The following is a 288,358-nucleotide window of genomic DNA, read 5'->3' as shown; positions in this document are numbered from 1 at the left end:
TCTCAACTACTTACTGATGAGATCAAAGTAGAACCCTCCAACGAAGTAGAACATCCTTTTGCCTCTTGTCTTGGCCAATTAGGTAGATCTTAAACCCCTTTTTTCTGGATTTGGCTACTGATTAAAAAAAAAACTTCTGGTTTTCAGAAACTTTGGCCTGGCATAATCCATCCACTCTTTCCCTGTTCAGTACAGTCATTTTTACCCTATCTATAACAATTGTAACCATTCTGACAATATTAATCATGGAAATATTAAGCTTATTTATATGTTTATAATAAAATGATAGTTTTTGTATTTCCCAACTTGCTACATTTTTTAAACTTCTTTTCATTTAGGAATTAAGATTATCAGTGTTGAAAAAATGTCATGACTGTTGGCAATCTGAATACATTGCAAATTTGCTTACAGTACACTACGAAGATACGTTAAAAATAATATGCCCTACAATAACGCCTAATAGGTGAATTCGACTTCCAAGAGTAGAAAGGAGTTCTGAACATTTCCTACTATTCTTAAAAGATTTAAAACCATGGCCTTGGTGGATTACTTAAAGAAAATAAAATGTTCCTTTATTAAATTTAATTGAACATTATCCAAAAACTCACTTTTCCAAGGAGAGCAATCTGAGATTTTCTCATTGACAGTTAAACAATGCTTTACCACATAACTAGAGTGGAGAAAATAATAAATTATGCCATATGTTCTTATCTAGATCATGCCCCCAAAGGCCTAGAGAATGGGCATGGTTTTATAAATCTAAACAAATTAAATAAATGTTTTGCACTTGTAACTCTGTTACCTTTTAGCAAAAAAAAAATATGAATTACTGCCAGGGGAGCCACAGAATTAAAGGGATCCTGTAAACAAAAGAACAGAAGACTGTCTGCATCTTCACACCAAATTAACAGAACACCAGACAAGTTAAAACAGATTATTCAGTTTATCAAAACAGACAGCTAACTCACTGTAGGTTAAATGCATGGACTATATATGAAAATATTTATAAATGTAATCTTATTTTGATTATTAATGGAAAAAGACAAAAAAACTTCTTCAATTTCTCAAGAAATTGAATATATTTTTAAGAGCAAGATGTAAAAAGTCTTGAATATTCCCTTCTAAACTTATTTCAGATTCTGTTTGTGCCTACAAACCCCAGTACCCATGTTACTTCTCCTTATAATCATCTGACTATACACCAGCACGTGTATCTGAGCCTTGGCTATGTGTCCCACACCTTTGGAGAATTATAATTATGTTCTTCCCAAGCTCCACCAGTTTTGTTTTGTTTTTAATTTTGTCACGTACAGAATCAGTCAAGTTTTCTAATTTATATACCATGAAAAACCAATACAATATTAGGAGCACAGATTTTTGTTTTGCCTATTTACTTGTTAATCTTGTTCTTTTTTTTCTACTTCCTCTGATGAATTTGTATACTATAGATTATAACTCTTAGGAGAGTTATAATCCCCAAATCCCCAAATCAGGACCAGTATTCTATTGAGACTCAATTATGTTTCTTTCTTACTTGAATCATATATGGTCAAGTGGTATGATTTATTTCTGGCCACCCATTACAAGTTATTTATGGAATCCCATCCCCTCTTTTACTAATCATGGACCTTGAAGGAAGTTTACTTCCAGAGCTAGTGGCATTAATGTGCACTTAACTCTTTTTACTTTTCAGGTCACTTAATTAACTCTTTTAAATGTTCATAATTTTTACCCAAATTACTTCATAGCCCAAAGAAAACATCTCAGGAAAGAAACAGAAATTTTCACCTTAAAGGTAACTAATAATTTGCTTTTGGATCCTTACCAGTTCTAGGATTTCATTTAAACCACATTTTTAAATCACTCAGCAATAAAGTCATATTCAATAAGAAGAAGCTCAAACCCATGTTAACAGGATCAAACCAAAGATTAGCACACTCCCAATCAGGCCTTTTTAATGATGAGGTACTCTACTCATTAAAATTTCAGTCATTCAATTCATTCAACAAATTTTGAAAGCAGATATTACACCAAGCCTGTGGGCTAGTTGCTTTTGTACATTATCTACAATTCTCAATTCTCTCCTTTTAGTGGTATAATATCATGTATAGCAATACACAACATCCCAAAAGGAAAGAAAGACTCTGTTGTCTGATACCGAAATAGAAGCAGTTAGAGAGGAGGGAAATAAGAACAAGAAGCCAAATTCTCTCATCTCTCCATAAATTCTTAAAATGTTCTCTCCCTCTTAAAAACAACACCACCACCACAATATTCAGGCCAGCAATGTAAGTGTGGAAGAACTGTAACTCAATCTTTTTTGGAAAGGTACCGTACCTGTGTCCTCTTTCCTCTACCAGAACATCTCAATGGATCATGACAGCACACCTGTGCTGTAAATGGGTTCCAGGTATGGTAAGACTTTGACCTTCTCATTCCTTGAAGTAGCGGGCTATGGCCTGGTATAGGATGCCCACAGTTAGTTGCCTCTACAAATATCATAAATTTTTATGAATGCCATGACTTGCAAAAGGTTTAGAAGCACCACTATATCCAACTGTCTCCATCTTCCTGGGCCAGCGAAAACAGACTGACTCTGATCACGTGTTCTTCAAAATCATTTTCTAATGGCATAAGCTTCATTCTCTGTGTCCTCTGAGGCTTTACTTCGTAATTCTAAAGCTAAAAGTTAACCCTTCTGTCATCTGCTTCTATGAGGCAATGATTGTTGCTGACTGAATGGGAAAAGGCCCTGAATAAACTACCAGGACCAAGTACAGGTTAGTTGGCATATCACAGTAATATCTTCCTATCTTTATGCAGTGTCTTCATCAAGAATCAATAATGGTTGAAAATTAACTGAAATATTTTCAAATTAGCTTCAGCAGAAAAAAGGGGGGTCGCCCTTCTAATCTATCATTCACGAATATAGGAATCAGACAGAATAAATAAGATTTATGGAAAAGACCTACCCAAGGACAAGAGGAATAATTGAGCCTTTGTGGGACTAGAACCAAGGTCACCCTCTCCATCTCTCTGTACCACTTGCTCTTCTTTCTAGATTTCAGATTCATTCTTCCTTCACTCTTCTCTTGTCCACAAGATTATTTTCCTAATTAATTTACTCTTGCATACTTCAAAAAGACAATTTTACACCTCTTCTCTCCTGATATCTCTAACACCCCTTTCACACATATCATTCTCAACTAAAAACCTTCCTCACACTCACTGAAAAGAAGTAATCAGAAAAGCACTTATACATTCCCCCTACCATCATACCGACCAAATGACCTGTGTCTGTCCCTATACACTCTGACTTCATTCTTGTTACAATCAATGAATTGCTCCCTGTCTGTGGTGAACCCCTTTACTGGTGAACTAGATCACTTCCTCTTACCTGAGCAAGAACATCAGTCCTGTAATTATCCCCTCTCTCTTGTGCCATTTTCCACTCCACAAGATCATTCCCATAGTCATACATACATTCAAGTTATATTTTAAATTATCTTCATTTAAAAAAAACTCCCTTCATCTATAATCCCCTTATAGCTTGTACTCTATTTCTCCATTCTTTTCTCAAAATTCGTTGTGACATTTGTCTTTACTTCCCTGTTTCTTATGCTCTCTTGAGCTTACCTCTACATCTTTTTGTCTGCACTAATCCAGTAAAACTGCCCTAGTCAATCAATCTTCTGAACTCTAGATACATATCCAAGTGTCTATTCAATGTACTGACTTACATGTCTAATAGGCATCCTATATTTAACATACCCAAAACCAAACTCTTGATTCTGCTGCCACTTTAACCCCAAACTAACTTGCTTCTCCCCAAGTGTCATCATTTCTATAAATGACACCACATTCACCTAAGTGGATTCATCTGGTAAATCTGTTCTTATCTAATACCCCACATCCAAACCAACAGCAAATCCTCTCAGCTCTACTTTCAAAATATATCTTGAATCTAACCATCATCCACCACTACTACCTTACTCCTTGTCCAGTATAACACTTTAATTGGCTTCCCTGTCTCCACTTTTTGTCACCCAGAATGATCTTCTGACAACATATATCACTCTCCCTCTCAAAACTCGTTAAAAGGTTTAACAGTGACACTTGAAAAAGTTCTGTAGTCCTTACCTTGGATCTCCAATCCCAAAGGATGTGTCTCATAACTACATCTCCAGTCTCATCTCCTACCATCATCTACCTTGCTCACTGTATTCCAGCCAAACTGGTCTCTTGCTTTTGAGCTTTCATGCTTGCTGTTTTCTTTGCTGGATCATTATTCTCCAAGCAATCTACATAATTTGCTCCTCACATCATTCAAGTCTCTTATCAAATGTCACCAGTTCAGAGTTAGTCCCTGACTACCCTGTTTAAGATAATACCTGTTTGCTATCTATCATTTTGCCCTGCTTTATTTTTCTTCTTAACACTAATTTCTTAACATTATGTATGCAATTATTTTAATAATCTATACATCCCAATAAATGTAAGCATAAGAGCATGCTTTATTGAGTGAAGGATTCCTCTCACCTAAGAGATAGTAAGTAGGTGGACAATCATTACTTATCCATTGAAAAATTCACACAAAATAGCCAACCTAATATTACCCAGTTCAAATACTGAACACAGTTTCATGAAGTCTCCATGTTTTCATGAAGTCTCCATGTCCCAATTCCATATTTCCAGGGCAAAGAAGTAACTGGCCAAATTTATCCTGGTCCCATCAGTTATACATCCCATTAGCCACGGTGAAAGGGTGGCAGCCAATACAGGCTCCACTGTACACACAGTTAGGGCTATGGGAGCATAATTTAAGAAAAAGGGATATGAATAGGCAGGAAAATTAAATAACTTGTCTTCACTTTCATCTATTCAACAAATATTTACTAAGTACTGAAAGTGTGCCAAGAATTCTAGAAAGTAGGATAGAGCAGAAACTTGCAAACAAGAACCTTTTCTCTTATAAATCTTACATTTAGTGAAGGGAGTTCCAAGTATATATGACTCTAACCTATGGTCCATGAATAAAAGAATCAGATAGAGCAAATAAAATTGTTATACTTCATGCTACAAATATTTAAATGTATTAATTATAATAGGAATATTTAGAAATTACCATACCACTCCTTCATGAAGTGAATATTGAATCATTTTCACACTGGCCTTGACTATAATTTCATAGATACATTCTTATTATTGTTTCCTACATATTACTTATTTATAATTTATAAATATGAATATTTATTTCAAAAAGAATACAACTTTTAAAATATGTGGTATACATGCATTTGACTCTCATAACCACTACCACAATATAACCACTACTACATTTATTCACTGTTTGATCTTCAGCACGTTGCTCAGCCCCTCAACTTTATTTTCTTATCTATAAAATGAACAGGTTGGATTATATGTTCAGAAAGCCTTTTTATGAGCTTTACAGATTTTCAATTTAATAAGAAAACTTATGGAGACAGACCACTCCATTCTATGAAATGTGCACACATTGTCCACCATTCTCATTTTATTAGAAGACCTCACTGACTCAAAATGCTTTGAATGGTTAATACTGCACTGTTTAGAGGGCATAAAATTAGGGACAGCAAAGTGGATAACTACACAGAAGTGTTTTCTAAATAGTTCAATTATGACCAATTAAAATTTTGAGCATTCTAGAAATTCAAGGTGTCAAAATCCCTCTAAACTTGCAGACATAAACTGATGTACCATGGGTTAAATTCATCCCTCACATGTGATTTTGTGTTTTGTTTTGGTCAGCTCAGTTTGTTGACCTTGGATTTGAATGCTTTAGGACTTACACTCTCTAGTTCACTAAAGTCCATAACTCCCCATTATTCTACACTGGTCATTCACAAACTTGAGCATAAACCACAATCACCTGTAGAGCTTGTTAAAACACATATTGCTCTTGAGAAAGAAGAAAAAAGCTGGAGGCATCACACTCCCTGATTGCAAACTACACTACAACACTACAGTAATCAAAACAGTATGGTACTGGCACAAAAACAGACACACAGATCAATGGAACAGAATAGAGAGCCCAGAAATAAGCCCATACTTATATGGGCAATTAACTTATGACAAAGGAGGCAAGGATATACAATAGGGAAAAGACAGTCTCTTCAGAAAATGGTCGTGGGAAAACTGAACAGCTACAGGCAAAAGAATAAAACTGGACTACTCTCTCACACTACATACAAAACTAAATTCAAAATGGATTAAAGGTTTAAATGTAAAACCTGAAACCATATAACTTCCAGAAGAAAACATAGCTAATATGCTCTTTGACATTGGTCTCAGCAATATTTTTTTGGATATGTCTCCTCAGGCAAGGAAAACAAAAGCAAAAATAAACAAATGGGACTACATCAAACTGAGAAGCTTCTGCACAGTGAAGGAAACTATCAATAAAATGAAAAAGCCACCTACTGAATGGAAGAATATAAACAATATATCCGATAAGGGGTTAATATCCAAAATATACAAAGAACTCACACAACTCAATATCAAACAAACAAAACAAACAACCCAAATAAAATATGGGGAAAGGATCAGAATAGACATTTTTCCAATGAAGACATACAGATGTCCAATAGGTACATGAAAAGATGCTCAACATCACTAATCATCAGGGAAATGCAAATCAAAACCACGATGGTATATCACCTCACACCTGTCAGAATGGCCATCATCAAAAAGACAACAAATAACAAGTGTTGACAAGGATGTGGAGAAAAGGTAACCCTCGTGTACTGTTGGCAAGAATGTAAACTGGTTTAGCCAGTATGGAAAACAGAAGGTGGTTCCTCAAAAAAAAAAAAATATATATATATATAGAACTACCATATGATTCAGCAATTCCACTCCTGGGTATTAATCCAAAGAAAACAGAAACACTAATTCAAAAAGGTATGTGCACCCCATGTTCACAGCAACATTCTTTTAAATAGCCAATATATGGAAGCAACCTAAGTACCCATCAATAGATGAATGAATAAAGATGTGGTGTACACACACACACACACACACACACACAGAATATTACTACACACGCCAGAATATTACTCAGCTGTAAAAAAGAATGAAATCTTGCTATTTGCAACAACATGGGTGGACCTAGAGGGTATTATGCTAAGTGAAATAGGTCAGACAGAGAAAGACAAATACTGTATGATTTCACTTATATGTGGAATCTATAAAACAAAAAATATAACAAAACAGAAACAGAGTCATAGATAGAGAGAATAGACAGGTGGTTACTAGTGGGGATGGCCCTGGCGGGGGAGAAAAGAAATAGGTGAGGGAAATTAAGAGATACAAACTTTCAGCTGCAAAATAAATGAGCGCAGGGTATGAAATGTCTGGGGAATACAGTCAATAATTATACCTTTGTATGGTGAGAGATCATAACTAAACTCATGTGGTAATCATTTTGAAATGTACAGAAACACTGAATCACTATGCTGTGTAACAGAAACTAACATAGTGTTGTAGGTCAATTATATTTCAGAAACAAACAAACATCAGATTAGTGGTTACCAGAGGTGGGGGGGTGAGGGCAGGGGGAACTGGATGAAGGCAGTCAAAAGGTACAAACTTCCAGTTATAAGTATTATAAGTACTAGGGATATGATGTACAACATGATTAATATAATTAATACTGCTGTATGTTATATATGAAAGTTGTTTTAAGAGTAAATCCTAAGAGTTCTCATCACAAGGAAAAAACACTTTTTTTTCAATTTCTTTAATGTTGTATCTATTATATGAGGTGATAGATATTCACTAAACTTACTGTGGTAATCATTTCATGATATATGTAAATCAAATCATTATGCTGTATACATTAAACTTCTACAGTAGTGTACATCAATTATATCTCAATAAAACTGGAAAAAATAGATAGATAAAAAAATTTTTTTAAAAAAGATTGTTTGACCAGGACTTTTATGTGACTGCCTTATTTTTTTTGTTTCTATTTTTTGTTGTTTGTTTGTTTGTTTTTCATGGTACGCGGGCCTCTCACTGCTGTGGCCTCTCCCGTTGCTGAGCACAGGCTCCGGACGTGCAGGCTCAGCGGCCATGGCTCACGGGCCCAGCCACTCCGCAGCATGTAGGATATTCCCGGACCGGGGCACGAACCCACGTCCCCTGCAGCGGCAGGCGGACTCTCAACCACTGCACCACCAGGGAAGCCCATGTGACTGTCTTATTAAGACCACACAACTAAACCATATACCAAAAGTCTGGTGTGAGGATTCTCCCAAAAGGAACAGATATTCTCATAGTCTTACAGAAATACTATATATTGGGGTACAAAAAATTGTGGTTATCACTTTTATCTTTAGACCCTGATAGTGAGTTCATCCTCATTAATGATGGCATAGGCAGTATCATAATCTTCCATGTTATTTCTCACTATAATTATATATATATGTATAAAGCTAAATACAATATATATAATTGTACACATATATGTTTATCATTGTAGTGGACAGATGTTTATATATATATATATATAGTGTGTATATATATATATATATATACACACATATATAATCATCTATCCACTAGAGTGATTCCCACAGTAGACATTATTTTTTCTTATTTCTTTCCCTTATCCTCCTTAATTTGCCCAAAGAATCTGTACTGATTCCTCTTTTCCCAAAATCTACCTGTTCTTCAAAACTCTGAAATGCACTACTTCCTGACTTGGACTCTGGGAGAATCTTACCTGCAGTGGTGACACAGAGCTGTATTGCAGATATGACATGAGAGAATAACTGCTATCAAGATCTATTAGTCTGGATCGTAATATCATTTCACAAAAGAAAAGGTATTTGACAGATAAAGCAAACTATGTTGCCAGAGAATTAATTACTGTGGGCATAAGACCTGTAACTTTTTTGTTTATGCTCTCTGTACAAAACTTGTCTGTTTATTCAAAGAAAATGATGTGTGAAAATGTCGAAATAATATTAAGTGTCCAAATTTTAGGCTAATCATGATAATTATTGATAAATATCTAAATTCCATACAGGTTAAATGGATCTTTGCTTCAGAAGTTTAAGTCTTTTACAGTGCATCATGTAATTGATTTATTGTTAAATCATTAGAGAGGATCAGCATCACATTTCAGGGATTTAAATGTTTTAAGATCTTTACCTAAAGAAGCTAGCAAATTGCATTTTTATTTCTTAATCTTAGTTACTTAATAAATAATTTGGTTGATTTTGTTTGCTTTCTTTTGTTTTATCCATCACATCCCTCAGTCTTACGGCATAGACTCAGGGACCTAGCCAAGAGCTGGTGCCCCATGTGTGAAATCTGAGATGTAAAGGGAAGGGAACATCTCCGTAGTCCCTGCCTTTAACTCTGAGAGCATGAAGTGGAAGTGACTTGTGAAGACACACATTCCTCAAGGGAACTTTGCCCTTTCTGTTGCTTTTATCTAGAGCATATTCACCCTTCCCTGTTTCTTTCTGGTTAACCTCTATACATTCTTTTTCTCTCAGTTCAGTCATCATAGCCCCTAATTAGGTCAACTTTCCAATTATATCCTTTCACACCACTAAGCTCCCTTTATTGCACTTATCCCAGTTGTATATTACACTTTCATTATTAAATAATAATTTAGTTTATTTAATTAATGCCTCCCTCACCACAGAGGGTGAGCTTCCTACAGGCAATAGTGTGTTTTTGCCCAGAAATAGTGTGTTTTTGTTCACCAACATATTCCTGATAGTAATAACATGCCTGACATCTAATAGGTACAAATTCTATATACATATACCTATGTATGTGTGCATGTGTTAAATGGATGAATGTATGAAAATATCTTTCCTCTCTGTCTACCATTTGAACTGAAATTTCCAAAATTATAATCATTAATTATTATACAAATGAAATATGGACTTTGTCCATTTATTCCCAAATAAAATTAGAAATATTATCTAGAAGCTTTTTCCTAATAATATAGGCAACTTATCCTAAAGATATGGGTAGCTCATTAAATTTTAATTGAATAACAGGTAAAAGAGTACAGCAGTGCCCATCAAAGCATATTCAATTATGGCCTGAGCTGAGACCTCAGGACAGCAAGCATGGGCAATGAAAGGAAAAGCTGACCATCTAATTTGGTAGAGAGAGCTCTGAAATAACTGAGAGGACTCCTCACCATATAGTCTTGTTTAAGCCCTACTCTACTAGATGTTTGTTCAGATTTTTATTCTTGTTGCTAGCAAGATGCTAAGTATTAAAGACTAATATAATAACTTAAAAATGAAAATGAATGTGACAGGACTTTTGATCCCCATTATAAAATTCTTAGTAATTTATAATATTTGATTAGAATCCTCTGCAATTTTTAACTCCATTTCAACAAATGACAGAATACCCTGGCCTTGAGAAGTGTTGTAAGGACTGCCGGATCTCACCTTGTGGTCTGCATAAGAATGGACATTGTATTGAAGGAGAAAAACCATATGATCACCTCAATAGATGCAGAGAAAGCTTTCGACAAAATTCAACACCCATTTATGATAAAAACTCTCCAGAAAGTAGGCATAGAGGGAACTTTCCTCAACTTAATAAAGGCCATATATGACAAACCCACAGCCAACATCATCCTCAATGGTGAAAAACTGAAACCATTTCCACTAAGATCAGGAATAAGACATGGTTGCCCACTCTCACAACACTTATTCAACATAGTTTTGGAAGTTTTAGCCACAGCAATCTGAGAAGAAAAAGAAATAAAAGGAATCCAAATCAGAAAAGAAGAAGTAAAGCTGTCACTGTTTGCAAATGACATGATACTATATATAGAGAATCCTAAAGATGCTACCAGAAAACTACTAGAGCTAATCAATGAATTTGGTAAAGTAGCAGGATACAAAATTAATGCACAGAAATCTCTGGCATTCTTATACACTAATGATGAAAAATCTGAAAGGGAATTTAAGAAAACACTCCCATTTACCACTGCAACAAAAAGAATAAAATATCTAGGAATAAACCTACCTAAGGAGACAAAAGACCTGTATGCAGAAAATTATAAGACACTGATGAAAGAAATTAAAGATGATACAAATAGATGGAGAGATATACCATGTTCTTGGATTGGAAGAAACAACATTGTGAAAATGACTCTACTACCCAAAGCAATCTATAGATTCAATGCAATCCCTATCAAACTACCACTAGCATTTTTCACAAAACTAGAACAAAAAATTTCACAATTTGTATGGAGACACAAAAGATCCCAAAAAGCCAAAGCAATCTTCAGAACGAAAAATGGAGCTGGAGGAATCAGGCTCCCTGACTTCAGACTATACTACAAAGCTACAGTAATCAAGACAGTATGGTACTGGCACAAAAACAGAAATACAGATCAATGGAACAGGATAGAAAGCCCAGCGATAAACCCACACACATATGGTCACCTTATCTTTGATAAAGGAGGCAAGAATATACAGTGGAGAAAAGACAGCCTCTTCAATAAGTGGTGCTGGGAAAACTGGACAGGTACATGTAAAAGTATGAAATTAGAACACTCCCTAACACCATACACAAAAATAAACTCAAAATGGATTAAAGACCTAAATGTAAGGCCAGAAACTATAAAACTCTTAGAGGAAAACATAGGCAGAACGCTCTATGACATACACAGCAAGAACCTTTTTGACCCACCTCCTAGAGAAATGGAAATAAAAACAAAAATAAACAAATGGAACCTAATGAAACTTCAAAGCTTTTGCACAGCAAAGGAAACCATAAACAAGACCAAAAGACAACCCTCAGAATGGGAGAAAATATTTGCAAATGAAGTAACCGACAAAGGATTAATCTCCAAAATTTACAAGCAGCTCATGCAGCTCAATAACAAGAAAACAAACAACCCAATCCAAAAATGGGCAGAAGACCTAAATAGACATTTCTCCAAAGAAGATATACAGACTGCCAACAAACACATGAAAGAATGCTCAACATCATTAATCATTAGAGAAATGCAAATCAAAACTACAATGAGATATCATCTCACACCAGTCAGAATGGCCATCATCAAAAAATCTAGAAACAATAAATGCTGGAGAGGGTGTGGAGAAAAGGGAACACTCTTGCACTGCTGGTGGGAATGTGAATTGGTTCAGCCACTATGGAGAACAGTATGGAGGTTCCTTAAAAAGCTACAAATAGAACTACCATATGACCCAGCAATCCCACTACTGGGCATATACCCTGAGAAAACCGAAATTCAAAAAGAGTCATGTACCAAAATGTTCATTGCAGCTCTATTTACAATAGCCTGGAGATGGAAACAACCTAAGTGCCCATCATCGGATGAATGGATAAAGAAGATGTGGCACATATATACAATGGAATATTACTCAGCCATAAAAAGAAACGAAATTGAGCTATTTGTAATGAGGTGGATAGACCTAGAGTCTGTCATACAGAGTGAAGTAAGTCAGAAAGAAAAAGACAAATACCGTATGCTAACACATATATATGGAATTTAAGAAAAAAAAAATGTCATGAAGAACCTAGGGGTAAGGCAGGAATAAAGACACAGACCTCCTAGAGAACGGACTTGAGGTTATGGGGAGGGGGAAGGGTGAGCTGTGACAGGGCGAGAGAGAGTCATGGACATATACACACTAACAAACGTAGTAAGGTAGATAGCTAGTGGGAAGCAGCCGCATGGCACAGGGATATTGGCTTGGTGCTTTGTGACAGCCTGGAGGGGTGGGATAGGGAGGGTGGGAGGGAGGGAGACGCAAGAGGGAAGAGATATGGGAACATATGTATATGTATAACTGATTCACTTTGTTATAAAGCAGAAACTAACACACCATTGTAAAGCAATTATACCCCAATAAAGATGTTAAAAAAAAAAAAAAGACAGGTATTTTTAAGCTTTAAACATATATCACCAAACCAAATTCTAACATGTTATATTAAAATCACCAGCAGTGTAGGAAATGGTACTAAAGTTGAGCTCCCCAAACCCTTAAAGGATAGTAAGGAATTCTCTTTGAAAATCACTGGAAATATATATCTCCACCCATTCTTAGCAACACTGACTACAAACATTTTTATATTTGTCAATTTTACCAATGAAACTTTTTAATCTCATTTCATATTACACTTCTTTATTTGTGAGCTTGAGCATTTTTCACATATAAAGATAATATAAATATCTTCTTTGTTATCATTTTTTTAACCGCTATTTCTTGTTTTCTAAGAAGTGAAGCCCACTGGGTCTCTGCTCAATAAGAATGGGAGGGAAATTCCACATACAACTCTCCCTGTACTAAAATAAGATGGGAAGAGTGTATGAGTGAACCACTCTAAGCCAATGATGAATGGGACCTGGTCACACAAAAGCAGAGTACCATCCAGCATCATTTTGTACCAGCCTCCTACATCTTCCCTGTTGTCTTCAAAGAGAGTTCCTAACTCTTCACTGAGGTCTTGTGGAGCCCAACTTTTGTATCATCTGCCTAGTGCCTCTCTAGCTGACTCATCCTAGACTACCACATGAGTCCTGCAAAGAACTACATTTTCTGGTTCTCGCCCTCCAAATGTGAGCTCATTTCCCTGGATTTAGTCTCCAGCTTACCCGATTTACAGTAGCCATCTAATCCCTCCATCAATACCCTGTACACCTGATTGGAATTACATGTCAGGTCATTCTTTCCTTTCCTAGCTTACCTCCCCAACACTGTCCTATTGTCACCTAAAAATGACTGGAGTGAGATAAACATTTTTCCATTAGACATATAGTCCTCTCCAAGACATCTAATAATCTGAGAGACAATTCTAGAAAGATGAGATAACCAATAATAAGACTACTTAAGGCCATGTTAAAATGAAGAAATCGGGGATATTTATCTTGAAATGTTAACTGGAATCAGTGTGCGTAAAAGACACTGAAAGACATAGGAACTAAAGACAAGAAAACCTGTTAGAAGGTTGTTTCTCATTCTAAAAGAAAGACAATGAGTCAGGACCAAAACAGTGGCAGGGACCATGGAGAAGAGGGAAAAGGAAAGGGATTTCACATGTAGATTAACAAACATACTGAGAAATTGGCACAGAGGGAGGAGGTAGAGGTAGGAGTGATGGAACCAAAGGAAGAGCGAAACCAAGGATGATTCTGAGGTTTCTAAGGGACCTAGGTTAACATTTATCCTGTCAATTTATATACTTCATATGCATCCAAGCCAATTATTTTTACTCTGTGTAAAGGTTATTTCATGTACTAGAAAACCTTTCAAAAAATGTCTGACTCAGGTGATATTAGACATCAGAACATCTAATAAAACTTGGAAAATACTGAGAACATGTTACAATTTCGAGGACACCAATCATTTCAATCTTCTAATTAGAAACATGGCTTAGAGTGTCTTATTTTAAATGGATCCCATTTATTACTATATCCTTTAAATGAATCCTGTTTTAGTCCTGACATTTTAGCAAGAAGCTGAATGGAAAGTTAGTTAATTGGTTCATTCTGCAATGGGAGCATAGATACCAATTAGAATATAGGCTCTGAAAGTTTAAGGCTGGCTACACTGCAGGTGGAAAAGGGACCTCCAAGGTATTTTCTAGCTTACCTCTTATAATAATCACATGTAAACTAGCTATGTCTCAAAACCATAGTTTCTGGCATGAATTAATTTATTTGTATTTCTTCTGTATTAAATTGTTAATTTGTATTAAGTAAATCTTAACTGTATTAAGTAAAAGTTACCTAATTGGTCAGTATTCCTTCGTTTCCCTCCTTCCATCCCTCCCTCCTTCCCTCCTTCCCTCTCTCCCTCTTTCTTTCTTTCTTTCCTTTCTTCCTTCCTTCCTTCCTTTTGGCTGACACATACAAGAGTCAATAAATAATACTGGTGGAAGAGCGTAGAAAGGCAATACTGCACAGCAGATTCTGTATTCCAACCATCCTGGATTCAAACCCGAGCTGTGCTGCTTCTCAGCATCCTGACCATGAATAAATTACTTATTTCTCTCAGATTCATTATTTTCTAAAATAGAGATAATGATAATATTATAATAACATCTGCTTTGAAGGGTAGTTGTAAAATTTACATAAGAAAACGAATGTAAAATGCCAATATGCCTAGCATATAGTATACAGTCCATAATGATTAGCTATTATAATTATAAATCGTAATTTGCACTGACATTAACTATGAAGGTAAAACTCACGAGAACTTGAAAATAAAAAATGCAAAACTGTCAAAAAGATACTAGCATCGTTTTGAAGAAGTCTCTTTTTTCTTAGCCACCTCATCTTTACGGTTGATTAATTGTAAAAAGGCCCCAATTTGCCACCTTTTCCTACATCCATAGCCTTTATCCCATGACTTTGCAGCTCCTTCCTTCTGAAGGTATAGAGTTTGGCCACGAGAGTAAAGCAGAAGTGACAGAGTGCCAGCTCCAAGCCTGGGCCTCAATAACTTTGCATACTTCCTCATGCTGTTTCTTGGAAAGGAACCAGTCCCGCCTGGTGCACTGTAGGATGAGAAATCATCTGGATCAGAGAGCAGATGGCCAGCTGAGATAATTAGACAAGCCAGTCCCCAGCTGATCTGCAGCTGACCACTGATGGGGTTCAGGGTAGGCTGCCCCAAGATGTGCCATTCTGGCATTCAGATTATATGGAGCTGAAAACAAGCAAGGCCCAAAAGACTCAGGAAGAACCCCTGAACTTCCCCTAACTGACTAAAAGAATGGAAGATGGAAGGCCTGTTCCAAGGAGTTATTACCACAGATAACTGTGGTAAAGTATGAAACAGGTGTGGTAGACAGGGAGGAACCTAGCAAGGCCCCTTTGATCAAAGTCTTCTCTGGGTCCCATTGTCTGTAGATGACCCAGCAAACATTTGTTTACCAAACATTAACTTTTTTCAACTTCCTGTGAATTTCCTCACTTCCCTTTGAAGTCTCAGGCCCCTAACTCCTTTTCCTTAGTCCAAAATGACATATATACCTCATCTTTCCTTACTGTCTTGGGAATCCTTCATGTTTATGTGAATTCCCCATAGGTACCTAATAAATTTTATTTTCTCGTTAATCTGCCTTATGTCATTTTAATTATTTGACCAGCCAAAAGAACTACAAGGTGAAGGGGTGTGAATGGGGGAAATATTCCCTTCTCCCACACCACAGACACAGTAGAGAGTGGCCCAGTCAGGCCCAGATGAGCAGAAACACCAAACCATGAACTTATAAGCGAAAATAAATGTTTGTGTTGTATATCACTGAGGATTTTATTTGTTTGGTATAAGGCATTTTTGTGGCAATAGATTATTGGTCATTCTCTGTGTATATAAGAAACTGAACGCACCTTTGATGAAAGAAGTGGGGAAAAATGTCTGCTTTGTGAATAAAGACTTAAAAATCATCACAGGAAAAGGAAAAGGCAAAACATCGTAGTTTAGTTACCATTTGAGCACTTACTGCCAGACAGTGTGCTAAATAATATATGTACATATAAATATATAATATATATCCATAAAACATACATAATTTCATTTAATTCTTATGAGAACCTTTTGAAGAAACCGATCAGAAGGAACCAAAGCTGAAGGAGTTTAAGTAACTTAGCCAAGCTCTCACTGTGGTTTCTGCTCAGGTTTGTCTGACTCCAAAAATGTACTTCAGTTCTTCTGTGATACTCTCTTCCAGTATAGATTTGTTCGTAACTCACAAGGCCTCTGCATTTGTTGACTGGTACCGGTCCGTGGCCTGTTAGGAACCAGGCCGCATAGCTGAAGGTGAGCGGCGGGCGAGCGAGCCATCACTCACATTACCGCCTGAGCCCCACCTCCTGTCAGCATTATGGTGAGTTGTATAATTATTTCATTATATATTACAATGTAATAATAATAGAAATAAAGCGCACAATAAATGTAATGCACTTGAATCATCCCCAAACCACACCCCCGCCCCCTGGTCCATGGAAAAACTGTCTTCCACGAAAACTGGTCCCTGGTACCAAAAGGGCTGGGGACCGCTGGACTAGGGCTTGATTAATACAGTTTTATCAATGACTTATACATGCAATTTCCAAGGTGATCGTGAATTATTACCCTAAACTTTTTGGCTCTATTTACTAGAACTGAAGGACCAAAATCAATAATCCAGACAAGTGCAAATAAGGAAAAACACTTTCTAGTAAATACATCCTTTTTTTATAGTTAGCAAAGTAATAAATTCTAAAGAATTTCAAAGCACATATACAATCTGAGGAAAACTGAGAACTAATCTAATCAGTAGATTTATAGGGACTGGGACAAACCAAGTGAAGGAATACTTAATTGTTCTGCCTTCAGAGCCTTCAGAGAGCAACTTCTCTTTTCTAAAGGCCTGAATATAAATACATAAGATAATTTTCTGGAAATCATTAGAAGAGAAGCAGACAATGTAAACAGTTGAAAAAAGAGAATACACTCCCCTTTGGAAGAGATGATCTTGCAATTTTATAACATGGGAATATTAGTGTATAGTGATTCTGAAAGAATTTGGGTATCCAACTGAAAGAAAAATTGTCATCAGCTTTACTGAATGAAATGTCCTCGCACTGTTTACTCACCAAAGGAAAGGAAAACTCTGTTTTATGTTCTAGAAGCTGCCAGTCATGCAGCACTGAACAGGAGCCATCATATGAGTCACTTTACTTTCAGCTATAATCTCTTTTCACAGTGACAGATGAATCACAGAAATCAATCTCAACTCTGATTCCGAAAAATCTTCTGTGGGGATTTTTATTTGAAAAGAGTAAAGATGGGCAACCTAAAATTTCACATTAGGAGGCAGACAAAATGAGTGTGAGCCTAAGCTGGTGCAGGTGGGCATGGAAAAGGTTTCAGAGCTCTGTTTGGCATGTTGGAGACAGTGCAGGCTCTGGGATAGAACAGATGAGTCCACATCCTGTCCCATGGCCTACTGGCTGATTGAGTAGCTAAATTAGTCAACCTCTGCCAGACTTAGTTTCCTCATTCAACAAAAAGAGAAGACAATAACATCTACATAGCAAGACTGTGATGAGTGTTGAAGAGCATATTTAGGCTTTTTTCCCCACATTCTACTAAAAGCACTGATCAGGAATCAAATAAGCACTAATCAATCCCACCATCATTTTACACTATATTACTTAGTGCTATAAAAATTTTTTTGCCATTTTCTGCATGAATGTTTATTCCTTCTCCCTAATTAAATGGCTATTTCCAAAAAGCATTGCTTTCTGTTTCTTTAATGTACTGTTCAGTTCTGAATACTTTGAAGACCCTATCTCTGCCCACAGAAGGAACTCAATAAGTGTGGTGTCTAATTATCGAGCTACATGTTACAAAGAAAACAGTGAGATGTTGCTGATCATGTTTTTATACGGATTCAGAAGGCACTATAGGAATCATACCAAAAACAAAAAAAACAAAACATGTACCAATGCTATTTCTGCTCATTAGTAAAGTTTTATATTATCTCCGTGGTTCTTTCTCCTGAACCCGTGCTTTATGGATGGTCCCAAGGCATACAATTTGTTTCCCAGTCATTAGTAAGAATTAGTGAGGTAATACTGAGTACCTCAATGGAACTTTTGCTGAATACTCTTGTCTGTCTACTTATTAGACAAAATTACTGTCAGGTTAAGAAACCTCTTACTGGTTGCTGAGATCCCGTTGCTACTCATTAGAAAATTCTGGAGCCTGGAGCAATACAAAAGGAAGGTGTTTATTAAAGTTCACTTTTTATGCTGAACAAAAGTTCCGTTATTAGCACACATTGAGGCATTTCAGTTTATACTAAATTAGATGCCTTTTAAAAAAACACCCATATTTAATGGCATTAAATGAAAGCAGTGGTTGTGGTTGAAGGGATCCTTGCTCTGTTATAAAACCTCTGATGAATGATTTTGTCTTGCTATAAATAAAATGCAATGTAAACATGCCCCCAACTTTGGCTTTGGTTTCTTTTATTCCATTTTTTCAGTCTCAGCACAGTAGTGTGTGTGTGTGTGTGTGTGTGTGTGTGTGTGTGTGTGTGTGTGTGTTGTGAGCACACAACTTTCAAATGATTCCAGATACGTTACATATTTTTAGTTTAAAAATCCACTAATTAGCAGCCTTTTTATACCTAAGATGTTCTTATAACGTGAAAAGAAGAGTGAAAACATGAGGAAAACAGTTATACTGAGTAAAACATTTTTAAGCCCTTCCTCTCCAGATGCACAGCAAACTTTTCATTTTAATATACAGGCATTAAAGATAAGACAAGCATATCATTAGAGAGTTATTTGCCAAGCCCTAGGAATTGTTTTTATTTTAATACTTTGACAATATTTATCTGCATTTCTTAAAATACAGAGATCTCAGTTTATTAATATAGTGCCATCTTCTGGTAAGTATTATGAAAGGCAGTTGGTTTCACACCAGAATAGTAATATTGAAATCATTTAAAGAATTTAATGAAAAATTGATCCATTGTAACAAATGTCTAGAATTGCATTCTATAGGGCTTTCTTAACATTTTAGTGTTACATTAATTTGCTACTAGTTAACCTTGACTTTTAACCTTTCCAAGATGTTTAAAGTTATTGCCAAATTGCTACAACATGGCATAAATTCAATTAATCCAAACTGTAAGATGAAGTTACATATGTATATTTTTATATATAATATATAACTTTATAAATTTATTTTATATGTAATATAAGATACATGTCTATATAAAAAACAAAATTTTCTTGGATAATCATAAAAAATAGAGTGTATTCTACTATACAATGGAATATAATAATATATATACACACATACATACATTCGCACACACACACATTTATATAAGTCTACACATATAAGACCCAAAACATAGGAACTGGCCAGCATTAATAGAAAAGCAACACATGAAAAATGGACTGCTTTTCTAAATATCTCACCAAAAATTAAAATGCAAACATAAAACTGAACAAAATTTCTTAGCATGTATGAAAGAAAAAGGGCCAATAACTCTAAAATATAATCATAATTATCAATGACAAATGCTAACCTCCTTAATATGTTAATAATTCTAATGAACCAATTAAAAGAAGGCAGTGACCACATAGAAAAATGAGATTAATAAAATTTTGTAAGTGAGGAAATAAAAACTTAACAAAGAATAAGTTTAATAAATAAACCAAAAAATATTTTTACCCTCATATACAATGAACTGTAAGCTAAAAAATAAAACATCAGTTTTTAACTACAATTTGAGGAAAAACTGTAAATTCATCACTTTAGGAGTATAAATGTGTACCATACTTCTGAAGTTATTTGGCAACATCCGCCGAAAGTTCATTTTAATGTATATAGCCTCAGATAATAACCAAATGTGGGAGAAATATGTAAAAAAGAAAATTTAAAAATTTTAGTTTTGGGAATTCCCTGGTGGTCTAGTCCTTAGGACTCTGTGCTTCCACCGCAGGGGGCATGGGCTTGATCCCTGGTCAGGGAACTAAGGTCCCACATGCTGCATGGAATGGCCAAAACAAAAACAAAAACAAACAAAAAAAATTTTAGTTTTGTTTGGTTTGTTTGTGTTATACATAGGGAATATTTGGAAACAATCTAGATATCTTAAGATAGAGGATTATTTATATTCACTGCAGTGGCTTTACATGATAGAAAGATACTATTGACAGAATGATGTTCACAATATATTATTTGAAAAAAGAAAATAAAATGAACACATAATATGTACATTATGATCCATGAAAAATGATCAGTGGAGTATATCAGTTACTCACAGGTCATCTCTGGGCATTGAAATTACAGATAAATTTATCTTTATACTAATCTCTATTTTCTATATTCTACATAGTAACTTATTTAGAACAAAAGAACTTTTTAAAATGACAACTGTCGTAATTCTTTAATTTTCAAGCACATAGAAAATGACATAAATCGGTAAATAATTATTAAGAGCCTGTATTCTGTGGAGTTACGCAAAGTATAACGTACAGTACGCACAGTACAACAGGAATTAAGATTACAAATCAATAACATAGCAGGGTAGAAAAGTGCTATCTGAGTGAATATATCAGTCAGGACATTTTGGCTTTCAGACTTTAAGAAACTGAAACCTTGTTGAATGTGCTTAAGTAAAAACAAACAACAACAAAAAAAAACCATGGGGTGGGGTGGGAGGCAAATTATTTGCTTACACAACTGGGATGAGCAAAAGTCAGGCTGGCCTTAAAGATGACTGAAAAGAAGGACTTCAAAGCAGATAGATCTGGCCTCTGCTTCTGTTCATGTGCCATCCTCATTATTTCATGTCAGCTTCTCCATATGGTGGTAGCAGGGAATGGTCCTGAGCAGCTTAGGGCTCATACCCATGTAATTCCATTTAGAGGACTGTAGTTAAAAAAACTTTTGACTGGTTGAGCTTGTGTTATATCCATACCCTATAGCCCAGGGTGTAGGTTAACATGATTGACACTCCCCATTGCTAAAAAATAATACTTGACACTTGTTAAAATGGTAAGGAAGACTTCATTCAGGACTATTGTGATAGATATCGAGAATATCACAATAGAGAAGAGAGATCAGCCTCAACTCTGAATACAGAAAAGACAACTGGAGATTTATAGTCAATAATCAGAGTGAGGGGTCACTGGATGGAAATTACAAAGAGGAGACATCAAGGGTAGGGGAATTCTTGCTAAACCCACTTAACAGGATTCTTGCTGAAGGCAGACCATGGTGATCAGATATCAAGGGTGCAAGGATTCTTAATAAGGAGACTTAACAGGATATTCTTGCTACAACTGAACTAGGCAGGTTGCAGACAGGGCCCAAGGACAAGGCCAAAAAGTGGGCTCTGAAGACCTTGACTAAAGTTTGGTCAAGGACAGAGTCTTTGTTACCATTAAAATCTGATTTTTGAAGGAGGAAGCAGGGTATGGGAACAGAGTTCTATTCAAAACAAAGAAAAAGAATTTAAATATCATGGTGCAACTCACTGGATGCTTGTAAGAAATTACTTGTGGGAAAGAATGCTTCCAGCTTAAAGACAGTTAAAGAAAAGATGAGTGTAAATTTGATACTGACAATTAATCAGCATTTTATAGGCAGAGATGAGAATAGGAAGGAAGCTACTGCTAAGTTGTGAACAAAGACAAGAAAGTAAGAAAGGAGAGATGAACCTGTATAAGTTCAACAGTTTGGCTGGAGTGTAGGATTCATGTAGAGAATTAATAGAAGATAGTCTATAAAAGTCTGTTAAATCTAGATTGTGGAGTATCTTGAAATTCCAGGAAAAGAGTCTGAAGTCAATCTGACTTCTCATATCAGAGTACTTCTACCTCCAAGAAAATGTGGTAGAGCCAGGCATGCTTGGAGCCATAGGACTAACATGGCAAATCTTCCTGGACATCAAAATTACCTCAAGATTTGGAATGAAATATTAGGCAATTTAATCAGGAAGTATTTTTAATTACATTAAAACAAATACTGATAGTAATGTGGTTAAGAATGAAAATTAACTTGCATTTTAAAGCTACAAGATAAGATTTGAGGAGGACTGATAAATTATTTGCCCCCAGGATCTTCCAGTCCCCTCCTATCTTCCATTTGGGTGGAAATTCTTCAGAACTTTGCTGCAATTCAAGTATGTGTGAGCATGAAAGTGGAATAAAGAAAAAATGGTATTATATAAAGATTAATATAGTAGCAATATATAGAATGAGTAAAGGGGGGTAAGAATAAAGAAATGGAAGCTAGTGAGAAAAATATTCTTATAATTCAGGCATAAGGTACAAGAATACATATCTGAGTGTTGGCAATGGGAATGGAAAAAAAGGGATGATTCAAGAAACACTGTAAAGGAATAATAAAAATGTACCATGTTTTTAAATAAAATTCTAATCACTTTAATAAAAATAATTTTAATACTATGTTGTTAAATCAAACTGACACTAGGTCATACCTTCATGAACAATGCCTGTTTAAGTCCACTGGGTTATTTGGCCCAATGCACCTTTTTCTCACCTCTTTTTGCTTATTTGCCACAATACAGGAGAGAATAGGGCAGACGGTAAGACGATAACACCCATGAACTGTCACAGACATTGGTCTCATCCCACTGCAAGTCTTACATGGCAAGAGAAGCCACATTTAACTAATGAGCAATTCTTCATTCCCTCCAGTTTCAACAAGATTTCACTTTCCCTTTGGGATGCTAAAAAAAAAAAAAAAAAGAAGCTGATTATAAGAGGTGATCAAAAATCTGAACTCTTGGGTAGAGTTCTCGTGCCGTGCCTGAAGAAAGACAATATAAAGTTTAAAGAAGGGACAAGAAAAGGTAGGTAAAATCAAGAATATGTGGAAATTTTCATATGCGGAAGTGGGATTCATGAATCAAAAAAGTAAATTTGAAAGGGAACACAACTGAATTCTATAAAAGAATGAGAACGATAGAGATAATAGATTCTGGAACAAAATAGCACCTCCTATGTACTAAGAAATTGTATTTGCTATAATCCATTCTATTTTGAGAATAAAACTGGTTATTATTATTCTGATATTTCAAATCAAGAAACTCAGGCTCAAAGAATTTGAGGATTATCCCATAATGAGTGAATGAAATAGTGCCAGGTGATATAAAAGAAAGTTATCACTCTATACCCTAGTGGATGAAGACAAGAAGTATTAGAGGCTAAAAATAAAATTAAATGTAAGTAAATAAAAATTCAAGGAGAACTCAGATTCATGAATGATAGCTGTGCCATGAATAGTACGTATATGTTATGCAGGTTTTTGGAGTAGAAGGCTAACCTTCTGAGATTGTGGCACAGAAAATAATTGCGAAGGCTTTATAACACCACTGTCTTGGCTCTCTCAGAAACAGAATTCTGAATGTGCTATAGCCTCAAAGTTGTTAATGTGTGACAGATATTTATCAAGTATCAAGCTTAGGATATCTTAATTCTATCAACATTCCTAATAAGACATTACTATGAATAATCAAACACCTGTGTTCTCAAAGATTGTTCTTCTTTTATACCTACTTGCTTTTCTTTGTCCTAGAGACCTAGAACTATACTGTAATGCTATCCACAGGATCCATGCCGTGAGACTCTATCATAAATGAAGCCTTGGCACAATGAGATCCTTTTGGTATTTCCAGTAATAAATCTCCTTGGATAGGGTCAAAAACACATCCACTTTATACTGAATTCTGCATTCTCCACAGTAGTGCTGTGAGGCTCTGGCCTTACATCATAAATGTGAAGGTAAACCCTCAAAAAAATGTTGATTTGGATGGAAAACCTAAGAATTATCTTTAATATGACCATGTAATGCTATGCAGAATTCCGAGTAGCTATTGTACAACAGTATTCCACTGTCTCATGAGATCTATGTACCAAATGATAGCTGCCAACCAAGTTGAATCCAAAGCCAATTTCTAATTCATGACTTCATAGGGAGCTGTGACATATGTTCATTTAAAAATCTGCTACATAACAGCACGTTCTGTACCACTCTTCTGTAATGTCAGTACAATACTGCCAAGCATGAGAGTGAAGCATGAGTGTCGACACTTAATTATGAATATTAAATTCAGTCTCCCATTTCAGATCTATATCAGATGTCACCACCTTCAAGAATTCATAAATGAGCAACTCTCTTCCTCCAGTCAATGTAATATGAACTATAGGATGAGAAATATGTTAAACCACTCTTCTCTGGTTACACACCTGTAAAAAATTCTTTTGCATCCCAGAAGCTCTGGATCACAGAAATGTCTCAAATACTTCATCCATCACCATAATGTAGGTACCTCTAGGGTGTGATTTCAATAGTCAAAGGTGAAATGGAGCATAAGAGATCATCACTTCCTACTAACTGATGATTTAAATTGTTATGCCTGGTAAGCTTGAGCATTTTTCAAAATGAGAATTGTGGTGGCCAATTTTTAGGAGCAGCACAGTCTAAATTACAGCTATATATCTATATATGCGTGACTCTGCAAAATGGAAAAATATGAAAGGGTATGCTGGTGTTAACAGGGATATTTAAGGTCATCTTTTTGTTATTACCCTTGTTTATTTGCAGAAACAAAAAAAAATAAGGCTTTATATTCAGCCTTCTTTGACCACTTAAATTGTGTGCTGAAAGGTTAAAAGTTATATCAAAAGTTAAAGTTTTGCGATCAATTGTGTCTTAAACTCTAACCTTAGAGCTCAGCTGGCTGCAAACATTTTACTTCTTCTCTAGAGACTTAGTGTTCATGGCATTCATGCTGTGAAATCATATTATAGCTGAGGCATTTGTACAACTTTCTGTAATAAATGGCTTCAGACAATGGCCCCTGATCTAGGGCAGATTTCCTAACAGAGAATTCTATAGCGGTTTATGGTACAGTGAGGGCCAAGATAATCGAACAAACGTGCTCCTCTTTCAAGAGAAAGTTAAACATTTTAGTCCCTAAATCAAATGTCATCTGCTTTTACCAGTCATGATTACATTTAATAACCAGTAGGCTATGAAACATTTTAAGAAATGTATGTATCATACAGTGATGACGTATATTGCCAATTCATTACTCCTCTTTTATTGCCATTTTATCATTCCTGACTAATTGCATGTTCTGACAGTTTCTATGAAATTTGTGATACTGAATAATAATTACTGACTATTCATCCAGCAGTGGTGGGAAACAGAGCCAGGGGAAAATGTGTCCCAGATGATATATCAGCAAATGCTATTTAGACTTTAAAATTTCATGTTAATTTGGGTTTCAGCAGTAATTAGGGAATTTATGCCTTAAAAATTTTTACTTTCATTGACATCCTTAATACTTTTCAGTGGTTAATTTTTTTTTAAGTTCCTTATTGATCATTTAAACAGAGTTAGCTTATCAGTATAATAAATTTATAAGCTTTGGTTTTTTAAGGGAAATTTCTACCAATAAAGAATGCCTTGGGATTTGTTTTATCATAAAAGTTTTATTAGCAGTTAGTTCCTTCTTCAAAACAATTCAATCTTATTTCCTAGATTAATTTTCCATTTGAGTGTGATATATATATATATATATATATATAAAGGGAGAGTCTTCATGTAGACAAACATCAAAACCAAACTGTAACCTGCAAATGCCATACCAGCAACTTGTCCATCGTTAGTGACGTATCTCAACAGAGTTGCAATTCAATCACAAGCGACCACTTCAGTGGTTACACTTGAAATCCCAACGAAGTCTGGTTTTACCTATGGCTGCTCAGTGAAACTGCAAATACAATCCAGTAAGCTTTTACATGCATTCTAGCACTTTAACTCAGTCATGCAAAGAACCCAAAGGCATCTGACCTGCGAAGCTGCCTGAAAATATGGAACTGTCTTTCTGAAGAGTTTTTCTCTGAAATAACTCAAGTATGGCTTTGGTTTTATTATAGATTTCACTTGGAGGCAGTGAAGAAAATAACATGCTTCACAGGCTGTCCTTGCTAATCTAGCACACCTAGTCTGAGACTAAGGATAGAGTGGACACTTAGGAAATACTTGTTAAATAAAAGAGCATTTGCATAGTAAAATCGAGTTTCAGTGATAGAGAAGTATCTGTATAACTCAAAACTCTGCAATGTCTACATAAATAGATATTTTCTTACCTTAGACCATCACAAAATTAAACAAGATGGAAAACTGACGGCATAAAATAATTGATGTGCTCATAACTGGTTGATCTATTTAGCAAATAAATAATAAGAATCTGTGATGTGTTAGGTACAAGGGATACTAAAGAAGCAAAACTAGCCCCTGATATCAATGGTTGCCCAGGTTTATAAGAATACTAACATTCTAAATGTTACCTGGAAGACAATTTCACTTAATATGTCATAATAACATTTCAATTTCTGCTGTTAGACAATTGGAGAATATGAATCTAGAGAGTGGCCTGTGTTACCTTTAGTATACCAGAAAGACATAAATAATAAACAATAAGATTTAAATGGGGCAAGAAAAGAGAAATGCAGGCAAACCACTCTATTTTGTTATAAATATAGCTATTCATGCTCAGGCACATTAAATGCAGAGTGAAAATGACAGACAATGTCAGACTCTAGTATAAACAGCTAGGAATGGGAATTAGAGCATGAAAGGTCTCTGAGCCTCAGTTTCCTCATCTGTAAAGTGAAAGTGGTGTTTCTATGTGATTTCTCAATACATTCTCAGATATGCATGTATTGAAAACTGTTAAGGACAGGGTAAAGTGATTTCATACCCCTAAATATCCAGAGCTACAGAGATACCATGAAGAGAAGAAAAAAAAAAAAAAAACTCTGAAAACCGGACAATAAAATCTCTCATTGATTTACTGCCACACATGTCCCATCATAAGTAAGATTATATTTGTTTTACAAACTATATGTTTGACACTTTTACTATATAGGATGACATTATATCATATGTCATTTCCTTCCCAAGAATCATAAACTTGGTTTTGATTTTTCTGTTTATCTGAATATGGGCTAGAAAATCACCCCACTAATCACAGCCAGAGTCTTTCTTAACATTTAGATGGTGGAGAAATATCACCAAATCAGCACATACTATGCACAAAACTGCCTACAGAGAAATTTCCTGCAGTCTAGTAAATGTGGAACAATCATTTGAGCAGTAGTCCCCAAATGGAGAGGGAAATGAACAGTGTTATTTCTGAACCAACAGGAATTTTTTTCTTTTTAAAGCGTCCTTTCACTCAGAATGATACCTTTATAATCAGAAAGGGGTTGTGGGTGGAGCATTTGTAATTTGGAAGAACACATCATCATGTGCGAATCTTCCCTCTTCTGCTCACCCACAGAAGGATCAACACAAGCACCCAGGAATTTTTGAAAAAATTCTCACTGGCAGGAGAACGGAAAGCCATAGGTTAAATCAATGTGGGGTGGTGTTGGAGGAGTTTTCTGAAGCATGAGTACTTTTCCCAGATTCCATTTAGCCCCACCCTGATAGGATTCATAGTCTCAAAACAGAAGTGGAAATAAGGTGTGTGTAAGTTCAAAGACTGCAATCACCTAGTACATTCCAATCTCCCTATCTGTATCCCTCCCCCTCCCCAGGTAAAACTAAGTAAGAATTTTCAGGAAATATGGAGTCCATATTTTGAGAAAACTACAGATTCACTTTTATTTACCAATGTTTTAATCTCATTTTTCATCTTCATCTACATGAAAAATTGGCATCTCTTAGGCAGAATGATATTTTAAAATACACAGATGCTGCAAATAAAACATCTCGTGGCTGTTCAACAGAAGCATAAGGCCACTGAAATATATTAATTTTTCAGTACACGTGTAAATGTGGCTAAGCAAAAATCTGGCAGAAGGACAAATACTCTCACAAAGAAAATACAACACAGTAAAACATAAACACAATTAAACGAACCAAATTATACCCCATCAATAGATGAGAGAGGCGTGCCATTGACTATGTCTGCATGGTAACTATACAGTCAATTTTCTGGATTGTTAGACAAAATATGCACAAAAGCGTTTGGATGATTAACTGTGTATATTCGAATCCTATTAATTTAGCCAACATTTATTGAACACCTATCATATTTCATGCGCTAAGATAACCACTGGAATTACAAAGATGAAAAGAGGCATGGTCCACATACTTAAAAACCTGACATCTTAAGTCTTTTCTTTACTGCATAGGTTTAGGTGTATTATAGAGCAGCTTATATTTCTTGAACATCAACAAAAGTCTGATACAACATGATGTGTCAATGTTCTGCAATGTTCTTGCCTTACATGAGCATGTAAAGGTGATATTCACTTCATGCTCTATGATATTTTAGCAATATATAGACAGTAAAAATATTTCATTTAAAAATGTCTTGTTCTTTCATTCAACAAATATTTATCAAGGGCTTATTCTGTGCCACATTCTATGTTAGTAACTGGAGACAGAGCAATGAAATATCAGCATACTCCTTGTTTTTCAGAACCATAATTGTATATTTATTCTTTTCCCAATAACAAAGCTCCTAGAGCCTTCCATCTGGACAGATTCTTTGTTTTCCTGCTGTTAGAGTTTGCCCTCCTCCTGAGAACATCTAAACTTCTTCATCTCCACTCAACTTATTTGGCTTGATTTCTATTTCCTTGCATATCTAATCTGACACACTAATATATGCTAATGAACCAATAAAATATCTGCCCCCTTCTGTGTGACATTTGTGCATTCGTGCAATGTCCTTCTAGAGACCATGTATTTAAAACCAAAGTGACTCTAATTGTAGGCATTTCAAACTCTGAGATACACAGTTTGAAGAAATGATTGTACTGAATTCAAAAGTAGTTACCTATATACCTATGCAGGGATTATACCATAGCCGCTTGGTGTTAAATGCTGTGAAAAGTATTTTGGTATTTACCTGCATTGCCCATCTCACAGTGAGGTGCTCCCAATACGACACTCACACCTTCTGTTTTGGAGACTCAGGCACAGATCTTTGATTGATGAATGTAATCACTTCATTACAGGAGTTTTTTTTTCCATCCTTCATGCTGTTGTGTCCTGCTAATCATGTACTAAAATGAGCACAGGACATCCATCCTCAAGAGTCTGTTTTAACAGTCTCTAGTTCAAACACACTTTATCAATCAAGTCTGCAGTCAGGGTAAACCAGTAATCGAAAATTCTTTCTACTACCTGTGATGAATTTCAGTGTTCTAAATGCAGTTCATTTCAAGGCCACTCCTTAAGGAAAAATTAACATTTATGTACAAGGAACTGTGCTACTTCTCTACATTTGCCATTTCATGTAGTCCTCTTTACAGTTATATGAGGTAGATTATGTATCTCCATTTCACAGATGAGGAAATTGGGATTAAAAGAGGCTAAATCTACTAGTGAGTGTAACAGCTAAGACTGGAGCAAGCAGAACAGATTTCAATGGTGCCAGAAATACACCCTGACCAAAAATACATCTGCCACTACCTACCACCGTGATTGAAAGTTTACCTTTAGTAAATGGTTCTTTGGAGTTCTGAAGTTATTTTTTTTGACTTGATTTTTTTGCTTCATTTTAGAAGCTTATTAAATACGTGTGTATCCCTAAAAGGAATAATGTCTAAAGATTTTCACCTAAGTATTATTGGGCATTCAGATGTATCTACAGGAAGACTCTGTCTTATGAATCCTATGCCTTATATCTTTTTTTTTTTTTTTTGCTGTACGCGGGCCTCTCACTGCTGTGGCCTCTCCCGTTGCGGAGCGCAGGCTCCGGACGCGCAGGCTCAGCGGCCATGGCTCACGGGCCCAGCCGCTCTGCGGCATGCAGGATCCTCCCGGACCGGGGCACGAACCCGTGTCCCCTGCATCGGCAGGCGGACTCTCAACCACTGCGCCACCAGGGAAGCCCCTATGCCTTATATCTTAATTACACTAAAACTAAGATGTCATTAACTGGACAATGCATCAATTTTCTGTGTACTACTAAAAATATGCCAATTAATCATGACAGTGATGATTTTTTTATCATGTCGACTTAAAGTCACATCTCAACTTCGGAGATGTTAAAATGTGAAAAATACACTTATGCTTGACAAAATAACGTAGACCCTTTGAACATGAAGAAAGTAAAATAAGATTGAATTTAACTTTACCTGCTTCAACATTTTAATGAAGATTACTGAAATTGCTGGTTATTTCCTTCAACTGGTTTGGGAGACCATAATTTAAATAGTTTTGTGTTATTGCAGAGTTAGACTATGCACAATCATTATATTCAGGGGAATATAGTTACAAGTTTAATTAAGAAAATACTAATTTAATATCTATTACTTAATATTACTTTGCTCTCTACTATGTAAAGGCAAAACAGAAGAGACTCAATATTCTGTGCTTCTTGGAATTTTCACTGAGGCCAAGATGAGGAACTGTTTGAGTTTCAGTAGGTAAATATACCATGACTGCATCCTAATTTCATTTATAAAGTGCTTCTGAGAACATTTCTGTATTCAGCTCAGACACAACCATCATTGCCAACCTTGTTCCAAGAATACCCCATCACTGCTTGTATAACTTTAAGTATCCTCTATATGTCCTCTCCTATAATTGTAGCCTTTACTATATCAACTATGTGAGAAAATTTTCAAATTACTTAGCTGAGAAATTTATTTCCTGTTTTAAAATATTATCCATTTATCATTAACAATTAAGTAAACAGCAGAGTAGATAGTAATAGAAATATCATAAACCTCAGAGCTGTAGTTGAATTTGGACCACCTTTTTCAGACTTGATTTCTTTAGTTGTAAAACATAAGAATTAAAAGAGATAACATAAGTGTCTGGTACTAGGTACCAATAATATTAGTTTCCCACATATACATGCTTTGTAAAGAGTAAGTTGTGTTGATTTCTTTAAGGAGTCCCTATGACGTGACATTTTGGTGCACCAGCAGTGAGTATGAGAGGACACAATAATGGTGGCTGAGATTGAAAAGAAAATAAATACACCTAAATTCTGTGGGATGCCTAAGCTATATTTTATATTTCTCAAATTGGTGTAAAAGCTACTTATTAATATATACAATCTACTTCAAAAGACTCCTACTTAATGCTCACATTTTTAAAAAATTTGTTCATTTTTCCCTCCCATTTTTCTTCCCCCACTGTTCTTACTTTTACTTTTACTTCCTAACTCTGCTCCAAAGTCCCTATTACTGAATAGTTGTGGGTTTATTGACTAGTGCCTAGAAGAAGCCTTTCCAATTACTTTGTCCCACCTAAATCTTTGGATGAAAATCAAATATGCAGAAAACAGACTCCAATGGCCATTTAGTTCTTATCCCCATAATGGGAAAAACTAGAAGGTGTTTTTCTTAAAACTGTCACTCACCTAAGCTTTTCTATTCATATTTAACATAGCTACCTTGGATTCAATGGGTTGCAAAATTCTAGACAAGTTTCAGTGCCTGTTTAAAATTAATTTAGATGAACAAAAATTCTTATTTGTTATTTTCTGGTCCCTGAATTAATTTTTCAAAGAGTTATCACTTGAAGTCTTCTATAGTAATCAGGATCTTAGGTACAAGTTGGCAGCTGTTTAGCGACAATCCTCAAGCAGCAATTTGATGAGGATCCCTCCCCCCTCATCATACTGGAAATGTATCTGCAAATATTCAATCTCAATTTCACACTGAATTTTTATTATGATTTCTTATTTTGGTTTTAGACTACTTCTTATAATTTGGTAAATAAATATCCACACTTTATTTTTCCATATTTTAACTGCTATTTCATGCATCTCCCTACTTTGTACTTAGAATATAGAAAAAAAATCAGTACTGATTAGTGAAAATTCATAGTTATGAAAAAATTTAAAAGAAGCAACATCTGTACTTTTTGTTTTGCTTTCAGTATTTCAAAACAGGCAGAACTTTAATAATTAGTTTTAGGAAACAAGTTTTAACAAGTAGACAAAAAACTGAAACACCTCAAATTCATTTTTCTGATATGTAATGATTAGCAAAATCCCTACAACTGTTTTTGCATGATTCATTTCTCAGCACAGCACATCTACTTTTAGAAAGAACAGTGAAAGTCTTCTTTATATTAGTTCTTTTCAGAATTCTCGCATAACAAGGTTTTACTATACAGTCACCTAGCTCCATGGTTCCTGCTCTACTTTGTTCGTATTATATTTATATTCTCAGCAAGGAGTGCTACTATTTCCTAAAATATATAATAAAGTGTTATCAGCTGGCAGTCAAGTTAGTTATATACTTGAAGCTATTATATTTGAAGCAACTTGGCAATTAATACCAAATTACATCGACAGGTTGTATTAAATATATTACTCAACATAAACCCTTCTGGCTCAATTAATTGTTGTATAACAGAACTTTTAACTTTAAGGATTCCCATATTGAGAAGCCAACAATATTTTGTTTCAAATGAATAATTTTTTTCCTTTTAAGCAAGTAACAACATTTCCTATGGTTAGATTTACAATAGCACTCTTAGATAAGCTCTTACCTTTCCAATATTCTAATCTCAGCAGAGATCTCACACACTAATGGGCAGGATCGGCAGGTTGGTGAGGACCCCATCTCTACACCCCTAGTTCCTGAGCACTACCTAAAACACTACAGTGGGGAAAACTGATCTCACAGAAGTATTTTCAAGGCAAAACAAAGTACTTTAGAAGCACTGACTCTTGTCCAACCACCTATTTTACAAATGAGGAAACTGAAGACCCTCCCTCTTGTCCACAGAGACTTCTGTCCTGTTGGCTTCTCTTAACCTAAGGAAAAACATTTTTTGAAATCAGATCTTTTTATGTACAATAAATATTTCTTTTCTCAGAGAAAAAAATGTTCAACTTTCACACTGGGAACTTATAATAGCTTGAAAAATTTTAAGGATTTTTGATCCAGTTTAAAATTAAGATTATTTTACTACTTATGAAAATGACCATTTCCAGCCAATAATAAAAGGAATTCCTAATGTACGCCAGGTATTTCATTAGACATTGAGGACCTAGAGATGAATAAATATGGTTCTCTCATATGAAAGATCTTGGAGTCTAGTGGAGGAGGCAAAATGACAACGTAATCCACTATACTAATGTCATAATAAACGTGTAATGTGCCAAAAAGCACAGAAGGCAGAAAGAATAGCTGTCAAACAATTTAGAGTAACTTTTATAGCTGAATATTCTTCCTTCTAACGCTGCTTGCTTTTTAAATAAATACCATGTAAATCCCAGTATTTTTAAATTGATGGCTTTGCAACTATGCTATATGGAATTTCATCAAACAATGTATTATATCCATAATATATAACACATTGATCCCCAGTATTCCCTTATTTAATAAATCCATCATTACATTAAAGAAGAGCAGCTTTTTTAAATAACTTTTCTTTAATAAATTTGTGATGTTGATTACTTTTCAAACATTTTGTTCTCAAGTATTCACATATCATTAGTATTTACTGGGTCATGAATTTAAATCAGTCAGTAAATCATATGACTCAACTTTGTGAAAACTTTCTAGACTTCTGAATGATACCCATCCCAGGGTGGAAAAGCTTCACTCCAAACTACGTAGGGCTTTGAAACTAAAAAAGAAGTTGAATAGGCTTTCATAACTTCGTTTCTATTAAAAGTGTGATTAGGCAACTCTCAGGTAAGCTCCTTCTCCAAGGAGGAGGGCTATGATAAATACTTAAGACTTTCAGTTGTGATTCCCAAAGGGCTACACTGTAGTGTAAAGGCAAACTGGAATTAGAACAGAACTCAAAAACTCTGAAATGGTTTAAATCCATGTATGGATAAAGGTGGTTTCTTTGCTAACAAAAGGAAATTAAATTATCTCTGGAAAAAGAAAACATCATCTATGCCTCTATAACTTTTCCTACAAATTTGTGGTATTCATCAAATGACAAAAAAAGCAACATCAAAAGCCAGATTATAGAAAAAGATCCACAGGTAGTCCATTTATATACTATAGTAATCAAATAGGAACTTTACAATAACTTTGATTAATGTGTCCAAGAAAACAAATAAGATGAAAAATTTTACTAAGAAAATGAAATCCATTAAAAATAATCAAGTGGAAACTCTAGAAAATGAAACATACAATAAATTCAACTATGAATTTAATAGATATGCTTAATGAATGATTAGATGCTGCAGAAAAGAAAATTATTAACTAGGAATCAGAGGAGCAGAAAAATAAAGTCGGAAAAAGAATTAAAAATATAGAGAAGAGAATGAGAGTCATATGGGAACACTGAAAATATCTAACATGTATGAAATTGGAGTCCAAGAAGCAATGGAAAGAAAGAATATTTGGAGAGATACTGGACAGGGATTCCAAGATGGATAAAAACTAGCTGCAAACTTCAAACATAAAAGATATCAAAAAGCTTTGAGATCAAAAAGCATAGGCACCTGAGCTATACAACTGCTAAAAAAGAAAAACTGAAAAGAAGATAGAGGGGCAAAAAGGACACATAACCTTCAAATGAGTGACAGACAATAAGACTGACAGCTCACTGAGCAGACATTATGCAAGTCAGAAGACAATGAAACGACAGCTTTAAAGTACTGAAAAAAATAAATGCCAACCTAGACTCCTTTGGCCAGTGAAAACATCCTTAAAAGGATGGTGAGATGAAGAAATTTTCAGATAAACAACATATGAGAAAAGTCATTTCAAGGACAATTATAATAAAAGATATAATAAAGTTGTTCTTCAGGAAGTAGAACTTCACAAAGTAGCACTTCACAAAATAGAAGCACAGTAATGCAAAAGGATGGATAAGTTTTGAAAGTATAGACCTGAGAGTAAATCTAAATGAATAGACTGTTCTAAATAAGAATGTCTTGTGGAGTTTGAAGTGTGTGTGTGTACACATATGTGTATTTGTATACATACATATATGCACACACACATACATAAATGTATGTGTATTTGTACATGTTTATATATATATCATTAAAATATATGACAATAGCACAAAGTTTAGGAGATAGACAAATGAACTTAAAAAGTGTAAAGTCTTTGTAAAGTCCAGGAATTGATAAAAATATTAATAAAAAGCAGACTGTTGAAACCTCTAGGGATATCACTTAAAGAATAATAAATATATGTATATAATTAAAAATCTAATAGAATAAAGAAAATACTTCAAAAATCTAATAGAATAAAGAAAACACAATTATTCTAAAAGAAAAAAGAGTGGAGGGGGAAAAAATAAACAAAACCAAATAGAAAAACAGAAAAAATAAAGTAAGATAACAGATTTAAATTCCACATGTAACATTACTTGTATGTATTATATGAAATTTAAATTGAATAAATACTCCAAAGTTTTAAAAAATTGTCAGACTGAATAGAAAAGCAAAATCAAACTATAAAAACTATGCTTACAATGGATATGCATTAAATATGAAAAGACATAGAAGTTTGAAAGAAAAAGGATGAAAAAACATGCCATGGAAAACTAGACATAAAGAGAAATATCTCATAATAATTGTATTAGGGTTCTCCAGAGAAACAGAACCAACAGGAGATATAGATATAGACATAGACATAGATATAGATATATAGATATAGACATAGACATAGATATAGATATAGACATACAGAAAGAGACTTATTATAAGGAACTGGTTCATGCAATTATGGAGGAGGATAAATCCCAAGTCCTCAAGGCAATTAGGCAGAAGGAGTTCTCTATTACTCTGGGAAAAGTCAGCCTTTCTGTTCTATTGAGACCTTCAACTAACTGAGTGAGGTCCACCCACACTGAAGACAGCAATCTGCTTTACTCAGTTTACCAATTCAAATATTAACCTCATCCAAAAACATTCTCACAGACACACCCAGAATAATATTTGACCAAATAACTGGGCATCCATGGCCCAGTCAGGTTGATATGTAAAATTAATCATCAAAACAATGAACAAATAAATTCAATTGAAAGATATAACGATTCTAAATTTGTATGGACTTAGTAGTATAGCACCAAAAGAGATGAAGCAAAGTCTTAAAGAACTGAAAGGAAAAACAGACAAATTCCAAAAACACTGAAAAACTTTAACATAAATTCTTTTGTAACCAGTAGAAAAGAAAGCCAAATGACCAAGAGAAAACTACAATTGACAAAAGACATAATTAACAGATATGGAACACTGTCCCTAACAATAAAACAATACATTCTATTTCCACCTACTCAGAAATATTTATATAGAAGGCCATATATGGGCCATAAAACAAGGCTCTTCAAATTTCTAATGATGAAATTGGTATCTCTGATTATAGTGGAATTAGTCAGAAATCATTAATATATATAATAAAAATTACCTAATTTTGGATAGTGAGGTAGCACATATCCAAACACCCATACAACCAGAGAATTAGTCAGAATGGAAATTGGAAAGTATTTTAAACATGGGAAATACATAAAGCAGTGCTTAGAAGGAATTATGCAGCCTTACTTCTAAGTGCTAGAAAAGAAGAAAGGCTGAATAGTAATACTTTATTAGCTTACATCAAGAATCAAGGAAAGGAGGACCTTCAAGATGGTGGAAGAGTAAGACGTGGAGATCACCTTCCTCTCCACAAATACATCAGAAATACATCTACACGTGGAACAACTCCTACAGAACACCTACTGAACGCTGGCAGAAGACCTCAGACCTCCCAAAAGCCAAGAAACCCCCCACGTACCTGGGTAGGGCAAAAGAAAAAAGAAAAAACAGAGACAAAAAAAGTAGGGATGGGACCTGCACGTCTGGGAGGGAGCTGTGAAGGAGGAAAAGTTTCCACACGCTAGGAAGCCCCTTCACTGGTGGAGACAGGGGGTGACAGGGGGGAAGCTTCGGAGCCACGGAAGACAGCGCAGCAACAGGGGTGCCGAGGGCAAAGTGGAGAGACTCCCGCACAGAGGATCAGTGCCGACCAGCACTCACCAGCCTGAGAGGCTTGTCTGCTCACCTGCCAGGCCAGCGGGGTCTGGGAGCTGAGGCTCAGGCTTCCAAGGTCAGATCCTAGGGAGAGCGACAGCCTCTTCAATAAGTGGTGCTGGGAAAACTGAACAGCTACATGTAAAAGAATGAAATTAGAACACTCCCTAACACCATACACAAAAATAAACTCAAAATGGATTAAAGATCTAAATGTAAGGCCAGACACTATAAAACTCTTAGAGGAAAACATAGGCAGAACACTCTATGGCATAAATCACAGCAAGATCCTTTTTTGACCCACCTCCTGGAGAAATGGAAACAAAAATAAACAAATGGGTCCTAATGAAACTTAAAAGCTTTTGCATAGCAAAAGAAACCATAAACAAGACGAAAAGGCAACCCTCAGAATGGGAGAAAATATTTGCAAATGAAGCAACTGACAAAGGATTAATCTCCAAAATATACAAGCAGCTCATGCAGCTCAATATCAAAAAAACAAACAACCTAATCCAAAAATGGGCAGAAGACCTAAATAGACATTTCTCCAAGAAGATATACAGATTGCCAACAAACACATGAAAAGATGCTCAGCATCACTAATCATTAGAGAAATGCAAATCAAAACTACAATGAGGTATCATCTCACACCAGTCAGAATGGGCATCATCAAAAAATCTACAAACAATAAATGCTGGAGAGGGTGTGGAAAAAAGGGAACCCTCCTGCACTGTTGGTGGGAATATAAATTGATACAGCCACTATGGAGAACAGTGTGGAGGTTCCTTAAAAAACTAAAAATAGAAGTACCATATGACCCAGCAATCCCACTACTGGGCATATACCCTAAGAAAACCATAATTCAAAAGGAGTCATGTTCCACAGTATTCACTGCAGCACTATTTACAATAGCCAGGACATGGAAGCAACCTAAGTGTCCATCTACAGATGAATGGATAAAGAAGATGTGACACATATATACAATGGAATATTACTTAGCCATATAAAGAAACAAAACTGAATTATTTGTAGTGAGGTGGATGGACCTAGAGTCTGTCATACAGAGTGAAGTAAGTCAGAAAGAGAAAGACAAATACCGTATGCTAACACATATATATGGAATCTTAAAAAAAAAAACAATGGTTCTGAAAACCTAGGGGCAGGACAGGAATACAGATGCAGACATAGAGAATGGACTTGAGGACATGGGGAGGGGGAAGGGTAAGCTGGGACAAAGTGAGAGTGGCATTGACATATATACAGTACCAAATGTAAAACAGACAGCTAGTGGGAAGCAGCCTCATAGCACAGGGAGATCAGCTCAGTGCTTTGAGACCACCCAGAGGGGTGGGATAGGGAAGGTGGGAGGGAGACACAAAAGGGAGGGGATATGGGGATATATGTATACATATAGCTGGTTCACTTTGTTATACAGCAGAAACTAACACAACAATGTAAAGCAATTATACTCTAATAAAGAAATTTTAAAAAAAAGAATCAAGGAAAGGAACGACATAGTAAAACTCACCAATAAAAAATAAATACAACTAAAAACAGAAATCAGTGATATGGAAAATAAACATACAATAGAGAAAATCAAAATTATTAAAACCGTGTTCTTTAAAAAGAGTAATAAAATGATGAGCCTCAGGCAACACTACTCAAGGGGAAAAAAAACAAGGAAGATATAGAATAACGTCACAAAGGAAAAAGGGCAGCATTACATATCCCACAAACATTAAAAAAATAGTAAAAACTACTTTATGTCAATAAATTTAAAAATTTAGAGGAACTGACTAGACAATTTGTTTAAAAACTCAACTTCCAAAATATCAATAGCCCTTTCACTGTTAAAGTAGATTAATCCATAATTTTATAGTTTAAAAAAAAAAAAGGTCTAGGTGGAATATAACATCGAACAAGGGTGTTCACAATCACCACATCTACTCAACATGGCACTGGATGGTCCAGTCAGTGGAAAAAAACAACAAACAGTAAATATACTTCTCAATTCAATATTTTGTTTGTTTGGATTTTTATGTACAAAATCATGCCATTTGGTAATAACAACAGATTTCTCTTTTTCCTTTCTAATATTTGTAACTTATGGCATCTTCCACTAGCTTCCAGTACCATGTAGGACCCACTTCTAACCTTAAGCCTAGTTAAAGAGTCTTCTACAGGACTACCCAGAAAACAGTATGTGTCTCCTGAGGTTAGAGGTAGAACAGTTGACTGGAAAGTCTAAAAGGCAGAGACAGCAGATAGCTGGGCCAAAGGAGCAAAATGAGCAAAGCAGAGGTTGCTGCCATGTTAGGCATCACCTACGCCTCTAGAGTTTGCACCTGGTAAAGAAGGCAGGAGCTCTTCCTGTGGATCAACAGAGGAACATGTGAGAGAAAGGTAGACTGAAGCCATTGGAAATTTTCTTACAGTGAAAATAATGATAATGAATACTACAATATGTTTACCATGGGATTAGTGGACGGATATATGGAGGGATAGATAGGCAGGTAGGCAGGCAGGCAGGCAAATACATAGGTATATAGATATGATTCCCTCTCAGCAGCTCTATGACGTTACTTCTATTTATTATCATCCCACTTTCAGATGAGAAAACTGAAGCAAGAGATGTTAAGTAACCTGTCCAAGGTCACACAGCTAGCAAGTAGTAGAACCAGGATTTGAACTCAGGCAGCCAAGTTCAATGTTTCTTTAGCACCACACTGCACAACATAAACAGAAAAAGTCCAGGTAAAGTACATCCCCAGAAAACCAGGAGATGGTAGGAGGAAAGGTAGGAGCCAGAGAAAATTATACCCCTACATCACAGAAACCTATGAAAGTGCACAGGAGAAAGAGAGCGTAAACACCTACCAGCTCAGAAACAGAAAGTTAACTTGGCAGTATCAAATGAGTACATTTATTTGACCCCCCTTTTACCCCTCTGTCTTTCCCCAGTTTGACCCTGGAGGAGTTTGGAACTTACAGTTCCGGGAATAAAATACTACCTTCTTTAACTTTCTCTTATTCACTCAAAACACTTTAAAACAGAATCACAATTTTAAAAACAGCTTAATTCATATTTTTCAGATGATTCTCTTATTCTGACTTCTCTCTAAGAAGAATTCACACCATTTCTTTTAGTTCATTATAATTTGCAAGTTTCTAGTCTCTGGGGGTGTGTGTCCTTAGCTATAAAAAGGATCAAATGTTTCTATTTGGAAATATAGGATAAATAAGAAGAGACCTTGGATTAGTTGTTCTGTTTTTCTCCTAACAGTTCTTTTCTTGCCAAACCAATTAAGTAAACAAGCTGTAGTTTCTACTCTAAAAATAAAAAACTCATTTACAGTTGCCCAAATATGTTTTCCATTTCTTACATAAAAGGAAATACTCAAAGGATTTAATTATAACAAGACTTTGACATTTGTGGCATAAATACGATAGGTTGCTTAATGTTTATGTACTTTCTTTAAACACAGAAACAAATTAAAGGATCTAGCAAGCCAGCTTGAATGCTGTACTGCAGCTGACAAGCTGGAAATTTGCGACAATATAATTGTTGCAACTGGCTGACAACTCCTGGACAAAAATGTTGTCTTTCCTTATATGATTTTTTAGTGCAGTGGAGAAATACTGGAAAAATTAATATAGTCTTATGGAAGTAATAACTCTTAAAGGGAAAGAAAGATTAATAGCAGCCTATGTTGTGAAACGGCAAGAACCTACAAATGAGGGCCTAAAATACTGCTTTCAAAGGAATGATACTGAAGGCCCTCGACAGCTGCTTTCACATTAGCCTAGAGATTTTAAAGTCCAATTGAGGCAGATGCTAAGCAGACAAAGTCTGGAAGGATCCTGTTGAGAAATGATCACAATGGGATAGTTACTAAGAATAAGAGCAAGAACATTAACCAACAAGGATTTTCCAAAGAAAGAATTTTCCAAATCCTAATGGAACATCAGCCAAAGTATCATATTTACCTGCTAACTCTAAATCTAATCTAACTATTTAATCTAAGGTTTCTCATAGAATATTTTTTAAAAGCATTTCCCACTTTCTCCTGCTCCTGAAGACAGTTCTACAAGGGGCTAACCAATCCTATTTAAAATCCAAATAGTGCCTCTAAAATAAAAAGCTTCATAGATTTACTCTATTGATGGATTCACAAAATAGTAACAGAGCAACAAAACTCATTCATCCACCAATATTATGCTCTTTTGCACTCTCTCTTGCCTTTATATACTATCATGAACAGTTACTTCAGCTTAGAATTAGAACACTCTTAGTTCGAGCTGAGTCTCAGTTTAGATGTTCCTTCCTCTAGGAATCTTTTCATGACTCTTCCAAATACTAGAAACTTATGGGAGAATCCTTAACTCTCCCCAAAATATAGGAATTGTGCAACTTGTGCAAAGCCTATCAGAAGAATCTAAATGTTTAATGTTCGTAATATGTTTCCATAGTATCCTATATTTCTCCTCTCATAGTACATACTTAGCATGCACTGTATTGAATTCACTTATTTTATTCCTTTGCTAATCTTATAAACGCTATGAAAGAAGAAGACCTGCATTTACTGTTCACTGTTACATCCCCAAAGCTCAGTGCAAAGCCTGACACACAATGAGAACACTGTAAAGATATAGATGGAAATGATAGATAAGCTCAAATACATCATGAACAAAAACTCTCATAGTGAAGTTCTGACTCAGGACAAATACTTGAATTTTGGAGAGCACTATAAAAACAAGAGTAAGCCAACAAAAGTACCAGAAATCAGGGAGGTGTAGCATATCTAAACTGAATACTTAGAGGATTCCACTAAAAAATGTGAGAAATAACAGCAAAACATACAAAGACCATTCACTAGCAAGTAAATACATAAGCAAGATGAAAGTTGTACCAGTTGTCGGGCTTCTCTGGTGGCGCAGTGGTTGAGAGTCCGCCTGCCGATGCAGGGGACACGGGTTCGTGCCCCGGTCCGGGAAGATCCCACATGCCGCGGAGTGGCTGGGCCCGTGAGCCATGGCTGCTGAGCCTGCGCGTCCGGAGCCTGTGCTCCGCAACAGGAGAGGCCACAATAGTGAGAGGCCCGCGTACAGCAAAAAAAAAAAAAAAAAAAAAAAAAAAGTTGTACCAGTTGTCCCAATTAAAAAAAAATTAATAAATCCATCTCTTTTGTGAAGAAAGTCATAAAGCAGAAATACAAGAACTCAGAACAAAGATGGTGAGATAGCAGAGGAAATAATGTGTGAGCTGTTAGAACTTGGGAAAGAAGTTAGAAGGAATATAAACAATCCCAGAAATGAAGACAGATTTTGAAGGAACACAAAGAACAGAAACTGATGAAAACATAGTAAGTGACAGAGTAAGTACAAATTTGTGTCAAACGTGAAGAAATGGAGTTAAAGAAAGTTGAGAAGAGTCAGAGAGACTATATTTTAAAAGACAAGCAAAACAAGCTGATACATGCATAACTGGAGTCTCCAAAGGAAAAAAAAGACAAAAATCTATAATATTTAAATATTCCATTCCAGAAAATTTTCATTTTCTGAAACTGGAAGAGCACGTCATAGCTAGCTAAAAGTGAGTCAGAATGACCAACACTAAGCTATATCCCAGTCAAGTTATTAAACCTTAACAATACAGAAACATGTAGGAGAAAGGGGGGAAAAAAAAGAACACGGCAGGCTTCAAATTTCTCTGCAGCAGCAGATAATAACAGAATAGAGTGGAGCAACATCCAAAAGATCATCAGAGAAAGAAAGAAAAGCACAGTGTTTATTATCCAGACAAATGTAACATACAATAATTCTAGAAGTATTGTTTCCATGAACTTTCTTTAGGATCTACTTAGAAAACTGTTAGAGAAATCGCTGAAAAAAAACAAAGTCAGTTAGACTGAAATCATCTAATTATAGAACTTAGACTAAAATAAAAATGGAGATTAAAGTGGTTTGACCACACAATTTCTATTTTCACTGCTCTTTATTTCCTCCTGCATCTTTGAGTTTCCATCTGGAAAAGTTTTTCTGCTGCCTGAATAAAACCCTTTAGCATTTTATTTGGTGTCATGTTACTGATGACAAATGTTCAGTTTTTGTTCATCCAAAAATTTATTAACTTCACTTTCATTCTCAGTGAAATTTTTTCACTCAGTAAAGGATTTCCGGTTGGCATTTTAAAGTTGCTATTCCATTACCTTTAAGATCACATTTTTTTTCCTAGCAAGAAATCACCTGCCAGTGATTATTGCTGCTTTCAAGATAATCTTTTTTTTTTTTAATTCATCTGCACTTGACATTTTCTTACATCTTTTTTTTTTTTTTTTTTTGCGGTACGCAGGCCTCTCACTGTTGTGGCCTCTCCCATTGAGGAGCACAGGCTCCGGACGCGCAGGCCCAGCGGCCACGGCTCACGGGCCCAGCCGCTCTGTGGCATGTGGGATCTTCCCAGACCGGGGCACGAACCCATGTCCCCTGCATCGGCAGGTGGACTCTCAACCACTGCGCCACCAGGGAAGCCCACATCTTTTTTAATATTATGTTCTTTCTCTCAACAATCCTACTTAAATTAGAATGCCTCACTTGTGTACCTCACACTCGCTTACTTATTTTCAGTCTTGACCTGTCCATGCTCATTCTGGGTATTTTCTTCTGACCCATATATTAGTTCACAAATGCTGTCATCATCTACATCTAATAAACTGAGAAATCTTTACCAATTATTTCTAAATTTGGTTATTATATTTGTTGGTCCTAAAATTTCTATTTTTTATGGTGTCTAGTTCCCTATCAAATTTTTAAGTTCATATTTTATCTCCTTTAACACAGTAAACTTGTTATTTGGGGGTCTCTGATGGCTCCATTATCTGGAGCCCCACAAGTCTTTTCCATTGCTTATTTCTGCTGCGTTTCTTTCACTCAATCTCTTCTCCTTATGCACCATGATAACTTGAATATTTTTTATTATGTTACCACTGTATTTGCAAAATTGATTATATAAATAATTTTATTTGAGGCTTAAACTGATGTCATCTTTTACCAGAGGTGATTTATCTTTAGTTTCCACTAGGGGCAGTATAAACATGGGATTATCTTTACCCACTCCTAGAAACTGAAATGTTCCAGAGTTGACATCAATCTCTATGACGGCCTTTCTATATCCATTTCACCCTTCCTCCTAGGCTGTGGCCCTCTGAGAACCCTCTTCAAGGATATTGGCATTCACCAGAGCCTAATCTCCTTCACAGGCTTTGGACTCCAATTTCTGCTCCCACAGAAATCTGGAATAAATTTAGAGTGGATTCTTTTCTGACACACTGCACGAGTAACAATTATAAGCAAAAATTTAACTGTAAAAAAATAAAGAAACTATAGAAGTACTGGAGGAAACTATGGTGAATTCACATATAAACTTGGGTAGGGAAAGGATGTTCAAACCATGATTCAAAATCCAGAGTTCTCCAAAAAATTTCACAGCTTGTATGGAAACACAAAAGACACTGAATAGCCAAAGCAATCTTGGGAAAGAAAAACGGAGTTGGAGGAATTAGGCTCCCTGACTTCAGACTATACTACAAAGCTACAGTAATCAAGACAGTATGGTACTGGCACAAAAACAGAAATATAGATCAATGGAACAGGATAGAAAGCCCAGAGATAAACCCACACACATATGGTCACCTTATCTTTGATAAAGGAAGCAAGAATATACAGTGGAGAAAACAGAGCCTCTTCAATAAGTGGTGCTGGGAAAACTGGACAGGTACATGTAAAAGTATGAAATTAGAACACTCCCTAACACCATACACAAAAATAAACTCAAAATGGATTAAAGACCTAAATGTAAAGCCAGACACTATCAAACTCTTAGAGGAAAACATAGGCAGAACACCCTATGACATAAATCACAGCAAGATCCTTTTTGACCCACCTCCTAGAGAAATGGAAATAAAAACAAAAATAAACAAATGGGACCTAATGAAACTTAAAAGCTTTTGCATAGCAAAGGAAACCATAAACAAGACGAAAAGACAACCCTCAGAATGGGAGAAAATATTTACAAAGGAAGCAACTGACAAAGGATTAATCTCCAAAATATACAAGCAGCTCATGCAGCTCAATATCAAAAAAACAAACAACCCAATCCAAAAATGGGCAGAAGATCTAAATAGACATTTCTCCAAAGAAGATATACAGATTGCCAACAACCACATGAAACAATGCTCAACATCATTAATCATTAGAGAAATGCAAATCAGAACTACAATGAGATATCATCTCACACCGGTCAGAATGGCCATCATCAAAAAAATCTACAAACAATAAATGCTGGAGAGGGTGTGGAGAAAAGGGAACCCTCTTGCACTGTTGGTGGGAATGTAAATTGATACAGCCACTATGGAGAACAGTATGGAGGTTCCTTAAAAAACTAAAAACAGAACTACCATATGAACCAGCAATCCAACTACTAGGCATATACCCTGAGAAAACCATAATTCAAAAAGAGTCATGTACCACAATGTTCATTGCAGCTCTATTTACAATAGCCAGGACATGGAAGCAACCTAAGTGTCCATCGACAGATGAATGGATAAAGAAGATGTGGTACATATATACAATGGAATATTACTCAGCCATAAAAAGAAACGAAATTGAGTTATTTGTAGTGAGGTGGATGGACCTAGAGTCTGTCATACAGAGTGAAGTAAGTCAGAAAGAGAAAGACAAATACCGTATGCTAACACATATATATGGAATCTAAAAAAAGAAAAAAAAATTGTCATGAAGAACCTAGGGGCAAGATGGGAATAAAGATGCAGACCTACTAGAGAATGGACCTGAGGATACGGGGAGGGGAAAGGGTAAGCTGGGACAAAGTGAGAGAGTGGCATGGACATATATACACTACCAAATGTAAAAACAGATAGCTAGTGGGAAGCAGCCGCATAGCACAGGGAGATCAGCTCAGTGCTTTGTGACCACCTAGAGGAGTGGGAGGGAGGGAGACGCAAGAGGGAAGAGATATGGGGACATATGTATATGTATAACTGATTCACTTTGTTATAAAGCAGAAACTAACACACCATTTTAAAGCAATTATATTCCAATAAAGATGTTAAGAAAAAAAAATTCCAGAGTTCTCAAAGAAAAGATTGATAACTTTCACTACCAAAAAAAAAGAAAAATGTGCATGTCAAGAAATGTCATAAGTGAACTCAAAAGGTAACCCAGGAAAAATATTTGTGATTCTAATACAGATGAAGAACAACTCTTGCTAGAATATGTAAGTTGCTAAAACTAAATTACAAAAATAAAGATGGGCAAAGGTTATGAAAGGAAAAGGAAACGCAAGTAGCTGTTAAACACATAAACAGATGCTCAAACTTATCTATAATGAAAAAAAAAACTTACTTTGAGATGCCACTTGATCTTATCATATTTGCAAAAACTGAAAATTTGAGAAAACAGACTATGAGGAAACAGGCATCCTTATATATTGCTGATTGTAATATGTATTGGTGCAATTCTTATGAACAAAAATTTGGCAATAACTATCAAAATTACAGAGAACTTTGACACCACAATCCAACATATAACATACTTTTCAGAAGTAAAAAAATGATATAGATGTACATACTTATTCTTTGCAGCATACTGTCTTATAGCAAAAGCTTACCTTTGTAATATCAAAATATGCATCAACATGAGACATATCAAATAAATGATGGTATGAGGACTTAAATAATTGTTTTTATTTTCATAGATATACCACAAGCCTAACATCTGTAATGTATATTATTATATATAAAATTTAAATGATTATTAATAATACACACTGAAATGAAAAGCACAGTAGCATAAATTAACACAAACCCTATAAAGTAAGAAATGAAATAAAGTAAACAAAGATTTGTGTTCCAAAATGCAACTGGATAAGCATTCCAATTGACTATGTAGATTTCTGTAAGGACAGGAATTACACGCGCTTTGTCAAGAAAAGAGGAGAATGAGAAGGTTATTCTACTGGAATACATCATCCGACAATGTGTTTTAGAATATATGAGTGGTATATTTTATAAGCCTTTCAATAACAGAAAATAACTCTTGGTTGCCTTCAGAACTGAATGACAAATTGACTGGAAATAAAATTCTTAGATCAAAATCTTTTTCCTTCAAACTTCCACTGAAAGGGCCTTTGTCACACCTTACTATAGACTAGGTTATACGCACGCACAAATACATCTTGCATTTTACCTTTTGTTTTAATATCATATATGTAATTATTTCACTAGTAAATTTTTCCCCACCATCCTATAAACTCCATGATAAGAGCAACTGTGATTATTTTATTTGCCTCTTATTCACCTAGGTTTGTGTCTAATATAGAATAAGTGTAAGATAAATATATTTTAAACGAATAAATGAGCAAATGAGTAATGCAAAGAAATATAGAAAGCCCCTACCTGTATTGCTTCATTTTCTTCCAGCTCAAATTTACCATTTGAGCAAAGGCATCTAAGGAAAGGCAAATTGTGCTCTGTAGTAAATAAGCTGTGTATTCTAAGTTCATGTTTAAAGGATTTTTTTAATCCTCTTTTGAATTTGGTAAAAATATGTCTATGCGTGAGACTTTATTTATAGTCTGTACCATAGAACCTTTTTCAGTTGAAATCATTTGGATTCAAAATTTAAATACCCCTATTAAAATGTAATTATGTCAGTCAATGATGCAAGATCTTGGGCAAAAATGTGAACACAATAATAGCTAACACAGAGTATTTCCCTTGTACCAGATACTCTTCCAGGGGATTCATGCATAATAACCAATTTATCCCAAATTTACTCTATGAAGGTGGATTAATTATACAGATGAAGCATCTGAGATAACAAGATAAGAAAGTTGTCCAAAGGAAAGAACCATTTGGGAGTGAAGAGATTCTTCTTGATGCTTAAGATAAACATCATCTACATGTATGTAGAATATGTGTGCATATGCACAGAACAAACATGTAGAAAAAAGTTAGCAGAGGTTACTTCCAGGGGGCACTGGAGGGATAAGGATCTACAGTGGGAGGGGGATTGATGTTTTACCATGAACACCTTTGTACTGACTGAAAGGTTACTATGTGCATATGTTACACTTTCAGTTTAAAAATAAAAAGAGGGAAAATACTAGCTATCCTGAATTTGAGTTATTTATGCTCCACTTGGCAAGGGATGTCAAATGAAGGGAGGAAAGCTAAGGCCCAAACTGTCAATATCATAGTCTTGCTCACAGTCTGTCCTGTTTAACAGAGAGTATTTAGGGTACTTTATAAACATAAAAAATATGCAGTTTATATATGTTATAAATATACCTTTGGGAAAAAATATATTACAAATATAGTTTGTTCCCCTTTATTTGAATTGTTTTATGTATTAATCCATTTCAAAAGGCCATTGTTAAATATATGTAATATATCAGTATATCTATGCATTAGTCGCTATTTTTTTTTTTTTTTTTTTTTTTTTTTTTTTGCGGTACGCGGGCCTCTCACTGTTGTGGCCTCTCCCGTTGCGGAGCACAGGCTCGGGACACACAGGCTCAGTGGCCATGGCTCACGGGCCCAGCCGCTCCGTGGCATGTGGGATCTTCCCGGACCGGGGCACAAACCGGTGTCCCCTGCATCGGCAGGTGGACTCTCAACCACTGCGCCACCAGGGAAGCCCAGTCGCTTTATTTATTAATAGAATAATTTAACTAGCTACATGTACTGAGATGCTGAAGCATTTCTTTGAAAACAGCACTGGCTTTTTGATCCCCATAATTCCAGTCTTGTAATCATTCAACATCAAATGAGTAGCAAATCTCATCAATTTCAAAGCTATGCTGAGGTGGTATGATGAGATATCAGTCTAAGATATTGTTTCAGTTGTCAGGAAAAACACTTGTAAGGAGAACTAGTCTATTTGTCTGTTTCAAAATGAGCTTTTTTCAAAAAGGCTGTAATCTAAAAGACGCGAAACAAATGACAGAAGACAAGACTGATAGTAGGATGAGCCACAACTGTTATTTTGCCTTCAGCTCAATCAGACTCACCAAAGAAATAATAATTCAGACACAGGATAGGATGGGGTGGGATTGGCAGTGCTTTCTTCACTTTTGAGATAAATACATGCAAGCAAAGACCTTGAACCTTAAGGAAAGCACTTAATCTCTATTTAGAAATATATTTTAAGTAAATATCTATTTGATGTAAAAAGGATCACATCACTTGGAGAGAAATGTCAGCAATAATGGCTGACACGTAATAACACATTCCAACCAACCTTGCACTCTACATTCATTATCCCACTTAATGTCCCATTTTCTGTAGGTTCAAAATGATGAAACAAGTGCCACAAGGGTAAGTGACTTATTCAAAATAAAACACCCTAGAAACAGAGGAGGAGAAACTCAAATACAGGACTGTCAATTCTAAGTCCAAAGTTGAGCACACACAGCACGTATTCACCAAATATTTATTTCACTCCTTTCTGCCAGGTGCTCTACTAAGACCTTGGGATTCAATTCTCTGAAGGAGTTTACCTGTTAGTGGGAGAGATTAATGGTATCAAGTTAACATTTTTTAAAGTTACATTTTGTGATAAACTATATGATGGAAATGAAGAGTGAGCTGTGGTTAAGACTGAGGTGAGGTCTTTCAGTGGAGGGTCAGGGAAGGGTCTCAGAGGTTGTGGCATTGAGCGGAGCACCAAAGACCAGAAGAAGCTGCTTATGTAGGGCAGGAGAAAGGACATTAGAAACAGAAGAAAAATCAAATTCCAGGGTTCTTAGAAAAAACTTCACCTGTCTGTGGAACAGAAAGGAGGCCAGTGTTCTGGACTGTGCAACCAGAGGGAGAAGTCTACAGAGAAGGGAACAGGGCCAGATTATTTAAGACTTTGTAGATCATGAAAGGAGTTTGAATTTTATTCTTAATAGAACAGGAATTCACTTAAGGAGTTTAAACCAAAAAATAACTCTTATCTAATTTTAATTTAAATTTTTAAATGTAAAATTTGCTTGGCAAATGACTAGATAGTGGTACTATTTACTTAAAGTGATTGTATAACTTATACTTGAACAAGGATAGTTTTGAGAATGAAAGGAGGCCTTACTAATAATTACACCATGACAACAGATCTAAACTAGGACTGTTCCAGGTGTATTAGTTGGCTTTTGCTACATAGCATTCTACCCATTGGATTTAAGCAACGTTTTTTTAGCTCATGATTCTATAGTCCGTTAGGAGCATTCTGTGGTCTGGGTCTGCTTAGCTTAATCCCTCTGGACTCAGGGAGAATGAAGAAGGGCAGTTGGTGGCCAAATGATCTAACATGGCCTCTGGATCACTCTAGACTCACATATCTGGCTGTTTTCCATCAGGGGTATGGGTGCAAATGTGCCACTGGTCTCTACTTATCCACCAGGCTGGCACACCCACATGGTGGCAACAGGGTTCTACAAGCCACAAAGTTGAAGCTACAAGGCCCCTTGAGGTCTAGGCTCATAACTCATATGACTTGTAACCTTATCATTTGTACTACATTCAGTGTATCAAAGGTCACAAGGCAAACGCCAGATTTAAGGGATGGGGAACCAGATTCCACATTTTGGTGAGAGTTACTGTAAAGTGCTGTGGCCATTTTGAACATTTGTCAGCTCTTAAGTTGATAGTTTCAGAGGTTGTGTAAGCTGGATATTCTGTGTTAGAATAATCCTTTAAACCCTCCATAAACCATCCATATACTCAGAATGAAGTAGGCATCTTTAAAGCAGATGCTTAAATCAGATATATTCACTGAGAATACTGGTCAAACATAGAAGATATTTGCCCATTCACGGTTCTATGCCTCCTGGGTCACTCAAGCTGCCTCTGAGGCAAAATACTCTCACAGCCCAAGGATTCTTACCCTTGAGGGGACATGTTGCTGGCATCTGAAAAATTAATGACCACAACTGGACAATTAACTGTCTATAGCTTTGCCAAATTAAGGAAATTCAAAGCACTCACGGTAAAACTCAGAGCGATAGGAAGGATGTGCAGGTCTCATAACCTCACGTGTTCTTAGCTTTAGTCCTCTTCTGGTGTACTCATTCCCTCCTGCCTCGGTGCAAGATCTCCACTAGTCCACACTGCAACCAGACCCCCACCCCCTCCTACATCAAGTGAACTCCCAGTGGACCAAGATTTTACATAAGTCTTTATTTTAAAAAGCTTCCCAGAGTATCTTGATGAGCTGCCAGGTTTGGGAACCACTGATGTTATCAACAAGTTTATAGCTGAACCTAGATTCTCACTTAATCTTGCTCCAAATGATATCTGTGTTTTCTTGGAACTAAAGAAATCATAACTTAGAAAATCACTATTTTCTAAGAAGAGACAAAATATTATTTCGATTTCTTTGAAATAATTTACTAGAAAATTTTGCATCACTAAATAAAGAAATCCTTCTTAAGGGCACTATATCTCAAATTTCAGACACCTGGTTCCTGTAAATTAGAACACTTTCTTAGGGATATGGCTGGCAGATGCTACTTTTATGAGTGAATTTTCAAGACTGGTACATTATTCTCCTGAAAAAATTTCTGAAATGCATAAAAATGAACAACAGCAACTACAGAGCACATAGAAAATTCTGCTCAATCACACCTAAACTAATGGAGAGCAAAGAGCAAGGTTTGTTATTTCTTCCCTTTGTGTACACCAAACATTGTTAAAGTAATGATAGTAATAATGGCTATAATCATTGAGTCCTACACTACAGCCTCCACAATGCTTTTCACTAAGCACTGTACTTGCATTAGTCTATTTAATCTTCACAAAATCATGAGGTAGGAGTATTATCACTCTTTTAAAGATAAAGAATCCAGAACGTAAGAATGTTAAGTAACTTGTCCAAGTCACACAGCTGGTGATAGAGCTGGGATGGAACCAAGGTCATCATATGCCAAAGCCCAAAAATTCAGCCATTACTACAACCTGCCATAGAGTAAGACAAAGGGGTAGAGCAAAGGCAGAGACGGTAATAAGAAAGCTGAAAACATGGTCATGATTTCTCAACATATGCTGAGTAATAACTACAAATTTGACTTCCAAACTTGAGAGTCTCCCAATCCACAATTTAGGTAAATATATAACTACTCCCAGGGGAAAATGAACAGAGCATTATGTTCTATTACTATGTTCATCTTCTAGTCCTTTGCTCTTAAGAGAACATTACTAAACTAAAATGTGGGGTTTTTTTCTTTTTTAGGGGGAGTATTGTTTGTTTTTGTTTCTATATCACATTCATAATTGTCAGTGAGATGAAAGTTTATTTTGTGCTTAATCAATAAAAAATAATAGCATTCAAGGGCTGCCCACCAAGAGAACAAAAGTCACTGGTGGAAATTAAGTGGTAAGTCCAACTGAATGGGTCCCATACAAAGGGGCAAATAGGAAGCAATGCAAGTCCTCTCCCATATACCATTATATGTATCTTCCTACAAGAAAAAGGACATTTCGGGCTTCCCTGGTGGCGCAGTGGTTGGGAGTCTGCCTGCTAATGCAGGGGACACGGGTCCGAGCCCTGGTCTGGGAGGATCCCACATGCCGTGGAGCAACTGGGCCCGTGAGCCACAACTGCTGAGCCTGCATGTCTGGAGCCTGTGCTCTGCAGCAAGAGAGGCCGCGATAGTGAGAGGCCCGCGCACTGTGATGAAGAGTGGCCCCCGCTTGCCGCAACTAGAGAAAGCCCTCACACAGAAACGAAGAGCCAACACAGCAAAAAAATTAATTAATTAATTTAAAAAAAAAAAAAGAAAAAGGGCATTTCACCAATTTGCCAAGTAGGTCAGGAATTTCCACAACTACTAAAGTAAAAGTTAGCCATATATGGATTATTCCTAGGAATAATTTTGCTTGAAAGGGATTTATGTCTCAACTAGTAGCAAATAGTCAGTGCAGATCATTTGAACATAGTTTGCACTGTAAATTTTTGCTGAAAAGGCTTTCCAAATGATTAGTGAAGACTTTTAAATATATCATACATTCATATATATCTTTAATTCTTTTTTCTTGTTATTATTTATCTTCTAAGTGAGAATTTGTCTTTCTAAATTTGCACAGCAAATACTTTGTTTTATTAGATATATTCCAAAAAGACACTGTTTCCAGTAAATGGAATATTTAGTATTATATTTATCTATCATGTATCTTTGTTTTCTCCTGAATGTTATACAGTTTCTCTATTATTATTGTGTAATATTTTGATTGAATTACATTATTAAGAACTACCTAAATTCATTTTACAGTTTAACAAATCAAATTTAAATGTTTTGTAGATATCATAAAATTCCCCTATGAGTCAGTGCTGCATGTTGGGTTCAATTATTGAACTGTAGCTAGATGTGTCAAGAGAAGAGAACCATATATTTTCCGAGAGTATGCTCTCAATTTTATAACCCCTCCAATCTCCTTCTATTTTCAAGACCAAAGGAGAGGTGTGAAGGGAGGTGCAAGAGCATTTGACCCAAATATTAGGTGAGAGAGAGAGAGACCCGTGCCTATGTCTTAGCAAAGTAAGGAAGGGTGACATTTTACCATAAACAAAGAACTCCTGAAATTCATCACTGCTGCGAAATCTGAGAGTGAGATGGCAGGGCCAGAGGTGATAGGAAAACTACACGGGTCTTAACAAAACTTATAAGAGGACATTATCTTTCTTTCCAAATGCTCAGTTTAAATTAGTTCCCCATAATTGGTGTAGAAAATAAAGAGAAATATATCTTTACCCTTCAAACAGCTTGATAAAATCTTACATCTGTAGCTAACCAGAGTGTGCAGGTATGTCAGGAACCCCACTTAAAAGAAGTAAATAAGAAGCGTATCTACACAGCCCATCTAAACAAAATCCTAAAAATTTGCTCTGTGGAGCTGAATGGCTAAGATGAGCTGTTATATTAATCAAATTACATAAGAAATGGCCAAATGTCTATTTTGTGCTGTGTGGAGACAGACACTAGCAATCCAAGCTAGGGAGTTTTAATGAGGAGACTTAATTAAGACACACATCTTCAGAAACATGAGTCTCAGCGAAAAATCACTGCCAAACTCAGTGCTAATTAGCAAAGATTGGGAATTCAGAAAATCTGGCTGTTAGAAAAAAGTATGCTAAAGAGTAACTATAGAGTACTGCCCACAGAGTATATTGTTGGGGTTTTGATCCTGTGACAGAAACTTGTAGATCTGGACAGCAACAGGTCTTTGAATGATGCCCAGCCAGTCTTCCCCACTAAGAGCAGAGTTCTTCCAAAAACATCCTGACACCTGGGAACCTCAAAACCAGAGACCAAGGACTCATTACATTCTTTGGCTATCCTTTCAATTTTTGAATAGCTCAATTTAATTGTAAGTATTGTCTTCAACTGAGCCAAATCTGTCTCTTTGAGGTTTTCATTTATTAATTCTGGCTCTGTGAAATTATCCAGATGAAGTCTAACCCCACTTCTCCATACCTCTATCTGTTATGTTTTCTCTTTTGTATCACAACAGGATTCCCTGTTGTTTCTACCGTCCCTCATGTAACCCTGCTTCAGACCTTACCACCATCTGGGTCAGTATCTTCTGAAAAAGATCCAGTTGCTGTTTTTCTTAAAGCTGTGGTGCCTCAAAATGTAATCTATTCAGTGTGTCTCCAGTCCTCTGGACTCTAGAATTTTGTAATTGCTACCTAAGTTTGTATTAACATTTTGGCAGTTACAACACACTGTTGGCTGATTTTGAACTTGTAATCAACTAAAACACCTGTCTTTTACTTATGAACAGCTATTGAGCCAGGTTCCTCTATATTTTGTACTCCACCAGTTGATTTTTAAGTCCAAATTTGTTTCATTCTTATTGAACAAATGATCAATGTCCACTTGTAGAAAAATTAGAAAATGCAGCAAGATAACAAAGATAAGCAAGAATATAAATTAAGTATAAATCATCCCTTTATTCCAAACATTTGAAGACAATTGCTATCTACATTTTGGTAAATACTTTCCCAACTGCCTTTTCTATGCATACATATGCTGATTGTTGGATATTTATGTGAATTTTTGTCTACACACACAAAATATAATTACATATACTCTTATGATCTACCCTTTTTCTAAGTTGCACTTTGTAAATACCTTTAAAATTTTAAGATACATATTTATTCATCTATATTTTCCTTTGAAATATCTTAACAATACTCCAGTTTTAGATGTAACATTGTTCCAGGTACTATGGCTGCGTAACAAACCACTTCAAACTGTAGTGACTTAAAACAACATTTATTTTGCTCACAAATCTGCAATTTGGAAGCGCTCAACAACTTGTCTGCTCTAGTTAGAATCAGCTGTAGTGGCTGAAAGGCTGGAGGCTGGAATCATCTGAAGTCTCATTCACTTATATGACTAGTAGACGCTGGCTGTCAGCAACAATCTTAACTGGGGCTTTCTGCTAGGACACCTAAAGATGACCTTGCCATGCAGTCTGGGCTTCCTTACAAGCTGGGTTTCAAGGAAGAAAAGCCCCAAAGGAGAGAGAATCAGGTGGAAAGTCATATTGCCTTTAAAAGTCATCCAATTTCACTTTCATCATATGTTATTCAGTGAGGGAGCCACAAAGTCCTGCCTAGGTTCAGGGGAGGGGAAAATGTAAATGGGGGAGTGACAAAGTTAAGGAAGAGCACGTGGGACTGGAAATACTGTTATGGCTATCTTTGGAAATCACTATCGCCACAGCCATAATTCATTTCACCTACTTAATACTGTTTAAAATGTCCACCATTATAAAAAATGCTTCAACACAATTCTCAAATAGACATTTGTATTTACACAATTATTTCTGTAGGATATTCTGAGAACAGTGATTACAAAGTTTAGGCACATTTTTAAGGCTTTTGATAGATATTGGCAAATTGCCATTCAGGAACATGAATGGCAATTGAGACCCCAATCATCAGTGTACGAATGGAAAAGCCCATTTCTTAACTCTAGCTTAAACACTGCATATTACCAGACTTCTTAGTATTAGCCAGTGCTATAGTATTGTTATTTAAATTTGAGTTTGTTTGATTACTAGTACATTTGAACATTTTATACGTCTACTGATTATTTGTATTTCTTCTTAGAAATTGCTTTTTTCTTGGCCTTTGATCACTTTCCTTTTGATCTCTCTTTGAAGTATTTTTTAGAGAATTTTATGTATTAACATTAAACCTTGTCAAATATATTGCAATGCTTTTCCTGATTTCTTATTTGCCTATTATACTCTATGTAAAGTTCTGATGTTTTCCTGTTTTCAAAAGAATATTCATTTCTTAATAATGGTTTATTTGAGGTCTTCTTCAAGACACACACACAAAAATTCACCTATATTTTCTTCTAATACCTTTTTTAAGACTTAATTTTTATATAAAATCCTTAATAAATCTGAAATTTGGGTGTATGGGAAGAAGTAGAAAACTACATTTTTTTTGTAAATATCTCTTTTCTTGAAAACCATTTAAAAATTAATCATTTCTCCTATTCTTTACTTATTTATTATTTACCATACACCAAATACATAAACATACTAGTTCCTAGTTTTTTTATTTTCTTTATGATTCCATTTATCTGTCTATTCCAACTTGTCTATCAAGCTATTCTACCTATTTATCAATGTATTCTTATGATGCTATTCTAGATACTGCTGCTTTATGGGCAATGATATGTAAACTTTTTTATTTCTTAAAGCCATTTGAGAATCTGATGGATTGTTTGGATTCTATACCTAGAAAAATGCACGTATGGGCATACACAAAACTGCTTTCATTCAGTTTCCTATGATTATGCATCTCTGAGACCCATATAAGGGGACTTCATCTTTGCATATATCTCATGAATTTAACTCTGAGTATTTTATTCTTTAGACTGTTATTGTGAATGAGTTCTTTTTTCCATTTCATTTTGTTATATTTGTTTGTTGATAGCATATAGGAAAGCTGTGGATTTTGTTAAACAATTTTTTTTGTCCAGCCACCTTTTTGAATTCTTTCAAATCTAACTGTTTTCATTTTAAATCCTTTGTGTGTTCTATATAGACAATCAAACCATCTGCACTGAATATAATTGGGTCTTCTCTTTCCCAGCATTTAAATATGTTAGAATATTTAAAACATATATCTTAGCTAGAATATCTAAAACAAGGCTTAATAATAATGGAGATAAAATACTTCTATTTTTATTCATTTTTTGATGCATGAGTTAATGAGAATGCAACTAAAGTTTCACCTGGTTACATGTGCAAGATAAAAATTTTTCATTGTGTTCAATTTCCTTCTGTTTTTCATAAGTTTTTCTTCTATTCCCAGTTTGTTAAACATAAATGCCTCTCAAAGTTTTTATTTAGATATAATTCACTTACCAAAAAATTCATCCTTTTAAAGTGTACAATTTAGTGGGTTTTAGCACAGCCACAAAATTATGCAACCATTACCATTATCTAATTCCAAAACATTTTGTCACTCCAAAAGGAAATCATTCCTTAGTAGTCACTCCCCATTTCCACTTACCCCAGGCCCTGGTAACCACTAACCTATCTTCCATCTCTATGAATCTGCCTATTCTGGACATCTCATATAAATACCTTCTTAGTGAATTCAGCCCATTATTTCAAGTCTAATGATATTTCTGAATTCTGATTCTACTCCAGATCATATTAGCTATTAATTCTTTAATGCTAGATGAATGTTGATCAATTTCATAAGTATGCCTCTGCATCTTAAGTCATTAAAAAATGTCACAGAAATGTGCCAATTATTTGTGCAATTTCTATGTAGGCATCTCCTGTTACATTGGTATAACAAGCTAAAAATTTACTCATCTTTAGAATCATCTTGTCTGCATGCCTGTATTTTGCCTAAAAAACTGTTAAGTGATTAGCTAAAAATACAACATATTGTTTCTGCTGTAGCAGCCAAACCCTGCCAAATGCTGAAATTAGAGTTTTGGAGGCAAAGTTTACTCTAAGTCACTACATATTAGTTCTAATCAATGCACCTTGTTCTGTATGTGAATAAACTATCTCTTTCATAACAAAGGCCAAACTCTTTTCTAGTATTAACTACAAACCTAATGACCCACAGTTTTTAAAACAAAACTTAAAAAAAAATATCAAATTGTTACAGTTTTTCCCTACTCTAAATTCTGTAAGTTTTCCCTTTTCCATAATACCTAAAAATCATAGACAATGGGCCAATTGCTAAATATCCACTTTAGTGTCTGCTTTGTAAACACCACAGCCTCGATGGATAAATGGTGAAAGGGAAAACAGTATAATTCACATCAATCTGCCAAGTTGCTAGTGGCTCTTGACCCACAGTTTATGAAACCTTCCATATTGAATTTTATTATATTCAGAATATCATTCCTCCCTCACACATTTGATCACTATAAATTATTACGAAAGATGAAGAGTCATGGACTCTGACATGCATGGCATGAGCATAGGAAAGGGCCAAGGAATGGTCCCATGTAGCACTTCGGCTCTTCAGGCCCCCTACCCTCAGATGGGGCCCAATGTCTGCTTCTGGGGCAGGGCTGGACCTGCCACCAGTCCCGGAGCGGGTATGGAGGCTCCTCTGTCCACTCAAGCTCCTCTCACAGCCCAGTCCTTCAGGCCCCCAGTGCTGTCAGCTGCAACCTGGCATTTGGACAGAACTGGCTTCCCACCAGGGTGGGGCCTTAGACTCAGAAGTTATCCATCCTCTGGAATCGGTCTCTTTCTAATTCCTTCTTGTAAAAGAGCTTGACCTCCCAGCTCACCAGGCCTTTGGTCTTACGTGGATGTGTGTATACATACATGTGTACCATAGAACCAAAACAAAAATGGAATCACTTTTGTTGGGGACAAAATGGAGTTGGCTAATGCAGGCACATTAACGAAAAAAAATGAAGCTTAACCTTACCTAACATTAGCTACAGGAATTTACAGTTCTCAGAAATTAGCAGAGGACGCCAGCCAATCCGCAGATGCCAAATCTGTTCACACCATCTTTGGCACTCCTTGTTCCTGACTCAGCTACTCTGAGCCAAATAAGGAAGAAGGCCACCAGGCTTCAGCTGAAAAAGACAAATTCCGCATTTACCCCTTTAGTCCTTACTAGTCCCTTGTGTTATTTCACTTTCTTCTTTTTTTCTTTTTCATTTTCTTTGTAATATCAATGCCTTTGTTACTGGTTTCTAAGAATTCATTTATGACTAAGGATGTTAACTATTTGTCATGCAATGCAAATGAAATGCTGTGTTTTATTGCCATCAATTTACTACGGTGGGGCTTCTCTGGTGGCGCAGTGGTTGAGAGTCCGCCTGCCGATGCAGGGGACACGGGTTTGTGCCCCGGTCCGGGAAGATCCCACATGCCGCGGAGCGGCTGGGCCCCTGAGCCATGGCCACTGGGCGTGCGCGTCCGGAGCCTGTGCTCCGCAACGGGAGAGGCCGCAACAGTGAGAGGCCCGCGTACCACAAAAAAAAAAAAAAAAAAAGTACTACGGTGTTCTGTATTTTGGTTATGTATTAAAATATAATCATGTAGTGTTTAAAAACAAACAAACAAAACACCTTTAGTCAATAACTAGCAGGGAACTTATTGCTCCCGCAGCCTTGAGTTTCCCGGTTTTGCAGGTCGTAAGCCTTGCAAACAAACTCATCTTTCTGCTTTGTTTTACTGTGTGTTTTTGACAATACATACCTGTGTGCATATAGGGGCCAGAACAGAGGTCCAAACTCACTGACGCAGTCCAGGACCCAAAAAAGAAATGACAGAAAACCTTCCTCCAAAAACGGCGTAATTGCAAGGGTGTCGGCGAGAGACCTTTCCGCGCGCGCTGTATCGTCGCGGCGAATAGAAGACACACACCCTAAACTTTCGCGAGAAGTAGGAAGTATCGCGCCGGCGCAATGCAGTAGCTCCTGCTGGCTTTGGCAGATTCGCTGGCGGGTATGTGACAGAGGCAGTCAGTGTGGAGGCCACTGCACCCCCGGGGACTCGCCATTAGGAGCAGCACCTTAGCCAACACCTCGGAGATCGAAGCCGACATGGCTCGGACTAAAAGAACAAGACCACAGCAAGCACACTGCTTAAGGCTCGCTCTGGTAAGCTTCGCGGAGAACTCATTACTCGAACAGGTGGTGGTGCTGGTGAGCCGGAAGGTTTTGTTGTAGCCAAGACAGGTGGTGCTCGAATTGGGTTTGTGGGCTTTCTAACTATGAGGAAGTCAGCCCAGCTCAGTAACTTGGCAGGGGTATATTCTGAGGTGGCAGCCTGAATTCACTACTCTAACCACTGTGCCCCGTGTCATCAGATACAGAGGGGCCAAGATCCAGCTCCTGGATCTGCCAGGTATCATTGAGGGTGCCAAGGATGGGAGAGGCAGAGGCCATCAAGTCGTTGCAGTGGCCCAAACATGTAACTTGATCCTGGTTGTTCTGGATGTCCTGAACTGTTGAGACATAAGAAGATAATTGAAAACGAGCTGGAAGGCTTTGGCATTCACTTGAGCAACAAACCCTCTAATACCTGTTTTTAGAAGAAGATAAGGGACGCATTCATCTGAAAGCCTCTTGCCCTCAGGGTGAGCTGGATGCTGAAACTGTGAAGAGCTTTCTGGCTGAGTACGAAATTCATAATGCCGATGTGACCGTCGCGATGCCACAGCTAGTGACTTCATTGAAGTGGTGGAAGGAAACAGAATTTATATCCCCTGATATCTATGTGTTAGTTAAATAAGATTGATCAGCTCTACACTGAGAAATTGCATATCGTCTATAAGATGCCTCATTGCACCCATCTCTGCCCATCACTGCTGGAATTTTGATGACTTGTTGGAAAATATCTGGGAGTATCTGAAACTAGTGAGGACTTAGACCAGATGCAAAGGCCAGTTCCCAGATTACACATCCCCAGTGGTGTTCTGCCTTACCCCAGAACCACAGTGGAGGATTTCTGCTGAAAATTCACGAAAATCTTATCAAAGAATTTAAATACGTTCCAGCCTGTGGTTTCTCTGTGAAACACAAAAAAATGGTTAAAGCCATATGTTGGGGGATGAGGATGTCATTCAGACACGGAAAATTTCCCCTTTCTCCATCTGCTAGGCCAACCCCTGCAGCTTTCCAAATGACCAAGCATCCTACCCCAAACCCCTTCTGGCTTTGGATCAAGATTCAGGAGGGAGATGGAGGCACCCAAACTGGCACTGCACTTATCTTCATGTCACCTTGTACTTTGAACTGCATAAAGGACCAGGTAGGAAAAAAAAATGAGCACATTCATTAGGATTTGTTTATTTATTTATTTATTTATTCTTTATCTATTTGGGAATTCGTAATTAAGGTGGTCATAGGATCATAAACATTTTTGAAATCTTGTTCAGGGCATGAGTATGCAAATATGTAAATAAGGACACCTTTACCTGAGGTGAGGCTAATGAATGTTTAATGAATGCTTGAGTGACATAACCTTTCAGTGACAGTGCTCGCTATGCTTTTCATGCTTGCATATAGGACACATCAGTAATTATTTAAACTTTTATCTTTCATCATTTAATTAATGGAAATAAAGACAAACCTGAATATATTCTATTATTGAAGAAAATGACAAAATATTATAACTACCGAAGAGAAAAAAAATTTGTGAAAGCTCATTTTAGACCAATTTTGTTGTATTTTAAAATATCTGTATTTACAGAAATACATTAAGATAAATATAAGCTTTATAGTAACCCAAATATTTCCTCTTCATTTATGAGTATGATCAATAGGAGCTGCTACAAAACAGAAGAAAAGGTAAATCCTTAAAATATTCAGTTCTAGAATGTGTCCATGACCTTTTGTGCCTTGTGCCACGTGATGAATTATTCATAGAACATTGATAACAGTGTGACATACAGTCTTATACACAGGGGATCAAATCATTGAGCTGGGAGAGGAAGATTGTAATTCTTCTTTTGGCTCTGCCATTAAACTGTTTGACCCTGGCCAGTTTATTCATTCATTCATTCGTTCATTTATTCAACTCAACAAAATTTTAGGGAACTTCTCCCAAGTGCTTTGCACTCTACCAAGCAATGGGATATAGCAATTACCAAAATGTCCCCAGCTTCATAAAGCTTACAGTACAGTCATTTAACCTCCATTCAAGTCATTTACTTTCTAGTCGAGACACATAATTTTTTTGGTGTCAAGTGTTCTTATTTATGAAATGAAAGAATTGGGTATTTGTAATACCCTATCAAAGACTCCTGAGTCTTCATCAATAAAACATGCTTTCAGCCATGTTCTCCATAATAATTGTAGGTTGTCCTCAGTTATGCATACCATGTTGCAAAATTCTTATGTGACCACTAGCAACTGTTCCTTGAGCCAATTGACACTTGCTGTATGGTACATCAAATACTACCACGATATTCACTGAACAACCCACGTGTCCATCCCATAATCATGACCTCTTTAAGTTCCACTCCTAACTCAGAGCATTCCAACCAGTGTGAAGGGGCTATGGGAGTGTGAGATGATAGCAATTCCCTCCAGCTATAGAGGAGTATGATAAGGATGTGGTAGGCTAGAGCACCTGGCTTGTGGGCTTCTAAGGCAAACAACCCGATCTACTGCCTTTTATGTATTGTATATGTATATCATTTTCTAGGTATACCATGATGTAAAAGAAATTGGGAATTATTACTGTAACCAATCAAGTTATAAAGTAAAAATGCAAATATTACAATGTAGGTAAAGAAAAAAGTAAATTATAAGAGCAGAAGAAAATTAGGAAATAGTCACTGTCAAGCTCTAAAAAGTCTTTTAGAGCACCAAAACTAATTTAATATTATCTGTATAAAATTGGAACCAACAGATTTTAGGCTATTTCAGAGAATATAATACTGTACAGGAATATGACATCGAATATAAAGTAAAGGAGTAAGCAGCGTCTTTGGTCAAAAGTCTCAAGGTATAAATTAGTCATTTCAGTTTATGAGTCTGTGTCCCCTTCCCCTTTATTTAATATGTTTATAAATAATCATTCTCTAAAGGGGCTATAAATAACCTCTATGTTTGTAAAGTTAAATAATATATACTACCAAATCTAAATTCCTGTGATTATGTCCCTGGAACCCTAAGGGATAATTATTTTTAAAGCTTTCTTATTCTGACTTAAATATAAGTAAATAAATTAGATCAAAGCCCTGATTTCTATAAGAACTCCTGTTGGTTCTTACAGAAATACCATCCCTCAAGGTTCTCAAATCTGTCAACCTCCCCATTCACACAGCCACTGCCTTAAGTCTAGCTTTCATGTCTATCAATCATCCAGTCCCCCTCCCCATTGTTTCCAGAATGCTTCTCTGTCCTCTGCAAGGTGTTTTGAAGAATCCACTTCATCTATAGAATTGGTTTCCACAGAAGGAGGAATACACAACCTACTATAATCTCAAACTGTTTCAGGAGGGATTTGTATGTTTTTCAAGTGGATTTTCTTTAAAGGTAAATAACACTGGTCAGCTGAGTAAAGTCAGAGTTCCCTGATATGGCACCCAAGGTCCTTGTTGATATGCCTTCAGCATTTCTCTTTAGTCTTGTCTCCTACCGTCCGTATTGCAAATAATTCTAAACTGTCTACGGTTTCCCCCAAATATTGGTGCATCAAATACTGGTGTATTTAAACATGCCTTTCTTTTACCTTTAATACCCTCCATCTCCACTTCTCCCATCCTTCAATTACACTTCTCTGATCTTCACAGATAAAGTTTATCACTCCTCACTCCGTCCATGTTTTAACATCTGCTGCTCTTACAACACAGAGATAAAAGTATGCTTATGTCCATCTTATCTGCTAGATAGGATCTTTTTTGAGTATAGACATTGTGGATTGTATCTTATTCAACCAGCATAAGGCCAAGCATATTAAGTACACAATGAATATTTATTAACTTCAAGGAAAACCTTTCCCATAAAGTTTGTCATGATATTCTCTGAAGCTTTAGAAGTCAAATTATAATTGAGGGTCCTTTAAAGATAATGTGATATCAACCGTGAAAAAATATTTTCAACTCCTTACAAAATTTATAACGTATAAATTCAGTGTAGTGAAGAAGAGATTTGAGGTTATAATGCCTATATTCAAAATTCCTTATTCATGTCAGCAATGACTATGAAGCAGGCAGTGTGCTAGGTACTGAGATTGAAAGATGAATAAGAAAGGGTCACTAGAATCTTCAGTTCAAAAATATATCTGATTATCTATATTCATGAAGCCTACTCAGACTTTTCTCAAATACTCATGAAAATAAAGGGAAAAAATAATGGCTTGACATCATCAATTACTAAGATTAATAACAATCAATACCAGTTTCTGGAAGGAAATGAATGTGAACTGGTAATTTTCAAGGTTTTAGTTAATATTATACCGTGCCTTTGTTTCATAGTATACACTCAACCTGCAGTAACATAGCATATGACTCAAGATTCTGAGAAATATTATTTTAGATCCAAATTCTATACCTAGCCATAACAGGGAAGCCATGTCCAAAGGGAATTCCTGGCAGTGCTAGCTTATATCATCTTTTTAAAAAGAAAACAGTGTAAGAGAGACTCTTGTTCCCAATATTTTCCAGGAAAAACAAGTGTCAGTATTTCTTCGGAATGCGCTAACATGGGTCATATGCCAATTTCAGAATCAGTCACTGTGGCCAAGAGAATAAATGAGGTAATTGGCCAGACTTAGGTTATATCTGTGTGCCTGGAGGGAGAGCAGTAAGGGCCAGAGGTCATCCACACCTAAACCACACAGATTGAGAGTGGGCTCAAGTCAATGGTATAAAAAGAAAGAGAAAAAGTTGCTGAAAATCGAAACAACGCAAGCCCCTTCTAGAATAAGAAGAGAGAAAACCTCCAAGTCAGTATTAATCTATGTTCTCCTTTCAGCACTATTCCTCCCTAAGAATGTGCAAACTATTGTAGTACCAGGTACAGTAGATAGTTATAATAGTTATAAAAACAGGTTTAACTTCACAGACGCCATGGAAAAGCCTAGGAAACTCCCAGGGATCCATGAACCACATTTTGAGAGCCACTGCTATGGATAACGCTTCTCAAATTTTGATGTCTATATTAATCTCTTGCGAATTCTGATGAACTGTAGATTGTGATTTAGTTGGTCTGGGATGAGGCCTAAGACTCTTCATTTCTAACAAGCTTCCAGGCAATATTAATATGCTGCTGGTCCACGAATCACTCTGAGTAGCAAAACTTAAACAGTAAGGACATAATTCACATGAAATCCAGACAGAGAATTCATGATTGGTTTACCGTGTTGTTTTTTTCTCTATATATATCTTTCTCTTTCTCTACACTACCATCCACAATGTCAGTTTTGTTCTAAGACTGATTTCACCCTTAATCATGGGATGTCTTGTAAGAAGCATTTGAGCTTTATCCTTCCTCATTTATGTCCACCTGGTGAGAGCACTTCCCACCCTCAATGAACCAAAGACTTGAGCTCATGTTCCTGACCTCTTAAAGCAGTTCCTGCAGCCAGAGGAAATGCCATGTGTGATTGGTTCAGAGCTGGGATACATGAGTCCTTCACTGTTTTGGGAGGAGATGATTTATCCTAATTAAGTGAAAAGTGAAATGGTGAGGTATAACATTGAGCCAACAAATTCTACTTCAATTTAGCATAAAAAAATAAAGGAATGAATTGTATGATGTAAACATTAGGGAAAATGAAAAATAAATATGGAAATTACAATACCAAAAAAGAAGGAATAGGAAGGATGAAGAAATGAGTGTTGAAGAAATAGATAATAATTAATTCCTATTAATAAAGTGTTGGAAAATGAAGAAGCAATGATTAATATAATGGAATTGGGACCTTTTTAATATTTAAGAAAAATGGGGTATAAAAATACTCCAGTTAAAAAATCAGGAAAAGAGGGGAAAGCACAGAAAATAAAAAATAAAAAGAGATGAGTGAGATTTATCTATTATAAACACAGACTTTCACATTACATTAACATATTTTGCATAGCAGAAACTTTGTAAATGAAGCAACACAAAGAGGGAACATGAAAAGAATAAAATGAAAATGTATGGCCAGTGTCACTGTCATAAACATATGTATGTAAACATATACCTATAGTCATGAACATGTATATATGTAAGTATATATAGTCATAAAAATGTATATGTGTACAATGTTTCAGAAATGAAACATAAACACAAAGTAATGAGTGGGTTGAAGCTGCAGTGATGCTGGGTATACAAGCTAAAGCAGAAGATGAGAGTAGGAAACATAATTCCTGTGGGATATGGGAAAATTGAAATTTTCCACAATATATCTAGTAGCTAGAGTTAACAGAAAGGAAGATGAGAGGAAAGACTGCTGGAACTTGAGTCTGGACCTTTAAAAAAGGTCCAGAAAAGTTTGTGATTTTTTTTACAAAGAGCCAAATAGTAAATATCTTAGGCTTTGTGGGTCTCTGTCACAAATTCTTTCTTCTGTTTTTGAACAACCCTTTAAAAACATAAAAATCATCCTTAGTTCAAAGACCATGCAAAACAGCCTGAAATTGGCCTGCCATCAGTAGTTTCTGACCCTGCTTTATAAGAAGCTGTCAGCCCAGAAGAGGTGAGAGGATGGAGAAGCAGCCATGTGACCAGATACTAAGCCAAGTTGCCCCCATCCTGGAAGATGAATCTGCACTAACTCCAGTGTCTCTTGTCACATCACTTCTAGTTTCCCATACAGCATCCCCACTCCCCTTCTTTCTTACTAAGATGTCCCCAATTTTCCTCAGCTAAAAAATATCCAATTAAAATAACTTGCCTTCTAAAATATAATATTAAACAAAAAATAAAATAAAATTACTTGCCTTCTCAGACTCCCTTGGAGGTAAAATAGTCACATACATATCACCGGCCAAGAAGATATATGCAAAGGGCTTAGTGGAATTTTCAGCAATTTTTAGACAGGTATAAGTATAGCAGACATGCTCCACTGACCTTCGCTCTTCTCACTTCCCTTTCATCCTCAATATCAAAAATGCATGTAGGTACAAGAGCTCTCTGGAGTCTATGAGGATGAAAATCACATGGTACAATGGGGAAACTGAGGACTGGAGGAAGCTTGGACATATATGATATCAGGGATAGCCTACATCCAGAATTTCTCTTTTGTGAGAATAAAAAAGATCTTTATTTGACGAAACCATTGCAGTTGGCATGATCCATTGACCTTTTCTCTTTCCACTGATTCTGTTACAAAAGCCAAAAGCAATAATAACTGATGCATCATTGCAATGCAGGTAGAGTGGGTTGAAACATTGTTATGAGACATTAGTAGGCTCTGGTCTGAAGCAAAGATCCAGGCAAAAGTAATAACAGTTTTCTGAATCCTCCAAAAGGAAAAGTGCAATTAAAAGAGGGGGAAGGGGATGAGAGGGACATATAGGTAGGGAAAGGGAGGAAAGGAGAGAAAAGGTTCAAAATGCAATAAAACTAGTCAGCATACAAAACTTAGAATGCTCATGAAGAAAGCCAGCCATCAGAATAAAAATCAGAACATGGATTTACTATATATTTTATTAGAAAAATCAGATAATAACTTTAAAACTAACAGTGTTTAGCTATTCACAGACATAAATGAAGACATAATATCCTTGGAGAAATGTCTATTTAGGTCTTCTGCCCATTTTTGGATTGGGTTGTTTGTTTTTTTGATATTGAGCTGCATGAGCCGCTTGAAAATTTTGGAGATTAATCCTTTGTCAGTTGTTTCCTTTGCAAATATTTTCTCCCATTCTGAGGGTTGTCTTTTCCTCTTGTTTATGGTTTCCTTTGCTGTGCAAAAGCTTTTAAGTTTCATTAGGTCCCATTTGTTTATTTTTGGTTTTATTTCCATTTCTCTAGGAGGTGGGTCAAAAAGGATCTTGCTGTGATTTATGCCATAGAGTGGTGTTCTGCCTATGTTTTCCCCTAAGAGATTTATAGTGTCTGGCCTTACATATAGGTCTTTAATCCATTTTGAGTTTATTTTTGTGTATGGTGTTAGGGAGTATTCTAATTTCATTCTTTTACATGTAGCTGTTCAGTTTTCCCAGCACAACTTATTGAAGAGGCAGTCTTTTCTCCATTGTATATTTTTGCCTCCTTTATCAAAAATAGGTGACCATATGATCATGGGTTTATCTCTGTGCTTTCTATCCTGTTCCACTGATCTATATTACATGAATTATCTTTTTTTTTTTACATGAATTATCTTTTATGAGTAAGTTTCATGCTCTGACCCAGCAATTTCCACTTTGAGAAGCTTTTCCTAAAGAAATAATTAGATGTATATGCCAAGATTTATATGTAATGATTTTCATAGAAATTAATTAGAACAAAGATATTGTTAGTAACCTAAATATTAAACAAATGGGAAATGGTTAAATCAATCATGATTTATGTATAAAATGAAACACCATGCAGTTATTTTAAATGATGTTGAAGAATAATATTGGAAAACAGGGTACTTTATTTTATAATGTATTATTAAATGGTAAAATTTGCACAATGGGATTATTTAGCTATGTTTTTTTGTTTTTTTGTTTTTTTGTTTTTTTGCGGTACGCGGGCCTCTCACTGTTGTGGCTTCTCCCGTTGCGGAGCACAGGCTCCGGACGCGCAGGCTCAGCGGCCATGGCTCACGGGCCCAGCCGCTCTGCGGCATGTGGGATCCTCCCGGACCAGGGCACGAACCCGTGTCCCCTGCATCGGCAGGCGGACTCTCAACCACTGTGCCACCAGGGAAGCCCAGCTATGTTTTAAATATATATATATATACACACACATATATATGAATATTTACCTCATCTCACTTATATTTTAAAATTATATGCAACTTACATACATGCATATATAATGAAAAATATATCCCTAAAATTAACAACTGTATCTGGGTGGTGATTATTTGTGTCTTTTATTCTTTTATTTTTATTTTTTTCTGTATGTTTCCAATTTTCCTTGTGACTGCTTTATTTTTATAATGTTAATATCCATTGAATAATCAGTCCTAGACACTGATAGAACTAAAAAAGGTATTTAGTGAGTACATTGATTCGATTTGATTTGAAAATTAAGGTTCTAAGATCCCAAGAATCATAAATCAAAGTTATAGCCTATGCTGGAATGAATGCTAGAATGAATGACTCTGGGAATCCATAGGGTCAACTTTAAGTGTTCGTGAAAGCTGCAATCTAAGAATAACCTGGAGTCCTCAAGTAGCTTAAGATACTAGTACACTAGATCAAGCAGGCGCTTCTTTGACAAGTTCATTATGAGGTGATCACAGTGACTGCTAATGCCTGAAAATCCATAATTAGAGAATGTGGCTCTTCCTTCACATCCTGAATGACTGAGGGAAAAGCTCAGAGGTGAGTGAGTGGATGTGAGAATCCAACCAGCAGATGGCTCTGGTGGTGTTCAGCAGGTGCTCATTTACATATTTTGGCCATAACCTCCCTCGTCTTTCCTCCAGCATGGCAAGATGCTCTGGCTTGAATGCACATTTAGACCAAAAGCTGTGTGATCTAGTGAAATGTACTAAATATAGAGTCTTAGGTTTGACTTGTGATCCTGGCACTTATGCTAAGTATATGCACAGTCTTAAACATGTCCCTTAAACTTTGGGAGTGACTTTTATCTCAACCAAATTTCCTGCTTTTAATATTCGTACAGAGATTGAAGGGAACTAATGGAAAATTCTGCTTGTGAGGGCTTGAGTTTCACCATAAGTCACTGATATTTTAAAAGCCCAAATTTGGGGAAGAAACAGAATGGTGCAGTGGGCAAAGCCACAAAAATTGGAGGTCAGGAGATTTTGGTCCTCTCCCTGTCAATAGTCATAGTATGACCTTCAACACATATAATTTCATCCCTCCTCAGTTTATCAATGTGCAAAATGTGGATAAGAAAAATGCGAAAAAGAAGATAGGAGTTAAGCTACACTGTCTTTAAGATCTTATTAAAGTATAAAAGGCTTTGATCATGTTCCATGCAGTGAGTGATCTGATAGCTTTTTTTGAGAAAAGTAAAGTTATTCTGAAATTTTAAATGACTACCATATGTTATTTGGAATATATTACATCATTGAAATAAAGGGTATGGATAAAAGAACATCACTGAAACAAAATGATATATAATGAGACATAGTATTGAAGAAATACTTTGCCAACACATTTTATCTGTGAATAGAAAATAATTGGTATATCCCTTAGGTATATGTTATTTTTCTTTTCTAATACTAGTTAAATATTAGAGTTCCTTCTTACATATAATATTTTTCTAAATTATTAGTATCATATGTACATGAATATCATAATATTATATTAGTATCATACATAATCTATTATTAGTACCATAAACTTTTGTCATTATGATCCTTTCAGATAGCAGAAATATTGCCTAATTCAATTCAGTCTTTAGAGTACCAATAAAACTTTTGAAATAGTAGATTTAAATAAATATTAAAACTTAAAGAAACTGTTTAGACTAGTTTAAAACATGTTTTGTGGAAAGTGACTAGCTTTTTTTCTATTCATTGCTATTTATTTAATACCTTCCAAGTGTAGTCATAAGCTGTGTATTATAAAATCAAATTAATTATGAAAAAATTCTCCTTGGCAAAGTACTAAAATCTTCTAGACATTTGATATTGTAGTAAAATGTGTTAATATCACATTAAATAAACTAAAGTTTAAAAAAATTAAATGCAAAGTTCATTCATTTATTGAACAAGGTTTAATCAAGTGATATGTGTGCAGCCCTGCAGTAAGCATTAAAGTCTTTAGATAACATTAAGTAAATATTTGAAAGGAAAATCATTATAATCTCAGTTTCTTTGTATTGTTCTTTAGTCTTTGTGATATGCTGATCTTTGTACTTATAATAGCATCCTCTTATCCCTTGAGAATTTTCAGTTATTTGGAACTTTAGAAAAATGTAGAAAAATTTCATGTGTAAAGACCAGCTTAAATGAACAGTATTAGAGATCACAAAGAATCCCACCAACCTAATTATTTTTATTCTAGGTTGGAGAAAAATAAACAGGTTTCAGATACAATACAGGTGAATCATTTTGAGCATGAATTATGACATGTAAAAAGATAATACCTTTCATGTTGAATTTTCTTATATTTTAGAGAGATGACAATGAATCATATTCAAAGGTGACAAACCTTTTGCTATAGATTTTTTATTTGCTGATAGAAATGCATTTCAATCCCAGAAAGAAAATATGATGAGATTCTGAAATCGGAGCAAGTTATCAAGTTTTCAAGTAAGCATAATACAATACAATAAAAATAATTTCAGGAAAAGACATGCTCAAAAATCTTGTGAACAATTCACCTCTTTTGCAGTAGTTGCTTCAAATACAAAGAAAATCAAGAGCTTCCCTGTTACTGAGCCTGAAATATTTTTTGAAGAACTGAAAAGTGTCTAAACTTTCCTGAAACCCACTCTCCAGACAGAAATTGAATTAGTTTTTGACATTGAGAAAGGCCAAAGCTGTCAGAAGTGGAAGCATTTTTAAATAGTGATGTAAAAGTCTTAACTTTTAAGATAAATAGACTTAACATGTTTATGCATAAGTGCATGAAAGAAATCATTTGATTATTACAGAAATGGAAAATGTTTGCCATTAGCTCTTAAAAGACTAGGATGGAACTAATGCATAAATAATTACATCAGAGGTTACAAATTACATTCCAGTGGTCACCCACTATTCAGTTAAGAGGACTAAATGGCCACTTCTGAGCACCTTTTACTCTTGTTGGCATTTCATATTTTCTCACTTATTTTTTTCCTCCTGGTTTTTAAATTAATCCTAACAAGTAGCAAGTTTTAAAACTTACTTCTTTCTCTAATGGAAAAACTTGCAACAGAATTATTTAAAATAATTATAGTAATAATAAAAATTTGCATGGCATCATGTAATTGAAAAACAATTTTACACTGATCATTTAAAGTTCAGATATCCTTTTAAAGACCTTATTGATATACTACAAGCCATTTTGTTTCTTAAAGATAGGTTGCTATGCATGTAGAACTTGAAATTGTTTCTGTGGCAGTAAGGATTAAGTTGTTCAAATTTGTCACTGAATCTTCCACCTTTCATTCCTATTCAGAGAGTAAAATTGAACAGCTAAATAAGTCTATCAACAAGAAAATTAAGATTTAAAATAAATAAATATATACATCTCAAAATTAGGTAGGGGTACTTCATGAAAGTAAACATTTTTATAATCATTCTCAAGAACAAAAGAGACAGAGTACCAGAGAGAGAGACTGAGAGAGAGAGACAGAGGAATCCATTTTTTTTTCGCTTTAGAAATAAATTTCATTTTTGTCCCATGGAAACAGAAGAGTAATATGGAACATTTCGCTTTAACAGACCTAACATCTTAAAAAGAAAGGCAAAATATGACAAGTGTTTTAACAAGAGTGAAAAAGAACTCTGTTTAATTTGGAGCTACACAGTGAATCACGATGCAAGAACTTACAACTGGAGAAAAGGACAGATAGGGTCAATGTTTTCTCAATAAATATCTTCTCAAGAGCTTTTAGAAATAATGCTCTCCTCTATAGATTGCATGTTGTACATCAGCATTATCTTCTTAATGTCACATGGCAAATACCACAAGGAAAGTTTAGGAACTAGACAAGAGAAAATAGAATGAAGAAAAATCTTCTAAAGTCATATGACAAATATATGGGGGAAATAAACCCAAGATATAGATGCCAAAACTTTAAACTTCCTCTTTGTTGCTTGATAGATTAGACCATGTTACCTCTCAGGATATGCTGAGTTGAGCAATTCTTATTCACAGCACTAGAAGCCAATGGGGAAACACTGATTCTGTTTCAAGCCTGAATGGGTGTGAACCGACAGGTAGTCTGATGAAGGTAGTCATATGATTTCTTTATAAGAAAATGTTTGACAGGCTGTCAAAACTCTTTTGAAGAAAGAAATAGTGGATAGAGTTGCTCTAAGGAATACTTGTCAATTCAGTTATCTTATTCCTACATCATATTTTGGTTCTAGGTGAGTAATCTCTGTGGGTCTCATGCTGAAAATCAAGTTAAAGTACCGTGAGTCAGATTGATTTTGAAGCATTTAGTTAATGTCATCAGAGCAGTGGTGACATTCATGCCAAAATTTTATCACAGAGTAAGCTTGTTTTTAACCAAGGTTTAAAACAAACATTGATAATATACAGATATAATTCTATGGCTTAATCAAATAATCCAATACCAACACTATAGTTCAGTGGCTTGTAGATCTTCAAAAGTTAGAATCTGAAGGGAAAAGCGGTCCAGGAATAGGGAAAAAAAAGTAATTCTCTGAAAGCAGACTAAAACCTGCAATCTGTCATCTGGGTAATGAAATCAAGAAACAGATGTATAGTAGACATGTTGAGTGGAACATGATTTTTTTTTAAACTCAACTGTGTCATCCACTAAAATATTTTTATGACTTGGCATTTCCTTTTTTTTCCCTCCATATAAAGTTTCTGCTTTACTAGTCCGCTTTTTTGATGTCTACGTTTACTGCTTACCAGCCTTCACTGCTAGTCTCTTTGCCTGAACTCCTCTGTCTCTTCTGACTGCAGAAATCTTACCTACTTTTTAACTCTCAGTTCAAATACTCAAATCCCATATCTTCCAAGAAAACACCCTGATTTCCTAGCAAGAGTTATACTTTTTTTGCACATATAGATCTTGGGTTGACTCTCTAGTTGACTCATCACATTTTGCCATAAATTATAGTTAATTTTATACATCCGTCTCTTTCCTACTTATAGTCCTAAAAGTACAGGAGCTATATTTGTCACTTTGTATCCCATTTCTATTTGAAAGGTTTGTGGAATTTAAATGAATTAATAAGCAGATTAGGAAATCAATGTTACACTTAAATATCTTTTATAAAACAATGAAAAAAACCTCAGAAGGTCTTTACAGACTTGATTTCCCATTTTATGTAAATGGGGAAAAATATCCTCTGGGGTCTTCTGCCACATTTCTACTTTGCCATTTGAGCACCCAACTATTATTCTAGGGCAGTAACATATCTCTGAAAAATTCTGCTTAGACTTACCTGCATATTTGTCTCCTGGTGCTTGACCACAACTTCCTGTGTTCATTCCCAAAAGCACCACACATTTTCTTCTCATCTGGTATTTTAACAGCAGTCTCTTGACAAAACATCACACTGACTGCACTCTGAATGCTGAACATTAAAGTTGGAGGCATGAGATGTTGACAATAACTATTCTATACTTTATATATGTGTGGAGTTTCAGATGCTAGACTAAAATGAGAAATGTTTCTTTGCTGTGCAATAACTGCAGGGTATTCCACAATAACATTCTGAATTTTCCTATGTGGTGAAAAGGAAAAGGATCTTTATGTTTACTGATTTAAAAGTATTATGTTGGAGTTATAGTCTGACATGAACTCAGATCTCACCAGAGGCTCTCAGCAGTTAAGGTCTCCTAACTAAGCCTTGTAATGTTAATATTTTATGAAGACACAGGCTTAAATGATCAATATAAGAACTGCCTCTGCCAGAAAATTGTGTCTTTCTGCTCTGGCAATCCCACAGAAGTCAGCTATTTGTTTTTAGATTCTAATACCTATAGGCATTCAGGGAAGAGTTACTCGGGACTGAAACTCATCTGTGTGAGACAAGAATAAAGGAAGTTGGGGTGTGGGGAGCAAACAGCCTCAGCTTCAGAATCATTCCTCTCCTTTCTAATTACTCTGGCTCTGTATCTCTGTTTTCAAGTCATATTGCCCTTGCTCCTTCAATTGGTGAAGATTTCTGATTCATCAATGTTTTGACCAACCTATCTCCTACTGCTGCTTCAATTTCTCCAGATCTCTTTGTTGCCAATTACTTACACGAATCTTAGAAGTCCTGCTCTACTTTGTCTCTTTTATCTGCTTACCTGGCATTGGTTACTTCTCTTACCTGGACATACTATATTTGTCTGTGTTTGGCTTCATTCACTGCAGTTCTTTTGGGGCTTCTCTACCCACTGCCTGAAGGAGGCAGTCACGAATAATAGTTTTCACCTTCTCAACTTTTCCCAAATACCAGTTGTCACTCAGCTTGTTAAAAGCATTTAATTTAAAATTTTTATTGTGAGAAATGGATGAGGGAGAAGAATGGTATATCAGTTTTCCAGGGCTGCATAACAAATTACCACAAACTGAGAGACCTCATAAAACAAATTTATTATCTCACAGTTCTGGAGGCTAGGTGTTTCCCTGCTGGTCTCATGGTTAGGATTTGGTGCTTTCACTGCCATGGTCCAGGTTCAATCCCTGGCCTGAGAATTGAGATCCTGCAAGACACAAGGTGAGGCCAAAATTCTAAAAAAATTTTAAAAAATAGACTTTCCAAACCAAGGTGTTGACAGGAGGTGTTGGTTCCTACTGGAGACTCTGAGAGAGATACTCTGTTCCACGTTTCTCTCCTAGCTTCTGGTGGTTCCTGGAAATCCTTACTTTTCCTTGTCCTGTAGATGCATCACTCCATCATCACATAGTGTTCTCCCTGTGCTTCTCTGTCTCTATGTCTCCTCTCTTCTTCTGATAAGGACACTATTTATATTGGATTAGGAGGCCACCTTACTCTAGTATGACTGCATCTTAATTAACTAATTATATCTGCAATAACCCTCTATCCAAATAAAGTCACATTATGAGGTATGGGGATTAGGACTTCAACATATTTTTTTGGGGAACAACATTAAATCCGTAGCAAATTTGTTAGCAGAAATTTATTCAAAACTATTAGAATTTATGAGTTGAGATAAATACACCCGTGCTCCTGCGGTTATGGTTTCTCTGCTTTTGTTTTTCATCAAAGAAAACTTCTCGGTCTTAATGTCCTGTGAATATTAATGGAATTTAGTTATTTTGTTTATTTTGTTGGCTATAACTACAAATAGTTTCACGTTTGTATCATAAACGGGCTTACATCTTATTCAATAAATGTTTACATTTCTATTCATAATAAGATACTGTTTTAGGAGCAACAGGGGTTTATAGAAAACATGTAAGGACAACTCATTCCTTCAGGGAACTTTTAATTTAGAATAAGACTACCTAAATTGTAAGGTACTTATCGTACTAAACTGCTAAAAAAGGTAAAAATGAAACATTATAGATTCCAATAGAGGCAAAAATGATGTCAGCTGAAGGAATGAGGAAAGGCTTCCCCAAAAATATAATTTTAAATTTAGTTCTTAAAGGATAAGTAAAGAGAAGAGTAGTGAACACTGGATTAGGTGGAAGGTTGTATATTTTGTCTCCCGAAATTCTGAAATTCTATGATTCCATCATCTCACAGATGTGAAAATAAATCGATGACAGACAACATTCCAGGCAGAAGAAAATCAAATTGTGACTAATTAAAGGAGGACAAGGAGAGTACACCTTGGTGGTGTTGGATTAAGGCTAAGGGAACAAACTGGGGATGAGATTGGTCACACACACCATGTACCACCCGGTATTGTTTCCAAGAGCAACAGCCCAACCTTCTGTTCTTAGGACCAATCTTTGTCAGAAATAGGAGATATATGGACTTTTCCCACCTGCCCAAACAACTAATCACACATTTTTTTAATCCCCCATAACAATCAGAATGTATTGGAATAAGACATAGTACATCATTCAAAGCTAAAACTCTGAAATTTATCTTTAAAGGTTATATTTTAGGATGGAATGTTATACTTTTTCTGGCAATAAGATCTAGAGTTTTCCCTATGAATATACTTTTACCATAATGAATACTGAGATATAGGAAATCTTGTCAACATTTGCAAAAGTTAAACAATAATTCTAAAAATAAAAATGCAGCAAATTTAATGTTCTCCATTCATGGTCAACATGCCTCCCCATCTTAGGTGCCCTGGGTACTCCTCACTTCCCACCCCCTCCATCCTGTCAATCCCATTATCATGGGCTTTGCCTTTATTCCCAAGGAGACACAAAGGACTATAAGTGTAGACCGGAGATAATATCTTGAAACTGTGCAGACTAGGGTGACTTCTACACTTCCCTTACATTAAGCCAGTCCTGGTGAGCATTTATATCAACCAAGGAGAGCCAAGAATTCTCCAAACACAGAGAAAACTTCTCAGTCTTAATGTCTTATGAATATTAATGGGATTTAGTTGTTTTGTTTATTTTGTTGTCTATAACTACAAATAGTTTCACATTTGTAACATAAACAGGCTTACATCTTATTCAATAAATGTTTACATTTCTATTCATTAACAAACCTCATTCCTCTCTGGACCAAAAAATTAGCCATTTTAGGAGCCATACCTGCTTATCTTCTTGGCAAATGTCTTTATCCAGATGCACTGAGAGAATTAGGACACATTTGGAAACAAATTCATACCAAATAGTGAAAAATTTGATAATATTTTAAAATATGAATCTCTTTTTACATAGACAGATACCTTAATAATTCTGCCAGCATTTGGAACTAAAATTGCATTCCCAAAAATAACTTTATTCATCCTTAAAAACATCTTACACATAATTGCTCTGTACAGAATGTTTCTTCCATGCCTGCTTTTTTCACTTTTAAAAGAATACCGACTTTCAGAATTTAATTGGCTACTAAGCTGCTATGTCACAGATAATACATCCACATGTAATTTTTAAATATCATACAAAGAAATATTCAGGGCAAATATTTATAATGTTAAATGCTCAGTGAAAATGTAATAAAAAATAATTTGGGGTTTGTATTGGAAAAAATATCATGTGCCCTATACTGTCCACCTTCATTTAGAAAGTCAAAACAAAATATCCCTAAAGGTACTTAAAAAGGTATGTAATAAAAACTCATTGTTTATGAAATAGTTCATTAGTAAGGTGAGTGCATTTTTTTTGCTAGAATTTATCAGCAAACCGGTATTTACATGTCTGTGTATGTGTACAGAATCTTTTATCTGCCAAGGTAAGGATCACTACCCCTGAATGTAGAGCATTCACCATGACAAATTATCAATGAAAACAAACAAGCCATTGTTCACTTTTATGGAAAGGTGTTGGGTGGAAATGAAATTAATTGAATTAAATATTATCTGATTGTTGGATGATCATGCTGAACTAATTAGTGTAACACTAAATAGAAGGAAAGGAGAATTGGGCATGAAGCCAAGATATCTCATTTTAAACAGACTCTTCTGCTCCCTTTTAAAGCATGTGAAGGAAATGACAATCTCCAAATAAATGTCTTACCCACCCCATAAATGAAACACTAACAGTGAAGAGGGTATAAAAGTATCACAAGCGTCAGTGAGGTTGTAGATCATTTAGCACTTCTATTTAAGTAACCATTTTTTCCCTCATTTTAGGGACATTTTTTTGTAGCAGTTAAGAGAGTAATACCTTGACACATAATAATTTTGTAATTATTGTTTTAACCTGCTACAGTCTTTCATCAAGGCAACTGTTATCAATGGAATTTGCTCAGTGTAGCAAGGTAGAGCCCAAGCAGGGGATAGGAGGAAGACAGTCATTTTCTTCAGGTCTTGGTTCTAAAGCAGACAGTTATGGCAGCAGGAATATAAGCCCTCATGTACTGTGCACTCTAACTCCTCATTTTTAGCTGTTGGAACAGATCATAAATGTGTTGGGCAGACTTCACAGAGGGCTGGGCTTAGCAGGAGGAAACACAGATCTACATTGATAGAGCATTCTAGGAGTAAATGTTGCTTAGGCTCATCTTTTCTACAACCCATATAGAGCCAGGAACTGGTACCCAAGTTCGTAACAGTATTGGTTGGTGCCAAAGGGTTGGTGGGTTTCTAAGAACCCTGGACTTATATCTGAGGCTGACCCTCTCCTATATTTGTATCCAATGAGGTAGAACTTTAGTTGTTTCATCCGTTAATGGTGAAATATTTGGACCTTCATTTCTTGCTCTGATCTTTTTTCTTTTTTCCTCTTCTACATCATTTCATCTCTGTCCAGCTCTATTCTTGATTTATTTACCCTGCTCCTATATGTATTATCCTGGAAGTTATATAGAAGATTTGGCTTTCTGGTTTGATATTAATCCCATTACTCTCCAGCTCCCTTTACCTTTGGCCATACCAGGGAATGAATAGGAATCAGAATGAAGGAAAGGTTGCAGGCAGGCAAATGTTATTAAATAAAACATCTGGGGCTTCCCTGGTGGCGCAGTGGTTGAGAGTCCACCTGCCGATGCAGGGGACACGGGTTCGTGTCCCGGTCCGGGAAGATCCCACATGCCGTGGAGCGGCTGGGCCCGCGAGCCATGGCCACTGGAGCCTGCGCGTCCAGAGCCTGTGCTCCGCAACGGGAGGGGCCACAACAGTGAGAGGCCCGCGTACCGCAGAAAAAAAACAAAACAAACAAACAAAAAGAAAACATCTGGCAGGGCAATAAACAGGGGAAAAGGATGTGAAGTTAAAAGGGTGAACTATCAGAGACAAATTAAAATGTGGTGAATGTAATATTAGGATTTACTCTTGAAGACAGTTAAAAAGGAAAAAGGGTGTTGGTGACCATTATGTAAAGTGCCAACTGTGTGTTGCAGAGGTCAGACAGCTTAAGAGGACCTGTACTTGGGCTTCCCTGGTGGCGCAGTGGTTGATAGTCCGCCTGCCGATGCAGGGGACACAGGTTCGTGCCCCTGTCCAGGAAGATCCCACATGCCGCGGAGCGGCTGGGCCCGTGAGCCATGGCCGCTGAGCCTGTGCGTCCGGAGCCTGTGCTCCGCAACGGGAGAGGCCACAACAGTGAGAGGCCTGCGTACCAAAAAAAAAAAAACAGAAAAAGAGGACCTGTTCTCTTGGAATGCCCTTGTTCACCCCACCCCCATCTGCCTGAACAACTCCTGCTTGTTACTCAATTCCTTCCACTTGTTATGTTTGATAACATTTGACACCATCTGTAATGAATGTGTTTTATTTATTTGTGAACATGATTACTCTCTTTCCTAATAGAGTATATGCTATGTCATGTTAGGAACTTCTCTTTCTCGTTTACAATTTATAACCAGCACTAAGCACAGTGCCTGACACAAGACTGATACTTAATAATTTTGATAAATACTTGCATGCTAGCATACATGAATGAATGAATGAATTCAAGAACCAATTCAAGCGTCATATCCTTTGTAAAGTTTTTGCTATGCACCTTAGTAACTTCTTATAATGATGGCACCTTCTATATACAGTTGTATTGTGTTCTACTTTAATAAATTCATGTGTTCAGTTTTTGTTTTTGTTTTTGTTTTGCGGTACGCGGGCCTCTCACTGCCGTGGCCTCTCCCGTTGCGTAGCACAGGCTCCGGACGCGCAAGCTCAGTGGCCATGGCTCACGGGCCCAGCCGCTCCGCGGCATGTGGGATCTTCCCGGACCGGGGAACGAACCCGTGTCCCCTGCGTCGGCAGGCGGACTCTCAACCACTGCGCCACCAGGGAAGCCCCATGTGTTCACTTTTGATTCTAACAGAATGAGTCCCTTAAAAGTTGGGTCATGTATTATTTCTCTTTGGAACTCCCACTTAGCCTAGAATTTTGTGAATAGATGAACAGTTTTGAGAAAATATTATTGGGTACCCAGAACCATTTTGACCACATGAGAAAATCTAAATTTCCCAAGTTATCAAATATGGAAAATATACTTCTTTATAATTCACATAGCAGAGAGTTGTATATTATTTGCTTATGAAAATGTCATAATTTAATTACATATATTCTCTTTACCTATAAATTCCATACTCTATTTTAACCACTTCCTTAGCTAAAATATTAGCTGTCAGTATAGGAAAATACAAGGCTATGAAACATTTCTGAAGTATTCTTTTTAAAAATTGGTAACTGGCTTCATAACTTCTTCACTTTCTTGAGCTTATCAGCTGCTATGATGCCTGAAAATAACTGTGAGTTTCTCTATAATGCTTAATAAAAACTCCAGGAGTACCAGAGACTTCTTGACAACACATATTAATTTAAAGGAAAAGTCATTTTCCACCATTTTGCAAATTTCCCAGTTAATAAAATGCTCAAAACTTAGGCAAATTAGAAGGAGATACGTAGGCTACAAAAGTGTAGACATGATCTTTTTTTTAACAATAGAAATAGAGGACTTTGATTAAGGAAAATTGTTAATACTTTTCTCCATTATGGATATTAATTTTGGTCTTTGCCTAAACGTGTACTTAGATAAAAATTTAAATAAAAAGTATGAGATGTTTGTGCTTTAGGTTATTTAAAAGAAGGCAACCAACTATCCCAGTTTTCCTGAGACTGAATTGCTTCCTGGGAAACAGGACTTTCACTGCTAAAATCAGACAAACCAAATGGTTGTTCACCCTAGACTGGTATAGCATTATTTTTCCTTTTCTAACTTAAACTTAAACTCTTAAAAGAGTTTCTAGAATTTTACAAGAATGCATCTCTAAGGCATTGTTAAAGAAAGGAAGGTAACTCATTTTGGTGTGAAAGGTTGACACTTTATGTTTTATTTTTATCCCAGGGTGGTGATTATTATTTATTTATAATAGTTGTAAGGGTACATGGCACTTACAAACACATAAAAGACAAAGCTCCTGTGAGATTTCCCATCTAACTCAATATACAACACACTATATAAGAGCAAAGGGAGAGGTAGAAAAGCGTTAGAAAAAAATCAATACTGGAAGGCTTAGTGGGAGAAATGTGTTCTAAACTTTCAAGGAGACATGTCAAGGAATAAAAGGAAGTTTGTTCAAGTAGGACTAATCTAGTTTCAAACCTTTTGAGAATTATACATGCATAACTAACAGGAAAATGGATTTCTATATCTTTTTTCTCCTTACATCTTCCTAGTGAGTATTTTTAAAATCATTTTCCAGTGACCCTTTTTAACCTCATTTAATGTTTTCTGCCTTAAACTGTTTTCCCTGTGAGTTGTATAGCCACAGCAGCTTCTTGTAGTTAATAATTGTCAGATATATCCTTTTTTTTCCCCTTACTTTCAAATTTCCACTGTCACTACGTTTTAGATGTGCCTTTTAAATTAACGTATAGCCGGAAATGTGTGATCTAATCATAAAATTTCCATCTTTTAATTGTTAAGTTTTTTTACTTTTTCCTGTACTGTTTCTTAGTATATTATTTCTGCCGCCTTACTCTGTGATTTTATGTTCTTTCTTCCTTCTTGACTGTTTTAAGTTAGAACGATCAAGTGTATTTATTCCATTTTTCTCCTCTAAATTATTGGAAGTTATACATTATTTTTCTGTTATTTTATGGGTTCCCCTTAAATTTCTAGTATGTTGAGCCTAACCTGACAAAGTCTAAAATTAATCACTATCTTTGTACCACTCACTCATAATATAAGTAACTTATAACCCTCTTTCACATAATTCATGTCCAATAGTTTAGTTATGTTTTATTTTTGAACCATACACTATTAGTCATTATCTTTATAGTAATTTTAATTTAGGTTTACCACAAATTTATCAATATCCATTCCTATCATCCATTTATGAGTCCTGCTCCTACCTTGTGGGTGTAATTTTCTTCTTCCCAAAATAAATCATTGAATGGTAATTTAAGTGATGGAGGGTCTCCAGCAATTAAAAAATAAACTAACAAACAAAAAGTTCTCTCTAACTGAAAATCTCTTCCTCCTCCTGCCCGTGCCCCTGGCAACTCTTGAAAAATTATTTAGCAGGGTATAGAACTCTAGTATGATAGTTATTTTCTCTAAGCAATTTTGAAGATATTATTCTTCTTTATTTTCTGGACTTTGTTGCTGCAGTCCAAATATTATTTCTGTGTGGTGAATCTGTCCCTCTCCAACTGCCCCCACCATTTCTTTCCTAGTAATCTTATTTCACCTGGTTGTCTTTAAGATTTTTCTTGTTGCCTCTGGTGTCCAGTGGTTTCAACTAGATATGATTAGTATAACTTTACTTTTATTTAGCCTGGTTGGAAATTATTTTGCTTCTGGACTGCAAAGATTCTTATTTTTCCTCAATCTGGAAAAAACTTTCACCATTATCATTTCAAATATTACTCCTCTCCTATTCTACTTCAATAACTCATATAAATATATATGTTGGATTTTCTCTTCAATCTTCTCTGTGTCTTAGTCTCTCTTTCATATGTTTAATCTTCATATCTCTCTGGGCTACATTCTGAGAAATTTCACCAGGTAACCAAGTCAACATTCTTATTTAATCTACTTTTCGACCTGCTCATTGATTGTTTTTATTTCAAGAATCATAAAAAAAATTTAATTTCTAGAAGTTTTAAGTGATGATTTTTCAAATCAGCTTGCTCTCTTTTTCATAGTCTTTAATTCTTTTCTTATGGTTTCTATTGGTATACAGTTTTAACTATATTAAATATACTTTTTATTTTCTGTTTCAAATTATTTCATTATTCTCTTATATATTTTAAATGTTTCTTATATTTGCTGTATCTCAGGTGGATCATTTCCTTGTGAATTTTTTGATATTTAATTGTTATCTTCCAAAGCAACTATTTATTTCAAAGGTCTTTTGTGCAGCATAGATTATGGAAATATCTCTTCAGAGTAATTTTACACTTACTTTTTCCAGTGTGCCATAAGTAGCCCCAGGAACAATTTTTTAAACATCTTTATTGATCCTATAAAATTTACTAAAGTTTATAATTCAATGGCCTTATTATATTCACAGAGTTCTGCAACTACCACCACAATCTAAGATTAGAAAAGTTTATCATCCCAAAAAGAAAGGGTGTATCCATTAGAAATTGCTTCTCAACCCATCCCCTTCCCCAAGAAACCACTAATATACTTTCTATCTCTGTGGATTTGTCTAGTCTAGATTTTAATACAGTATGTAGTCTTTTGGCTTTCTTCATTGAGCATAATGTTTTAAAAGTTCATCTATCTATGTTGTAATATGTATCAATTCTTTATTCCTTTTTATTTCCAAATAATATTCCATAGTATAGATATACTTATATATTCTTTCATCATGTTGTTTATTCTTTCATCAGTTGATGGACATTTGGGTGGTTTTTACTTTTTGACTTTTATGAATAGTGCTGTTATGAATATTCATATACAACTTTTTGTATGGAGGTATGTTTACATTTCTCTTTGAGTATATACCCAGGAGTGGAATTACTACACCATATGGTAGCTCTGTGTTTAGCATTTTAAGGAACTGCCTATTTTCTACATTGTTTGCAGCATTTTACATTCCTACCAGCAGTGTGAGGGTCCTAATTTTTCCACTCCTTATCAACATTTGTTTTTATTGTAGCCATTCTACTGAGTGTGAAATGGTATCTCATTATAGTTTTGATTTGCATTTCCTTAATAGCTAATGATGTTGAGCTTCTTTTTATGGGCTTATTGGAATTTTGCATATCTTTTCTGGAGATATGTCTATTCAAATCCTTTCCACACTTTTAAATTGTGTTATTTGTATTTTTATTATTGAGTTATGTGTTTGTATTTCTGGTTACTGGTTTCTTATCATATGAGATATTGACAAATGTTTTCTCTCATTCAGTGAGTTATCCTTTCACTTTTTTGATGGTCTCAGGATTAAATAAGGTAGTCTGAGCAACGATATTAGTAATTAGAATAAGTTAGTAGCCACTCATGAAATTACGATGTTAATTTTATTATTATTCAGTTATACATTGGATTATGTGTGTATGATTTACCTTGAGAGTTACTTAAATACTTAATATTTCTTATTCCATAGGAAAAAAATGCATTCTGAGTTCCAAATAACTAATTTACAAGTGGCTTTTGAAATAAAAAGGAAGTGGTGTCTGTCATTCTATATTATACATAGGGCTCTATTTGCTTTAAGGCAAAAGCAGTTAGGCAAATATAAAGGCAGGTTATGTTGTAGTGAAGCATGCAATTTCTAAATGTTTTCCTGCTCTCATTGTGATGATACATTCATGGAAATGCATGATTTGAATAAATGATTTTTAAAATCTCAGAAGAAAGGTTTCAGAGAAATTCTTTAACTATTTTATTGCAAAAATAATTAGCTATGGGAAACTCTCCAACTCCAATTATTAATGCACAGAAATGATGCAACAAACCACAATAATCTTGAGAACATTTATCTTTAATTCTTGAGACGGACCATTCTGCTTCCATTTCTAATGAAGGGGCAATAAGATAAACACGTATTTCTAATATTTTTATTTTAAAGCTCTGATTTTATTCACACTGATGATAATGTTATTTTAAATGTTTATGAAATATATTTTTAAACTAAAATTTTAAACATTTAAACTTTTTCTTGTCAAAATATTTTTCTTTCTGGAACGCTTTTCCTGTTTTGTGTGTTGTCAAATACATTTTGAGAAGCAATAAATCAGTATTTTAACACCAAAACTTATTCTTCCAAATAAATATTGCAATAAAACATTTATTACAAATCAGAGGTTTTCTTACAAAACATGAGTGATTTCACATAGTCCCAAAATATCTTCTAGCCATACAGCTTTGATTACCTTCGTCTTACCTGGTGAGAGGGCTAACACGCTGGATATCTGTATTAATTATCTATGGGGTTTATTCAGGAAAGAAGACAAGCAAAAATCAAGGTATACAATGTTCTTAGTTTGTATGAATTTGTAGATATGTCTTACTCCATCAATTAGAACAGGTGCTAAGCCATACATCTCATAACTGTATGTACCACATTGTATAAACATAATTTTTCTTAGCTTCAACACAAACATTTTACAGAACATAAAACTTTGTTTTATATAACATGCTGAAATTATTTTATATATTTTTGAACTTGTGTTTTGGTTGAAAATTGATCCAATTTAAGCATACTTCCAACTTATTAAAATAGATATTTGGTTTTGCATAATTCTGTAGGTTTGATGTTGTAGGATGAAGCTTTAAGCATGCTGTTTCAAGAAGATGAACAGCTGATATAGTCTGCCTTAGCTGTGTGAGCTTATTTCATAAAGACTTGTTTTGCTATGTCGCATTTCCCAATAGATTTTAATCTTTTTATCATCATTTAATCTTTTAAAATTTTTACAAGTGATGTTTTCATTATTATGTTAATTACCTTCTAAATAACATATTTTTTCCCCCTGTAGAAATAATCTACTCATTTTCACATTTAGGTGAAAGTGTAAGATTTTTGTTTTAAGCATACCTGTTTTTGCAGCTCATTCACTTTTATATCATCCATTACTTAAAAGTTTCCTTTGAGTTGTTTTATGTCAAATGACAGTAGTATCACAAAATAAATATCAGGGTTTTTAATTAAAAATATGTAAGATTCAATAGTCTCTCAATTAGTTATTGAAAAATAAAAAATGCCATTCTCCCCAAAATGACGAGAAGAAAAACCTCACTGAATTTATCTCAGAAGTTTTCTGTTAAGGTAAAAGGAAAACGTATCACTGCCTGCATTCCTTCCATTACAGTGAAAATTTAATTTCTGACTCATCCCCATAGGGATTTTGAAAATGTTGACAATTTCCTAAACTCCAATAATTAAAAATTAGTCCTAAAAAAATCTTAAGTGTTTGTGATAAATTAGCAGAACTGCAAGAATAATGTCAAGCACAAATACAATATATAAGTTTTTGTCACTTGCTAAATTTTCTGGGAAGATTCTCATTGGTATTATAGTTTACCTATCAGTTTTTCTGTTATATGTGTTCACAGAAAGATTTTGAAATCAATGTGAGGTAATGATTGAACATAAGAATTGAGAGTAAATATGACTCTGTTTTCACTTTAAAATATCTTCATTCTTCAGATGATTTACTTTAAATTTTACACAAGCTCTGCATATGAACAACAGATTGTGAGGGCATACTCTTCTTAGTGTAGATTTTGCTGTGTTTTCACAATCTAAGATTCCAGTTATCAAGTAATAAAATAGCTAGCCTCTCTGGTTGCAGAGATAGCTTTATGCTGTAAATCAGTGCACTAGCTTCTTGTAAACTGCTATGAAGCCAGACAGCCTGGAACAATTCAACACCAAGAGAGCTGTCAATTTTCTCTATTTATCTTAATAAAGTGTTAACTTCAAAATATTTAAGTGCTTGCAGTTTTATTCCAAAATAAAAATGCTCAGATCCAGTTATGGAAACTTAATTAAACCACTTTTCATTTTTCAGTGTCTTTCTTAGGTTCTGCTATTTAACTACTACTGTAAAAAAAGGGTTCTCTAGAACTGATGACAATAACTGGTAAAATAAATTTCTGAGCATAAACACAAAAATGATTTTACTATACTTCCAAAGATTTTATCAATAATAACAACCTTGAATTTTTCTATCGTGTAATAAAACTGCGGTATTACTACAGAGTTAGACATTGGTATAGAACAAGAACTGAACTTGGTTATAAAGCACTGGGACTCGAGTGAGATTTTTCTGGGTTGTAAAGAATTAATAAACAGAAACTTTAATTTTAAAAAGTCAGGAGACCAGAAGAGGGAGCTCTCACACGGAGCCGCAATAGATAGTGAGGCTCAACAAGAACAAGATAGATTCCTCCTCCTTCAGCAAGGACTCAGCCAATGAGAACTGTCGCAAGTCAGCCAGTGAAAAGCCATGGACTCTTTGTTTACCATAGCCCTCCCAACTTCCTTTTCCCCTTCTTCTCTTCTCATTCCAGGAGGTAATTTTGCAACCCTCCCTCAAAAATGGGAAGACTGGATGCTATCTTCCTTGATGATTGCATTTCAAAGAGATGCCTTCCAGTTTCCTTGAGAGAGACATACTTGGGTCATAACGCTGGTAAGAGTCTTATTTAGCTTCTAAAAGATTTACATACTTTTCAAAGTAACAAAGAAAGAACTTACAATTACGGTTTTCCAAAGTAAGTTTTCTAAGAAAAGGGGTGAGGGAAGTCTCTTAAGTCTCTTATTTTTAATTTATTTTTGCACTTACAGTAGAAGTAAGAAATTGGAAATGGAAAGGGGAAAAGCAAAGAGAAAGTCTCTGCCATGTATCATCAGACTTAAGATGCAGAAAATATAAGTGGCTAAAGAGAGAAATCAAGGATATTTGGTTTTAAACTACTTATTAATAAGTAACATCAAGGCAGACAGTTTTCATTACGAAAGAAAATATATATCATAATGTAAAAAATTTTAAATTTTAAGAAATATTTACCATTTATATCTAATGTAAGTTTAGCCTAATAAAATGATGCTTACATATGTGAAAAAAAAATAGAAGAAAACTTTCTTTACTTGTGTCCAGGCTCCAGTATTCATTGTTCCAAGAAGGTAACTGGAAGGTAAGCTAAAAAGAATTTCACTGGGAAGATCTGTACAAGCTTTACACAAACCCATTTCCTGCAACATACTCTGAGAAAAGAAGAATGCATGGAAGAATAAGAATGAGAAACATTTCATTTGCATCCCTGTGTAGGAGGTTCACAAACTACATTTTCATATTAAAGTCTCTGTGAAGTCCAGCTTTTGAGGAATCCTTTTAATTTGTTTTTTTTTTTGGAAATAACATAGACTATCCAAATTAGAACAATCTAATTTTTTTTTCAGAGCTTGCTATAGCAAAAGAGTCATCTACTATCACTTGTCTGCTGCCTTTAGATAAACAAAAATTTAAAACAGTACAAAATATTTGAGTCACACTTCTCCTACTCGAGGACTTCCTAGAATTGCTTTATTTCTTTCTCACATTGAAAAATGCTGTAGCAAAGGTTAAAACCAATCTGACAAGTGGCTTAAAATGAGTTGATCTTTTATTTTATTGGATATCTTGGTTTGGTGGCTTGAATGCCATAGAAATCTTTCTGTTGTTTTAAATCCAGGAAATTTACATGAAAATGTCATAGTATTAACAAGTCAGAGCCAATTTTAATTAGAATACAATGTCCACCTTCAATTTATTGAATCAAAATTTTTTATCTCAGGAATTTTTCTTCATTTATATTTTTAACTCTATTTTCTGTTCAAATCGCTTTATTCTCCTCTACACGGACCCCAGGTATGTGTATAATAGGTCTACGTTGGCAAACTTCTACATCTATCTCTTTCTAATTGTTTAAATGTTTTTTTCTTTTCTATTACATTTAATTCAATATGCTGAAATTTGTCCTTCTTTTAGGTAGATTTGTTTTCAATTGTGTGGATGATTCAACTGTTGCATCACTTATTGTGGTTTTATTTTTGTCTCCACTTCTTTTGTTGTATTATTATTTCTCCTCTGATTCCTATATTTCTGTCTTGAAATCTTCACACATGGAGGGTTTTAAACAATTAAAATTCTTTTTTTAATTTAAAAAGCTATTTGATTCTATAGGAAAATACTTAACCAAAGTTTTTATCTACTCCATGTTAAAATATTTTGTAGGCCATCTTAGTTTTCAGCGTTTTATATTCTTTTATGACTTTTTTCCTTACATGTCCCTTTTACATTTCTGCATACCTTTGAATGTGAGAAGTTCTTTCTGGCCCCAGTTGTTTACAGAATTTAATGTGGGAAGAGACCGGAAGATTACTTTAGGCTAACATGATGAAGGGTGTGGTAAACTTCTTTGCTGCAAAAATGGAATATATATATAGGGTTTTTTTCCTTCAACTCCAATTCCCTTGCCAATCCATGAGGGCTAAGACACTCAGGAAGGCTTCTTCAGCCCATGCATTTGGTCTTGATGTCTAACGCAAGAGTTAATTTTCCACTGAGTGGTACCAAGCACTATGGAAACCTGCTACTCTGACAGATTTGCTCATGATCAGAAGTAGTTGCTAATCTTTCCAAACTTTCTCTCTTAATGTAATCGTTCTCAACATTTCATCTCCAATGTCCAATGCAGTTGGTATCCTTTATTAGTGTGCTTTAAAGTTGGGGGTTTTTAGTGCTAATATAATCTAAAATAAATTACTATTTCTACTTCTCCTTTTCTTTGTTAGAAGTGGGCAGAGATTTTCTTCCTACTCCAGATTAAAAGTGTCTTTGTTGTGCATTTTTTAAGAATAAATCTTTCATTTTTTTAATTTTATCTATAATTGTTCATTGATTCATAGTCCATCACTCTAGAACCAATGTGAGCAATTTATACTTCCCTAGAAAATTATCGATTTATCTATTTCAATTAGCCTTTGAATTTTATTGGTGTAAGTTTTTACAGAGCATTATTTTATACACATCTAATAATCTACATCTATGATAGGTAACGTTATTATTTCTGATATTTTTGTAACATCTTGACTCACTCTGAAGATGTTAACTCTGTGCCTTTTAAAGTCTTCTGTTTGGTGTCTAAAATATTGAGATTAATTTCTTCAAAAATTGGGTTTGGTGACATGTTAATAAAGCATATTTTCCTCAAACTTTTGGTGATGTTTTTGCTAGTTCCTTATAATTTTGTTTGCTAATTTCTGTTTGCCTGGCTGTGGATGTATGTTCTGATACCAGAGCAGGCCTCAGGAGACCGTGGGCATAAAGTGCTGGTAAACTCTGCTTGAAATTTCTGTCTAATTATGTCTGGTTTCCGTGATGCAGGCACTGACCCTCGCCACTTTGCTCTGAGGGCAAATGCAGCTGATGCCCAGAGAAGGAGAGGGCTCCATCCAGCTATTCCGCATGCATTCACTCAAATAATCGCTTCTCTGGGGGACTCCCCAACTGTTCTAATGTGTTGCTCTGGACTTGAATCATCCTTTGGTAAACATTTCACATCTGCCCCTCAGTCCTCCTCCTAATGTCTTTTGAGCTGTAGTTTGCATGAGCCTCTTTTCTCTGTTTTATACACTTAACTAATTCTTCAAATTACATGGCTAATTAATAAAAGGTATTCTAGTTTTCCATCACCACTTTATATTTATCATTTTGTAAAATATATATGGCCATTTAAGGGTGATTTGGCTTGGAGAGGGTGCTTATATTTAGTCAGCCATCTTCATCCGATGTCCTTGTTCAGCACTTCCTGTGATTACTGATCTGAAGCCTGATTTTTTTCTCTGATCTGGGTTGAACTTTTCTAAGAAAGTTATATAGTATCTGTGTGGATTTATTTCTTCTAGAAATTTGGCGGTTTGTTTGTTCTGGTGATATTTTTGGTGAGGGAATTTGTCACTTGCAGAATGTTTTTTCCTTATGTGTTTAAGAGATGAGTCAGCTTGGGCTTCCCTGGTAGTGCAGTGGTTGAGAGTCCGCCTGCCGATGCAGGGGACACGGGTTTGTGCCCCAGTCCGGGAAGATCCCACATGCCACATGCCGCGGAGCGGCTGGGCCCATGAGCCATGGCCGCTGAGCCTGCATGTCCGGAGCCTGTGCTCCGCAGCGGGAGAGGCCGCAACGGGAGAGGCCACAACAGTGAGAGGCCCACGTACCGCAAAAAAAAAAAAAAAAGAAAAAGAGATGAGTCAGCTTACAAAGCCCATAATGGGAGAAGGTTTACATAGTATAGCCAAGCTCAGTTTTTGACTCATGGAGAGTTAAAAACTTGTACTAATTATTTCGTTGCAAATGAAAAACAAAACAAAACAAAATTCATGTCAAGATGTCATAAGCAAAAATGGATTAGCTCTTACTACTGAAAAGTCTAAGAGTAGATGATCAGTTATCAACAGATCTGGAGATCAAACATTGTCATTTGGACTGATAACATATAGTCACCTATTTGCTTTAAAACTAACACAAGATAGTAAAAGACTAGTGAACAAATGGTTAGGAAAGCACTCTCTGGTAAGGTGACTTTTCAGCAGACACCTGAAGGAAGAGAGCGAGTTTCATGGATATTTGGAGAAGAGAATTTCAGTGTGTTTAGGATGTTTCAAACCCAGCAGAGGGTCAGTACATTTTAGCAGAGAGACAGAAGAATATTTGAATGTAAAGGTGGAGGTGGTGAGAGGCCAGATTATATTTTTCTGAGTGTGATGAAAAACCATTGAAAGATATTGCAAGGGGAAGTGACATTTTCTGAATATATTTTTTAAAGAATCACTCTGGATCTTATGTGGGTAATTGGATGTAAGAGGATAAGAATGATAGTTAGAAAGCTGTTGCTTTGTAACAATGAAAGATAATTGGCTTGATGGAGGTGGTGGCAAGTGCCTGGATTCAGGATAGGACATGATCTGAAGACAGAGGCAAAGGACTTACAGATTGGTTGTGGAGTGTTAGAAGAATAATTAAGGGCATCCTCAAGGTGGTTTAGCCTGAGTAATGAATTGCGTGAAGATGGTGTTGTTCACTGAGTTAGGGAATATTAAAAAGGAGCAATTTGGAGTTTCATAACATCCTGAGTTCTCTCTTGGGCCTGTTATGGTTTGAAAGTTGGAGATATCTTCTAGACATCTGAATGGAGATATCTAGCATGCATCTGAAAATATAAGTCTGGAATTCATGGGAAATAAGAATTTTGGAAATATAGCTCTTAGAGGCTGTTTTTTTAAAAATCCTCCCATCTCGTCTCAGATTTTGCTAAGTGAAGATTATTAGTGATGTTAGATGTCTTGTACCTATGAATTCCCTTCTGCTTGCCTGAAAGAAACCTTCTTTCAACTTCCAGTCATGTAAAACTGAAACGAGCTCATATAACTAGAAATTCAGAGGCATGTGAATTTCAGAATTAATTGATTCAAGGGCTTAAGGCTATCAAGTTTGCAGAATTTTTTTTTTTAATCTGACATTCTGCTCAGTTACCACAGACTGGCTTCATCTTAAATCTGGTTCCTTTCTGGTCATGGAATGGCATCCAGGAGTAATTAGTCTACATGTTTCCTCACTTTGTATCAGGAAGATGGGAGGCTGATTTGTCATATTGTCACTACAGAGAGAGGAAAAATATCTCTCCCAGAAGTACCCATCAAATATCTTTTCATCTCTCCTTGGCTTGCATTGGGTCACATGCTCATTCCTGAATCTGTAATTGTGGCAAAGAGGATAGGATTTTTCTGAGGGAGGAATGAATGGTTTGATATAAAGGCTAATGGGCAGAGATAGAAAGAAAAGAATGTTTAATATAAGGAAAAGTTAAGGAGGAGATTTATCAAGATTAATGTTATTAGTATTTGTAAGTTTAATATGAATAGAATTGATTATCAGATTACTTGGAGTACATAAAAAATTCTTCATGGTCAGATATAAATGACAAGGCAAAAAGAATAAATTTCCCTTTCACCATTTCCTTACATTCTAATAGACTTACAAGACTCTGTTAAACAAACATGCCTCTAGACTTTGGACTCGTTTATACCACCTTAATATGAAAATAATTAGGAATGGTCAAGTGTTTGTTTTTCTCCATCTGTTCTATTCCTTTGACTGTGCCAGACTTTGACACTGCACTCTGGGTTGAATATACCCTAATTAAACTGAAGTTCTTCAAATGTGATTACATGGTAATCATTTGTATTCCACTCTAATCATAGGAAAGATACTTTGGACTAATGTTTTACTATTGAGGACTAGATAAAAGTAGGGCCAGGGCTTCCCTGGTGGCACAGTGGTTGAGAGTCCGCCTGCCGATGCAGCGGACGCGGGTTCGTGCCCTGGTCTGGGAAGATCCCACATGCCGCGGAGCGGCTGGGCCCGTGAGCCATGGCCGCTGAGCCTGCGCGTCCGGAGCCTGTGCTCCGCAACGGGAGAGGCCACAACAGTGAGAGGCCCGCATATCGCAAAAAAAAAAAAAAAGTAGGGCCAACACAAATGATATTTTATTCTCTAATTAATACGGTAGCTATAATCTATCATTGTAGGGAGAAAAGAAAAACTGTCATTTAGCTATAGAAATTCTCGTTGTTGTACACAAGTGAAAAATGGATAAGATACCCTCAATTTTCATCAAGGGGGCTCTATGATGTTGAATTTTCCATTTCCTGAAAAAAAATGTATGAAGGTAATGAATAAATGCAGATTTTATTTAAACTAATAGAAGAAAGATCTGACAAAGGTACAAAATGTCTTTTTGTGTTAAAAATGCATTTTGAACCTAAAGCACATGGTTCTCAATTATTCCAAATAACCATGATGAATTTAAAAAAACATGCAACCTCCTAATCAATTTTCCATTATTCAAAACTATTCATTATAAAGGTTTTAAAAATGTGCCCATTTTTGATCACTCAAAAAAGATGGGAACAAAAGAGAAAAATATCAGATTACATACTGCTACCTGCTACCACACTCTCCAACTTTCAGAACTGGACCAGAGTCTTTCTAAAACGAGCCATCAACACAATTTTTTAGTCTAAGATTAAATAGATATAAAGTTCTATATGTGAGTAGTATTGCAGTATTTTCCAGGACATATCCACATGGTATAAAGCATAGGGCATTCAGAAAATGGGGACTCTAAACTCAAGTCATACAGTGTTAAGAAGTTACATTCGTCTACAGTGTTAAGAAGTTGAAAGTTCCCCTTTGACTAATCTATTCTTCATGTCTGTTCATTTCCAGCAGGTCTTTCCCTCTTATTTTTCTTTATCTCTCTTCTATGTGTGCTGCCTCAATTATACTTGTATCAATCTGAACATAGACCAAGTTCCTTACTTCCTGTGATCTCAATAACTTTACCTTATTAAAGATTTTTTTTTTGAATGGGTGAATGAAGGACAGCACAGGCATCAAAAAATGACATCTCTTCAGGGAATCATGCATACCCTCTGGCTTTTTGCTGGTTCCTTCTCAATTTCTCCCTCTTCCCCACCTCTACAGAGAAACTTGAAGAACCAACCATTTTCTTAGGCAACGTGGTTCTTCCCACACGTTGGCACCTGGGGATCTTGGGGGGTTTTTGGTTTGTTTGTTTCTTTGTTTTGCTTTTTCTATAAACGGTTTTGTCAGAGAATCTTATTCTGAATTAACTCATGTTGATGTTGTGAATGCAGGCTTTTTTCATCTCAATATATATCTTTGGTGTAACTTAACTGAAGATTATCTCTGTTGAGACAGCCTGTCTCAATCAACCCTGTGCCTCTTAGACACTATGAGTTACTTACGTGCCTCATGGCATCGTCCAGCAGAGAATATCCCACTCTTCTTCATGATAAAATCATGGCCCTTCTTGCTTAGTGCAGCCTTGCTTCACACATGTGTATCCCTGTAATGTTAACTGGGCTTTTAGGCTGTTATTTTCTGTTTCCAGCCATTCACTTTTTCCTTAGTGTGTGGTTTGTCCCTTAGTATTCCTCTCAGACAGGGCTTTTCACTGAATTTCGTTCGAAGAAAACTGGAAGTCATATGTGAATTTTTAAAAATACTACTAAAATACATGTTATTGGGCAATCTCTTCAATAGACATTGATTTTTTTCCCCCAATTTGTGATACTCAATATTATGTCTAAAAAGATCTCTGTTGTTTTCCTAATATGCACTGTGATTACATACCTATTACATATTTAAATTTATACTTGAAATATAAATTTGTTTGAGATATCTTGGTTCAACTGTATAACAATATAAAAATTTGATGCTTTAGAAATAGGATTTTATACATTTATTGAGATGTTCAATAGGATTGGACAGAAATGCTATTGAATTATGAGGAAATGAATGCTAAACAATGTAGCCTAGATATTACTGTTGGGAAATCTCAGGAATAAGTAGAACATGATATTATCAAGCTGTTGGGATGCAACATGATAACAAATGCTTGCAGGAAGATAGTTGATTGCAATAGGAATGGGTTAATGGCCCCACAATTAATGAAATGCAAAGGAAATAAAATTGAAGTGTTGGGTGTCTAGAAAATTCAGTTCAAAATTTCAACATTAAAAAGTAAATATTAAAAAGCAGTTTAAAAATGCTAATAAGAGATAAAAAGTACCAGAAATTTGTAGATTAATTTCTTTCATTTTGGTCAATTACTGAGAATAACAGCACTGAATCCTTATATTTATGCTTTTCTCAATTAAAAAAATTCTTTTAGTGCTCATTATTCATTAGTGAGAATCTCATTTTAACTTTTCTTAAAAATTGAAAATTTTTACATTGTAGATTTTATACCAAAACTTTCTTCTCCGCATGTTTAAAAATTATAATTTGTAATAGCTATTACATTAATTATTAGTCTTGGAGTAGCTTTTTATGCTGCTTCAATGGATGTAGAAAAACAATAATGGATTGTTTTGGCATTATATGAGTTCAGTAACCTTGTCTAGTTGATTCAGTTTCTTTTTTTTCTCCTTTTATTGTCTTAAATTATGCTGTATTTCATGTTCAATTTTCTTCATTGGTAGGACAAACTAATTGCTAATGTCAGGGAAAGAAGTATAGGATCTGGAGCCAGATGCATCCCCAGCTCTGCCACTAATTGGGAGGTTGTGAAGAAGAAACAAGACTGGAAGTTACTTGGATATGTAGGGAACATCTGGGTTCTAGAGTAATTGAGAACAATCACAACAAATAAAGCAGTTATGTACACTTCTGTTAGATATCTGCATCACAGTGGGATATGGACATTTACAGGCTAAATAGGAAAGAAAAAAGAAAACTTTGAAAGGTTCAGTTGATGGAGGATAAGAGAAAAACTAAGAACATGTGGTAGTGTTACCAAACTCAAACTTGGCTGCTCATTGCTCAAGAATCCAATACTGAGAGGCAAATATTGGGTAAAAGGAAAGATAGCATTATTGAGGAAGCTAGCAGTCCTGGGGAGAAGGTGGACTTATGGCCAAAGAACCAACTCCCAACTCCCTAGGTTTTGCTTGGAGATTATACAGGGTAAAGAGGAAAAGGGCTACATGCTGAGGAGAGGGTTTGGGGGCACATGATCAGTACATGGACATTCTTCCAATTGGTTGGTGGTGAGGTAACTGGGCATCAACATCATCAACCTTCTGGTTCCAACTGGTTTGGGGGTCTACATGCTTGTGGGCAGCATACAGTTAACATCTTCCACCTGGTGGGCGTTTCACTATCTGCAAGACAGCTCAAAGGATATGGCTCAGAATGTTTTCTATAGCCTTTAAGGAGGAGCCAAAGGTCCTTAACTTTGTTTAATGGCTAAACCATCATTATTTTGTCTTATTTGACTATTTTCCTTTGTTTCTGCATTTTCTCATTTCTCTGATTGAATTTATTGTTTGGCTAAAGGTTTTCTACAGACAAGAAGCAGGTGAAGGACATTGGTGGTGGGGGGTGGGGGGGTGGGTCCTGTCCCTGGAAGGCCTCATAGGGTCCTGCTCAGTTACAGTAGCAAAATGAAAATACTTTTTAAAAAGATGAGTAAGAAAGACTAAAAAGTATCCTTTTGGCTTAGCAACAAAGAGGTCTTCAGTTATCTTGGAAAGGCAATTTCAGTGTTAATAGGGTAGAATTGGGGGTGAAATGGAATGATGGAAGCTAGAGGTGAGGAAAGAGAAAATTTTTTCCTGAACATTCATTTATTCAACAAATATTTAGCACCTACAGAACTGCTCAAGTTTTATGCATACAATAGTAAACAATTCTCCTTGCCCTTAGTAAGCTTAGGCTGTGGAAGAATGTGTTTAAATGCCAACGGCAAATGTAAAAAATTAATAAACAGAAACCTCAATTAAATAGAGTTGGGAAACCAGAAGAGGGAGCTCTCACACCCTGCTGACCTCAACAGGAAGAAGAAAGACTTCTTTCCCGGCAAAGACTCAGCCAATGAAAAGCCATGGACTCTTTGTTTACTAAAACCCTCACAACTCCCTTTCCCCCTCTGTATCAGCTTTCTTCTTCCCTTGCCAGTCTGGGTCTTGCATGTCTCCCCCTGGCTGCAGACCCTGAGTTGCCATGCTCTGCTGATCCCAAATAAACCCATCTTTGCTGAAGAATTATCCGGTAGTTTCTTTGTTTCAGATCAACACAAAGAATAAGAAGGAAAAGTTGAAAATAGGTTGAGAGAAGATATGTAATTTATGACAGGTGAAATGAACATGGCAAGGATCCAGGGCCAAGGTGGAGGGCTTCACTTAGGCAAGAACAGTTTTTATGAGCTGGTAGAGACCAGGGTAGGAACAAGGAGAGGATCTAAGCCTTACTTAGGAAAGTTTTCCTCTAATGGCCAGCTGCTGAGCTCAGACTGTTACCACAACTGGTGATATATGAATCAGGGGAGGGAGAGAAAGGGAAGATGGACTAACACCAAGTGCTTCCTGCTGAAAAAAATACTTTCTTTAAATATAGTTAGCTATTTCTTCCTGCAAATATATATGTACGGCAGATATTTTAGTCCAAATAGGCTTGGAAATATTTATGTAATTCTTCATTATAGTTTTGGACTGAGGTGGTTTCGCTTAAATCAAATGACTGGAGGCATAAATCAGAAATTAGCAGAGGATTCACATTTAACAATGTCTCATTAATTATAGCACAAAATCATAGCCCTATAAACAAAGTGGTTAATCAAATGTGTCTGAAAAGTAGCATTACTCATTGGTGGAATTATTTCACTGTAAAAGTTGCATTTGAGCGCTTCCTTTTAGGGGGAGAGAAATGGAAGCTAAAATAAGGGCCCTGCCCACAGGAACTTCCAGCCTACCAAACGGAATCTTAAAACCCGCTCTGGTTTTGGAAAGGCTTTTCATTGGCTACAGGATTTAGGAACCACAGAGCATAGCGTTCCCGTCTCCCACCGCCCCGCACACCCCTCCCCCACACGGTTTGCACAAAATAGGCGGGGCGGGGCTAAGGGGAGCGGAGGAAATTCGGGGAGCGGGAGAAGTACAGCCGCCTCACGCTTCCCCAGGTACCGCACCCTCTAGGTGTTCCGTGAAACTTCCAGGGCATTTTAGGCCTGGAAACCGTCTCGCAACTCGTCCTTCCAAGCGCCCAGGAGCAAGGGGCAGATTACCCCCGCCTACCGACTGTGTACGCATGCGTAGGACTGGGTTGCTAGCGTGCGTGTGACGTCACGGGCGCGCCAGTCTGAACTCTTCCGGGTTTCTGTTTAGAGCGCTGGTCAATTTCCAAGTACGTTTGGAGTTCGTTGCTTGGGTACAAGGTGAGTCGGGACCTGAACCAGTATTATGAAGAGGCTGATTTAGTTTAGATAAAAATTTGGAGAAGTTATTGCAGAGAAACTGTTCGTACTTGTCTTTCTTGTGAGCTTGCTGTGTTGACCATCTTGCTTGGCGTTTTGTGAGCAGCTGACTTGAGTTAATGCAGGACCCCCGCCCTCTAGACGGCCAGCTGGCTTGGAGAAGCTTGGTGGGCACACACTAAAATTAAATATCGACACTAGTTCGTGTCCCAGGCAAGAAGTTTGAGAAAAAAGATTGAATCTGCAATGCACAAGTTAACATCAGTTCAATAGTCGTTTCTTTCGATTGCATAGGGGCTGGAGGGGGGGAGGCAACTGATATATTTTGGAGTAATAAGCTTTTCGTGCACAATTTGCTCACACAATATTAAAACTGCCAAAGGGATTAAAAAACAAACCCAAAACTTTTCAACCTCCCTTCCCTTCCCCATAGTTTGTACATTTTAAAGCACAGTGGTAAAGGCAATTGCTAGTGCAGTGTGTACAGATCCTAAAACTGGCTTTTAGAAGTAGTTCTTTAGATATAAAACTAAATAAAAAAGGGTTAAGTTTCAATGCCTTAGGAGGATGCGTGTATTGATCCCTGTAATAAAATTATAGCATAATCCATCCTTCCTCCCTCTCCCCCAACAGTGATGACTAACTTAAAGGAAAGGAAAAGCAAAACTAAATCAAAGAAGCTTAAAGCAAATTATTGACTACATTTTGGATAAAACACTGGGCTTTGTGTTTTCAGCAGTAAGCTATCAACTTCCCTAACTGAATTTGCTTTCCACGGCACTGTGAAGCAGATCTGATATGCCACTTGAATTAATAAAAGAAGTCAAAGGACTGCCTGAAGTTGATCTGCTAAGTAAATTACACAAAGTAGATTTCAGATACCTACAGCCAGGTTGTGATTATAGCAGGAAATATATCGAGGTAAGAATTTTCGTAACTCAGAATAGTTGTCTTTTGTTTTCAGCAGTTGGATTGTCAAGTGCCTAGGTGTGGTTTTTCTTTGAATTTCTCTTGCTTGTGGGTAACTGAGCTTCTTGGATCCACAAGTCAATGTTGTTCATCAAATTAGGGATATTATTGGCTAATGTTTCTTGGATTTTTTTTTTTTTAGTATATTATTACTCATTTCTCCTTCTGGATGTCGGTTACATGTATGTTTGTATGTTGGACTGTTTGATACTGTACTTCTGGTCTCTGAGGTAGTTTGTTTTTCTTCAGTACTATTTTGTTTTTGTTTTCTTTTTTGGCTGAGGGATTTTCAGATTGTGGAATTTCTATTGTTCTGTCTTTAAGTTTACTGAACTTTTTTTGGGGTTATATCCAATATTGTATGCATATTTAGTGAATTTTTAATTTTAGTTATTGTATATTTAAGTTTTGGACAAAGTTAAGAATGCTGGGAAGGAGGTAAGGGACTTACTGATAAAATGGGTCTGATAGTAAAAGAAGGAGAAATAATGCCACACTTCAGTTTTGCCCTTCTAATCAATATTCTCCATGTAGACATTTATCTTTTATTCCTTTGTTTATTTTCCATTTTCCTTATATTTTGTTTCATATGAAATAGAGTATTACGTATTACAGTTGGTCTTCTCTACTTCATTGAATTTAAATTCCTAATCAAATGCTTGTTAGTATTTGTAAACTCATTTTGCATTTGGTTGATTCGGATGATGTTTCTTGCATACTTGTATTTATTAATAAAGTGCTGTGATTAGATTCCTTTTCTTTGTGACAAGTCATTAATACTAATTATTACTGAGCTGTATCTAACTTTATCATTCTTCTCTTATTTTGTGTGTTTGATATAGAAGCATTTAAATGAAATATTTTTTAAATTCTAGTACTTTTATTAGTGTTACTAAAATAAACCCTTTTATATATAAGTAAAATGTCAGTTTGAATTCTTAAATTCCTTTGTCTAACCTGCACGTGTCTGTAGATATCTCAAGAAACATATTTATGTTTCTTGAATTTTATTAAATACATTTTACTGTGAAATTCATTGTTTTTACTATACAGTTCTGTGAGTTTTGAGAGATATATAAAAACGTATAACTACAACCATAATCAAGCTATAGAACAGATGATCACCCTCCCCCAAAAAATTTTAGAGTCAGCTGCTACCCTAATTTCAATCCCTGGCAACCACTTTTGACCAGTTTTCTGAGAGTATACAGTATTCTAGCCTTTCAAGAATGCCATGTAAATTGAATCATACAGTATGTAGCCTTTTATTTTTTTAATTGAAATATAGTTGATGTACAGTATTATATGTTACAGGTATCAGTAGGTAGCCTTTCGATTCTGGCTTCTTTCACTCAAGACATTTGAGATTCTTCAGGTTGTTGAGTTTATCAATAGTATTACTTTTTTTTTTTTTTTTTGGCGGTATGCAGGCCTCTCACTGTTATGGCCTCTCCCGTTGCGAAGCACAGGCTCCAGACGCACAGGCTCAGTGGCCATGGCTCACGGGCCCAGCCGCTCCGTGGCATGTGGGATCTTCCCGGACCGGGGCACGAACCCGTGTCCCCTGCATCGGCAGGTGGACTCTCAACCACTGCGCCACCAGGGAAGCCCAATAGTATTACTTTTTATTGGTTGCTAGAATTCCATCACAGTCTGTTTATCCATTCCCCAGTATAGCAGTACTTGGATTCTTTCCAGTATTTTGTAATGATGAATAAAGCAAATTAAAAAATTTATTCTAATTTTTACTTGTATCTTGGTATTATAATCTCTTTTGGCTTTTCTGTGTAACTGTTTTTCTCTCGTTTCAGGGAAAACTCTCACTTATCTCTTCTTTAACTTATGGTGGAAACAGAAGAGCTGTTTTGAAGATTGGACTACAAGGTATATAAGAAGACCATTTCTGCTTAACTTTTTGCTTGTAATCTGGAAATGGGTAACTTTGTGTATGTATACATACACACATAAGCACAAAAATCATTTCTAGTGTAAGAATCTATGGAATGAAAAGTTATTCTTTTCCTCTCTAAATTTTTTTCTCCGAAGTCTATCCTCTCCCCATTCTCCCATTGCTTCTGTTATACTTCAGATTCCTTTAACGTCCTATCTAGACTATTACAATAACCAACTCATCCCCCTACTTCTAGTTTCACTAATGTGACCCAAACAGCTTAGCAAATTTTAAGAAAATGCTACTTTCAGCATGTTATTTCTTACCCAAGTGTAGTTACATGAGGGAGAATTCTTCTTCCTAGTAACCCTTAAATAATCCTGGTAAGAGTTTAGAATACTTGGGGACCAAAGTAAATCTCATCTGAAGTCTGAAATTAGTTGAATGAATAAAGAATGGTCTACAGCAGTGAATGGGAAACAAACTTTGAACCACATTTCTACAACTATTGAAAACCAGATATATATCAGACACTGTTCTAAGTACAGGGAATATAGCAGTGACCGAAACAACATTCTTGCATTCATGGAGTTTACATTGTAGGGGAATAAATAAATTCAACAAATAATTATATAAAGTAATAATTGATAGAAATGTGGTTTGTAGACAAATAGAGCAGGATAAGGTGGTATGCCTGATGTATTATCCTTTTATATATTCCTAGGTATGATTTGCTAATATTTTGTTAAATTTATGAAAAATATGATAGGAATCTGTCTTTTCCTGTAGTGATTGGTAATTTATGTTTCTAAGGGAATTTATCAGGTCATCTTGGTTGTCAGATATATTGGCATAAAGTCATTCATAATATACTTTTTATATGCTTTTAATGTTGGTAGGATCTGTAGTGGTGTCCCATTTCACTGATTTGATAATTTGAGACTATTTTCTCTCTCTCTCTCACTTTTTTTTCTGATCATTCTGGCTAGAGATTTATTTTACTGATCTTTAAAATCGGCCTTTCTTTTCATTAATTTTTCTCTATTTTCCAGTTTTCAGTAACATTTCTTGTCTGTTAATCTGCTGTTAACTCCAATCAGTGTACTGTTAGCTTCTAATATTATATTTTTCAACTCTGGAAGTTCATCTTGAGTTTTTTCATATCTGCCAGTTCTCCTCATCTATTTTCTTCTACTTCCTTGAACATGTACTTTTAATAACTGTTCCAAAATCTCCTCTGGCAATCCTGTCATCACTGTCATTTCTGAGTTTTTTTCTATTGATTCCCTGCCCCCCCCCCCCCAATCCTTACGTGTTTTTCCTTTCTGTATGGTTGGCAGTTTTTTAACTGGATCCTGGACATTTAGAATTTTATATTATCAAATATTGGATTTATTTGTAATCCTTTAAATATTATTTGTCTTTGTTTTGGAATACTGTAAATTCTCTTGGAATCAGTTTGGTTAGCTTTGGTAGGATGGATCTAGAGCAGCCTTTATTTGGGGGCTAATTTGCCCTTATCACTAAGGAAGTGCCCTTCTGACAAGTTTACTATGTGTTTTGTGTATGAGGATTCCACTCTGGCTGGTTGGAACCAGAACAGTTCACAGCCCTGTGTGAGTCTCAGAATTGTTCTGCCTGTTTCTTTCAAGTGGTTCTAATCCCTTTCCTACCATGCTTTTGTAGATCAGTACTCAACCAAAGACCAGAAGGCACCCATCTCCAGAGCGCTCTTATCTATCTATGCTGCTGTCTTCCTTTCAGCACCATGTCATGCAGATTCTAGCTGCCTTGCTGTCCTCAAATCTGAACTCTTCTGAATTCAGTGAGGCTGTTGGGCTTTCTTTGGATTTTTACCTCCATTTTCTGCTGCCTGGAAACTCTTTCCAGGAAGTAAGCCGGGGCTATTGCTTTGTTTTCCATCTCAAAGAGATCACTTACCTGCACTTACTGTTGTCCAGTGTCTGAAAACTGTTGTTTTATATATATTTTCTTACTTCTCTAGTTGCTTTAAGGCTGGAGAGCAAATCCCGTCCCTGTTACTCTGTCATGGCCAGAAATAGACATTTGATAGGTCATTTAAGATATTAAAGAAGTAAGTTATATCTTGATTAGAAGCCATTGTGTTTTTGTTTTTAAGGAACATTAGTGTTTCAGTTTATGTATATACTTGTTTTGAGGAGTTGGATGAAAGAGGTAGGTGAAAGGAGGCAATAGACAGATGTAGTTGTTTCATTGCTGGTGATAAAGTAGCAGATTCAGGAGTTTTAAGTAACACTGCAAATTTTAGAAAGATCTTTCATGTACTTCATAGATACATGAAAGTCTGATATAAAGGCAGTTTCTTCGAGTAGTTGAATGTTTGAAAGCTTATATTAATGCGACCTCCCTCCGATGACATAGTAATTGAATCTTAGTATTTGGACTTGCTTCAGTGGTTCTAGGAGGTGGCCTCTGAAGAATGAAGATTATGGAGATTCTTTATCAAAGCCTAGAATATACAAATGAGATTACTGTAAAATGTTTGTTTCTTCTTTTCCTAGTAATTTTCATTGTCAAAATCACAAATAGCTTGGTTTTTACACACACATGCTCGTTTATTCTTCAATATGCGGGTGCTGGGGGAGAAGAACACACTTCCCTAGATTAAAACTTCATGTTCTAATACTTATAGATTACCAGAAGATCAGTAAAAATGAAGTATTTGGGGAGTGATATGTTATACACTATAAAAATTGAATAATTGTAACTTATTCAGTTCTTTTGATCATAACCATGTGAAAATAAATTGAAAGTGGTCATTATATGATGTTAATGTAGTATTTACAGAAATTTGTAAAACATATTTTAGGTGCAACTAGTTATAATTTTGGTTTTAACACCTAGTAGCATTCTATACATTATTTTTATGATACTTAAGTTGTTAAGAGTAAACTACAAGTGAATTTTAAACGTTTTAATTACTCTTCTTCATAATTATATTTTGAATTATCTATAGTTTTTAGAATTTAGTTGTCATCAATTTTCTTGTCTAGAACACCTTTATATCTAAAGTGTTTTTCTGTGTGTCTGTGTTTCTCCACAGAACAAGAAAATTCAAATTCGGATATCAACACCCTCAGTGTATTATTTTTTGGAAAATTAGCAAAGGACTGTGCTAAAGTTTTCTATGAAGGGGTAAAGTATTTTTATATTACTTTATCTTTTTTGCAGTAGGCTTAGAATTATTGAAGATGCTGTATTTATCCCATAGGCCATATTTTAGTGATTCATTATATATTTGTAGGTATATAAAAAATTATACTTAAAAAAGCAACATCTTTAAAATTGAACACTTGTAAGAGGTTAGTAAAACTTATCATTGACATAAAAAGGGACAATTTTTCCTCTCACTTAAGTTTAATTTTTAGTGTTCAATAGAATAGCTTAAAGATATATACATTTTCTCTTCACTTAATTAAAAAATAATTCTCACTAACTAAAAAATAATGAGCTATAACTCTGTATTTTTATAATATTTTCTATAATTGTTATAAAAAGAAATGCCTGCTAAATCCCCAACAAGATAATACCAAACCAAACACAACAGCATATTAAAAGGAGTAAACACAATGACCAAGGGGGATTTATCCCAGAAATGATGTTTGGTTCAACATAAGAAAATCAGTCATTGTAATATATCACAGTAATAGAGCAAAGGGAAAAAAACACAAACGATCATCTTAATTGATGCAGGAAAGGCATTTGAAAAATTCTACACACTTTCATAATCAAAACACTCAGAAAACTAGGAATAGAAGGGAACTTCTCAACATAGTAAAGATCAGTTATGAAAAACCTACAGCTAACATCATAGTCAGTGGTGAAAGACTGAAAGCATTCCTCCCAAGGTTAGGAACAGGACAAGGATGCTTGCTTTCACCACTGTTATTCAACGTTGTACTGGAACTTCTAGCCAGAGCAACTAAATAAGAAAGAAATAAAAGACATCTAAATTGTAAAAGAAGAAGTAAAACTATCTCTCTTCTCAGATGACATGATCTGATATATAGAAAATCTTAAAGAATCCAAAAGAAAGCTACTAGGGCTAATACATGAATTTAGCAATGTTGCAGGTTACAAGATCAGCACAGTAAAATCAGTAGCACCATCCAGTAGAACTGTTTGCGGTGATGGAAATGTTCTATATCTGTGCTGTCAATATGATAGCCACTAGTCATATTTGGCCAATGAGCCCTTAAAATATGGCTAGTACAGCTGAGGAACTAAATTTTAAACTTTGTATAATATCATTTTAATTAAATTTAAATAGCCACATATGGCTAGTTGATACTGTATTGGACAGCACATCTCCAGAAATTAACCACTGTTTGGTGTATAATCTTACAGATTTTTTCTGCATGCGTATTAAAATGATTTAAAATTAACTTTCTGTAAGAATCTCATAACATCTTTGATGTTAATTGGAGATCCTCTAGATATTTGCAAAACCAGTTTTGGTAATTAAACAATATTGAAGCATATAGCTGTAAAACATTGTTGAGTCATTGATAAGTCTCCAAAGAAGTTGCTCAGAGTTAGACAGTACTTCTATAATGATGTTGCAGGAATATTAGATATATGGTTTCAATCCTTTTTGATTTATGGTTGTTACTAACAAGTAAATGACGTGGGAAAAAACAATGGTTTCTGCAAAATGGCAGTCAGATGAGATTGTCTGTACTCTGTCTCTTTTTTCATTTAGGTTCAGTAAACATTTATTAAGTGCTGACATTTTGCTTGACTCCGTGCTAGGCTCTGGAGAAACCAAAATGAGTAAGACACAGTGCTTGACCTTATGGAGTCCACTATCTCTAGCCTAATGGAAAATCATTTAATGGTGGTAACTATAATAGAACTGGAATAGCAGCCTCAATAGGCTGAATCTGCCTGGAGGATTTGGGGAGAAACATCAAAGAGTAGGCACTTAGTTTTTTAGTGGAATATTTTATTTGTTAGTCTTTAAACTTTTTATTATGAAAAATTTCTAACATATATATAAGTGGTAAGAATTGTATAACGACTGTCCATATTCCAAATATCTAACTTCAGTTATCAGCATTCAGGCTCTTATTTCATCTGTTTCATCTTTTCATTTTACTGCCACAGATTATTTTGAGGCAAATATCAGGAATTATATAATTTAAATCCTAAAAATTTCAGTATGTAAAAGAGAAAGCATCCTAAAATTATATGTGTATGTGTATATGTATATATACAAATGAATACATACCATAGTACAATTATACTACTGAAATATTAACATGAGCTTTTATAAACCATGAAATATCATCAATGTATTCATGTATGTATACACACATATCTATGTATATCTATGTGTCTTACTATCTATTTGAATAAACACAATTTCATCATTATGCCTAAATAATTTAACAGTAATTCCTCTATATAATCAAATATCAAGTCAGTGTTCCAATTTCCCTGATTATCTCATAAGTTATTTTTAAATTTATTTTCTTCTACCAGGAGGAGACTTTAGGTAGGGAACTCAGTGAGGAGACCTTAGCAGTAATTCAGAAGCTATTGTGGATGTATAAAGACCAAAACTAAAGCATTTGTTGAATTGACCCAGAATTGATTAGTTGTATATGTGTGTGTGTTTGTAGTTTGGAGAACTGACCTAAGAAAACTGTACAATTTATGTCAGAGAACGTTTTGCCTGTGTTCTCTCCTAGGAGTTTTTTGCTAAGTTTCTGTAAGGAGGTGGCAAATCAGTTAATTTTTTCTTAATTTATAATTTGAAAAAAGAAAAGAATTAGTGCAGTGATTTTTTTTCTCAGTGAAAAGCTGTTATTAAGTCAGTGGTATATCTTAAAATCTTACTTCACAATTTGAAGAAATCAAATAGGAGTTGCCATGCAATTCATGAAATCAAATAGTTGCCATGCAATTCATGTCCAGAAATTCCTAGGACAGTTCATTAGACTGTTTCTCTTCAGAATGATAACTAGACTAATTTTCGATGCAATTTTAAAAACTTTGAATGCGATATAGTTTTAATATGGTTGGTACGGCACTGTGAAGTTCTAGAGGCAAGTATACTAAAAAAGTACTATCTGACAGTCTTATCAAGAAAGGGGACTAGGAAATAAAGTATATAAAGCATGTGTACACACACACACACACACACACACGCACACACACGCACACACACACAAAATCATACCTGCTTGAGGCCGTTTAGGTAGGGTAGGATCCAGTATCTCTACATAGCTATTTTGATGAGGCACTTTTGTGGGTGGCTCCAGTAAAGGCCTGTTATTGTTCCTTATTATTCTTCTTCTTGCTCTTAAAGGCATGACTTTATTTCAGCTTTGTTAAAATAATTAATGTTTATGATGACAGTTCTGAATTATTAAGAATTCAGTGTTTAATAAGTCCCTAAATCATGCTTTTTTTTTTTTTTTGGTATGCGGGCCTCTCACTGTTGTGGCCTCTCCCGTTGCGGAGCACAGGCTCTGGACGCACAGGCTCAGTGGCCACGGCTCACGGGCCCAGCCGCTCCGCAGCATGTGGGATCTTCCCGGACCAGGGCACGAACCCGTGTCCCCTGCATCGGCAGGCGGACTCTCAACCACTGCGCCACCAGGGAAGCCCCCATGCCATTTTTTAAGGAAGATATTCCTCAGAAATGATGAGAGTGAGAGGGAGGGAGAGAGAGGAATGAAAGTGAGAATGCTAAGTAGATGTTTAACAGGGAAAGATACACTTATTTAGAAAAATAACTTACATATTTTTCCCTTGATCTAGAAAACAATTTCTCTATTATAATACTTTGATGAGATAGGGGAAAATGAAAAAAATCAGTTTAATGACTAATTTGCGTGTGGATACTAAGTTATAACAGATATTTTCTCTGGCTGCCCATCCTTCAAAACAAACCAATAAAACCCCAAATCAGTGTATTAACAGCTTTCTCATTCTTCAGGCTGTTAGGTATGCATAGGCAAGTTTTGCGATAGTACATTGAATTAGTAATATTTAGTTTTCATGGGTTATAGAATATTTGAAATATACATGAAATGTAGTTTCATGTTATTTAAGATGAACTCTTTCCTTTCTGTAAAGAAGTCCACTTTTAACAGTTTTAGAGATTTCAAGGACCTGGGCCAGGAAATAATAGCCTACTTCCTTTCAATTTGCTAAGATCATTAAAGTTACCTTTCTTTTCTTCGCTCCTGATATTTTTTTTAATAAGTACGACGTTACACTCTGTGCTTCAGTTTCCTTCAGGGGAGAAAAGTTGATTTTAATGCATGATCAGGAAGAGGTTTTAGCATCCTGTTTTAAGAGTCAACTGACAATAAAACTAAAGCCTGCTTCATTTTTATGAAAGGGCCTATAGTTTATAGATGAAGATGAGACCCTAGGGTGCTCGGGTCTCCAGTGAATCCCCAACAGGGTGTAGGTAGCCAAAAAGCGTTCTTCAATCAACTAAAAGTGTATGTAAATGTATTTATGTATTTTTTTTCCCCTCTGAGGAGGCCGTCTGTAACTCTTACCTCATTCTCAAAGAGATCCATGAACATATGATCATCAAGAACTGCTTTTTAAAGGCCCAATTTCATGATTCTATCGCAGTATATAGTTGAGTTAATATGGAACTCCACAGAAATAATAATGATCTGATATTAGAATTTCGTATCTTACAAAAATCTTCCTGTATTATTTTTAGAAAAGTTTTATGTTCATGAGAGTCAAGTGCTGATATGAATGTAATGTTTTAATCTTCTTAAAGAATTTTTTGAAACATTTTACAAAGACAATACAAAAGAATCTTTGGAGGAAATGTTCTAGGTAGAGTTGCTATTAGAGAGGTTTGTGTGTATTACATTTATTATGCATATATTAATTTTTTTTTTACCTTAGTGCATGGATCTCTGTTTATCTTATACTTCCTTCCTCCTCATTAGTCCTGGGTATCTCTGACTGTGTATCTGTGTGTGCATATGAATGTGTGTGTTTGTTTTTGGAGGGGTTCATAATTAAAGAGCTCTTCTGGCTGGCATGTTTGGATGTTTTGAAGTGAAATGATATAAAGAGATCGTAAATTCTAATTTCTAGTGATGTAAGGAGATTAAAGAACTTACTTTTCTGTTCCTTTTTCTGTCCTTTATTTTACATAGTTCAATAGCAAAGGCCATACTTAAGAGGCTGTTAGAGTTTGCTTAAGTTTAGGCAACAAAACACATTTGTTTATTTTTCAAACATCTATTAAAGCTAGCTTCTAATGCTTAATCAGGTTTTTGGAATCTTTTACTAAAATATGGTACTAATCTTTTATATATTATATTACTAATCTTTTATTGAGAATATCGTATTATATTTGTATGGAACTTTACAGATTGCAAAGTGCTTCCATATACGTTTATCGTTTGAGCCATTAGTAACCCTCTGTCCTGATGGTCAGTAGTACAGTTATTCTAAAGCTAACCTTGTAGTAAGTACAGAAGCTGCTCTGTCTCCACGACTGTATTTTTGTCCTGCCTTAAGGAGATATTGTGGACTTGAATTAGGTCTTGGAAATGTTTGCCTTAGAAGATTTTGTTCTTCTTATGTGGCCATGGTTTTAAAAGCATTTAAGCAGCATGGAAGGGCATAACCAGAAAAGCAAAAGCTGCCCCACTCCCTCTGAACCCACTCTCATTACCTACTCCCATTATTAGATAAAACCACTGCTATGTCTTTTTCTTTTTTTGGTATCCTTCCAGCTTTTATATATGTGTGTATATATGTATACTTACATATGTATGTATGTATCTTTATATACATATAAACATATATGTACATTTTCTACCAAATGACATCATACAATCCATGTTTTGTAAATTGCTTTATTTCACAACGTATCTTGGACGTCTTAGAGAAGTGTTTTAAAAATAAATACATGGTATTGAATATTAGGGATCTGTTTGCTTATATTTTTAATATGTTTTTATCTTTATCCTTCCTTAACATTCTTGTATTTATTAAATTCTTACCTGAAAAATAATATAAAAGGTTTATAATATAATGAGTTAGCAAAACATGTACATTTATCTATAAAACATGTATGATATATTAGATATTGTTTTTCCTAACTGATATGAAAGGTGTCTTCTGCTTTTGAAATATATTTTAAATAGGTATTCATTAAAATAGAATAGAACCATACAACTAATTAGTACTTGTCAGATAATAGGATGTTGGTAATGGTAAGTCAAGGTTTCTCCTTTTAAAATATAATGGTGTGAAGACTGAGGTCACAATTTAGTTTAAATTCTTTCTGCATTTAAAATCACGAATGTTGATCATTTGGGAGGTCTAATTAGTCTATTTATTTTAGAGTTTATAGTATTAAGGTTAAAGATTGTTGCAAATCAAAGGTAAAACTTTTTGCATAAAAGAATGAATTTTTATTGTGAGGTGGATGGACCTAGAGACTGTCATACAAAGTGAAGTAAGTCAGAAAGAGAAAAACAAATACCGTATGCTAACACATATATATGGAATCTAAATTAAAAAAAAATTAAAATAAATAAAAGTAAAAAAAGAAAGAGAAAAAAGGTCCGAAGAACCTAGGGGCAAGACGGGAATAAACATGCAGACCGACTAGAGAATGGACTTGAGGATACGGGGAGTGGGAAGGGTAAGCTGGGACAAAGTGAGAGAGTGGCATGGACATATATACACTACCAAATGGAAAACAGCTAGTGGGAAGCAACCGCATAGCACAGGGAGATCAGCTGGGTGCTTTGTGACCACGTAGAGGGGTGGGATAGGGAGGGTGGGAGGGAGGGAGATGCAAGAGGGAAGAGATATGGGAACATATGTATATGTATAACTGATTCACTTTGTTATAAAACAGAAACTAACACACTATTGTAAAGCAATTATACTCTAATAAAGATGTTAAAAAAATTTTTTTAAATAAAAAATAAATGTGGACATACACAGGGTAAAAAAAAAAAAAGAATGAATTTTTATAGCTCGATTCTTACACCTTTCTTCTTTGTCGCTTATTTCCTTAAGATTAGCTCTGTATTTGAATACAGCAATCCTAAAACATCTTTGCTTTGCTAGATTAATGGTACATTTTGTGGGAATACAAATGGTCTAATTGAAATTCCCTCCATCTGAGGCATTTTTTTCAGTTTTAACTTTCATTTAAAGAAAGTTTTAACATTAATATGTAGATACAAAATAGGAAAGACTTTTCCAAAGTATTTTAAAAGTTTAAAAAAAGGTCTTATTACAAAACTGTCAAAGTTACAGACATTTGTTAATACGTTTTTTCCCATTCCTATAAGATTTAGTTCTGAAAGAGGAGATAGAGTAGTACCTACCATAGAAGTCAGGAGATCTGGGTTCTTGTCTTAGTCTACAACTAATTAGCTGTGTGTGACCTTAAACTGCTCATTTATTCTCTCTGGCCCTTATTTTCTTATCTGAAAGATGAAGGTGTTTGATTATGCGATCTCTAAGGTCCTTCACAATTCTAAAATGCTAAGATTCTATGAAGTAAGTTTTGTAGTAGTTGTATAGTTTATGTTAAGATTTAATGAAGGTATATTTTATGTAATGTCTGTGTGTTTGTGTGTGTATATTCATATATTTAGGTATTCATTGAGTTGTCTAAACACTTGTTGAATGTTTTTTGTCTGCTCCATGTCAGAGACATTTTAACTGAATAAGACAGTTATGGACCTTGCTTTCATGGAATAGTTTTCAATGGAGAAGAGTGGAATTAAACAACTATTATGTAATTAATTATTTTATCCAGATATGATATGTACTAAGAAGATTGAGTAGCAGAATGAGAAAAATAGCCGAAAGAATGAACATAGGGGTATGGGGAGAGTAGATAAGTAAGAGAGAACAGCATATACAGAGGCCCTGAGTGAGGATCCTGGAATGCTAAGGAATTATAGTAAGGCAGAGTTCCAGAGTGAGTCACACGAAATGCGGCTGGTGAGCTGGGTGGGCATCAGATCATAAAATGATTTGTAGACCATTTAAAGATTTTGGTTTTTATGCCAATTATGTCCTTGGTGTTACATGATCCAATAAGTGCTAATACACATGAAATACATTTATTATGCTAAAGAAACATTTTCTGTCAGTCACTGCACTATCAATGACATCAGGTCCCTGGTTTTTCCCTGTACCCTTTCACTCTTTAACAGTGTTTTAAGATGTGATAACCTAACAGTATTTGCAAGGTCAGTATAGTAAAAATTACTTAATGCCTGTTAAAGTCAGATAAGTTTTTCTTTTTGGATTATCAACTGTTTCATATTTTCTTTGCCCTTTTCCTGCTCAGTGATGACTTGAGAATTTTTAGTATGTTATCCATTAAAAATAAGCAAATTAATACACTGGTTTTGTGTATTTTTGTTACCTATTGGTTTGCTTCCTATTTCACCACTGATTGTGTTCCTCATTGGGAGATATTAGCATGTAAAAACCATGGTTGTTTATATGCAAGTAAGTTGTCTGATTTTTTTTCCTTCAATTGTTCATTTTTAAAGAACGCTTACGTTAAAAAGACCCGTATTGATTTCACTCATTTTCTCTGCAACTCGTTTGCGGTAGAAATATTCCTGTTGGCTACACTGAAAATTGTCTAATGATGAGGGCTTAATCTATCTAAGGCACTGTGACAAAAGGGAAATGACTGCTTTGCTGATATCTGAGTATGCCGAGTTATTTCAAAGATTTCATTTCAAATGTGTTTTCACTTTTATAACTTTGATGCAAAGATAGCAATTAAAACCTTATCATTTTTAGCAGCAGGGTTATGCTTCTCAAGCTGGTTTTCTAATACTGTTTTCAGCAGACTGAGATAGGCACCTACTCTGATATATCAGAATACTTTAGTCTCACCACTGAACTGTGTAATTCCCATTCTTGTTTGAATGGCTTCAGTATGCTGTGCTCTTCTCAGAAACTTAGAACAGTGTGTGTTAAATCTCATTTTCAACTCAATCTAATGAGTGTTTATACAAGCTAAAACAGCCTATTATATATTTATGTTTCTAATCCTCTGTGTATTTGAATTAATTTGAAAGTCATTATGATTAATAAATTGATGGGACATGAATCCTAAGCCATTTATTTTTTTCTCTTTTGTTTAGATCTGTATTTCAGTTTCTACCAGTGTTGATTAATTTATTCAACAAATATTTGTTGACCACTGATTATGAACAGAAGCCTCCACTAGTCACTTGTGTGGGATATTCAGATGGATAAGACATTCTTAGTCCCAAGGATCTTACAGAGTTTTCAGGGCAGTAAAAACATTAAGAAAGTTTATAAATAACACACAAGAAAAATATTAAAATGCGGCATAGGAGAGTTCAGAGGAAGGAAGAATTATTTTTCCTTCTTCCTTCTTTGGGGTACAAGCTAAGATAAACCTCCCAGGGAAGAACCATTTACAGCCCAGATTTTAAAAGATAGGTACTCAGAAAATGCAAAAAATATATGTGGAAAAACATTGGGTATATAAGAGAATCTGATTTATTTTGTATTGAATGGAAGTATATGGAGATAAAGCAGGCAAAGTAACTTGGGATGAGATCACTGAGGGCCTTCAGTGCAATTTATATGTGTAAATTAAATATAAATTCATGTTTATAAATATAAATTTGGGAGGGATAAATTGGGAGTTTGGGATGGAAATATACACACTACTATATATAAAATAGATAACTAATAAGGACCTACTATATAGCACAGGGAACTCTACTCAGTACTCTGTAATGGCATATATGGGGAAAGAATCTAAAAAAGAGTGGATACATGTATATGTATAACTGATTCACTTTGCTGTACACCTGAAACTAACGCTGTAACTAACATTGTAAATCAACCATACTCCAATAAAAATTAAAAGTAAAATTAAATTAAAAAAATAAAACAAACTTAATAAATTGAACATTTATTTTTTTTAGGTTTAATTTGTAGCTTAAAATTTTTTTAATAACTATTTTTTTGAAGTTTTGAATTTTATTTTTTTTTTATACAGCAGGTTCTTATTAGTTATGTATTTTATACATATTAGTGTCTATATGTCAATCCCAATCTCCGAATTCATCACACCACCACTGCCCCCCGCTGCCACTTTCCCCCCTTGGTGTCCATACGTTTGTTCTCTACATCTGTGTCTCTATTTCTGCCCTACAAACTGGTTCATCTGTACCATTTTTCTAGGTTCCACATATATGTGTTAATATACGATATTTGTTTTTCTCTTTCTGACTTACTTCACTCCGTAGGACAGTCTCTAGATCCATCCACATCTCTACAAATGACCCAATTTCCTTTTTATGGCTAATATTCCATTGTATATATGTACCACATCTTCTTTATCCATTCGTCTGTCAACGGGCATGTAGGTTCTTTAAAAGTATTTTTGGTTCTTATTTCCATTTTGTCGATTGTATGCTAGAGGAAAAGTTGTAACCTTTTACTGAGTTTTGTTGCTAATGTTAGAATAGACTTTTGAAAAATTTTTGTTATGAATACTGATATCTTGCTTTTAATGATTTATTCTCTTTATTTAAAAATGTTTTCTCCATCATAAAAGAAATACTTTTATTCTTTAAGTTTGGTTTATACAGAAAAATTGAAAAATATGCATTTCTTCCCCTAACACTTTCATTTAGTGTATATCTTTCCATATATTTATGTTTAAGACATTTTAAAGTAAAATAAAAAATAAAATGAGATATGTTATTTTTTGTATTTTGAAGAGAATTTAGAACTGACCAATGATTTCCCTACTTCTGTTTATTCTCCTGTGTTAGCTTGATTAAACAACTTTACATCTTTGACTGAAATCTTAAGTTTTCATTTAAATCAGAATATACTGTTCAAAGGTAAATTGGAAAAACTGCATATTTTTCAGTTATAATAGTAATTTATTCCAGAAGCACTCTTGCTCTTTATTTTATTCCCCTTTAAAACTGCCTAAACCATGGTACAAACATAGAAAATCTTCAGTGGGAAGGAAAATTTTCTCCCACTTAACTGTGAAGCATTGTGTTTAATTAGCATTAACAGCACAGACACAATTATGTTTGCAGTCTCACCTGAAGAAAATAAAATGCAGAAATTTGCAGAGCTAAAATATCTGGATAGGGCCAGAGATTTTAGAAAGGCCATTTATGATCCTTCCTTTGATTCACAGATAGTTTATGGAGGGCCTACTTTGTGCCAAGCCCTGTAAATACAAAGCAGAATAAGACATGACCCTTGTCTTCAAGGTGCTTACAGCCTAATTAATGGACCTAAATAGAGACTCCTGGGGGTTGACACCACACTCATATGTGCAAAATAAAAATCAGTAATGCAGAAGAGTTCCATTTGGTAGAAATTAAGATTATTGAAGGAAGCTGCCTAAGGCCCAGGAATTTCTGTTTATCTTAAGGTTTTAGTGTTAAAATTAGAGGAGTAAGATAATAATATGTGTGTGTGTGTTTGTGTGTACACGCGTGTGTGCGTGTGTGTGTGTGTGTGTGTATATAAAATACAGCAAGACAAGACTCACTAAGTGTGGATGTTCCAGTATTTGGAAAATAAGAAAAGAGATTTAACTAAAGAATGAGAGAGGCAGGAATAAATGGAGATTGGCTTCTTCTTACTATTATAAACCTTCGTGGAAAGAAAGTATCTTTGTTCTTATTAGTATGTAAATGGAAATGTCCTATTTATGTCTCATACCCTGGATCTTTATGCTCATGTTAGTTTTATAACAATATGGAGTTTTTGCAATAATGACATGTCTTTCTCAATGTAGTCTCTCAGAGATTTAGTTTCATTTAATTTCCATTCTTAATACTGTTGGCTCATTACTGTCTCTTCGTTGTGTTTATTCATGCACACTTATTCACATAAATTGAGATGAACATTGATGTTTGAAGCCCTAATAGATAAATAAAAATTTCTAAGTGATTTAGGTAGTGTTTTCCTGGTCCATTAAGAGGAGCACTGTACTTATCTATGGCTACATTGCTGATACCCTTTTGTAGGAGGTGGTAGTCTCAATCTTATATTCAGAAAGCATTAAACAAGTTTAGGCTAACCAGCTTTTCATTTTATAGAAATGATTCCTGTTTTTACATAGTAATAAAAATAATCTATATGGCATTCAGAATTATGGTATTTTGATGATTTTTAAATTATTTTTTTCTATATAGGACACCATTGCAGTGGCCGGATTTGTTATTTTGTCAGCATCTTCATCTACAAGCAGAGATGGTAAACTTCGCTTATTTTTGAAAGCATCTGAGGACTTCAAATCAACTGTTTATGTAAGTATGCAACTTTTTAGTCTCTAATTGTAGTTTTAATGAGCTAAAGTAATGGAATAGAAGTAGTATTTCTGTGTATCTGCAGATAAACTATTTAGTGTGACTGAATTATTGTAATTAAATATTTTAAGTTTAAAAATAAAAATCCTTTTCTTGGCTTTATATTTAGAATGATTCCAGGTAGCAGAGAAGGATCCCTTAAAGATAGTTATTTGTTACTGAAATTCTTAAAGCTTCGCAGACACTCTAAACCTGATCAATATATTCTTTGCAGTTATACTGTCATCCTCTTTTGATGGTCTGCTTGATTTTATCTTAAATTGATCAGGTGCCCCTTTTTAGGTAAAACTGATTTCCTCCTATTTCATTCTTTATGAAGGTCTTCATCCTCTCCGTCTCACTTCACCACCCCCCGCCCCCTCCCCACACAAACACACATACACTTTCGGAGACTGCCTGTTTGGTCAAGGCTGTCAGGTGGAGAAGTAGAGTTGGGTCAAGCTATGTGCCTGCAGACCAACATCTGCCTGTTTTGTTTTATTTTTTTGTCTGAACAGGGCATTTTATGGGCCAGGTGTGGTTCTGTGATATTAAAATTGGTGAATTAAACTGAAGCTTAGCTTAGACAACTTTGTACCTGCGACTCTTAATTTGTAAGCTATAACTTTATGCCATTCTGTGAACTGGAATATTATAAAGTGTGTAGTTTTACTACAATTAAAGGTCTGTAATCACATTGGACATGTTTGTATACAAATAAGTCCTCTCTTTTTTTTTCAGGTTTATGTTAAATCCGTAAGAGATTTTTCTACAGAATCAATGTCTTTGGTAAGATGGTATTAATTTTAATTTAGAAATGTACACCCCACACACACATACATATATGTATTTGACCCACTTTATAGACTGATTTTGAAATAGTATCAATACAGTGGGAAAACATAATCTCTACTTTTTTGATATATAATGATATTACATTTGAGTTATATATTTCCCTGGTAATTAATACCTGGTTCATCTGTTGTCTGGAATATTTGCTGATATTTTGCAGAAGTTACGTACACAAGAAAATTAAAATGGAAAAGATGTTTTATTGTGTGAAGACACTGGGATTTTTACTCCTTTTAAATCTTAGGCAAATTCATTTCTTTTGCTTTTCATCAGCTTATATTTAAACAGATTGTTATGTGCTGAATTGTGATTTGACAAATTATGTAATTTTAAGTAAAGAATTTTATTATACTTCTGATATATTTTGCTTTTTCTTTTAAATCATATTTTAAATATTTTATAAAATTTTGTCATCTCATAGCAATGGGAAGGTTCCCATTTTTAAAGGTGAGCTACTTGTAGCTGAGTGAAACTGGAAAGAAGGTAATATGTTGATAAAGTTTAGTTATGGCAAATGGGCTCCTTAGTTGCACAGGCGGGTTCCTTAGTTGTGGCACATGGGCTCCTTAGTTGCGACCCATGGGCTCCTTAAAATAAATTTTATGTTCTACCTTTAGTTTCTATTGGACAGAGTTCAAGGACTTTGCTTCTAGTTGACAGTGACTACGGGATACAGGTTTTAAATTCTGAATACTACCATAATTGTATAACTTAAATTTGTTATTTAGGGTAACTGTAACCAATAAAAGTATTGATGTACTTTTTAAAAAATATGAATTAACTCTGATATTAGTGTTTTTCAAAATTGTTATAGATAGGTCAGCTTCAAATATTTGATACATCCATGCACTTGTGGTAAGGCAGAAGTAAATGAGAGAGCCTCTGAACTTGGCAAAAATGGTTTTTCAGGAAGCTCAGGTATTCTGAACTATTAGAATATAACGTAGCTGCTCTGCACACACATACTGGCTTATTTACATTGAGAGCCAAATTACAATCAAGATGTTGATTGCTGGTTGTGAATTAACAAGTACATTACTTGGAAAACCATAATGGTTAGGGTCATTGAGCTGTGCTGGCCTTCCCATTCATCTCCACATTAGGGAGATATTTGTTAAGATAATATATTGGATCCAGTTAGTTTGTCAGCTGAGTACCTATTGTCTCTATTCTGTCCCATATGCTGACCATTGTTTTTCTTTCATTCCTTTTTTTTAATATCATGGTTTGATGAGATTTCTAAGCAAGCCCTGCCCTTGTGTTTGACCTGAGGGATCAGCTTCCTTGAAAAAAACAATTCATTTTGATTTGATTTTTAAAATTTTAACTCTTAGTGTGATAGGTAACCTTATTTCCAGCTGGGAGTGAAGTGGGTGGGTGATGGGGCCAGATGTCTGAACCCTTTTCAGGATTGTTTGACTAACATCAGACGTTCTTGTGAAATCACTTCCCCTTTTCTTTCCAAACTTCTGTATAGTTATTTCAGAAAAATTTTTTTCTTTTATTACCATGTTTAATGTCTTTATATCATTTATAATCAAAATCTGGCTTTATTTAGGCCTTATTAAAATCTTCATAGCAGTATAGGAAAAAAAATAAATATATGCCACAAGTTTTGAAGTGATATTAGTTAAGGTTAAAAACCAGAACAAAAGTCTCTTAAACTGCATTTTTTAGAGCTGTGTACAAATTACACCATTTATAATCAAAGTTATTTATATGAAAAACTAGATGGTTTATATAGCAACCTTTATAAGCTGTGCATTTCTCCTTTTTTCAGGCTACAGTCTCTTTTTAGACACTTAGAAGGAAAAAATGCAGATCAGTTTGCTAACTTACAAATTTGATCATAACATGATTCTAAAATCTTAATACTTATATTCACTGTCTTTCTTTAGGTTCCAGCCACACATTATGTATATACACCCCTGAATCAACTTAAGAGTGGCATGATTGTCAATGTCTATGGTGTTGTGAAGTTCTTTAAGCCTCCATATCTGAGCAAAGGAACGGGTAGGTATTATTAAAATTGGTCAAGATTTTAATGGACTGGAACTGTTTTATTGGTTCAGGAACACAGCTCCTTCAGTACTCTAAGTCTTAGAAACTTAATTGTGATTTATAATTGTCAAACAATACTGATGCAAATTTTTTGGCCATTTTTACTTATAAAATAAGTATAGTCTATAAGTTGTAGAGAATAAATGAAGAAAAGAATGCTAAGCAGCAACATGACAGCATATGAAAGTATAAAATAGCCTATGAAAGTATAGAATAAGCTAGAAAAGGTAAATATATAGACACGTACAGAATATGTAATGCTGTTATGTAAATCATTTTAATTCTTGCATAGAAGTTAAAAGACAAATGTATAAAAAAGAGCTACCTGTAAACATGTGTTAGTGGTTACAACATAAAAAGATGTAAATTGTGACTAGGTAACATAAAGTATGTGTTGGGGGAGGGGACTAAAAGTGTAGAGCTTTTGTATATGATAGAAATTTATTTTTTATCAGTTTAAGATAGTTATAACTGTAAGGTGTTTTATGTAAATTTTGTGGTAACCAAAAAGAAAATACTTATGGAAGATACGCAAAAGAAAATGAGAAAGGAATCAGAGTAGGTCACGACAAAAAAAATCAGTGAAACACAAAGGAAGACCATAAGAGAGAAAACAAGGGACAAAAGAGCTACAAGACAGACAGAAAAGAACAAAATGGCAAGAGTAAGTTCTTCCCTATCAGTAGTTACTTTAAATGTAAAAGGATTAAACATCCCAGTCAAAAGGCATAGTACTTGGGTTGTTTTTAAAGATAATTAAGGAGATATAACCTATTCTATATAAAAATGTAAGCTTTTAAACAGACTAACATGTAAAAGAATGAATCAAAAAAACGTGGATTTCAGCTTTCTGAGAGTTAATGTAGTTAACAGACAGGCACTTTCACCTTGGTTTAATTTAGTTCAACGAAATTTAACATTTATTGCTCTGTTTAGTCTAATTTGAAACAGCAACATTTGTAAGAGGCATCATTATTTTATGTATCATTAAGAAAAGCTATGCTTCACTGTCAATTGTAAGATATAACCATATTGTAAAGATGTTAAAAATGTGAAACAGTGGTGGTGTTGATGAAATATTGTCTTTATCGACTGTATGCCTGCCAGCTGCTGTGGCTCATGCTGGGAACACAAAGATGTTCTCAGTGAGTTAATATTTTTAAAAGATTTAATTTATTAAATTATACATATGCAAATTTTATTGTGGCATGAGCTCTAAGTTTACTCTTTGGTGGGGTGGATGGGGGGGAAAAGTCTCATTTTCATGCGGTCAGCATTTTTTTTTAGTGTGTTTTAAAATTTTATTTTGAGCATTATTTGATTTTTTTTACATTATGAAATATATCAAACATACAGAAAATAATTAAATGACCCCTATATTATATTTACTGGGCAGATTTTACCATATTTGCTTCAGTTTTTTTATTTATTTATTTTTAACTTTTGTTGGAGTATAGTTGACAGAATATTTTGATAATGTGTAAAGACTTAGTTTATGTGCAAGTGGCTATGTGAAGACTGTTGAATCTAGAGATGAGAAGTTTGAAATAGGTGGTAGCTAAGTCTGAAGACCGCAAAAGGATGTTTTATTGAAAACCCTGATTTCTGTTGTTTCAGTAGGAGGGGAAGAATTAAACGTTAAGGTTGAAGCAGAGAAATTTTGTTTGAATTTCTCAAATATTTTCATTCAACTTTACTGTTTTGCAGTCTGCTTTCCACACCCCATCATGCCATTCAACATACATATGCATACTTTCACCTTAGTAGTTTCTTCTCATCATCGAATTTTTTTCCCCTGAATTTTACATTGCCCATTCTGTGAATTCCCTGTAGAGTGTAATCACTGCAGTCTTCTTCCAGTTGCCAGTGTTATCTGGCTAGCTTTAATAGGCCTGCCAAATTTAGGAATAAGCTACAATACTGGTAATAATGTTCATCTAACTTGGTAGAAGATATAATTTTAAAACTTTTTGCACTTGGTATGGTTCAAATGCTTATCATTGAAAGTTTTTAGTAAATTAATCAGCAAATACATTATTTTCAAAAATATCATGAAATGAAAGTATTACAGAATAAAATTATAGCTGTTTTTAAAACAGCTATGATGACTCAATTTTAGTTTGTTATTAGATAGCATAATCATTTTCTTCTGACAATGTTATTAAATCGTGTATATAATGAAAGCATTGGGAAACTGTAGTATTTATTATATATTCTATGTATCCTGTATCTCTTAGATATATTTATAGTTAGATCCAGTCCTTTAATAAAAACATTCATGAGTAGTAATAAGCCAACTTTTATTTTAAAGATAATGTGTTTCTCTGTTTCTTCTGAGATACTAAATTAAAATGAATGTCATCAATTTTTTCTGAATATATTCATTAAAACTCTAAAATTTGTCTGAAGATACAGCAAAATATCTTTACTACTACCAAGATGGTAACATTTTAAAACTATCTGTCTTATAATTTTAGTTACACTTACATTTTTTTCTGTTGATAGAATTTATCCTTCAACATGCTGCAGGAGAGTCAGACAAATAGCACTGATTTTCGTGTTCAGGAAAGAATCAACTTCATTAGTATTACCACTGAGAAGTACTAAAATAAATGTACAGGAGTAATCCACAGCTGAGCCTTTTTTGTACTATATAAAGCAACATTATTTCACAAATACAGGGCCACAACCTAAATATTACATCTTAATGTACATAATAGTTATGTGTAGGAAAATTACCTTTATGCAACTCAAATTTAGATAGATGGAAAAAAGTTGATTCTCTTATATATCATTAGCTAGAATTTTTCATTAAAATTCATTTTATAAATGTTAAATTCAATGCAGTAGAAGCAATTTGGCGCAATTTAGCATCCTTCTTGACTAAAATTTTTCTTGACTTTCCTCTCATCCTCTGTAATAATGATTATACATGACCTGTAGCATACTGCTATCTTATTTCTGTAGCAAATGCTTTATTTCCCAAGCTTTATCTTCAGTCTTCGAGGAGTTGTAGCTTTTATTCTTACAGAAGTCTGTCAGTCCTGTTTTTAAAAGGACTATCGATGCTCACATTCTTATTCATCTGTGATAAGATTCATCATGAAAACTGAGAATTTCTCAAGGATTATGGAAACAGCATATATTAAAAGATCATCGTATCATCAAAATTGATTTTGATCATGACTCAGCAGGGGTACATAATGTGGCCTCTTTCATATAGGAAGACAAGGTTATTGCCACATTCTTGGGATTTTGAGATTTTATAGAAGTTTATCTTCTCTGAAAGCAGTTACTTCTCTGAAAGCAGTTACTTCTCTGAAAGCAGTTACTTCTGCTTCTCTCGCACCGTTACTTTTGCTTTGAAGAGCTGGGTAGGTAGAGCTACGTGTGCAGTGTTTTGCCCTGCACAGATCACATTGGGCATTTTTCTTAGATAACATGTATAAAGGAGTTTAATTTTAGCTTTGTCTCAGATTTTAAGGAGTATCTTAATTTTTTGTTTGAAACTTGAGACACCTTTACTCTGTTCTTATTGTCTGTTCTTGCTAAATAAGGTAAGTAGAGGCAGGCCATAAAATATATCCATCCAGACTTGTTAATAGTATGTGGTCCTGCTTGCTTGGTTAATATCATAATGCCTGCTCACTCTGAGCAAATGCGAAGAGTAGAGAGAACACTGTTTGTGCTTATTCTTCCTAATATTTGAGTCCAGAGGAAGGGAGAGAATAGTCAGAGTATTCATAGCATCAGTTTTTACTGTTCACTTCTTTTTTTATTTTCTTCTCTGTCCAACTTTGAGACCCTAGAGGTCTCAGCCTTTTCATGCCACATAATGTGGCACATCACCTGTGGCTCCCTAGCTTTCCTCAGGAATGCTCTATGTTGCTAAACTATTTTCACACCTCCTCCCATCAAAAATTCTCAATATTAGAAAAGCAGCTTGGTTAAACTGAACAGTTTTGGATGTTACAGTGTTTCTACAAGCAGACTTATGCTATTCAGTTTCTTAGAAAAAGGACACCTGTTTTAGCTACTTACTGAGCATTATAATCAAATTACTAAAATTGTATCCAAAACATTGGATTTCTAAGAGCTCCTATCTGTTTCACTTACTTTTAGTTCTTAGAATAGAGTGATAGGATATAGAGCCCTAGGATTTTTTCTTTTCCTGTTCTGTTAAACATTCCAGCTAACTCTGGATTGCTAATTTTGGCTCTGTAAAAATACTATTTTCACTTATGCGAATGACTTGCCATTTATGCATTAATGTTATGTAGCATAATCGTTTGAATATTTTTGTTTTGCCTGAGTAATATTGGTTGCCTATTAATGATTATGTAGTTAGTGTCTTTTAATTTCTTAAAGTATAATAATTAACTCCCACATATTCCACAGTAACATGGTTGAAAAAGAATTTATTAATTACTGAATGATTAATGACTCATTGGTACTCCATAAGATCCAGGAGCCTTTCTGATTCATCAAAGGGAGATTAAAACTTCTAGTACAACATAAAATTGTATGTAATATTTACTTATATTTTTTATTTTTTAAAATTGATAACGCATCTTTAGAATTTTTAACCCTTTTGTAGTCCTACACCTTTATGAAAATGTGATGACAGTTATAGAGCCTGTCCTAGAAAAATTCACATGCATGCTTAAACACTTAAATATACAATATCAAAGTTCATTCCCTGCTGCCTCTGAGCCTCAGATTGCAAAATCCTGATCTGTGGTATGTTCATACTCACTTATTTGACTATTCAGTTAATGTCAAAACTACAACATACATTTTGGCTTAATGTATGGCATTTAAAACAAAATAAATGAATGCACAGTTTTGCTTTTCAGTTTGCTCATTTGTTCATTTATTCAACAAACATTTATTGAGAACTTTCTGTGTGCCAGGTGTTATATTTTATAGACATGAGACATTCAAAGATTTATGTGATTGTTTCCACCCTCAAGAAATTAAAGTCTGTAGTTAAGCAGATAACCATTATAAATCAATGATTATAATTATTCATGGTTTCACTTTGGTTTTAGTCTTTCCCCAATTTGTAAAACTCTACTTGTCCATTTTATTGTTGACTATGTAAAGCAGAATCTTCGTTGTAAAATGTACCATGCTTTTTGAATATGTGTTTTAAAGTTGAATGATGGATTTACCTTTTATACAAGATGCAGGTTGTGGGCAGGCACAGAGTTTTCCATTTCCCAAGGGCTAAAAAATGATAATATCTAGTTGAGTGAGGTAAGAATCTTCAAGTGCTTGGCTCTCTTGCTTTCAGGAATGGAGGGCATCCAGGGCACAGCTAGTCATCACTTATCTCTTTAAGGATTTGGAAAGGTGAGCTAAGCCTCTCTTCAGCACTGTTTTCCAGCTATTCTGTCCGTGCCAGTAGGAAGTAGGTTTCCACTTGGAGAAAGAAGGTGAAGAAAGATCTTTCTTCCCCTGTCACTGAACCTTTGTGTGGCTTGCTTTCTTATATTCAAGAATGACTTCTTTGATGAAGCTTGAGGCTTCTATTTGGCTTCCTGTCCATATCCTAAGAATCTGTCTCTCATGACCTTTTCCTCTAAAAATTATTAGCCTGTTTATTTAGGATGTTACCCTTATTTTTCATGAGTTTTTTAATTTGAATTATTTTCATGAATCATAAAATCAGTACTGTTTTCCCATTTTTTCTTGAAACTCGTGTTATATTCTTTTATTCATTAAATTAAAAAATGTGTTTGCTAGCCTTGTGTAGCACTGTACTGTACTTAGTTGTTTTCTATAGACTCATAGGTTGTTGTCCATAGATAAAATAACTCTCAGAGAGTTTACAAGTGAGGGAGACCCAAATGTAATCAGCTAGCTAATAGAAGGCACAGTCTTATGCTGTGACTAAAGGAATAAGCAAAGTGCTTTCCGAGTGGGAATGGAGAGATTAATGCTAACAGGGGAAAAGCTTCTAAGAGATGTAACATTTTAGCTGAACTTTAAAGGGTAAATTGGATTTTGATAGATGAGGAAGAAGAGGCCAACATTCCAGAGTTTGAAAATAGCAACAAAAGTTGTCAGATTTATAATGAAAATGTGAACTAGTGCTGTAGCAGTTGACTTAAATATAATTTTAAGCAATAGAATGTCAGCAATATATTGATGCATAATTTTATGCTCTTGTAGCAGTCTTTTTTTAGGGATCGTTATTAAGGACCTATGATACTTTTATGGTGTACATTTTGTTTATATTCTTGAAGAATTTTTTTTTTAATTCTATGTTTTATGGTTTCCATATGTGGTAAACCTGGCTTGTTCAGATTGTATTGGTTATATATGCAGTCAGCTTTATTTATATGCTATAGCTGTCATGTAGTTGGCAATTTGTCTTTGAAAGATTATGTGTTCAGAATTATTACAAATATATCTCAAGTGGCTATCAGTGGAATGCTTTGTTACATTACTTCTCAGGTCAAATGGATTCTGGTAATATTCAGGTTCACAAAAATTACTTTCGAGTTACAAGTTACTTTGATTTCCATTTGCATTGTTAGGATTTTCTTCTACTTCAGTGTATTAATTTCCCTCCCAACTTTACATATCATCAATTAAGAAAATCCAAGTATATTCTCTTCCTTATTTTTCAGTTTGTTTGTTCGTCCTTTTGCAGTGGTTTCTGGCAGCTTCTTATATATAAATGATAATCTCTTTTTTGTCATTATGTTACAGATGCTTTTCGCAGCATTTTAGTTTTGTGCTGGCAGTTTTTGAAATTTAAATCTTTAAAATGCTTGTGGAGTCATAATTTGTTTGTTTGGAAAGGCTTACCTATTAGAAGATCTGAAAACTATTATCCTATATTTCCTTAAAATTATTATTATATATTTTTTAAAACTGCATGTATTGCCTGGAATTTTGTTTTTTATGTAGTGTGCAGTGATCTCACTTTTTGTTGGTAACTGCCTTGTTTCAAAATCATTTATTAAATAATGTCATGTTTAAATCATGTATAATTTTTATACCGCTATATAAGGATCCGTGGAGCAACACCTAACAGAGAGCCTGAGGTGAATTTTCTTCTCCCAATATGTGACCTGCAATAGGTCTCCTCAAAAACAAGGAGGGCTATTTAGATGTTGCCCAATTTTTGATCATTAGGCAGAGTATTTGCTACAATCTCTACATGAATATTTGAGGATGTTTGGGTTGGTAGGATTCTTTATCCTCAATTCTGATTTACTGTGTAATAATATAGTTTGCTTGTTAATCTCAGTCTTTTTGTTTCTTCATTCATAATTTTAATATACTTTTAAGCCTTACAGAAATATATTGGGTGCATTTGCCATATACATACTGGTATCAGGATTTAAAAATATTTGAAATCAGATTAGGATTTATATGAAACTCTACCATAAGTTGTGATTTTTTTTTCCCTACAGGTAGAATAAATGGTGTCAGGTTCTTAAAGGGGGTGTGTGTGTGTGTGTGTGTGTGTGTGTGTGTGTGTGTAATATATCCCTAGTGCATTTTGTAAGATAAATGTTAAACGTACGTATTATTAATAATTTATCAGTACTTAATAGAATGAATATAAAATTCATAAAATAACATTTAATTCACTAGAGGAACTAGTTACTTGTCCTAGTGCTTGGATTTTAATGAAGAAGTATAATGAGTTTTAGCTTATAAAGGAATATGTTAGAAGTTAAAGTAGTTTGCCTCTCATTTGAACTTTTATTATTATCACTTTAAATTATTCTCCTTATTTATACATTAATCATAGTATTTTTATTTCTACAAGTGTCAGTTTTCTTTTGGAAGTATAATATGCTGTATATTTGAGATACTTATATAGCTTTTAAATTTTCCTTTAAATGAAGCTGAAGTGTAGTAGACTTAAATAAAATTATGTTATAGTAAGTTCATGTTTATATATTTATTGTGAAATTGTTTGAAAGCTCGAATGCATATAAATGCTAAGCATTGCTATATCTAGTCCAGTATATTGAAGTTCTGCTGAATATGTTATTAATTGTCCTATTTCCACAATAGATTTGATCTTTGAATAATTGAACCTGTTGCTACTTTAAAACCACATAAGGCTCTAAAGTCATGAAGAAGACTCTCTCTTTCCACTGAGAGACTAATTTCACTCCCATCTCCAGCTAGTGAAATTTTTTAATACAAAATTAAGAATAAAAAGAGTTTAGAGGTATTATAATACCTCTGTTTGTGAACCACAGAGGTTGACCCTTTTGTTCTGTAAAATTTGTATTGCCTGCATTCTTCAGGGGCATGGCCATCTAAATAATAACATTGCAGCTCTTATTTACTAAATTCTATGATGTCTTTCATATGATTATCGTTTCTGCTTTACAAAATACCCTAAGTGTGGTGTTGCATGCCTCTATTTTATAGACGTGGAAACTTGGAAGTGGCACTGGTCATGCTTTCTCCTGTTCCAAAAGGCTTTTAAACAAATCACATATTTTGCCAGTTACCAGCTCGCAGTATCATACACTGTTCAGGAATGCCACTTCTTTGTGGGCATTCCTGGCTGTTGCTCATCAATGTGAAGCTTGAAGCCCAATTTTATGAGTCTTAGAATCAGCAAAACAAATATCAGGTGGCTTAGTTGGGGAATATTCCTAGGATAATAATCTAATTGGTAGCTGTACTAGTAACTTCCTCTTTGAAATTTGAGGAGAGTTTGGTTGTGATTAAGAATAGGTTAGAATAGTTTTAGTAGTACCTAAGAGCCCAAAGAAAAGCATGAACAAGCAAGATAAATAATATCTATAAATTACATGGCACTTAAACATGTATTTAGTGCCTTAAAGCAGCTGTTTAACCAGATACTGATAGTCCCTTTTTTTAAAAACAGCTTTACTGAGATTTAATTCACATCTAATTTACTCATTTAAAGGATACAGTTCAGTAGCTTTAGTATATTCATGGGGTTGTGCATCTACCACCACAGTCAATTGTAGAACATTTTCATGTCCTCCGGAAGAAACTCTGCATCTCTTAGCTCCCAAATTCCCCGTATTCCTCCCAGCCCTAGGCAACGATTGATCTACTTTCTGTCTATAGATTGCTTATTCTAGACTATTCATATTAATGGAATCATAATATCTGATAGTTTGTGACTCATTTCTTTCACTTAGCACGCTCTCAAGGTTCATCCATGTTGTGGTATGTATCAGTACTTCATTTCTCTTTGTTACTGAAAAGTATCCCATTGCATGGATGGACCACATTTTATTTATCCATCTGTCACTTGATGGACATTTAGGTTCTTTCAAATAATGCTGCTGTGTACATTCATATATATGTTTTTGTGTGGACATCATGTTTTCATTTCTCTTAGGTATATACCTAAGAGTGGAATTGACAGTCTTTTTGAGTATTTTTTTTCTTGTAGGCCGTTTTTCTTATCAGAAATAATTGTTGAGTTGCTTTGAATATCATGATCTTTTATCTTCTATACTAAGTTCATCTTGAAATTTCTTAAATTGGTCGTGTAAATATTACTGCATTTGATGCTGGACTGTTTACATACTAGTACCATTACTTTGAAAAATTGAGTTCTTGAAAGACTAAGTATTAAATAAAGACATTGTAGTGTACTTTAGTTTCTTTTCCTATTTCAGAGTATTATGCTATTAGTCCTTTATTTCCAGTATCCTTTTTGTATGTCCACCATTAATCTAGTTTAAGAGTTGGATTTTTCCTTAAGGCACTGGATAGTGTAAAATTTAGGCTTTGCATGACAGGTAGTCTCTGTCACAACTACTCAGTTGTGCCTTATAGCATGAAAACAGCCACAGACAATGTGGAAATGAATGTGTAGCAATAAAACTTGATTTTACAGAAGTCAGCTGGCCCACAGGCCATAGTTTGCTGACCTCTGATCTCATTCATGGTTATGGTTTTTGTCACATTTTAAGAAGGATTCAGACGGTACAGCACATGTGTTTATATTTGCTCCCAAGTTACAATTAAAATGATGATTTAAAAAGATACAATTTTTAATGTCAAACCAAATGGATGAGGAGATCATAGTTAACAAAAGATATCAGCAAGACTTCATATGCTGACATTTGTATGATTGATGGTAACTGATTCAACCACGAAGAGTGAATTTCATTTTTATGGCCATGAGCAAACAACACCATACAAAAAGATCTCCATTCTGTTTGCAGTCAGTCCTCATTGCCATCCCCAGTCCTAGGCAACCGTTAACTTGCTTTCTATCTCTGTACCTTTCTGGACACTTCATATAGATAGGCTCACTTTGCTTCTGGTTTCTTTCACTTAGCATAATGATTTTGAGGTTCCATGTTATAGCATGTATCAATAGTTTATTCCTTTTTATTGATGAATATCAATATACTTTTATAGTTATTTTAAAAATTAATCTTACTGTTTTGTCTCCCTTATTTTAAACACAAACTCTGTGAAGATAAAGACCATTGCTAGTCTTAGTTGAAATTCTTACACCTAGGTGTACCATCTATGACCTATGGTTGCTCAATGCATAGAGTAAAACATAAGAGGAAAACTCCCTCAGGTGTAATTTCAGAATAACATTTATGAACTCATAAATATATCTGTCTACCTATCGCATCTGTGTGTGCATGTATATATATCTATATATTAGAACTTACATCTATCATAATATTTACGCTTCTCTTTCCTGCCTCCCATGATCTTTTTCAACATTATAAAAACATGAGTGGAAATTATGTTAACCTCACACCAGCATAATAAAGAGAGTGCTGTTATGTGTGTATTGTATAGCAAGTATCCTTGTAAACAAGTAAGATTGTAGCATATAGTATTGCCTTAGTTCAGTGATTTGCCTTCATGGCTTTTACTTTAGTATTTCAATAATAAAATTTTATACAAGTGGAAAACTGTTGATGAAGTACTGATTGGTTTAAAAACAACAACACTCTACAACATAAGCTTAAGAGAAATTTTTAGTTGTTTTACCATAGACAACTTACTCTGCTTCTCTTGCTTAATTTGTTTATCTGAAAATGGAGATAATGATGGTCATGGTCTCTCATGGAATTTGCTGTAACAATTGAAGTAACATATGCAACTGTACCTGTAATATGGTAACAGCCAGTTGCAGTAGCTATTAATAGATATGTGAATTCTTTGTAAGGTAAATATTATTTTAATTTTCAAATCTTGAATTGCATATGTAGAAAACATAGTTAGAAAATCAATGATAGATTGCCTCAGTGAAGAACAGCACTTGTTGTAATAATATACAATAGAATAGATTTCAACTTACTTTCAATAAATAAATGCCGAATTACCTCAAAAAAATAAATAAATACAAACAACAGCGCCCTAGTAGATAAAAAGGTGGTGAAGCAACTTTCATGGAGGAATTTTTTTGTGGATTATATAATTTTTTTGTGGATTATATAAATATATAAGCATGCGTGCATGCATGCTTCTTTGATTAAAGACCTTACTTAGATGAACTACCAGCTTTCCCTTATAATAAAACTCCAAGGCAATTTACACTTAATCATACTGAGGAAATTAGGTGAATTGCTGAAGATCGCAGAATGTAGGGCTTAATTTATCATTTGTTACCTTTTCTAGATTTACATCAAGTTAAATGAAGTATTACCTAAGTGTTAAAGTAGTTAAAATACTTCGTCAACAGCTTAAACATGAAGTCTTACTGAAGCTTTAAAGTCAATTCTTTTTTTTTTTTTTTTTTTTGCGGCACGCGGGCCTCTCACTGTTGTGGCCTCTCCCGTTGCGGAGCACAGGCTCCAGAGGCGCAGGCTCAGCGGCCATGGCTCATGGGCGCAGCCGCTCCGCGGCATGTGGGATCCTCCCGAACCGGGACACGAACCCGTGTCCCCTGCATCGGCAGGCGGACTGTCAACCACTGCGCCACCAGGGAAGCCCTAAAGTCAATTCTTTATCAAAGTTTAACTATGTATTTTTAGAGGTTGTTATTTAGATAAACTAAGAAAGAATACTGATTTATTAAATGTCTCTCTACGCTCCCTACCTTCCCTGCTGATACAGGCTATCAAGAAAGTAGACTTAAATTACCTCTTAGCTCTGTAACTTTATTATTAAAATATTAATTTGTAAGTTGACTCTAACGTCACAAGATGATTTTTCTTTCATTTGGGAATGAGTAAAAAATGAGGCATGGGGAAAATAAATATTTTTATCATTTTATGTAGTCATTATTGAAGGATTATTTACTTACTTGGTGAAACACTTTATGTCTTTGAAGAAGTTAAATAAAACTTACTCTAGCAGTTTGCCTTGTTAGTATTTGTTAAAATGAGTAGCTTGGTTTCCAGTTATGTCATGAATCTAATGGTAATTTGTGAAAGAACCTGAAAGCTATTTAATATTTCATTTATATTACTTCTTTATTGTCCTTGAGAGCAAATTATTGGACAGATTTTTTTAAATGCCACTTGTTTCTTGAATCTGAATTTTTGTTTCCTTCTTTTATAACTATATACATATCTAAACCCAAAAATATGTATATAAAATTTTATTTTGAAGCGCCTCATTATTTTATAGATAACCTTAGGAGACTCTGAGAATTTCCTCATGTTTAGTTATGCTATTCTGGAGAGCTTGCCTTGTAGCAGGTAGATGCTATTTTGAAGAATATTGCTACAGTAAGTCTGTCTGGGCCTGCAGCTCAGTAATTGAATTGATTGTGTGTGTGGGCATGCCTGTAAAGAAAATACTTAAGGTTAGATTTAATATACTAAGAAGTAAACTTAGGTGAGGTCATTTTAAATTCTGTTTTTTCAATCCTTGATGTTAAGAAAGTAGTTTTTTTACTTGATAGTTCTCTATATATACATCTGTGTATCTGTACATATATTTACATATAAGCATTTTTTAACAACTCAGAAATATCCATAGATAATGTGGTAGCACTAAAAGTCTTTGCTAAGAGTAGTGAAATATTTTAAGAATGCTGTTTTAATTGTTTGTAATTTGGTATGGGGAGAACAATATATGAGCAGGAAAAATAATTCCACATTATAACAGTAGTCCAAAATTAAGCTGTGGAAATAGAGCAATAAAACAAATCTGAGAAATAATGTAATACAGGGGGCTTTTATAATTTTTCAGTTTATCTTTCCAGTGTGCAGTATTTGTGAGTGCAATTTATGTACCCTTTCCCTTAGTCACTGCACCAGATGTTTATAAATACACTGCTGTAATTACTTGAATAAGGCAAAACATTTTAATTTATTGATGTGGAGTCCTAAGCTTTGTTGTGGATACTTTTGAAATGCTTTTTGGAAGAGTTAACATAACACAGAATTACAGTGGGTAGGGATATATTAATGTTACCCCACCTTCCCATCTCCCCTTCCCTGAATGAAAACACACAAAAAATTCTCTTTGGTTAAAAAATGAAAAGAATTAAGAAAAAAAGTAGGAGTTTGAAATAGAGAAACAGTGAAAAGTAGCTTATGCATTGGAGTATTTCTTATAATTATTTTATACTTTTAATTCTTTAGTTTTAGGGATATGAAATATTTTGCTTTATTTGGAAAACAGTATCAGGACTTCATAGGATTTGTGTATATGCTTGGATGTTATTACTAGTTGAAAAACAGTGAGTTTGATTTTTAGAGTGGAATGATAAACTGAATACATATTCTTTGCTTTGCAGAAATGTCATGATAAGAAAGCTCGTATTTTATGCTAAATATTTGAAAGATTTATTGTCATTTATATGTATTATATAAGTTAGATTTAAGCAAAATATTAATGGGAACATGTAACAGCCATAAAATAAGAACTTAGAAATACAAATGAATTTCTATCAACACTAGAAATAGTTTTGATCTTTTAATCATAAACAGAATGTATACACCCCAATCTCTACCACCACCTTAGCAGCTATCCATCAGTTTTTAGCTGAATCATCAGGCTTCTGATTTCCAGTATACGTGATACTTTTGAAAAACTGGTATCATCACACACAATTACCTTATATAACTGAAAAGAAGATTCATGTAGAGTTATAGATAGGAGAACACTCCAAGCTGAGAAAAGAACAAAGATCAAAACTAGGGTTTATTGATTTATTTATTATCCTTCATAGTACTGTCAATTGGTTTGGTATCAGGAAGCATCAAAATGGGATTTTACTCTTATGATTACTTTTTTCTCTCTCTCTTGTAAGTAATAACAAAGAGGGAGATAAGAAGGCAAGAAAGAGAAAGTCTAGAACAGTGGATTGCCAGGAGATAGGGTAGATAATGGGGAGACAGGAACTGCTGAAGAGAATGTCCCAAGACAACAGTGAACTGTAGTCCTGAAGAGCTGTCTGCCTCTTCATCAAGTGAGGCTGTAAGTTCTCTAGTTTTCTCAGTAATACTTCATTTAAAATAACTTGAGGATCTAATCTACATCAGCTTTTAGCAAAGCATTTTCAGTGGGAGAACTACCAATTCTGTGAAACATTCCATGAAAAAGTGGGAAATTTTGCATACTGTGTCTGGCTCTTGAGAGTCACGGTGCATTATTAACATGTTATCACCTCTGAAAAGATTTAATAAAGGAATCTGTTTAACTTTACTTTTAACATAATTTTACTTGGAATTACTTGAACATGGAACCCTTTTTAATGTACTCTGATTCTTGTCTGCTGAAACTATTGTCTATAGAATCAAGCTTAGAGATTATCGACCTAGATTAAAGTTGATAGAGCTTCACTTTCAAGCAATTCATTTTCCATTTTTTTTTTTAACCTTTATTTATTGTGAACAGGCAAGGGGTAGGACCAATTCTTACTTCTTCGCAATTTTGATTATCGTAGAATTGCAAGGGACTGTCTCTGTAGTGATCTATATAAAATGTAGTACTTTATGAATTTTCACTTTCAGAAAGTATAATATTGTTGATGTCCTAAATCAGTGCTGCTTAAGCTTTTTATATTCCTAAAAATTATCAGGATCTCAAGGAGCGTATATTTTTATGGATCACAGTTATAGATATTTAAACATACTGGAAATTGAAAGTGAAAAACTAACATTTAATGACATTTAATAATTCATTTAAACCAAAAATAGTCTATTGTAAAACATAAGTAACTAATGAAAAATGTATTTTCCTAAACTATGAAGTGTGGTATTGTTTCACATTTTTGATGATATTTTTATCTTTAAAAAATAATGAAAGTAGCAGGATTCTCTTATCCCTTCAGTCTGTTACAACATGTTATTTCAGTTGAGATACATAAAAATTTCTAGCTTCACACAGCTATGTAGTTGGAAAAGGGAAGAGGACTTTTATAAAAGTCTTCAGGTAATTTTGGATATTCTTTGATAACCTTCTTAAAGGTTGGTTACAGTGAGGAATCTGAAACCATAGCAGTGAACGTCATATTCTATTGAATTAAAATCCATTGATCCATCTTGCAGTTTGAATGGATCTTTAAATCATCCATGATTTGTAGTGCATAGGTCATTTAAAAAAAAACATTTCCTGATGTATGCAGATCTTCTATATGTTGACCCATTTCATTGTACAGTATCATACAGTACCAAAATATAACAGTTATTTCTGTCACCAGTCAATTTTATCAGAAAAGTCTTTGACGCAAGAGGGAGGAGATCTGGGGATGTATGTATATGTATAGCTGATTCACTTTGTTATACAGCAGAAACTAACACCATTGTAAAGCAACTATACTCCAATAAAGATGTTAAAAATAAAATTAAATTAAATTTTAAAAAGTCTTTGAATATTGAGAAACCATCAATATCATGGTAGAAGGTGGAACTTTTCCAATGTTGTAATTTTAGCCTAAAAACTTTGGTTTTATCATTGGCAAAAAAATGCCAGTTTTCTTTGAACTGAAAGATTAATTCCATTCATTTTTGTAAAAACATCTGACAAATACCAGAGCTTGAATAACTAAAATTTTTCCGTCAGTCATCCTTTTAAATAAAAATGCTGTACCATGAAAAGAATGTGGATAGTGTAACTCATAAACAATCACACAAGTGTTTTTCCTTAAGATGACCATCATACTTTGGTAAGCAGTTGAAATATTTTGCTTCCCATTTCACCACGTAAAATATTAAAAAGACATGTACTCAAGGATCAAATATAAGAAATTTTTAATGCTTCATCAAGAATGGCCTTATTCTTTAGTAAAACTTTTGTGGTTTTTCTTCTAATGTTAGTGTGTGTTGGTGAAGGATACAGTGACCACTACTACAGTTTGAGGCTACTGCCTTGATTCTTGCCAAGACACCAGCAGTTTTACTCACCATTGCTTCTATACCATCAGTCCGAAGGTCAACACAATTGAAAAGGCAAATAACATCTTAATATTACTATGAAAATAGGTTTGAATTTATGGACCCCATAAACATATCTTGGAGCCCCCCAGTGGTTTGCAGAGCAAACTTTGAGAACTGTTACCCTACAGGAACTTGAACATTTCTTCAAGCTGACACAGTGAGCTTCTTTATCCTAATTTTTTTTTTTTTTTTTTTTTTTTTGCGGTACACGGGCCTCTCACTGTTGTGGCCTCTCCCATTGCGGAGCACAGGCTCCGGATGCGCAGGCTCAGCGGCCATGGCTCACGGGCCCAGCCGCTCCGCGGCATGTGGGATCTTCCCGGACCTGTGTCCCCTGCATCGGCAGGCGGACTCTCAACCACTGCGCCAACAGGGAAGCCCTATCCTAATTTTTAAGTGAGGTATTAGATCTTCTTGGCCCTTGATTACCATTTTGATCCTTAAAATTGTTCTATATTATCTTGTAATTTTTGAATAGGTGGTTAGTGCTATATTCCACCTTATAGCTTTTTCAGAAACTCTTTGTGTTCCAAATGAAATTTCTCTTGAGGACCAGATGCTCTTGTTAACTACAAGATATTTCTCTGTGGAAGGTTGATAGCACCATATCTAAAAACAACTCATTGAGATTCCAGTGGAAATTAAAATTGGAATTCCTTTGCAATCCCTTACATCTATACTTTTGATTTTATGTTCTGACTGTGATCCGTTTGGCACTGTATCTTGGCAAAGTATCTTCATGTACTTCGTTAAGACAGATTCTAAAATCATGTCTGTGTTCATTAGAAAAAAATGTTATGATTAATTATCAGTAATAGAAATGCTGCTGTTGCTACTGCTGCTGCTACTACCACCACTGGCCACCTCTTACACATAGCATTTAACCATGTTCTAGGTGCTATTTTAAATACTTTACATGTAATTACTTATTTAATTTTAACAATCATATGAGGTGAATAGTATTATTTTCCCCGTTTTTTAGGTAAGGAATTTGAGGCATAAAGAGGCTAAATGATTTTCAGTATCTGCAGTAGGCTTCAGAGAGGGAGAATTTTTGCAAGTACTGTATATTTGCTGTAGGTAATGACATGCATTAATTTAGTAAAGATGGTTGATCAGCTACTATGTGTTATAGATGCTGTGAACTGTGAAGACGTAATACTAAATCTGGAAGCCTATTTCTGTGTTTTCTGATTAAAGAGTGTCTACTTTCCTTCTGTCATTCTTCAGAAATCTTCTATATACAATCACTGTTCTGAAAATTATTTACTATGTACACATATATCTTTGTTACACAATAAATATATGTAATTTATTTCATGACACATTGGGTGTTTTCCTACAGTTAAGTTATTATTTAAATTAGAAACTTTCTTAAGCAACTTCTTATCTAATTTGACAATGAACAAATGTTCTACACTCCATCTGTAAAACGCCGTTACTGATGCTTTTGTCATCCTAAGCTTTCACAACTAGGAATTGGTGACTGGGAGTTGCCTAGCCCTGATGCTCTGGCTCATTTCTGCTCCCACTAGTGGAACTGTATTCTCAAAAGAATTGCATTCTTACAATTTGGTTCCCAAATCTCTTTCTACTCCTTTTACTTGTTATTCTAATTAAGTAATTTCATTAAATCTGATATAACCAACTGAATATGAATGTGAAAAGATTTTTTTTTGGAAAACTTAAGTTGAATGCTTTGTAAAGATAATAAACCAGTGGTGGGATGGATTTGGCTGTGGGCCATAGTTTGCCAGCTCCTGATTTATAGTACTGTGCTCTCTCCTTTGTCCTCTTACACTCACAATTCAGTTAACTCCTCTTTAAGTAGCCTTAAACATACATCTTCTTTTACTGCTTTTGTCTTTCCACTAGGATTTAACTCTTGTTCAGCTACCTCAGGAGATACTCTTTTTTGTCTCCTTTTCTTCTTTTCTTCTTTCAGCTTATGAGTCAAAAAATAATTATTACAAAGAATGTACAAATGCATATAAACCTCATAAGAATGAATTATTGTAGAATCTTTCTATGATGTTCGTGGGGTTTCTGTGATGCCTCTGGAGTAAATTATAGTTGAAGTTTCATTATAATGATATGTTATTCTTCAGTAACGAACTCTCCTTTAGTATGTTTCAAGATAAATGCATGAAATAGTAAATAATATAGAGTTAAGATTCAGTATAATTTTACCTACTTAGGAAAACTCTCAACCTCCATCACAGTTTTAAGCGTAATATTTTACTTTCTTTGGGATTGTTGTTGATGTTTAAAAAAGCGTGCAACATGCAGACAGTGTGGTGTTCTGGTTAAATGAAGAAACAGGAGTCAGATATGCTGAGTTATATGTGACCTATAAGACATTCACACTTGGATACCTTGCCTGGACTTTTTAAGAAACTAAGTTCTCTCGTTTGTAAACTGTTACATACAACTATCTAAGAATTCAGGGAGATAATGCATATAAATTGCTTAGCACACTACCTGTCATACAGTAAGCCCTCAGTAATTGCTGACTGCTAAATAATGTAGTTTCCCCCTAGTTATAGGCCTGGGAATAAGATACCTTGCTAACATAAGTACTGTATTTTTGTTTTGTTTTCTGTCTGAGAAGTAAAGTGGATTATTCCATTTCTGTAAATTAATTTAGAATATTGACATTTTGTACATTATTAATTATTATTTGATAACCCCAAACTGTATTTAGGACTGTAAATACCTTTTACCAAAATATATTCTTTAACATTAAACATAATTTCAGACTCTGATTAAACTTCAGTCATGGTATGAAATTTAATTTAAGGTCTCATGTGTTTCATTAGATTAGTGATCTCTTTGCCCTTGTGTTTAGTCTGTCATGATATTATATGAAACTTAAAACCTTCAGAGCATTTGTATTTTATTCAAAGTACATTCATCATTATCCATGATATCTAACGTGCTGCTATACCTGTCTTTGCATTCAGCTTCTGATCCATCTAATTTTCTTCTCCGTGACTATTGGCAAAAAAAATTTCAGTTCTGAATTCTTAAGGCTGAAGAAGAAACTTCAAAGATAGTTTTCAAACCTGGTTTATATCTTCTTGAAAGGTGTTATAACACATTGAGCAGTGCAGTGCAATAGGGATGATTAATTTCACTCTTGCATCATTCCTCTAGGCAAGTTTCTCATTTTCTCATTTTAAAAATTAATTTACTCTTTTTTAAGCATAGGTAGGAATAATGATGAAATAATTTATAGGATAATGAAATAGCAAAATATTTTGAGATAAAGGAAAATAGATGACTAAGATTCCGTAATGTATCTTAGATTTATAAAAGGGTGCAGTAGAGCCGTATGATCATTACAAGAAGAATGTGTCTTATTCTATTAAAAAATAAGTAAAATTTATCTTTAATCTTTGGAAGACTTCTAAGAAAGAAAAATGTCCTGAAATAACACTCCTTACAAATAGTTAAAACTACTGAAAATGGAAACTCCAAAACTAAAATTGGGTCCAGTAGATCCTGTATATCAAGAGACGAGGATGTAATATCTTTTTACTCTTTTTGAAGATGCTTATTAAGGTTTTGTTCTTAAAGTTTTTTTATGTTCTCTGAATTATTGTCCCCTCCTCACAGAATCAGTTTTCTCTTTCTCCTCTTGCCCTCCATTCCTCTCCCCTCTCCTTTCCTCTCTCCCCACTTCCCCCATTCCTTCCCCCTTTCTCTCCACTCATCTCTTCTCCACCACTCCCTCCCCTCCCCAGTGTCCTTCCTTCTTTCTTTCCTTCCTTCCTTCCTTCCTTCCTTCCTTCCTTCCTTCCCTCCTTCCTTCCTTCCTTCCTTCCTTCCTTCCTTCCTTCCTTCCTTCCTTCCTTCCTTCCTTCCTTCTATCCGTTATTGTTCTGTGTCTGGTAATGGCTTACTGTTTACAAATTTACAAATGTAGCTATGGTTTATTTTAGGTTGTAGACATTTGTTTGCTTTGTATATAATGAGTTTGTTTTTTCAACTTGATCTCTTTTTTTGAATTGGAAATCTCACAGAGACAAATAGTACTTACATAGGGCACATTGATTGAAAGTGTCAGTCTAAGGTGGGTGGGAAGAGAGCCTTCTGACTGTAGACCCCCTAATGTGATAATGCAGATGGATTTATTCTGGGTGCTAACACCCTCATTAGTAGCCTTACCACTTCCTGGTCTAGCAGTGAAACTTCCTTGGAAAGCAGCCTGTGTTGCAGGAAGGGGTTGGTGTTAAACACTGAGATACCCTACCTGCCTACCTGGAGTTATTTTCAAGGGGAGTGAGGGTTAGGATGGGTGCTCATTGAAACAGTTGTCCTATGTGTAAACTTTTCATGAGCCCTGATTTTGGCTCTATTTTTCACTGTCACCCTTAATCCCAATGGCTGCCATCTTTGCTGTAGCTACTTTGGAGTATCTTCCGGATGCATCCTCCTCTGTCCATTTGATCCCTTAACCATTTACTTTCCCAACTTCCCGAAATATGTTGATATCGTCTCTCCCTCTCCTTCACTCCCCTCTCCTCTCCCTTCACTGTTCTGGGTTTATCCTTTTCTATGGCTATACTGCCTTGAGTATATTACTGAGAAGGAAGGAAGCCAAGGCACACTCTCAGTGTGCAATTTTCTGAAACTACAGTTTTTGCTGCCACCAGTGATTGAAGTTACTTGTTTTCATAGCAACCCAACTATCACTAAATTTGCTGGGGGTTTTTTGCCAGCTTAAATTATATAAAATTGCTCTCGTTCTAATGTGTAACCTTTTATAGGTAACCAGCAAATCATCATTTTCCCTTTTGAGTTGTTCTCATATAGTTTTCTATGAGTTGTTTGTTCATTTGACTTTCATATTTACTGTAAAATCTGGGTTTTATAACCAGTTTTCATAGTATCTTTATGCAGTATATTGACTCTTCATCACATTTGCTGCAAATATCTTCTAGTTTTTTGTTTTCACTCTAAATTTAATTATGTTTATTTTAGAAATTATATTATTTGAATATGTTTATCTGCTTCATGGTTTCTAAACTTTGAGGTAATAAAGTTATTACACCTCCAGACAATTTATAAGTACGGTTTTTATTTTTGTTTCATTAAACTTTCTAAAATGAATTTTTGTGGAACACTTTTGCAAAATAATTTGGCAGTGCATTTTGAGAGACAAGAAAATTTCTTTATGTTTTGATCCTATTCTTAGAAGACTTGATTAAAGGGTAGAATAATGTTTGGTGTTTTGAACTCAGTATTATTTTGTCAAATGCTTTGAAATACGAAAAGTCAGGTGAAATATTTTTGTGTTTTCCAGATTATTGCTCAGTTGTAACAATTGTGGACCAGACACATGTAAAGTTAACCTGCCTGTTCTTTAGTGGAAATTATGAAGCCCTTCCAATGATTTATAAAAATGGAGATATTGTTCGCTTTCACAGGCTGAAGGTATAATTCATACTGTTTAGAACTTATATTTGTTTGAAGACAACGCTGTATTGCTCACTAAAACTAGTTACACTAATTATGTGGTTGCTTTGTTAGAACATGACGTCAGGCATTTCAAGCGGCAAGAAGAAATGTAAATAGTATCAGACTTCAAATGATTTATATTAGGAAACCTCTTCATTTGAGCAAACTACCTGACATCCTTCCACAGAAATGCGTTAGCTGCCGCAATTCCGACTAGTTGCATTCCGTTAGAAAACATTTAATAAAAAGGTAGAGCTATTAAATAGTATGTAATTTTTAAAAAATCAGCTTTTTAACCCTTTAATATTTTCAGTCTTTTAGGTTTTAAACATTTCAGTCCCTTCATAGTTTGCTTTTGTTACATGGGTTTTCACGCAACCCCTTCACTATCTTGGTTGTCTTTTCTTCTATTGCTTCAGTTTATCTGTGGTCCTCATGGTCACTGATGCTCATATATGAGTGCAATAGTCCAGATGTCTTCTAGTCTTAAGATATGGTGGGAAACAACTCTCTTGCTCTATTAATGCCTTTTCCCTGAGAATAGAAGAATATTGGAGAACATTTGCTTAAAGATAAAGAGAACTAGAAATATTACTATTGTAGCACTATATTACAGGCTTATCCAAACTTCAAAAAAATAGCTTATTTCTCACACACTGCTGTTTCCTGTAGTACAGTTGACCCTGAACAGCACAGTTCTGAACTGCTTGGGTCCACTGATGTGCAGATTCTTTTCAGTAGTAAACAGTGCAGTACTACAGGGTCCCACGGTTAGTTGAATCCATAGATGCTGAACTGAGGATAGAGGGCCGACTGTTAAGTTATAAGGGGATTTTCAACTGCACAAATGGTCGGTGCCCCTAACGCCCGTGTTCAGGGGCCAACTGTATTTGTAATTCTTGCTATTGTTTAACTGAAGTAAAATATACATCTCTCTTTTCACAGTATTAGCATGCTCATGTTACTAACACTCTAGAAACGTCCTTTGTACCCCTACCTGGGGTTGTCATTCACACTCCCCCCTGCCAAGAGTAAATAATCTCACAACTTGTAACAACATATATAGTTTCTTATGTATTTGTTCTTTATATAAAGGAAATACACTATAGTTTTTTGGGGGGGTTTTGTTTTTGTTTTTTTTTTAGTTTCTGGCTTATGCTTGTATGAGTCAACTGTACTATTACATATAGTTTTACTTTGTTCATTTTCACTGCTAAATGGTATTTTCTGTCCAGCCAGTGTTTGAATACACCAGAATTTATATATTTATTCTGTTGGTCGTTTAGGTAGTTTTCAGTTTGAGGTTATTATGCTGCTATAAACAGGCTAGTACATACCTTTTACTGAATATATATAATTATATGTAATATAATGTATACATTTATATGTAATTATAATATATATTACATATTATATATTGTATAATGCATAGATATGTATGCATTTCTGTTGATTGTATACCAAGGAGTGTGGTTCGTGAGTTCAGGGTTGTGCATATATTAGCCTTTAGTTTTCCAAAGTGTTTTTTACCAACTTACACTCCCATTAGAGATATAAGAGAATTCCAAATCTCTTCAGAGAACCAGTTTTTAGCTTTGATTTTCTCTATTGTATGTTTCTATTTCTCTTACCTTGATTATGTTTTCTTTCCACTTTCCTTGGATTTCCTTGGATTTCTTTGTGCAGCTTCTTGAGATAGAAGCCTAAATTTCTGATTTTTAACCTTTCTTCTTTTGTAAAATATTCACTTATTTCTGTAAATTTTTCTCTATGTATTGAATACTACTTTAGTTATATCCAACAAGTTTTAGCACATCACAGCTTAAGTATCCTTCAGTTCAATATATTTTCTAATTTCCAATAAATATATAAATACATTTATTAATATCAGACAGTATTACAGGAGACTAAAGGAGGTATTTCATAAGTTCAAAAGGGTTGCTTTATGAAGAAGATATAACAGTCATAAATGCATGTGCATCTAATAACTGAGCCTTGAAATTCAGAAAGCCAATGTTTTTAAGACATATCCCAGCTGTCTCAGTCAGACTGATGAGCCCTTAGCCTCAGCTGCATTTTACTCACTTCAAACTCTTATATTTTAAGTGTTCTAGTTTTCCCTATAATATTCATAAATAACTGTTACTTATTATCCTTTTATGAATTATACCTTAATAAAAAAACTAATAAATGTTTTGTTAGTAAAACTGCAAGCCTGATAGTATTAGGGAGGCTGCCACCTAGCTCTTTAAAAAATAAAAATAATCTTGTATAGTGTTTTACGGTTTACATGGTGCTTGTGGATTTTGATATAGCCCAGTAGATTTTATAATTTCATATGCTAATTAAATGAAATATTTAAAGAATTATGTCCTCTATTAACTATGCTGGCAGGATTTTATAATCTCACAAGTGTTTCCAGTTCCTAGGTTCTGGATCAGTAAACCTGTTTTGTTTGTTTCTGTTTTGTTTTCTACTTTGCCACTTTCTTAGATCCAAGTATATAAAAAGGAGACTCAGGGTATCACCAGCTCTGGCTTTGCGTCTGTAACATTTGAGGGAACTTTGGGAGCTCCTATCATACCTCGTACTTCAAGCAAGTGTTTTAACTTCACCGCTGAGGACCACAAAATGGTAGAAGCGTTACGTGTTTGGGCATCTACTCATATTTCACCTTCTTCAACATTAGTGAAATTGTGTGATGTCCAGCCAATGCAGTATTTTGACCTGACTTGTCAGCTCTTGGGCAAAGCAGAAGTGGATGGAGCATCATTTCTTCTAAAGGTAGATTTTTTTAAAATTTATTTATGTATTTATTTTATCAGTTTAATCATTTTTTTACATCTTTATTGGAGTATAATTGCTTTACAATGGTGTGTTAGTTTCTGCTTTATAAAAAAATATGGAACGCTTCACGAATTTGCGTGTCCTCCTTACACAGGGGCCATGCTAATCTTCTCTGTATCGTTCCAATTTTAGTATGTGTGCTGCCAAAGCGAGCACAGGTAGATATTTTTAAATACTGGAAATTGTTTTGTAAGTTACCATGACCTATAAGCCTGTAAAGAGCTTATATTTTCAGCATTCTGGTGGAATAAATATGCATACTGTGTACTAAGAACTTAAAATCTAACCATTTTTAATGAGCCTGTAATTTCTATGCAACTTTACTCTTGAACTTCTCTTCTTTATCCTGTATTTCTAGAGAAAAATAGTATTACCAGATCTACATTTTAAATATAGTGTTGTTTATATTGTGTTTATATATTTCTTATTAGTACTAGCAAAATGAGTTGTTTTCTATTACTATTTTTAAGTTGCAGCTCAAAAAATGCATATTTCTGTTTCCCTATCAAGATGTAGCCTTCCTTCTCACTCCTTTGCCTTCTTCTTGGCCCATTGATGTTGGGTTCTCTTCCCATGTTATTTCACTGTCTGCTTCATAGGTAGATGATGGATGGTTTTGAAGTGTTTATTTTTCTTGTTATATTTTATTTTGTTCTTAAATCTGTAGAAAAAAAAAGTGACATAAGACCCATCTAATCTTTGTTTACACCTATCCCAATTTATTCATGAATAGCTTCTGGAGAGGACAGTTTTCTGATACCATCCTCACCTACCTAGCCTAGGCAGGATGCATTTAAACAAACACTGCTTCAGCCCTGCTTCTCTGGTTCTTTAGCTTCTGACTCTTTGGAACGATGGAACAGGAAATGGAGTACAGTGGCCCTTGGACAAATACTGGGGTTTAGCATTATTATCAGTTATACCTTGCCCATATTAAAGAATAGTGAAGATAGAAATTATTGAATAAAATACAAAGTTTTTGAAGTTGAAAATAGCACATATTTATATACACACGAAATACTCTGAAAAAGTAAATGCATGCTATAAAAAAACATAAATAAGTTAAGTGTGACAAAATTGAAGCTAAAGCAACATAAAATCATCCAAACAAAATGAGGAGGTCAGCCAGTCATACTTTATGCCCAAAGTGACATATTTAACAAATGAGTGTTTGCTAATCACTGAACACTTCCAATGTCAACAAATCAGCTGTGCAGAGAAGTATTCTCCACCTTTTGGCTGCTGTATTGAGCGTAAATTCTTAAATTCTGAGATAAAACCTGCCACCTTTTAGCTGACGTAGCTGAATCTACATTTTCCTTCTAAAGCAAGAAAACATGCCTGCATCCCATTTTTATAGATAGCCTTTTTGGATAAATAAAAACAGCTTTCATGTAGATATTATTTTAAAATACAGCATTCAGAAGTGAATGTAAGAAATTACATTAGTAAGACTTTCTTGAGGACAGTTTAAAAGAAATCTCAAAAGTCTCTCTATGCTATTCATCTCAAACTCTATTTTCATAAATTTATTTTATAGTAATAATTTAAAATGTGGAAAAATGCCTTTAAAGGAATATTTATCCTTATATTTCTTGCAGTAACAAAAATCAGAAAAAACTCGCATACTAGCAATAGAGAATTTTGTGAATTATTTATGTGTTGTGGAATACTGTGTGGCTATAAAATGACATTGTAGACATACTTATTGATATAGAAATTCACAATATTCTCTTTAGTGATTAATGTGCTTTCATTTATATACTAAAAATGTATTATATGCATAGCAAAAAATATATTGAGAGGACTATATAGCAATATTTTGCTCATTTTATCTATGGGAAGTCAAATTTTAAGTGATTTTTTTTCTGAAATTGGTTTTCCTATCCCAAACTATGAATAATTTTTTAAAATTTTGTTTTGAAAACAGAAGGAGCCAGACCTTACTCCAAATGAGTTCTGGTCAGCATGGAATATAGTGTAGTTATTTCCTGTCTCAACTGAGATATGATGCTAATATTGGTCTCTTTATTAGTAACTACAATACATTCATTTTAATTATTCTAGCAGATATGATTCCCCCACATACTGTTGTTTCTAAAAGAAGTTAATTTTAATTATAGGTTATTAAGACTATAATGTTGATAAGAAGAGATTAAAGGCTATGGTTGGGGGTATACTCAAAGATAAACTTTAGAACCTTAAATGTCTTCATGAACAAAGAAAGAAAAAAAAGTATAGCATATCAGAATAATCTTTCAAGTCAAGAAATTGAAAAATTAACAAACAATTATAGAAAGTTTGAGGTAGTATTTTAATAAGTTATTTAATTTTGGGATAGGTAATTTTAACATTGCCCAGAAATTTAAAAGATGTTTTAAAGTGATATATAGTAAAAAAATTTCTCTCCTTGACTTCCTCTCTTGTCCCCGTGCTGCTATAATAATAAAAATAACATTAACATTTCAAATTGGCAAAGGATTGTTAAATGGTGATTGTTATCTATTTGGAAAAAAGAATTAGATCTGTATAAAATATGCAGATACCTAACAGATTGAGTTTTGATACAAGATTACAAAAGTTCCTGAATTTCAACACAAGGTCTGACTTATACTCTACTCTCTCAACCCCTCCTTCAGAAGACTCACGGATTGGTCTGTAAAGCCATTTTAAAGTCTCAAAAACATGTACACAAAATGAAAGAACAAATTCCAAGTGAAGAAAAATGCGACATAATGTTACTACTCCCAAAGTGATTGTCCTGGTTCTTTGAATAATTTAGGAAACAGAGTGAGTGACACAAACTCATGATTGTTTATTTACAACTTAGCACTGTCACCAACATTATTCAGTACTTTCTCTGTAATCTGACCCTGGCAGATACCTGTGCAGATATGCGGTGTTTTCCATAAAATAGGCAGAAGACCTAAATAGACATTTCTCCAAAGAAGACTTACAGATAGCCAACAGGCACATGAAAAGATGCTCAACATCACTAATTATTAAAGAAATGCAAATTAAAACTACAGTGAGGTACTGCCTCAGACTGGTCAGAATGGCCATCATTAAAAAGTCTACAAATAACAAGTGCTAGAGAGGGTGTGGAGAAAGGGGAACCTCCTACATTGTTGTTAAGAATGTAAATTGGTGCAGCCCCTATGGAGAACAGTATGGAGGTTCCTTAAAAAACTGAAAATAGAGTTCACATGATCCAGCAATCCTATTCCTGGGCATATATCTGGAAAAGACAAAAACTCTAATTTGAAAAGATACATCCAATTTTCATAGCAGCACTATTTATAATAGCCAAGACATGGAAGCAACCTAAATGTCTATTAATGGATAAAGAATATGTGGTGTATATATACAGTGGAATATTACTCAGCCATAAAAAAAGAATGAAATAATGCCATTTGCAGCAACATGGATGGCCCTTGAAATTATAGTAATAGTGAAGTAAGTCAGAGAAAGGCAAACATCATATGATATCACTTATATGTGGAATCTAAGCAAATGATACAAATGAAGTTATTTACAAAACAGAAATAGATTCACAGATATGGAAAACAAATTTACGGTTACCAAAAGGGAAAGGATGGGGGTAAGGATAAATTAGGAGTTTGGGATTAACAGATACACACGACTGTATATAAAATAGATAAGCAACAAGGACCTATGTATAGCACAGGGAACTATATTCAATATCTTGTGATAACCTATAAAGGAAAATAACCTGAAAAAGATATATGTGTGTGTGTCTATGTGTGTGTATAACTGAATCACTTTGCTGTACACCTGAAACTAACACAACATTGTAAATCAACTATACTTCAATTAAAAAAAATAACAGTTAAAAAGAAAAGGAAATGTGGTGTTTTCTATTTAAGTAGACTGTTCACTCTTACCAGCCAAACTTCTGACATGCAGAGGCATTCTCACCTCTCTCCAAATGTCTTTTGTCCAGCCCTTCTATAGCATAGCATAGCCTCAAGCTCATCTCTTCCAACCCTAGCACAGCACAGGCTAGCTCAGGTCTTAAGGATGGGATAGTGCATACTCGTCCTGGGCCCCTGTTCCCATCCTTACCTCAAGGTGACTTAAATAGCAATCCAACCTACCTTTCCCTTTCCATCACCCATGATTGTAATTCACTTGTGTTCATAACATCTAACATAAACAAAATATTCATATCTGTGCTTTCAAAGGCCTTTTCCAAATCAGAACAAAGTGGAAAAATGGGCAGAGGTCAGATTAGTTCCCTAAAAGCTAGGAATTTATACTTAAGAAAATTAGCAGAGATACTTGTAAAGGTTTATATACAAGATGGTAATTACTAAATTATTTAAAATAACAAAAATTTTGAAACAAATGGCCAAAAAAGGGATTGGTTTAATAAATTTGTTTGCATCTATAATGTAATGTGAAGCCATTGAAAATCCTATTTTAGAAGAATATTTAAATTGCCTGAAAAACTGCCCAGCAATAAATTAAGAAATGAAAAGCAGAATAGAATGCCAGTTTGGTAAAAAGAAAAATAGACATATATATTATAACTACATAGAAGAAAAAAAAGATAAGTAAATTCAACAATATGTTAATAGTTTTTCCAAGCTCATAGCTGTTTGAATTTTTTTCCTTACATTTTATTCATTACCTATACATATGTAGTCCTTTTACAATCAGGAAAGAATATACATCATATTCAAAGTTTAACAGATATTTGGGGGAATATATTTAATTACTTTTAAGCTATGTTACCAGCAAATAAAACTCTTCTAGCCTCCACAATTTTACAAAAAGATCATTAAACTTTTGTTCTACTTCTTATGCAGGTATGGGATGGCACCAGGACCCCATTCCCATCTTGGAGAGTCTTAATACAAGACCTTGTTCTTGAAGGTGATTTAAGTCACATCCACCGGGTGCAGAATCTGACAATAGACATTTTAGTCTATGACAACCATGTTCAAGTGGCCAAATCTTTAAAGGTGATGTTGTATAGCAAGCATGTTTTGCTCTTTTGTATTTTTATAAATTTTAGGGTAAATCACATGTTAGATGATATTTGAGGTCTAGAAATTAACTCCAGATTAATTTTTTTCTTTAATTTGTAAAATGTGTATTTAAATTATTAGACGATATATTAAATTATAATGGCTTGAACAGCTTTTTTAAAGTTAAAGAATGTTTCCTGAACATCTTAAAGCTGTGCCCAATTTTACTATGGAGAGAAAAATTTTTTTCTGCCATAAAATTTGCTTTAAAATAACAAAGGATGTATAAAATATTTGTAAACTTAAATGATAAGCTCTTTTACTTGGTTTGATAAAATCCAGTCTTCAACTTTTTAATCCACCTCTAAAATATATTGATAAATTGTCTGTGTATACCATACAGTTTATTAGAATTTGCTCACTGTTTTTGAGATGCAGTTTTCTAGGTAAAATAACGCTGCTTAGTTTTGGCACTTCTTGCTTATTAGTAACATTTTAAGGAATATTTTTCTTCATTTTACCATGCCATTTATTTGCAAGTAATCTTTCTTGCAAAGAATGCTGTCATTGATAATAATGATAATAATAGTAACATTTGTTAAAGCACTTCATATGTATTTAGCACTGTCTTGTGCTGTAGGTACTATCATCATTTCTGTTTTACAAATGAGAAAACTGAGGCACTCAGAGGCCCAAGATTTCGCACTTACTTGCGTGAAGCCTGTATTTGAATGTATGTCTGTTTCCAGAGCTAATCTTCTTAAGCAGTATAAAGAAATGAATTTCTTTATTGCAAATAGCTTCCATCCTACATTTAGGGAGGTATATAACCTACTTATGGGAAGAAAATAGGGAAAGTGAATTGTAATTTTTTTAAATCTGAATTTTAGTGCCTGGTTTCTTTTTTGCAAATAAATGTTCTTGGAGAAGGAACTATTTCCACTTTTACACTGTGTTACAAAGAAGCCCACCCAACTCAATAAATTAGGTTAAAGTCCAGGTCAAGGAAGGTGATAACTACTCTTTTGTCCTTTATGAGTGTGTTCATACCTTTCATATCAGAAAATTGACTGTTGAAAATATATTTTTGATGCTTTTCCTTGATTTTATCTGCATTGATTAGCTTATTTCAAAAATAAATGTAATGATAAAGCCAATTCTAAAGTCTTTTTAAAATACAGATATAGTTCTTTTACGAATGAAAAAGATGTACATTTTAGATTCGACTTTCACTGTTTTAATTCCCTTCTCTTTCCCTATGCTGTTTCTATAGGTCTTTTGTTCCTCTCTCTTGTCCTGATTTCCTTGTCCCAAGTCCTGGACAGCACCTGCCACAGTGCTTTCCATGTAGTAAGGGTTAAGTAAATAATATCTGCTGGTGAATGCATGAATCAATGAGTGCTGTGAATTTTTTTCAGATTTTTTTCATCTCCTTTGTCTGCTTTATCTCACCCACTAGAGGGTGCTATGAGCATACATAATTAAGAAAATGTAGGGCAATTAATTTTTCTCTAAAGATATCATGACATTTATCTACAATGTAATAGAAAAATGAAAAGGATTTTCTCTATGTGTAAGTAGTATAATTGTAGGCTTTTATTTAATGTACCTTGACATCACATTTTATTTGTTCTGAGGCAACCTCTATACTAACCATTTCATATTTATTTAAGAAGTGCCCAGAGTCAAATGATATTGATATCAATTAATTCTTGTCAACACTCGACGATAACTGCTTAAAATTGCATATTTATATTGAAATGCATAGATTACATGTATTTTTGTTGAATAGGAACAGGAAAAAAATGTGATTTTTATTTTATGTAATAAAGAGGACAGTTAAGGCAATTGTAAAGCACAATATAATTGAACTCTATATACGATACATTTTACAGCTAAAGTTGCCCTTAACATTTTTCCTAAACCTTGCTTTTTAAGTAAGTTATCTCCTTCCCTAAACATTTTGCTCACACACACACACACACACACATACTTCAAACCTTTTGTCTACAAACAAAAGCAGTGTATTTTCAATCCCCAGACTTATTCTGACACAATTTAAAAATAATTATAAAACACACGTAGTTCTAATAATGTTTGGCATTCAGTGACCCAAGAACTATATTTTGGTTATTTTCAGACACATACAGGTCATTAAAAATATTAAACCTAAAGGGAAATTTTTGAAAGTTTATAAGGAATATTTAAATTATTTCTAAAGGAATAAACATTTCTTAATAGCCAGTTTGCTTTGCTTTATTTTTACTGTTTCTGTATTAAAAAGGGCTTTTATAACAATTTTTAGAGGTATGTTTTATAATTTTTTTGTTATTACCAATAAGACGATTTGTTTGTTATGTATTTGTCTATTATAACAGAGCATCTGGCACGTTTTATAATATATTTAGCAAGCTTAAAAAAATATACAATGCTGCCTCCAGAAGGAATTTCTGGAAATAACAGTTTGTCATTTTTATAGCCTATATATATAAAATTCTCTCTTGGTCTTTAAAGTATAATTTTGTTTTATTATGAAATACAATAGTAAAGAAGATAGTATAACAAACATCTACGTGCCTATCATCCAAACTTAACATTTCTAAATGTTTTGCACACTTATTTCAGGTACTTTTAATTTTAAGAAATGAAATTTCTACATGTGGAACCTTCTTTGTACCTCTGCTTGTTCTAATTTTTTGCTCCCAAATATCCTCTTTTTATTTATCCTAACATGTACATGTGCACACCCATGTTTATTATGCTTTTATTTTATATACTTTTGTCTGAAAAATGCATATGGTTATGTATCATTCTATAATTTGCTTTTTTCCTTTGACATTATATTTGTAAGATTTATCCGTGTTCATATATGTGTCTGCATTAATACCAGCCTGTCTTAATAATCATACCTTTATTTTTAAATGATATTTCATAGGTTAAGCCCTCACTCCCAGTTCAGTCTTCAAAAGTAACTTGACTGTTCACTTTCAGATCAGTTTTTACAATTCCTTGAAAGGCACTGGAGATTTAGATAGAAACTGCATTGATTTTAAAGAATAATTAATTAGGAAATTATAATGTTGAAACTTTTCATTTATGATTATGGTATCTTTCGCCTTGTGTCTGGCCTTCTTTAAGTCCTTTGTAGATTATATACATTTACTGCACTAATATATTATGTATATTAAAAAGAATTACAGAGTAATAAATGTTCAAAAAGAATGACATAAAAGTAAATAGAAATAGACATATTTCCTTCCATCATCTTACTTTGGAGAACATGAGGAAAATCAGTTTTGTCATCGTGTGTGTGTGTGTGTGTGTGTGTGTGTGTGTGTTTTCCTTCTCTGACTCTATTTACCCTGCTCCCCTGCTGTTCTGTCAGTGGAAGAAGTCAGAGAAGAAAAGACTAAGTGCCTTACCTCCTTATAAAACCCAGGATTGGATGGGAAAAAGATCCTTGAGGATGAAGGAGTAGCTCTGGGAGTGTGGATTTTTTCCCCTTATTTTTTCCCCCCATTTCTCTCCTCCATCACATCCAGAGGGTGATGAGGAGAAATACAATGAACTGAAACAGCAGTAAGCAGGGGGGGGAGGTTGGTTTACTACCTTCTCTTTCTTTATTTTCCCCCATGTATAGCCTTTCTGTTACACAGAATCTCACCACTGTTAATCTTGACCTTGTAGGAAAAAAAGAATGGTAGTCCCACAGTCATCAGCAGTCAGGAGTGCTGCTTTATACAAATGAATTAAATTTCCTAGTTGGTAACTAACTCCTTTTGTTTATAACTCTTTCTTCATAAAAATGTGATTTAGGTAATACAGCTTCTTCCTTTGAGTATGTGTTTCTTTAATAAACATTCTGCATCTGTCTCTTTTTAAGTCTTCTACATTAAAAGAATATCAAATACTCCGTAATTAAAGATATTTTTAAGACTAAGTTTAGCAAAACATCTAAAATTATAGGACATTTCGTTCAAAACTATAATTGGTTTAAATCTATATTTGAACTCATAGAAGGTGTTTCACATTATGGTGTACAGAGAAAAGTATTTACAGAAATTTTCTTTCCATAGAACTTGTGGAATAGAGGGGGTTTATTATTTTGGTAGAGTAGCACATTTCAACATACTTTCTAGTATTCTCATAATGAGAGTGTTTTAGTGATCATATTTAATTAAATCTTACCTTAAATTAGTTAAAGTAGGTTATTTTCAGAAACCTTAACCAAATAGGTTCTTAATCAAATAGAGGGCTTGGATTTGATTTAGGTAATAGGTTTCTTAGCTACCATATCTTACCAATGCTAAGACTCAAACTTATTTAACATTTTAATATCTCTAAAATGGAAATATGCCTTTACATTTGAAAAATACATACATATCTATACATGCATATGTATGTATACACACACACACACACACACACACACACACACACACGTTTTGGTTTTGATACAGTGTCCTTGGGGCTGATATTGAGTACACATTAGTAGAACATACCACTTCCCTTTCTGATGAGTCAACATCCCGGGTTATTGGTCTGTGCCCCATGTTAGTTGTTAAATATTGTATCAAAAATTGTTTGATTTTTCTCCATTTTCTAAATAATAAATCATCTGCTTTTAGGTTGGAAGCTTTCTTAGAATTTATAGCCTACATACCAAACTTCAGTCAGTCAATTCAGAGAACCTGGCAACATTTTTAGCCCTAGAGTTTCATCTCCATGGAGGCACCAGTTATGGTCGGGGAATCAGAGTCTTGCCAGAAAGTAACTCTGATGTGGATCAACTGAAAAAGTAAGCATATTATAAACCTATTTAGAAATTGTAAATAAGGTATTAATTAAGCTGGTTTCTAGGATAATATTGTTCTGAGGTGGGAAGGGGGGCTCTAAGAGGTCTCTTGTAATTGATCCTCAGAGCCTTCCTTGCCATTCATTATTCATTTTTTTAAATAGATGAACCAAATGAAACAAATCAAGTGATTGTAGGTTCAAATAGCTACATAGTAGCAGAGCTGGGTTTATAGTCTAGGTTTTCCAATAGTTACTTATGCTCTTACCTCTACTCTTTGCACTCATGTTCTTCTACCATTTGCCACCTTCTCCAGGTACAGAAACAAACAGTGGAAACTGGAGCTTAGCTAAAGTTTGGAAAACTTGATATATATGTCTAGGTCTAGGGTGCCAAACATACTTGATCAATCATGGACAAAATACTGCCTTTTTTTTGTGTGTGTGTGCGGTACGCGGGCCTCTCACTGCCGTGGCCCCTCCCGTCGTGGAGCACAGGCTCTGGACGCACAGGCCCAGCGGCCACAGCCCCACGGGCCCAGCCGCTCTGCGGCATGCGGGATCCTCCCGGACCAGGGCACAAACCCGCGTCCGCATCGGCAGGCGGACTCCCAACCACTGCACCACCAGGGAAGCCCCAATACTGCCTTTTTAAAGTGCGTATAACCGAGAAAATAGGTAATGGAAATATTTCAGGGTATCATATTTTTAAAACTTTTAGGTGTGCCCAGAAAGTGAATAGTACCTTAAATCCTGCTACACTTGCAGTTCCCTTTTCCTTGAAGTACTCCTGTTAATGATGTGTGCAGAAACTCTTCGACCCGTATTCTAGGGAAATAAAAATTCTTCTACATATTTTCAAAGAGTTACAGAAAATATCCTTTTCAGTAAATTGAAATGACATAGCTATTTTCCAGGTTTTAATATATTGAAATCAATATGATTTTATCATCAATGAAATTAGCTATTTTAATAACCTTCTATCAGTTTCCCTACTTTATTTCTCATATTGCAATATATAGCCACATAGTATTTCACTACTTGAGTCTAGAATGAGATTTTTCTGACTTAGAATGTCATCCATTAAATACCCAGCTTATTTGCAGTATTTCATCATCCCACTGTTGTACTTGTTTCTTTCTAGACTTAGGTTTTTAAAATTTGAGGGTCTCTTGGAATCCCCTGATAATCTGTTAAAAAACTATAGTCCTCCTGAAAAATGCATACACACACAGAATTTTTTATACAATTTCATTGAGCTCTTGGTTTCTTTGGGTAGAGCTAAACTGATCATTGTTTGACTTTGTTTTATGCAATTAAAAATTCTATTCTTTCAATTACAGGGTTTTAGAATCTGTAGATTTGCCAGCCAATCAGCGTTTAGAGGGTATATGTCAATCAGAACATGAGGACAGCTTTTCAAATATTTCAAGTAAGGACAGTTTTTTAATTTATTAAACTACAGTTGATTTACAATATTGTGTTAGTTTCAGGTGTACAGTGTCAGATTCTTTTCTGTTACAGGTTATTAACAAGATATTGAATATAGTTCCATGTGCTTTATAGTAAATCCTTGTTGTTCACCTATTTTATATATAGTCGTGTTTATTAATCCCATGCTTCTAATGAGTAAGGATAATTTTTAATGTTGCCAGTTTAGTTTCTGCTAAGTAAAATGACTTTATCAACATAAATTCTCTTTTTTAATATCTTCCTATCTCTATTTTTTTGTTGTTGTTAAATCCGTATTCATTGTAAAGAAACATGCTAAATCTTTATCAGTGTCCTGTGCAAAGGTAAACGTTACTCCTCCCTTACCTGTATAGTTACATTTTCAAATTGCGGTGGTAGGGATTACTTGATTTGTGGTATATGTAGTGTTAATGTGTTTATATATGAATTTATTATAAATCTGTATTTATTTCCTAGTAAACTGTTTTGCTCATCAGTTTCTAAAAGGAACAAAGGTTGTTTTTGCTGCTTTATTTCAAATAGCCCAAGTATTTTTTGATCATACATATCTTAGAGTTCCCAGTTTTATTGAGTTAAGTACCTAATTACAAAATGTTAACAAACAATTGGTTGTGTATTTATATTATTGCCTACCTGAACAGGTGACTATTCAAATCTAAATTTTAAAACACTCAATCTGTAAGATTTTTTTCTTTACCATTTTGTGTCAGTATTTGCTTATACATTCTGACACCATGTTATGTCATGTTTCTATCCCCTATTTTTTTTTTTACAACCTAACTCCTTCCCTACTATGATCTATGAGTATTTACTCTCTTTCTGTATCAGTAATGATAAGCATTAAAATTAACATGTGTGGCTTGATAGGCACTTAGTCAGTGCCTACAGCCATTATTATTTAATCCTAACAGCACTCCTATGAGGTTGATATTCTTCCCTTTTATAGAAAGGAAACTGAGGCTTTGAGTGATGGGAGTCATATAATTTGTCCAGGGTCACTTAGCTATTAACTGATGGCAAAGTCAGTCAGATTCAAATGCAGGCTATTTGATTTTTTTGTACATATTTATTTCTTCATTTTCTCTGCCTTTGAATTATTCATATTTCCTAGCACGCTGGTGATAGCATTTTGGCCTAATCTGTGATTATTTAAGCTGCCATTAGGAGGCCAGTTTACTTCAATTGACAATCATTTGGAGACAGTATTAATTTGTAATTATACTTTTTGAAATCCCTTTTCTCCTTTTAAAAGGTTTTTCTAATCGTTTTTAAATTACAAAAGTAGTACATGTGACAGTATCAAGGTATGTAGCCTTCCCATGCCTTTATGCCCACTCGCTGAGGTAAAGTTAACAGTTTAGTGTGATTTCTTCAACATCAACATGTTTATATGAATATATATACTTCTACATAAACAGATACGAGTTTTCCCTCTGTTTAAAAGTTTTACAAAAATGGGACGATACTAGACTAGCTGCTTTATTTAACAGTGTATCACAGACCTCTTTCTGGCGTAATTCATATAGCTCAAACTCATTTTTTAATAGTTACATTATATTTTATATGAATCTAACATTATTAATTAAGCCATTTTCCATTTGATAGACATTCAGGTTGTTTCCAGTTTCTTACTCTTACAAATACTTCTTTAATAAACACCCTTGAACAATTGTACTTTCATGCTTATTGTTTCTCTAAAATAAACTTCTAAAGGTGGGGTTGAAGGATCAAAGAGTAAGCACATCTGTTATTTTCATAAATGATGCCAGATTATATGCCAAAATGTCATAGGATTCATATGCAAATAACAGTGTGGGAGAATGTCCTTTCCTCACACTCTCAGTGGTATTGGCCGTTGACACTATAAGTAATTTTTTGACAATTTGGTAGGTATAAGGTGATATCTTATTTATTTTTTCTGAGTACATGGAAACTTAAAAATCTTATTACGTATATATTGGCCCTTTTTACTCCTCCTTTGAATTGTCTGCTCTTACCCTATACCTGATTTGCTGTCGGATTCTTTATTTTTTGTCTTATCAGTTTTGTGGGAGATTGTTGTATATATTTTGCAATATTTTCTCTATTTTCTTATTATTTAACTTCATGCAGAATGGCAGATATTAAGTAATCAGATTCTTTGAAATTATACTTCGCTCGCTTAAGGTTCTCTTGCCATGGATTTATTAGTGATGTTGAGGAAGATGGACAAGTAATACATATGTTTGTATATGATGCCACATACAATAAATTATAAAAATATAACATACTATTATATATAATAGAATGTAGTAAGCTAAAGTAGTTGCAAAATATGGATACTTTTTAAAGTGTTAAATTCTTCATTTTGGAAAGCATTATTAAAACTTATTGCTATGGAAATTGAGTTATTTGTAGTGAGGTGGATGGACCTAGAGTCTATCATACAGAGTGAAATAAGTCAGAAAGAGAAAAACAAATACCGTATGCTAACACATATATATGGAATCTAAATTTTAAAAAAAAATGGTTCTGAAGAACCTAGGGGCAGGACAGGAAGAAAGACACAGACGTAGAGAATGGACTTGAGGACACGGGGAGGGGGAAGGGTAAGCTGGGACAAAGTGAGAGTGTGGCATGGACTTATATATACTACCAAATGTAAAATAGACAGCTAGTGGGAAGCAGCCGCATAGCACAGGGAGATCAGCTAGGTGCTTTGTGACCACCTAGAGGGGTGGGATAGGGAGGGTGGGAGGGAGATGCAAGAGGGAAGAGATATGGGGATATATGTATATGTATAGCTGATTCACTTTGTTATAAAGCAGAAAGTAACACACCATTGTAAAGCAACTATACTCCAATAAAGATGTTAAAAAAAAAAAAGACTTATTGCTATGATCACTACTTTTGCTTTTTTTGTTAAAGTAAAATCATATTTTATGGTATTCATCAAGTCATCCTATTAAGTTTGATAAATATATTATTTTATCCACCTATCCCTTTATTCCCTTCAATGTATTTTTTCAACATAAGAAAAATTTTCGAACACACAGAAAAGTTGAAACAATTGTATAGTCAACACTCATATACCCACCATCCGATTCTCTAGTTAACATTATTCTCTTTGCTGTGTCATTTATCTCTTTTTTAATGCATCAATCCAGTTTATTTTTTGATGCATTTCAAAGTAATTTGCAGACATAAGTACATCTCCTAAACACTTCAATGAATGAACATCATTATCTAGAGTTAAATATTTGTTTAGAATTCTCTTTTATTTTTGAGGTAAATTATATTCAATGAAATGGGCAACCTAGATGTATCATTTCATGAGTTTTGGCTAACACATAAACTGCAAAACCTAAGTCCCTCTTAAAATCAAGACCATTACCTTTTTGCAGAAATCTCCCTCGTGCTCTTTCCCAGTCAATCCTCACCCCCATCCCTACCCCAGAAGTCCTGATTTTTTCCACCATAGATTAATTGTGCCTGTTCTAGAACTTCAGATAAATGCAATAACATGTTATGTACTCTTGTACATACTGTTTGTTTTTGAGATTCATCCATGTTGCATATATCAGTGGTTTATTCCTTTTTAATGCTTAGTATTATGGTATGACATAGACATTTTTGAAAATATGAATTTCCAGTTGCAGCACCATTTTTTTTTTAAAGATGGCTTTGGTGTCTTTGTCAAAAATCAAATGAGTATAAATGTGGATTTACTTCTGAGCTTTGTGTTCAGTACTTAGTAGTGTGGTGTGAAGTAAGCATTTTTTTTTCCTCATACTAATTTCCAGTTAGTAAAAAGGGCCAATATATAATTTCCAGTTGTTGCAGAACCATTTTTTGAAAAGCGTTTTGCTTTCCATTTGGATTGCTTTGCTGCCTTTATCAAAAATCAAATGACCATGTAAATGTGGGTGTATTTCTGGACTTTCTATTTAATTCTGATAATATTATTTGTCATTCTTTATGTCAGTACCATATTCTTTTGTTTACTATAGCTTTATAGTAAATCTTGAAGTCATATAGTATAAGTCCTCCAATTTTGTTCTTTTTCAAGATTAGATTCTAGATTCTTTGCCATTTCCACTTAAGTGATAGAATCTGCTTTTCTATAATAAAGCCTATGCAATTTTGATTAGGATTTTATTGAATCTACAGATCTATTGGGAAGAATGTCAGTTCCTAACAATATTGAACCTTCCAATCCATGAACAAATGACATGAATCCATAAACAAATTTCACCATTTGTTTAGATTTTCTTCAGTTTCTCTCAGTAATGTTTTATAGTTTTCAATGCCACATTGAGCTTTTAATGGATTTTAAAACTGCAATTCCTCTTTCTTTTTTTCCTGATAGGCTCTGGATCAGTATCACTATATGAGTTAGAAAGATGTCAACAACTGTCAGCTACAAGTAAGACCATTTTCATTTTTGTATTATGGGCACAAGAGTGAGTATTATGAAGTCTGTCCTTATACTTATCTATCCACGAGGGCAAAAACATATCCGTGTTAATTTTAATCAATTCACACTATGTATTTAGTGGTGTGTCCATAAAGGAGTTCCTTAAAATATGCCCCAAAACTTTAATGTAAGCAATGATAGTTAATCTATCAGATACCCACCTTCTGATACTTCAGCTAAGATTTAAAAAAAAATTAACTATTTCTAAGCACAAGTCTATTAAATAAAATTCTGTAATATACTATTATAAAGATATGAGTTTCTCATTATTGGAGAAAGGACGTATAATTATGAAATGGGCTAGAAGAAAGAAGCTGTGGTATTGTATTAGAATTGGAGGTGTCAGTATGTACTCATGGTTTTAGAGACAGATACAGAAATAGATATATGGGTGTTTGTATATATGTATTCACTCACATATACATTCATACACATGCAGGTGCACGTGTATAAGTATAGGTATGAACATGTGTGCATATGTGCCCGAGCTCTGTTGATGAAAGGGCATAAAAACAAGGACACCCAGTAGCAATGAGTACACCTAGTGCACAGATCTTAGTTTATAAGTAATATCCCCAATCAGGGCTTCTTGGAGAAATAGCAGATTCCAGGGTTGGGACAAGAGAATTATAAGGTGATTCTGGAACATCTTGTTGTGCCAGAAAGTAGAGAATTTCTCAGGTTAATGGTGGCAGATGTCAAATCTCATACAATTTGAGTATCAAAATAAAAATTACTAGTGATGGCATAGAACTGATTGAATAAAGTAGGAATCTATTAGTCCATATGGATAGTAAATAAATGAACAAAACAAATAAATAAATGAGGTTGAATGGAAAACTGTTATTTAAAATAGAATGGCAGCAGATAAATGTAAAGAATAATGAAGTTAGAGAAAAATCACCATTTTTCAATCATGATAGTAATTATTTAGTTGCTAATCGTCAATGGATCTTAAACTAGCAGGATCCTAAATGTTTAATGAAATTGGGATATTTATATTTTATCAAATACTTTCTTATTAGTTATAAAGGGAGAAATAATAAGTTTATAGTGGAGAAACCTGCTGAACACCACCTTAATCATCTGAGCAAAGTTAACATACCCAGGAATGAAAACGCTGATATCATGTGCCTTTTGATGTCATGCAATGAGAAGGCCACAATATCACTTACACAGTAGTATTCCTACCAAAAATGTGTAATTGGTATCTGATCATGGGAAAAACCAGACACACCCAAATAAATGGCCTCTACTCCTCAAATATATTAGCGTCCTGAAAGACAAAGAAGAGCTGAGGAACCATTCTCTACATTGAAGGACTCCAAAGAGACAGGAAAAATAAATGCTACACATGGTTCAGGATTGGGTCCTAGATCTGAAGATAAAATGCTAAATAAGAGCATTATGGGGATAGTTGGAGAAATTTGAATAATGTCTGTTGATTCCGTGATAATCAGTGTTAAGTGTTCTGATGTTGAAAATTACCTTGTAATATGTTAATGAAATTGCTTGTTCTTGTGAAATACATACTGAAGTACTTAGGGAAAAAGGGACAAAATGTATGGAAGTTACTATCACGTATCTGCAAGGTTTATGTATATATGGAGAGATGGAGATAATGACAGTTGGAGATGATGATAAATGTGGCAAAATGTTACCAAAATTGACAATTAATACAACTTAATTGGATTTGATTGTGTATGTTTGTTTCACGGGGATTCATGCCATGAATATACTTATATCCTTGCAGATTTCTCTAACTTAATTCAAAAATTCTTTATAGTACTTACGGATCATCAGTATTTGGAGAAAACCCCACTGTGTGCTATTTTGAAACAAAAAGCTCCTCAACAATATCGTATCCGAGCAAAATTGAGGTCATATAAGCCCAGAAGACTCTTTCAGTCTGTTAAACTTTATTGTCCTAAGTGTCATTCACTGTAAGTATTTTCCATAACAAAACCAAAGTTTTCATTTCATGAAATTTGTGTATATATGTTTTCTTATGTGTCAGTTTAAGTCCTGACAATGAGTAAATTGTGGTTTTAATGTATTGTATTTTGAAAGAATGGTAATCTTTTTAAGAGAAAACACTAATTCTTAGAAAATAAATCCTTTTGATGTTTCTTAGTAATAGTAAATAAAAGTAGTTGCTGTTTTCAGATCTGAAATTCAATTTAGTAGCTCTGATAAATGCAAACAAATAATAACTGTGAAAAGCTGTATAGCACAGGGAACTCAGCTGGGTTCTCTGTGATGGCCTAGTTGGGTGGGATGGGGCCGAGGGGAGGTCAAAGAGGGAGGGGATGTGTGTATGCGTATGGCTGATTCACTTTGCTGTGCAGCAGAAACTAACACAACTTTGTAAAGCAATTATACTCCAATAAAAAAATAAATAAATAAATATAATAATTTAAAAAAAGAAAATATTTGGGGGGGGGCTTTCTCATTTGTCACAAAAAAATCTTGAAAGTAAACCATTGTTAGCTAAAATTCTTAAATAGAAAAGATTTCTGGTTAGTTGAAATTCCTAATTAAGTGTTAAGAGAAAGCCTTGTTGGAAATATTCCTGTCCTGCTTAATAACTACCACACAGTGGACATAATTTGAACTTTTGTTGGTGATTAAGGATTTCTCAGTTCCTCAAAAGCTTTATTCTAAACATCAATTATTTTATAAATAAGTAAATAAATTTATAAGACATTAGAATGAATATGTACTTACTAACTCAAGACATATTCTGAAAATTATTTTTAATCCCTCTTTTATGCAATTTGACTGTCTTCCCTCTATATATGTAACATGAACATGTATATACATCTCCATTATATTTATGTGTGTGTACATTGTGTGTGTGCTGTGTACACTAATGTACATATATTTTCCCCTTCACAATCTAAGTATAATACTGTTTGTGGAGATTTTTGATCATCAGATCTCCTTATACAAAACAGGGGACCATCTTCTACCCATTTTGGCTTGAAATGGTAGTTGGAATTAAAATATAAGTACAGATTTTAGATAGTCTTGAAGTATTATCAAATTATAGTTCGTAAGATCCTGTAAAAATCACATAGCTTTGCCAAACAAAACCACCCTCTATGATAATATTTTTAACAAATAGGGAAATCATCTTAGAAATGTTAAGAGGTTTTACCTAAATTTACACAGCTGATTGGTGACAGAACCAAGACAAGGAAATAGACCTTTTGATTCTAGATTATGCGATTTCTACTGTATCATATTTTACCATATGACTTTTGAAAATTATATTCTAGATTAAAAGGAATCAAATGGAATATTGGTTTGCAAAGTAGGTACCCTATGAAAGTGATATTACTTAAGTGGTAAGTGGATATTTAGCTGGAGTGAAGACGGGGCTCCTGCTGGGAAGTTTAGCATTCCTTACAGAGGAGAACAGTTTGGTGCTAGAAATAATGGTGTCACAAAACCAGGCAAGGAAATTGCCGGTGGTTAATGTAATTATGATATGGATCTAATTAGCCATAAAATGTCATCAAATATCTTTCTATTGAATGAGCCATGTAATCTGCAGAGTGTTATCTCCATGTTTTAAAATAAGTAGCTGGTTCATAAGCATATAAACAATTTTTTTATTGGATAGTTTGTTAAATTTGAATTTCCAAGCTTATACCAATTGTTTTTGTATTATTTCATTGTCAATGATTTTAGGCAAGAAGTTCCACATGAGGGTGATTTGGATATAATTTTGCAAGAGGGTGCAACCAAAACCCCAGATAGCAAACTACAAAATACATCATTATATGATTCAAATATCTGGACCACTAAAGATCAAGGAGAACGAAAAGTAGCTGTTCATTTTGTGAAAAATAATGGTATTCTCCCACTTTCAAATGACTGTCTAATTTTGATAGAAGGTATGATATTTAAGTTGCTGTTCTATTAGAATATAGCTTTTGCTTATGTGTTTCTCTGATTGATTATTGTTAAATATATTTTAGGGGCAACCTGGGACATGTAAAGTCAAAATACTGTTAATTTAAATTTCAAATAATGTAATATATATAGCAACTAGATTCAAATACATACATATACACATATATATGTAAATTTATCTGAATGACATTTTGAAATTACACATTAAACTCAAGTGTTTGCATTTGTCCATCTTGTTGGATTCCTACATGTCATCTTAATGAGACCCAAGGTGACTGCTGAGCTGAATAATAATCAAGAAGCTGCTTGTTACGTATAGTTGCTGTTATCTTGGCCTCTGGATATCACTCTTGTTTCATAAAAATAGAATGAAAGTCATCTATTGATAGTTAAATCAAGTAACGATAACCTGACATATTTTAAGAGAATGAAACTTTGAGTCAAATTTAATTCTGCATTTCTTTTATACTTTTGTCTTATTTTTATCTAATATTTATCTAATAATCCATAATAAAAGGGGACCATCATCTTTAATTTGCATTAGAGAAATCTTTCATTTTGTGAATGAACTGATCTTTCTTACAATGGATTATGATCATTTTTATTCCTGGCATTTTTCTGTTTCTGAAAGTAACACATAATCATTTTAGAAAATAATGTATATATGTGAATACACATGTATATAAACATTGATATTATTTTTATGAACATCATTTGTTTTAATACATTTATAGCATACCAGAAACTAATTAATTTAATCATCACAACAATCCTGTGAAGTTGGTACTATTATAAGCTGTTTTTTATACATGAGAAAACTGAACCACAGAGGAGATAAATGTCTTCCCTAGTAGTGGGTGGTGAAACTGAATTGCTTCCAGTTTTTTACATAGCAACTCTGTGATGAACTTTATCTCCCGCCTGAAGTGTATTTGGGCACAAGGAATTAAGTGAATGTTGCCCAATTACTTTCTAGTAAAGTTATCATAATGTGCACATGCTTTAGCAGCATGTGAGATTATCTGTTCACCTACCCTCCTCCTAATATACTAGCTTTAAAAAATTTGGCCATTTTGATGAGTGAGATGTGACATTTTATTCCATTAGCAGTATTTTAATCTGTACCAGGAGATAGATGTAAAAACAGAAGGACAAAGACACAGACACACATACATATGGAGTAAATCTATTTATATGGCCTAAAAATAAAATAAAGCTGTGATCCCATCAAGCTTTATTAGAACTGTCCTTGTAGGGCCAACTCAGAGGATGTCAAGTATGCCTTCGGCTCCTTCTGTGCTTTGCTGCCTCCCACAGAATTCTGTGCTGAAGCCATATTGGCCTTGACGGTCCAAAGGAAGCTTGAATAAAGAAGTCCCCTTAGTTCCTGATCCTATCTTTAAAATTACCAGTCAACCCTCAAGCTTTCAGTCTCACCTCCTATCGCAGGTCCCATCCCACCCTCTAGCCATATTGAACTGGTGATAATTCCTAAACCTAGTATATTCCTCTGGGCCTCTTTGCCATTCTGTCACTGTTCTGAGAAATTCTGCTCTAATACGTCTTCAGAAGTAAACTCAATAATTCCCTTTATTCAGCAATTCATATAAAATATTTAACAAACACCTACATGCATCAAGCACTTTTCTGATTTATCAGGCAGATTTGAGTGGTTCTTACTGCATGCTGTATGAACTTCTAGTAGAGCACTTCTTATATTATATTTGTCTTTTATCTGTTTGTAGATTTGTTTATTTATTAGAATGTAAATTCCCCAAGGTCAGAATACATGTTCTTTTAATCTATGTATCTTTAGCACCTAGAGTAGTAAACCTGGCATGTAACTGGCTCTCAGTAAATATTTATTGAATATATAAGTACATCCAAAGTAGTAACAGTTTACCTTACAGAGCCTTTTAAAAAAGTCAAATGAAAGTGTTTGTGAAAGCACTTTAAAAGGGTTTCATCAAAATGTAAGCTATTTTTATTTTATCATATTTCTGAGTATTGTAACTCTAAGCATAGGCTAAGATCTAACTATAGGATGACACAGCAAACCTGTGGTTTCCAGCTATCACAGAGCTGAGGGAAGAGGTATGGGAGCTGGGCAAGTTAAAATGCCATGAAACTTGCTGTTCTTATAAGATTTATCCACTTTTTTTGAATAAACACTCCTTGGATTGTTGCAAGCCTTTGGTTAATTTCTAGAGTTCTGAAAAAGTTGAATTTGACAATTTTTGCCAGTTGTTTTTGCTATTATGGAGCAGTGTATTTTTGGACGTCCTTACTCTGCTATGCCAGAAATGCTTCCTCCTCACAATTGAATTTTAACATTACAAATTTTACACAAATTTTAGGAAATACTCAGAAGTATTTTTATAAATCATATTCTCTTTCCCTGGAGAGGAGGAATTATCAATCTAAGTGAAAAATACACCAGAAAAGGTACCGGGGGGTTTGAGTAATCAGAGATAATGCTGCCTTTTAATAATTGTGCACCGTTGAGCATACTCTTTCTTCTCAGCCAACATGATGGTTTTAATACCCACCCTGTTGTAGCATTAGGGTAAGTAAGTGTGATGGTTTCCATAGGAAAAATGAATAAACACTCTACAGGAATTCCTATTACATAAACTGTTTGCATCTATATTTAAATTCAGTGTTAAACTGAAAAGATTTATTTCAAACTCAAGACCAAAGTTGTCTAGACATTAGTAGTATATAGCAAATTTAATAATGGGAATCCTGTCATATTTTTACTCTCAACTTCATTCTTTTTAGATCATTTGAACCAAAGTATTCCTGGCATAAAGAGCAATTTGTATAAATTTTAAAAGTTCATATTTCACAAACCTTATATTTTGCTCAAATCTCAGCATTTTTGCTCAGTGTTTGCTTTAATCAATGAATAGGATCCTAAGCTTACAAATTATTATTTTTAACAATAAATGTATAAGTGCATTAAATCTCTTAAATTCATGGTATGTGTTGTCTTTTTCTGTCAATCCCTTTAGTCCTTTACTGTTGATCATGTGTTACTTAATAAGTACCCCAGTTTGCTTACTTTATTTGTACTACTTGAAGGGTTTATTTGTTCTCTTTTAATAGGAGGTACACTTAATGAAATCTGCAAACTCTCAAACAAGTTTCATAGTGTAATTCCTGTGAGATCTGGCCATGAAGACCTGGAAGTCCTTGACCTTTCAGCACCATTCCTTATACAAGGAAAAATACATCACTATGGGTACGTCTTCAATAATGGAATTTTAAATTTTATTTATTACTTTATTCCACTTGTTGCTATATATTCAGTGGATACTTATTTAGTACCAATTTATAGGTACTAGATTTTTTGGCATATATCTATTCTTTGGATACCATATATATTGAGTGCCTACAGTATGCTAAGTTTAATGCTGTCCCAAAGGCTAATATTCATTTGCTTTCTTTCATAACAATTTAGAGATTAGTTACAGAGAAAGTTCAAAGCTGTATCCTAGTAAAAGTTAAGTGATTGAATTCCAGAATTTTTGTGCCACAAAGTTATAAATGAGTTGCCACTGAGAAACTGGAAGATATCAGAACACATTAGGAGCTACAAACAGATGTCTAGGTTTGGAAGGAGGCAATATAGATAGAATCTCTGTTTCCACTTGATGAAACAAGCACCCTGGAAGTGCTCTGCTTTGAGAAACCTTGGATTATAGAATATTTTCTGCTTTATTGGAAAATACCAAATTGTTTTTCTAATGATTGTAACATTTTATGGTCCAATCAGCAGTGTGTAAAAATTTGTTTACCCCGGGTTAGCTCTTGGTGTTAGTCTAACTTGTAATTTTGTTAGACTGCTGAGCATCAAATAGTATCTATGTTGTTTTTGTTTGCATTTCCTAGGTGACTGGGGAGTTTAAACAAGTCTCATGTTTATTGGCTATTTAGGTTTTCTCTTCTGTGAATTCCATATTCACATTTTTCTATTCAACTACTGGTCTCTGTTTTGGTTCTTGTGTGTGTGTTTAGATGATTGTAAAAATTCTTTCTATATGAGAGATACTAAACATTTGTCAGTTATGTGCATTTCATCAAACTTCTAGTCCTGTACTTTTTAACTCTATGCTTCCTTATGTTTTACAGATTTTTAAAATATTAATATAGTCATATTTGCCAAAATGTTTGACAAGACAAAGTTTTTGCAAAACTTTACTTAGATTTCTGGATCTGATGCTTTTTTAATGGAACAGAAACTAATGCTTCAGTTTCTTACTAGTTACACATCTTTTAAGGATTTCTGTTTCTTCTTGCATCTATTTTATTAATGAAAGTTTTCTAGAGAAGTATTTCATTTATCTTTTAAATTTAAATTTATTGAGATAAAATAATTCATAGTACTTTCTGATGATTTTTAAATCTCCTCTTCATCTGTTCTTGAATCCACTTCATATTATTTGCTCCTTTTTTTCCCTTGGACTTTTTTGCCAAAGCAACTAGCTTTTGTTTTTGTTGATGCTCTCTATTTTTTTTATTATTGTTCTTAACTTTATTTTCTTCCTTTACTTTCTATAGGTTTCCTTGGTATTTCTTTTTTGTAATGTTTTTAATTGAATGTTTACCTCACTTAATTCATTATTTTTAATATGTTTTTAAATATTTGTATTTAAGTCTGTAATATACCTCCTGAGAAAATAGCCATAGCTTTAACCGAAGATTTGATATGTAGTGTTTTTCTTGTCACTTCTCAATGTTTCGCAATTCCTATTATGATTTCTTTGGCCCATGAATTATTTCACTGTGTATTTTAAATTTTTCCACACACTCATTTTAGGTGCTATGTTTTTGTTTGTATTTTAGTTAGATTACTTTTTAACCAAGTAGCGTGTTGCATTTCATAATGATTCTTTGAGATTTGTTTAGTTTTGCTTTATCCTAGCATGTGTTTCTTCATAATTTGTACATATTACATAGATTTTAAAAAGAATGTGTATTCTTTAACAGTTGTGTTTAGTGTTTAATAGTGTTTAGTTATGTCCATTAGACAAGCTTGTTAATCGTATCCAAAACTTATCTTTCCTTTGTAACTTTATCTGTCTAATCACTTCTTAGAGACTGTGCTTAACGTCCTCTGTGATTGTAGGTTTGTGACCTATTATTCTGTCAATGTGTGCTTTATATGTTTTGAGTCCTTTCTGCTTGCTCACTCAGGTTCGGTATTTCATCTTCTGGTGAATTCATTGTACTGTATATCCTTATGTAATGACTTCATCTTTAATCGTGATTTTTTGCTGTAAGGTTTATTTTTTTCTCGTTTTCTTATTACTATATCAGAGTTTTTTTGGTTGGTAATTGCATGGTGTATCTTATTCTCATCCCATTGCTTTTATGTTTCTTTGTTGTTATATTTTAGTAGGTCTCATAAATAAATACTTATCAGTAGGTTTTAGTTGTTTTTTAATAGATGAGTTTAAAATACGTTAACTACTGAAACATTTAGGTTTTATTTCTATACTGTATTTCTTGTTGTTTTCCACTTATCATACTATTATTATTTCTCTTCCCACCCCTTTTTTTGTTATTACTTTATTTTTTTTTCCAGTCTTCTATTGGATTAATTTATAAAAATGTTCTCATTTTTCTCCTTTTTCCTCTTTTATTACTTCAGAAGTAATGAATTCTCTAATTTATGCGTATTACTCTTAATTTTTAATTTGTATACTTGCTTTATCAATGTCTAACGTTTAATATCACAGCCTTTTTTTTTTAAGAAACTAATACTCGTCATTCAATTACCTTTTTCTGTTAAAGAAAAAACTTCTATGTATTTAAAGAATGGAAGGGGATAACATTTAATATAGTTACCCTCTGTTTTCCCCCAGATTGCAAATGAAAAGGAATCTGCATGAACTTTTTTTTTTTTTTTTTTTTTTGCGGTACGCGGGCCTCTCACTGTTGTGGCCTCTCCCGTTGCGGAGCACAGGCTCCGGACGCACAGGCTCAGCGGCCATGGCTCACGGGCCCAGCTGCTCCGCGGCATGTGGGATCTTCCCGGACCGGGGCACGAACCAGTGTCCCCTGCATCGGCAGGCGGACTCTCAACCACTGCGCCACCAGGGAAGCCCTGCATGAACTTTTTGAATGTTGATTTTTATATTTTTATCCAGGCATATTTTCTCATCAACATCTCCTAAACATTATTACATATAGTAAAAACTAAATTGCTTATACTTAAAATGTTTGTAAGTAAAGCAAAATACCTATACTAGATAATATGCAATTTTAGTGTATTATGTAATTTTAGATTGATTTGTATACAAAGGATAACTATAGTACTAGGCATCATAAACTGTGATCCTCTAAATATGTGCTAGTACTGACTTCCTTAGAATAATTTTCTCCTGTTGCTATATTTATAAAATTAAGACCTTGGCTATTCCATATTGTGCACAGAGCCATAAAATGAAAGAGTCCTTAGAGTTTGTCTCTTTAGACTTTTTGTTTTACCAGATAAGGAAATTAGCCAAATTAATTAACAATCTGCACCTGGAACCTCTCTCATTGTCAACTTAGAGTTGTTTATTCTGAACTGTACTACCTTTTTAGATTGCTTCTATTGTAAGAAGCTTATTTTTTTTAGTAATTCTGTTTGTAATATGCACATTACAATACAGGAAGTGCAGTGCTCTTTTGTTTAATAATATACTTTTTAAACTGCATGCTTGAATGACAGAAATGTTATAATAATTAAATGAGTTGTAATAATTACTTATAATAAATCATTTTTTTCTTTTATTAATTTAGATGTAAACAGTGTTCTAGTTTGAGACCAATACAGAATCTGAATTCCCTGGTTGATAAAACATCGTGGATTCCTTCTTCTGTGGCAGAAGGTAAGCTAAGTTTCTGTGTCCTGTCATTGTAACTGTCTTTGTATAACGTGATCTCACTGAGAATATTTCAGTATTTGTGGATATTGTAAAACCAGAGCAAAGGCTGAACTAAAGTTTAATTGTCCTTAAGTATAACCATTCACAGTGGTCATAATAAAAGTATAAATGTTTAAAATAATTGAAAACTTACTTTCAAGCATCTGCCAATGTTTTTCAATTATTACATTTTAATAATTTAGTAATCATAAATACAACTTGTGAATAATCTCTCCAGTTTATAGTATCTTGGGATTGAAAAGAGTTGTAGAGATAGCTATTACAACTTTTTACCCAATACAAGTCTTTAGCTGGAGGAACAAGAATCTTTTTATATCACGTTATTAACTGTGGTCATCCAGCCTTGGCTTAAAACTCTTCAGTGACTGGGGACTCATTACATTGCAAGGTAACATATCTTACTTTTTAGGTGCAGTACTTAACAGTGAGGCAAAATCTGCTTACCTGTAATTTTAACATGGGCCACATTCGGTGTACTAGAATTAAAGTACATCTGTTCCCTCTTCTATAAAGTCAACAAACTGTACATTTGAAGATAATCTGTCAAGTTTTCATTGAGTCTTTATTTCTCCAAGCAGGTACCCTCACTTCCTTTGGTACTTTCCCACATTCCTTACTATTTTATTTCTCCTCTTCAGTAAACATTCCATTTTACTAATGCTCTTCTCAAAGTTTGGTCCTCAAAGCTAGAAATAGAGCTGCAGGTGTTGGCCAATTCAGAATATGAAGAAAACCTTTATTTACCTAAGACTGGATACTGCTCCTACTTGCCTGAAAATTTTATTCTGTAGATATTTATTTGTATACTTGGTTTTGTTTCCTTTCTCTTTTAATCCAGCTATATAATACTGCTAACTCATATTTTGTTTGTGGTCCAGTGAAATTCCAGGTTACTTTTGCATGAGCTTCTTACTATGTGCTTCAGGCTTGGTCTCCTCATCCTGTACTAAATGTAGTTTTTTGTTTGCTTATATGGTCCCTCGGGGTAGGTTTTATGTTCATCCTTCTTGGTTTTAGCTCACAGTTTATGCCTATCGAGAACTTCTGAATCTTAAAAATCAATTCCTCTGTATTAGCAATTTCTCTCATGTCTGTATGCCCTAATTTATTTGTTTTAGTTGCTCCCTTTATTACTGAATATGGATTCCACAAATGGAAGACAATATTCCATTATATAAGCATATTGAATGTCTTCCATTTCCAGACACAAAGTAAGATGTTCATTTTAACCTGTAAATTTTCCTGATTTAGCATCTCTTTAATTTCTTCCTTTTTCCTCATCTTACCAAATTATGAAATCTCAGATTCTCACATCATTCAACCAGATGATATCTCTTAAAAAATAATCGATCCCTATGCTTAAAATACAAAGGAGAGAGACATGTTAAAAAAATCCTAACTATCGAACTGTATGCTTTTCTGAATTGCCTTTCATGAATTGGTTTTTATGTTTTTTATCAAGATCAACTCATTTTAAAGATAATGCTGTATTGATATTTAATTTAAAAAAGATACTATTGCTCATGAGTCATTATCCCTATACAGGTGTAGTGTAATGTTCCAAAATTACCCTTCTAAAATTAGCTTAATATATTGGTATTAAAGAACAGAAAGGGATAAGTTTTTTTAATCTCTTGAGTTATTTTAGTAAACAAGACTAACAGGTATCTAATATCATAAAACAATTTTTTCTTTACTTTGATTAAGGCATAGGAGATTCATATGGTTTCAACTTTTTTCCTTCATTAGTACTGGGTATTGTACCTCTCCAACATGTGTTTGTGATGACATTTACTCTTGACGATGGAACAGGAGTACTGGAAGCTTACCTCATGGATTCTGTAAGTAATAGAGGTAGTGAAGATACTTCTAATTAAAAAATAGTACTTTTTAAAATTTTAATATATTTATTCATGCATACTTTGTTACTGAGGAGATTTAAGGCAACTCTGAAAAATAAATAAAAGACAAGCACATAAATCTTAAATTGTCTATGTATTTATCTCTCTTTTGATTTGACACTGTAAATCTTAATATGTGAATAATGAAAAATTGAGGAAGTTCTATTCCAGGAGCCAAAGGCAGAGGTATGGCCACCCCCTCAGGCATTATCTATTAGCATTTCACTGGGCTTTTTAAGCCTCCACATTTCGTATTAGAGAGAATGAAATTACTCTGTTAGGGAGATAGTTATGTGTGAAGCTAGGTAGCTGTCCACAAGACCACCTTCATTTCTGACAGTACCATGTTTGGAGGTTCCCAAGACCACCCTTACTTCTGGCACCAGTTGAAATTTCAGAGGTCCCCAAGAGCACCCTTAGTTTTGATAATTCGCTAGAAGGACTCACAGAACTTATTGAAAGCTATTATGCTCACTGTTAACAATTTATTACAGCTAAAGGATATAGGTTAAAATCCTCAAGGGAAGAGGTGCATAGGGCAGAGTCCAGGAAAGTTTCTAACATGGAGCCTCCGTTTGTTCTCTTCCCATGGAGTAGTGGACAGTGTTACTTTCCTGGAAATGATATGTAACAGTACACATGAGGTATTGCCAACCAGGGAAGTGCAACTGAGCCTTAGTGTCCAGAGTTTTTTTTGGAGCTTCATCATGTAGTCATGGTTGGCTGCCCATGTGACTGATCTCAATCTTCAGCCCCTCCAGTGGTCAAGTTAAAACCACATGCTCCAAACTCACCACCCTAAATCACAATGTTAGAGTGACCCAGGGTCTCCAGGCAAAAAAGAATACTCCTATGAGGCATGACATTCCAAGGGCTTAGATTACCTCTCAGAAACCGAGGGCAAAGGCCAATGAGGTTAAATTTTTTACTACACACATTGGGAAAAATCTGGGTTAAGGTTGAGGACAGTTTTTCTCCTGCCTAAATAAATTATTTATCCATTTATTAAATAAGTATTTAATGAGCACTTACTGTATGCCAAGTGCTACTCTTTGTGATGGGGATATAGCAATGAGTGAAACAAGCAAACTCCTTTCCCTCCTGGAACTTATAAATAGGAGAGGAGAAAAAAAAAATTAAATAAATATATACTATATATTAAACTCTTTTAAACTTAACACTTAGACATTGTAGGTGCTCAATACATATGCTATCAAGAGAATAGTAAGCCTCACTGTATTCTAATCATTCTTATCATTAAGTCAGAGTGGTTTAACTTGATTTTATATATATGTATCATAGCTGTTTTTAGATTAAAGTAGTAAATCAGATTTTAGAGTTTAGACTAGCACTCTAGTTTATGAATTCTACGATACTGATATGGTGAAATAGTCGAGATTATTTTAATTAGATAATATTCAAATAATTTTGTATTGATTATAGCTTCTGAAGAAGATAAAGATCATTTCCTTGTTTCTTCATATTTTTCTTAAGGAAAAATTTTTCCAGATTCCAGCATCAGAAGTCCTAATCAAAGATGGCCTTCAGCAAATTATGGATATGATCATGGATATGTTTTGTCCTCCAGGATTAAAAATTGGTAGGCAGTAATATTTAACAATCCATTCATTCTTTTCCTTGAAATAATACCTAGCATATGGCTAAGCTATGGACTTTTAGAGGTATTAAAAACTTTGAAATCTGAATCCAAATAAATTACTAAGTGATTGTTTATACTGTATGATCTACCTACTGATGAAGATAGTGGCAGGGATAAAATAGGTATGAATCATAATTCCTGAAATGAAAAAGTTTTTTAAAATAGTTTGAAATATTGATATAACAAGGGGGAGGCAATTTTGATCACAAGCACATTTGATATGATGCTTATGCATACAAACAGTTGAAATTAAACCAACAGGGATGAAATTTTGACAGGAAACATTTCCTATAAAAAACTCATTTAGCCTGTTTAATTCATTGATAAATTGTCTATTCAATATTAACTAGTTTCAGATTTTACAAGTTTTTATATTACTGAATATTTTTGTCAGCTTTAGTTGTTTTCTGTGTAACATTTGATTCATCAACCAGTCTTCAGGTCAAATTGTATTGATTACACCTACTGCCACTGATTTTTCCTTTTGTGGCCATTATTTCTCTTTGCATTGAAACTTGCAGATCTAAGTCATTTTAAGATAACTTGACTTCTAACAATTTTTCATCAGTAACAAATTTTACCACCTGCAGATCTAACTGTTGTCAGTTTAACGTTTATAGGTTATTTTAAGTCAGGTTTTATTTTCCCCTGGTCAGTGTTTGCATTTTATAACAATTCCAAAAAGATAGTTTTTGTACATCCATAACTAAGTCTAACTTACATACTTTTATATGATGTCAGCTTTTATTTTTGTTGGCTGCTTGGATTCTTTTGGATAAATTTCTGCAAATAAAACTGCCATATCGGGGCTTCCCTGGTGGCGCAGTGGTTGAGAGTCCGCCTGCCGATGCAGGGAACACGAGTTCGTGCCCTGGTCCGGGAGGATCCCACATGCCGCGGAGTGGCTGGGCCCGTGAGCCATGGCCGCTGAGCCTGTGTGTCCGGAGCCTGTGCTCCGCAGCGGGAGAGGCCACAACAGTGAGAGGCCCGCGTACCGCAAAAAAAAAAAAAAAAAAAAAACTGCCATATGAAAAAGCATAGGCCTGATAGGCTTTTGCTACATATGGCCAGATTGCTTTTCAAGAGCATTTTACCTGTTTATGGTTCTACCAGCAGTGTAGGAGAGTGCCTGTCTTGCTTGACCCTTGCCAATAGTGAGGACTATATTAAATGTCTTTCAAATTCAAACTTCAAGAAATGTTAACAGACTGTTCGAGAAGTTATAAACAGATTTACTGTGGTCATGACCAAAGCTTGGCTGCCAACATTGCCTGGACACAACACCTGGTACCTGACGGGAATTTCAACTAGACAGATATAAGGGCGACCTGGTTTCTTTGCAGTCAACCAAGAAAAACAAAACGGGCAGATCAGTAAGTGATAAGCAGAAAAAAAAGAATAAAAGTTGGGAATGACGTAGATTACTACCTTTGCTATCAAATATTTTGAAAAACCCCACATTTAATGACTTTTTCCTGTTGTTGGGGAAAAATTCAAATTAGTCAGAATTGCTACAAAACAATAACATGAATCCAGTGTGTATTTGGAAGAGCAGATAATGGTAAATGTGGTGAGTGTATTTATTTACTTTTCAAGCTAAATTAAATATGTTGATTTTACTAGCTAAGCATTATGCTTAGATACATATTTCAGAGTTATCTGTTTAGTTTTGATGGTTAAATAGCATTTCTTTTTTTGATTTGTAGATGCATATCCATGGTTGGAATGCTTCATCAAGTCATATAATGTCACAAGTGGAGCGGAGCAGCAAATTTGCTATCAGATTTTTGACACCACAGTTGCAGAAGATCTTATCTAATTTTGACATTCAACTTACCATAGGTAAAATGCTATAATTTTGGAAGACATGACTATTTTCTATGCGATTGCTATAAAAGACATAAGAGATTTTAGCTCTGTAGTTTTCCATTTTAACCAGTATTTAAAAATTTTTTGACAGATAGGCATTGTGTTATCCTAATGCCCTCTTATAAGTTAAAAATGTTCCTGTTGCTCAAAATATTCAGTATGATGGCTGTGAGGGATATAAAAGAGAGACATCGAATAAATAAGGACTGTGTTTTCATTTACTCTTTACTCTCCTCCTTTCGGAGAAGCTATTTTGTTACCCTACCCTAGAAGTCACTCTCCCTATTGGTTTTTCCGTGTATCAGCCACTGATTTCTCTGCCATCCATCATGCCTGGTTGAGCTGCTTTTTCTGCCCTGATTTTTATATCAGCAATTTGGATGATTTTAGCATGTATATGGGATTAGGAAATGTCCTTACCTTAAATCTTCCACTCTTACTGAGCACAAGGATTTGATCTGTTTTGTTTTCATCCAAAGGGATCTGCTTGAACAAGTACTCTTGAAGAAGTGCTTGTCTGAGTGAGCTACAGTGTGCTTGAAAAGAGTGATTTGCTTTAAGTGGAAGTAGCAGAATTGCTTTCTTTGGGTGCTGACTTTGACCAATTGAGGATAAATCCATTTTTTCAGACCTGAATTATGTGCTTTGATTGCTTGTTTCTCTACATGATATTAGAAGTTATTCCATTCCTCCTCAACCTAATCAAGTGGTCAGATCTGCAATGTTAGTGACTTAGGTATGTTACCCTTTTTGTTAGGGTCTTATGTAAAATATACTTAAATTTCAGGTTGAACATTGAATGAGAAATTAACTCAGTATGATAGTCTGCTTTTTACCTGATGATATTTGTCAAATTTAAAATCATGAATATTCAGTTTTATACAAATGCTTCTGTATATTTATATATATGTAAAGATTTATGTATGTTATTTCCTGAAGACTGAGAGATACAGATCTGCCTAGTTCAATATTAGTGAAGAATAAATAAATGTACACATTTCAACTGTTTCGTTTATTTGCCCTATGTTGAGCTGAGGCATGATTTGAGGTGAAGAATCAAAGCAAGTGTGTCAATATAGCAGATATTTAGGACTGTCTACACACCAGGTACAATACTAAGTAAGCGCTTAACATGTATTTTAGTTTCAAAACAACCCATCATCCTGATAAGAAAACTAAGGTTTCACTGATAAGCTGACTTGACCGAATGCATACAATTATTAAATGCCAGTCAGTACTTGAATTCAGGTAGTCTCTGCTCAGGGGCTGCACTGTTAGCCACTTCAGGCCTCTGGAGCAAAAGCTGGTACGGGGTTTTCTGCAAGTGAATTCTCCCTTAAATATCTGAAGTAATATCACAGATAGAACCAAAAGGCTTTTCACACCTTACTGGCCAAAAGGATTGAATATCTGATTTTCTCTGCTCACAATAATTCTAAATTCGAATTCCTGAGTATATTAGCGCATCTCCAGACCTAACTACCCATCTGCCCCATCGCTGAATTATCAGCTTGTTCAAGACAATGAAAGAGACCGATGCTGCTGTTTTGGAGATGTACACTCTTGGTTCAAAACATATTCAAGGAAAAACTTTTAAGAAATGTTTTAAGAAAATTTTGGTATTGGTGGTATGCTAGGGACACAAAAGTGAGAGAGGCATTTTCACTTCCTTCGGGAAGCACCCAGTCTAGGAGAGTAAGGGTCAGAGGTGCAGGGAGTGCCACACGTGTCAGCCTGTGCTGTCTGCCAGTTAATAAAGTAAAACTATGAATTTTCACGATTTCTCTTTACCTTTTGTTTTGTTTAGTAAACCCCTACATTGTCATCATTTTTGTTTTTAACTTTTCAGTTTTGAACAAGAAGCGTTTGTCAGCCCCTAGTGTTTATCCAGTGGTGATATATGTGCCTTACCCTAATCGGGAACCCAAGTGTAAGGGGAGTTCCATTTCTGTAGCAACAACTAGATGATAGTTCATCCTGCCCAATTTTGAGCCCTGTCCCCTTTGTAGTCTGTGAATATTGGTAGAATCTTCCTGTCAGATTTTAAATTACACAAATTTAAGAATGTAGTCTGTGTACAGCTTCTTCCTCAGTCTCCAGTCTCCGCAGCATCCGTTGTTTCAGACACTACTGGATTCTCTTGAGGCGCCCATGCTGTTCTGTATGAGGAAGAGAGTGCATGTCTTAGAAAATCTGAGGCAGCCGATTCCTCTTTATCTAGATGTGATAATGAAAAGTGCTCACAGGCTCTTTCTGTGGCCACCTCATACTGCTTTATTTGAGGGAACTACACCTGCCGAGAAGGAGTGCATCATTCCCCATTTCGTTTTACCCTGATCATGTTGCACATTGGGTGTTGTTTCTAAATAAATAGAGAAAGGCCAGTGTTGATGGAACAGAAGGAGCTGAATACATCTTTGAGTACCTGGGAAAGCAGTCTCCACACAATACTGGCTGCCCGGTTTTCAAAGCTGTAGATCCTGTACCCAAGCTACTTGCACACACAGGAATGGGCCAAAATCTTTCTCCTGCCTGTTCCCCAGCTGACTGTTCTTTTGTTTCTGAAGTCAAAGCATGCATTTGTCACTAATTGTGACTCTCAATCCAGCCAATCTCTTCTATACTCTGTGGAAGCTTTCATTGATATCTGGGGAAAATGCTACATTCTTCTGATTATTTTCAGTATTTTGAATTTTGACCATGCATTTCATCAAGTTTTGTTTTCATCTAGAATTTTTTTTTAATGAAAGTGATATGTACTTGTAAGAATTTGAAACAGCATAAAGTATATAAGGTTGAACTAATTCGTGCTTTAACTAGTACCCCAGAGGAAACCACTTTTAACAATTTGGTGTATAATTTTCCAGACTGTTTTCCCAGAGAACATGTAAGTATGTGAATATATATATATTTTTTAAATAGCATTATGCTATGAATATATTTTGCAACTTGCCTCTGTCACTTCGTAGAGTGGATTTTGGTTCTTTATGTCAGTACACATAGAGAAACTTGTTTGTAATCATTCAGCATAAGTCCCTTTTTAGTGGGGAATTCTCCTATCATTTCATTTTCTATTTTTATAGTGGTTTGGGGTCTAAGTGTTCTTCTTATGCCAATTTTGGAATTTCATATTTTTATAGAATGTATACTGTTGTTGACTTTATTACCTTATAGTTATTCATAATATTATTTTTATTACCCAGTTTGTATTTTATCTGGTGTATTTTCCCTTTAAATAAATCTGGAGCCCCTGAGACCTGGTTTCACTATATCTCCTGGAGTTTTCCAAGTGATCGGAATTTTGAAAGTCTGTCCAGACTTCCTAATACAGGTTAGGACGCTGCCGTGACATAGCTGTCTTGAAATATTCTTTTATGCTTTAAAGAACTCATTGTGAAAAGAATTATGTTAATATAAAAAAGGAAAACGCCTCCTGTAGTGCTTTTCATTAGGAAATTCAGGTTCTATGAACGATACGATGAGTCACACTCAAGTTCTAGAACATCATTTTAGGTGAAATAAAAAAACTTCTTCCTCTGCTGGTCCCTCAGTGTCTCCGGATAGTGGCAAAGCCTCCCACCCACTCTAGAAAGAGGGGAACTAGACAGCTTGTAAAATCTGGGCAGAGTGATCTTTCTTCTCTTCCCTCGGGTACTTGGAAATAGTATCGGAACTCACCAGCGTGCTCAGGTATGTGAGATCATATCTTTTGGCAGTCAGGAAATGAATCAGTAGCCCTGTGTATTATTTTTCCCTGCAGTGTTGTGATTTAAGCTGTTAGAAAGTTTGAGATCACTTAGGCTTTCAGAGCGATGATCATCTTACATGGAGATTAATGGCCCTTCCATTCAGGGCTGCATTTGACGGGTAGAGAACTATTAGGCATCAATTACAATGATAAGGATAATGCATCAGTGTCCTGATGCTCCCTCAGATGTGCTGATTGGTGCAACGTGGATAGTTCAGAGACGCCTCTGCTATTTTTAGACCATAACAACATTCTGATGAATGTCTGTTTTTTTCCCCTTGAAATCTAGGCCACAAAGTCACATTTGTATTTATGTGTATGTGTGTGTGTGTGCGTTTGTTCTCTGCTTTGAGTTCACTTTGCAGGGCACTATGTTGGAATTTACCTGACAACCTCGTCCACAACTGCCAAAGAAAGACATTTGCAACTTGTGTGAGAGTTTCTTTTATTTCATCTATTCACAATACTTTGAAGATGTGGAGCATGTGTTTATTGAAGCCTTATCTCTATTAATAAAATATTCCATCAAATATTGTTGCAGTTTCTAAACAGGTACCTTTTCATATACAACCCTGAAGCCCTGGTATGTACCTTTATTATTTTTTTTCCTGTACCTTCAGAATGATTTTTCCCTTCTGTGAAATATGAACTTCCAGATAAAAGCCGATTTGTCTTTACATATAACTCCATTCCTCAGCAGATTTTTGTCCTCCCTTAGAGGGCAAAGTCCTTCTAGATTTTCTCTTGCCAAGTTTAGCTACCTCATAAATGATTTTCTGTCCCAAGCTGCCATTAGAGTTCATAGGAAAGGTAACATTTAAAAATCACAATTGTTGGAGTCAGATGAAAATATTGCTTGTGATAGATAGGCATGGTTGTGGTTTTATGGGGTTGGATAGGAAGTCCTATGTGCTTATTCCCCATTAGATGGGGTTCTGGAATGATAAACTTGCCCTTAAATTTTGGAATCATTAACAAATATTTCTGCACAATGATCAAAGCTTAAATAGAGGTTAAGATAAAGAATACAGAGTACAGAATAGGCACTTAAAAGTCAGCTCATACATTCATTTATAATTCATACTATGTCTATCCAGAAAGAGTTGGATGTGGTTTATAATAAAAGACGGACATGGGACACAACCTTTAGAATTAGGGCAAGAAGACAGGAGCTAAATAAAGAGAAGAGCAATTCCTAACCTATGGGCTACTACAGGTTTTGAACAATACTTCTACATGAAGATGCAACAGGTTACATAGTTCTTATTAAATAACAAGAATGATGTTATTAGATACAAACCTTTTATTAGTCTCTATTTTAAGACAAGGTGGATTTTTTAAAAATGTGAAACAACAAGTTTTGAATTAATAGTACTTGAAACTTGATCCAAAATGGTGAGAGAGGTAAGCTCTGCAAATGGAAGAAATAAAGCAGGGAATTTCCCATTGGCTATCCACCTTTTGGCTTTTATATGAGGCACTTTTTTTGATTTGTTTTGTTATTAGTGATTAAAGTGTTTCAAATACCTGTGCATATTCAAGAATTATTAGAAGCATTAATGAATTACCACAGGAGAAAAAAAAATCAATTCCCTTCAGATGCAAATATCAGTGAGAAAATGAGCTCTTTTTACCTTTTTCTTTTCTAGTTGCAGGTAATGAAATAAAAGAGATGTCTTGTATTCAATGTTTCATGTCAGGAAGAATACGGGTTTTAATGAATCTCAGTCCTTAGGAAGATAATATGCTCCAGTATTTCACCTTCAGTGGTCCAGGGAAGGTATTGCTTTAGTCATAAGTAAAACAAACTTCACACTGGTGCCCAACTGGGAATTTGCTGGGAGAGTATTTTACCTACACCAGATTTACTAAGCACTAACTGCCCAAACATGAGATCTACTCATCTTGATTCCTCTCTTTCATTAACAGCCCACAGCCAATCCACTTGAAAAATCATCATAGATCGCTCTTTAAAGTTCATCCAGAATCTGACTACTACTTAGCACCTCCTCTGCTACCATGCTGGCCATGCAACCATCTTCTGCCTTGACTACAGCCATATCTCCCCAACTGGCCTTTCTGTTTCCACAATTTCTGCACATGGAATATTCTGCATACAGCAGCCGGACTGATTGATTGAAACGTAAGGCCAATACCATCATTTCCCAGTGCTCTCTAATGTCACCCAGTGAGCTTACCATGGCCTTCACCGCCCAACACGAGCCATTTCCTTACTACCTCTCTGACATATTTTACTATTACATTTTTCTTCCCACTCCTCTCCACTGGTCCCCTTGTTTGCGTACCAGGCAGTCTCTCCCTTCATGGACTTTGTAACTTGATGTTGTTACTTTAGTCTGGACATTGTTGAACTCTTCCAGGTTCCTTGTTTCCCACCTCCCCCCCCCGCCCCCCCGATCCTCTGTAACATATAAGGTTAGGCCTTCCTAACCTTATGGGAAGGCCTCCCCTGATCATGTAAAGACCACTCTACCCCATCATGCTTCATTCCCACCCCTGACTTAATTTTCTCTATTGCACTTATCCATCTGACATCGTTTTACTATTTCATACTGTTTCGCTTTCCTAAAGAAAAATGAGCTCCTTAGAAACAGGGAGTTTTATTTGTTCACTGCTATTTACCCAGTGCCTAGAAGTTCCTGGCATATAATAGTTGCTTGGTAATATTCCTAGAACCAACAAAGTATTTGAGACTCAAAATCTGACAATACTAGAATTTATTAGCACCTAAAGTGATACTAGCATTTAAAGGGATTTCTGGCACGCAGAAATTTGCATTTAAAAATAAAACCTAGGGACCTTCAAGATGGCAGAGGAGTACGATGTGGAGATCAACTTCCTCCCCATAAATACATCAAAAATACATCTACATGTGGAACAACTCCTACAGAACACCTACTGAACGCTGGCAGAAGACCTCAGACCTCCCAAAAGGTAAGAAACTCCCCACGTACCTGGGTAGGGCAAAAGAAAAAAAGAAAAAACAGAGACAAAAGAATAGAGACGGGACCTGTACCAGTGGGAGGGAGCTGTGAAGGAGGAAAGGTTTCCACACACTAGGAAGCCCCTTCGCGGGCGGAGACTGCGGAGGGCGGAGCGGAGAAGCTTCAGAGCCATGGAAGAGAGCGCAGCAGCGGGGGTGCGGGGGGCAAAGTGAAGAGATTCCCGCACAGAGGATCGGTGCCGACCGGCACTCACCAGCCCGAGAGGCTTGTCTGCTCCCCCGCCGGGGCGGGCAGGGATGGGAGCTGAGGCTCTGGCTTCGGTCGGATCGCAGGGAGAGGACTGGTGTTGGCAGCGTGAACACAGCCTGCAGCGGGTTAGTGCGCCACGGCTAGCCGGGAGGGAGTCCGGGAAAAGTCTGGACTTGCCCAAGAGGCAAGAGACCATTGTTTTGGGTGCACAAGGAGAGTGGATTCCTTCCCTGTGTGGCCACAGAAGGCAGAGCACCAACTAAATGAGCTCCAGAGACGGCGTGAGCCATGGCTACCAGTGCGGACCCCAGAGACGGGCATGAGACGTAGGCTAAGGCTGCTGCTGCTGCCACCAAGAAGCCTGTGTGCGAGCACAGGTCACTATCCACACCCCCCTTCCGGGAGCCTGTGCAGCCCGCCACTGCCAGGGTCCCGGGATCCAGGGACAACTTCCCCAGGAGAATGCACGGCGCACCTCAGGCTGGTGCAACGTCACGCCAGCCTCTGCCTCCTCAGACTTGCCCTGCATCCATACCCCTCCCTCTCTACGGCCTGAGTGAGCCAGAGCCCCCGAATCAGCTGCTCCTTTAACCCCGTCCTGTCTGAGAGAAGAACAGATGCCCTCCAGTGACCTACACGCAGAGGCGGGGCCAAAACCAAAGCTGAGCCCCGGGAGCTGTGAGAACAAAAAAGAGAAAGGGAAATCTCTCCCAGCAGCCTCAGGAGCAGCGGATTAAAGCTCCACAATCACCTTGATGTACCCTGCATCTGTGGAATACCTGAATAGACAATGAATCATCCCAAATTGAGGAGGGGGACTTTGGGAGCAACTGTAGACTTGGGGTTTGCTTTCTGCATCTAATTTGTTTCTGGTTTTATGTGTATCTTAGTTTAATATTTAGTGCTTATTATCATTGGTGGATTTGTTTATTGGTTTGGTTGCTCTCTTCCTTTTTTTTTAATGTATATGTAAATATATATTTTCTCCTTTTTCTCTTTTTGTGAGTGTGTATGTGTTTGCTTCTTTGTGTGATTTTGTCTGTATAGGTTTGCTTTTACCATTTGTCCTAGGGTTCTGTCTGTTTGTTTTTTTTGTTTTTGTTTTTTTCTTCCTTTCCTTCTGAGCTGTGTGGCTGGCAGGGTCTGGGTGCTCCAGCCCGCTGTCAGGCCTGAGCATCCAGGGGGGGAGGGCCGAGTCCAGGACACTGGACCACCAGAGACCTCCCCGCCCCACGTAACATCAATTGGCGACAGCTCTCCCAGAGATCTCCATCTCAACACTAAGACCCAGCTCCACCCAACAGCAAGCTCCAGTGCTGGACGCCCCATGCCAAACAACTAGCAAGACAGGAACACAATCCCACCCATTCGCAGAGAGGCTACCTAAAGTCATCCTAAGTTCACAGACATCCCAAAACACCACTGGATGTGGGCCTGCCCACGGAAAGGACAAGATCCAGCCCCACCCACCAGAACACAAGCACTAGTCCCCCCAACCAGGAAGCCTACACAACCCACTGAACCAACCTTACCCACTGGGGGCAGACACCGAAAATAATGGGAACTATGAACCTGCAGCCTTCAAAAAAGAGACCCCAAACACAGTAAGTTAAACAAAATGAGAAAACAGAGAAATATGCAGCAGATAAAGGAGCAAGGTGAAAACCCACCAGACCAAACAAATGAAGAGGAAATAGGCAGTCTACCTGAAAAAGAATTCATAATAATGATAGTAAGGATGATCCAAAATCTTGGAAATAGAATGGAGACAATACAAGAAACGTTTAACAAGGACCTAGAAGAACTAAAGAGTAAACAAACAATGATGAACAACACAATAAATGAAATTGAAAATTCTCTAGAAGGAATCAATAGCAGAATAACAGAGGCAGAAGAATGGACAAGTGACCTGGAAGATAAAATAGTGGAAGTGACTGCCGCAGAGCAGAATAAAGTAAGAAGAATGAAAAGAATTGAGGACAGTCTCAAAGACCTCTGGGACAACGTTAAATGCACTAACATTCGAATTATAGGGGACCCAGAAGGAGAAGAGAAAAAGAAAGGGACTGAGAAAATATTTGAAGAGATGTTAAAATAAATGAATAAATTAAAACCTAGGTAACTTTGATGCAGATTGAACAAAGATTCTATGGGTCTGAAGCTCAGTAATTTACATTTTTAGCAGTCTCCCCAGGTGATACGTTTCAGGTAAAAGATTCAGAACCATTATTTTAGAAATTATTTAGAGTTTGAAGTCTGTATCTGCTTGCTTCATTTAATTTAACTGCCTGGTCTTGAAAGCATTTGATTTGAAGCACCTTGAACTAGAATCTGAGCCAGTCTGTGGTTCTTGGCCTTGGCTTCGTATTATAATCACCTGGGAGGGAGCTTTAGCAGCATTGGATCCTTGGGCTCTTGCTCTGGACTGCATGAATTCAACCCCTGTCTACACCCCCAAACTAGTTGTTTGACCTTAGGCAAATTGGTTAGCCTCACATGAAAACTGGGAATAGTAATAGTGCCCACTTCAGAAAACCATGGGGAAGTGGAAGGGTAGGGCAGAGTGGATTAAATGAAATAATATATGTAAAACATTTAGAATTTGGCACATAGGAAATCCTCATAAAGGATTAGATATGATTACTAAGCTTTGGTGACAAAAACCAGTCTTTATTGCTATTCTCTTAGAAACAAGATTTGAAATTTATTTATCCTTCTATTTTGGATTCCTTAACATCCAAGCAAGCTCTGCTGCTGTGGTGCCAAGGGAAACAGCTACACACTTGGGGTCACTCCAGACCCAGTCTAGTGAAGCTGTTACAAAAACGGGAATGGAATGGAGTGAATATCATTGGACCAATTGACCAAAGAATCCTCTCCTAAGAGGATTATCTTGGATAGTTTTATTATTTCATCTCATTTTCTCAATATCTCATTTTTATTGTGAAAAATACGAGAAACAAAGAAACGTAAGATAAACAACAGTCATTATGGGTCTGTAGGGCTGACTTTTATTTTTAAGTAGAGGGATAGCTTGACTAAGTGACAAGAGGAGGAATCTGAACGTCCAAGTGTGCAATCACTGAGAAAGTTGGAAATATTTTTTCTGATTAAAATCCACAACTCTGAAACAATGGTGGAAAAGGAAGAAACAATTGTATGTAAATTTTATGGAGAATTTTTTTGCATTGTAGTCAGTTTATAGAAGTCTCTTCAGTTTCTGCATTTGAGTCACTTAAAACTAAAATACAAATAAAGGTACGGATTTCCCAATGCTTATATCATTCAGAAGTAGTTATATTTAATAAGTTATTCACTAGCCATTAGTTGTTCAGAGAGTCATCAAGGAAATTTTTTCTTAATATTGGATAGGATCTAATTTTGGAATGGGCTTATATGACTCCACATACCTGTCTCTTCTTCATGTAACAGCAATTTGAACAAAGAATAATGATGTAATACACTACTAATGTGTCCCTATGGTTTTATTAAATCTAAATGTAAATCAAAATGCATGTTTTATACCAGTGTATTTGGTGAGATATTTTAAATGCTTACTTTATGGTTCCACAGACTAAAACTGACACCTATTTGAAAGCACTGAATTTTCAGTATTGAATGTGCAAAGTACTTCCTACTCTAAGGTCACAAAACAAGTATGTGATACACATCATAATTTATCTACCTCAGAAAATAAGCTTTGGTTCTTATAGAGAGGACACACATTAGGTACTTAAAATTTACTGAAACCTGGCTTCCATGTATCCCTCAGTCTTTCTGACACAACACTTGCTTATTGTAAGATAGTGATAAAACCGGTCTTTCAGAACCAGACCATACCTGCAGTATCACGGCAGAGGGGGTTAAACCCCATGGCACAATTCAGTTACTTCCCTTATGAGGGAAGCCAACACTGCAAATATTCATAACACGATTTCCCTAGATCCACTCTAAATAGATCAATGTTCTTTTGGAAAGTTAAAATCCACTTCATACTGGCCGTAATCATTGGCTCTTTACCAGAAATTCCTCTCTGCCAAAAGAATACCTAGTGAGAGGTTGAACCTCTCTTGGAAGAGCTTCAGTTCTTTGTTGCAAGGCCTTAGACCTTCAGAAAATGCAAATAAGTGTAGAAAGAAGGTAACATTTTGTTGTTATGAATATTTAAAATCAGTATAAAGTCTGGGACTTCCCTGGCAGTCCAGTGGTTAAGACTCCACGCTTCCACTGCAGGGGGCACGGGTTCGATCCCTGGTTGGGGTACTAAGATCCTACATGTCGCACGACGCAGCCAAAAAAAAAAAAACAAATTAGTATAAAATCTTCAGTGATGTTTTATTGGAAATAGAGGACTGTGCAGGGTTCCCAGGTACAGAAGTAAGAAGCCCACATCTGGGGAGGGCCCCTCACAGACTGCAGTGGGGTGGCACCAGCCTCTAAGAAGTTTGGAAGAAGAGGCAGAACTAGAAGATGAAGTTGCTAACCCTGCATCCCCCCTACTGGAAGTCAGCAAACTGGATATCCAGTCCCTGCCTTCACACTAATTCACTTAATCTTGTCAGGCTCTTAACTTCTCTGGACTGTCATCTATAGACCATCTGTTGCCAAGTTTTCACCACTGATTAGTTTGAAAAGGTTATACCGGGCTTCCCTGGTGGCGCAGTGGTTGAGAGTCCGCCTGCCGATGCAGGGGACGTGGGTTCGTGCCCCGGTCTGGGGGGATCCCACATGCCGCGGAGCAGCTGGGCCGGTGAGCCATGGCCGCTGAGCCTGCGCGTCCGGAGCCTGTGCTCCACAACGGGAGAGGCCACAACAGTGAGAGGTCCGCGTACTGCAAAAAAAAAAAAAAAAAGAAAAGGTTATACCTGTGAAATTTCACCTATTAAATAAGAATTTGTTTCTCATTTTTATTTATTGAAAACAACAGTTAATAAGTGGTTTTGGTCTGATTAATATAATTAGTGCTGTCTAACTAAATTCATATAATCCTAAGCAAAAGGAAGGAGTCAGTGCAGATTTCTCATGAGTAACTGTCCAACGTTTTAAGCTTTTTGAAAAGTTGAAAATGGTTTAGAACCCCACTTTCTACTCATTGCTCCTTTAAAGTCCTCTAATAGTTCAGAAGTCCAGATGCTAAAGCAGTGAACCGGGATGATCTTTAAAATCCCTCCCATTTTAAATCCACATTTCTTGGATTTAATGAATCTTGGTTTCAGTTTTGCCAGAGACACTTCTGTTGTATTCAGCTATTGTTAGCTGCCCTGAAATAGGGCTTTGCTCTACCCAGTAACAAATGTCTTACACTATCTAACTAAAAGGCTTAACTTAATGAGCATTTGCAATGGAAAGAGGGAAGGAAACAATAGAGGGCTGCCTGTCAGACATCATTTAAGAACCAACAAACCCTAAAGCAGCCTAACGAAAAAGTAAATAGAACCCCAAAATACTATCACCAGTTCAGATTCATCACTGACCTTTATTCGTTTCACAATTCCTTTCCTGTTGGGTTTCTTTCCTCTTCCAAGATAAGAATTCCTCTTTGGCATCTGAAAGATCTTTCTTGGAGAACTGTAGATTATCTGTGTTCATTTCAGTGTTTTCAGAAAAAGGAAAATTAATTACTGAGATCCTTCTTCATCTGAATGGAGTTTTTGTACTATTAATTTCAATCTGTAACAAGTTGAGCACTAGTGTTCTGGCAAACCAAAATGGAATCATTAATATTCTTTAATTCTTGGCAGTTCATTCAGGAAATAGGTGATATTTTAAATGGAAATTTACAGACTTAAAGAAATAATAATGTACATTCAAATAACCCTTCACAAATTATAATGCATGTCCATGGAGTATAGATGGTAATATTGATTTGTCCTGGATTCTCTTATGTCCCCGCTCCAACCTTGCAGTAATAATTGATTTGATCTTCCCTATTTGTAGAGAGAACTCACAAATACGTTTCCATGTATGTGGTATGAATTAAATAGATAAAGGGATAAATATGATTTTACAACGTTTATTTAGTGTCTACCTCTCTCCAGGTTATTCTACGTTTATGAACTATGAAAAATTGAGAATGACAATAGCGTCCCAAAAATACTATTTAGGAAAAGTGGGAACAACCATGGTGCCCCAGAATACTAATTAGATAAATTATAAGTCATACCCCCAAATTGTAATATAATGCAGCCCTCAAATAACATTTTCAGAAGAATATTTAAGAACCTTCTTATATTTACTGTTACAGGTAAAAAGAAAGGCGTATGCTAACAATCTGACCCCATTTCAGTATGTGTGTCTGTGCATTTATTCAGTGAGCACATTTCATGAGCCTTTACTTTGTTCAGAGCACTGTGATGAAAACTGGCAATACAGCTCTCAACAAAACAGCCCCTTCCCTCAAAATCATACACATGCCAACAATTACAGGTAGAACAAACCAGAATGCTAACAGTTTGGGATTTTTTTTGAACCTGTCTACACTTTTCAGAATCCCATGAAGATCATGTATTGACTCATATTTGGACTAAAGCATAAACTCATTTTTGTAACTTTAATCATTTTATGCTTAGATGAGGAGAAATTCCAGCAGAAAGAAAGCAGTCTCATTACATCATAGCAGTTATAATAGTCTTCACATGTTGCTACTCTCTAGAATAAGAAGGAAAACTAATAAAAAGAGCATACTGGACTTCCCTGGTGGCGCAGTTGTTAAGAATCCGCCTGCAAATGCAGGGGACACGGGTTCGAGCCCTGGTCCGGGAAGATCCCACATGCCGTGGAGCAACTAAGCCCGTGTGCCACAACTACTGAGCCTGCGCTCTAGAGCCTGCGAACCACCACTGCTGAGCCCACGTGCCACAACTACTGAAGCCTGTGCTCTAGAGCCTGCGTGCCACAGCTACTGAGACCACGTGCCACAACTACTAAAGCCCACGCACCTAGAGCCCATGCTCTGCAACAAGAGAAGCCACTGCAATGAGAAGTCCGCACACTGCAACAAAAAGTAGCCCCCACTCGTCGCAACTAGAGAAAGCCCGAGTACAGCAACGAAGACCCAACGCAGCCAAAAAAAAGAAGAAAGATCATACAATTTTCTGGTCTTTTCATTTTGCAACTAAGAGAGGCTTTCTTTAAAAATTGTCATATGTCTCCAGGGAGAATTGATACAAAAAAGGAAGAACAATACTATATTATTAATGCTTTGGCTATTCAAAATTTGTATAAAATCACTTAATTTAACATCTCAATAAAGTAGAACACCACATATGGTCTGTCATTTTTAATTATGATAAAAAATCTCATTTAATGGTCTCACTAGTTTATCAATTTATAATTATTATTGGAAAAACTTTTTTGATTCCACTAGGTTTCTAGATGTAATGCATAATTCAAAAAAAGCCTTGCTGATTTTAAGTTAACATCATGTAAAATAAGTCTTCTACATTTTGCATAAGCTTCACATTAAGCCATGTTCATTATTTCTTTTGTCCTTGATGAGAAGTTTAATTTTTGTTAGGACTTTGTAGATAAATATACGTTCAAATTAATATTAAAAGATTTGACAGGAGCTTTTTAAGTTGTGAATTAGGCCATGATTTCAATGATTAAATTTTGCTACACCCTTAAATAGATACCAAAATCATGCAACAGAGAAAATAACAGTAAACTTTAAATAACCAAGGAAATTCACACTTCTGCTGGCAGTAGACCATTTAAGCCTTATTCATAAAATTAAGGTAATTAATACATTTCATTGTCTTCACTTGAGTGATTTTGAATTTGATGGGCAGAAAATAATCCATTTGATAGATCTTTTCCGCAGTACTCAAAATTTTCTATTTCACCCACTTTGAGCAAATACGGTTTGTGTCCTTTGGATTTGATTATTCCTCCATCAGAAATTCATTTGCAACTGCTTTCCAAAAGGAGAAAGGGATGAATTTGGGGATTGTGAATGCTAAAGAAACTTATTGCACATATTACAAATACGTGCTTTCAACTTCAACAGCTTAAAATGTTGACTTTGTATCAGAAACATAACATTCAAGTCTTGAATATGAGGCAGAATGTCAGAATACTGACTGGTTTTTCTATGTAGCCACTATCCACATCTCTTTAAAGATTTTTTTATCTCAAATATGAGTAAAAATATCAGAAGTTCTATGAGATCAATCTTGCATTAAATCCAAACCAAATTGTCCTTGTTCTTGTCCTGTCTTATCCTGATAGAACAAATAAGCTAAAAAAAATTGTGTCTATTGGAAAGCCAATATCTGTCTAAAAGTTAAAAATCATGAATGAATTTAGATGGGTTTAGAAACGTTTGATCTCACACTTTTTGGTTCTTTTTTTTGCAGTACGCGGGCCTCTCACTGTTGTGGCCTCTCCCGTTGCGGAGTACAGGCTCTGGACGCGCAGGCTCAGCGGCCATGGCTCACGGGCCTAGCCGCTCCGCGGCATGTGGGATCTTCCCGGAACGGGGCACGAACCCGTGTCCCCTGCATCGGCAGGCGGACACTCAACCACTGCGCCACCAGGGAAGCCCTAGGTGAGTCTTTTGTCCATTCATTTAACATATATGCATGAATCTGCCATGTAACAATAATAATACATAATCCACTGTGATTATCAAGAACAAATTGAATAACTCTGTATACGTGAGATTCTGAACAAGAATGGAAATATCCAGTGAGCCAGGAATGTTCTTGTAACTGAGAAAAGTCAGCTAGACTCAAATGTCTTAGTGGTTTTGGGATTAATTTAGCATGTGATCTACCACGAACAACTGCGTCCTTGGACTACATTTTTTTTTCAAGTTCAGGTATAAATATATTTGCCATCTTCTGAAGTACTACCTGTCTTCTGTAGTGAACTTTTATAAGAACTAAAGAAGAAGCTTTTGTGAAGTTTACCAGGGTATTTGCCTTTTATAAAATTATTGCAAAGCATTTTCATTAAAGTCAGCAGAAAACTCAAGATCTTAGAAATCTTCATTTTCTGATCTCAAATGCAAATACATTTGGCTTTTAAATTTTCTCCATAATTTAAATCAAAATAACAAAGATTATTCACAATTTTGTCCTAAATACCAGTACAAAACAGCAAAATAAATATTTCATAGATGTGTACCATTATATAAGGAAAAAATTTTGTTGAGAAAATTGGTTTGTTTGAAATAGATTTTATTTCAAATAAGCAGAGACAGAGATAGCCTAGTACAGTTTGATAGTTGTCCATAGGCTCTTCAATCATTCTTTTTTAAATCTAGTTTTATTAAGATGTAATTGACATATAACATTGTGTAAGTTTAAGGCATACCATGTGTTGATTTGATACACTTATATATTGCAAAATGATTACCACTATAGTGTTAGCTAAAACCTCTGCCACATCAAATAATTACTCTTTATATATTTCTCACCATACTTAACAATTGGTGAGACTTCTCTTCACTCCCTTAATATATTTATTTTGGAGCTCTGATTATTTCCATTTTACATTCTCTTCTTTGATTACCTTTTCTTAGAAATGAGAGATTATGTGATTAAAATGAATCAGGTTAAAATTCTGTGTGAGAAACTGCATTGTATCATCTTTTCCAATACTTATTCATTGTTTAGGTGTGAAAGTCCTCAGGTCTTTGTACTTGAAGTGGGTATCTGTAACAGAGGGAAACATTAATAAAGAAATCAGTTGAAACGTGCAATTTTTTGTCTTGTTTTCTCATATTTATTACAAAAGTGAGAAAGATGCATGCATGTGATACAAGGGAGTGGTCTCAACTCTTCTTATTACCTCACAAATACAAAAAATGTCACTAATACTCTACAGGCAATAGAGACTGAAATTTATGGATGTTTTCAGGTGCCAAAATGATTTTGAAATGTCAGATACTAGTAATCCTATATCTTCCTCGTCCTTTTTCTTCTTTAGGGATATGTGTTGGGTTAGAGAGTTAAAGAGGAGTGGAGAGAGAAATGTAAGTATCAGAATTCTTTTTTTTTTTTTAATAATTAGTTTTATTGTTACAAAGCAATGAAGACTTTCAATAGGAGTGTAAGGGTTAAAGCCACTGCTAAATGTCTTTGTTAATGTTTTTTGTGGGTTTTTTTTCCATCAATACTGTTTATGGCAAACACTACTGGCTGGCTGAACCAATACCCATCCATTTCAGCTAGTGATGACCATGTAATACATTTGTGGGTCAGAGCTATATAAGTAGAAGTTTGTTATGTGAGGGGTTTGCTTTCCTGATAAAAAGAGGTACATTGATCTGGCGCCGCATTCTCACCTTTATGCCTTTTGTTCCTTCTTCTCCTGTCTGGAATGCAGACCCAGATACACAGCATCCCTTTACAATCAGGTGGCAGTAAGTATGAGTACATAAGCCTTGCCACTGAAGACGGTGGGGTATGACGTTAAAAAAGAGCCAAAGTCCCCGCATAGCATCTTTGAGAAGCTGAACTAACTTCCCATCTCAAGAATTAACTGTTCTGTGTGAAAGACGAATCCCTGTTTGCTTAAACTTCTCTTTCTGTTTTCTGTTATTTGAAGCTGCATCCACCCACTCCTAATCAGTTTATACTTTTAGACTTTTCAGTTATCTGCCATTAATTGAATGCTTATACTGTGCCAGGCGCAGTGCTAAGTATTTACATATGTTAATTTAATTCACAGGACAGCCATAAGGAAAGTAACACTTTATTACAGATGACATACTGGCATACAGGATGGATGGATCCCTGTGTGACTGGAATGGTTTCATCAGATAGAGAAACTGAAGCAGAGAAATGTTAAACAACTTTGCATAGCTAGTAAGTGGCCATACTAGAATTCAAACAATGTCAGTCATATTACAAAATTTTACAATTTTATAATTTTCAAGACCTAAAAGAAGTTCATTTTAACTTGTATTTGATTTATGGTGAGGCTGAAATTCTTTTCAAATGCATTTGTCATATATTGTGCCCACTTTTCTATCAGGACATTTCTATTTTTAACAATAGCGCTGAACTTCATCCATGTTTTCTATTTGTCATTTGTCACTTTGCTTAGGGGTTTTATTTTATTTATTTTGTCATGCAAAATAATGTATTATGAAGTTAAATTTATTAAAAATCACTTATTCTTTCTGGTTTTTATATAATACGTAGAAAATGTTTAGGCCTCTAAGAACAACATATTTATTCCATAATTTTATTCAAGTAATTTTATAGTCTAATTATTTCTTTTTAAATCTACCTAGGATTTATTTTGGTGTAAGACATGAGGTAAACTACAAATTCCTCAGCTTATTAGAATGTTACCTCTAGCATGTGAAAAAAACAGAAACAAAAAGCAAGACCCTGTGTATTTTGTCTATAACTGAACTTTCCATTCTTTTCTGTTGGTCTCTTATGACAATGAATATCTTTTTCATAAACATAGTCAACATCAAAAATAATAGAGAATTATAGGAAGCACTTCTGTTACATTTAGGAAAAGTAAAAGTATGCATAATGATTCTATAGCTTCTTAAAGTTCTGGAGATCATGGCCAATGTATTAACTTATGAAGCAGAACCAGTAGTATAAATATAGGAAAAGAAAACACAACATTTAAATATTTGCAAAAATCTTTATGACATTAGCAAATCCAAGTGCTGAGAAACTAAATATCAGAACTAATCACAACAACTCAGCAAACTGGTGGAACAAAGTTTAATTATTCCCAAATCATGAGTTTTCTTAAATATCAGTGAGAGCAGATAATGTTTTGAGATTATCATTTGTTTTTTCTATGTTTTTCCTTTATCTTTTCCCTCCCCCATCCACAATTTAAGTAGGTATCAGTTCTGCATTTCATTTCTTCAGAAACATTGACTGAGCAGGAAGCAAAAATGGCTTGTAATATGTTCTGGCTTCTCTTTGTCCAAGACTTTTGAGTAATAATACTTAGGAGAATGTGAAGGGTTTATGGGGGAGGTAAAGGGGGAGTGTGGTGTGTGTTTAGAGCCATAGTACCTTGATATGCATATTATTAAGGTAGTGGAGGTCTCTATAGAAAATTGTAGTCCCTCTCCTTCCTTTGTATGCATTCTGCATTGCAGCTTAGGATGGGTACTTAAAGATAAATAAATATGTTACAGCTGCTCCTGAGGGTGGCGTGAAGCAGGCCAGAGACTCAGGATGCCTCCATGGGGTTAGTGTGAGCCAGGAGGGCCAGGGCTCTGAGTTCTTCGCCTCCTTTTATTTTTTTAACATCTTTATTGGAGTATAATTGCTTTACAATGGTGTGTTAGTTTCTGCTATGTAACAAAGCGCATCAGCTATACATATACATATGTTCCCATATCTCCTCCCTCCTGCATCTCTCTCCCACCCTCCCTCTCCCACCCCTCTAGGTGGACACAAAGCACTGAGCTGATCTCCCTGTGCTATGTGGCTGCTTCCCACTAGCTAGCTATTTTACATTTGGCCATGTATATAAGTCCTGCCAAGTTTTCATGCACTGGTTTTGAAGATCCAAGAGAGGCTCTTCAAATAAGGCTGCGTGACTTTTCCATGTAATGAATTCTGCTCTCTTCCTAAAACAGTTCTTGATATGACTACTTTCAAGTTCTGTATGGCCACTTAAAAATAAATAAATAAATAAAATGGGAAAATGGGAAGAGATTTTTAAGATGTGTTAGACTTTCTCCAATGCAATGTTGACTTTACTTGTATAATTAGAAATTTTTAAAAAGCTGTGCTTCTTAGAGTTAATATTTTGACCAAGGCTACACGTTTGTTAAAAATATAGATAAGTAAAGATGAGGCTTTCTTGTCTGTATCATTTCTTATCAGTAAGCTTGAGAGGGTCTAGGAGACTATTTGTTTTTTCTCTTCCCATTTGTAACATCAAGTTTGGGATTTAGGTTAACTTGAAAGCTATTGAAAGCACTTACATAGTTTTACTGCAATTCTGAACTGTCTGCAATGTTTCTGTTGGCAATTTTAGGTGAACATTTATGGAACATATATCTGGCAGGCCACATCAGTTCATGTATTGAATCAGGTAGTAATATTGTATCTTTTAGCATCTTCTATGCAGGAGGCATAGTGTGATTGACTCTACAAAGAAACAAATGTTAATAATATACAATTTCATAATCCATTTAGGCAAACAAAACACGACATCTTTTAGGAAAAGATGACCATGTTACATAACAGCAGTTCCAGTCTCCTCCAAGATTGTGTTTGTGCAATTAAACATTGGTATCTCTTCACTGATTCACTTAAAATGGTATAGTTTGCCCCTGGAAATTCTTTGTATTTAATTAATTATAAACCACATATCTATTTTAACATGTAAGAATTGTATTCAAATATAAGCAGCATGCAGATCTCAAGAAAACTGTCCTGCTTTTTTGCAATTTTAATCTCCTTTAATGATTAGGATAATCCATTTGGCCATAAATCTAAAATTTATATTTGAGCTGCTTGAATCTATGGATCATCTTCCTGTTTTTGATCTGGGTCTATTCCGTCTACCACATACAGTACTTGCAGTCTTACAGTTTCCTTCCTTGTATACATTCTGTATACAGCTAGTTAAAGAATTCAGTGTGAGCAAAGCATGTTGACCTTAAGCAACATTTTAGTTAGAATGTCTTTAAAAATCTTATCTCCTCTTTGGGGGGTGTGTGTGTATGTCTACATGGGTTTTTATGGATACATTTTAAAAGGAACTCTTTTCTTCAAATAAAAATTTTTAAAAAAACAGTGTTACTGCACCTCTGTTAGCAGGGCACAATTATTTAGAGCCCCCAAAAAAAACTAGAGAAACCATTACCAGTATTTAAAATCAGGAATTTAATGTAGAAAATGAGTTATCAGGTGATGGAAGAAGCTAAGAAGCTACCTAGAGCACTGTGAGGCTCTCCAAAGCTTGGTAAATCCAAAGCCCCCACCACTTGCAGGCTGAAGGACAAACGAGTAGGAGGTATGATCGTAACCCATGGTCTTGAATTTCTGAATGAAGACTGAAGCTGGTGGACTTTTCTGAAAGGAGCTGGAACCTTGAAGGTCATGGTAGCCACCACCAAAGACAGAAAAAGGGTACCTTGGAGTCTCCCTTCCTTCTGCCCTCTACTCTGTTGATGGTGACTGAAGCTTGGAAATGTAGGATCCAGAGCAGAACTGAGAGGAACAAGGGCACGTGTGACAGAGCAGGGACAGAGGGCAATTCAAGTTGTTTTCAGAAGTAGGGATGGACTTGCATTGAACTTCCCAGGCTATTTCTCTTGTCAGTCCCTTGCTCTCACTGTTCTCATCCTGTGGGACAGCCAAAGGAAGCCATGCAGTGGTGATGTCAGAGCTCCTCTGGGGCTTAAATCAATGACAACGGTCTCATTGACTCAATAATGCATCCTGTCGAACAAACCAAGTCACGTGGAAAGTGCTCTATTTTTCCATCGCTTATTTTTGGCAAAAGCATTACATTGCCACTTTGCTTTAGCAATAGCCATGGGGAATACTTTTAGACTATAGGGTAGTATAAACGATCTCCATAATGAAGAAATTTATTTATTTATTCTCTTTGTAGTGGTTCTTTTATTCATAATTTTACTTACATGTGACACATGAAGCTATTGAGCTAATTAAAGTGAAAATAGAGACTAGTTAAATGATGCTGAGAGTTAGCAACTTAAAATTTGGAGATCAAAGAAAAAAGTCAGTGAATCACGGCAGTTGCACTGCTATACAAGAGTAATTTTATAAATCGCAAAGAAACTGAAATTGTTACCACATTGGCAATATTAACAACAGGGGCATGGGATAGCCCTGCTGAAGCCTGATTATCAGGAAAAGATTTGGTATAGACATCCATTATATACAAGGTGCCTTGACCTCAAATATTTTCTGCTTGATTTCTTCCTACTCCCTCAAATATATCCCAATATCAATCCACAAATAATTAAAAAACATTTTTCCAGCATTTTGAAGATATAATTGACTTAGAACATTATATAGGTTTAAGGTGTACAACGTAATGATTTGATACATGTAGATACTGTGAAATGATTACCACAATAAATTTAGTTAACATCCATCACTTCACATACTTAGAAGTGACAAAATCTTAATGGAAAAATGAAGCCACTGGAGAATGACCAGAAGTAGAATTCATGCCTTGACATAAGGGAACTTACGCATTTGCCCTTCTTTTCCACCCAACTTTGCATAGTATAGGGTAGCAAAAACTCAAGCAGAGAGCTGAAGTATTGCGGGGTTGAGTTGTCAAGGGACAGAATCTGGAGCTGCTTAAAAGGCTGTCAAATGTATGTATACTGGAATCCCCAGCTAACAAGAAAAAAAGAAAATGGGAAAGAATCTATACTAAAAATATGTCTGAAATTTCCCAAATTTAGTGAAAAACATAAATTTCAGGTTTAAAATCTCAGAGAATCCCGAGTAGGATTAATACATAGAAAATCATAAGTGTACATATCATAATCTGACGGATAATAAAAAGTAATGAGAGCATCTTGAATGCAACCAGAGCATGTGTGTGTGTGTAGTGAAATCTTATATACAGGGAAACAGTGATTCAAACATGACTGACTTCTCATCAAAAACAATGAAGGCCAGAAGATAATGGAACAAAATCTTTAAAGTGCTGAAAGAAAATTCTCTCAGAATTCAATCTCCGGAAAGAATATGTTTCAAAAAGAAAGGCAAAACGAAGAATTTTCAAATAAATAAAAGTTAGTAATTTACCACCAGCAGACTTGTACTACAAGAAATGCTGGAGGACTTTCTTCAGGTTGAGGGAAAATAATGACTGGGGAATTCAGATCTTCAGGAAGGATTGGAAAGCAGAAGGAAAAATAAATAAGCAGGTACATGTAAAAGAATATCTTTTTTTTTTCTCTTAACTTTTTAAAAAGACCATTGCCTTTTAATGCAAATATTATATGTAAGGTTGTATTGTAGGGTTTATAATGTATGTAAATTTGAAATATGTTAACAATAGCACAGAAGATGGGGTAGATAGGATCATGCTGTTATTAGGCTCTAGCATTTTAGATCGAGTGGAAAAATATTAACTCTAAATAGATGGTAATAAATTAAAGATGCTTATGATAATTATATATAAATTACTTCTAAAAAATCAGCAAAGAGGTGTAGCTAAAAGCCAAAAAAAATTAAAATGGAATCTAGTATTAACTAACCCAAAAGAGGGAAAGAGATCATGCTTTTTATTCTATATAAAACTTTAATAGGGCTTCCCTGGTAGCGCAGTGGTTGAGAGTCCGCCTGCTGATGCAGGGGACACGGGTTCGTGCCCCGGTCTGGGAAGATCCCACATGCCGCGGAGCGGCTGGGCCCGTGAACCATGGCCAATGAGCCTGCGCGTCCGGAGCCTGTGCTCCGCAACAGGAGAGGCCACAACAGTGAGAGGCCCACGTACCGCAAAAAAAAAACAAACAAAACGAACAAAAAAAATTTTAATAAAACATAAGAAAAAATACAAATAAAATGAAAAAGAATAGATCTGGTGGATCAGAATATTGGGAGTGGGATTCAGGAATTTATATTTGATAACAACCCCTGCCCATCCCCCCCCACCCCCGCTAATTATGTTGTTCATCCATGATCGAGACTACTGGTGTAGATAGACCTTACCACCTTTCCCGTGGTTATGAAAGCACAAAGCCTCTCACAAGGCTATTTGCTCCTTCTACAGACACATCACTCAATTGTCAGAGCATCAGGAACCTCAGACTTGTCAGCTGGAAGAAGCTGGCTATGGCCTAATGGTCTGCAACAACTATGTTATCAAAATGACAGCAGTTATGAAAGCCTTGGAGAGTTTAACAGCTTGCTATTTCCTCTTTTATTCTTACATACCTCTTGCTAACTTTTATCTCCCCTCAACTTTTCTGCCTTTTATAGGCATTTGATGGAGACAGAATTATCATAATCTGACACTTCCATTTTTACAGGAAAGGGAGACCTGCGGGGGTATATCAGTATTCTCTGTCGACTCTCACATTTGTGGCCTGAGCAAGTTTGGCCTTGAGGTTTTAAGGACACAAGTCTGTTGCACTTTCTGTATTTATATAAAGTCAGAGCTGTGTGGAAGATGACAATCTGTCAGAAATGCTGGTCCAATGGGGTCAGCAGTGTGTAATAAGGCAAATCATGAGGGGTTGAATATATGCCTGTTTCTTGTGCCTCGAGATGTCGCTTTCCATCACATTGAGGCCAAAAAGGAAACTCTTCAGAAAATATGCTGATCTAAAATCAGGAAAATAATTTATAGTGGTAATGTGCATGGGCTAAGTGTGGAGATTGCATGTACAAATCTCAACCTGGATTTTTTAAAAAGTGGAATTTTTGGATCATAAATGCGTATTTAATGTAATACAAAGAAAATTTTATAATCATTTTGGAAATACTGATTTTTTTTTCTAGTAGCCTTCTAGGATGGCAGATACGTTTCCGTATGTCCAGGTATATAATCTCATAGGAATCCTCTAGGTTCTTAATTTAATATCCTGATTTAGGGTTATGTCTACTTAATTTAATTTTTCTACATCTGACTCTCTGAGTTGGGATTTTGTCCCACCACTCAGTATTTATTGAGTAGCTAATGTGTTTCAGACTCTGTGCTAGGCAGTTGGGATACTGTCTCCAACCTCACATCTCTCAGTCCAATCAGGGATGCCCACAATTAGAGACAGTTATGCGATACTGTGTTAAGTACCATGATAGGGAAGTACAAGCACATAGGAAAGTGTACGTAATTCAGACTTGGGATGTCAGAGAAAGCTTCCTGAGAGATGTCATCTTTAAGTTGAGACTTAAAGAATGATTAAGATTAATGGGGAAAGAGGAGGAGTACAGAAGAATGTTCCAGGAAGGGGAACCAGTATGTGTAAACCCTAGAGGTAGAGAGAGCATAGAAAATTTAGTAACCCCCCCAAAACTCAGGCTATCTGAAATAAGAGGTTAGGTAAAGCAAGAAGGTTAATTAGTGAGAGAGAGAGAGAGAGAGAGAGTAGATGCCAGATCATGGGAAATGTTTAAGTGATATCAGGAACTTGTTGTAATGACCAGAGTGATTACAGTGTTTTAAGGGCAGAATGGCATGGTCAGACTTGTACTGTAGAAAGATCACTCTGGCTGCAGTACAGAGAATGGACTGGAAGTAAATTTGGAAGGACCGGGGTCAGGAAGGTCAGTGTGGATATTGTTAGGTAATCCACATGAGAGGTAATGGTAACTTGAACTAGGGTGATGACAAGGGGATAGAAGAGTACAGATTCCTGAAAATTTAAATGGCAGAATTGCAGGACTTGCAATATAAGACAAGGGTCCCTGGAATCTAAACTGAGTTATCAACGACGTGGATATCAATAGGAGTTCGTAGAAGTGATTTCAGTAGAACTGAAATCACTGTGAAGTAAAACAGTGTTAAGGGAAGTAACACAGTGAGAGAGCTGGAAGAGAAACAGTTTGTACACAGGGTAGGACTTTGAGGTTAAGGTTTCAGAGGTGGAGAATTGTCAGGTGATGATAAAGCCCAGGATGTGGCATTGGGAGCGTGTGACTGAAGGTGAGGGATGTGAAGATCACTGGAGAGGCAGTAGGCACGGCACTGGATGAGATTCCCACACTAAAAAAGAAATTCTTTTTAAGTGAAAATTGAGGCTGTGATGAAAATCATGAATCAGGCATAAACGCTTCAGTGAATGAGAGGGAGTTACCAGGAAGTTAGGAGGTGACAGAGGGAAGGAGGCGTAGAGGCTAGCATAGACCAGATGACATCATGGTAAGTGAGCCAGCCTGTATTTCTCAGGAGAAACAAGCAGAGAAAACTTTCCTTCAGTAACATTCTTCCCTTGCGTGCCAGATCTCGTGGACAGAAGTTGATGAGCGCAGTAGCTGCTATTTCCTAGTTACATCTTGACACTTCAACCCCAGCTAGCCTCTGCTCTCTCACAACTGTCTCATCCCTTCGAATCCCAGATCTCCTGGTGTCCTACTCTAATGGCTTCCCCTTTTCTAACATTTACAGCTCCTTGGAAATGTGTGCAAGCAGGTGTCGTGTGTGTGTGTGTGTGTGTGTGTGTGTGTGTGTGTGTGTGTGTGTGTGTGTGTGTAGGGGAGGTGATGGTCATTCTACCTGTACAGTTTTTGTGTTTAGTGTTTGACTCATAGAAATGATGATCCTTTGGGTCCAGGAGAGAAAAAAAATGAGTCATTGTCTGAGAGGTCAGCTAAGTGTACAAAATCAGTATTGTACTTATAGAGATAGAGATAGAGATATAGATAAACAGATAAGCTCTAAAGGTTGAGCGTGTGAGGAGTTAGAGAGTCACGAAGAGCAGTACTGAGAGGAGAGATGGTCGTTCTCTACGTTGTTCTAGATCAGTTGCTGTGTTTGAGATTCTGGACTCTCAGGACTTCACTGGAGCCAGAATGAAATCATGTCTGCAGAAGTCACTCTTCCTGTTGATGGGGTATGGGAGAAATGAAAGTGGGTTAGAAGGGAAAAATAGTATTTATAGAAGCGATCGTCATGAGGGCCTCTTATTCCAACAGTAACTGCTGTAAAATAGGGAAAGCAGAGCCTTTTACATGTGTCCAGACTGTGAGATCACTGAGAGCAAAAAGTGTGTCTTATTGTCTTGTCTTTGCCTTTAGGGGTTTCTGCAATGTGATTATAATGTTTTGAGGTGTGAATTTACTTAGCATTTTCTGCTTGGGATTCAATGAGTTTTGAATCTAAATATTAATGTCCTTTAGCAGTTCTGTAAAATCTTTAGCCATCATCTCTTCAAATATCTCTGATATCCTTTTTGGAATTTGAATGGCTGCATATTCCTTTTCGTCTTACCCTCTACCTACTCTTGCTTTCACTTTCTGGATTTCTTTTCCCTGCAGACTTGATCATTCTCTCTTCAGCTATGCAAATCTGCCGTATAATCTTTTCACTAGGTTTCCTAACTTTAATGTTTGTGTTTTCAGTTTCTTAAAGTTCTCTTTTCTAAAAATTAAAGCCAGGACTACCTTCGATTAAAATTTCCACTCAAACTTTCTTCAGACAATCAAAGTGGTGATGATTGGGGCTGAAGCTCAGGTGAAGGCTTACTAATGATTATAAATCCTCAGAGGCATCAGGTTCTAGACAGACAAACTTCCTTGTTATTCTCTTCTAAAGAGAGGATTTAATTCTCATCCACCTTTACTCTGAGGGTTGCGTGTGCTGGGGTCCAAGCTGTTTTCAGACTTTAGCCTTTACCTCCTGCCTGCTTATACCCCCGTCCTGCCATGGGGTTGTCAGAAACCACTGATAACAAAACTAATTTTGTCACTTACCTCCCACCGTTCTTGCTTTCACTTCAGATTTGGACTCTCTATTCCTCAATTTGGGGCCAGATCTGCTAGGCTTTTTAAAAGAGTTTTTGATGTTGTGTCTAGTATTTCTGTTGTTTCAGTAGGAGGACCATTCAGGGTACCTAACTTGAAAGCCTTTGAGTTCACCGTTGAGCAGCAGGAAGTCAACTTCTGAGAGAGAAAACATACGAGGACCTCCTCAGAGGTGGATGGTAAACACTACTGGGAGTGATATGAGCGGGGTGTGGCATAGCTACCCAATGCACTCAGGATAAGGCAGAAATCTAGTCTTTGATGAGTGTGGAGGTATGATCAGGGACTAAGACAATGGTGGTAAGAAAAGGCTGGCCTCACAGCCTTGTAATTCAACTATACTCCAATATAAAATTAAAAAAAAAAAAAAGAAAAGGCTGGCTTGTGTCAAGGAAACATGAAATGTGCCTCACAGAAAGAGTGCATTTTATATTATCATGGAGAAAAAATTGCCTCTCATCAACAAGTGATTGAGAGATCTGATCTAGACAGAGATCTAAATTGAGTGCATTTTATATGATTCAGTAAAATATCCTTCTTTTATTAAACAGGAGAAAATATGCTAATCATAATTAATATGAAAGTAAATAATAAATTTGAATCTTATCTTTGAATTTAATGTTTATTCCTTGGAAAGGAAAAAGTGCTATAAAAGCAGAAGAAACTAGAGTGAAAATTAAACTTAACATGGGACGTAAAGTAAAATGATAGTACTGCTTCATCTTTGTGGGAAAAAAGAGAGAGATAAAGGGAGTGGTTGTGGTTATGAAGGAGAAAATGGGTAGTATGAACGATAAGGAAAGAAGATAGAAATGGCGAACAGACACATGAAAAGATGCTCAACACTGATCATCAGGGAAATGCAAATCAAAACCACAGTGATATGTCATCTCATACCTATCAGAATGGCTATTATCAAAACAGACAACAAACAAGTGTTGGCGAGAATATGGAGAAAAGGGGCATTCCTGCACTGTTAGTGGGAATGTAAATTGGTGCAGTCACTATGGAAAACAATACAGAGTCTCCTCAAAAAACTTAGAACTAGAACTGCCATACGATCCAGCAGTTTCACCTTTTCACAAAAGATATCTGCACCCCTTTGTTCACTGCAGCTTTATTTACAAGAGCCAAGATGTGGAAGCAACCTAAGTGTCCGTTGATAGATGAATGAACAAAGAAGATGCGGTGTGTGTGTGTGTGTGTGTATGTCACACACACACAATGGAATATTACTCAGTCACTAAAAATATGCGAAGTCTTGCCATTTGTGAAAACATAGATGGATCTAGAAGGTATTATACTAAGTGAAATAAATAGGACAGAGAAAGACAAGTACTGTATGATATCACTTATACGTGGAATCTAAAACACAAAACAAACAAACTAAAAGGAAAACAGACTCATGGATACAGAAAATAAAAGGGTGGTTGCCAGAGGAGAGGTGGCTGGGAAGGAGCAAAAGAGGGGAAGGGGAAGGGTTTATACCTTTAGAGGTATAAACCTCCAGTTATAAAATAATTAAGCCATGGGGATGGAGTATCCAGCAGAAGGAATATGGTCAATAATATTATAACTTTGTATAGGGGCAGATGGTTATTAGACTTATCGTGGTGATCATTTCATAATGCATGCAAATGTCAAATCACTGTGTAGTACGCTTGAAACTAACATAATATTGTATGTCAACTGTATTTCAATAACATTTTAAAAAGATAGAAATGGCAGGTAATATCATGAGCAAAAAGAGAACAAAAGGATAAATGTCAGATAATACAAAAGGAAAGAAGACTAGGAGAAACACACACAGTGAAGATGCTGGAAAAACTAAGAGACTGCCTGAAGAAAAAAACTGATAAACCAAAAAACATATAGAGGTAGAGGAACAGAAAATTAAAAGAGGAAAAGAATTCAGAGGAAAGATGAGAAATGGAAATGCTGAGGAAGGAAAGGAATTGTAGTCAGTAAGTGTGTGTCCGTGGCTTTTGGATTAGTTGTGACAATGTTTATGCATGTCTCCAAACAACATGATTCCCAGCCTTTGGGGGAACTTACTGATTATCCATCCACAGGGAATTTAGGTGTTTTTTTCTTAGTAGCCTGGAACAAAATGGATAGGAAGTGAACAGTAACCTTCCGATGGGCAGTGAAACAAACTTTCAAAAATAATATTTGCTTAGAATTTTTTCTTTTTTATAGGATTTGAATTCCTTCTTAAAATTCTTTAAACTGATTTTTTAAAAAGAATCTTTTAAATAATATGTAATTTGAATAAATAAAGGAAAAAAAATTTTTCCTACTCTTTCATAGACTCTGCAAAAACAGGTATTGAGGACCCACTATGTTTGGATCCCTAAATAAGCAGGCCCCATAAGATTTTAGTCTGTGATACATAATTACATGTCAGACAAAAACATTCGATCCATTTATTTGAAAACAAAACATTTACAATCTGATTCTCTCATTTGTACAATGTACTTAAAAGTATTTTCAGATATACTCTAAGTTTGCAAATATGCAAAAATGTAATTACTTGGATGATTTCCCACAGACATTTGTTAGTTTTGAAGGGTTTAAAGTTTACCTTCATTAAAAATGTATGAGGATGGTCCTCTCAAAAGAGACTTAGATTTACGATGGCAGCATTTCCGCACGTCTAACTCCCGCTATGGACATTGCCATTAAAATGACCAATGGATAATTTAACCAAAAAGGAAGGAAAAGAAAGAAATAAACCCTTCATTAGTGCACTTTAATATGGAATAGTGGGCTTCCCTGGTGGCGCAGTGGTTGAGAGTCTGCCTGCCGATGCAGGGAACGCGGGTTCGTGCCCCGGTCCGGGAAGATCCCACATGCCGCGAAGCGGCTGGGCCCGTGAGCCATGGCCGCTGAGCCTGCACGTCCGGAGCCTGTGCTCTGCAACGGGAGAGGCCACAACAGTGAGAGGCCCGCGTACCGCAAAAAAAAAAAAAAAAGTAAAAAATGAGCCAGTGCCTAGTACATAATAGCAGCTAATATTTATAGAGTACTCAGTGTTAATTCATATTAATTTGAGGATCTTCCACAAGTGATGAGAATTAAATAAAGAACAGATGAGTGACACTAGTGAACATTAATTACTTTTGTGTTTATCTTTTAATCTCATACTTTCCCAGAACAATTCCTTTCTTTTATTCAGAATCTTGTAATGTTCCTAATGAAAGTTGAACTTTCGTGATTAAGATTCAGAAACAGTAGTACATTTTCAAATATTTATGAAATGAAAAAAATAATTCTGTCACAGAATGGTCACTTAAATATAGTCACTTTAATTCTGCAGACAAGCCCAAAACCTCTATTTACTGGAGTGAATCTTATAACAATGAATTGTGACGGAAGTGGCAAGTGAGGTTTTTGAATACTAGAGTGTTTTCTTACTTCCAGCATTTTGAGTATTTATACTGTATATTTCACCTATTATCAATAAATGAAAAATTATCTGACACGTATTAATTAAACTCTCTTCATCTTCAGTATGTCTACAGGTAAGCAGATCTTTCTGTGGTTTGTGTCATTTTCACTACAAGATTAAGGCTTTAAATTTTAATATTTGGCACTAGTACATCTGTCAGAATTCATTTTAACTCATCCATAAACATGTCATTTGCATGTTGATTAACTGTCACAATCTCCTCTGTAACAATCTCAGATTGGAATTGCACATAAGTCACAACTGAACAGATTTCTATTAATTCCAAAACCTCATATGAAATAATTGTTGTTTTTCTGAAGAAAATCTGTAGCCAGTGTGCAAATTATACATTTTGTTTATATAGTGGATGTTTTAATTATGCATTTGTTTATACATAAAACTTGGATTTCCAAATCAAGGACTATAAATATAAAAAAGATCTAGCCAAACTAAGACGCAAACCTCATGCGATCAAATTCAACAGTTTGGCAGCGGGACGCGGTAAATTGATCCACCCTGGCAATCCGACGCAGTGCATTTCCTACTGTAAGGCAGGAGAGGGCGCTCTTCCCCACAGTATTTTGGTTTAATCCTCCAGGAGCAAATCAGGTGTGAGAAGCCAGCCCAGTCAGAGGAAACACCGCACAAGTTCAAGCAGCATCTTGGCGGAGTCCTACTGGAGACCTTGAGAAACTAAATTAGACCTATCATAGCTCCGGGCGGGAGGACCTTTCTCAGTTCTGTTGAGGTTCTCAGAGATTCCAAATAGCTTTGGAGGAATACTGAAGTTACAGTGTCCACTCAGAACTTAAAAAAGGAGGGTTTCAACCCAGTAAGTGCATCCAAGTGCATTCCCAGCCAGCAATCTTAAGAGTTCTGGAGGCAACCTATACTAACTTGATGAATGCTTTCTGACTAGATTTCCCTAGGTAATTAGGGCAGCATTTACTCCTGAGTAGGGTTCTAGAAGGTGGAGGAATTCACAGCTCTGAAAATGCAGTAGACATTGAATTTTGGATCCCTTCCTTCACATGTCCTTTAACAGTTTGAAATACAACATTAAAGTTCATGATCTCTGGAGGGTTGAAGCTTTGAACTATCTTTGCCCTTTAAAGAATGGTTCTGGCTCTATGTTTTGGGAACTCAACAGTTAGAATTCTCCCCCATTATTTTAATCCTCCTTTAAATTGCACTGTGATTGTCATGAGCCTCATTTCTTAAAGTAGTATTGATAGCATGGAAACATTTATTTATTTTAGTTAACAATGAGAGGGATATTCGCATACTCCCAGCCTTAAGAGTGAGTGACTATACCAATAACTTTTAGGTCTATTTTTAACTGAACTGTTACCTTTAATCCTGTCCTCTGAGTTAGTTTTATGTAACTCTACATTATAGGGGCTTTGAGATGCTCATCCTTTTATCCCAGTCACTGTTATTAATGCCCAAAGAACACTATGTTCTTGATTTTAGCAAATCAGTGGGCATTTCTTAGTTTCAGCAATAGGCTGAAAGTAAAAACAGGGTTGACACTTAATTGTGACAGGATGAGTTAAATAGTTCATATTAAATTTGTTCTCAGAAATAAATGAAAAAAACATCTATAAACATAGGTTATCATGTTGAAATGATACATCTTTCAATAGGTTTCTAACATTCAGAAAATAATTGAAGGGTTATGTATGTTTTCAAAGAAAAGTAAGTAAAATGGAATGAAAAGGCATTTATTGGCAAATTGACCTCCAGCTAAAATCTTTAGCTAGGGAGGCAGTTTGCGCCCTAGAGGAAAAAGCAGGAAGGTGAGGAGCCCTGGGTCCTGGGTTTACCATTAATTAGCTGTATCACTGTGATGTTTATTTCCAGTTCTGAGTCTCAGGCTACAGAGTTGTCAAATGTGCAGGATGGGGCATTGCAGGTGGAAAAGTCATCTGAGGAGTTAAAATTATTCACACTTATATGGTATTTATTAGAACAAATAAAAACATATATATGTATCTATATTTATATAGGTATAAAGAAACTAATGCCTGTATGAGAGATTTAGATAGATATAGATACACACACGTGGCCAGTAAGGCAATATGGTGAAACAGGAAGTAATGGGTAAGAAAGGAAGGAGAAAAACAATTTGTGGGTAATATTGCTCTTCTATTTTTTCCTGGCAAAGTTACGTCCAAGTTACTTGAGTTAAAAGGAAAAAAAATTATGTAAGAATTATTTTCGTCCCATGGAAGTACGTTTTGTTTCACTTCCAAATTGAATGAATTACTTCGACTTAAGTACTTAAGTCAAAATCTCAAGGATATTTTTTTCCAGAAACTAATACATAAATTTTACAAAGCACTTTTCCCCAACATCTTTTCAAGTTTAAAAGGCTACAGCTTTGGGCCTCCCTGGTGGCTCAGTGGTTGAGAGTCCGCCTGCCGACGCAGGGAACGCGGGTTCGTGCCCCGGTCCGGGAAGATCCCACATGCCGTGGAGCGGCTGAGGCCGCAATAGTGAGAGGCCCGCGTACCGCAAAAACAAAAAAGGCTACAGCTTTGCCTGCAGTCCTACACTTGTGCACATCTCCTAACAACTGACCCATTTATTTCCTGGGTCCAAGGCTATGTCTTACGGCCCCTCCCCTTCTCCCCCCCCCCACCTCTTTCCCTGGCTCACTCCCCCGCCCTGACCATCTCTCCTTAGGCCCACACTGTTCTTTCCTCGAGGTCCCCTGATCCATGAGTCTCCTTTACCATCTTTCTTGATCTGTTTCTTAGTTTGTCTCTCTGCCTTTTCTATTTTTTTCTCTCCCTTTCCCTTTGTCTATCTCCTTTCTTGTTTCTTCACTGAGGACAATGTAAAATGGACCTATAGTTTAAAAATAAATGAATAAGATTGTGTTTCCTGTTCTAATTTCAAAATAAGGTAAATTGTTTCCACGTTTCTTTCATTTTTTATTTCTTTGCTGTACGCGGGCCTCTCACTGTTGTGGCCTCTCCCGTTGCGGAGCACAGGCTCCGGACGTGCAGGCTCAGCGGCCATGGCTCACGGGCCCAGCCGCTCCGTGGCATGTGGGATCTTCCCGGACCAGGGCACGAATCCGTGTCCCCTGCATCGGCAGGCGGACTCTCAACCACTGGGCCACCAGGGAAGCCCTCCATGTTTCTTTTAAAACAGCAATCAAACCACAGTAATTAAAAGAAGGCTCTGTGCAATGTGTGGGTGTGCACACGCACGTGAGTGTGTGAGCGTGCACACTGCACTTGTGTTGTTAATCGGATATCTGTTCAGGAGGGCAGTGCAGTCCTTCCGTTAAGACAACAATGCAGTGTCTCTGTTTGCTCTTCAGGACCCACACTCCACCCTCCTCTCCGCTGGTCACACCCCCTTGAGGCTAACCTGCCTGAACGAAGTCAACAGAGATCCTGGTCCCTCAAGTCAGGTTTAGCAAATGGGAATTCTGGGAGGATGCAGGAAGAAGGTCACTGCTCTGTGCCGGCTGACCCACTCTTTCTTTCTGAGTTTTGGTAATTTTACTTCCCACCATCTCTTTAGCTTGGGTTTCTGCCCTGTCCTTTCACTTCCCCTTTTAATTAGATTTTTGATAAATAAACCCTCCTCAAATTATCCTAGTTCAACTGTGTCATAGGTAGCCTGTTGGAAACCTGGTGGACACAGCAACCTTCACTCATGTATTCATTCATTTAGTAAATATTTTTTCAGTGCCCACTAAGTGTCAGGCTTGGCACTGAGCTTCAGGGATATAAGTAGTTGGCAAAAAACAGTCACAGCCTCTGACCTCATGGAGATGAAAATTTAGTTTGGACAGGTTTTTCCACCACTGTGGGTGGACGACATTGATTGAACTTACCTTTTTTTCATTCCATACTCGATAAAATCTAGCTCAAACTCAATGTAAATGTCACACTCCAAGCATTGTAAGCAGTTGCTTTATCTCCTTAGAATACTTCCTAATAGATGTTCTGCTGGAGTACATGAGGGAGCAGACACGAGCACACTAATTAGCTACCAGCATGGTCCACCAGTTGGAGTTGAAGTCTGCAGCAAAATTCCCTCTTGCTTGGGGGAGGTCAGTCTTTGGTTCTATTCAGACCTTCAACTGATTGGATGAGGCCCACCCAGTGTATGGAGGACAGTCTGCTTTACTCAAAGTTCACCAATTTACATGGAAATCTCGTCCAAAATCACCCTCACAGAAACATCACATTTAATATATCCTCCAAATGACAAACTACATCTTTACACCTGAATTAAATAATGAAATATTTCAGGTCAAATACATTTTGAAAATTTAAGAATTTAAGTACATATTACATGACTATGACGTGCATGGCTCTTTGCTTGATACTGGCCTTACACAGATGAATGACATAGACATATTTCCCATATTCATAGAACTTAGTTTGATGGTAAAATAAACATATTCATGAGATCATATGGTTTTTATATGCAACATGAAAAGAAACAATTGAAATTTTCTCCACTCAGTGTCACAGGTACACATTTATGAAACTGATTTCTTCTTTTATTCACAATGCTTATCCTATAACTGTTCCATCAGCTTCCCTGACCTTTTTTAACAGATATATCTGCAAAGACCACAGCTGTGTTATCAGGACCTCAACACTGTCGCTCGTTAATTTGGATGAGTTACTGTAATGCTCAGAGCCTCTGTGTCTTCATTTCTAAAGTGAGTATGAAAATTTCTATGTTGTCACAATGGAATGGTAATGTGATTGACAGAGAGACACAAGGTTTTAGTGGCAAATGGAAAGGAAATTTACAGCAACGGGAAAAACAGAGAATAGTTACGGAAAGCAAGGGTTTACACAGTGAGGTTTCAGAGACCAGGATGGCTTCTCGTACTGCCCCACATTCCAATGAGATTATGCAGCTTCGGGTGTGCTGCCTGGGTGGAGTGAGGATCCTGCTAGCTGGGAGAAACTTGCTTTGCCATTTTCAAGAGTGTTTTAATACCCTATTACTGGTATCAGTCAGGCTGTCCTGGGGACTCTGGCTATATGCCTGCCTCCTGACTAGGTGCAAATAACTAGCACAAAACAAAATTAGCACCTTCCTGAGTGTTTACATGGAGGTGGGATGAAGCGAGGTTCTATTACCCATGATCAGGCTTCAGCAGGCCTGGGCTTCAAGCTCTAGGAGGGTCCCTACTGCAAACAACTAGCTCACAAAGATTCGATGTGGAAACGTTTAAAGCACCCGGCCCATCGTGGGCACCCAATCAATTAAAAACTAGAATTCCGTGACATGAATAATATTGGTCATGTTACTATATTACTAAAACGACAAGAAAAGATAATATTCTATGAGCTGGGTTCTCTTTATTGCTAAAGTCACTCCTAACAGCAAGTTATTATTGTTATTGTTATCGTTATTTGTTATTCGGTATATTATTATTTAATATACTATACTTAGAGTATATTCGGATTTTTCATATTCCCAACCTCGTACATTTTACTATATCCCAAGTTTCCTAAAAAAGCAATACTTCATCTTTGAATGTAACTAATACTGGTGGTTACATAATATTTTATTCTTTATTTTTCTCAGGAACAACAGTGTGTATGCTTAAAGATGATTATTCAAATATTTAATTGGTTTTAGTCAGAATGAGCTTTCTCTTGATTTTCTTCATGTCAAGAATAGCAAACTATACTATTTTTGAATGCAAATCATATGTTTTAAAATGCCATTCAGTTGCCTTACATTACAAATGAAAACATGCAAAACTTGTGATTGTGTTTTTATATATACGGTTTTAATACTTTTTTAAAAATAAATTTATTTTATTTTTTGGCTGCATGGGGTCTTCATTACTGTGCGCGGGCTCTCTCTAGTTGTGGTGAGCGGGGGCCACTCTTCTTTGCAGTGCACGGGCTTCTCATTGCGGTGGCTTCTCTTGTTGCAGAGCACAGGCTCCAGGTGCACAGGCTTCAGTAGTTGTGGCTTGCAGGTTCCAGAGCGCAGTCCCAGTAGTTGTGGCACATGGGCCCAGCGGCTCCGTGGCATGTGGGATCCTCCCAGACCAGGGCTCAGAACCCGTGTCCTCTGCATTGGCAGGTGGACTCCCAACCTCTGTGCCACCAGGGAAGCCCAATACTTTCTTTATATAGGATGCCATATTTATGTTTTCCACAATCTAGATATAAAACCACTTTATATTCAACTCCAATTATTCTTACAACATGAAGAAACTGTTAATAGGGACTGCTGTCTGTCAGTAAAATTAAGAAATGATTAAAGTATAGAGTATGAATGCAAACTTCATCATGCCACACCACTCAAATAGCATGACACCTCACGCAAACACATACCATCATGTACACACATACACACCTGAAATACTCCGTTGACTTTATATATGTGTCGGGATAGAGTCAAAACCCTTTACCATGCCTATGAGGTCTTTCATGATCTGGCTCCATCACTGCTCTTTAGCCCCACTGCATTCTGCAATTCCTTGGCACTCTCTGCTTTAGCCACAGTGACCTCCTTTCAGTCTCTCAACTGATCATACCCTCTCCTGCCACCATACCTTTAAGACATGGATGTTCTTCTACCTGGTGCATCCTCCCTTCCCCTGTTGAGTAGTTAACTTCTAAGAATTCTTCAGAACCTCTTTATAGAAGTTCTCTTTGACCTTCAGGCTTTCATGAAGTCTAAGCATCACATAGCTCACCATCAAATTTGTCTCCACTGCAATTTCACATTTGCTTGTGTAAGCACTTTCTGTGCCAGCTTCCCCATCCCCATTAGACCCTGGGGTTTGTAGGGGAGAGTCCTTGTCAGTTTCTGCTCACCATTACATTCCCCCAGAGCCCAGCACTGTGCTTTGGAGAAGCTTGATAAATATTTGTAGAAAGGGTGAAAGGTGAATATGAGCCGTGTGTGAAAGCATGTAATGTTGGCCAAATTTCCAGCTCATATGTTAGTGCAACTGAACATCAGAAGACATAATAGATGGTTTAATTTATCTGTTTGGAGTACTGAAATGTAAAGATTTCGGTGAATGAAGTGTGATTCGTTCCTGCCCCTGCTTTTGATTCCTTAGGGAATCATTTGCCGAGTGCCTTTGATGAAAATATTTGCATTTTGCTTAATTTTTGTTTGTTTTCTTGTTGTCCTCGGGGAGCGGAATGCCTGTCTGACTCCCCCTGACAGATCAGCTATGGCAGGTCTGCTGTTATAGAAAATTCTCCACCCCAAAGGCTGTAGATCTCCTGCAGGGAAGACTGAGCAAATGCTGTCATTAGCAGCCATGCAGTGCTGAAGACATGCAGTGAGAAAATATGTCAGGCATTGTTTCAACGTACAGGTTTTAGCAGAAAACCATGAAGAATTTTCAGGATATTGATTACAGATTAAAACAACAATAACCTTTAACTTAAATCCTGAGAGTTCCTCTTGTCATTTTTATTTTCTTATTTTTCTTGTCAATTAAAAAAAATTCATGCATATGCCCCCATATTTTTTAGGGAAAGATGCTTTCATCAGAGAATATTTTAGCTCTACTATTTCACTTCACTTTTTACATAGTCTATTTCATATTTCTTGTTTTAAAATCATCAAAAGAAACCTTCCTTAAAGCTAGGACAATAGGCATATAGAGCTTCCTGAGATAAGATCTCTTTTTTCTTTTTTTTTTAAATGTACGTGTAAGCACACTGCACTGTTTTGTGCATAACCGTCAGTGAATATTTGTTGAATTAGTAAGCACTTAAAATAGTGACATAATCTGTACACTTCTCTAATAAATCATTCTGAGAAACAGTAACATTTCATTTAATTTGGTCAAGACAAAAATGTCTTTTACTATTCAAAACTATCAACTAGAGTAATAATCCTTTGCTCTGTATGGGGCAACAAAGTTGGGTGAATGGACTGATTTGACCAAGAATGAATTCCCTTGAAAATAACAGTAATGAGAATAATAGTCAAGATTAAAAGCAGATTGTTGATGGGGTACTTCTGAGATAATTGTCTTCAAGATCTTTTCTTTCAGGTTATTATACTTCAGGGTATATCTATGCTTCGTTGATAATTAAAGAAGGACTTGAAAGGAATTAAAACATTAGAGGTTCAAGTGTAAGACATAGTAAGAAAGGAGCCACAGAATGATTACTGAATACACTGGCATCTAAATAAATAGTTATAATAGAAATTCTCTTATCTGATGAGTAGAACCTGTTGTTGGTTACATCACTGAAAAGCAGTGAATGTGAAGAAGCATTAAAAAGTGATTAATACTTACCTTAAATATTGTATTTTAATCTAAAACATACAAATTTATTGTTTAGTCACCAATCTTTTGAGATGAGGCCAAGAATTTGAGTGGTGTCTTCTGATTGAAGGTCCTCATCTTCTTTTTTACACAAACCACACCCATAATGCATCATTCACATTTCCAGTTTGAGTTTCATCATAGTAGAAAAAGAAGTTAACACTTGTAAAGCAATCTAAAAGTGTAAGCATTTTAAGTTTTTATCATAACATTTTACAGTTGTCTCATCAATTTTTATATAATGTTAATTTATGTAATTACAGTGACAAGAACAACTGGCTTTCACAGGGAAAGAAACAAGCACAACTGATTTTGACTTTGGTAAGTAACATAGGTCAAGGAGCAAGAAGAGAGCAGGGCTTCCCTGGTGGCGCAGTGGTTGAGAGTCCGCTTGCCGATGCAGGGGACACGGGTTCGTACCCCGGTCTGGGAAGATCCCACATGCCGTGGAGCAGCTAGGCCCGTGAGCCATGGCCGCTGAGCCTGCGCGTCCAGGAGCCTGTGCTCCGCAACGGGGAGAAGCCACAACAGTGAGGGGCCCGCGTACCAAAAAAAAAAAAAAGAAGAAAGCAGAAGAGCCCAGGTTACCTAGAGGATAGTCTATCAGCGATTGGACAGGTCATCTGCAGCCTGTGTTTTACAGGTGGAATGAAGAGCATTAGTGAATCCAACTTTGGTTAATTCTAATCAAACAATTTTCTTTTAAAAAATTACTTTTCCTTACTTTAAAGATAACATTAATTATAGAAATTTTAAAAAATATGAAAATAAAACCCACACAAACACAATGCACCACTTGGAAAATCACTATAAATATTTTCCATCATTTCTTCAGTCATTCTATTTATTTATTTATTTATTTTTTGCGGTACGCAGGCCTCTCATCGCTGTGGCCTCTCCCGTCGCGGAGCACAGGCTCCGGACGCGCAGGCTCAGCGGCCATGGCTCACGGGCCCAGCCGCTCCGCGGCATGTGGGATCTTCCCGGACCGGGGCACGAACCTGTGTCCCCTGCATCGGCAGGCGGACTCTCAACCACTGCACCACCAGGGAAGCCCTCTTCAGTCATTCTAAATCCATAAAGTTCTTTTATGCATGGATCACATACAATACATTAGTTTTTAAAAATAGTCCATGTTTTTAGCTAATAGTGCATGTATGAATATACCCTAAGATATAACAATATGTACTTACAATGAGCCTGTCATAACTCATAAATATTAGTAGTGATGTTGGACCTAAAATCAGAGTTTCTAGATTTCCTTCTCTTCCATAAACACCCTATACAAAAGAAAAGATTTTTCATAAACAATATAAAGGATGTGAATCACTAATATGAAAATTATATAAACATTTAAAACACTTATTACATTTTTGAATATTATATTCTTTAAACAGTGCCTTAACCGTTTACAAATGAAGATACATGGGTAACATTAGAGACACTCCCAAGATTACCCTGCTAGGTAATTAATGGTAGAGTCAGAATTAAAACCCAGATCTCTTCTCCCTATTGTAATATCTATTGGTACCTGTGAAAAGTCTAGTCTTCATGATCTAGGTGAACAGTATGCTGTAATGGTCTGAGGGTATGTATTTTCCTAAATGTACTTTCCTCCAATAAAATGGCAGATTTCTAATACCTTTAACTATATTTCCCATTAATAATTAAAAATTATAGCAATTTTATAAGCAGTTACAGAACAGCAATAAAATATCTTCAAAAAACAAAACTCTGAACTGCTTTTTCAAAATGGTACCTGAAATTAAAAGAATTTCAAACTTGTTAGAAGTAAAAGCACCCTGTGTTATTGGCTCCAAAGCCTGGTACATAATTCTGAAGCCCAGTTTTAGACTGCAGACAACTCCAAATTAAGAACTACCTCGGCTCAGCTCACTTCATCACGCACCTAGCACAGCGCCACATAAAATGGTGCATACTTGTTGGTTGACTGACTGCCTCCAGTCATTTTTTTTCTTTAATAGAATCTCCAAATCTTTTTAAAATGTTGTATGTATTTTATTTCTCTTCATCTTGAGCCTGGAAAGAAGAAATGCTTTCTCCACACACCTCCCGTATTCGGTGCCAGAGTCAGGTGGAACTGTTGTCCTGAGCTAAGGACCTGGGACAATTAAATCGTGTGGTTGTATTTCCTGCAAAAGTGTGTGTAACTGGTGGTGAGACAAACAAGTGGCCCTTGTAAGAACTTCAGTCTCTTCATTGATATTCAAGCAACTAAAACAACTCAGTCCAACAGTTACCGAGGACCTGCTGCAGGTCAAGGTGTGCTTTGAATTTACATACATTCCCTTTTCAATCATTACAGCAACCTTGCAAGTCAACGAAGTGATCACCCCTGACTTTTCCTGGTCAGAACCTCTTCTCATATCGGGAAATGCCCCCATAATTCTTCTGTGAACTCCCTTCTCTGCCTAACATAACTTGCAGCTGTCTGTGGAAGCTGTTCATTTCAGTTTTGTGTATGCTCTCTGACCACATCTGAGAGATCCAGGTATGATTATCCAACCATGTTGGGTCCTTTCCTCAGATATTGGAACTAGAAAAAGGTAGTTAATATCTTTCTCTCTCTAATGATTGAACTCTTTAATGTGTAAATGTGTAAGGTGTTGGCAGGTGTATTTTATCGTATGTTTGAGGTGACAAAAGAGCTGGAATGCTGGAAGAAAGAAAAAATGGCAACCGGCAGAAAGAAGCAGAGACAAAGGATGGATCAAGGTTCGGATTAGTTCCCTGTGCCTCCATTCACTCCCATCCCGTCCTCAGGGCATTCTGTAAGGCCTCCTTGCAGGGATGTGCCCTTTGAAAATGTCTGGTTCTCAAGTCCATTCATAATACCTCCCTTTATTGTCTCTCCCCATTTCTACCTTCAACTCAATTCCCAGCCACACTGTACTACTGACAATATTTTAAGTCTATCACGTTGAGTTTTAGTTCTGCCCTAGTTTTCCCTGGATGTCCAACCCTCCCCTTCTCCCCTGCCTTCCCTACCTCCCCAACATTCATCTGCAGGTTTACAACTTTCTTCTTCAAGGGCATCAACTTTGACCCCTCCTCCAGTCAAAGTAAAACACCTTTTTATGTTTTCCTAAGCAGCCCTCACTTTGCCTGTTTTAGAGCTAACTTTGTCATCGTATACTCTAATTAAATGCTAACGTACTTGACTGGATTCTCTGTTACAGTGTGAGCTCCTCGAAGATACAGATCATAACTGTTTTTTTTTTCTCACCGCTATACATCTAGCACACATAGCACTGTTCCCGGCACAGAGCAGGTAAGCAAAAAGTATCTTTGAATAAATAAAAGATTAATATATATTTTAATATCACAGAGTAAGGAGATCTCTAAGTCAAATATTCCTAAGTATTGTGATTGAGCACTCTTTAAAAACTAAAATTGGTGTTAAGCTCTTTTTTTTTTTTTTGCGGTACGTGGGCCTCTCACTATTGTGGCCTCTCCTGTTGCGGAGCACAGGCTCCGGACGCTCAGGCTCAGCGGCCATGGCTCACGGGCCCAGCCGCTCCACGGCATGTGGGATCTTCCCAGACCGGGGCACGAACCCGCGTCCCCTGCATCAGCAGGCGGACTCTCAACCACTGCACCACCAAGGAAACCCTTAAGCTCTTTTTTAAGAACTAAAATTCTCATACACTATTCCTAGCAACACTGAAACACTTGTTCTATACACTTCCTTCTTCTCCCCATCTTGGCTGGAGTCAGTCCCTCTGCTTACAACATGGTTTCTTCCTCCTACACTTCAGTAACTAACACCCACCCTCCTGCCCTATTACCTTCCACCTCCTTCAGGAAGCCTCTCCGAACCACTGACTGATGGAACTTCCTCTTCACTCTCAAAGAACTTGGTTTTTAGTTCAAATTCGATTTCTACCGCACTGCATGACATAGGGCAAGTAACTCACACACTTCGGCCTGTTTCCTTATTTCTAAAATGAAGGGGTTGAACTTGATTAATCATCTTTAATTTCTTTTTTAGCAGCCAAATTCTCTTAGTTTGTACATGAAATTCCTTTATGAAGTCCAATCTATCCATTAATGGAAGTCTTGTCAGAGAGTGAATGTATCTTCTCTCCAGTGAGCTAAGAATCATGGGAACTACCCCAGCCTACATTGCCTAAAAGAGGCCACCCTTGTGATCACCAGAGGGTGCCTCTCTCAGAAGGTAGACCACTGCAAGGGGCCTTGGTCATATTATCACTTAAACGTCCTCTCTCTGATGCAACAGGAGATAATCAGCTTCTTTCTTATCTGCAAGTGGAAATGAAAGCCTTCCCTTCTCCTAAAAGCGATGCTCAGGGAAGGAGATTGAGTTCATAAAGGGGTGAACATGAAGCCAGTCCTGAAAAAGCACTCTGTGGACCAGCTGGGGCCCTGGAAGTAGCTGTGCATGGGAACCAGAAAATGCAAACACTAAAGAACCAGTAGTCTCAAGTATACAAATTTGATTACCTTGAGCCACATTTTAACATTTTGTTAACTTGACCATTCAAAATTTCTGTCATCAGACCAATTTGTTGTAGTAATAATACCCAGTCCCACCCTCTCCATACACTAGGTTAAAGATAAATATAAAGCAGATCTCCTTCTAAAACAAGTGAACACAAATCAGAAAGTTTATACTGGAAAAGACCATGGTTTCCACTTCGTTGACCAATCTTTGGGGTAGAATTTTATGACTCTCACAAAATAACATTGTTTCAGCACCATGTATATTTCAAATACTAATCAAGAAAATAATGGCTAAAAGTGCCAAGACTCAAGGCTTAGATGAGTCCATTGGATCGATTTCTTTGCTGGAGCTAAAATTTTATAGCTTGCCAAGAGAGCCAATCAATGATGCATTCTTTTTAAAAATAATTCTATCTCAGTGTTTCACTTTTCATATAGAAATGCATGCTCTTCCTCACTGGCTTTGTACAGAAAAATTACATTCTAGTGAATTTGCTAAAAATTCAAATTTACTAGTATTTTAAAATTTTAAAGAAAGACCATGCTTCTGTGGTTTAGCTTGACTGGCTTTTATACTCGAATATCATTCAGTATCAACATTACACAGAATATTGCTTGGTCAGAGATGAAGCAAAAGTAGAATAGGATGATTTGTTTAGGAGAGTCTTAGAAGGAGTCTCATTGATACAAAATACAGCTTGGATCCAAATAATGGAAGAAGGAAGTAAAATAAGTACCTTTATAATATCACATTTTCTTTGGGTAACTTGAAAAGTTCTGCCTACTGTGGTTATTTACAGGATTTAAAACCAATGTGGGGCTTCCCTGGTGGTGCAGTGGTTGAGAGTCTGCCTGCCGACGCAGGGGACACGGGTTCGTGCCCCGGTCTGGGAGGATCCCACATGCCGCGGAGCGGCTGGGCCCGTGAGCCATGGCCACTGGGCCTGCGCGTCTGGAGCCTGTGCTCCGCAACGGGAGAGGCCGCAACAGTGAGAGGCCCGCGTACTGCAAAAACAAAAAAACAAACAAACACAAAAAAAACAAAAGAAACTAATGTGCTATAACTACTAGGGAAAATGTATTATTTGAGAACTTATGAGGGACAAAAGCCCGAGGTGGTCTGGTCTCCTGGTATATCATATTGACTCAGTGCCAACCAAGTACCTTTGCTTCTCAATGCATTTTCATCCAAAGGTGGGGCTGCATTTCACAGAGAATTTACCTCTAAAGAGCTGAGAAAGGTTAGAATGTTTATGTATATGTCAGTGAATCTTCAATTTTACCCTTTGTTACATTCAATTTTCTTTTTTTTTTTTTAATTTTATTTATTTATGGCTGCGTTGGGTCTTTGTTGCTGCGCGTGGGCTTTCTCTAGTTGCGGCGAGCAGGGGCTACTCTTCATTGCGGTGCACGGGCTTCTTATTGCGGTGGCTTCTCTTGCTGCGGAGCACGGGCTCTAGGTGCGCAGGCTTCAGTAGTTGCAGCATGCGGGCTCAGTAGTTGCAGTGCGTGGGCTCAGTATTTGTGGTGCACGAGCTTAGTTGCTCCGTGGCATGTGGGATCTTCCCAGACCAGGGATCGAACCCGTGTCCCCTTCATTGGCAGGAGGATTCTTAACCACTGTGCCACCAGGGAAGTCCTCAAATTTCTTTCCAATTAAAAAAAAAGACTTGATTATGCAATATAGTGTAGTTTTCTAAACATTTTATGTATCCCAACAGCTACATTTTCTTCTGTCATAGTTAAGGGACTATTTTAATTATTGTTGATTCATTAAAAAATTTAAATACTTTAACACTGATATTTGATTTTTAAGATAGACATGATCATGTTGGTGTTTTATCCCAAACAATACCATTTTTCCCATTAATTAATTCTAGTTGAGCTCTCATATGTGGCATGGGGAGGGGACGAAGCAGGTAGTCAGTAGAGGCTTCTAAACTAACAATTTGCAATTTAGGGACAGAGAGAGTTTGCAACCACAAACTGTTTGTAAAATGAGGTATTTTGAATCTCAGAACATACTAATCTGTTGGTTGCATGTTACAATTTCTTTTAGAAAGTGGTCCCTTTGAATTCTATGAAGCCAAACAAAAGGAAAGAAAAATTACTTGAAAAGTGAATTGGGTGCTGAGTAAAACTTCTTCCCTTGTTCAGTGATGTATCTTAGAACCTGAAATAGTAATTTCTCTTATTTTGTCATGCGCCTTATTTCAGCACACCAAACACTAAATGAAGTGTAATAGAATGTATAGAAATGCCAAGACAGGTAACAATTTACATGTTCTCTTTTGTATATAAAGTCAATATTATATATTATAAACCCTGTGGGATGCTGACACAGAAAAATCCATGTTCAAATCAGTTCTTGTACAGATAAATGACCTCTGATGTAAACTAGACAGTGATTAGCCAACATCTTTTCTGATCTGTTTTTCTAAAACAGAAACTACAGAAATAGATAAATTGTGACTATTTCAATTTTTAAAATTATAGTTACATATGAGATAAGCTTTGAGAAAACATTTGAAAGACTTGTTTTTCTTTTGCAGTGAATGCTTTCTAACTTTTCTTATATAATAAGCCCACTTTAGACTTTTATGTATAAAGCATGATCTCCTTCAAGGCTTTCATGTTCTTGATGGCATTTAAATGTTGATAATAGCAACAAATAGTTGAACTACTAAAAACAGCAACACAAATATTGTACATTTGTAAAGTCTTTTCATATCTGTGTAATCATCATAACAACTTGGGTGGGCAGAGCTGAGAGGAGATATGGGTAGCCTTGTCTTACAGATGAGAAAATTGTGTTTCCCAAAAGATAAATGATTGACATTGTCCCAGACTCCAACAGGGTGGCTGGAGGTCTCTGCAATTTTATTCATGGTCACAATAAGTCTTAAGGAACCAGAGCATGGCACATCCAAGCTGGAAGGCATCATTGTTCAGGTTAAGGAGGGAGCTACTTACGAATAAGAAGGAATTGTTTCAGACAGGCACGGACAGCCCCTCCACCAGGATTTTCCTAAACCTCTCTCCAAGCTGGCTACCTCAGTGCTTCAGCTTACCACTTGGAGAATGATGCCCAACTCAAGCCAATTACATATTTTTCATTGTATTTTCTCCTGTCTCTCTAGATATTCTTTTTTTTTTTTTTCCATTTCAAAATGTGTAAGGAAATAGAGAGTAAGAGAAGAGAGTAATGGATGGGGAAAGGTTGTCCTTTTAAAAGGATGGTCGGTGAAAGCCTTTCTAATAAGGTGATTTTTGAGTACTTACAAACATATATCCAGTAATCCCAAAGAAAATCCTGACAAATTGAATTCAACACCACCTGTTTTTAAAAAAATACTGTAGCATACAATAAGGCTTATCCCTAGGAATGCTAGGCTAGCTTAACATTCAGAACATTTCTTAAATAATTTATGAAATTGAGATATTTAAGGACATGGCTCACCTCTTTTAGTCAGCACTGTACTGGAAGTACTTAACAATGAAGTAAGACAAGGAAAACAAATGGTTGTTGTAAAGAAATAAATTTGGCGTTATTTGTAGGTTAGTTAAGTCTACATATAAAATTTGAAGTTATTAACAAATTTGAGAGCTACCATATGTACCTTACCAGATATTAAGACTTATATAACTGCAGAAATAAAAATAGCATGATGTTGGTACAGGGATAGCCAAATAGACCAGTGTAACCAATGAATAGAACAGAAAACAGGAACGCGTACGTAAACTTATGTGGGAGTTCAATAAAATAAGAGAACTGTCATTACAAATGGTAGGAATGGTTGGGCTAGTCAATAAATGGTGATGAAAAAAAACTGACAACCCATATAGGTAAAAATAAAATTATATCTATTTCTTCATATTATATATAAAATATATTTCATATTAAAGACCTCAATATGAACACTAAATATTTAAAACTTTGAGAATAATTTTTAGGAAAATGTCATTATGACATCAGAGTAGGGAAGATTTAATAAGCAAAACTCAAGAAGCAAAAGTATAAAGGACAATAATGATAAGTATTTCTAAAAGTTTTACATTTCTGAACCAATAAGGACACCATCAACAAACTAAAAATCAAGCCACAAGTTGGAAGCAGTCTGTGGTGCAGAAGTAGTGAGATCCAGTGTCTATCTAGGATGGGATCAGGAATGTCACAAAAGAAGAAACCCAACTTACCAATAAAAGGTGGAAAGATGCTCAGCCTCACTAATAATTATAGAACTACAAATTATAATAACAATGAAACGCTATTTTACCGAGACTGGCAAAAATGAATAACAATGATAATATCCAAACGAAACTTTGAGGGGATAGGAAGAAAAGGGAGGCTCTCATATCCTGCTCTTGGAGAAAGTAATTTGTTAATACCTTAAAAAGCTGATGGTGTTAATATCCTATGAACCTGAAATAGCATGCGTAAGTATAAACCCTAGAGGAGCTCTTGCATGTGGGCACAAGGAAACTTCTATGCTTGCTTTTAAGAGTAAAAAGAATGGAAACAACTCAAATGTTAACCAATGTAGGAATGTAAAAATTAACTATAGCATATTCATAAAAAGGACAAACTAGACTTACATGTATCAATTAGGCTGAATCTCAGAATTATAAGTGTAAAAGGAAAAGAGCAAAATTCAGTGTCTTCACTATGCTATGCCACCATTTGTGTAACTCTTAAGCACACAGAACAGTATAACTCGTATATGATCTAGCATAAAAGTACAAAATATGTGGATGAAAAAATACACATCAACTTCAGAATATTAGTCACCTCAGTTGATAGAGAGATGGGAATAAGGTGAGAGAAATCTTCTACTTTAACTGTAATACTTTATTTAAAAAAAAATTCAGGAGGGGGTAACCTGGGTTAGTTGTGAACAAGAAAAAAAAGTTGTCAACATAAAACTAGAGATACTCCCCCCCATCTCATTAATTTTAAGTCTCGGTTATACATGTGAGCTATTTTTTTGATCCTTTTTTTTACTCTAGATCACATTAATGTGTCACTGATTTCCACCTCTACCCAGAGAGAAATTCAAGTTCAACAAGGAAATAGCTTTTGCACCCTTCCCAGAAACTCCATTGTAATTGATAGGTGGCTTAAAGTGGCTTAAAAAACACAAATTCATTATCTTATCATTCTGGGGGTCAGAACTCTAAAAACGATCAGGCATGGCCTATTCCTTGCCTTTTCCAGTTTCTAGAGATCTCCACCATTATTTTAGCTCAGGGTCTCACTTCACTCAGACCCTCCTACCTCCCTCTTGCACGGACCCTTGTGATTTCAATGGACCCACTTGGATAATCCATGATCTTCTCCCCACCTCAAGGGGATGAGAATCCCTTGAGAAATCACATCTGCAAAGTCCCTTTTGCCATGTAAAGTAACATTTTCACAGGTATTAAGAATTAGGATGTGGACATCTTTTGGAAGGCCATTATTCTACCTACCACAATAGGCATTATTTCTCATTGTGTTTTCTCCTGTCTCTCTACATGTTCCCTTTTTTCAAAATGTGTTTATTTCTTCCTCTATCACTTGCTCTCTCTTAATCAGTTTTTCTGATATTTGTCTGTCGTATTAGCTACACCCTGACAGCTGTGGCCTGAGTGTGGGGTTTTACAGTATAAAAGGCTGGAAAGGCCTGGTCAGCCAGGCTGGAAGTTCTGTTCACGTTAATTTCCCCCTACCTATCATTTCCTTCTACTTCATCAAACAAAACTACTTTCATTGTGGTCTGAGTGGTTCTAAAGTAACCCCTGGTAGGATGCCTCCTAAACCCTTGTTAAAGGGAAAGGGGTATCCTTCGCATCCCCACTCTGCGTCCCACTCCCAGAACTGCTCATTCTCTACGATGGAAGCCTCTGAGCTTCCTTTCTTTCCCATCCTCAGTTCTTGGAAACACCTAAGGAGGCGAGCGCCTCAATTTACGACTCCCTCGAGGACCCAGGTCTGGAAGCGAACGCACGGATCTCCCCCACCCCCGCCACCCCGCCCCTCGCCTCTTCCCACAACCCGGCTCTGGGACCCGTCAGGCTGGTTCAGACATCTGGGGAATTAACATGTCCCGCCCATCCCTAGCCTCGAGCCGCGCAGGCTCCGCGCCTCCGCCCTCGTTCCCTCGCCGCTTCCAGCTCCTACGCGTGGAAGCCGCTACAAAGGGCTTGAATGAAACGTGTGTGGGTTTAGTGACCTCGTAAGCCGCCAGGGGATCCCGTCTCCCCACAAACCAGCGCGTCTCTCGCAGGAGGCTGAGCAGGGGGAGGAGGCAAGGAGCGGAGAGCTGGGTTTCGCGTGCGCGCGCTGCGGCTGGAGCGGCGGCGAGGGGCTTCCTGGCCATGCACCGCCTCGCCCGCGGCGGTTCCGGGCACCACTCTCTCCGCCCGGGCTGCGCCCGCTGTCGCCGCCACAAGCTCCTGCGGCCGCCGGCACTGTCCACCGAGGAGCAGAGCTAGCCCTCCCCACCACCGATTCCCTTCTCCGCGGAGACGCGCCGCCCAGCAGCCCGCGCCGCCCCCTGGTCAACTTTGAGCAAGAGGAGAGACAACTTTGGCCGCGGCCGCGGGCTTCGCATCCCGCTTCTCCTCGTCCGCAGGAGCCTCGCGAGTCGCTGGGGTTAGGTGGGGCGAGAGTTACCCCGGCGCATGTGCGCGGCGTCTGGCTGTGGGCAGCTTGTCTCCAGCAAGCGGGAGCGGGAGTGTGGCTACTAGTCATCTGAAGGTGGGGAACTTGCTTTCCTTTCCCTTGAAGCGACCTCGTCTTGCTGCTGGATAAAGCTATATCGAAAGCATGTAAATAGGCAGAGCGACTGTTACCAGGAAGGCAGCCACCCCAAAGGCAGGGAGGAGCGTGGGGCTTCGTCTGGGCTTCTCCCAGTCGCAACATTAATCAACAGTCAGGCGTTGGTTGCAAGTTTTCAAGGTCAGCCACCGGCAGCAGCGATTCCCTCTCTGAATCTTGGGGATACGCAGCGCTCGGGTTGGACTTGGCTGAGAAATGCACAGGACACCAAACGAGGAAGGATTGTAGAGGGGAAGGGCTGTGACCCCAAGACCCATCCCCCAACCTCCCCCTAATCTCCCGTCCCCCGCTGCAGGGGCGGGGGTTAGTATGTGACATGTGTCTAACTCTCAGCGGCAACTTTGGCAGCAGGTGTCCGTCCTAAGCAGGAGCCGCCGTTGCCGGGTGCGCCCTCGCCCAGCCATGCGGGCCGCGGGCGCGCGTCTCGCCCGCACCTCGCGGCTGCTGCTTCTGCTACTGCTCAAGGTTTCCGCTTCTCTCGTCCTCGGGTCCGCCCCTGCGCCCGGGAACGAAAATTGTCTGGGGGAAAGCTGTTCACCTACACTGATACAGCGTCGCAGCAGGGACGCTTGGGGACCGGAAAATTCTGCAGGAGACCTGCCAACCCGTGCGCCCAGGGAGGAGGCTCAGGAGGCAGCGGTGCGCTTGGCGCCTTCATGGGACCCACCCGCGGCCCGCGGCGGTGACCCAGGCGCGGGCAGAGGGGCGGAGGCGTCGGCAGCGGAGCCCTCGGGACCTCCAGCCAGACCACCTGGCGCCTGGAGGTGGAAAGGTGCCCGGAGTCAGAAGCCCCCGGGTACTTTGGGGAGAGGGAACCCCACGGCTCTCCAACTCTTCCTTCACACGTCAGAGGAGAAGGAAAAGGGTCCCAGAGGCGCTGGCATTTCTGGGCGCAGTCAGGAGCAGAGTGTGAGGAAGGAACCCGGAGCCAGCGACCTTTATTATTGGCCAAGGAGAGCCGGGAAACTCCAGGGTTCCCACCACGACCCCCAACCCAAGACGGTCAATGGACCGTCGGGGCACGAAGGGCGGACGATTGCACCCCCTGGCAGGGCTCTGGCTCTGAACGGGTCCTCCCTTGAAGGAGTTCACGAACGCGGGGGTCCTCGGCGGGGGAACACCACGAACCCGCGCTTGCGACTGAAGAACCCTTTCTACCCACTGACCCAGGAGTCCTACGGAGCCTATGCGGTCATGTGTTTGTCGGTGGTGATCTTCGGGACCGGCATCATAGGCAACCTGGCGGTGATGTGCATCGTGTGTCACAACTACTACATGCGGAGCATCTCCAACTCCCTCTTGGCCAACCTGGCCTTCTGGGACTTTCTCATCATCTTCTTCTGCCTTCCGCTCATCATCTTTCATGAGCTGACCAAGAAGTGGCTGCTGGAGGACTTCTCCTGCAAGGTCGTGCCCTATGTAGAGGTAATGCCTTCCAGGGGGTCTCAAGCTACGGGCTTTATTCATTTCCGGGATTTATAGCATCAGACCGGCTGCTCCACGCACCTACTGCTGAAGCCCTTCACTTTCTCTCAGGGTTCCTCCCTCATTTCTCTTGCCAATCATTTATAGACATTGGCATTTATATACTGGGCACAGGGGCGGACCTAAGCAGCTTTGTCCACTCACCTTCAAACTCACCTGCTCCTGGATTGGGAGATAATTAGCATCTCATAATGTATAGAATTGTTTAGATTTTAAATTTCTCTCTCAACTATGGTTTTATACATATAGATTTCTGATTTGGAGACTCAGAGATTCTAGAGTGAATAAGTAGCCAGTCCATGACTGTCATTATTGGAACCTAGCAAGAAAAAAACCCCTGCATCACTCATCTACTAGCTTTCTAGTGCTCCAGTATGATTTCTTCCCCAAGGATATTATCACATTTCTTCTTAAATATCAAAATTGGAGTAATATATATATTTTATTTAACAAAAGACATCTGCTTTTCTTTGTTTGTCACTTGGCCTGGATATATTAGTAACCTCCCAAATTAGTTTGTCTGGCTGTCTGCCATGCTATCCCACCTAAATTCGTATGTCATTTCTGTTTCTCCTTTTTTCCTTCTCAACTTTGTAACCATTTTATTTATTTTGTATGAATGAGCTTAAGCAAAAATAACACTTTGTACATCATGGCACAGAATTTATTTGACATTCCTAAAGTATATAGTATATATGTGTCGTTTGTTAGAGTATAAGGGATTGGCTATTTTTCCAAGACTAGAAAATTTCTTAAGAAGAAGGAGACACATAATAGCTTCCAAACTTTGGAAACGAAAATCTTTGAGTAAAATTTGACTGTTAACATCCTACAGCTAGTGTCCTTAACCGTTATTATGGTAGTTGGAATTTCTTTAAACACCAGCTCTTGGAAGGAGCCCACGTGCTTTGTTGCCAGTTGTGTTTTCAGCCAGCTGGCCCTTGATTTACTCCATTCAGACTGCCCGTTTCATTTATGGAAGCAGAAGAAGGGAAACTGTAAATATTCCAGAGCCCCTGATCCTGTCTGGCACCAGGGCCAGTGACATTATGTTCAACATTGTTCCAGGGCCTAATGCTAGGGGATAAGTAAACAGAAAACCGTACCTACTTAGAAGGGCCAAGGCAAGAGACTGTAAATAAGACCCTCTGTTATCCTGGCAGAGATCAGATGCAGGATCATGCCATGCTTGCTAAATCAGCTGTTGCTGCTTTACCAACATCTAGAATTTCTCTTGTTGCCAAGCTCCAAGTAGCTCCGAAACATCTAAATATTTGGTAGACAGCTCATTTTTGAATTGCAGAGAAGGAAGTGAAATTTTTGGAAGAGAATATGTGTCTACCAATTGCCTTTTCAAGGTCAATTTCAATTTAAGATTTCTCTGATTGTTTGAATAATGCAGAAGAAATTGACATATGCAAAAAAGAGACAAAAGTAAACTATAAAGTGAATAGGAGAGTTACCTCCAATAAGAGGGAAGCATATTGGCTTGTTTTAAATGCACTGGACAGGATGAAATCATTATACATTAAAGGGAAAAACAATAAAAAGGACAGAAAAAAGAAACTGGGGAAAGAAAAAAAATTACCAAAGTTCTTGAAAAAAAACTTTAAAAGAAAAGAATCCCATTCAAAGTCAGAAAAGAATATATAAACTTCGGTTAGTTTAGTGAGACCTGTGAGTTTTGAGTGATGGTATTTATTATGTATGTGTTTTAATTTTCTTTCTCTAAATAAAGAGAAAGAAAATTAAAGAGAAATCCTCTAATACTGAGGATTTTAAAAAATGCATACTTTCATTTGTATTTCCTTTTTAAATTTAATTCTCAGCTCCTTAAGAAAAACAATTATTATTTTTTACTCTCTATTTCCCCCCTTCTTCATAGCCCTTTTCTATTTTTTAATTATTGGTACTAGGCTCTTTTTTCCCCTGGAAAAGCAAAGGCTTGGAGAAAAAGATTCACTCATTTTATTTTCTTGAAAAATTAAACTATAATGTACATTTTTACTGTTAGAATAATGAATAAAAGCCTTAAGATTTAGTGTTTCTATATTCATACCTAATCCTAGTCTTCTGAAATAATTCTATAATGTTTCATCATACTCTGTGAAAATGATGATCAGACAGTAGCATTAGCTCCCTACTTCCTGATTATGAGGACAAGAAATACAATCCAACTCTCAGAATAAAGCATTTCTGCTTCCAGGAGGCACTGCTGTTTTCACAGAAGTAAGAGGGATCTAATGCCTATTTCATGTTGGGTTTCTGAAAAAAACCAGATGCTAATGTGGAGATCTGCTTCAGGAAGTTTATTGGGGTGTGAGCTCAGGTTCAACACCTGTTAGGGAATGAAGGAAGCAGGACTGGGCAGAGAGGGACGTTGAACTGTGATGCAGATGCCACAAAGACCTCAGCTGACACCACAGGGAGCTCAGGGCTGGAGAGGGAGGTCCTGAATGGAGGCAAGACGGCCCAGCCTTTATAGCCCCTAACAGACCAGTCATTGGATGCAAGTTGCTCCCAGGAAGGGTGCATAACCTTGAGCCGGGTGGATCTCTTTGGTTAAGGGCAATTGCTAGAGAGGGATGCAGCTAAGAGCCATCAACCACCCATAGTCCCAGCAGCTGGGGGAGATCAGCATTTCATTCCTAAAGGACTTTGGGGAAGAAGCAATCTGGGTGGGGAACCACAGCAGCCACTACAGTGGCTTTTGAATTACCACGTTAAATTATAACCAGATGGCATTCTAACCCAACCCCCTCATTTTAAAGATGACACATGACACTCAGAAAAGAGAAATGACCATCCTACGTATACATATTTAGTCAATGGCAACCAGACCCTTATTCTCAACACTTGATGTTGATATTTGTTTAGTAGGCAAACATCTATGAGGCAAAACAGTGTCCAGTGAGTGTTTTCTTTTTCTTTCTGCTCCTTGGCATCTTTTTTTTTTTTTTGCGGTACGCGGGCCTCTCACTGTTGTGGCCTCTCCCGTTGCGGAGCACAGGCTCCGGACGCACAGCCTCAGCGGCCATGGCTCACGGGCTCCTCCCGGACTGGGGCACGAACCTGTGTCCCCTGCATCGGCAGGCGGACTCTCAACCACTGCGCCACCAGGGAAGCCCTCCTTGGCATCTTTTAAAAAGATTTTTGTATCCAACAGACAGGAAAAATAATAAGCCCAGTTAACATCATTTGTTATATGATGAAACTTGTAGCTCTTTATATTCTTAAATTTCATCATTTCCCATAAATTCCATAGTTGGTAGCTCATTAAATTTTTAAAAATTTCAGTAATCTGAGACAATTGCATTTTTTCATGTGCCAAACATGGTTATTTTAATAATCAAATAAAGATACATAGGTTATATTTTATGTTCTTAAAAATCACAAAGTGTTCTAGATAGGGGAGGACATTACAAATCTTTTTGAAAACTTTCTCCCTGATTTGCCCTCATTCCAAATCTTTTTCTTCTTGACCACAAGACTTCTGAAAATTATTTGACATTTTATCTCCTTTATTATCTAGATTTTGCCTTTTCTTTACTTTCTAATCTCTTATATTTATTTTATTTGTTGGGTAGTCTTCCTTTTCTTCCCACCACACACCTTCTTATTGATTTGTAATGTATGATTTACCATTTTTCTAGTAGTCTTTTTTGCCTTTTTCAGTGTTTTTCTTTTTAAATTTTTCTTAGTTACTTAAAACTTTTAACCACAATTAATTTTTATTGATCTTTACAATTTTTCTCTCCCATCTTCTCCTTTGCCTTCTTTTCCTTCTCTCCCACAGTTCTTTTTTCTACAGCTTGAGTATTAGTATAATCTTAAGGAGGAAGTAGAATTTGGGGGAGAGTTGGCTTTGTGTAGAAAAATAGGTGTTTCTTCAGCAGAAATTATATGTCTTTGCAATTCACATTTAACTCTTCTTTTTATTTCAATTTGTTGACCAAAACTTAAGGAGAACACCCAGCTTCCAGAGTCTATCTCTAGAAAGGGAGGTTTAGTATAATACTGCTATGAGTGGGAACATAGTAGGAACATTTGTAGTTGATAATTTCTCTCTTTCTGTTCCAGGATTATGATGTCTCTGTGACCTAGTGATAAGTCCCTTAAAGCAGACGGAATGGTAGGAAAGGGGGATAGGAGAGGAGGAAATCTGGGTGGATGGTGGCCATTCTAACAGCCACATCATTTTGAACTGGTCTGTCAGAGAGTCACCAGAAAAAACTATACTCAAAGCAATAGTTGAATAGTTGTATGGAGAGAGAGAGCGTGTAGATGTGGGTTGGATATGGAGGTCTGGGTGTAGATTGCAGTAGGAGAATGGCAGAGGGGTTCCCTACCACACCATTCTCTTAGGGATCTAAAAAATGGTTAAAGCCAAATAACTCAGGCATTGGATATGGCAACCAACTAGAACAGCTCTCTGCTAATTATTTGATGAACGCCAACCAGAGTCAGTGTATCACCTGATACAGATCCACTGCTAACTATTTCCATTTGGATGTTAATTGGACGTTTTGAATAATATAGACAGCTCCTTAGTTTAAAGAACTCACACCTTCATGGTGAGTGGTAGGGAGGGAAGAAGGCTTCAAATAGTTCTAAGTTAACCCCAGATCTAACTGTAGTTTTATTTTCCTGGGATACAAGATTCCTGCATGAGGGTGGTGGGTGGATAAAAGGAATACATCTCACCAGGGCCTCTGGACCAGGGATGATCTGTGGAAGGTCTAGAACCTTTCGTGATGAAAAAAGCCAGATTCTCCAATGGCTTTAGAAATACTGGTTTTAAACTGAGTGAGCAAATGACTTTTTCATTGTCTTAGATTGTAGTTGGCACTGACAGATACAAAAAGAAGGGTGGGTACCGAAGCTGAAGATGATATTGCTATACAGTTTTGTGAGTCTGCACAGATTTCCCTAAAACTCCTAGATTCAAGTACATTGATCACGGCAGACAGTAAATTGAGGGGTGGATTAGCCATTGGGTATTCTGATAGACTTTTTAGTGGAAACACAGTTTTGTGAGCCACTTGAAAGTTACTAATGATACTATCAGGGAAAATAGACACACTGGGTGAGAATGGTGCTTAACAAATATTGTATGACTTCCTATTAATCCCTTTATAATAATTTTCACATTCCCATGCAAGTGACAGTATTTGGCTGACAACTCCAGCAGAAAAGAAAACAAGTATAAAGTGTGCTCCAGTGTATAACTCCATTCATGAACAGTGTACGGTGAAGTTTACTGAGTTTGGGTTCCACATAAGAAGTAAAAGCTTTAGGATATTCAAATGTGAAATTCAAATAATTTCCTTGACTATTGATTGTAATAAGAACGTCGTCCTTTTTTAAAGCTTGCCAATGAAGTATAAGCAGGAACGTGGATTTTTCTTTACTTGCCTTCTAGAGATATTAGTTGGCATTCAGCTTTTAAAGATTATACACAAAACAGCAGCACCCAATAACTGATTAAAGAACAGCTTGTATAATTCATTATTTTCTATAGTCCTTTTCCATAGATGTCATCATTCTTTCATTTATTTACTATCCATTCATTCATTAAACATTTACTGGGCTTTTCTGCTATGCTAGATACTATGTTAGGAGGAAACAGGAGTGGAAGAAGAAGGGGAAGAGAGGAAAAAGTTTCCAAAGATGAGTAACATAGATATGATACTGCTATTATAGACAGGTGAAATCGTGTGCTACAGTGAGATGAATACTTTAAAAGAGGCTTAAACAAGGTGTTATGGAAGTTCAGGCATGGCTCTGGAATGGGTCAGCTCACGTTTGTACTTAGTTATGACCAAAGATGGAGAAGTTCAAGTGAAAACTATGTTCCCTCTCATTCTTTTTCAAGCATAGTCTTACGCTTAGTTTTCATAAATGCATACAGCCTAGAGCCATGGTGAAAAGTTACAACTATGAAAGTCTTTTAATTCTTGTTTTCTCAAATTTTCCTGGGATAGGAGGCCTATAAGACAATTGGGCAGATGGGACAGTCCTAGAAATTTCATTTAGAATACAGAATTGTTCTAAATATTATTAAATATTAAATTATTATTTAGAATACACTGCCTGAGATAACCATTTCTGCTTTGGAATTAGTCGTCCTTATTAGCCATAAGGACATTAAGTAAATCAAAATTTTTAAAGTTTATTTAAATGAATTGTTTAATTAGCAATGTAATAACAGTACATTAAATTGAGTCCTTTTCTTCTGAAAATCTCTAAAACATACCTATTGTTTGATTTGACCTTAGAGAACATAAGAAGAAAGGCTGAAGAGGGAGACACTTTAGACCTATTATAGAGTCGGGGAAAGGGAAGCATAAAGAATGGACCTTCCTGAGACCTGGATTCATTTCTCAAGCCCACAGTCAAAGTGAGGACGTATCCTCAGTTCCTGAGGGCTGCCAGCGTATCTGGTTATATCAACAAAACATCTCTCAACAGTGAAAAAGAAGCAAATATTTCCACAAAAGCAAAACAGATCTGAGCTTAGGAGTGTACCCAAGGCTGAGGAAGTAAGGGTCTACCTTGCCCTTCACCCTTGTACTGCATGGGCCTTGAGAGAGTGATCCCACCTTTAATAGCTCTTCCTATGTGCTGCAACTAGGTTTAACAGTGTCCCATTAGAAGCACAGGGATCTGAGTCTGAGATGTGGACCGTGTGGGGAGAGGGTGGGCAGACTGCTATGCAATGAGGTTTGTCTCTGGCACTGCATTTCTGTGCCCATCCTCCAGGGATACTCTGTCTTTTTTTTTTTTAACCACAAATTGACCTGCCAAGGTCCCATAATTAACTCAACCTTGTTGCCAAGGATACTTAACTCTTAAGTATCCTTATGAGAATGGTATTCTTTGTGCCAGAAGAGATGATCTCACCTAAAATTTCAAGGTTGAGTGGAGAATGGAATTGCTACAATGTCAAATATGGGCCCTTTCTATTTGCAAAGTAGGTACAGATACTTTCCACAAAACCTCCAGAAGAACCGGATATCATCACAATTCCAGACTTATTCTTGAGACAGAATACTTTCAGTTTGTGAATTTATGACGTTTTCAATGTGCTGTGTCAGCACACTTGAATGGTTGATGGCATGAATGATGCCAAGGTCACTGATTTGATCCTAGCCTAGAATGAGTCATTTCAATTAGGTGTATGACTGTACTCAGGGCTGCCATTATTTTATTCCCTTCTCGTCACTCCCTCCTTCAGGGAACTTTCCTCCTACCTTTACTGTCTTCTCCTTGGTTCAGATTTCTCTTATATAGGAAAAGCATCTGTTAACTAATTCACAGTAAGATGTGAAATTTAGAGATACATGCCTTTTGAAGAGGAATGAGTAAAGAAAGGGTACTTCCTTAACCTACTACTAACAATGGAATTTTGGTTAAGAACAGAGGAATTTTGTCTTAAAATGTTGGTTTCTCATAATTACCCAAGCACAAATGGATGAGGCCAACTCTGATTTTGTCTTTAGTTTAGGTTCACCATCATGCAAATCAATTTCATTAGTCACAAGAAAAAAATAGGTGAAAATTTGTTACTGTTCTTTGGAAACTTGTCAGAACCCTTAGGTGAAAAACAGAAATTCCAGTTCATTTTAAGATTGATTAGAAACATCATAATAATATCAAGCGTTGAAATGTGGACTTTGAGCTTGTGGGAAAGATTACATTTTGAAATGAATTTCTAATTATTGAGAATAAATATGGAATATATAAATGCTCTAAGACCTGTTGATTCCAATAGGTGGCTCCCATTGTAGTACACATGATGTTAATCTTGCTTCATTTGCATTTTTACACTAATGAGCGTTGGCATATTTGTAATTAAATTGTAACATTTTAGATAAGTTGTAGTCAAATGATTATTTTTTTTTAACTGCAAAGGAATGTACTTCTACAGAAGTCAGAAGTTGTAATTGGTAGGAACATCAAGGTGGGACTATAAAGGTAAAGAAAGATTTATAGGGTCAAGACAAATTTTAGGATGATATAGTAGCTTTTAAATAGTCTCCATTGTTTTTTAAATAAGTAAGAGCATGTTATCAAGTTTAAAAAAAAGGGAAGAAAGTTGAAAATGAGGCAATAATGACAGTTGATATCTTCATTGGAAATCACATGTAGATGAAATAGCCTGGATATAATAGAAATAGATAGATATTTATGATATGTGACTGTGTCAGATTAAATCTCAGTGATACTGATAAAGGTAAGGAACCTTCTTTTTGACGATGGAAGAGTGGCCTGGAAGGGCTCTGTTTCATTTCAGAGATGTGTATGTCCTTGTGAGGGTTGAGACAAATCTCTCCTACTCACTCTATATTTTGGCCTGGAAACACTAATGCAAGTGTGTTGATTTGCATGTGCTCTGAAATGAAGACCTTTTGATAAAGGCCATCTCATTAACAGCAGTCTGATAAACAGTGGCTCTGAGAAACATGTTGTCTCCACTGTTGCTCAAAGAAGTGTCTCTGGTGGAGAAGTTGCCCTGAAGTGTTTCAAGGATAAGGATTATGGAAAATGCAAGAGGAAGCCAGGGCACACAAGCTCAAGCCATTTAGAGTTTCAAAGGAAACTCTACCCTGTGCTCCTCGTGCTTTTTTCCTGACTGATTGTTAGGTCTCTAACCATGGACTTATAATAGCTTATCATTCATGGCTCAAATGAATGGGTTTTGTTAACAATAACGCCCTTGTTTCGAGAGTTACTTGTATACAAAGGACAGCACATAAATAGATGCACTTAAACATCTTTTTGAGGTAAAATATAAGTTAGGCTAGAGTAAGTTGTCATGACTTTGGTTAGAAATTTTCCTTTTTATAAAAATCAGTGTATTCCAGCTGCTTCACTGTACTTAAGCATGTAGATTCGATTTCATATGAAAGAATTTTTGCTTGGAAGTACATCGGTCTTTTCTTTCCCCATCAGTGTTATCACTGATGTATATCAGAGGGTTTAGCAAAAGACACTGTTTATTTGGTATGAGTTGTACCTTCATAGCTTAACCTCATTCATAAAGGTTTCATATTTGTCCATCTGCAGTAAGCTTCTGAGAAATGGAGCAATAGCTACAACAGGAGTTCCACAGATGACTGTTTTTCTTTCTTTTTTTTCCGGCCGCGCCATGCGGCATGCAGGATCTTAGTTTCCTGACTAGGGATCAAACCCATGCCCCCTGCATTGGGAGCGTGGAGTCTTAACCACTGGACTGCCAGGGAAGTCCCGACTGTTTCTCATAAAGTATCCACGTGCTCTTTTTTCACCTCATTTTGAATGAACTTAATATAGTACTAGGTAAAGGTGGTGGCCAGGATTTCCTCAAGGCTGGATGTTTGTATTGAGTTAGCACCTTGAGCAGTGCGGAGAACATTTTGACACTGGAGCTGCCCCTTTCCCACGTGAGTGTCTCCACTTGCCCTGTGCCTGCCCAGTGCCTTGAAGCAACGCTGCAGGTGACCACAGGTGACCACAGCTGCCCACAGCCTCACCACTCTGGATGTTGACTGGACAGGGGCTGAAGTAGCTTTACTGTTGTTATTCCAGGAAACAAAGAAGAGCAGAACATTGGAAGAAAAGATTTTAGATTTTGTTTTAGATTTTGTTTATTTTGATTCTCTAGTGTCTGTATTTTGATGCCAATCCCCTCAAAATTCTCAGTACCTTATTTTCCCAACTAGTTAAAGATTTCTGCTTCCAGCTTTCCTCTGATCTTGATTCTCACAAGTAATAGTCTTGTCTATTCAAAGTGTTTATAGTTGTGCTTTTGTTGATGTTAATTATTCCTTCCATTGCAGTTTAATTAATAACAGATTGCATCTCACTCATTCCATCTCTCAGAATATTGCTTCAAAGAACTACCCATCTAAGCTAATGCTTAACTGCTTTACTCCCAAGAGCATATTTCCTAGTGGTATTGAATTTTAGCAATCAGATATGGTCATTAAATGCAGAAGATCCAGCTTTCATGATACAGTTTTATAATTGTGTATAATTGCACCATGCATCTTGGTAGAATTTCTAATGAGCTGTATGTAAACAAGTACATTTAAAAATTGTGATAGAAATCTTTTCATGTTACCCCAGCATTTAGCATTCTAATTACATGGATAGATTCCATATCTAAGTAGGCAGAAATTAGCCCACCACCCATTGTCCAGATGATTTTTATCAATTAATTTCTGAGGCATGCAGTTAAGCCTTTACAAAGGTTTACGGTCTCCTGTAAATAATTTGGGAAAGTACTGAGCTGGGACCATGTACCCTTTCTGCTCTTTCACATCATAAAATCAATTGTATAAGTGAACTTACAGAAAAATATCTGGAGTAATAACACTGAAGGCAGTGGCGGCAGGAGGGAGTAGCTATGTGGGACTGGCATTTGGGCTGTAGTTGCTGTTGGCAACTGCGTAGTAAGTGCTATCTGCATTTGGGGCGGTGTTTGCCTCAGCGGTTCCTTTAACAACTCTCTCTGTAGCTCTTGTGACCTTCCTGGACGGTTCGCCCCGTTTCAGCTGGATCCTAATTGCAGAGGATCCTATCAGACAGAAGTACAATTTGAAAATAGGAAGCTGGACACAGGAGCTTCCTGAAATTGTGTATGACAAGTGGGAAGGTTCCCTCAATCTATGATCCGTCAGATATGTTTGAGGTCCTCAGTACTAAAGCTCTTGGGAGTATGGCTGAAGAACTGAGCATCTTCAAATAAGATACAGTATAGAAGGATTCCTGAGCGAAAAATTGAGGCACATCTTACTCTTGCTTAAAATTTTTCTTGTTGTTTTTTTTTTAAATCTTGTGAGATGAATTATACAGAAGCTAGAACCCCCTTTTTTTTGCTTTTTGAAGCAGTGAACATCTTTTAATTAAGAGTGGATGTGCAGCACCATTTATGATATCTAAGGAGTGGTAATCTAACACACCTGTTCTAGTACCTGTCTACCCACTTTCATTTGTTCTTTGCTATTACCTCTCATGAAATGCTTTGTAACAGACTTGGAGATAGGTATGCAAATGCTAGCTCCTGTGATAATTGGTCCAGATTTTAAATCTCTAGATTTAAAATTAAAGAGGTTAATGGGGGAGAAGACACTATCTCCTGTGTGTTGTGCATTCTTTGTAAGGAATGATAGAAAATTACCAAGCACATAGATGTTCCGAGCCTCTAAGAGATTGCTTCTCTTCAGAGTCTCGTATCTTCAAAATCACCAAGCTGTCCTTTTAACAGAAATGTTATTCCTAATTTAAAAAGAATGCACAGCATAAGCCTTTGTAGCTTTGTATTTGTGGACTGACTCAGGATACAAAGTGACAAGGAAACATGCACAAGATTTGCCTCAGTGAAGACAGTGCAGAAAGCCTTGCTTTACAGTCTTATAGAGAGATGAATCAAAACATTTGAAAAGCTAATATATAAATTAAAACTTTCAAAAATCTGTAAAATAAAATACAGCAATTTCCCAGTAATCCTGTTCGGTGCAGACCTTTAGAAAATGGCCCATCCTTGTCAGATTTCCATTCAGACTATGACATTCAAAAGATGACTGACATTAAAACAAAATCTGATTTTAAGACAGTTGCACAGTGTGGACTTCAATTTTAGAATTATTTTGAGTCTCTGGCATAGATGCAAAGTATATTTCCATCAAGTCAAACAACTCACTAAGTTGAAAGTTAATTTTAAAAAGGTGAATGTAGAGATGACTCATTTTTCATGGCAGGCATATTAGATGGATATTTCTTATACCGGTGTTTATGGGAAACTTCATGAATTTTGTAGTACAAGAGCTGTGGTTATAAGTTCAACCATGACCTCTTGATTTGCCCTGATCTAGACTTTGTTGGTCATATTTTGCTTCATGTTTGCTTTTCAAACAGTTAACCCCTCATTATATCTCATTTTCAGACTGTCCCCACCAAGTTATGAGAATAGTCAGGACGTGGATGTGGTGTCCTTATTTCGCACATGAGGACTAGTAGACACTGACTAACGTGTAGTGTGTAAGAAGAGAGATTATTTGACATTGGAACTCTTATAGAATCCGCAAGGCAAGTTGTCATCGCTCTGGGGAGAGTGCCAGCTTGAATGTAGTAAATGAACAACTAACATTTTGAGTACTAAAATTGTTAGGACAAATGGTTTTCCTTTTGTCAACATGATCCCTTCGAGTTCTAAAGATGTAGACATTAATGTATAATATATATATGTGTGTGTGTGTATATATTTCTTTGCCCCTTTGCCAAGGCATGACTTCTGCCTGTGCTTCTTAAACATTCCCACTGAGCGGGCAGGGGAGAGTGCATGCAGGTATTTGGGGCATAGCCCAAAGCATCCATCCACCTAGGGGATTTTCTTTTAGTCTCCTGGTTTATCTTAACCCTCATGAACACTTTACATCCTATCCATTGTCCTTGTTTAAATATATAAAGACTATTTATTAAACATTAAATTATTTTAATTTCCCCCCAAACAGTGGGGTAAATCTGATGCTCCCAGATGATTACTGTGTTTATCTTGTGACTTGACAACCACCTTGCCCCGCTAAGTTGACTATGACTGAGCTGATCTTCATGGCTCCTTCCAGCTTTAATATTTTTTGGCTCCATGACCCTGAACCACTGTATTTCTTCTTCTTTTTTTCCTTCTAGTTTTATTTGTTGTCCTTACAATGATTCAGCTGTAGTCACCAACCCAGTTACTCATGCCTCATTCTAGGAAATCGTTTTCTTTTTCTTTTCTTTTTTTCCGTACTTTTTGCCCATCTGTATTTTTTCCGGTACGCGGGCCTCTCACTGCTGTGGCCTCTCCCGTTGCGGAGCACAGGCTCCGGACGCGCAGGCTCAGCGGCCATGGCTCACGGGCCCAGCCGCTCCGCGGCACGTGGGATCTTCCCGGACCGGGGCACGAACCCGTGTCCCCTGCATCGGCAGGTGGACTCCCAACCACTGCGCCACCAGGGAAGCCCTATTGCCTAATGTTTTGATCTTTCAGAGATGACCCAGGAAAAATATATTCTGTGTTCCTCCCGCAGGCTGCTTCTCTCGGAGTTACTACGTTCACCTTATGTGCTCTGTGTATAGACCGCTTCCGTGCGGCCACCAACGTCCAGATGTACTACGAAATGATAGAAAACTGTTCTTCCACAACCGCCAAACTTGCTGTTATATGGGTGGGTGCCCTCCTGTTGGCACTGCCGGAAGTGGTGCTCCGCCAGCTGAGCAAGGAGGACCCGGGCTTCAGCGGGCGCGCCCCCGCGGAACGCTGCGTCATCAAGATCTCCCCGGATCTCCCCGACACCATCTATGTTTTAGCCCTCACCTACGACAGCGCCAGACTCTGGTGGTACTTCGGCTGTTACTTCTGTTTGCCCACACTTTTCACCATCACCTGCTCTTTAGTGACTGCAAGGAAAATCCGCAAAGCCGAGAAAGCCTGTACCCGGGGGAATAAGCGGCAGATTCAGCTAGAAAGCCAGATGAACTGTACAGTCGTGGCTTTGACCATTTTATATGGATTTTGCATTATTCCTGAAAATATCTGCAACATTGTTACTGCTTACATGGCTACAGGGGTTTCTCAGCAGACAATGGACCTTCTTAATATCATCAGCCAGTTCCTTTTGTTCTTTAAGTCCTGTGTGACCCCTGTCCTACTTTTCTGTCTCTGCAAACCCTTTAGTCGGGCCTTTATGGAATGCTGCTGCTGCTGTTGTGACGACTGCGTCCAGAAGTCTTCCACGGTGACCAGTGATGACAATGACAACGAATACACCACAGAACTGGAGCTCTCACCTTTCAGTACCATACGCCGGGAGATGTCCACGTTCGCGTCCGTTGGAACTCATTGCTGAAGCACAGCCTTTGGTTTGCTTAGGTTTCTTTATTTGTTTCATTTTCATATCCTGTGAAAGTTTTTACTTCATATTTTTCCTTAGTGGGAAAACATGCAGAAAAGGAGAGAAATATTAACTACTGTAGAACTGATTTTGCAAATTAATATTTGTGCTTTGAAAAAAAAATTTATATTTAGTTATTTAAGAAGTATGAGGAGGCCAGTAGTTTTAGATCATTTTATCTGGTATGGTGCTAATATTTTATTTGAAAAAAGTGACTGCACCTTAATTAATTGCTAACTTTCTTTTGTTCTTTTAAAAATATAATCACTGTATATTGATTATAGCCATGTGATTTTGTAGGCTATTTTATGTTTGAGTTGTGATTGAAAGTATATTGTATATGGTATCGTGAGGTGAGTTGTAGTTAAGAAGCATTCACAAAGTAGCACCAAATAAATTACACTTTATTCTTTAACGTCATTGTCAATCTACTTTTAACCAAGATTCAATAAATCTTTTAATTGCCTTAAATACACAATTACTGATTCTATGCACAATTTAAAATCAGCCTTATTGTTTTATAATTCTATTTTCCTTTAAGGTGGGCAATCACTATGATATAAAGACATTTTCCTAACAGTACTATTTTATATGCATGATTCATAAAACTAACTGTATGTTTAAAAACTTGTATTTTTAATATTCAGCTAGAGATGTAAAATTACTTCTAAATATTTATAAAATATGAATAAATAGACAGCAGAGTAGGAGGAAACTATCTTTTTTTAAAGAAATTCACCTCTGAACTAGCATGTAGAGCTATAGGTTTTCCCATGAAGAATTATGAAGAGAACCAAGGACTAAAAAGCAACCCACTTGTCATCTGATTTCATCTAAACACTGACCTTTGAAGCACCATGAATTCTGTGTGAAGCACTTTGAATTCTAATTTTTCTCCTTTTAAAAAATGAACTTGATTAAATCTGTGTGACTTAATTTCTCTAAGAAATTACAGTAGTGGAATAATAAAATATTTATGCATCTTGATTAGAACACTTGAATATTCAAATACTACCTTTAAGTTGATATTCCATAAACTCCCAACAAAAATCTAACCCTCTGTATTTGAATTCTATGGACCCCTTAAGGAGTTCAAGTTAAAGCAGTTGTGTAGGATGCCTTCCATGTGGGACACATGCCTAATCAGATGGCAGAGGCAGTGACCTGAGTGACACAGTGTGGTTGTAATGTTGCTGTCTTCAGAAAAATCATATAGGGGAACCCAATTTTCTGGCTGGAAACTGCCCTATGTGTTTTCTGCCTGTCAATTTCTGTACTATTCAGCTTAACTGGTACTTTCTTTCTTCCAGACTACATATAACATGATGTTCTTTAAATCGTTAAACTTTAGTACTAGAAAAATTAAAGGGACTTAATTCAGACCACTGGTCTTCTGCATGAAACCCAGATTAACTAAAAGACAGTGTCCAGAATACCTCCTTTTTCCCAGTCCAGTACTCTTCAAAGGGATTTTTTCCCCTACTGTCTGTATTCTAAGGGGTTTGAGGAAGAATAAAAACAAGGCACCATTGTCCTCTTACAGATCCCTGTAATAGGTCTTTGGAAAACAACTGAGGATGCCTAACTGATGGCTGCCAACTGATGGCTGCTGAGCAGATCCACAGTTATAATTCCACAGTGTCTCTCATGATATTTAGTCAACTTTATAGATCAAGAAACTGATTGAGCATATGGCATAGAAAAGGTTCTGTGTTATAATCTGCAGTAAATAAAGGTAAATAGAGCTTAGTGTCGGACTTTACAAAAGCAGACAGGGGTGGGATGAGAAGAAAGGAATAAGACACACGTGTAAACAATTATGATGTAAGCTGGGACCGGTTGGGAAGGTGTAAAGTTCTGTGATAATTCAGGGAGAGCACCTCAGATGGGAGGAAGTCATGAAAGGTTTTATGGGGTACCTGGAGGGACAGACCTTCAGAAGGAGTCGATGAAAGGCAGTGCGAGAAGTGGACACTTCAGGAGGAGAGAGATTACTAAGCAGAGGAATTAGAAGAAGGCGTCCTGGGGTGTGACTGAAGAATAAATAAATAAATAGTCCAGTTTGGTTCCTATGCTATGTGTGAATAGAAGCCTCATGAAGAATACTGATGAAAATATGTGAGACCATATGATAAAAAGGTATGGCTTTATGTCTTTGGCATTCCAGATGCTCTGTGTTCACATGAGAAGCCCTGCCCTCCCTGTCCCCCGTACTCTCATACAATGTGTTCATTAGCAGTGGGGCATAGCAGCTTCCGCTCCCCACATTCATACCTGGTCCTGAACTGAAAAATGTTTTGTAGGGAGCTTGATTCCTCTGAGAAATATTTAAAATACTTCTATCAAGAAATTTTCTTCTCCGACCCTTCCCTGTCATTTAAAAAATTAGATGGACTTTTCCTGATCGTCAAGGATTCTCCAAGATAACAGGTTGAGATTTCTTCCTGATGATTTGAATTCATCTTGCATTTTTAAATACTCTTCAATTACCTTCTGTTGGTTTGGCTTTCTCTGTCCTCTTTCTAGGCAGCATCTTCCCAGTATATCCGATTATGGTAACCCTTCTCATAAAGAAAGAGGAAGAGAAAACATTAAAAGTTTCTACAATTTCACTATCGTGTTTTATGAGTGTTCTCTCCTTCTTTCTGGAGAGTAGAAAAATATATGCTGTATTTTCTTTGCCCTGGTCTTTTAGTGAAAGCAATTGAGGAGTATTTACTGAACCGCAGTTTTGCTTTGCTACTTAGATTGTTAGTTTTTGAATTCAAAGCATTCAGCATGGTGCCTACAATAGATCGGAATTACATTACTTCAGACTCAAAGTGATCTCAAAGTCTTCCAGTATTAATTACCCAGCTCTTTTTTTGTATGTACAAAACTGATTTTCTGAGAAGTTAACTGAGTTACCCAAGGTCACATAATTTGACCCTGGTTGAATACTGACTTATGAAAATTCTAAGAATAGAAGATCTCCTTTTAGGGATTATATATAATAATTCTTTTCTACTTAATCAGTTGGCTCACAACAGTCTGTGAAATACTATCTTGATTAAGATAACATATAGTAAGTGTTCAATAAGTACTTGCTCAATGAAAGGATAAACAAATCTTTAAATGAAAGAACACTCAGAAGACACAGTTTAGCAAAAATACAGATGGCAAACCAGGACTATGAGTTAAGAAGGAGTGACAAAAGGAAAAGTAAGAAAATATAGTTTTTTGGTAACTGTGTTCAGACCATAAAATTAGCGGGCCAGCACTAATCAAATTATGTAATTATCTATGGCCGTATACACGGTATATGTGTGTTCTGGACAAATTATAAAAACTGGATGCTATAATTCGCTTTTCAAACCTCTCTATCCCAAATTTATTAAGTCCACGTATTCTAAAAGCCACGTTAGTCCTTTGCACATTTTATTCTTTCAATCATTCACTCCATTCATTCAGTTAAACGCCTATTGCCGGCTTTGTGCCGTGGCAGCATAGTAGCCAACGAGGTTTATCTGAAGTACAGTTATTGCTAATTGAAAACACCTACATGCCAAACACTGTGCTAAATCCGAGGGACAGAATAGTGTGTGGTTTAGATACAACTCAGTCCCTTTTGGAGTTTACATTATGTGCAGTGCCTACACATAAGATTATTCCCTACTCATAGATTATTCCCTATATCAAGTATTTAGTGAAAATGTGAGTAGTGCTGAGAAAGAAAAGTTTGGGAAGAAAAGTGCTCCGAGAGTTTGTTATAGGGGATCCTGACCTAGGGGTAGTGTCAGTGGAAATTCCCTTGGGAAAGAGCTCAGGTAGAGGCAGGGAGAGTATTAAGGCTCTGTGTGGACGGAGACAGAGCAGGTCCAGGAACCAAGAAGGACCAAGAAGCCTGGCACGCAAAAAGCAAAGGCAAGCATAGACCAGAGTTGGTATGAAACAAATTGCAGTTCATCTACAAAGGGTTTCGGTTATATATAGGTAGAGTAACCTCACTTCATCAATGTTAGACTGCCCTTCTGTGGTTCATGGGAGACTACTTATCATTGTTATTAGTAAACTGACTTCCTTTTATATTTTAATATAACAGCCTCACAATTGTTTGATTTTTTATTATATTTGTGTTTCCACACTTTCACCCCAAATATTGCAATATGAAGTAGGATAATAATTCATTAACTAAAGAGACTGTATTGTTATATAAGTAGAAGATAATTATTTACTACCAAGTTATGAGACCTTAGATTCCTAGAACTCTGGTGCTAAATCAATTGTCCATTGCATTTACAAATTTGTAGAGGATTAGCAATCTTTTGCTTCCAGTGCTCAGAAGTTAAAGATTGATTTAAAAAATAGTTATAGTAATCAATCTCAAAGTGATCATTCTCTTGAACTAGTAATACTTTAATCAGTCGCGTGGCTGTTAAATGAAACATTTTCATTTCCTGTTAGTCCAAGTGTTGTCAATTCCACAAACTGAATTCAATATTTTTCTTCAATTTTTAAGAGATATAAATAATTCATATGCAATACATTCTGTGAAATCCATAGAAACCTTCTGAGTTGAATGCCTTGCTATATAGATAGACAGGGATGTGACTGGTTTGTTTTACTCTCTCTCTACATATACACCAGATTTAAGTATAACCATAGACATTTTTAAATTTCCTAATTAATATTTATTTTCCTGAGTTTTAAGAGAAAAAAATCTTTTGTAATTTTATTCCTTTTATTTGTATTTGTATTGATAATGTATTTAGAAACTTAGGTCTACCAGAATTTTTTTCCCTAATCAAATAAAGTATGATGAACTTGCTAAAATTTGAAAGTTTGCTACAGACAGAATTTGGAAGTTTAAGGGAACAGTGTCTCTGAGGAGAAAAAGAAAGAGAGAGAGAAAAAGAGTGAAAGAGAGAGTGAGAGAAAGAGAGAGAGAAGAGAGGAGAGGACATTTGGGGTGTCTAGAAGAAATTGTGATGGTGTGAGGGAAGCTTTCAAAAGAGTTCATAAAAATGACATAATTATATTTTTCTTATACCCTCTTCTCTCACTAATGACTTTTGTTCCTGAACTGTTTTTGACTCTGTTTACCAAGAAGAGTGGGCTCTGATTACCAGCACTTTCAAGGCAATGGAACAATGACCTATATCAGGAAGCATTTTGGTAATGGGGAAGTTATGTTGGGAGGTATGACTATGCGCTTTTGTCATTCTAAAAACACATCCATATTTTTGTTTAAGAACATGTTTTAAACATGTAGACACATTTAAAAACCTTCAGCTTGCTTCTATCACATTGACATTTCGAGTTTCAAGATTTTAAGAACAGTTTATAAAGACAAATATGTTCTTTTGTGAAGTATCAGTATATGAGGAGGGACATAAAGAATCACACTTAAGTTCCTGAAAGTCACGTGTGCCATGTTTTCTTTCATTTTGAAAAGATGCTCTTGTACCGTATAGTTATGCTATTGTGGACAGGGTTTTGTTCTATTAAGTTTTATTCCTGCTTTTGCTACTCCTAGAAAGAAGACCTTTTTTGGTTTGTTTCTCTATGTTTGGCTCAGCCTTAGTGACTTGGTGTTGGGGTAGCATTCTGTCCTGAATTACTCTGATTTGAATTCCAAATTGATTGCACAAACCCCACATCAACAGGTTGGCATTATTCTATGGGCATAATACAGTGATTGTTGGAGAAGTGTGGCTTGAAAGTCCACCCAGGGTGTCAGAGAGTAAATGGACCTTTTGTTGGCTTTGGGGGTTGGATTATTTTTCTTTGTCTTGCTGATTTTGAGATTGTTGGACAGAAATTTAACTTTTTCTTTATTTTCATTTTGGCAAGAGATTAAAAAATCTCAATAGTGTTTCTTAACAAGGCTTCATTGACTTCCATAAAACTTTGTTTCTGAATTAACTTTTATCTCCTGAAAACCTTTGGGCAGGACAAGCTGGGCATTTACATGGCATTTGCAACAATTAGAAAGTTCACTGGTTGGGACTGATCTTTGGTCACCGAGTTTAAAAAGATGGGATGCTGTAATGCCCACTGATTGTGTGATTGTTTCAACCTCACTCATAAAGGATTTTAGCTGAAGAGTCTTTGTCTAGGGCAGGCCTGTGAGATCCAGCTGCAGTAGTCCGGGAATGAATGCCTTTGTGTCAATGGTCAGCTCCCTCTGATATTTGATCAGCCCGTATTTGCATGGCAACCTATTTCTACATCAGCAAAGTATGCATATAATGCTGGGCTTTGTAATCTAGTTGAGAAAATGCATGGGTGTTCAGAGGTTTCCCCTATACTGTTACCTTTGGGTGATTAAATCTAGTAGAAAGAAGTGTTATGTGAATAATGAAGAACACAGAATGATCAGATGAAGTTGAGTTAGGACCGTGACTTTGTTTCCAGTGCTGCGACTTCCTGTGGCCAAGATGAGCTATCTGACTCGGCCACTTCGATTTTTCAAATTAACTAGAAAGTTTACAGAATATTTATTTCATTTCCTCCAGACCCAAGGACTATGTCATCAGGTTCCAGCCACTGAAAAAGGAGAGACAGTAAATTTTATGTTAGAGTCTTTTGGAGAGTAGAGAAACTCATACAAAGCCAGCTACACACACACACACACACACACACACACACACACACACACACACACACACACACACACACACACACACACCCCGCTATACAATGATACAGAAATGGAAAGTTAAGCTGGTCATACCATTTCCTGATCTAGCTGTGGTAAATGCACTTAAACCTCCAGCATCTTTCTGTTTTAAATGATAATCTCAGAAAGTCTCCAGCAATCCTTACATCATAAGAGACTAGGAGCAATGTTTCCCTACAGAAATACAATTGGCATTTACGACAAGACAGTTCTTTGTTATGTGTGACTTTCCTAATATTGCCGCATGTTTAGTATACCTGACCCCCCAGGACCTAGATACCAGTAATATCTTCGAGTAGTTGTCCTAGAGAAAGCTCCTTTCTTGTCATCCCCATCCCCCATATTTCCAAGTGTCCCAGGGAAGCTATGGAGCGGTGCCAGATCCGACAGATTGCGAACCTCCGTAATGTGTTATTATTACTGAAATATTCTGGAAAATACAGAGGCAGAGCCGCTCTCCAGAGTCTACCATGTTTCATGAAAATTAGAACATAAAAAGAAACATTCAATCCTAAAATTGCAGAATACATACAGATAACTCCCGACTTTAAAAATATTATCCCAAGAGGGTTTTTATTTTTTTAATTAGTTATTTGTAACTTTATACACACTTTTCCATAGAAACTGTTAGGCTATATCTCCAAAATTTATTTAACAAATCGTAGACTTTTTTTTGAGTGTCATCCGGTGAGAGATCCTACAGAGATGAATTTGCCAAAGTCTGAAGTGTGTTTCATGTCCTTGAACTATTTCAGCATAATCAGGGACAATGTGACTTGGGTTGACAAACTCACTGATAGAGATGTGATAGAATATCAATTAGTTTGTGTATCATGGGGTGTATACAACATGCTCCATGGTGCTGTGTCCTGCTATCAAAGACCTGAGGCTTTACATTAGTAACCACCACGCGGGTGTCTGGTGAGTGAAGGGAAAGGACAGGTCTGGATGGCTAGTCCCTCTAGGTCATGGCAATGCCTGGGCAAAGTCCTTTCATGACTGAGATGCCCATGTCTCTTGGATTATTTCCTTTGGAAAGTGATAGAGAAGCTGCAGGAATTTACTTCTGTGTTCACTTCACTCGTTAAATCGAATGCTGTTTCTCGGCAAGTTTACTGTTCCTGCATGTCTAAGAAATAATCTGTTACCTCCTATTTAGGGTTGACATTAATTTTATCTTCAGAAGGAGAAAGGTCTTCCTTATACCTCAGGGTTGCTCTGGAAGAAACTCAGAGCCATCTTATATACAGCAGATACTCATTATAGAGATAACATAGCATCAATAACAGCAAATATTTATAGTACTCACTGTATTCCAGAAGTGGAAATAAACATAAAGTGTTAGAAAACAGGTCTTTTTTTTTTTTAATTAATTAATTTTATTTATTTTTCGCTGCATTGGGTCTTCGATGATGCACGCAGGCTTTCTCTAGTTGCGGCAAACGGGGGCTACTCTTGGTTGTGGTGCGCGGGCTTCTCATTGCGGTGGCTTCTCTAGAAGCACGGCTCGGGCCGTGCTCTAGTGCATAAGACCTTCAGTAGTTGTGGCTCACAGGCTGTAGAGTGCAGGCTCAGTAGTTGTGGCGCACGGGCTGTAGTGCACAGGCTCAGTAGTTGTGGCACATGGGCTGTAGAGCGCAGGCTCAGTAGTTGTGGCGCACAGGCTGTAGAGCGCAGGCTCAGTAGTTGTGGCACATGGGCTCTAGTGCGCAGGCTCAGTAGTTGTGGCGCATGAGCTCTAGTGCGCAGGCTTAGTAGTTGTGGAGCACGGGCTTAGTTGCTCCGTGGCATGTGGAAACTTCCTGGACTAGGGATTGAACCCATGTCCCCTGCATTGGCAGGCATCCATTCTTAACCACTGAGCCACCAGAGAAGTCCAGGATTATTATTAACATCAGAGATCACTGGTTTTCAAATGATTTTAATCAAGTAAGAGAATAGAAATTGTAATCATGTATTTAAAAGAGTAAAGTAGAAGTGCAGGTATTTTAAAAATCTTTAATAATTAAAGTGTGTAATCATCTCCAACATATTTCAGAAACACACTAGTAAAATGTTGCAAAAAAAATACTCATTAGTTTCTGTAGTTTTTGTTTCCTCACACAAATTATCTCTTCATCTATGATCCCTAACAATTTTCTGTTGACTGTGATGTTAAACTTAATTTTAAACTATTTTTACTACTTATAATATAATATTGACTTTTTTCCAAGCTGACTGAGGAAGATTCAAAAAAATTATCAAAAGTTCTACTGGCAGGAGTCTTACCATGTGATTCAAACAAAATTTTCAAAAGACTGAAGTCATATAATGCTTAGAGGTAAACTAGGTTTTAACACTTAATATTTTAAAATTCATGCTTTTTCCCTCGTAAGAATAAGTTAAAGATACGATGGTTTAAAAATAAATATTATGAAAATAATGACTGCAAAGGCAGGCATTTAAGCCTTGAATCAGTTGTCCAGGAGGATACATTTTTTTTGTGTTCTCTTAGAATACTATGTCTACTTTTAATTAAATGTCTGAGAAAAATGTTGTTTTGTTTTGATTTATCAACAAGAAAGTAAACCTTGCTACAGTAGTCAATATCAATTACATAGAAGAGAATAAACACCAAACCTCTCAAACTGAATAAAAATATTTTTTTCATTGGAATTCAATGTTTTGCTTTTAAAAAAAATAGAGGTGCAGCAGGGCAACCTCAATATAGAATTTTTATTAAGTTTGGGTAAATTTAAAATCAAATCAAAATTGTATAAAAGAGTTCCATTTTGTCCTGATTCTCTAGAAATACTCTTGTCAGGGAGCCAAAAGGAGACTTCTTTATTGGATGCCCTAAAATTTCGCTTCCTGAGTAATCTCTCCCCAAAAAGCTCCTGGCCCTTCAGAGCCCCATGTGGAGCTCACAGAGGCAATGAGCTTATTCATTCATTTTACAGCATTCCTGTTATTTCTTCAGGCAACTGCAGTGGAGGGTGTCAGGATACATTCATGTTTGAAATGGGTACAGAAAAGGAAAAGGAAAAGAATTGCAAACTGAGCAGCTTGATGCTTCTGAAGCCTTACTATCAGGGCTCACTGTAACGTTGATATTTCTTTCTCTGTATTCTTTTAACGTGGCTTGTCTCTGTGCCAGGATGTCTGTAGCTTCAGTTGGAAGACGCAAAGGGTGGGGGGCAGAAGTGCCCTGGAGGATCACTCATTCACACATCTGGTGGTTGACGCTGGCTGTTGGCAAAGACATCAGCTAGGGCTATGGGCTGAACACCTACTTGTGACCTCTTTATGTGACCTGGGCTTCTCACAGTGGGGAGGCTGGGTTCTGAGGGTCAGTACCCCGAGTAGAGCCAGATGGAAGCTATATCTTTTTTATAATCGAGCCTCAGAAATCATATAGTGTTACTTTATGGGTTGGAGCAGTCACAAGCCTGCCCAGATTCAAGGATTGGGGAAATAGACTCTACCTCCTGATGGGGAGTGGCAGTTTGGGACCAGCATATGGGTTTGGGGAGTATATGGGACCACAAATATTAATATTACTCTGGTCATTTTGGAAAATACAGTCTTTCACATCCTGTAGAAAGGCAGCTCTAATCACTCAATCACTGTCACAGAAAGTCTAAATCTGCTTTAAAGCAGCCCATTCATTTGCTCTAACCTTACTCTCCGCACATGAATAGTGTAAACAGTGTATTACATGACAGCTCTTTATATACTTAAATTCTGTCACTGAATCCTTCTTTTCTTTATTTAAATACCCTCATTTTCTTTTAAAATCCCTATGGATACGCTCTGACTTATCAGTGTACTTAAAATGTGATATCCCAAAGTGAACACAATATCCCAATGTTTCAGGCCAGGTTTTAGAAAAGAATAAAATAAATTGTGAGCCTTCTTATTCACGTATTATACCTTGGATGGTGTAGCCTAAAGTAACTACCTTTTTAAAGTAAATCACACTATTATCTTAAACTGGGTACGTTGCTAACTAAATCTGACGTTTTATTCTGTTGTGAAAGTTCCAGTTTGAGTAATTTCTTTTCTATTTTATTATTTTTCCTCTTCTCCTTTCTTCCTCCCTCCCTCCCTCTCCTTCCTTCCTTCCTTCCTTCCCTCTTTATTTATTGTTCCCTGAGTTTAGAATGTGAACAAGTATTACTTTCTCCTCCAAATGTTCTTCATAATCAAATTTAGGGCAAAATTTATGCTCATTTAGCCTATCAGTTTCTTTATGAAATTATAACACCGCCCTACTCTCAATAAACCATTCTCTCAGGTCATATACTTACTGGCTCAGCTCTTTATCCATGGAAGATATAAAAATCCATGGCCATGAAAATTAGAAATGAGAAAAAAATTTTTCTGTCACTCGAGGAGGAGAATATATAATGAAAACTGAGTAGTGAACGCTAGTTTAAACCCTTTCGAAAAGCCTGCCGTGATTAGATAGTTGTGAGTACTCTGTGTTGTGTGAAAAGCTTGCTAGGCCTTGACCCTATTTAGATGAATCTTCGAATAATGAACGTAATGATAAGAACATAAATGAAAATAACTACAACTAACACTACAGTCATTTAAAAATACTTATCATTTGTGTATTGTATAAATGATTTTTTACAACAATCATGAAAGGTGAGCATTATAGTATTACTATCCCCATTTTACAACTAACAAAACTGAGCTTCAGGGAAAATGAAATAACTTGTTCGGGATTAAAACAGCTAGTAAGTGGCTCAATATGGGGGTTCAACTATTGACAGTTCTAATCCCGTTTTGTGTGCCTTTCTAACTATGTAATGGATTTGCCCTTCTGAAGAATGCAGTTGATTTTTTCAAGTCAGTTATCAACAGCAATGGAAAGATTCTCCAGCTAATTTAAGTGACAAATTTATTGAAAGGATAAGGGTGCTTATATCTGAAAATACAGGAACCATGGTAGTTCTGGGATCCACATTAGGAACTAATGGTCTCTTCTGGGAAGCACCATGGAGATGAATCTGACCAAACTCTTTTCTGCACTGGCATCACTCTGCTAATATTCAAATCTCAACAGAGCTTCGCTGGCCCTGGTTGGGTCATATGCCCACCCTGTGGCTTATGGGAGAATAGTGTGATTGCAGCCCCCCAAGATTGCCATAATAGCGTTTGGAAAGTGGTGGGAGATTCTCTCAAGGGAAGCAGGGATATTATTACCAAGAGAAGGCAGAAGGACCCTGGACAGCTAAAAACAACAGATGTTCTCTGTGTTACCTCTCAGGTTTGCTGGGGAAATTAAATTAGATAAGACATATGAGATGGCTGTGACAATAGTGCTCAAAAAGTTGTTATTATTATAATCATCACTTAAGTAAAACCCAGCAGTCAGTGCCTGACACATCAAACATACAGTTCAAGAAAAATCAATACCATGAATCAGGTTTTCTGTATGGGAGAAAGGTTTACCCCACAGGAGGCCGATGCACATTCCGAGTTGTCAGGTAGTAAGCCAACCAGGTAAGCACTTCAAGTGCAGAAACACCAAAACTTGTCTCTCTTGTTCCTTCCCAAGCCAGTGCCTAGACTAGGACAAGCTCCACCAATGGGGAGGCTAGCCTAGGTAGGCAGTGACTATAGGTTTAGAGCCAGAGTTCCTTTGGAGACACCCAAGCAAGACAGTAGCTGGTTCACTGGATGATGCTCAAAGGCATATAAGGGTCCAATTGGGAGGCTTAATCTCATACCTACAAGTACTAGGAAAGTGGTGCATGGTTACAGAGCCAATAAGAAGGATGGGTTGGCAGCAATTTGGGAAGGATGTGCTTGATCCAAGAGGGCACCTGATACTCTGTTCCAGCCAATGCAGTGAGGAGGGGAAATGCAGGCTTAGGGTGGTCAGACCACTTGATTTTTTATTTTTTTTAAAGGATATCAGACTTTTTTTTTTTTTTTTTTTTTGTGATACGCGGGCATCTCACTGCTGTGGCCTCTCCCGTTGCGGAGCACAGGCTCCAGACGCGCAGGCTCAGCGGCCATGGCTCACGGGCCCAGCCGCTCCGCGGCATGTGGGATCTTCCCGGACCGGGGTACGAACCCGTGTCCCCTGCATCGACAGGCGGGCTCTCAACCACTGCGCCACCAGGGAAGCCCAGACCACTTGATTTTTGAAAGAACTAGAAATCCTGATTTTTAGGTGAAGTTCGTTTGCAGTGAATTCAAAAAGTTAAAAAAATACTTTGTAATCTAACACTGTGCAGGCCAAACAAAACCCATTTGTTGATTCAATTTGTCCCATGTTGGTCTGTTTGCCATTTCTGTTCCAAGAAATGTTATCAGCCCATAACCTCATTGTCGGTAAATAAGTTCTCTTTGATCACAGCTGTGCACTCCACGGGTTGCTGCATTTTCTACATTATTTTCCCCCTCATGCTGCCATTCATTGCTATTCATATTAGCGTGAATTTAATTATAGAGGGGGCGTGTCAGGGAGAAGGTGAGAGGAGCAATGGGGAGAATTCTTCTCAGGCAGTGACTCACACTGCTGTACCTATTCCTCAGGCTTAGACCATGAGGCTAAACTACCTCCAGAAACTCAGGCTGAAGAGGGTGGCTGCACGTGGTTCTTGGGAAAAGGAGGAAAACACAATTCTCCCCCCACCCCCCAAATCTCTTCAACTGCTCCTTCCATAAAATACTTGTGGAGTTGAGAATTGGGGTAAGAGACACTTTTTTTTTTTTTTTTTTTTTTTTTTTTTTTGCGGTACGCGGGCCTCTCACTGTTGTGGCCTCTTCCGTTGCGGAGCACAGGCTCCGGACACGCAGGCTCAGCGGCCATGGCTCATGGGCCCAGCCGCTCCGCGGCATGTGGGATCTTCCCGGACCGGGGCACGAACCCGTGTCCCCTGCATCGGCAGGCGGACTCTCAACCACTGCACCACCAGGGAAGCCCTAAGACACACATTTTTATGTTCAGGTTTTTCTTCTGTGACACTTCCTTCCTTCTTTGTTGAGCTTCTCTCTGTGAAGCTATTCTGGACTACTTCTGCTTTTTGAATGAGATCTCTGCTGGATTTTTATACAGTGATAAACACCAAAGGCTCCCACTGTACTCTGCTTAGATTTTTGCAAGCTGCAAGTCTTGGCTTCTGGGCAATTTTCTTCCAGCAGATGGGCATTCCCAGATGACACTGTGATATCTAGAAGGGTCAAAGAAAGTTAGATATTTTTTTCAGCAGAGCTTTATCTTACACTGTAATGCTCCCCAACACCTAGCTTAGTACTGGTCATGGAATAAATGCTTCTTGACTGATTTATAAGAGGAGTGACCTCACATAAAGCAGAAATATGGGACCATGTCAATAGGGTACCTTGAAAATTCCTCAAGATATGCACCTGTAAATATCTTGTCCTATGAGTTTACTAAGGTACTTAAAATTTACATCATTAGTCACTCTTTTGGACTTTCTTCTGAAGATACAATGTAATTATTACCAAGAGAAGTGTGCTTTATTCTATTAGCTACCATTATTTTAAACAATGAAATAATTGTGAAATCATGTGTAAAATTTAAAAATAGAGGGCTTCCCTGGTGGCGCAGTGGCTGAGAGTCCGCCTGCTGATGCAGGGGACATGGGTTCGTGCCCCGGTCCGGGGAGACCCCACATGCCGCGGAGCGGCTGGGCCCGTGAGCCATGGCCGCTGAGCCTGCGCGCCCGGAGCCTGTGCTCCGCAACGGGAGAGGCCACGACAGGGAGAGGCCCGTGTACCGCAAAAAAAAAAAAAAAAGATACCAAAGACCCATTCAGGACAATGGCTGATTAAGGAGCGAGGAAGAACTGGGACTGGGACTCTAAAGGGTAGGCAATGCTCCCTACAAGACAAGAAGAGGCTGTCTGGAGGGAAATTATGTCCATGAACGTTTGTCTTCTCTTGAAAGTTTGTCAAGATTTTTGGTCTTGGTATAGTTTCCAGTGGATCTCAAAGCTTCAGAAAATTTATCAAGGTTCAGGTTACATCTCCAGTTATTTCCAAGAGGACAATCTGCAGTCTATGGAACAGATGAGAATGAAAGAGCAATAAAATATATAGCATATGGTCTAGCTTGTAATCAGTGTATGATTGAAACTGTTGAGGTTTATAGCCTCTCTCAATGATGTCACCTTCGGTAAACTCCACATATAAAAGAGAAGGGTCAAGTGTACTTCCCAACTTTAACTGGTTTTCCTGAGTGTTCTTAATTTAATAAAGTATCTAAACAACATTTTGAGAAATCTGAGTAGGAGGTGCACTGCAGCCACATACTCAAATACACCTGCCACATTCCAATGGAAGCTGATTGCTTAAGTAGCTTAATAGTAATTATAAAGGTTATCAGCAAATCTGTCACATCTCATTATGAATTATGAAGTATGCTTTGTTTCTTCAGTTCTAAAACTACCCATTAGAGGTTTCTTAATAACCTTAGAGACTCAGTGACCATTTTCTGCTGTTAGGCTTCTGTCCTCTCCCTATATAAGCACTCAATTCTCACCCTGGGTTTATTCAATCTTCAGACAAATCAAATGAATAATTGATCAAAATCCTCAGGTTTTATAATATTGTAAAAATACACACTCAGTTAAAGAGTTAAATAAAATAAATGGATGTGTATTTTTTAAGCAAACATCTTTTGGGTATTTCAGAGCTACACTGCTGGGTTTTATTGGTGCTGCGTGCATGTGTAAGATACAGATCCCATTCCAAATAATAGCGGAGCCTCTCCTCTACACCTGGAGGCTTGCTCACAGAGATGGAGGTCACAAGGAGATTGTTGGAACATCTTGACAGAATTTGCCAGTATCATTAAATTAATTTTACAAATGCAAGGTAACCTGGAATAATACAGGTATCAAATATGTGCAGTAAGAGTATATATCAGTGGAGCATAATTGCTGGGCCAGAACATGTCCAACCTGATGGTATGACTATGGGCAAATGCTCTACGAAGTAAACTTTAGGATCCCAGGATCACAGACTACATACACACAACTGAATAGATTATTCTATAGTGCAATTTGTATTTCTTTAATGACAAATGTTAAATTATCAGTTATTAATTTGTCTATATAAACCGATAAACTAAAGTGATTAATTGCAACTATCATTAAATAATACCTTTTAATCAATAATTCTACTCGGAGGAAGTAAAACAATTATAAATGCACTCATACTGTACCTATAAGTTTAAAGAAACATGTCATTTAATCACAGCCATAGAATGATGTAGCCACAGATGATGAGTCATGAAATTGTCAATTTCATAGATGAAAACAGTGAAATATTGGCAGTTTCATATAGCTCAGTCTAGGAGTTGAAAAAGGCAAAATTTTGAAAGATTAAATAACTTGTACAAGCTCATATGGATTGTAGTGGCAGAGCCAGCTTTAATCTAACGGCTGTCCATATGCACCTTCTCTTGGCCACTTGACTTTCAGTGTTCAGTTCTGTCCAGTGTCTCAATGACAGCTCCAGCAACCAGGCAGTTATACCGCAGTCAAAACCACTTGAACACAGAAGCACTTCCACCTTCTGGTGGGACACAGGGACACACTACAATCTATTTCATGCCTGAACCATTCCAGCCGGCATCAATCAATTTTCCTCCCTTTCAGTAAGGTCTTGTCCTGGCTCGCACATCCCGAGTGAGCAATAAAGCAGTCTAGAGGAGAACTTATCCCACTTTCTTTAGAAACCAACTGACCAGTATATTCAGAAGTATATACAGGAAAAAACTAACCAAGTCCATTAAAAGACAACGTTCATACGTACCTCTTTTATAAGCCAATAAAATTGATTTTAATTAGTGGGCTAGATGTGCTCACTGAGACTCTGTACTATTGTATGATACATATATCTCCCCCTCCACACATGCTATTTGAAGCAGGAAACAAAGATAGGCTTCGGTATTATCATAATTCATTTCCTTATTTTACTGTGTGCTTGAATCCATTTGCCACAGCTGCCTTCCTTGTTTGCTCCTCTGCCCCAGTAATTCAAAATAGATCGCATTAAAAGAAATTAATTTGAGACTGAAATTTAAAACATAAAATTGTTTTGTTTTCCTTCTAGGAGATGCAGGTATACATGCGTGTATTTTTTTTCTTTCTCTTCCTTCTCTTTTCAACAGTCTGCTGTATATGTGGCATTTTAGTGATATTTTATTCTGAACTAATAAAGACCAAATTTGGCGGGGGCTAGGGTTTACCCAGTGGAGAGATGTTAGATCATGTCAGTCATGATTTCATTTTCTGAAAAACAATTTTACAGATCTATTTCTGTTCTGCAGTGGCTACTATCATCTTTTTCTTTCCTTTACCTCACTAAGATTTTTATCCTTTGGTATTTGTAAGGAACCAAAAATAAATATGTTTCCATTTTTAAAAAGTCCATTTAAACTATAACATCAGGGAAAAATGGGCTTTTGAATATCCTACAAAGATATAACATTTATTTTAGTTTCTTTTTTTTTTTACATCTAGCCCTACAGAACTAGTATTGTGAGAAATTATTTTTTAAAAAAGAATATTAAACCCAGAGCATAAATAAGGTATGTATTTTATTTCATGATTGTGGAGAGCATTAGATAAATTGTCAGATGGAATGCCGATTTAATTAATATAGTCCCAAAATATGCTGTAATGATAGCTGATAATATGGAATTATATGGTTGTGAGTTAAACTGGAAATAATGACTAAAGCAAGATTTGGCAAACTATGGCCCATGGGTCAAAATCAGCCTGCTGCTTATTTTTGTAAAGAGACATAGTTACTGGTTTGTGTATCGTCTATGGAAGGTTTCCTGCTACAAAAGAATTGAGGAGTCACAACAGAGATCATATGACCCACAAAGAAAGTATTTACTATCTTGCCCACTTTTCCTCTTGACCCTAGATCTACAGCAAAAGTATTTCAAAAGAAGTCCTATGAAATGAATTCAAGGCAGAAGATACAGATGCAGTCCTATTTTACATCTGAATTAAAAGGTAGGGAAGAAATTTTCCTAGGGTCATAGGCTAAATTGGCATTCCTTTGAAGGACTTGCAATTCAAAGAAAACCTGGTAAGTATAGGTGGGTGAGTATATGACATGATGCAGTTAGTAGAGCATTGCTTTTTAACTAACCTTACTGGACACACGACTTTTAGTAAATAGTTGCACTGAGCGCTATGCTTTACTAAAAAATATTGAACTAATAAAAAATTGTAAACTTTGGTGATAAAGTTGCAAATTGCTTTATTCTAACATAGAGCTCCCTGTCAACATATTGGTCCCCTAGTTTTGATGCCAAAGAATTAAGGCATTTCTTTTGTTTCTTCCAAGTCTTCAGGAAAGTTGGAGCTTGTATTAGTCAGGACAGACTAGGTTATGGTGCAGCAATAAACAACTTCCAGATGTCGGTGGCCTTAAAACAAAGGTTTAAATCTTGTTCAAAGTGTACTGTACGTCTAGTGAGTGCTCTCTACCCCCAGGCTCCTGTCCTCCATGTAATGGCTCAGCTTTGCATCTCCATGTCAGTACATGCTTGCATGATTGCAGTAGCCGGGAAGAGAGTTCTGAAAAGTCTCCAAAGGCAAATAAATGCATCTGCCCAGAGGAGAACACATCACCTGTACTCACGTTCTATTTTCAAAAAAAAGTCATATGGCTGTTTCTAACCTTAAGGAGGCAAGGAAGTGTAATCACCCTGTGTATCCAGAATGAAGATAGGAAATTTTGAGAAGTAACACGAGAGTGGTTTTCCATATCTACCCTCAACCTCCTCTCACTGACTCCCAGGAGTATTTGTGGAATATCATATACTTAGCTTTTCATGAATAGGGGAGAATAAGTGGGAAAATGTTGGTATTCAAAGTATACGCAGGTCGGCAAGAGCATAGCTTGATAGTATTGTTGCAAAGATTAAACTAGATTTCTGAATTCTTGGTTGTTATGTATTTAATTCTCTGTCCCACTAGTCTGCTTCCCTTAGCTACCAGTGTTTGGTGGAAAACAAAGGCCCTTTTCTGACTGGGTTCCCAGTGCAACAACTAACCTGAAATAACACTATTATTTCTGCACCTACAAGCTCAGCTTCAATGAAAAGCAAAACAAAACAAAACTGAACTAGGTACTCCTCACCTAGTTTACATGAAGAGCCTTCCCAATCAGTTTTCTCCTTGTCCTTCAACCCAGGGTCAAACTCCAGAAGCCATTCCTCTAGCAGCTGCTTCTTGGTTGACTCAATTCATCCTTATCCTCTGTATGTAGGAACAAACATCAACGTTCTTGTTCCAGCTGCTTTGTTCCAATTCACATTTTTCCCTCTGATTTTCTCTTTGGTTCTAATACATTTTCATCTCTCTTTCTCTTATGGATCAGCAGCTATCATATAGACTGAATATTTACGTCCATATGTTGGAATCTAATCCCTAGTGTGATGGTGTTTGAAGGTGAGGGGTTTCAAGAGCTGGTTAGGTCATGAGCATGAAGTTCTCATGAATGGAATTAGTGCCCTTATAAGAAGAGGCCAAAGAGCTAGCTCACTCATCTTTCTACCATGTGAGGATACAATGAGAAGTCAGCCATCTGCAATGCAGGTGAGCACTCTCATAGGAACCTGACCATGCTGCCACCGGGATCTCAGACTTACAACCTCCAGAACTGTGAGAAATGAACCTTTGTTGTTTAAGTCACCCAGTCTATGATAATTTGTTCTGGCAGCCAGAACTGACTAAGGCTGCTTCACCACAAATGTATAACATCATATAATATTCATGAGATAATGTCAATCTCCTCACACACAACTGGAGAAAAGCTATTCATGATGGTCATTTTATTTACTATATCAATTTTGGTAAGATTTTGTTAGAACAACAGGTGATTTTATTTTTGGAGTTTTTTCTACAGTGCAGATGGAAATAACGGGTGGCGCGCCGTGTGTTCCAAGCTTTGTAAACCACTCTATGCCTGTCCCCACCCATGCAAACATGTTTGTAGTGTTCACCAAATTTCCCTTTCCCCAAATCTCTTATGTTTTCCTCTAATGTGGAGAATTTTTGTTTGATTCTCTTAGCGTGCACACATTGTAAAATTGTCCTCAGTTTCTTTCACATTAAATTTCTTTTTCTAAAAATGGCAAATGAAAATGCTTACTTTAAACAAAATTAGTCATTGCCATGTATGGACTAAAGATTAATTCTAGAAATTTCACAGTATATGTAATTCCCCGTGCTTTAAGTTGAGATTGAGATCCCTCAAAAAGAAGATATTTGAGTTCTATTGGTCAGTGGGGTCCTCAACTATTAATAAATCTTACTATACTTGGTTTCTCACTTTAGGGATCAGACATCAGATAGAGCCCAAAGTAATTTTATCTCTGTTCTGCTGTTTAGTTTTCAGCACTTCAGTATCGACTGAGGCCCCTCATTAATCTTATATATCCCTTCCCCAGTATCCAATTTGGAAAGGACTAAACCATCTGAAACTAAAAATAGCTATCAATTGATTAATATCCTGCAGGTGTCTGAAAGGTCAGTAAGTAGAGACCAGCTTCAGAACGGTGTCCAGAATTCATAAGTCTTTGTCTTGCCATAAGAGCAGATCAATGACCATCACCAGAGGGCAACTGAGCGTAGGCCTGACAGTTTTCTATTAACACTGGGTGTTATAGATGATGCCCTCTCCCATCCAAATATTCATGTGATTCACAGTTGGCATCTTGCTGAAGATTAATGGCCCAATGTGAAATGGTGGGTTTGTGATGGATTTCACTTATGACTGTTTTTTGACTATTTCACGTAACATTCTTCTCTAGCTGGAAATTCACCAGCTGGAGTCACTGAACTCATTCAATGCAACATTTTAAATTTGTACACATTTACCGCCATATCTTTTTAAAACTTTCTTTCCTCTAAAACTGTGAATCAAAGAAATAAAACTGTTTTGTTTTGTTTTTTCTCATCTAGCCTATGGACATTGTTCTTTTGCAGGTGTAAATTGCTGGGTGACAGTTTCAAGTTTAGATTCATTCTAGGGTATGCTTTATAATTCAACAAATTCATCTAACATACTAGGCACAGGCTAGCCATAAAGCCCCATTCTTTTTTTTTTTTTAACATCTTTATTGGAGTATAATTACTTTACAATGATGTGTTAATTTCTGCTTTATAACAAAGTATATCAGCTATACAGATACGTATATCCCCATTTCTCCTCCCTCTTGCGTCTCCGTCCCACCCTCCCTATCCCACCCCTCCAGGAGGTCACAAAGCACCGAGCTGATCTCCCTGTGCTATGCGGCTGCTTCCCACTAGCTATCTATTTTACATTTGGTAGTGTATATATGTCCATGCCACTCTCTCACTTCGTCCCAGTAAAGCCCCATTCTTAATTGTTTAAAGGACTATAAAAGAAAGCGAGACAATAACTGGAAAAAGATAAACATTTTCGAAATTGTGATTGAGTGTTCAATAAAAATAAAAACAGAAGTTTAAAATCAAATCAAACAGTTATAGCAAAACTTGAAGATTTTAGCTCTGGCCTACTGTCTTTAATAATACTCTTTGTATTATGATGCTTGTTGACTGATTTCAATATAACCGGACATGATATTCTGGACTCTAATTTCCTTGACTATCTATCAATAATGTCCTTCAAACAACCTCAGTCACCTACTCCCATACTTACACCTGGATATTGAGTTCCCTCTCTCTCTCTCTCTCTCTCTCTCCCGTAGATAACTACTTCTTACCCTAACCTCTTTCTTCACATGGCCAACTCTGTTTCCACTACCCTCACTCTGCAATGAAAACCTTGATTCCTATGTCATGAGTTAACATGAAGACATTTTCCAAAAGTACACGACTCCTTCTGTTCATCTACAGCATCACAGCCTACATCCTTTGTCTTCCCATCAGCACTATGGATCCACTGTCTTGGCTCCTAATTGAACAGCTGTTTTTGTTGAGCACTAGCTCCCATCCTCTCTCATCTAGTCAGTTGCTTTTGCTATCATGTCCTCTCTCTCCCATCAGTTTCCCCTCTTTGCTATATCATTCCCATAAATATAAAAAATGTTATTTCTCCTTGGTAAAACAAACAACCTTCTCTTGACCTCACTTCGTCTCCATCTACTGTGGTTTTTTTGTTTTGGTTTGGTTTTTTTGCCGTTCGCGGGCCTCTCACCGCTGTGGCTTCTCCCGTTGCGGAGCACAGGCTCCGGACACGCAGGCTCAGCGGCCATGGCTCACGGGCCCAGCCGCTCCGCGGCATGTGGGATCCTCCCGGACCGGGGCACGAACCCGTGTTCCCTGCATCGGCAGGCGGACTCTCAACCACTGCACCACCAGGGAAGCCCTCTACTGTGTTTTTAAAGCAAAAATTTTCAGAAGTGTTGTCTGTAATGTGTCTAATTCATTTCCTCCCCAGTTCTCTTAAACCCACTATAAATAGGCATTTGTTCCTTCCATGCACTAAAAATTTTCTTGTTATGGTCACCAATAACCTCCTCATCCACTCAGTGAGCGAATTCCGTTGGATCCAGCCTCACCGTGTATCTGAAATCTCATGACTTTATATCACTTCTATTGCTATCACCCTGGTCAGGTCACCTGGATTACTGCAATAGCCTCCTAACATGTCTCCCTGCTTCAACCTCCCATCACAGCCCCTCCTTACAACACCTATTTTCAATACAACAAAGTGATTTTTTTAAAAAGTAAGACGAAGCTAATCACGGATTAAAATGTTCCAGTGCTTCCTGTCTTCTTCAAAGTAAAAGCCAGTGTCCATATAATGGCCTGTGGGATTGGATGCCCCTCCTTAACTTTTTGATCCTTTTCTCCTACTAATCTCTCCCTTTTTCATTTTACACCAGCCTCCCTGATGTTCCTTGAACATTCCAGAACACTTCTGCCTCTGAGGTTTTGCCCTTGTTCTCTTGCTTTCTTCCTGGAATGTGTTCCCCTATGTAGTTCACCAGGCTCGCTAGCTCACTTTCTTCAGGTCTTTGATCAAATATCTCCTTCTCATTAAAGGCTTCCCTGACCATCGTGTAAATTTGCCCGCACCCCCTGCCACTCTCCCTACCTCCCTCTCCTGCTTAACTTTCTCAACTTTTATCATGATCTGGAATACTGCATATTTTCCCTTATTAGCTTTTGGACTCACTCTCCACCACTGCAGTGTTAGCTCAACGAGGGCAGGAATTTCGGTCATTTTCCTTTGTTGCTGTAGCTCCAGCAGGACAGTGGCTGGCACATGGTAGGCCTTTAATAAAATGCCTTAAATCATAAATGAATGGTACTTCATACTATGCTTGGTTGGAAGTACATGGCAGATGTGGCAAAACTACTACGGCATTTCTTTAAAAGTGTTTCCCTCTACACTCCCGCAGAAAACTCTATTACAAAACTGATCTCTATCCTTTATCTGTCTTCCTAGGACATGTTTTGGTTTCTTGAGGGCACATATGGTGATTTTAATTTTCATATTTTTATCACCTGGGAAAAGGGTGTATGCAATAAATGTTGAATGAATAAATATGTGAAAGAACAAAGGATACTTTGATGGACAGCAAAGACCCAGCTATTCTGGGTCTGTTCTGTAAGCCAAAACCCTGCCTGAAGATTGAGGCTCTAAACATCCTTGTCAATAGGGTCATGAGGATGATGATACCTGAAATTACTCTCTGACCGTAAAGAACATTCTATGCTTCTCTGAAACTAGTTCAGAAATGAACATTGTGGATAGGAGTCAGATAACACCAAATGAATTAGATTTTAAAACAAGTAGAAACAGAGTTGGCTTTCAAGGTTACCTTTAGTTTCCTCACTTAGTCACAAACTGCTAATGGCTGCTTTCCTAACATCATTATCATCATCATTGCCATTTACACATACCAATCAGAACCCTTTCAATTTCCTTAGCAAACATTGAGCATTTACGACACATTTGGCATGATAAGAGGCAGAGGCAATACAACACAGCAATGAAGAAAAATTAGACATGGTCCTGGCCTTTTGGACCTTACAAGTGATTACAAATTGCTACTATGATACAGAATGGGGCTTTTTTTTAATCTTTTAAAAAAAACCAGCTTTGTTGAGACATAATTCCCATACTATGAAGTTGACCGTTTTGAAGTATACATTTCAGTGTTTTTTAGTATAGTCGCAGAGTTATGCAACCATTTCCAGAATTTGAGACTATTTTTGACAACCCCACAACACTCCAGCACCTAGTCACTCAGTCCTTACTCCCCTTATCCCCAGGCCACCACTAATCCTCTTCGTGCTTCTATGGATTTGTCTACTCTAGGCGTTTCATTTAAATGGAACCATACTATATGTTGCCTTTGTGACTGGCTTTTCTCATTTAGTATGGTGTTTTCAAGGTTAATTTACATTGTAGCATGTATCGGTACTTTATTCCTTCTTATTGCTGAACGATATTCCATTGTATGGATATACCACATTTCGTTTAACCATTCATCAGTTGATATACATTTGGGTTGTTAACAATTTTTGGCTGCTGTGAATAATGCTGCTGTGAACACTCATGTACAGGTTTTTGTGTGGACACATAGTTTTCATTTCTCTTGTGTTTATACCTAGGAGTGGAATTGCTAGATCGTATGATAACTCTAAGTTTAGCATTTTGAAAAACCGCCAAACTGTTTTCCACAGTGGCTGCACCGTATGCAATCCCACCAACAGTATATAAGGGTTCCAGCTTCTCTACATCCTCGCTGTCACTTGTTATTTTCTGTTTTATATTTTAACCTTCCCAGTTGGTATGCAGTGGGGTCTAATTGTGGTTTTGGTTTGCATTTCCCTGGTGACTAATAATATTGAGCATCTCTTCATTTGCTTATTGGCCATTAAGAATAGTATATTCTGAGAATATTTATTTTCAGGGAAGGCCTTTCTGAGGACAAGTTATTTTAATAAATATGAAATGTAAGTAGGATTTAGCTGGAATGAGGATGACAGAAAGAACTCCTCATGCTGGGAGCACAGCTGTTACAAAGATCCTGAGGTTCAAAGGCACTTGGTTTTTGGAGGAACTGAAAGAAGGTTAGTGTGGCTAGCCAGTAGGGAGTGAGGTAGAAGGTGGCAGTGAAAGGTTTCGAGAGATCAGCAAGAACTAAAGCATCCAAACACTTCAGAGGACATAATTCAGCAAATTAATTTCATTCACAGGGTATAGGGAAGAGAGCAGATTTTTAAGCAGAGAAGTTAAAAGTCTGATTTATGTTAAAAATAGCTGATGTTACATAGCACCTAGCATATTCTAGGCACCATTCTAAGTGCTTAATGTTTATATATATTTACTACATCCATAACCCTATAAGGTAGTATATTATTTTCCTATTGCTGCTGTAACAAATTACTAAATTGATACAGACACTATGGAGAACAGTATGTGGAGGTTCCTTAAAAAACTAAAAATAGAACTACCTTATGACCCAGCAATCCCACTGCTAGGCATATACCCTGAGAAAACCATAATTCAAAAAGAGTCATGTACCAAAATGTTCATTGCAGCTCTATTTACAATAGCCAGGACATGGAAGCAACCTAAGTGTCCATCGACAGATGAATGGACAAAGAAGATGTGGCACATATATACAATGAAATATTACTCGGCCATAAAAAGAAACAAAACTGAGTTATTTGTAGTGAGGTGGATGGACCTAGAGACTGTCTGCAGAGTGAGGTAAGTCAGAAAGAGAAAAACAAATACCGTATGCTAACACATATATATGGAATTTAAAAAAAAAAAGGTTCTGAAGAACCTAGGGGCAGGACAGGAATAAAGACGCAGACGTAGAGAATGGACTTGAGGACACAGAGAGGAGGAAGGGTAAGCTGGGACGAAGTGAGAGAGTGGCATGGACTTATATATACTACCAAATGTAAGATAGATAGCTAGTGGGAAGCAGCCGCATAGCACAGGGAGATCAGCTAGGTGCTCTGTGACCACCTAGAGGGGTGGGATAGGGAGGGTGGGAGGGAGACGCAAGAGGGAGGAGATACGGGGATATAGGTATATATATAGCTGATTCACTTTGTCATACAGCAGAAACTAACACACCATTGTAAAGCAATTATACTCCAATAAAGATGATAAAAAAAAACAAACACAGCTTATTATCTTACAGTTTTGGAGGTCAGAATCAGTTTCACTAGGCTAAAATCAAGGTGTCAACAGGGCTGTGTGTCTTCTAGAAGCCCTAGGGGAGAATCCATTTCCTTGCCTTTTTTCTGTTTCTGGAGGCTTGACTTTTTTTCCTGTCTCGTAAGCCACATTTCTAGGCTCATGAACCTGCATCACTCTGACCTCTGCTTCCATCTTCCCATCTTCTAGAGACATTATTCTGCCATCAAGGTATGTGCCATTATTTTCTGCATAGTAACTTGTTCACAGTCACATAGAGAGTGACAACACCAGGATTTAAACTAGAGGTCTGATTCCAGAATGCACATCTTTACCCCTTAAGCTGGGTTATGTCTCATAGTTACTAGATTTTCATAAATCGATAACTATTTCTTTTCCAATGCTGATGCCCTTTTGAACTCTGCGTCAGAATATGGTTAATATAACTGATGTGATTCTTCTGTGTTCTTGTGGGTGATGTTCAATATATCTGGCTCCTTTTAAAGTTGTGTGGTTTTTTTCTAGTTTTTATAAATGCTCTCCTACCTGTTAACATTGGCGTCTTTCTTTTACCTTTCCAAAAAGCTGGCTATTCCATGGAAAAATCTAAATGTTAGATTTCTGCCTGTTAATACAGGAAAGAAAACTTGACATTTGTGAGAGTCAGCTGTTCTGAATATCCTGGTATATTTATCAGTTTTCACAAAAGATGTATAGTGAGGAGATGTCCAGGATAATTCTGTCATCTTGGGCCACTTGAACTTTCTAAGGCTAAATGTTGATGAATCGTCTCTGCCTCAGAGGGTTTCGCTGTTTAGAGGATTTACTGGAGGAAAAAGTATATGAAATGATTTTATAAAAAGAAGAGGTACACATATTAAGTACCTAAATGGAGAGATTTAGGTACTTTTCTGTTAAACCCTTAATATGTTAAATAATAGCAGTTTTAAAGTCTGAAGTTTCTTTAAGCCTAGTCAGTTATCCCATAAATTGAATAGAAAATGTAGCCTGTGATGTAAAGTTTAATATATGAATTTATATGCTCTTCATTAATTGCTATTGGTGGAACAATTACTTTTGTCTTTTGGGGAAAAAAATGCCACAAGTTTTCCTCATCTGTAATTTAGCCCTTCTCATTTATTATAATTGTGTTCAAAATGAATACAGCTTTGTATTGTTTGGGGGAAGCAAGTATTGGAACCAACAAATATGCCCGTCATTAATACACAATGTCTTACATCATACTGGAACAAAGCTTTGCTTTTTGAATTGTTGACTAGAACTCTCCTAAATTGCACATATATTAAGATGTGTTCTGAAAATAAGAATGTTCTGTGAAATGAAACATATATCTTTACTACTGAAAGTGTTGATCATACTGTTAAGAAAAGTCTTTGTAAAGGAAAAATGTACCCTTAATTATAGCAAAGGTTTACATGTACATATTCACAACTAACTCTTGAAAGTACGTAAAATGATTTAAAATCTGACAGAGATGTTGGTGAAAAGAGAATAATAGAAGCTCGTCTTAACTGTTGTATCTCTATCTCTTTAATTACAGTTTCCTTGTAAGCACTGAAGGCCATACTAAGACGACAAGCCAGCTCATGCCATCTTATATGGTCCATTTCTAAGACAAAGGGGGGGACGGGGGCGGGAATTTGAGGGGTTTCCTGCAAATGTGGTTCTCTCTTCTACATCTTTCCTCTGCCTCATCTCATGCTTGAGTGGAGCACAGTTCAGAGGTTTCTGATGTTGCAGCACAAGCCAAGACTAACAGTGTGGAAAACTGGGTTTCAAAATTAGCTCTGCCTTAAATATGACCTTGGACCAGTCATCTAGCCTTTTGGGGAACTAATTCACTAAATTACAGCCTGGAAGAACTGGACTGGGTGATTCTGAATGTCTCTTCCTGCACAAAGTGCCCACACTATAAAAGCATAAATAAACAGTGACGTAATTTTCCAGGAATTGATTATGTAACACACACTGATACGGGGTCGACATGGTCCAGGGATGGCCAGCACAGGGTCATTCCTCCTTCTTATTCTTAGGCTTGGGAAGTCTCTGTCCAGACGCTGCAGTCTTGCCTCTCCCCAGCTGAAGTCCCGTGTTTTCTTGGTTTTCTTTGAACTATGTTTTCTCAGATCCTCTTTGTTTTACCTCCAAACCAGATTTAAGCTCTTCCCCTAAACTCTCCTGGTCACTGAAAAAACCAGTTTTCATCCCCTTGGTTTTTTATTTCTCCAGGGTAGAGAAAGTAGAATAAGTAAGTTCTTAAATCCCCACCCTTCCTACACGTACACCTATGCGGGCCCCAAGGGATTAGAAACCCCCAGTGTTTTCTGTTTCACTGGCTCTCACTTTTGGCTTCCTCTTGTTCACTCTTCCTCTTTTTTTTTTTTCCTCCTGCATTTTTATGACCATGTGTGGGTTATTTCTCTCTTTTCTCTCTCTTGCTATTCATTTTCTGTATTGGCCAGTTAACCAAGTGTCTTACCCTTTACAAATCAGCACGTTTGAGCCGTTTCTTTCCTAGAGAAGACATATTTGTGTAATGACTACTAGCAAATTTAAGGGCATAAAAAGGGTCTTTCCGCACTCGTTCCTACATCTCAGTGACCAAATAAATATTTTATGGGTTTTGCTGTTAAGATGATTACAGCTTGGAAGTGAGAGGATGAATGGTCAAGTTATTTGTATTTCTTTAATTCTAATTAAGCATATCATCTGAAATAGCAAGAGTGATAAGCTTTTTCATGTACAGTATGAGAAAAATTTGAACTCAGTTTGATGATACAATGTGTTGTAAAGTTTAGATACTTTCAAAGGTCTCTAATGTATCTATTTCTTCTATGTTAATGTAACGTCAATTCTGTTGCAATGATAATTCATAATTCATAAATATAAAATTTAAACTAAAATATTTCTCTTCGATGAAAACCTATCTTGGCTACTTAAGAGGTATATTCCAGACAAAGCCTTGCTACTCAGCGTGGTCCTTGAACTAGCAACATGGGCATCATCCAGGAACTTGTTAGAAATGCAAAGTTAAAGGCTAATAAATCAGCTTCTGCATTTTAAAAACATCCCCAAACAATTCTTATGCACACTAAAGTTTGAGAAACACTGCTGTAACAAGGATTAATATGAAAAAAGACTAGAATAAAATATCCATATAGGGCTTCCCTGGTGGCGCAGTGGTTGAGAGTCCGCCTGCCGATGCAGGGGACGTGGGTTCGTGCCCTGGTCTGGGAAGATCCTACATGCCGCGGAGCGGCTAGGCCCGTGAGCCATGGGCACTGAGCCTGCGCGTCCTGAGCCTGTGTTCCAGGAGAGGCCACAACAGTGAGAGGCCCTCGTACCGAAAAAAAAAAAAAATCCATATAGGTGTGAAGATATAAATACGTGTTTTTGATTGGTTAATTTCCAAAACTTACAGGGAAATTAGATTTATGTTTACATGTAAAAACCCCTCAGTTTTATAAAAAACCACAGTATTTTCATTACAGATAATCCCAACTGTCTCCAGGGAAAATTGAAATTCAGAGGTCATGCTATTTACAGGTTTTCATTTGACCAAGATATATGATAATAATTTCAAACAAAACATTAAAGGTCCTCATGCTTGGGAGGTGATATATAAGGAGATTTATTTTTCTATGCGTTGATAAAATAATATAAGTAAGGTAAGTAATATTGTGTACGGAACATCCCACAGTTTAAAAGCAAGTTGCCTTTATCCTAACTTCATTTGTTTCTCTTTATTGTGACCCCCACTTGCATTAAGGGAATTTTCACAAAGGCTTAATCACACTGTTCTTTGTCTCCCACCTAATTATAATCACACTACACTATGCAGTAGATGGCTAATTGTTTCAAAATAGAGTTCTGAAGCAAAAGCCTCAGGTGTATAGTTAAATGAAGTGTTAATTGGATGGCAGAGGCATTAACTTGGGAGTAAGAAAATCAAGGGGATTGTGGTTACAGACTCAGCTAGAAGGTCAAAGGATCACTTTATGAATTTACTAGTCCATTTTAATGGTGTATATTTACATCCTTTTGCAATCACAAGACCTGAAATCCAGGTGAGCTCTGGGAGAAATCAAATTGTGGTCAAATGCTAACTGTGATAAGAAGTAAAAATATAACTCGTCCCTTTTGTATGGTATTTTTCTGTTTACTTGTGCAGAGTAGAGACCCAATTTTAGGACTCACAACTACTGGATTCCCCTTGCTGACACCCCCTGCCTACCTGCCCTTTCCATTCAGACCAGTCCCGGTTGGGGGTGTTTGCTGCCCTTTCTCTCATCTTCAGCACCTCTCCCCCTACCTACATATGTACCTGTGTATCCACCAATAGCCATAACCACTTCCTTATCACAAAATGGGTGCTTCTTTTTGTCTATTTCCTAACTTCACCACTTAGCGCTTGTCCTGAGACATTTACCATTTACTCCCACCCCCCTACTTAAGACACAAGAGAGGGGTGAATTTTAGGAATGGCAAAGGGAAAGTGAGCCAGAAATAGAGGGCAGGAAGAATCCAGAATGGTGTCCTGGACATCACAGTAACCTCTCTCCTCATCCCCTTCTATCTATCTCTAGCCAGTTAGTTCATACAGTTACTCTATCTTGTATGTGCCAATACTACAGATAAAATCAGTGTTTTCAATTATGGCTGTGAATCACCCTGATTATAGTCACCCGGGAGACTGTTAAAAATGCAGACTCCTGGGTCTCACTTCAGTCATACAGAATCAGAATCATGGGAGAGGGCTTTCGGAAACTTATGTATACACAAAACCTTCAGGTGGTTAATTTAATCAATGAACCACTAGTTACATCCTGGAAGAGACAGGACACGAGGCTCATTCAATCCATTGTCACAGATTGCTAAAGCAATTCCCTGCCCATCATCCTTTCCTGTCTCTAGAAAAACCAGCAAGTAAACCAACAAAATCCTCACTTGTTTCAGTGTGTTTTTAAAAATGTAGAAGTTTTAGTGTGGGAAAGATAGGTGAAAATTATATAGGTCTTATTTTCTTTTAACTCTCCATTAATGCTCAAAGTGGAGTCTCTTTAAGGACTCTTCAGCAATTAAATAGAAATATAACCGACCCACTTAGCAGCTACTCTCTGTAAGGGACCAATTTAACTGAAAGGTAACACAAAGGTAGGTTAATGTCTGTGTCATCATCCTTTCATAATATGTATTTCATTCACACAAACATATAGGATATGATTATTCTAAAAAGAAAAGCTTTCTGTATTCATATGCCATGATATATGCTAAACATGACTGCATAGAAACCATAAACATCAATAAGGCCATAGTAGAGCATGGAGAGTTGAAAGAAAATGAGAAAGATGATGAATTGGAGTTCCATCTGAGGAAGCAGTTGTGGAGTCAATCACTATTACCTTTAGGGGCTAATTAACAAGGTCCAGTAGGGTGCTGTTGATGCAGTGTGTGCCCCAGGATACTGACAATATAATAATGTTTTCTAATTTAAAAGGCAAGTTAGATACTTAAAATAGGATTTCTTTTTGGCTGATCAGAAACATTATTTTGCTAATTAAACTGTCGATTGTTAAAACACCATTAATAAGTACTAAAACTTATTTACATGAACATATAAATTGACATATTCTAGAATATTAGATTATAGCAAACTATTATTTTTATTCCCTGAGTACTCAAGAATTTGCAGCAAATGACAGAGAGAGTATATATAATGCATTAAAACTTGTTCATTTCTTGTGGAAGTTTTGGTGTGTGTAACATTAAAACATCATTTTTAACAAGATCATTAAAATGTTACTATTTTCTATAAAAAGGAAGATGTTATAATATGGTCAAGTAAGAGAAAAAAAATTTATTACTGATATTATGAAGAATCAAAGATCCTGTCAGTGATTATTAACTGCTAGTTAAATGCCTTTTGCAAATTGACTTCAAAATTTTAGCTGCCAGCCTGAATTATGTTCTTTTGAACCTTGGAATGAAAAGTCATAGTGGTTTTCTGACATAATTAGAAAACCTTTTATATCAACCTATGTATCATTCTTTCAGCGTAGATTTGGTCAACTTAAGGAAAAAATTTCGTTTATTAGTTATTTCCTTTCTGAAATAATTGCAAAAGTATATGTTTTAGCCAAATTTATCTAGGTGTATTCAAAGTGAACACTAGTTTGAGACAATTGTATTTATTACCTATGACCAAAAGCCCCATGGGAATCTGAACACCCACATAGTTTTGTCCTTATATCAAGTATATTTACTAGCCAAACTGCTTATATAATCAGTATTCATATGATATCTCCTTCTGAAGCAAAAGTTTTCAAATGTATATTTTTGCCCCCTATATCTTTATGCTCTATTGGTCGATTATCTACTCTGGAATTTAGTACAATGAGTTGTTTTGAGCTTCATTTTATAATTGTGCAAAAAGTGTTGATGTAGAAATGCTCCCTGTATAGCTTCAAGTCAGTAGCTTTGAAATAACTCCTAAACTGTGCTCCATAACTTGGTCCCAAGTTTTATTCTTTTTCTATTCTTTGTCTAGAGTTTTTTAAGATAGATGGGGATAAGAAATTAATTTGTGGATGACTAAGCAATAGATATCAAAGTTTGGAATTAGGATATTAAATAAAGCCTAAGTGGCCACAGCGATTTTCACCAGCTGATTATTCCCTGACATAATTTTTATATGTTCATGTATAATGTCATCTCATGTTTTCAGCAGAATCAATTGGCAGCAGTGCAATCTCTGCAACATCAAATATTATGGAGGCTATGAAGCAACTAGAACTCATATATGCTGCTACTGGGAGTGTAAAGTGGTACTGCCACTTCGGACAATAGCTTCATAGAGTTAAACATATAGTACCCAGCAATTCTACTCCACATACAAAAATTTACTTAACATACAAGAAAATATGTCAAAAAAATTGTGCAAGAATGTTAAGAGAGCTTTTTTTTAACAAGAAGACCAGAAAACAGCCCAAATTTTCATCAACAAACAAGCTGAGGTGTATCTATATAATAGACCACTACTCAGCAATAAAAAGAAACAAGCAAGTAGACAAACAAATTGAGATATAATCATGCAACAGAATACTATACAGCAATGGAAAGAACAGGAGACTACTACACGATGGATTGCACAGAGGTTCTGTTGAGTTGCAGAAGCCAGAAACAAAATAGCACATACTATAACATTCAATTTACATGAAGATTACAAACATGCAAGACTAATCTATGGTGTTAGAAATTAGAATAGTAATTGCCTCTGGTGGGGGGCGGTGGTATGGAAATAATAAGCAATGGATACAAAGGAACTTTCTGGGGGTAATGGAAATATTCTTTATCTTGATTGGGCAGGTGGTGGCCCAGGTGTACACATTTTTCAATACTCATTTAACTGCATACTTAATATCCGTGTATTTCACTGTATGTAAATTATAATGCAATACAAAGACCTACATCCATGTATAAATAAATAAATGGTTGGATGAATGAATGAATGGATAAAATATATAGCCTCTGGATTCAGAAAGTCTAGATTCGAATCTTGGCTTTACAACTTCTGGCTGTGTGACCTCACACAAATTATTTTATTTATTTGTGCTTAAACTTAATTTGCTACAATAGCGTTCTGTGAGGATGAAGTAAGTTAAGACATCTGAAGAGCATTGTACAGTGCTAGGAATATGGTAATGCTTCAATAATTCTTCTTATGACATTTTCCTCTTTGTGATATGAAGACATCAATTGGATTGTAACTCAACATCAATGCTGTGTTTCATATATACTGTTTCTTTCTGGGAAGCAAGATAATTTATAGGCCAGCTACCAAGGTGTGCCTTCTTGTTATACAAGCAATTATTTATATTATAAAAATGAAGGTACTAAATGATCACTTGCCATTTTACTGTGTTAGGCAATTAGCTAGATCTGTCCACAATTCACTGTTATAATCTTAGCTGTCAGGTAGAAAACCAATACATAAAGTTTAACTGAGACCACTGAAAAATTTGGTCTCACCTATTTGTATGTCTTTACACTGATTTCCAAAATTCTTGGTTTAAATGTGGAACCCTATGAATAAAAGTCTTAGACACTTTCATATAGTAGGCAGAGAGAAAGCCACTACTTATCGTAATTGAAATAATAGAATTAGTAGGAGTGAATATAACTCCCAGTTCATTCGATCCACCGAGTAAAGCTTCCTTTAAAAACACCAGGAAAAAGAAAAAACTTTAATAATTTAAACAATCCTTCCTTAGGATTTATCTGTTCACCGAAAACGTCTTGAATTTCCTATTAGGAGAGAAAGTACTGAAGGCCTGTCTGAGTTTAATGTCTTCTATTTAGCGCTGCATATGTGAGCAATAAGGAAGTCATCCTGTCATCTCCCAGGGCAGCTATAGTCACAATGAATGATTGGGGAAAAATTGGTCTCTCCCACTGAGGTCATTCATTATCGCCCATGATTTCTTACTTCTAAGGCCACTAGAAAAGTCATTCCTCACATTGTTAGCCCCTTAGGAGAGTGGTTAGAAAAGCAATAGACTTACCTGGTAGTGTTCACATTTACTGAGTCATAAGACTTAAGTGTTCTTCCTTTATTAAATGCAATCTCATCAGACTCCTTGTTTGAGGCCTTGTTTATTAATATAAGCGCATCAAGTTTTCTCCTATTCTGCTCAAAGAGATAGGTTATCCATCCTCCCTTTAAGAAAAGGTTTAGATTCTTGGAGGTCTGAAATTCTTGTGTCCATTTATACAAAATCTACTAATGAAGCTCCGATTTTAATCCCTGTTTGGGTTAGTTATGTGATCATATAGATTGGAATCTGTAAAAGGGGAACAGTAAAGAGGTGGATTCACCATTACTTAAAAGGAATTTAGGGTACAGAAAGTTAATTAGCAGTTATGCCATGTCCATTTATATTAGACACTATACTAAGCACTGCACATCCTTTATCTGATTAATTTCATTTTCTACATACTTATTACTTTAAACAAGAACAGTAAAGTCATTTTTCTTAAATACAAAAACTAGTTGGACTTCCATACCTCCTACCTCTAGTAAACATTTTCCTGGTCTTATGAAGGAGGCCAGTCACCCTAGACCTATAAACTTTTAACGTGTTGTGTACTTAGTCCTACAGGCTATGATTTAACTGCAAATTCAGTGGCAGTTCTTAAAGTCTTGATATCTCTCTATTAAGTCTTGGACTGGAGTGAACAACTCATTTTGTGCATATAGAAAAAGTTTTCTGAAAGGGGGCTATAGCTATGACTGGCTGTGGGAACACAATGTCAGCCTTCACAACACTTCATTAAATACCTGTATCCAAATGATGCCAGACTCCAACAAGATTATATTAGTCCAAATTACCTTCCTTTACAGCTCTCAGAAATGTTGGGATTGTCCTATAAATATTTCTGACATCTCATTGGCAGACTCCTTATTGGATGCAAACTGAGGTGTCGGAGTGGATAATTAATCCTTCTTGCCTTTTGACTGTCGGTAAGTTATTCAAAAGGCTTTTGCTAGGTCAAAGTTTCATAAAGGGGCATTAAGGAAGAAATCACTAAGCACTAGGAAAATGGGGGGAAAACATGCCATATTTTGAGTAGGCTTTTAAGACCTCTGTTTGAAAACTGCAGGGAAGTTTATTGCAACATCTCTGTATGATTATTCAAAAACAAAATAAGAATCCTCTTATGCCTCTGCAGGGAGCCTCTTATAATAATGGCCTTGTAGTTAAAAAGGATATGAAAGCAAGATTTCCCTCCGATGGCATCCATATAGCTAAAATTGTAATTTGTACAATATGGTTAAAGAAAACATTTTTCCCCTGGAAATAAAGGTTAAAATTTTTCAATTTGGTAGTTTAATATTCCCTCTTATTTTCCTGTGTTCATTAATTTTTTTGGAATCATGAGAGAAATAGTCCTTTTTAATTCAATTTCAGCCTGTCTACAAGATGTTGCTTATAAAGATAATAATGACAACAATAAGTTCTATCAATTTAATCATAGTAGTTGGCTATAGATTATGATTAGAAAGTTTTACCCTTGTTCTCATAACAACGTCCAAAGGTTAAACATGGTTTCTTTGTTTGGTCTATTTTGAGGCAATTCTCTCATGATTTACATGGGAGAAGGAATACAGGTTTTCTTCCAGGCTCCAAGGAACCCTTATTGTAGCTGCTTCATTTGCATTGTAGCTAAGGCAGGACTTGTGAAGCAGGAAAGAAAGGGCACCATGTGATGCCCGGACTGAGGCGTGAGTACCAATGTTGATGGAACTGACCAACAGCAGAGGCTGACTGTAGAGGCACAGCCTTGAGAGTCAGGCCTCCATGTGTGTTCAGTTCTTGCTTCCAGTCAGACAGGTGGAGCAAAATAATGGCTGGTACTCAAGAGTCAGCTAGCACACCACTGTCCTTAAGATGTGTCTAGAGGTTGTTGGCTCCAGGTCCAAATCTGCAAAAAGAAAGCAGATCTCCAATGTCCCCAGCCACCAAGCTAGAGTTGGTGTAGGAGTTTAGGGAAGAGAGAATTAGGATTCAGACTGGGAACTATGACTGAATATAAGGTTGGCAGCAAGTAAAACTGGTCTGATTAATTATAATTATGTTAATTCTAACCATGATTGGACCTGAGACAGTGACAATTAGTCTGTTTTGTTTGGTAATTATACTCTGTGATGTATATATTTTTAGAAAAAGGGTAGAAAGGGCATATCTCATGGCTATCTCTTGCTTCAGACAGGGCTGCCATGGGTCATGGGATGATTCTGAGCCTTCCAGTGAGAGCCTTTCCTAACATCTGTTTCCTACATAATAGATGCTGGAAAAGAGAAAGGTACAAGGAAAGAGGCAAGAGGTAGGGCACAGAACTTTCAAAAGTCCACAATGGGACTCTACCCCTGGAATGACAATGCTTACTTTCTGAGGACTTAAGATACAACTGTCTTGAGTGTCTCTTAAATTTTTCTTTAGTGTTATATTAGCTGTTGGCTACATTTTAGATATTCTCGCTTGAACTGGGAGTAAGCTGTGGTTCAAACAAACAAAAAGATTATGTTAGGTAAGATTTGAAGACTAGATTCTTTTCTCTTGTAAAATCTGTGTTGTAGCCTATACAGCAAGATGGAGAGAGTAGGAAAAGTAACCTAAGTGGAGAACGTGGATGCCCTTTTCTGCAAGCATGGATCTTGTAACTTTGCCAAAGGCAGAGAGAAGTGTAGGAATATGGACACATTTCAATTGCAATGACTAAATGCTAATTTAAAAAATCACATATCATAATATTATGTCCTCAGCTATTTTCAAGTTGGATGAGCAGAGCTCTGAGGGAGTGAAGTGCAAGACCACAAAATGCAAATATGCTCCTGAAATTAAAACCTAGTTTCATGTTTTTTACCTGTCTTTAAGGCATAATTTGCTACCCAAGTAAACAATTAATATATTTACGTGACACGTAAACTGAGGATGATATAGGAATTTACTGGTTTTTCTTTCCCTTTTCAGATGGCTATTAATTGTGTAACTCTGAAATGTTTTATATAGTAATAGTTGGGACAATGGCACAATTAATTGAATGATAAAGGATGTTGTTGAAATTCAGTACTCTGTCCTGTAGAGAGAAAAGGAGACGTATTTGGCTCCAGTGGAAAGTGCCACAAGATGTACTACTTGGACATAAAAACAAAGAAAAACACTGAAAGGAAGTCTGTGCAGTGTATGGTACTCAGGATCACAGGGGGTCAGCTTACACTGAATGCCCTTGGGGCGAAGACTTTCATGTTTGTACATGATAAACTCATCTTGAATGTTCGACAACAAAAAGGAAGTGACAACAACATTAATTATAAATACATGAAATCAAATACACCAACATGAGATACTGCCAGATTTTTTTTTTCTTTGATGCTACCTCTTTGAAGAAACGTATGTTCAAATGCTCAACATATCCACTCCAATGGCAATTTTGGAAAAGAAAAAATGTAATGTAGTTCTATTTTCATCAGAGTTTGAGTGCACATAGCTTCTGGCTTCTTGAGATTGACACTGATAGGAATTGGCTTCCTTTTTAAGATTCATAGGTACGGTTTTTCTGATGATTCTCTAGAGATATTTCTATCATCATAAACCGTGGCTTTTTCATCATTGACCTCAAGTGACTTTCAGTAGAACAATATTTTCAGATACCTACTAGATATCAGGTATGGTTTAGCCTCAAGCCTAAATATAATAAGAGTGAAACAGTAACAATAATAATATCATATATAATAATACTATGTATATAACTATATATTCAAATATGTAAGATATCTCAATCAGTATATAATATGACAATAATAATAGCTATTATAAATTTTGAGCCTTAGTGCATACCAGGGATCTTAAGTGTTTTTTTAAAATATAATCTCATTTTATCCTCAAAATAATCTTATAGGTGTGGGATTTATTCTTCCCAATTTTACAAATGAGGAAATGGTGAGGGTAAATAACTTGCCTAAGACCTTACAGTTAGTAAAAGACAGAGCATTATATGCCCCAACACCAACACTGAATCAAGTTTACTTACCTACCCAAGCAACCTAATCCGTTAAGAATGGCACACGACAGAGTCATCCAACGCAAATGTACCTTTAGCACTGCCTGCCGATCCTACAACACTTCTGTGTTCAATTCACTCAGCCAACTCTTTGCTCCCAAACCTCTTGCCCTCCCTCCTACCCTGTTACTCTAAGCAGATGAAATTGCCTCTTACTTCAAAGAGAAATTAATCAGAGAGGAACTCCTTGAATCCTATTCTTTCACCTCCATGACTCACCACATCAGCATATTCTCTTTTCTTTCCTCTCTTTATGGGAGAAAAGGCACCCCTCCTCCTATGGCAGCAGACCCGAAGACTTCTCCTCCTTCACCTCCTAGGACCACCATCACAAATCCTTTCTCTCTCTTATATATTAAGTTGTGAAATGGGGATAATGAGTATGCTCACCTCTGAGGGTCATTGTGAGCATCAAGTTAGACTATATACGGAAAAGTGTCTGACACATAACTAACATTGGCTGAACGATAAAGAAGATGAGGCAGATGACCTTACTCTCCAGGCATACTTTTCTTCATTGGAAGCTATGATCTCTACATCACTTCCTCCTTCTTAAGGATAAAACATTGGCAAAGGGATTAACAGTAGAAAAAGATTTTTTAAAGTACAACAAAATATCTGTGCAAGCTTTGGGAATAGCTGTGGCAGGAGGGTGTTTAGTGACTTGAGAAACAGGTTTAATATTCTTTCATTGCAAAAAATACTATCGTATGAAGTATCTGTTGCAGACAATAAGCCTGAGTGGGTATTTTGTGAGAAAATACTATGATGCCAAGGAATTATAAAAAGATTTTCAGACTCCTTAATGTTTTTTTTCCTATAAATTTGCTCCTCTATATTCTCAAGATTTCCTGGCCCATGAATTCATGTGCTAGTTTTAGCATTTCAAGAGGAAACTGTAAAATTTCTATTATGGGCATCTCTTTGGGGCCACGTAATTTTAATAAGGAATAAAATAAGTTTCGTGTGGAGACAACTGTCTGGAAATTTTTTCTCTCTCTGTTATTTTAAGTAACTTATTTTCAATAAGTAGTAATGAACCAAATTCACTTTTATAAAAGAACTTTAACCTTTTAAGTGATATTATTTGAAAGTTTATTTTTTGCTCCCTTTCCCAAACTGCAGGCTAGCTTGTGTTTTCTTATCTCCACAATTTTTCCATTTGGTTTCCTTTTATAAAAAAGATGATTTTATCTTTTGATGTGCCTACACTATTGGCACAGTTCACCACAAGGAGATTTAATAAAAAATTTTTTGTTATCACTTAAGTGAAACCTCAGGTCATCAAGGAGACCAGAATCAGAGTTTAAAAGAGTGCGTCTGTTTGGCTGGAGAATGTTGTACCCGAAAAGCACATGAAATCACCTAGTTCAATCTTTTAATATTAATAATTTGTGGACTGATGATGGAGAAGACGGATTGTCATCTGTACTAGTAACCCCGGTGTTTACATACAGAGTATGCCGTAATACCCAGGCCTCTAGGCTCCATTCCATGCTGCCTCCCATTCAAGCAGGGTGAGTTCTAGAAATGCAGGAAACATAAACTATATTTCCTCATTCAAGCAGAAATTCTGTAAAGCCAACATGCTACAAACATATTTATGAACATTTCCTAATTATTTCATAGTTAAGCAGAATTTATCTTCGACACTAAAAACTCTCTTAATATACATTAATTTGCTTTTCTACTCTAATTATAGTAGTTGCAGTTTAACCCTTTTTGTTGCATGATCTTGACTGCTTCTGATTCATCTTCTTAAACGTGAATGATAGTGTATAATGAAAAGCATTATTGTATCAGGTAAACAAATGCTGACTTAAAAGACCGGTATGCAACTAACTTCCCTGCAACTAAGTTGGCCAACTTAAGGTTTCTGCCTCTCAGTTTATAACGAAAATGGAGATGGTATAGGTTTTGCTTTCTTTGCAGGATTTCTGAATATCAAAGGAGATGACCTATGTGAAGATGTTCTTTAAATTATAAAATATTTTACAATTTCATGGTGATATTGGGAGGGAGAATTATGCAAGGTATAGCGGCAAGTAAGGTTGTATCCAGGGGAGGATACCTGTTCAGTTTTCTAGAGACTTCGGGGTCAGTACATAGGTAAATTCACCATGATAGAGGGTTTAGTTCTCAGTCTTTGCCTAGGGAGAAACTCTGATTGGTTTGAACTCAGGTGAACTGACTGAACTCAAAACCTACGGATCTATAAACCAGGAAGAAAATTCCTAAATTTTAATGACCAGAATTCTCATGCTTCCTCTCCAGCACATCAGCTTCCTGATGTCAGGCAGGATACAGGCATGGGAACTTTGTAAAGAGAAAATGACTTTCTTCACTTATAAAATACATTAGAGTGTGGTTGGTTTTTTTTTTTCTACCCTTTTGCTACTTGTTTTTATTATTCACTTTCTCTCTATATACACACATACATATGTATATAAAAGTTTTTCTAAACCATTTGAGAGTAGGTTATATACATCATGACCTTTTATTCCTTAATACTTAGTGTATATTTTCTAAGAACAACTATATTCTCTGACATAATCTTTGGTACAGTTATCAAATTCAAGAAATTTAACATTGATACAATAGTTTACTATTCATACTCTAATTTTGTCAATTGTTCCAATAGTAAACTCTTAAATATATTTTTTTCCTTCAGTCAAGGATTACAGATTGCATTTAGTTGTCATGTTTCTTTAGTCTCCTTTGATCTGGAACAGTTCTTCAGCCTTTCTTTGTCCTTCTTGACATGGACATTTTTTATGAACACAGGCCAGATTTTTCTTCCTTATTTCTTTTGATTTTTTTAGAGAATGATCTTCATTTGGGTTTATCTGATGTTTGCTCATGACTATATTAAGGTTATGTGTGTCTGGCATGAATCTACGTGCCACTACTGATAATAGTGTCCTCAGGACATCATATGTGGAGGTAACCCTCATTGGTGATACTAATTTTGATCACCTGGCCAAGTTGTTACTTTGTTTCTCCACTGGAGAGATACTATTGTCCCCTTGGCACTCATAAGCAATCTACGGGGAGACACTTTAAGACCATATTTTGCTCCTCATTAAACTTTTCCCTCACTATCTATCATACACTCATGATTCTTGCTTGAACCATTTTCAGGCTGCAGTGATGGTAAATTTTAAGTGGTTGCTTAAACAGTGCAGTGGTTCTTCTAAAAGATATTTTATCCAGGCTATGATAGACCCAGTGAATCCTCTTCACCTCCCCAACAGTAGGAAACTATTTGGTGACTGGATAAACATTGCCAACTGCTGTCTGTTTCAGCTTTCCTCTTCCATGTTCCAGGTTAACAATCCCTCTTTCTGTTCAGTCTTTCTCCAGGCAGGATGAAATGCAGTTTCTTTCTTTTTTGCCTAGTATCTGCAAACACATTTCAGACTTGTCTTTCTGTAATTACATTCAGATCAAATTCATTGGAGTTTTACTTGTTTCCAAGCTCTTAAGACACTTTCAAAGACAACTATTTAGTTAATTCTCATAATAGTCACATCTGTTGTTTGAATTTGCTAAAGTTCAAAGGGCAACTTGATTTTTCTTCTTTCTGTGTTCTCGAAAGTCACCTTATTGCCTTGTTCTCATACTACTTAAGGAAGTATTATTATACTGATGGCTATTATGAATACCGGTAGTAATGTAGATAGAGACAATTCCAGAATAGACTCAAGAAGTTTTTCTGTTCAATCATTGTCTCCTCCAAAATTAAAGTCCCTAAAATTTTTTTTCAAAATTACGCTTTCCAATCAGTTGGAATTTCTCTTAAAGTGTTCATTTCTAAATTGATTTTGGATTTTCCCCAGCAGAATAAAAAAATTGTCAAGGCTAAGGTATTATACGTCACAGCAAAATGACTCATAACATGTGCATTTTTAATTTGTCTTGTACTTGTCATACAATTTTCAGTCTGCAAAAAGTCTTAAGGAATATTGCTTCACCAACTCCTCGTTTTCATCAGTGAGGACTCTAAGCTCAGAGCATTTTAGCATCTTGTTCATGGCAAATCTGGCAATCCCCTTTGCCTACTCACAGCCAATCTCCTTTCTTTTCTCCAAAAATGCTGGCAGATTCTTGGTTCTGGCCTTTATAATTGATTATTCAAGTCCCTCAAGAAGCTTTTGAAATAGAATCTTTGCCTTCATGCTTGCTCCCCTGTAATTAATGAGGACATAGAGCAGGGAAGGCTTAACTTAAACTAGGGAGGGGGTTGGGGGAGCCCAAAGAAGCTTCTTGAAGGTGACTCTTGAGTTTGAATTTAAATGATGGTCAGTGTAATCAGAAAAAGTGGGAAAATTCTACCTGATCTTAAATCCTCCATATGTTCCCATAGCACCTTAATTTATTTTTCACAACACTTAGTATCACATTATATTGTAATTGCCTATTTACTTACCTATATCTCAGGTGGATTATAAATTCAGCCGAAGTTGGCGCTGTCCTGTTCCTATTGTAGTTACATTATCTTGTACATAGTAAGCACTCCATAAATATCCACTAATGCTTGAAGAAATAAATGAATGAACATTCTAAAGAAATATAACTCTAGACAATTACGGTCATAATCCAATTCCTCTTTCAGCAAACTTCTCTGTTAGAGTGAAATTTCTCAGAATGACTAACTGTCCCAGTTCACTTGGGACTGACGTGATATCATCACTGAAATCTTCTCAGTGCCAGACAAACCAGGGTGCTTGGTCACCCTATCTTTCACTTCCTCTCAGTGGTATGTTGGCGCTGGCTTCTCCTGGATCATGAGAGCCAATTGTGCACACTTCTTCCCAAAATTATGTTCAGTGACATCATGCTGCATCTTGAAATCAGCCATGGAAGGAGAATTTACACCATGAAATTGGCAAACACTATAAATCTGGTTGTTGTACTTATAGTAGTTGTTAAACATCTTCCAGCACACTACAGCTTCTAACCCTTCTTAGATGCTTTCCAAAGTGCATCCACTGACTTCGTGAAGTCCTCTGCCTGTGCAAGACTTACTGGAGGCACCTGTCTTGCTCCTGCTGTAGCTTCTCCTCACTCACAGAAGCTGAGGCACTCATTACACTTTTGCAGGGCTCTACCTCTTGCTAGGAGCCTGATAAATGAATCACTCTGAAGGGCTACTTTTCTCTCTAGGTTGCATAATTTCACTTGAAGAAGGGTTTTGGAAATTGCTTCACCCAAAGAGCTCAGTAGACAGCAGGATGGTTCTTTTTGTACAAACACACCATTTTCCCTCTTTCACATACAATCTACTAGCGGTTCCCAAGAGTGCAGCCAGGCTTTGAGGGTCATCAGCCTTATGTACTTTTGAGGTCCTGTTTATAAAAATTCATTCTAAATTCTCCTCTGGCGGTGGTGGCTTATGTCCCATTGGTAGTTTCTGACACTACTCTCCTTCATTTTCATGAGAAATACCAAGAAGCAGTCATGATGGGTGGTAGAGGGGTTAGAACACCTGGACTCCAGTCATGGTCCTACCTTGCTTTGCAATCCTGCAAAAGCCACTAAATATCTCTGAGTCTTTATTTCTACAAAATATAGTTGATCCTCATTATTCACGGAGTATTTGCAAATTTGCCTATTTGTTAAAATTTATTTGTAACTCCAAAATCAATACTGATAGCTTAGTCGTTCAGAGTGGTGAAGAATTTGAGGCACCTCAAGTACATATACCGAGCTAAGTCTGAGCTTTGCCTTCTGGTTTCAGCTCTTGGATTGTGAATAAGTGTCCTTTCTGCAGCTTATTTAGTCTCGTGTTTTTTACATTTTTGTACTTTTTGTTGGTGATTTTGCTGCTTACAATAGTTCCCTAAGCATAGTGCTGGAGGGTGGTCTGGTGTTCCTAAGCACAAGAAGGCTGTGATGTGTGTTAGGCAGCAAATACGTTGTGTTAGATAAACTTCGTTCAGGCATGAATTATAATGTTGTTGCCCATGAGCTCAGTGTTAATGAGTCACTAATACAGTACACTCAGGAAAAGGAAGCTAAAATGTGCTGGTCTGTACGTGAGGCCACTCCGGAAAGTGCTAAACTAACATCTACAGTGTGCAGTGAAGCTAAGGAAAAGATGGAAAGTCATAAAATTTGTGGATTCACGAGATGAAAACTGATTTTTAAAAAAAGTACATTAGATGGCATTTTTGTGAGTCTGAAAGCCAAAGAAAGCCACGGTTAGAACCATTGTTAAACCTTTCTTGGCTAGTGTTTTATTATAAAGAAATACTGTGTATAATCACTGTATTTATAAGAAAGATATATTAAATAAGGTGTCTTTAAACAGAAACACACAAAAAACAAGGTTATACTTGATAGGTTGATGAAAATGTGGTCAGAGACTCACAGAAACCTAACCCTGTATTTCCCTAGGAGCCATGATCAGTATTTGCTAACTTCATGTTTGTAGTAAATTCATAAAATATAACTCCCACGAATCATGAGAACCGACTGTAGAAATATTCAGAATTTGTAGTCATTTTAAAATGGTGCTCCTAGGACACTTGTAGTTGAGAGAGGAATGAGTGATTGCGTGGTAGTCTTAAAAGAGGGTTCATGGAGCTCTTGGTTTGCCTTCGATCATAGCAGTTATATGTTTCT

General features: G+C 36.2%; 2 protein-coding genes, 1 long non-coding RNA gene, 1 other non-coding gene and 1 pseudogene across 6 annotated transcripts; 4 read left to right on the top strand and 1 right to left on the bottom strand.

Moving 5' to 3' along the window:
• The first annotated feature begins 59,031 nt into the window (after positions 1–59,031).
• Positions 59,032–61,708, top strand: LOC137228723 (developmentally-regulated GTP-binding protein 1 pseudogene; annotated as a pseudogene).
• Positions 61,709–99,283: 37,575 nt separating this feature from the next.
• POT1 (protection of telomeres 1) lies at positions 99,284–178,446 on the top strand. 3 transcript variants are annotated; one of them, XM_067746896.1, is made up of 20 exons: positions 99,284–99,586; positions 100,362–100,546; positions 102,406–102,478; positions 105,571–105,662; positions 117,728–117,841; positions 118,622–118,669; positions 120,631–120,745; positions 142,436–142,566; positions 145,084–145,374; positions 150,270–150,425; positions 155,060–155,229; positions 156,569–156,657; positions 161,047–161,103; positions 162,941–163,097; positions 164,851–165,056; positions 168,184–168,319; positions 171,868–171,956; positions 173,763–173,854; positions 175,409–175,514; positions 177,281–178,446. In XM_067746896.1, exons 2-20 carry the CDS (start codon positions 100,424–100,426, stop codon positions 177,391–177,393), a joined length of 2,358 nt encoding a protein of 785 aa, XP_067602997.1. In that variant the 5' UTR covers positions 99,284–99,586; positions 100,362–100,423; the 3' UTR covers positions 177,394–178,446. The 3 variants fall into 3 exon arrangements, with proteins under 3 accessions (XP_067602997.1, XP_067602995.1, XP_067602998.1); XM_067746894.1 differs by having other exon boundaries at positions 100,259–100,546; XM_067746897.1 differs by lacking the exon at positions 100,362–100,546 and having other exon boundaries at positions 99,519–99,586.
• On the bottom strand, positions 145,487–145,593 carry LOC137229604 (U6 spliceosomal RNA). Its single transcript, XR_010945761.1, has one exon. It is a non-coding gene; the product is annotated as a U6 spliceosomal RNA (small nuclear RNA).
• Positions 178,447–183,346: 4,900 nt separating the features above from the next.
• LOC137229260 (uncharacterized) lies at positions 183,347–217,009 on the top strand. Its single transcript, XR_010945611.1, has 3 exons — positions 183,347–184,146; positions 192,764–192,954; positions 194,340–217,009. It is a non-coding gene; the product is annotated as an uncharacterized lncRNA (long non-coding RNA).
• Positions 217,010–227,197: 10,188 nt separating this feature from the next.
• On the top strand, positions 227,198–249,840 carry GPR37 (G protein-coupled receptor 37). The gene is made up of 2 exons (XM_067746893.1): positions 227,198–229,297; positions 242,413–249,840. Exons 1-2 carry the CDS (start codon positions 228,275–228,277, stop codon positions 243,229–243,231), a joined length of 1,842 nt encoding a protein of 613 aa, XP_067602994.1. The 5' UTR covers positions 227,198–228,274; the 3' UTR covers positions 243,232–249,840.
• Positions 249,841–288,358: the final 38,518 nt, after the last annotated feature.

Source organism: Pseudorca crassidens, chromosome 8 (genome assembly GCF_039906515.1).
Source record: "Pseudorca crassidens isolate mPseCra1 chromosome 8, mPseCra1.hap1, whole genome shotgun sequence".
Taxonomy (NCBI): domain Eukaryota; kingdom Metazoa; phylum Chordata; class Mammalia; order Artiodactyla; family Delphinidae; genus Pseudorca; species Pseudorca crassidens.
The sequence above is the reverse complement of the archived record's forward strand: the minus strand, read 5'-3'. Positions and strand labels throughout refer to the sequence as shown.

Bases quoted from the DNA above. Each gene is read 5' to 3' on its own strand.
- POT1 (XM_067746896.1), top strand. From the start codon at position 100,424: ATGCCACTTGAATTAATAAAAGAAGTCAAAGGACTGCCTGAAGTTGAT. The intron at 155,230-156,568 runs GTAAGCATATTA...TTTCAATTACAG, and splicing joins GATGTGGATCAACTGAAAAA to GGTTTTAGAATCTGTAGATT. The intron at 171,957-173,762 runs GTAAGCTAAGTT...TTCCTTCATTAG, and splicing joins TCCTTCTTCTGTGGCAGAAG to TACTGGGTATTGTACCTCTC.
- GPR37 (XM_067746893.1), top strand. From the start codon at position 228,275: ATGCGGGCCGCGGGCGCGCGTCTCGCCCGCACCTCGCGGCTGCTGCTT. The intron at 229,298-242,412 runs GTAATGCCTTCC...TTCCTCCCGCAG, and splicing joins AGGTCGTGCCCTATGTAGAG to GCTGCTTCTCTCGGAGTTAC.